The 261107-nt window shown below is 42.7% G+C and overlaps 1 protein-coding gene and 1 pseudogene across 3 annotated transcripts; both read right to left on the minus strand.

Moving 5' to 3' along the window:
- Positions 1-96082: 96082 nt before the first annotated feature.
- Positions 96083-101669, minus strand: LOC133090551 (uncharacterized; annotated as a pseudogene).
- Positions 101666-226257, minus strand: SEMA6A (semaphorin 6A). 3 transcript variants are annotated; one of them, XM_061189536.1, is made up of 20 exons: positions 225637-226257; positions 161363-161500; positions 159053-159170; positions 154804-154864; positions 153761-153823; positions 152933-153034; positions 147300-147390; positions 144180-144299; positions 143396-143484; positions 142316-142533; positions 138641-138772; positions 136404-136559; positions 133476-133652; positions 132966-133106; positions 132799-132879; positions 130543-130601; positions 128208-128228; positions 128021-128071; positions 122752-122907; positions 101666-103791 (listed from the first exon to the last, which is right to left on the minus strand). In XM_061189536.1, the coding sequence occupies exons 2-20, from the start codon at positions 161460-161462 to the stop codon at positions 102593-102595; spliced, it is 3135 nt and encodes a 1044-aa protein (XP_061045519.1). In that variant the 5' UTR covers positions 161463-161500; positions 225637-226257; the 3' UTR covers positions 101666-102592. The 3 variants fall into 3 exon arrangements, with proteins under 3 accessions (XP_061045519.1, XP_061045520.1, XP_061045521.1); XM_061189537.1 differs by lacking the exon at positions 128021-128071; XM_061189538.1 differs by lacking the exons at positions 122752-122907; positions 128021-128071.
- Positions 226258-261107: the final 34850 nt, after the last annotated feature.

The following is a 261107-nucleotide window of genomic DNA, read 5'->3' on the forward strand; positions in this document are numbered from 1 at the left end:
TGAAGCCTCATGGAAAGTTCCCTGTGACCAGGTACCTGAGAGGGAAAATTAAAATTCAGACCCAGTTGCAGATGGTTTTGCTTGATATGTTGGCAGCTGCAAATGCTGGATAGATCAGCTACAGTATAATGGTCCCACTCAAGGTACCTTGAAAGACAAATGGCAGGAAAATCCAGTAGGCATAACTTTGATTAATACATACTGTTGTCCACTTGTTGGAAAGTAGATGTGGCCTGAACCCAGGAACACAATTTATGTGGATTCCAGCAAGAATTTAGAATCTTGCGCAAGGATTGAAAATAATTGGAGCTCCTCCTTTATATGTATAAAGTATTTGAAGGCCCTGGTAGCCATATAGCCACTATTCATCTACATACATAAGCCTGAGGGATTCCCAGTCAGGAATTATGGGTGACAGATAGCAGGAAAAATACGTCCTTGGAGGGAACCGGGGTGAAGTCACTGAACATTACTCCAAAGGCCTCAGATAAATTCAATTCAGTGGTCATTTATTAAGCAAACGCTTACCCTGGGTCAGGCACTGTGCTAGCTACTGGGGATCTGGCAGCACACAAAGCATGGTGCCTGTCTCAAGACTCTGTGGGATATCTCCCTCCCACAGTCCAGGAACTGAAATAGTGTTTTCTACGAGCCCAGGCCAGGTCTCTATTGTATATTTATATCCTGCTAAGGTAAGAAATGGGCATGTTGGTGAGTACAGAGAGCCAGATCAGTGTGAAAAGTAGTAGGGGTTTGGGAAATGACAGATAAGTTAATGACTAAAGCTGTATTTCTGAACCCTCTTTCCACAACTGGTGGTAGTTAAATTCATGAGAGTCTCAACAGACTCCTGTTAATGATTCAGATCCTGTGATAATCCTGACAGCCCCAGTTGAAGCATAATTTTGAGCTCATTCTGACCTCAAGAGCTGGAACAAAGGGGATCATACTCATTAATAATTAGACTCGAATTGCATACTGTCTTGCCTGGGGTGGGTGGTGACTTGGTTCTCAATTTAGTTCTCTAAGTTTTATCTACAAGCTCCTACCAGTTCTCCCCAGCATGCGTGATACATTGATCAGTCATAGACTTGGGCTAAGTTTACACACAGAATTAAGGTGTAATTCTCTCCAACTCTCTCCTTTCTAAGGTTCCCTCTTCGTTCTTCAGTGGCTGTGGTTGTCCCATGCATCTAGCCCTGCTTTCTCTCGACAGTATGTTGATGGCTTTTCCTATTGGAGTTTTAGTGACCTGGCAATGTTGCCACCATGTCTGTGGTCTGCCCTCAGGGTAAAGTGACACAAATGGAATTCATTCTGTGCCGACCACTTTTCTAAGTTTCAACTCCTTTATAACAGGCCTGTGTTTTCCAATCTTCAGAGCCTTCAGATAGTTTTTTTCCCCCTTTGTTTTTTTTTTTTTTTTCAGGGTGTATAGCTGTTATTTGATGGAGGATGGGGTTTATTAGTAGCTCAGTCCTTCTAAACTAAAAACAGAGCCTCTGAGATACTTTTTTGCAGTTCTAGAATGCCGATTTGAGTCTTTTTAAATAGAGATTCAAATTCTTTGTTATAATGCTTCATTGTTTCCATTCAGTAGTTCCATCCTTCTTCCCATTTTATCTTTATATTAATCTTATTTATTTTTAAACCCTTGTCTACAAACTTCAGTGTCTGGTTCATTTTTCAGTCTGCTTCTAATGACTGTTTTCTCTCTTGATTGTCAGTCATGTCCGTTTCTCAACTCTAGTTTTATTTTATTGTACACTAGACATTGTAGATTTTAAACATTTTTGAGGCTTCAAATGATATTATCTTTCACTAGAATTAATTTACCTTTTCCTTTGTGAGGCTTACAGAATGGGGATTGATGGCTTAATCCAATCAGGGACCGAGCTAAGAAAATGCTTACTTGAGATTTTTGTCAGTCTCAGTCTACCTCTGGTTCATCCCTACTCCTAGGGTATTGTTCTCCAAATCTTTTGTGGTATGGTCATTGATCCCCCTCCCATCGTGGTAAGTCTTGGGCTCTATTCTTTGTTTCTTCATCACTGTGAGAGCACCCCAAAGTCCATTCTGCTTTTCAAAACCTTTCTGCTTAGGCTTTTTGGCTCACAAACTTCAGAATTTGGCAGAAGTCTTTGGGAAAAACTGGAGGTGTTTTGAGGCCACTCAGATTTTCATCCCTGTGCAACTGCCAAAAAATTCTTCTGGTTTCTCTCACTCTGCTCAGGTAAAGCCTGAATCAGGTGCTTGCCCTTTGGCCAAAATCAACAAATGCCTCCAGAGAAAAAGAAGTTACAGAAGGTTAGGTCATTTCTCTTCAGTCTTTCTCCAGAATCTTAACCCCTGTAATCCCCTCAGATGTCTTTATACAAATGATTTCCAAAAAAATAAAAAAGAAAAAAAAAGTATGTGGCCTTTTGTTACAGGGGTTATCTGTTATCAGTAGGAGGCTTAGTATGTCACAAGCTAAAAGCCAGTCTATGGGAAAAAGTAATAGATGTATAAATGAAACGAGAGAAACCTGAACAGACCAATTATGATAGTATGCCATGAACATAGGACTATGATTCACTCTAATCTCTGCACTCACTCTTGACAACTGAAACAGGCAAGAAAAGAGAAAGAGAGAGAGATACAATACTGTCACGAACATTCTACATAATCTCATGTCTCCCTACCTCATGCTGTTCCCTCTTCTGGAAATATCCCAGTTCTCACACAGGAAATGAAGACAGGTAAAAACAATTAAGACTTCACACTTTGACCATAAAGGTAAAGGATGAGTCTATGAGGGAAAACGTGTCTTTCAGAAGAGGAAGAGTGAGTGACCCATCCGGGTCCATTTTATGTCTCTTGTCCATCACTTCAGCAAGGAAAGAGGGAGCAGCACATTTTTTCTCAGACAGGGGGCTCCCCAGGGCTCTACCACTGATCATGTATCACGTGCTGTGCTTCTGCTCTACCCAGCAGTTCCCTAGGCACTGAGGATGCAGAGTAAAAATGAAACACAACTCTCTGCCCCAAAAGGAGCTCCCAACTCCTCATCACAGCTTTTTCTGCATTTTTGAGGCCCTTGCTAGCAGTTGCTAAGGGAAGAGTTTTAGTAATATGCTCAGTGAGATATCCTTTGTTTCTCCTCCCTGCCGGTATCTGCTGCCAATTTTCTCTCTCTCCAGCTAAGCAGGCATAAACTTGTAAGCAAGAGAAATGAGAAAGTTTTGTGCTTCTCATAGCTTGAAACTGACCCCACAGGCCACTATCCTCTGCTAAACATTAATACCATTCTCAGAGTTTTGCCACTGTGTTGAAAATGGGAAAGGAAATCTTTTATAGGGATTATTATATCAACCAGATACAGTCATGCCTGGGTTCTTTTTTGATAAGGTAAATGGGAGATTACTATCTAATGGTTTCCAGATAATAATAGTTAAATTATGAATTTGTATCTGAATAAAATGTTAATATGACTGGCATGCAGAGGTTATAGAAATGTAAATTGTATCAGTCCCAATTGTGTAGCTTAAAAAATACTACATTCTACTTGCACTCATTGCCAGAGACTTAAAAATTAAGTTTCCTTCCCTGGAGTGGTTTAACTGTAAGAATGGATACTTCCATTATCTGCCCATCCAAAATTATTCAGTGGATTTAATCCCCTCAAAATTAGCGGATTTTCACCATGGGATTTAGCCAGGGGATTTTTCCAGCTCTGCTGATACCAACATTTAAAGTGATTATGTATAATCTATTTATTTCCTTTCCACTATCTCATTTCATAAAATACCATTTTCCCAATTTCTCTATCTTCAGCAGAAAGGAGATCAGGACTGAGTATGCTATCAGGATTTGGCTCTGTGCCATTTATTAGACAAAATAGCTTTAAGAATTGCTGCTGAGGTCTCTCTGGCAGTGGATTCTCTTTCCAAAATCCTGATATGCCCTGGCCAGAGCTGTTCACAGGTCAGAGGAGAGTAGGCTGTTGGGTTGTTGACATAAGAAGATTTGGATAACCCAAGAGACATTTGGAGATGTGGAAAGAGGTCTTTGTAATAATATAGTCCTTGTGAGCATTTCTGTTCTGAGTGATAGGAGGCAAGGGGAGGGGATGAGCAGTGTTGTTTTGTTACCCCTAAATATTTTCATTGTCACGCAGTGGTGGGAATTGACCCAACTACATTATAGAGGTTAAAGTCTAAGCCCTATACACAAAGGCATAGAGTGCACAATAGATTTTACATAACTTTAAAAAGCTGGGCCATTTATTGTGCTCAAGTACTAACCCCCTTCACCATGTAATCATTGCTTTATATAGAGCAAGGGCCAGAGAACTAATGTTGGATATAAAGCAACTTAGCTATGGCCCTGAATGGCTTGTTTTTAGGAATTAGGTCTAAATCTTCAAGACATAAATATTTTGGAGAACATTTATTAAAAATAACCCTTGGTCCCTTGAATCTTAGGGAAATGTGAAGTTGAGGGCAAGGACAGTTCTGCATCTCCTTCTATCCCCATTAAACATAGATAAAGCTGCTCTGCTTCTGTCCCTGAAGGATTAATTGCTATAGAAGTGCACATAGGGGTTTCGGGAGTCTTTGGTTGATTAGCAATCCGTGCGTGCTCTGTTCAAAGAATTAAAGAGAAACATGAATATAAGAGGAGAGAAATGGAAAACATCCCACAAAGTTGGACAAAGCAAAATAATTACAAGGAAACTGTAAAATAAGCAATTCCCAGAGCTCACACAGGACTGAAGAGTGTTGACTAATATCCAGCAAGAGTAAAGAGACATTGTTGAATTAAAAGACATTTAGTAGAGACCTCAAAAGGGCCAAGCCTTAGAAGGGGGGCAAAAGAGCTCTAAACAAGGGCTCTTCTAAGCCCTCTTAAAAAGAACTTTTAAAAGGTACTTCAAAAGGATCAAATTAATGTGAGAGTAACTGAATTACCTGCCAGAAAAAAAAAATTGAAGAAATTGTCAAATTTTTTTCAAATTTGGCAAAAATGTTGAACCCACAGATCCAAGAAGCTCAATAAACCTCGAGCAGAAGAAACATACTGGTTGGGTTTTACCTCCAGGAGCCCTACCAGGTTCTTATGGTGAATATTGGAGAAAAATCCCTCATGCTTCTGGTAAGGGGAGTAGAAAAGTAACCATTTTCAGATATGCCAGAACATTCTCTTCTCAACAAAGTCTGCCCTTAAGATAAAATATTTTACCAGAGCCTGAATTATTGGGGCTTTATTAGAGCTTAACCAACCTGGGGGGAGAAAAATACCCAACTCCAGCCCCCTCTAGCCATCCTGTCCCACCTAGGAGGGGAAAACAACTGAGAAGCCCTTGTGAAGTTCACAGTCACAGGCTCACGAAAAGACTGAGACCTAATCACAGAACTATAGGATTCTTCCCCTTTCCTCATGTCTTACCACATCATAATTAAAGGCCTGTTTACCAGAGGTTTTTTTTGCCCAGTACAGCATGTCTAGCTTTCAACAAAAAATTGCAGGGCATATAAAAGACAACACAGTCTGAAGAGACAAAGCAATGTTAGAACCAGATTCAGTTATGGAAGGAATGTTGGAATAAGCAGACTGGAAATTTAAAATGACTATGATTAATATGCTAAGGACTCTCATGGAAAAAGGAGAGAACATGCAAGAACAGGTGAGTAATATAAGCAGAGATATAGAAATTCTCAGTAAGAATCAAAATAAATGATAGAATTCAAAGACACTGTAACAGAATGAACAATGCCTTTCCTGGGCTCATTAGCAGACTGGGACAGCTGAAGAAAAAAATCTCTGAGCTTAAGGATGTATGAATAGAACCTCACGAAACTAAAAAGCAAAGATAAAAATGACTGAAAAAATGAAACAATATCCAGGAACTGTGGAATGACTACAAAAGGAAAAGAAAGAGAGAAAGGAGCAGAAGCAATATTTGAAGTAATAATGATTGCGAATTTCTCCCAAATTAATGTCAGACACCAAGCCACAGATCCAAAGTTCACAGAACACCAAGCAGGATAAATGCAAAACAAAACAACCCCCCCCCCCAAATCCACACATTCAAAAAAACAAACAAAAAGACTACACCTAGGCAAATCATCTTCAAACTGCAGAATTTAAAAGTTAAAGAAAGTAATCTTGAAAGAAAGCAGAGGGAAAAAAACACCTTATAGAGGTGCAAAGGTAAGAATTATATCCAGCTTTTCCTCAGAAACTATGTGAGCAAGAAGAAAATGAAGTGAAATATTTAAAGTGTTGAGAGAAATAAAACACCAACCTAGAATTGTGTCCTGTGAAAATATCTTCAAAACGAAGAAATAAAGGCTTTCTCAGACAAACAAAAACTGACGGAATTTGCTGCCAGTGGACCTGCCTTGCACGAGATGTTAAAATAAGTTCTTCGGAGAGAAGGAATATGGTATAGGTCAGAAGCTTGAATTTACATAAAGAAAGGCAGAACATTAGAGAAGGGTAAGTAATTGAAGGAATTAGAGAAGGAATTCCATTAGAAAAGGAATAAATAAATGAAGGTAAAAAGCATCCAGAGTAAAAATACACATTACATATAGAGAAATAAAATATGACTGCAGACTTCTCAAAAATACATTCAAATGATACCTTTAAAGTGAGGGAGAGAGCTGTCAACCTAGAATTCTAAACCTAATGAAAACATCATTAAAAGATGAAAGTAAAATAAAGAATTTCAGACAAATGAAAGCTAAGAAAATTCATTGCTACCAGATCTGCTCTAGAAAACACTGTTAAAGGAAGCTTTTCAGAAGTGAAATGGTTTCTGATGGAAGTTTGAAACCCCCCCGCCATGCACACACACACAAATGAAGAGCACTGGAAATGGTAAATATGGATACGTGAGTAAATATAAAAGAAATTTTTTTTCTAATTTTTACTGTCTTGTAAATATAACTGTTTAAAACAAAAATAGCAACAGTGGGCTGTAGGGCTTATAATATATGTAGTAGTAAAATGTATGGGAACAAAGGATAGGAAGAGGGAGATGGAAGCATACTGGTGTAAGATTCTTTAATCATATGCCAATTTGTACAATGTTATGTGAAGGTAGACTGTGATAAATTAGAGATATAGATGGTACACCTTAGAGCAAATACTAAAAAATATTCAATTAATCCAAAAGAAGGCAGGAAAAATGGACAAAGAAACAAAGAACAAATGTGACAAATAGAAAACAAACAGGAATATTGTAGATATAAACCCAGCTGTACTGATAATTGCATTAAATATTAGTGGTCTAAACATTGAAATTAAAAAACAGATTATAAAATAAATAAAAAATAAAAAGCAACTTGGTAACAGTTTACAAGAAACACTTTCAGTATAAAGACAGAGATGGATTAAAAGTAAAAGGAGAGAAAAGATATCCCATATAAACACGAATGAAAAGAAAGCTAGAGTGGCTACGTTAATATAAGATAAACTGGGCTTCAGGACAAGTACTATTCCAGGAATGAAGAAGACTATTACATTATGATCAAGGATTCAAAATATCAACAAGAAGTAACAGTCTTATATATATATGTACCTAATCACAGACCTTTAAAAAAAATGAAGCAAAAATTGATAGAACCAAAAAGAGAGAAAGACAAATCCACAGATGAAGTTGAAGATTTCAATTAATAGAACTAGCAGACAAAAGAAATTCAGTAAATATATAGGAGACTTGAACAGTACTATCAGCCAACTTGACCTAATGGACATGTAGATGATGTGCCACCCAAAATGAAACAGAGGAAAGAAAAAGTTTCTATGATTTTATGTGTAAAAAATAAAATTATAAAAATGTGAGAAGAAATCATATGTGTTTTACTGTGTTTTTAATCTTAGGATAGAGAAAACCTAAGTACAACATGCAACTCGTGGAGATTTAAAAAAAGAGATAAATATAACTATAGGAAAGTAAAAATTTCTTCATGGCAAGAACATCATAAGTAAATTCAAACTGTAAATAAACCAAGGAAAATATTTGCTACTCCAGCCATACAAGAAACTGATAACCATTATATATAAAGTGCTTCTACAAATAAGAAAAGGTCCCTTACCCAATAGAAAAATAAACAAGACATAAATAGCTCCTAGAAAAAAAAATGTTCTTAAATATATGAAAGTATACTCAATCTCATGCACAATATTAATTTTCACTGTCAGATGATGAAGATTGAAATGTTTGCTAACACGCTGTGTGGGTGAGGACAGTGTAAGAGCTGATAATGGACATCTCTTCCCAACTCCTCATATAGTGACTTCATGTTGATAGCTTAAAATCAGTGATGACGAAAGTATTATTTATATCATGGAAATTGGCATATGCTACAAATCAAGTTTTTTCTTCCCTGAAAGTCAGTTGGTAATCATTTACCAACACACCACCAGGTAAGAGTGTAGGGAAACAGGCTCTCTCATACTGCTGTTGTTTTGAATATAAATAGCACAATCTCCACACAGCACTTTATTAAAGTCCAGCAAAGTTATTAATTGCACCTTTTAAAGCAACAATCCTACTTCTAGGTACATGGCCTAGTTATTTTTGCACACATGTGAAATTGTACGCTTTTTTTTTTGTATTAGCACATGTCTGTCAATAGAGGATTGGTTTTTTAAAATGTAGTACATCTCATACAAAGGAATGTAAAGCAGCTGTTAAAATAGATGAGAACATCCTTTATGTCCTAACATGGAATGAGATCCATGCAATATTGTTAACTGAAATAAGATTTTGAGAGAAAGAAGAGAATGTATTTACATATATTTGCTAACAAAGTCCTATTCACAAGGAGTATCAGTTGTCTCTGGGGAGGAGGATGCCTGGAAGATAGGGCTGGGAGGGAAATTTCACTGTGTTTAAAAAGTTTTTTTAATTTTGCTTTATGCACAGTATTTCTTATTAAATAAATAAATAAATTTAAATTTCAATGCCATAAAAACACTTACTGAGGCGTTGTGAGACAGGCTATTTTATACACTCTTGATAATACTGAGCTGGAATAGTCCTTATCAAAAGCAATTTGGTAATATGTAATCAAAACCTTTAAGTAGTTCTTACCTTTAATAGAGCAATTACACTTTTCGGTATCTATCCTGAGAAAATAAGCAGAGATGAAAACAAAGATTTAAACACATGATGCTCATCATGGTGTTATTTATAATAGTGAAAAGTTAGAAATAACCTAGATGTTCAGTGAAATGGAAATAGTTAAATAAATTTGGTCCAGTCATACAACTGAAGGAATAGCCATTTAAAATAAAGTTTTGAAAAATTTTAATAGCATAGTCAAAACATTATAAATAGAAAAGTAAGATGCAGAGTTTCACACAAGGTATGACCCTAATTTTTCTGAAAAGCAATGTGTACACATTCACATGCTTACGTACACATACACATACAGGGAAAAGATATGCGGCATGTTAAGAGGATTATCTCTGGATGATAACAATATTATGGAACTTCACTCTCATCTTGATAGGATTTTCAGTATCTTCTTGATAATTATCTGTAAGAATAATTGTTAGAAATAATCTGTTAGAAAAATTAAAATTTTTAATGTTTGACAGTATCTTAAACATAAATACCTTGCATCCTATTGTACAGTCACTCTGTACATTGTTACTAAATAAAACGTGTAGCACTACAACACATCTCATCTATAAAAATGAAGGCAAAAATACAAATATATCCCCTCTTACCAAAGTATGTTGTAAAAACTACGGGTTCCAGAAAGAGAAGAGTTCTGTGGTCAAATAAAGAAACATTAAGCTGTATTTCATGGTCTCTTCCTCTTAGAGATATGTAATTAATATTAAAGTTTCTGAGTGATCCTGCAGTAAGGAAAATTAACTCTTTATAGTTTCTTTCTCCTCCACCTCCCTCCCCCCTCTCTAAATACCTAAATGTGGACCTAGTGTTCCAAAGGACATAGTTTAGAACATGATGAGCTCAGGAATTTTGGAGACCCTTTTCTCTGATCTCTAATTTTTGTTTGTTTGTTTGCTTCCATGGCATTTGCTCCCTGTAACAGCAGTGACAACTAGTGTGAGAGCTGTGCTGACTCTCCTCTCTTCCCCAAGGCAAGAAATCGCACCTGATCACTTCATTGTCCTGAGCACTCCCACCCCCGCAGCAGAGTTTACCTGTACATCATCATTCCTGCCCATCAGCATGTCAGAAAGAAAGGACCAGAAAGTACTTGGACACGTACTAAAACACTGTGCACTTGTGTTTCTGATAGGACAAAAATTATTAGCACATAATTTTTTCCCATTTCCCAGCATTTCCATTTCCTTTAGAAGAGGAATCTGGTTGTTTAGTTTCCTCTGCTCAGTTCTTTTCCCTTCCTTGCTCTCCAACGCAGTCTCTGCCATTTTTAGAGGTATTCTTTGGGCTTTAGAGATGCAGATTTGGGGGAAAGAAGAAGAGGTGACAGGCAAGATCTTGGGAGGAATTTTGGAAGAGAAATACAAGGGGGAGGGATATGGAATATATAAGAGAAGTAGAATGAAGACAAAGTGGGATTTTAAGAATTAATCTTTTGAAATATGTATTATCTTCGTAGTGTTCAAGAAATGATAAATGTGTGTGGATGGAAGGAGGGAAGGAAGGAAGGAAGTCCAGTAGGCTACCTTGAAAATTCTGTTTTGGTGGCTAAGCTGAAATTCTTTGATTGTAACATAGCTCTTAGATGGTGTATGATCAGGCCACCCAGGATGGCTGTTTTCTTGCTCTCTGAAAATCCCCTGCCGGACCTGTCCCTGCTTCACCTACACCCCACTCACGTGGCTGACCTTCCCCCTAAATCATTGAGCCTAATCAGTAAATGCCTACATACTTGCCCCAGCTAGTGACTGTTCTAATCTTTAGATCAGAACCATCTCCCCTCTATCTGACAGTTTATTAAAGGGGTGGTGAGGGGCATGGTCCGCCGCTGGTTTCCCTGGTAACTGATGAGCCAACCTGATGTCAGTTCCCCCTATAGTTGGTAACCTCCCTCTCCCCCGGTTGTGAAGACTACTGCCGTATCCTGCCCACTGTCTGCCACACACGGTGGGGTGTTGCTCCAGGACGTTGTTTCAGACATGTGAGCTCCCCTTATCTGTTAAACCATTGATGTCTCTGTAGCTGACTCCAGGCTTTCTTTGGTCTTGAGGCTGGGCAAGCACAGGGCTTGCAGGCCTGCAGGGTGCAGCCCAACAGATGGACTATGCTAGTCACCTTTAATAGTGTAACGGGTTTAAATCTGCATTCTCTAAAGCCTGCACACTGTAAATAGAAGATTGTATGGGCTTGGAAAAAAACTGTCGAGATACTGCCAATCACTCAGCTTCTTTGACTAGAAAGAAGAGAAAGGAAGTGAAGTGAGCAGATTCTGCAGCATAAAGAGGGAAAAGAATTACAGCTCTGAAATTAGCATCTTAGTCACTCAGGTCGCTGTATCCTAATCAGAAAATATGGTTTAGGAGAGATTCTGAATAATCCTGCATCCTGAAAGATTGCTTTCTGTTCTGAAAGGAAACATAACCAAAAAGAATTTTTGAATTTTCCATGGGACAAACTGATGAAGAGAAAAAAGCAGGACAAAGCCAAGGCTGTATAGAGGAAATCAGCAAAAGGGAATCCAGATAGCTCACTAGACAGTAGGAGTTCAATAGCACAGTTTGAAAAGAAATGCAAATAATAATGCTCAGCACATCAAAGAAGGAAAATATTGACAAAACTCGGTGCTAAAAAGGATGACAATGCATAAGGCAGTTTTATAAACTGTGGAGGGACTGTGAAGTGGTAAACCTTTCTGGAATGTAGTCTGGCAATATGTACCAGAATTTAAAATTTTAAATGTATATACCCTTGATAGGGCAATCTCTTTATAGGAATTTTCTCTGAGGACATAAATAAACAAGTACATTAAGATGTATGGCAAGGATTTTTTAAAAGCTATTTTTATATAATAGTAAAAAAAAAGAAAAGCCCTGTGAATAATTTAATATCCATGAGGAGGTGCTTGGTTTGATAAATTAAGTACATCCATACAGTGGAATACTATGCACTGTGTATCTCTTATAAGCAAGCATAGGCTCTGGAGTCAGATTGTCTGAGTTTAAATCTGGCTCTACTAGTATGATTTTGATCACATCATTTAACATCTCTTTGCCTAAGTTTCCTAATATATAAAAGGTTTTAAAAACCTCTAAAATAGCTTCATAATCTATAAAAGCTATTTCAGAAAGTGTGACAAAGATTGAATGAATTAATACATTGAAAGCCCATGCACATAAGTACTCAATAAGTGTTAGATATTATTATGTAAACATTATAGATGATAATATCACAATGGAAAATGATCATGTCGAGCAAAAGTTACAGACTAGCTAGTAATATAGGTTTATGTTTATGTAGAATAATTTATGTTTGACTGTATGCATAGAATTCTGAAAAGATGTTTACTCCAATTTTAATGCTGGCTATCTCTGAGAGTGGTATTTCAGATTATTTATTTTCTTTTTCCCTATTTTCTGATTTTATTTTATTTATTTATTTATTTATTTATTTATTTATTTTTGGCTGTGTTGGGTCTTCGTTTCTGTGCGAGGGCTTTCTCCAGCTGTGGCAAGCGGGGGCCACTCTTCATCGCAGTGCGCGGGCCTCTCACTGTCGCGGCCTCTCCCATTGCGGAGCACAGGCTCCAGACGCGCAGGCTCAGTAGTTGTGGCTCACGGGCTTAGATGCTCCGCGGCATGTGGGATCTTCCCAGACCAGGGCTCGAACCCGTGTTCTCTGCATTGGCAGGCAGACTCCCAACAACTGTGCCACCAGGGAAGCCCGATTTGATATTTTTTATTAACATATAAGATAATAACTCTTGAAATGGCAAGCTAGGAAATGTAAATCAGGTTTTCTACTGGGAAAACAAAAACTCTGGATAAAATATAAAAATCACAATTTTAAAGCCCTAAGGAGCCAACTAGATAGGGAGGCATTACCAAGCCAAAATCCTGGAAGAAGTTAAGTGACTCAGTCAAAGCAACTTTGATTCTGAGGGCATTTGCTGATATGTTAAGAAACAACTTCTAACTGAGCTGTAGTTTTGATGACCGCGTGTGACAAGGGGAAGGGAAGTTAAAGACAAGGGTTTGCAGCTTAAGATGGGAGTCTAACACTCATTCTTCCATATACCTATTAGGCTGGTGTCCTGATTGGCTTTATCCTCAGAGTAAGGATGCACTAACAGTAATTGTCTTTATACAGTTTCTTTCCTTCCTTCCTTCTCTTCTTTTCTCTTTTGTTTTCTTTGTCCTTCCTTCCTTCCTTCCTTCATTCCTTCATTCCTCCCCCCCCCCTTTCTTTTCTTCTCAGATTGGCAGCCTGGCTTAACATCACCTGTATAATCCAAGACACCTTAAAGCCCTGAATTCAGATTACGGTGGCTCCAGACTGGTGATGAGCAAGAGCAAACAAAAATCCTCTCTGGAAGGAAGGTGACTTCATCTAAGTTGGCTTCAAATTATTTCTAACAACTTTATTTTCAAACACAATGGCCAGCATTCTTCAAAGATAAACGTACAAGGAAACAAGATACCTTGAGCAAGAACCAGCTCAAAGACATAAACAGATTTAAAAGATTAGAATTATCAAACACAGAATATAAAACTCTTAGGCTTAGTAGTAAAGTCAGTTTGATCTACAGGAAACAGGAAACTATAAAAAGCAATACAGTAGATATTTAAAAGAACCAGATAGAATGTCTAGAACTAAGAATGGTATAACTTAAATTAACAATTTAATAAATGGGTTTATTAGGAAACTAGACCCACCTGAAGAGAGAATTGGTAAAATAGATTGAAAGAAATTATCTAAACTACAGCACAGAAAGACCAAAAAATAAATTAATTAAAGAAAGTACAAGAAAGGATGAGAGACATGAGTGATAGAGTAAGAAGACCTAAGATAAGGTAAAAATGAATCTCAGGAGGAGAGGAGGGAAAGAATGGGATAGAGGCAAATTTAAAGAGATAATTGCTGATAATTTTCCAGAACCAAACCCACATATTCAAGGAACTCATCACATGCCAAACAGTATAAATAAAAGGAAATCCACCCCATCATAATGAAACTACAGAAAATCAAACCAAAGAGAAAATCTTAAAAAACAGGCAGAGAAAAAAGTCAGATTAGTATCAAAGGAACAACAGACTGACATCTGACTTTTGGTGGCCACCTGGAAGCTAACAAGCAGTAAAATGATTAAGTCAATATGTTAAAAGAACAAAAATCTACCAACATAGAATTCTAGACCCACCTAAAATATTCTTCAAGAATAAAGAAGAAATAAGGACCAACATAAAATCTAGAACTGAAACAAAAAGATGGAGAGATTTTGACACTGGTATACTCACACCAAGGAAAATTCCAAAGGACGTACTTTAGGCAGGAAGATAGTGATCCCAGGTGGAAAGTCTAAGAAGGAATAAAGAGGAAATAAAGGGGAAAATATGTAAACCTAAATGAACTGTGTATAAACAATAATAATATCTTGTGGGGTTTTTATAATACAGCATTAAAATACAACTCTGTGTGTGTGTGTGTGTATGTGTGCACACATACATAATGAACAACTGAGGGCTTTAAAACATCCTTTTTTCATTGAAGTATAGTTTTATTGAAGTATAGTATGTAATTATAAAAGTTAAAGGTGTACATTGTAGTGATTCACAGTTTTTAAAGGTTATATACTCCATTTATAGTTACTGTAAAATATTGGCTGTATTCCCTGTGTTGTACAATATAGCTTTGTAGCTTATTTTATACATAATAGTTTGTATCTCTTAATCCCCTATCCCTCTATTGCCCCTACCCTCTTCCCTTTCACCACTGGTAACCACTAATTTGTTCTCTATATCTGTGAGTCTGCTTCCTTTTTGTTACATTCACTAGTTTGTTGTATTTTTTAGATTTCACGTGTAAGTGATATCATACAGTATTTGTCTTTCTGTCTGATTTATTTCACTTAGCATAATGCCCTCCAAGTCCATCCATGTTGTTGCAAATGGCAAACTTTCATTCCTTTTTATAGCTGAGTAGTATTCCATTGTATATACATACCATATCGTCTTTATCCATTCATCTCTTTTTTTAAATTATTTATTTAAAAAAAATTTTATATTATATTGGAGTATAGTTGATTAACAGTGTTGTGTTAGTTTCAGGTGTACAGCAAAGTGATTCAGTTATACATATACATGTATCTCTTCTTTTTCAAATTCTTTTCCCATTTAGGTTATTACAGAATATTGAGCAGGGTTCCCTGTGCTATACAGGAGGTCCTTGTTGGGACCATTCATCTCTTGATGGACACTTAAGTTGCTTCCATATCTTGGCTGTTGTAAATAATGCTGCTATGAACATTGGGGTGCGTGTATTTTTTCAAATTATTGGTTTTGATTTATTTGGGTACATACCCAGGAGTGGAATTGCTGGGTCATATGGTAGTTCTAATTTTAGTGTTTTGATGATTAGTGATGATGACCATCTTTTCATGTGCCTGTTAGCTATCTACATTTCCCTTTTGGAGAAATGCTGTTCAGGTCTTCTGCCCGTTTTTTAATCAGATTGTTTTTTTGATGTTGAGGTGTATGTGCTGTTTGTATATTTTGGATATTAACCCCTTATTGGTCATATCATTTGCAAATATTTTCTCACACTCTGTAGGTTGTCTCTTCATTTTGTCAATGGTTTCCTTTACTGTGCAAAAGCATTTATGTTTAATTACGTCTCATTTGTTTATTTTTGCTTTTATTGTCTTTGCTTTAGGAGACAGATCCAAAAAAATATTGCTACAATTTATGTCAAAGAGTGTTCTGCTTATGTAAAACATCCTTCTTGTGAGCGCTGAGACAATATGGTGAGAATGTCGTCTGTCAATGTGGGAAGAGTAGGCACAGGAAAGTTGTCTGAGGTATACTTTAAGCCACAACAGTCTTAGGCAGTATATTTAGAGAGATACCAGACTGTCATCAAGGAAGGTATAGTGGACATCACTTTTCTTTTGTCTGTAATCACCCTTCCTTTCATCTTGGAATAACACTTCCCATTTCTTTGGGAGAATTTATCCTCCACTCCATCTATATGCTTTTACTGGTACTTTCAATCATAATACCCAGTAGTCATGGAGATGGGCACATACCTGAGTGTCTTAGTCTGTTTGGGGAGGTGTATCAAAATACCAGACTGGGTATCTTATAAACAATAGAAATGTATTTCTTACCATTCTGGAGGGTAGCAGTCTGAGATCAGGGTGCTAGCATGGTTGAATGAGGGGCTTCTTCCAAGCTGCGGACTTCTTGTTGTATCCTCACATGGTGGGAGGGGCTAAGGATCTCTCTGGAGCCTCTTTTTATAAGGTATAATGCCATTCATGAGGGTTCCTCCCTCATGACTTAAGCACCTCCCAACGGCCCCACCTACTAATACCATCACCTTTGGAGGTTCAGATTTCACCGTATGAATTTGGTGGGGGAGAACACAAATATTCAGACCATAGCACTAAAACAAGTCAATCAGAATCCTTCCCCAGCGTTTTCTTTTTTAAATTGGTGCTATAGAATGAGGTTAATCCCTCTCTGATGGAAAGATGTGAATTGTAGGAGTGGCAGATGGCCAATTTCCAACCATGTGAAGGAAGATGATCTTAGAAAATGAACTAAACACCAGCGGGGATCAGAGAGGGAATTGGAGAAGGAAAAACTTGGAAGTATTCAAGTTCTTTGTTCCATCAGCCCTGAGGGTCAGCTTCTTCCCTCTCTTTCCCTTCTGTTCCAAAAGATTTACCTTTCTGCCTCAGCCAGTTCAGGTCCTAATTGTTCTGCCAAATCAGAGGGAAGCAGCGGGGCAAGCTAGAGACCTGTGTCTAAGGGTGAGGTTAGGCTATTAAAACTAAGCTGCAGAAACCAGGGAGTGGAGGCAGGTGACACTCGCTGATCAGGGGGAGATCAAAGCAGTTGAACAGCAACTGATTGGAGTTGATTCGAGGCTCATTTTTCTGGGTTATTGTTGGTGTAGTTTTGTTTTTTGTTTTGCCACCTACATTTCGTGGGGGCAGAAATAAACAGGCTAAAGGAGCCTCTGGATGTTACACAGAACTCTCAGTACTGAAGCCACAAGTTGTCTGTGGATAGTTATGGAGAAACGAGAACTGGATTTTAAAATATAAGGGTTTCTGACATGATACATGGAAAAACATAAATTAAGAGGAACAGTTGATGTTTAAAAGCATTCATTTGTACCTATGCGTTCTTAGTTACTAAAATCTTGCTAGATATCCATGTTGACTTACTTCTTAGGGGTTAAAATTAGCACTAATTTATAACATAGTTGTTAGGAAGAGTTAGGTACGTCTGGAAAATGTTGCACTAGATGGGAGTCAGGATAAAATCAATCTCATTTTAGCCCCGTGCTCCCTTAATGGCAGCTACTCGGTCTGCAGGCATGTCGCCCATGTTGGGCATTTGATAGAGACTTTCTTGTAGAGTTTATTGCTGAGACATGGTATTCATGCCTTGGCTTTGTAGCTTGTGTTTCTTCCCTCATCACCTGCTGTCTGCCTCCCCCTGCCAAGTTAGGGTGGTATTATTTCATAGCTTTTAAGAACAGAGACATTCCACCTTCCACACAGTTTTAGTCGGCGAGAATTTCCTTGTAACACATGCTGCTCACAAATACATGTTGTCAAACACATGTCCTAGTGCAGGTAACTCTTAGTAAGAGGTAGGAGCCCCAGCTAGCTAACTTGGGATCAGCAGAGAATTAAAGTCCCGATCAGAAACCAAAGTGGAGGGCCAGTTGGGAAACTGGCTGCATGCCTGGCATCAGGAAGGGAGGCTGCACTTATGCCTCGGGACTCAGCTTTTCCTAGCGCAGGAACTGGCTCCCCTCACCAGTGGGGTGGGCAGGTCCAATATGCTTCCATGCTGGGTGCCGGTGGGTAGCATCCCACGTCGCATGGAAGGGGCAGGGTTCTGTTCTTCGTTCTTAGCAACTGGATTGGAAGAGCTGGGATAGGCTAGGTTGATAGGTAATTCTACTGGAAATTCTAAAATTTGAGATCATCCTTTCCCTTTTTTTTATGCATGGAAAGAATCTAAAACCCATTGTCTGAGGCATGACTGTTTCTTTTTGTTTTTATAAAGCTATCAAGTGTTTCTCTTTTCATGTAGGGCTTTCAAGGACTTCTCCCGGTTCTAAACAAGTGAACACTCTAGTAGTTGAGATCTCCTCTCCCCTCCTTGCATTTATTCAGTCCCCTACCTCTACACCCCTTCTGGGACACAGCCTGTCATTCTGGATTTGAAGCCCCATGGAGCAGAGTTGAAAATGTCTGCCTGTGTTATCTCTTTTCCCGGAACTGTCTGCCTCACAGCCGGATCCACCGCAGACCAGGGGCGCTCAGTCTCGCAAGAATTCACTGAGCACCTCCGAGATGCCAGGCACTGGGGCAGATGCTGGACACATGATCCCAAACAAGGATTGCTCCCTGATGTCACGGAGCTTGTCTTCATCAGCTGTTGTTCTGAAACAGGTGGCGGGCTTTACAAGAGGTTTGGTAAAATTCTGCCTTGAGCGCTGGAGTAACTTAAGGATTTAGAAGGATGTGCCAGTTTCAAATACAAATGTGACTGTGCTTCATCCAGTCAGTTTAGGGTGAGTGACGTAGGTGTTAGAGGCCAAAGTGGTTTAGGACCTGAGAGCCCTTCTCAGGGTCTGCCCAATGCAGGACTCTTTTCTACATGGTAGGAAGTGACTTCTCCTTTGGCCTCAGGATGGACATGCAAAAAGAGAAAACAAGGAAGACAGAGCTTCTGAGTTATTGTTCATCAGAGAAGCCAACTTATATTTCCCTGCAGATTTACCCTGTCAGTTTTTCTTTCCCACTGAACCCAAGCCATTGTCTGGGAGATATGAAGTCCAATTTGCGTCTCAGAGCAGCGTGATGCTCTACATTTCCTGAAAAATGGACGTGCTGTTCCTTCATACTATCCTGTCCAGGTTCTTGCAGAAAAAGACTTTTGCTCCATTTTGCTCCTGGCCAGAGATAATATTTGGTTCCTAATTTCTGAGTAGCTGCTTTTGGGTGATTCAGGATGGGATGAAGAGGATAAATTCTGTCAGGCTGTCCACTGGAGTGTGGTTTGGGCAGCCCATTGCTGTGGAGACCGGGGAGCTAGGCAGAGGCAATTGCAGGTGGAAGCAGGAGCTGCATATGTAGGTTGGGAGGGCATGGGGCAATCAGGGATGGTGTTTGAGCACAGGGGGCTTGAGGAATGAAAGGACAGCACAGTAAGTCTGGCCAGACCCTGCAAGCTTGGTCTGTGAACCCAAAACAAAGAGAAGGGAATTTGCGCTTCTTGAGCCAGGCTCTGTATGTACTTTACGCTACTTACTCCTTGCAGAAAGTTGAGTGCTATGAGGAACTGAAGCCAAAGAGACTAAGTCCCATTCCTGAGGCCACACAGAAGATGCTGGCCTCCAATTCAAACTCAGGCCTCCTGATTCCAAAGCTGGTACCCTCTCCACCACCCCAAGCCCTCTGGGTGGAGAAGAGCACCTGATCACATGCCATTAAGAACAATACCAGTGATGTCCTAGGACACAGAGGACGAAGGCTGGACTCCCTGCTGCCTTTCTGTCATTCAGGGGCTAGTCTCTGGCTGTCAATTTGTATTGACTCATCTCCTGGCGTTTTTCTGGCAACTCAGCCAGCCCATTCATTCCCTTGCCCTTGGACCATTATAGGACTATATAGGTGCATGGGAAAAGCTAAATTTTCCAAATTGAGGTTCATTGTTACACTGTTAAATCCTCCAATACAAGTGCTGTCACTTGGCCTGGTTTGCCTAGATTTCAGCAATGCGGCTGCCCCCTCCATCTCTCCCTGTGAGTGCTTGAGGTCCACAGCTCTGGTCGGCTCTGAGGAGTGGTTCACAGAGGATGCTGGCCACAGTCGAGGTATGGGGGTGGTGTCAGACCTACGGACAGAGGTTGTGACCTCCTCTGGCCCAACCATGGATGTGAGCCACATCTTTGGGCTGTCAAGACCAGCTCCTGAGACTGAGCCATGAGACTGAGCCTCCTACAGGACCCTGGGACACCTTCCTTTCCAGGTGGAATCCACCACTTCCACAGGGCATCATCTCTGTAACAAAGGGGGAGCGAACAGGAAAGAGGAAAGGCAGCCCTTGTGGGTCAAAGGCTTGAGAAAGGGGTGGGGAGCCAGCTCAGGGATCATGCAAGTCTTTGGAGATGGGAAAGAACCAGAGCTAGGTGATCATTTCCACCATGTAAATGCAAGTACAGTTGATGTCTACTTTGGGCTGCTTTGGTTTTTTAAATAGAACGCTTCCCCTGCTAATAAGCTAGCAAAGTTCTGTTCCTCTCTTTATAAGAGGGCGAGGATGACGTAGTTCTATCAACACTTTCCTGTGTTTTTTCAACTGTAGCTTTTTCATCTCCTCACACCTCACAACTGCAGATTTATCCTTCATATTCACTCCTCTCTCTCCCACCTCCTTGTTTCAGTAGGTGTTTAGGTCCTTCTAAAAAAGCTCAGCACAAACCTGCTGCCGTTGATTGAGCCCCAGCTCTGTGCCAGGTGTGTGTTCAACATCATATATGCACTTACCTCATTTAATCTTCCTATTAACTTTAGGTGTACATCTCTAATTTACAAATGAGTAAACAAACCCAGAGAGGTTCAGCAACTTGCTCAAGGTTGCACAGCTTCTTATAAGTGGTGGAACTGGGATTTGCGCTTAGGTCTGTCTCATCCCAAAGGCTGTGTTCTGAGCACTGCCTCCTGGCACTGTCCTGCCTTGTGAGGTAAGAGGCGGCTCTTCAAACCTGTCTTTCGTATCTGTGATGTTGGTGGAGGGGGAATGAACACTGCCTTCAGCTCTGCTCCCACACTGCTGAGGGCTCCAGGTGTTTGCTTTTGGCAGAAGTTCCTTCAGGCATGCCTGATGCTCTGATCAGGCTGTCAGGGAGCCTCCCGCCTCCCGCCTCCCGCCTCCCGCCTCCCGCCTCCCCCCTCCCCCAGGGAGGCAGCTGCTATTTCCAGCTCCGTGATTTGAGCAGGCCTCCCAAAGGAAGAATTATTGCAAACCTGGCCTTTACCCTTCCCTGTTCCAGTGATGGCAACTCCTGGCTCTAGCTGGAGGTCTAGAGGGCAAGATAAGGAAAGAGCTGGGCCAATTTTCTGGTCACTTCTTGGCACCGAGTGCTCATGTTTTTACAGCAGCTACGGGCCCTACCTCCTTCCTGGAGACTCTAGGGTAGAGCACAGGCAAACTCACCTCTTCCCACTTTCCCAGCCCTTGTCAGGCGGCTGTCTTGATTTGCTATGCTCGCAGCCTCCCTTCACTGGGCAGGGGCTTCCATACGGTCCTCGTTAGAAGAGGATGGTTTCGAGGGGCTCCTGGAAATGTGTTGCAGGTGGGCTCCTGGGCACTTGGCTTGCCTACCGCCTCTTCAGCTCTGTTTGCTTCGCCTAATCGGTTTTTTCTCTGCTGATTTGTCTGAGTAAAGTTTCTTTTCCCCGATTTGTCCCAGGTGCATCTGGCACCCATTTGGCCGGGGAGGGAGCAGAAGCAGGGTCGTTAAGTGAATGCTTAGCATGGGGCTGCAAGAAGTAAACCGAGGAGAAAGACCAGATCTGGGAGAGCGTGAGGAATGTGGTTGGTTGGAGCCTTTGCACAGAGCAGAAATTCCACAACCTCCATCCTTGCACTTGGCTTCTGTCCAGAAACAGAGCCTCGAGAAGGCCGAGGGAAGGACTTTGATGTGATTCTGAAACTAGATTGCAACTCCTACTTCAGTGGAAGCCTCACAAATGGCCTATCTTTCTTTCACAGGGGCCATGGCTTCTGGGCAGGTGGCCAGGGTACCAGAGGCCCTGCTTGCCAGGAGGGGCGAAAGAAAGGGCTAGGAAAGATCACCTGTGTTTCTGTTCTTGCTTTCATCTAGTTTGCAGTCAGGCCTCTGGTTCTGCAGCAGGAATTTTGGCTCCAGACCCTGGTCTGGATCCAGAATGCCAGGTAGAAGTAAAAGTGAAGCAGTACCGCTTGGAATCCCTGTTCCTGGCAAGGGTCCAGGGCCAGCCCAGCCACAGCAGGGGGACTTCGGCCCGTTTACTTGCCTGTCTGTGTCTCTGACTTTGAGAGACCGAAATGAGCATAGGCATTAGAGTCATAAAGTTTGGGTTTCAAATTGGGCTCCTACTTGATGTATGTCAACCAGTAAGTGCCTATTCATTTTGGAGCCTCAGTTTCCCCTATGTAAAACATGACAAATCACATTGTTCCGAAGAGTAAATGAAATGATTGAAAACACATATCAGCTCTGCACCTCTCTTAAGACTCCACACGTATGACTTCGTTCAATCCGCACAACCCTAGGAGGAAGTAGTGTCATCATCGCCATCAGCATCCCTGTTTTATGGAGGAAGAAACTGAGGCAGAGACGACATAGGCTGGGACCTGGGACCCGCTACCAGATTGCTTGCACCTGGACAAAGTCTTCTCCAGCAACAGAATACAAAGAAACCATAAGGGACTAAAAATAACTGCACGCCTGCACAGTTGGGGCAGTTATGAGCAATAGGGTACCAAAAGGCCACAAGCCAACCGCCGTCTCTTAGGTGCCAGGAGCAAAAGTAGGGTACTGCGCATGGTACCACCAAGGGGGTGGGCAGACCACCTAAGCTACGCCTCCTGCCCAACCCACGGACCCGCCCCCCGTTGTTACCTCATTTAAGGACCTAAGCAGCTCCCCTCCAGGAGCAAGCAAGGGCACCTGTTTCTTGTTTTTGCTTCCTGTGCTGCAGCACAAGCCCCAGTAAAGTCTTGCCTAAAATTCGCATCTGGCCTTTTTACCAATTTCTATTGATTAAAGAGTCCAAGGACCCAGGTTGGTAACAGAGAGAAGCTAATGCCTTGTCCGTGGTCTCACATCCAGGAAGTGGCGGAAGTGGCAGAGCCCAGACTCCAGGCAAGGAGTCTGACCCAGAGCCTGCACGCCTAGCCTGTGCAATCCTGCCTCTAGGAAAGCGGGGAAGCTCCTGGTGCCTGGCGGGGGAAGGCACACGCTGAATACTGGTCCTCCCTCTTATTGCCTTGGGGCTGCCGGAGCTGCTCAGGGAGTTGTTCTGGCTGCTCTCTGGAAGGACAGTGACATGGGGGCTACCAAACAGTACAAGAATGAACATGAGGAGAGGAGGCTGCTGGGTCAGGAAGGACACGCGAGGCGCTGACACAAGCAAGGTCAGTGGGGAACCCGAGGGGCGGAGGAGAGGACACAGGAACTGGGGCCGCCCTGACCCGTTCCCTCACGGACGCTCTTGAAATCCACATGGTCTATTTCTGACCAGCTCTGAGGAGTTGGCGAGGTCAGACCTGACAGCTTGCCCTGGCGGCGGCTGCTGTCTTCTCCAAACATCTCCAGATTCAGGGTCCCTCCAGCCGATTGCTCCTGCCCCAGCCGCTTTCACGAGACTCGGCTGCCGTCCCTGCCTCTCCTTGATGAGAGCGAGTCTGTCATTTGGGTCCTGCCTGCAGCCCTCCCTGCCCTGCCCGCACGCTGTCCTTGCTGTGGTGTCACTGCTCCCAGCACAGACCAAGGTTCCCTCACGTAAGGAGGCGGCCACAGCACTCGCTGGCCACCCCTCTGGACTTCATCCAGCCTTGCGAAGGGTGACCCAGGCTGGGTGTTTTAGACGGGGAAGCTCGCGGGAAGAAAGTGACTTGAAGGAGAAAGGTGTGTTCCCTGGATGGGTTAGAAGGAATCACACTGGTTGGTCTGCCCAAGACACCCCACTCCCAAAAGAACAGTGAGAAAAGAAAGAACCGTGGTGGAGAAAGGATGGAGGGAGAGAGGCCTCAGGGAACGAGCTTGCGGCTGGCCGTGTCTCACCAATTTTACACGCGTCAATCAGGTTGAGCTCCCTGGTGTTTGGAAGGAGTGTGCCCATAGGTCACCCCATAGGCCTCAGCCCCCCAGAGCGGAGGCACAGGGCTGACGGAGTGGGGGGCTTTGCAGTCAGTCCTGGCTATGAGCTCTGGCTCAGCACGTTAGCTCCCTGCTCTGAGCTTCTATTGCCCCTATGAAAACGGAAATCATAAAATCACCCTCACATGAAAACAAGTCACCTAAACCACCTGACCCACAGTAGATGCTCAGGAAAAGACAGGCCCTTCTTTGCGAAGTTAATGAGGAAGGGCTTTGGCACCCATCCCACTCCTATGGAGAACTTTTGGAGCCTCTCACCTTCTTCCCTCTTACCTTCTCCTCAGGGCTGATGCCCTCGTACTCCTCCTGCTGCTCTAGGCCCCCGTTGCCGTGAGGCTGGATGGCTGCTAGCCAGCCAGGGAGGGCAGGGGGTCTATGTCTGAAGCTAGGGCATATACGGAAGTGACTTTCAGTGCTTTCTTGCCCAACAACTATGGTGAACAGGCAACTCAGCAACCATGACCTGATAAGGGCAAGGCATTGAGGATCAGACCTCCTGGGGGATAAAGGTGTTTGTCACTGCCTAAAGCAATCAACTTACACCAGTGAAGTGCTGGCAGAGAATGAGGGAAATGGAAAATCGGTGGGAGAAATAGATGAGGAGTATCAATCATGGCCTTGAGATCAGCTGGGGCAGGGAACCGGAGCTTGTTTCACTCACTCTCTTTCATTAAGTCCTGTCAGAGGTTGCAGACTTAATAAGACTCAGTTGGACTTAGAGGGTCCGTGACAGATATGAGAGGTGTGAGGGACATTCCTTGTGCCTTCGTTCAAATCCTCTCAGCCTCACTCCTTGCTTTGCTGACTGTTGCAGGGAACAGGTCTGTACAGGCTTCAAAACAGCTCAGCTCAGTGGCAGTGTGACAGTGTCCCGCCCCAGGGCTTCCCTGGAGCTGCTGTGTGAATGTCCCCGAATTCACTGGGCGCTAACCCAGTGATAACCGGAGATGTGGGGCAGTTAGTGTGAGGGGCCACCCTTGACCAATGGAAGACAGGAGCCTATGGATAAATGCTTACCCATTTCATTCCCTGGGCAGAGAAATCTGAGCCACATCCCATCAGGCTCCACAGCAGTTTCCACAGGATTGATCATCTGTTGCCCATGGGGGCAGCCAACCCAGTGATGTGTCTTTGCTTTCCCCACTTTTCCCGTTTCACTCTTCAGGGCCAGTCTCTGGATCCCTGAGATCACTTCCCATATAAACTACCTTCAGGTAAGCCTGTATCTCAGGCACAGCTTTTAGGGGATCTCAGGCTAAGACAGCCATGTATAAAGTTTCAAGAGGGAGAAGAAGGTGTGAAACAATCTTCACAGAATGGAAACGTGGGAACGTTACATAAGTAGCATAAAACTGCCAAGTGTGCTGGGTTCCTATTTGGGTGTGTGCTCAAGGTAAACGCCCTAGCTCTTTTGTATTTTCTACCACAGCCTTGAGCATCTCAGTGTAATCACAAAATATGTGGCTATGAATTTAATCTTGAATAACTTTTTGCCAGATGAATTTGATGAAAAGAGAAAGGCAAGAAAAATAAGGGTGTTCACAAAGCAGTAATTATAATGGTAAACCATGGAATTAAGCAGAACAAGAAGGCAAGTGAGGATATAAAGAGAAGATAGATAGATGACAGCTATAGATAGATATAGTCTTTGTATACATTTTGTACCTTTACAAAGATACAAAGGTGGATGGTAGGGTCAATGGATTGATATCAGAGAATAGTGATGCCAGGGTAAGGGGACACAAGCATGAGAGTGTGGATCAAATGGCATAGGGATTAAAGACTGTCAGAGGTGAGGAGGTGGTGGGACTCAGAAGGCAAAGTATTGAATGGGTCACTATTCTACAAGGTTGTTAAATCACCAAGAATGGTGACAGGAACAGGGGTTGAGAGCCAGGTGCTAAGTCATTAAGGAAAGAAGGAGGGTAGGTTAGGAGGTAATAGTAGCAAGGACAGATGGTAGGTGTTAAAGGCTGGCATGAATTTCAAAGGGTCTGGGGGTTTTGAAGGAGGAGGAAAGATAACTGAATTGCAAGTACAATGGGACACCTACCCCACCCTTGAGCCCTCTGGGATATAGTCACCCCTACACCCCAGCATTTAGAAACGAGAATGGAGGTGGGGCCTGAATGGCCTCCACTCAAGAGGCTGCAGATGAGGTGGTATTTGCAGGGGACAGCCAAATTTCCATTAGGGCAAGATATGAAGCGACCTTAAAAAAAGGATGAAAGATACAGGGTACTTGCTGATGACAGATCCCAAGTGTCAGGGTACATAGTATGTAAAGGTTGGAAACATGGACAGGGAGTGAGAAACAGAGATAATACTTGCCTTGTAGGATTACCGCAAATTTGAGAGATAACTTTATGTAAAGTGGCCAGTAGGGGGTTTGGCGAAGATGATGATGATGGTGCTGGTGTTGATGGCGATCGCCAGAAGAGCAGGTGTCAAAGCTGAGTTATAGGGAATGTCAGAAGAAGCACTGGTCTAGGAATCGAGTGTCTTATGTCTCATCCTGGCTCGGCTATTAACTAACTGTGTGGCCTTAGACAAATCAATCACCTCCTCTCTCTGGGTCATGGTTCCTCCATCTATAAAATGGCAAGGTTAGACAGCATCACTGGTTGTCAACTCCAAGGTGGCAGAGTGGTCATACATAAAAAATAGATGCTAATTTTCTGAAACACTTTCTAAAAACATGTGTATTTGCTCTCTCCTCCCCCTGTCCCCAAGAGGTCACATCTCATTTTCTGGGGGTAGAGACCCAGAATGTGCATTTTGAAAAAGCCCTCTGGGTGATTTAATAAGTGCCCACCCCCAGCCCTATTTTCTTTCTTTGGGGAATCGCTTTGCCAAGAAGCTAGTCTTTCCTCTCCGAAATGTCATCGCTCAGAAAGTGATAGTGAGAAAGACGTGGTTAGTCAGTCAGAGCTGGGTCAGAGCATTTATCAGAGGCATCAGATGCCCTGAGCTCTGCCCTTGGTGGGCAGATGGCCAAGGAGCAGGCAGCATTATTTTTACAGCTTGTTCTTTGGGCACTTCCCCATTCACATGCATAAGAATGAGAACTGAATCAGCATAGCTCAGTTTTGTTGCTGTTGTTTTTGGTTTTTGGTTTAATATCAGGCCACACCATGCTCTTGACTAGCCTAGGCAATGGCTATCCTTGAGGAGGGTGGCCCCTTAGCCAGTAACTGGGGGAAGCACAGGAGATATGGGCCCAGTGGTGGGGAGTGAACCCAGCACGCTTAGTCCCCTTTATCCACAGCATGTAGAGATGTACTCAGCACATAGTAGGGACTCAACAAATACTTGTTAAACTGAAATCTAAGGAAAAGCAATAGTAGACCAAAAAAATTCACCTAGCAGTTTAGGGGAATTCATTGGTTTTCAACTGCAGGAAAGAGAATGGCTTCAGAGAAGTACAAATATATGCTGAGTCAAGCTAGCATTAAAGTTGAAGGACGAAATAAAATCACTGACATGCAAGGACTTGAGAGATTACCACCTACAGACCTTCTCTGAGCAGATGTACTTGAATCTTTCTAGTAAGAAGAAAAATGAATTTAAGTATCAACAAGTAACAGGGAAGTGGTAAACACATAAACCTGTAAAATTAATAGTTAAATCTGAAAACGTTTTGACAGAACAAAGTAAAAAATTATTACTATAACTAAACTAAAACTAAAGTCCCAAATGATTTCAAGATGGTGCGTTTTGAATGGAGAGAAAAGTGATAGCAGACTAATATTGGAATTGTATCAAATCAATAGGTAAATTTTCAGGGAAGGTATAGAGACATTAACATAACCATAGATTCCTAGAAAAACATATACTTAAATGTGTGTTAAATACAAGGATAATCAACAGAAAAATAGAAATAGGATATATAATGTCCAAACTACTGGAGGAAAAAATTCAAGGTATTCAAAATCAATTAAAACAGATGGTAAAAAAAAAGGGAAAACTAACAAAGATTTTTTTAAAAGTAGGATACATGGAAAACATAAGATTGTAGAAATACATCCAGTCATATTAGTAATCATGATACTTGTAAATGGATCAAATTTCCCCTATTGAAAGACAGAGATTCACAGATTGGGTAAAATAAAATCCAGTGTGCGTCATGATATGAAGAGGTTGGAAAGCATTACTTCTAGGGTATATACCCAGGAGTGAAATTTCCGAGTCAAAGAGTATGTGCCTATTTGGTTTTACTAGATACTGCCTCATTGCTCTCCAAATTAATTGTATTAATTTACCTTTAGAGTCGTGTTAGAGTTCCCATTGCCAAATCTGATATTGTTAGACTTTAAAATTTTTGCCAGTGTATCGGGTATAAATTTTATCTCATTATTATTGTATTTGATGTTACTTTGCTTACTGATGAGGTTGAGCATCTTTATATGTGTGGGGTTTTCTGTTTTTGGGGAGGTTTTTTTGCTATTCCAGTTTATTATTTGAATGGCTTGTTCCTGTCATCTGGCCACATATTTATACATTTTGGCTTGTTCTTATTGGTTTGTAGGTCTTTATAAATTTGGATAGTAGTATCTTCTCCTTGTCTTTGATTTGTCTTTTCATTTTGTTTATGGTATTTTTGAACTATACAAATTTTAAATTTTAATGCAATCATATTCTATAGATTATACTTACTGTAACTTGTTAAAAAGTCCTTTTGTACCCTAAAGGCATAACCAGATTCCAATCAGCCCAAATATTACTCCTTTAAGAAAGTCTTCTCCACTCCCTCAAAATAGATCATGTCCCATGGTTATATGCTCTTATGATACTGTTTTCTCTCTTTTGTTACACTTATCTCAGCTGTAATTACACATTTATTTGTGTTATTGACAAAAAGTCTGAATCCTCCACTACCTCCATGAGGTCTCAGATCATGTCTTATATTCTCCCTTTCATTACAGTATCTCCAGGACTTAACATAGTTCCTGTCATGTAATAGCTGAAATTTATTAAGTTCTTACTATACGCAAGCACTTTTCTAGGACTTTACATGTACTCATTTAATACTCAGGACAAACACATGAGGCAGTTACTACATTAGCCACATTTTAATGACATAAAAACTGGGTCACAGAGAACTTGAGTAGCATATTCAATGTCACAAAGCTAGTAGATAGCAGATCCAGGATTCAACCCCAGGCTGTCTGGCTCCACACCCTCTGCTCTCAACCTTTAATGTATAGTCCCTCAAAGGGTAGGAACTCAGCAAATGTTTCCTGGATGAAATGAGTGACAAGTCTACAATTTTAACATGGTTCTATCAGAAATAGAAATAACATTTTTAAAAGAAAAATAGTATATTTGAATAACAAAATACAAGCTGTATCTAAAAACGTTATTTCTAACAGTATAACATATTCTTTAAAATATTCATGGAGCAATAACAAAAATGCACTATCTAATAGGATTCAAAGAATCTGAATAAATATTAATAAGCTGATTGTATTTAAATAAGTTTACTGGCCAAATGCAATAATAGTATAAACTGATAATAGGAGGAGGGCAAAAAAACACATTTTTCTTGTTGTCCTTGTTCTTCTAAGTTTAATTTACACAGTTAAATGCATAAGTATTCAGTGTACAGCTCAAAGAATTTTGATGTCTATACCTAAGTAACCGTCATTCAGATCAAGATCTAGAACATTTCCACCACTCCCAAAAGACTACTCACACCCCTTTCCAGTCATTCCTCAACCCAGAGACAATGACTATCTGTTCTTAAACTTGATGTAAATGGCATCATGCAGCTTGTACTCTCTTGTGTCTGGCTCCTCTTACTCAACATAATGTTTTTGAGATGTATCCATGTTGTTTCTTGTGTATAGCAGCAGTTCATTCCTTACTTATTTATTCATTTCCTATATAGTATCTCTTTGTGTGAATATATTATTGTTTGCTAATCTGGTTTTCAGTTTGGGGTTATTGTAAACAAAGCTAATATAAACATTATTCTACAAGAATTTTTCTGAACACATGCATTCACTTCTCTTGTGTATATTCCTAATAATAGAATCTCTAGTTTGTAGGGTAGGGGTATGTTTAATTTTATTAGAAACTGCCCAAAACAACCACTCTTTTCCAAAGTGGTTGTACCATTTTATACTTTCTTTTATGTACAAGAGTTTTTGCTCCACTTTCGCACCAACATTTGATACTTTATATCTTTTAAATGGCAGCCATTTGGTGGATGTCAAGTGGTATGTCACTGCAGTTTTAATTTGCATTTCCCTGATGACGCTGAATACCTCGTACATGTTTATTGGCCATTCAGATAACTCCTTTTGTGAGTTGCCTGTTCAAATTTTGCCTATTTTATAAGGGGTTGTCTTTTTATTATTGATTTGTAGGAGTTCTTTAAATATTCTAGATACATCTACCAGGAAATTTTAGCACAGACTTTTAAGTCACTCCTGGGTTAAAGAGAAAAATCGTATTAAAATTACAAGCAACTTGGGAATAAATGAAAATGTGAGCACAGCATTAAACAAAAAGTTTGTGGGATGCATGCAAAATGATATCAGAAGACATTTTATAGCTTTAAATGTCTGAACTAGACAATGAGAAAGATTTTTTTTCAATGAACTAAATTTATGAATCAAGAAGTTAGATGAAAAATGATAAGGTAACTCCCCAAAAAAGTAAAAGGAAAGAATTAATAAACATGTGAAAATGCAGGGGTTAATGGAGTAAAAGCAAAAAAGGAAAACTAATCAAGGCTCTGCCCTTCCAATTATGAAAAGAAAGAAATTAATGAAACATTAGAAATAAGAAAGCACATATATTCTCTTAGGAGATTTGAAACATAAAAGCATACCGTGCTCAACCTCATTAAATAAATTTGAAAAACTGGATTTAAAAATGGGTGGTTTCCTGGTAAATATAAATTCTAAAATTAACTAAAGAGAGAGAAATAATTACAGAAACATTTACCAGTTAGTCGAAGTTAGTCATAAAGCTCAGATCATGAAGGCACAGATAATTTAGGGGTTATATCACTTCTTTTGGAACATAGAATAAACTTGGAAGCTTGTCAACTCATCTATGAGGCTTGCATAACCATATACCAAGACTAAACAAAGCTATCGTGGGAAAAGAAAACTATAGGTCAATCAATTTTATGAACAAAGATACAAAAATCCTAAGTAAAACATTAGCAAATTAAATCCATTGGTATACTAAAAGAATAATACATCTTAACCAAGTAGGAGTAATCTTTGGAATGCCAGGATATTTCAACATGAGGAAATCTATTAATGTAATTCATTTGATCAAGAATTGAGAGAAAAATGATAACATCATCTTGATAGATTAAAAAAGAAACCCCTCTACAAACATCATATTCAATGGTGAATCACTAGTTTGGAATCAGAAGCAAAGACATAACATTTACACTATTATTATTCAACATCCTAGCTAATGGAATAAAACAGTAAAAAGAAAACATAAATATTGAAAAAGAAGGGACAAAATTATTTTTACTTGCAGATAATATAATTGTCTATTTAGAAAATCCATGCAAATCAACTGAAAAATGATTTGAACTAATAAGAGAATTCAGCCATTTGGCCAGAGACTATACCCCATTAATAAGCAACTGTGAAAATGTCATGAGAAAAAAAGATGACCTTTTTGAAACTCTAAGCCACCCAGGAATAAACTGAATAAAAAATGTGTAAGATGTACATGGGGAAAAAAAGCTGAAACAATTTCCTAAAGACTTAGGGAAACCTCACTGATGAATTGCTTAGATATCTGTGTAGAGGGAGTTATGATGGGACATGTCTGGGTGAGATGGGTCCACACACTGTCATATTTGACCAATGAATTCTCATCAGGACCATGGGTTTGCTTTTTCCTGTATAGATTTTGCACAATTGAAAGTAACAATTCCATCCACCTGTCAAAGTTAGATATTATTTTAACCCCTTACCCTGATGAATCCAAGCTGTTGTATTTTCTGGTTTTTAATTTGATTTATAGGTTTTGCAGAACTGAAAGCTAATCCTCAAAATGACCTCTGGCCATTTATTCACTGGTCGGTTCAAACATGTCATACAATGGTTGTAGTTTCTAGAAAGGGGTTGCAGGGGTGAAGATAGCCCTTGGCTGATTTTTAGGCAGCAGGGAAAGATGGATTGGCTGCAACATGATTTGGAAAGACCAGTGATCACGGAGCCATGGAGTTAACCTCATCCAAGAATGCAGGGGGTTTAGAGGAACATCCATCCTCTGGTCACACTGAGATATTTTCTCAGCATCTCTTGAGGACTGAGTTCATGTGCCGTTTTCCTCCTTACAGAGGTGGGCTGGCATCAAGGACGGCAGCTGTCAAGCTCTCATGGGTTTATATGTGTGTGCCACACATTTGAAAGTGGCCTTGCAGACTAATCAAGGCCTGATCTTGACATCCGAGCTGAGAACTCCAAGACAACAGGGCCCGCCTTGGGGGTCAGTTGAAGTGCTGGGGGAGAAACAGTGAAGGAGACTTTGACTTTTAAGGTTCTTGGAACACTGATAATCAAGCAACCTGGGTAAAGAGCAGATGAATGCCAACCCCGAACTTTGGAGGCACCCTTGTCAGGATAGAGACTTTTCCCAAGAAGCTGGTCGCTTGTCTTGAGCTGTTGGGGAGTCATAAAAACATACGCCTTTCTAGGTCTGGTATGACCTGAAAAAAATTAAATTAAAACATTCTAACAACTTCTGATTCCAGGGGGAAACATGGTGGCACACGGCTCCTGTAGGCTTGTTTCTTCACGGGTCAGTTCGCCCAGTGAATGTTGACGGCGTACCTCCCAGGTACCAGTCCGTGGAGGACAGTCCAGGCGGATGAGTCTAGAAATCAGGTCCCATCAGGAACAATTACAACTGCTTTGGGCATTTGCCCATTTTTCCCAACTGCCTTTGTCTCCGCGGATAATGGAGACTGTGTAGTAAGTGATTTCCTGCTGGCGGCAGGAATCCGGAGAGCACAGCTGATCGCTGCCCTGCTCTCAACTCCACTCCCGCCCGAGAGCGAAGCAGGAAATCACCTGACTACTTCAGGCCCATTTGGACGTCTGGCAGATGACACAGGCAGCAGCAGCTGCAAGAGTAGTAGGTTGTTTCCTGGTTTTAGAGCAAAGAACAACAAAATATCCTGTTTGACTAAGTTGAGGGAAGCTGGCCAGCTCTGCAACAGGTGGACTGTTGATTTTTCTCCTTGACAACAATGAACTGAGTTTTTGTGTTCTGTTCCGAAAATCCCACATCTCCTGCCTGGTCAGGTGTAGCCAACATCCCTGCCTGACAGAGTTCTTTTGGGGACACCAGCAAGCCCAACACAATCTCTGCTCCCCTTCGGGTTTGGCACCTGATCTCGAGTTCATTCCTTCAGTCAAGTTAGGATAATGACTTATATGGTCTTGGCTGGAAGGTTCCTTGTAGGTGAAAAGGAGACCACAGCTGCCAGCTCCCAAGTGGAGGCTTTATAACAATAACATCTAAGCCCTCAGACAGATATTTGAAAGCCACAATTTAAAATTATAATCATATATAAAAGCAACAGGTTTGGCAGTGATGAGATTTTTTTCAGAATTCTTGTTTTGTGTTTGACCCTTCATGTGTCTGCTTCACCTTCTCGGAATATACATTGTCCGGCTGTTCATAGGATTTGACATAAAGTTTATCTGGCTCCAGCCACTCTGGAAAAGGGAGGGTTTGTTTGTTTGTTTTTCATTTTTAAGTTTTACACTTCTCTCTGGAGCATTTGGATAGTGTACTTGAGTGGAGCTCAGTATAAGACTTTTAAAAGTCAAATATCATAGGATGAAAAGGAAGGCCACAAAAAGGAAATATTGTTTGCATAAGGCTGACGTTCCCTGGCTTTGCCAAATTTTGTTCCAGAGGTTAGTAACCTTCTGTTTCAAAACAGGAAAGGAGCTGAATCACAGGGGAGTCACCTACACACAGGCTTTGCTAGATAATTATTCAGCTGACAGTTCAGGGAGCTTAACAGACCCTGCTCCGTGGTCTCTGAAGACTGAATTCATCATGTCTTAAACAAGAAAAAAAATTCCCATTGGGATTTTCAGGTCTTAGTGCTTTCTTTAACTGTGTGGTTTACCTGTTTAAGGACTTGGCAAAGAGGATAAAAACGCCTTTCTTAACAGTTACATCTCAGGTTTTAATTATTCCTATTTTTGATCTTCTAGTTGTAGATCTAGAATTAAACGGTCTTCCTTTAATGTGGGTACTGGCTTTTTTAAAAGCCGTTTTCAACTTGTAGACTTTAAAAATTTTTTTTTTTTTTTTTCCTGCATGAACAGCTTGGGTGGACAGAGAAAAGAAAGTGCCAACTACTTTCTTTTTGTTTTCCTGGGGAGCTGGTGGGCAATTATTTGGAAATGTCTGGAGTGTCTTGTGCTACACGGATTGGGAAAAATCGTGAGGAATGCTCAGAGGTACCTGAGGGGAGACAGACATGGGCAAATCCAAGGTAGCTTCCTCCACCCAGGTCCTTCACCAGCGCCTTCTGTGGAGATGGTCTTTGTTCCCACCTGCTCTGTGGGCTGTGAGGTTGGGGGCTCTGGGTAGGGAGAGCACGTTATGTGGGGCTTGGGAACGTTATTTGCAGAACTGCTACCCAAGTGGCCAAAAGAAGACAGGTTTACCTTAGAGAATTCTCTTTTAATTCTACTCCTCTGTTGTTGTAGCCTTTAAAAAAAAGCCGTTATATTCAGAGGGGGAAATGCTAAGAAAAATCAAAACAGTCTCCTGTGTGCCTCCTACATTTAAGGAGAGTTAGGAACATAGCAGAGCTGCCTTTTTCTCCCATCTTGGGCCGTGGAGTAGGGCTGAGTGTGGTGGTGGTGAGGTTGACATATTTGGGTCTTTTCATTTTTCTAAAATTAAGTATGTATCTGTTTATAAAATATAGATATATATTTCTCTCCGGGTAAGTGGGGCAGGGCGGGTACACAGAAACATGAGTAAACAGATGGTTCTGGAGAAAGAGGAACTGCCCAAGAACAGAAGGACTAAGCCACTCCAGAATCACAATAAGCAGGCAGAGAGGGTCAGACTGTGTGTCAAAATGTGATGGATTAACTCTGAGTGGAGAGCTGACTGGGCAGTCTCTGCTCGTTCTCTCCTCAGAGGAAACCTCTGAAGAACCCTGCTAATGATAAGATGTTACTGAGGCATAAGAAAGCAGTAATAAAGCAGTCAACAGCAGGGTGGCTGTGTTTATCACGGTCCAGACACTGAGTGCTTTACATGCATAAACTCATTTCATCCTCATAGTAACACTATAAAGGAGGAGCCATTATTATCCCCATTTTATGGGAGCAGAAACTGAGGCACAGAGAGACTAAGTAACTTGGTGAAAGCCACATACATAGTAATCGGGAGAGCAGCACTTAAACTCAGGTAGTGGGACTTCCCTGGCGGTCCAGTGGTTAGGACTTCACCTTCCGATGCAGGGGGTGCGGGTTCGATCTCTGGTCGGGGAGCTAAGATCCCACAGGCCTCGGGGCCAAAAAACCAAAACATAAAAAAAAGAAGGAATATTGTAACAAATTCAATAAAGACTTTAAAAATGGTCCACCTCAAAAAAATCTTTTAAAAAATAAATAAATAAATAAATAAACTCAGGTAGTCTGAGACGAGTCCATGCTATTCATGACTAAAAGTTTACTAGTAAGAAAAAAAATTAAACAGTATTTCTAGGCAGGATATGCTGTGACTACGAGTTGAAGGACATCAGAGGGGGGGATGGGAAGTTCCACCAGAGGAACTGTAGGTAGTCAAGGGAGAGAGAGAAGGAGGAGACTTTTCTGTGTATCTTATCAGATCTACCATCCCCGAGTCATCAAGCCCCCACCACATTCCAGCTGGCTGTGAACTCTCTCTGGGAGCACGTGCTCTCTAGCAGGAATCAAGTGAAAGTGGTCTCTGCTCGACTGACTCCTGCTTGTTCCCAGGCAGACACCTGTGGATGATAGTGTGTTGGATTTGGAGTCTCTTGGGACCGTACTGCCCATGGTGCAAGTTGGGGACCCGTCCAGAGGGAGGAATCAGACCTGTTGTCTGTGGTCTAAAGGGAAACCTGATTCTGCCCTCTTTCTCAGGGCCCTGACCCTGGCCTCTGGGAGGCCGTGGGAGTCCTGAAGCGGGAGCTCACTCAGCTCCAAGAGGAAGGAAGCCCCTCGTCATTTCCCCAAATGAAGCCTCCCACTTCCTCACTTCCAAATGGATTTGGAAGAACTCCTGAGTCTGGCCTGGGATTAAGGGTCAGAGAGATAGAAAGAGTTTGATGAGTATAACACACAGTTTCACATGATTCAAGATGCTACAGTATCTCAAGGTCACCATCCTAGAGCTCTCTAAGCATAGCTTCCAGGACACAACCTAGTTTAACATTTTTCAATTGATTTTTTTTTGGTCATATGGCCTTTTATGTCTATAAAAGTAGAAAGTAAAATGTCTGATTAATTGAGAAGTTTGGGTTAGTTGAATTCTGGTTAGTTGAGGTCTTTTTATACTCTATGGTCTGCTCTACCTTTGTCCTGCCGGCCTCCTCAAACAAGTTGTGAAGAACATTTCATGGCATAGAAACTTCTTGAAGTTTATAAAAATACTGTGCATTCTTCCTAGCCTAGAGCATGTTCATTGTAAATCAAACAGAAAAAAAGATAAAACACTGAAGTGATTAACAGCCAGCCGAGAATATGAATCTACCTAAACTTCCTGTAGCTTCTCATCTGTTGTCAGGTTCTAAGAGGCTAAAGGAATCGAGCAGAACAGGGTTCTGACCTCTTCTCAGGCCACATCTGCTGTGGTGCCTGTGCTGCCCCTGCCCGGAGGGGACGTGAGAGCTGCCTGGTATGACTTCAGTGTTTTGAGTTTCCAAATGGACAGCCATTGTGGCAGGAGAGATCAGATGCCGTCTTTCTCGCTCTGAGGCAATCAGGTTTACTCAGTCTGCATAAATGGCACTGCCTTTGCCTGCCTGGATCATCCTCTCTGAGTCTGGTGATTGCCTCATAAATCAGGGCTTTTGTCTTCCTTCGTTTAATCAAACAGAACAGCAACAATTAAATGTGTTCTTAATATAATCACCCTTTTCTTGTTGGGCCCTGGGAAACAAGTCTCCCAAGATGTCAGTTGTGTTTTTCCAGGCTAGTTTTCAGGGAAGGACTAGAGCCTCAGGAAAGGGGAACTGATGTTGAGGTATGTGTGCAGTAACAAGGAAGGCCAGAAACCTAGGACAGAAAACAAGGCATCGCTCGGTCACCTGGAAATGGTACAGAGGATTCAAAGGGGCTCCAGCAGTGTCCTCGCTCAAGCACTCCTCCGCTAGGATGAAATACAGTCCGCCCTCCGTATCCACAGAGGCGGAACCCCTGGAGGCTGAGGGCCAGCTATGGGATCTGGGGGGGTCCTGGAATCAGTGCCCCATGATACCAAGGGACGACTGTTCCTACATTCACTGTGATGGCCTCTTTCTCTCTCTCTCTCCCAACCATTAGTGGCTCCTTTGCTTGCCTATGGCCCTAGCTCACCCTTACTTTTGATTTCTTTAGCTCTATGTTTACGTCATGACTCTTCAGAAGTAATTTCTCCTGCCACCAGGAAAGTCTTGTCTGATTCATGGTTCATATTAGAGAGAGAGAGAGAATTTAATCATTACTTCCTCCTTCTCTTTGTTTGTTTGTTTTTTGAAATATATGGGTTATAGGTCACTGGAAAGGTAATTATTGGTTCTTTTTGTGGGTCAGGTCTCCAAGCCCTGGTCCAACGAGCTGTGCGGGAGGAGTATGGATGGAGAGAAATGGTTCAAAAGTACACACCTAAGCAGCAAGGGCTTTACGTGGACCAGCTTCCCTTTGAACAGCGTGTGGTCCAACCAGGCATCAGCTACCCACCAACATAGCCAGCATTTATGGGCATTGGAGAGTCTTTTTAGAGGAGCCATCAACTAGTCATAAACTACCACTCCCATGGAAGACCTGGTTCCATAGAAGAGTGGAAAAAGCTGGGAGAAGGTGAAAAATGTGTCTTTGGCTCTAACAGTCCAACACACATTTTCCATTTAAGGGCAAAGCCATGGACAATCTGGCTATTTCAGAGTGGAATGAAAGAGCCACACCCAGAGCCTCTAGGGCTGCCCTGTGCTCCCAGCTCTAAGCCCGGCTCTGGAATCAGAGTAAGTCTTCATCACTGGCACGTGCACACCGGGAGGCAGGGGCAGGTGCTACGGAAGATGTGAAACTCCCCTGCGGTCTTGTTGGGAAGTCTCCTGGTGCCCCTCTCCTGGTGCCCCTCTCTTGTTGGCCTGGACCGAGCAGCCAGCAGCTCCCGTCCTTTAGGCCAGAAATGCCTACAGAGCTGCTATCGTTTCCCTCAGGTAACAAATGCCACAGGCCTGGGCCAGCCCAGCTGCTTTCGCGCCATCCAGTGAGAAGGGTGCTTTGTTTTAATTGTCACATTTGTTGTTTGGAAGGATGCTCTTTGACCACAGAGTTTTCTGGGTGACCTTTACATAAGAATTGCATGCAAATGTCCGAGGGAAAGGTTGTGATTGGTTTGGAAAGGTTATCTACATTTGTCTAGATGGCTGTCTTCACAAGGGCAGAAAGTTCAGGTGCGGAACCCAGGGCTGGGGTGCAGCCGAGGAGAAAGGTCATCTGGTCTACACCCCTCAGTCCACTGGGCCGCATCTGCAGGTGGCGGCTTCTGTTTGCTTCTGGCCTCCCACGTTTCACCTCAGCCTAGAATAGCCCTGCTGGCTGAGGCGCCTCGCTGCTCTTTCCCCCAGATCGCCTGTTTCCTCAGAACAGGCTCTCTTTGAGCAGATGTAATACATCCTCCAATCGCCCTGAGATAGGCCATGCAGAGGAATCACCCCTCTGAACAACCAAGGCTCTGTTAATAGGTTCTTAAAGGGTTTGTTGAGGGGACAGCGTATTAATGGTTCACCCTCCAAACAACTCTATTTAAATAACTGCCCTTTCTGAACCAAAAAAAAAAAAAACTCTCTCTGGAAACTCAGCTGAGATTAATGTGTTCCTTATTACCGTAGAGGCGTCTGATAACCCCTTATCCCTAATCTCAGGCTGGCGATGGGAGAGAGATGGATTTTAAATGAGACGTACTCGGATTTAAGCTGCTGAAGAGAAAGGCCTCTGCTATGATTTATGTGTGTGGGGAGTGGATTTCTTGCCCCCCTGGCCAGTCACTCCCAGCGAAGTCAGACTGTTGATTTTCCTACTGGGTGGAGGTCCGGAGGCAGCGTAATTAACCTTAAAGGTCAAGTGGGGCGAGGGTGGGAGAGAGGGAAAGCCCGGAACGTGAAGCTAGGGACCAGGGTTGTGCCTGACGGATAGCAGAGAAGGTTCCAGAGGTGTGAGGGGATTGCAGTGGAGGAGCGTGGCGTTCTCATGGATCACGTCAGCTGTTGACGGGGGATTCACAACAAACAGCTGCGTGTGCAAGCCGCAGCCCAGTGCCTGGGGAAGCAGGTGGTGGGGATGTGTGGGCTACAGCCTGCCCCAGCCTGTCTCCATTAGCTGTAATTACGCTCATGACTTGTGCTCGGGGCCAGCAAGGAGCCAGCAAGGCCTGCTGGGACTACCAGAGACCTGCCTTTCTAGCCGGTGGTCAGTCAGCTGTAAAAATGGGCCACAGTTGGCAACAACAGAAGGAGTCTGAGGCCTGAAGCAATTTTTCTTTGAAATCAGCTTCTGAATTGCAGGGAGTCCAAATAAATGGACACACTTACTAGCTGGAGCGGCTTTCTCATTCCTGCTCCATTGCCTCAGCCTGGCCACTCCTTGCCGGAGCAGTTCTGGCCATGGGGTTGGAGATGGGGGATGGGGGTCTCCTCCACTCCCTCAGCCTCACCCCCGAGGCTGGAGGCGGCTCTGAGCTATCTGGAGGGCTGTCACAGGCTGGGCGCTTAGGTGACGATTAATGTGTGCGAGCCCAGTTTCATTACCAACATTACTGAGTGCTTTTTACCTTATAAACTGAAAACATGTTCCACAAAAGAAACCTGTAATCTACAAGGGAAAGCCCCTGTAAACTAAAAAGCAAAGAGGTACCAAGTGTTCATTCCAAGATAAATATGTGTTGTACCAGGATGCAGGCTCTCTCCCCAATCTGCCCTCCTGGGTAGAGAAAGCCTCTTTCTTAGGCAGCAGAATTTTCTTATAATTTACCCAGTTTAAGTTCTGGCCTGTTTCCTTCTCTAATCATAACTGAAATTAAATGACAAAAGAAGGCCCTCGTGAGTTTTGATCAATCGCTTAGCATTTACGGCATCTTGGTCACTAGGATTTGAAAGTGCAGGCCTGACTGGGCGGCCTTGAAGCACTTAGGGAGGAGTGGTCCTTGGTGGTCGACAGTCTCTGTGTGGGTGGACAGCTTAGGGACGGGACTGCTGGCACAGGCGTGAACGCAGATCCCAGTTCAGCTGTTTAATGGCTGGGCAAGGAACGTCATCTTTCTAAGGCTCAGGCTCCTCATCCATCAGTGGGGATAATAATAACTGTCTAATGGTTAGTTTGGGATTGAGTGACAGATGTGACAGCACCGGCGTACTGTCAATGCTTAGTGAGTGTCGGCTCTTTTTCATCATCACTGAGGATCAACACAGTCACACTTTCTCTTCACAATCTGGCTCAGGTGGGGAGGCGGGGCGTGCAGGATCACATTCTGGTATCATCCTTGACACGAGCCCTGACTTTTCCTCCTCCCGTCCTCTACGCAAAGTCGAAAAGTCAGCTGGGTTGGGTCCTTGCCCTGTTCCAAATAGGCCCTTTGAACTCTGATTTCTGCTCCTTCTCCTTTCTCCTATCTTCACGCCCTGGCTGAAGTCTCACCCCCTCTAGGAAGGCTTCCTGAAGTCACCCATAATAATTCCTAGAGTATTCATTAGCACTCCCTGCCTCTTACCGAATGTAATGCTGTGATATTAATTAGCTTTAGATGGATCCGTGTCACCTCTTCATCCAGCTGGCTACAATTTTGAGGTCAGGAGTGGCTTTCTCTTTCCTTGCATTTTCCGCTAGCTTAGTGACGGGCTCAAAATAGGTGCTTAGCAAATGCTTGTTTAGACTCTTGTAAAAATACAAAGAGGACTGAAGACTTGTGCAAAGATCAGAGTTTGTTTTGATTATCTCTGGCATTGATTCATTCAACCAAATTTGACTGAGAACTTTCTAGGCCCAGGGATATGGCGGTGAGCAAAACACAAGTAGGTGTTGATGAGAACGAATGCACTGCATTGGGATTGGTATTTCTCCCACAGGTGTGGGAGAGGGATGTGGAGGTGGAATATCACGGCTCTCTTAACAAGCATTATGGTTGTTTGTACGGTACCAACTTAGCTAACTGGAGCTACAGCCTCCTGAATTCCCTGTGCCGTATGGTTCTAGGTGAGCATTGGCCACGTGAGACATTTTGAGTAAAATTTGGAAGGTGGAGGTAAAGCAGGAGCCACAGTTCTTTTTTTTTTTAATTTATTTTATTGAAGTATAGTTGATTTACAATGTTGATTTCTACTGTATATCAAAATGATTCCATTTTTTATATATATATGTACATATATATATAAAAACATATATATTCTCTTTCATATTCTTTTCCATTATGTTTTATCTCAGCATATTGAATATAGTCCCCTGTGCTATACAGTAGGACCTTGTTGTTTATCCATTCTGTATATAATAGTTTGCATCTGCTAACCCCAAACTCCCAATCCACCCCCCACCCCTCTCTCTTGGCAACCACAAGTCTGTGATCTATGTCTGAGTCTGTTTCTGTTTCGTAGATAAATTAATTTGTGCTATATTTTAGATTCCACGTATAAATGATGTAATAACGGTATTTGTCTTTCTCTTTCTGACTTACTTCACTTAGTATGATAATCTCTAGCTCCATCCATGTTGCTGCAAATGGCATTATTTCATTCTTTTTATGGCTGAGTAGTATTCCATGGTATATATGTACCACATCTTCTTTATCCATTCATCTGTCAATGGACATTTAGGTTTTTTCCATGTCCTGGCTATTGTGAATATTGCTGCAATGAACATTGGGGTAAATGTATTTTTTTCTTAATGTGGACCATTTTTAGTCTTTATTGAATTTGTTACAATATTACTTCTGTTTTATATTTTGGTTTTTTGGCTGAGAGGCATGTGGGATCCCAGCTCCCTGACCAGGGATCAAACCCACACCCCCTGCATTGGAAGGCGAAGTCTTAACCACTGGACCACCAGGGAAGTCCCTGGGGTGCATGTATCTTTTTGAATTATAGTTTTGTCCAGATATATGCCCAGGAGTGGGATTACTGGATCATATGGCAGCTCTATTTTTAGTTTTTTGAGGAACCTCCATACTGTTTTCCATAGTGGCCGCACCAATTTACATTCCCACCAACAGTGTAGGGGGGTTCCCTTTTCCAGGAGCCACAGTTCTTAAGCTCTGAATGTGGGTATGAGGTACAAGCAAGGTAGCAGCTTACATGCACCGATGCTGATGTGCTGGCTCACCAGGTGGTACAGGGCAGCTCTTGGCTCTGCAGATCTTCCCACTCCCACCAGACCTCCTTCAGCCTCTCCAAGGCCTGGGCCAGGTGTGCGTGCAGCTCCGTAGCATAGAACCCCTACTTCTCCTGCACGTCACCCACTGCGTCCAGGTGCTGAGACACAGAGCAGCATCCCCCCGGTTCCAGATGTCATGTGAGTCTCAGTTCATACTGTAGGTTCCAATTTGTCCTTGCTGCCACCCACGTCTGCTCCCTTCTCAGCGGATGGTCTGGCTGACCCAGAGTAACTGCAGATCCAACGCTAGACATGGAAGCAGCAGGCTGCACAGACTACATAAGTCCACTGAGGAAGGTCTAACTCCCGTCAACTCTAACAGATCCGCATCTAAATCATCCAGAATGGTCCTGCTTCTCTAATCAAACCCTGCCCGATCCAATGAGTACAGCACATAACATTTGCGGAGTCTCACTGTGTGCAGGTCCAGTGGTCATACCTCGCCTAAGAGAGTTTACATGCAAATGATGTGGCAGGGACCCTTAAAACCCCCATCTCAGGGGGAGAGGCACCCACCACTCCCCTCTCTCCTGGGCTGTTCAGGCTGGCCTTGGGGTTGATGGAGAGGAGGTAGAATCTGTGCACGTGACCACCGTTGGAGGAACAACTGTTCACCACAAAACTGGCACGATGGAGACGCAAAGCAGCTTCGGATTGCGTCACTGGAAGCGAGAGATGCAGCAGCTTTCTTTCAGTCCAGCGGATTATTGCTTGGCTTCTGCCAACTGGTGGTGGGAAGAGGTACCAGGAAATCCCATGTCCCAGATTCGCAGGATGCATTTGCCTTCAGAGGGGCCTCAGCCGTCCCTGGTCTTTGAACGATGTGGCCCAGGGCTAGGCAGGGGCTGCACACGTGTCCCCCTGGAGCGGCACTGGACCTGCAGCTCCTGCTTCACAGAGGGGCCAACATACAGCCGTCACCGAGCAGCAGGGCCCAGGGATCTAGGACGGGACGAGATGAGCAAAAGCATCCAAATGTGAAGCCACATAGGCGACCGTGTACACATTCACGGGAGGAAAACATGGGGACGTGGAGAAGGAAATGGAGTGGAAACAGGGAGCTTCCCCGGGGCGCACTTTTATAGAGTGGTGAACCGAAGCCTCGCTGTCTGTCACTGTTCGGAGTGCCGTCACTTTATCATCCTTCCCACGCAGTGCTGTGCTATTTTGGGTTCTGTTATTTTTTTTTCCCCTCTCTCACCTCAGTGTGCCCGAGTTGCCTGACAAACGAATGTGTAAGAAAATGCTTTATTCTCCCCAGCTCAGATGGAGGATTTATTACGGGATGGCCACCTGCTCCTCCGTGCTGTCAGGCTCTGCCCTGCCGAAGATTCCTGCTGAGAGCAGGGGCCTGCTGCCGTCTTGTGCCCAGGATCTGAAGCCCTGTTTGCTAGTAAGATTCCTTTGCTTAGCAGGGATCCAAGCAGAAGAGGAAAGAATGCCAGCCGCCCTTTTGCAAAGACCACATATCACCCCTCTCCCTTACACACGGTGTGCCAAAGGTTTGTCTAATTTCCTCCGTTAAAAAACAAAGCAAGACAAAACCAAAATAAAACAAACAAACAAAAAAAAGAAACAAAAAAAGACTTGGAACTCTTTTGAGGACAAGGAAGGAGACGCCAGAGGATGTGGAAGCATTTGATGTTATCTTCGTACCATCTGTTCACCTAAGTTAGCTATTTAATCAAATGAACAGTTGAGAGCCTGTATAAACCAGGAGGCTGGCTGTCACCCTCAGTCATCCCACTCCTTCCCTCACTGCCCTTTCTGGCCAGGCCTCCTCAGTTTCAGGACAGCAGAAACCCTCATCACTTGTGTCCATCTTCCCACCCTGGGTGAAGGCAGAGCTGTGAGCTGGGCCTAGGCAGGCCCTGGTGTCGTGTTACCTCTCGACCTGCATTTTCCGGGCCAGTGAGGGGCCAGCTCTCCTTGCAGTAAATCTCTCTGCCTGTAACCCTGGGGCTGGGACAGCCACGAGCAGCACACCAGAGGCCATGTTACTTTGAGAACAGTATTCCCAGCAGTGGGACAAGCCGTTAAACTTCAGGAAAGAAGCTACGAGCCACCTCCAGTAGGGCATGCGTTCCCTGAGACTCGGGGCACAGGACGTGGCCAGAGACCGGTCACCAGTCAGCCTAAGTAGCCATCTGCGGAGACCAAGCCATCTCTCCTTGGAACTGATGACACTTCACCTTCAAAAGGGAACTGAGCCCATTTGGGGCATCAGCTCGGGCCTAGTCTAACCTTGTGCTAATAAAAAGTTATGTTGCCCTAGGAGAGTTTTGCAGTGACAGCAGAAAGGTGACTGCCTGGGTTCAACACTCCACTGACAGGTGTCCCCAGCCCCCCTCATTTTCCTAGCACCCCTAGGCAGATGCTCCTCCATCCTGCCATTTATATGCTTCTCTGTGAGGGAATCAGACCTAAATGAGCCCTGTAATGCTTGGGAGATTTATTTTACAATATAAAATACATGACCTCCTCTCTCTAAACCATTTTCAATTCTACCTCAGACGACTCTCATTTAACTCTTTAGCTGGATGTTTTACTGTTCTGTGTTTCTCTGTTGCTTCTAAGACCACATTAACCACAACATTTCTACCTGAAAAGCTCCTCCAGAAGTACTAGTTTTTCAAACTCATCCATTCTTTTTTTTTTTTTTTCTTTCACACACACTGTATTTTATTTTTACAAGAGATAAATAGACTGACACCAAGCATTGTACATGGATGACCACAACAAAAGCAACAATGATTGCAATTACCAAACATGAAACACACTCATACTATGTCATAATATTGACATTCAGTCCAGTAATCCTCCACTGTAACAGCTCCTTTACTTTGCAGTGAAAATTGATTTGTATATTCTTTGCCTCTGAGTTCTTGTGGGATTTTTTCTTTTTTTAAATTCAACCAGAAAGTCACAAAAATTATACTCATCCTCATCAGTTCACTCAGTCCCATGTAATTAATTTTTTTTTTTTCATCTTGATCTTTTGTTAGCACTTTTATGAGCTCATCAGTTTTTCATTAGAGTTCTGAAAATGCTTATTCATTCAGTTCAGCAGTACAGTCAGGTACCAGAAACCTGTACTTGTCAGAGTCTTTTCCATGAATTTCCTGAAGATGAAACCCTTTTATAGGAACATATTTGCAAAAGCATCAGAGTACACCCAGAACTGTCTGTAAATGACAAAAGACTTAAAAATGACCACGGTTAAAGATTTGATGAAAGTTCATAATAATGCAGTTGACAAGAAAATTAGTTATTTCTGAGATATACATTTTAAAGTAATAACTAGGATTATGACTTATAACATTATACCAGAACATATAAGATTTTTAGAAATTTCATGTAATGTCTGAAACATTTATATTAACATATTTCCATACAAATAACCCAATGAAAGTTTAGTATTAGTTGTTTTGTTTGTTTGTTTATACTGCAGGTTCTTATTAGTCATCAATTTTATACACATCAGTGTATACATGTCAATCCCAATCGCCCAATTCAGCACACCACTATCCCCACCCCACCGCAGTTTTCCCCCCTTGGTGTCCATATGTCTGTTCTCTACATCTGTGTCTCAACTTCTGCCCTGCAAACCGGCTCATCTGTACCATTTTTCTAGGTTCCACATACATGCGTTAATAAACAATATTTGTTTTTCTCTTTCTGACTTACTTCACTCTGTATGACAGTCTCTAGATCCATCCACGTCTCAACAAATGACTCAATTTCGTTCCTTTTTATGGCTGAAACTCATCCATTCTTAAAGGTGAGCACGAATGCCGAATCCTCGGTGAAGCCTTGGCTGAGACCCCACCCAGAGGTGATCTCCATCTCCTCTGGATTCCCATAGCTATTTACTGCTATTTATTTACTGTTTATTTACTATTTACCTATTTTAAAGATCCCATTCATTTCTGCATCATTTAATGGTTGTCTAGCTTCTTGGTATAGTGGTTAAGTATGTGTATTCAGGAGGCAGGTTTTCTGGGAGCAAACCCTGGTTTGGGCATTTGCTGTGTGGCTTTGGGCATATTAACCAGGCTTTCTATGCATCACTTTCTTCATCTATGAGATGGGATAATAATTAAGTACCGTGTAGGACTGTTGTGCAAATCAGATGAGCAAATCCGTGTTGAATGTGTATGACAGTGACAGGCAGGGCTCGGCAATGTTAGCTGGCTTATTATTATTACTATTGTTATCATTATTATTATATCTTCTCCTTTAAACTTTCTGATGGCAGAGTCCCATCTTGTCTATCTTTCTGCTCCACCACATGGCACTTTGCATATTGATACATATTGATTTACTTTGTATATTGATAGATATTTATTTATAAACAAGTAGATGGCCAAAGAATAAATAAGACTTCCATTCCTAACAAATTGATCCCATTTTCCTCCATTAATTTTAAGTTACAGGAGACTTGATAAAACTGACTTAGGCTTCAGATGACAGTATTAACACATTTTCTTAAACATAATACATCAGACGGGCATCCTTTCCATCTCGGCATGTCAGCCCATGCTGTCATTGCTCAGAGGTAGTATCAAGAGTCCATAGCCCAAGACAAGCCTTCCAGCGATAAACCATTAAGAAGCAACTCACCACTGGGCAGAGGCCTGTCTACGATTGCCTGGCATCTGGCAGTATTCCCTGGCCCACTATGCAGAGATGGGCCCAGGAAGGCCAGAGGTGTGACAACCTAGAAGTAGAAGTTGGAGATTCAGACACACCTGGGATCTAGGAAGGCCTTGGAGAAGCCATGGAATTTTTCTCATAGACATAGAGTGACCCCCTCAAATTTTAAGAGGTGTCCCCACGCAAGTACTGTTGTCCATAGGCCTCAGGATCATTTTGTAAAAGGACATGGTGGTTTTTCCTAAGTCTGGGCCCTGCTAGTTTCTGTCCCACCTCTTTCTGAGATTCTTGAGCAGGTGAGAGAAAATGTGGTGAAGGGAAAGAGAGGAGAAAGAGAAGGAGAGAGAGAGAGAGAAGAACTGGAGGAGAATAATCACAGTGAAAATCACCAGCGAGAAGAAGGAGAGATTTCGATTTTGACATCTTTTTCCACTGTTGTTACCATGAATGAAACAACAATGGAAACTGGAAGAGAGTGAGGAACGTGTGTGCCCAGACTGGCCATGCAGGGGCAGCCCCGGACAGGCTGCTCTGTGGGGACAGAGGAGGTGGGCAGCCAGTGAGCTCAGGTGATGGAAATGTCACGGCAGCTGAGTTATACTGAAGCACTCAAAGTTCTTCTTTTCTTTCTTGATGAAAAATTTGTGATTTTTACTCTGTGGCAAAGCAAATGGAACAGTGACTTAAGATTCACAATTGATGCAGTTTGACACTTCTATCATGTTTCTTGCCGGCACCAAGCTTTATTACACTCAGCTTCATGGAGGGAAGTAGCAGAGGGGAGGGGAGGCACTGTGCCCACCCCATCCTTGAAGTCATGTTGATGGCAGATGTTTGTTTATTTATTTAAATTCATTCACTCAACCAAGAAGTAATCTTGGCGCTGGATGGGAGTCCCGAGTTGCTTGCAGAACTGTGCAGGAAGGACCAGGCTGACTCAGGAATCTGACTGGGAAATGAGGAAGAAGAGAAAGTCTTGAATAAATTAGAAGAGTCAAAATCCTGCCCAGCAATAGCTTAGAGGTGATTGTAATGCAGCAGAAATTTCGGTATTTTGTGATGTATTCGACCTCGGTTAACAGGCACCGCAGAGCAGGGACGCGTGTCCCCTGCTGAGATGACAGTCTCTAGGAGGGGATCCAAATAGAGCCCAAAGTAGCAGCCAGCCACCCCAGGGGCTTCATTTAGTCCACTTTCAAACCTGTGAATACAGCAGATTTCTGTCGAAAGCAAATACGAGTACGTTGGTTTAAATAATTTAAGGACCAAATAACATCTTCGCAGAGTCAGTTGAGGTGTGAAGCACAAATGTCTCTCAAGCTGTAGATTGAAGTGGGAGCAGGGCTTGCGTGTGTGATGGAGGAGGTGTGATCCCCAAAGTGTCTGGGGAAGATGAGGCCACTGTAGCTTGACTTCCCTTCCTGGGCGGGACAGTGGGAAGGCAATTGTGTCAGGGCTGAGCTGGGTGGCAGTCTGAATACTCCATGTAACCTCCCTGGGCAGGCCCTTCGCTCCCAGGCTAGGAAGTCAAGGTTGGGCTGTGTTCGGCTTGTGCTGCGAGCTGCCCACTCACAGGCTGGAGGCTGCAGGTTCGGGGTGGGAGGGTGCTGAGTCCCACACCATGGCCTGAGGTCATCTCAGGTAATAATCCCTCTACCGGCCTGAAAGTTCCTCATCCGAGATGCAGGGTTCCCTTCCTGGCCCGAAGCACTGTCACAAAGAGCCCCCTCTCTGCTTAGCCAAGGGTACACTGGCCCTCTTCAGGCCTGGGGACACCCTGGTCACAGTACAACCAAGAGAAGACCCCCCAGACCCCTGTGGCCTCCTTGCCCCTAACCCAGCAACCATTCACACAACCCTCAGGGGAGTATCAGACCAAGCCATTGAAAGAGTAGCTAAAGTGTTTCTTACTTACTGGATGACAGACTCGGTTGAACTGCAAAATGGAGAGGCATCTGGCAACGTCCACCTGCGTCTTAAAGGAATTTACCCTTGGACCTAGCAACCCCACTTTTGGGCATCTATAAACAGATATACCTGTGCATATATTCAATGTACACAGAAGGCTAGTCACTGTGATAGTACAATAGACAAAGGTTAGAATCAACTCAAGTATTTATTAATAGGGAACTAGTCAAACAAATAATGGTACATCTGCATAATGACGTACTACGCCACAATAAAAAAGAATGAGTTAAATCTGTATCAGTTGATATGGAAAGATCTCTAGGATATATCGTAAAGTGAAAAAAGCAAGGTGTGGAACAGTGTCTCTTGTATACTACTTTCCATATCACAGTTTCTCAATCCTTTTTTCATTATAACCCCCCAAGAAGCCTTTTTAAGACATTTTTTCTAATTGCCACCCCCCATGAAATTTGAATACCATGTATATCTGTTTATGTGCTGTATGTATAATGTATATCTGTGATTTATACATAAAAAGAGTATGAATTTTTCACTTCCAAAACCAATTTTCACCCCCTTGGGGGTGGTATCATCCCTTTTGAGAATGCCTGTTCAATAAGAAAGGGAGAAAATAAATATATCATGTAACAAACTGGAAGGATACATAAGAAACTCATAAAAGTAGTTGCCTATAAGGAAGGGAGAGAATAGGGAGATGAGAGCCAAGGTGTGAGCAAGATTTCTCCAGGTATTCATTTTCATATTATTTTTGTTTTTGAACTATGCAAATGTATTGCCTGTTAAAAAAATTAAATTTGAAGACATGAATTCATTTTTTCTAAAGTAAAACAAACAAACAAATAAAGGACGTCTGAGGAAGTGCCACACAAAACACGCAAGCAAGCAATACATGCACCTCTGCCAAGGCTCTTCTCTTAACCACGCAGGTCCTGCAGGGCTGGAGGCTGACTCTGGCAGAGCCGTGTATCCGGTACCGCCAGGAACCTCCGCCCCTCAGCAAGGGACTTCTGTCCTCCCAGGTTTATTTATTCATTTATTTTATTTATTTATTTTTGGCTGCATTGGGTCTTTGTTGCTGCGTGGGCTTTCTCTAGTTGCGGCGAGCGGGGGTCACTCTTCGTTGCGGTGCGCGGGCTTCTCTTGTTGCGGAGCACGGGCTCTAGGCGCGCGGGCTTCTCATTGCGGTGGCTTCTCTTGTTGCGGAGCACGGGCTCTAGGCGCGCTGGCTTCAGGAGTTGTGGCTCGTGGGCTCTAGAGCGCAGGCTCAGTAGTTGTGGCGCACGGGCTTAGTTGCTCCGCAGCACACGGGATCTTCCCGGACCAGGGCTCGAACCTGTGTCCCCTGCAATGGCAGGTGGATTCTTAACCACTGCGCCACCAGGGAAGCATCCTCCCCGGTTTATTTTTTAGCACAAAAGGAACCCAAGAGTATAGCCTGCCCTCTTATAAGGGCTGTTTGGGTTAGTTTTGAAGATTGTACCTTCTACTTTAAAAGCGTCAGGATGTTTCAAATTCAGAGGAAGAGGCGGCACAGGGGCTGGGAGGTAGCACTCCCAGCCAGCTTTTCGGAGAGAGTGTGAAACGAACGGGGAGATCACCCGTGCCCTCTCGTCCTCCCACAGCCCACATAGGCTCTTGCCAGGAAGGGCCTGCGCTGGGGCCATGCAGCCCTGGCCGTGAGAGAGACGTAAAAGGGCAGAGATCCTGGGCCTGCTCTGGTTCCCGTCACCCGGACCAAGGCCGGGTCAGCTTCCTCCAACAGTGTGTTTCCTCCTTGCAGAGAGATCGCTCGGAGGAGGAAAGACCATGCTTAAGGTTGATTAGTAGACCAGAAATTCCACTGTAGGATTAACAAAACAAAACTAAACAAAAAATTGGGCTCACACTTCAAGGTACCAGCAACTTTAATTTGTTTGTGTAATGAGGCGAGATGATAACTAAGATGTGCATGATTGCGCCCTTTCTTTTGCTTAAATATCAAACGTTGCCATGCGTATTTGGAATAAGTGGCCGCCTTTGAATGAGTTTTGTTTTTAAAATGCTGCAATATGGTACCTAGGGAAGAGAGTCAGTCCATTTAGGTCAGTTCATTTGGTCGTGCCCCTCAGACTCAGTTTCCCCATCCTTAGAATGTGTAAATAATAATAATCACATCTACATGATAATGCTGTTGTAGAGAGTGAACGATTTGATGTAAGAAATGTTTCATGAGAGTAAGATATTGTCATGGTTGACATTGCTATTTCTAGAAGAGGGAGGGAGTCTTGCTTTTTAGAACTCAGTAGAGGACACTTAATAGACTTGTTGAGCTGAATTGCTGAGCTGAGTTGAAATGTCTCTGCTCCACTGAAGGAGATTCTAGAACAAACGTCTCCCTTCTGTTATGTGGATTCATTTCTCGACTTTTTCAGAAGCCACTTATGAGAGGATGGTGTAGACATCCAGGGTGTTGTGTGCAAAATGGCAGCTTGTGATGCTCAGGTCTATACCTTCTTACCACATCTCCCTGCGGGGCCTCAGGTCTGTCACTTAACTTTTCTGTTTTCTCTCCTCTTTCTGTCTCTGGGTGTTGCTCTTTGAAATAACCACTGGGAAACGCAAAGCTGTCTCAGGCCACGCCAGTGCTCAGTGCTAAACTATAGACATTAGGGTTCTCCTCTCAGAACTGCCTAGACCCTCAGCATCATTTTATATCCTAGTGAATTACCCTAACACCTGTCTGCCTTACTAACATGCATTCCTGGCAGAAGCAACTGAGCCTTTTTTTTTTTTAATTTTTTTAGTGGAATATAGTTGCTTTACAATGTTGCGTTAGTTTCTGCTGTACAACGAAGTGAATCAGCTATATGTATACATATATGCCCCCCTCTTGGACCTCCCTCCCACCTCTCCCCCCCATCCCACCCATCTAGGTCATCACAGAGCACCGAGCTGAGCTCCCTCTAGCAGGCTGCCTGCTAGCTATCTATTTTACACATGGCAGTGTATATATGTCAATCCTAATCTCCCAATTTGTCCCACCCTCCCCTTCACCACCTGTGTCCACACGTCCATTCTCTATGTCTGCGTCTATTCCTGCCCTGCTAATACGTTCATCTGTACCATTTTTCTAGATTCCACATATATGCGTTAATATCCAATATTTGTTTTACTCTTTCTGACTTATTTCACTCTGTATGACAGACTCTAGGTCCATCTACATCTCTACAAATGACCCAATTTCGTTGCTTTTTATGGCTGAGTAATATTCCATTGTATATATGTACCACATCTTCTTTATTCATTCCGCTGTCGATGGACATTTAGGTTGGTTCCATGTCCTGGCTATTGTAAATAGTGCTGCAATGAACATTGGGGTACATGTGTCTTTTTGAATTATGGTTTTCTCAGGATATATGCCCAGTAGTGGGGTTGCTGGGTCATATGGTAGTTCTATTTTTAGTTTTTTAAGGAACCTCCATACTGTTCTCCATAGTGGCTGTATCAATTTACATTCCCACAACAGTGCAAGAGGGTTCCCTTTTCTCCACACCCTCTCCAGGATTTATTGTTTGTAGATTTTTTGATGATGGACATTTTGACTGGTGTGAGGTGATACCTCATTGTAGTTTTGATTTTCATTTCTCTAATAATTAGTGATTTTGAGCATCTCTTCATGTGCCTCTTGGCCATTTGTATATCTTCTTTGGTGAAATATCTGTTTAGGTCTTCTGCCCATTTTTTGATTGGGTTGTTTGTTTTATTGATATTGAGCTACATGAGCTGCTTGTAAATTTTGGAGATTAATCCTTTGTCAGTTGCTTCATTTGCAAATATTTTCTCTCATTCTGAGGGTTGTCTTTTCATCTTTTTTTTTTTTTTTTGTCTTTTCATCTTGTTTATGGTTTGCTTTGCTGTGCAAAAGCTTTTAAGTTTAATTAGGTCCCATTTGTTTATTTTTGTTTTTATTTTCATTACTCTATGTGCTTATTGTAGAAAAATTCTAAAATAAATGTAAAATGTATGCAGAAGAAGACATTACTCATAATCCTACTACTTAGAGATATGGAATGTTAACCTCTAGGTGTATAGACATCTATGTATTTATTTGCATATATGCATAATGTGTGTATACATGTATATATAGAGAAATATAGATATATGCATATGTGTATATATATTTATATGTGTATATTTAGGTTTATATAATTTTGTTTGCTCATTTTACTTTTATACACAAATGGAGTCACAATGCACATACTATTTTGTGAACTACTCTATGCCTTTTCTAAAATCTGATAATATATTACAAACAACCTTGCACAGTAATGAGCATATTTCTTATACATTATTCTTGGCAGAAGTGTCCCACGCCCAACACCCCCTCGAGAAACAGAGCTGGGAGCAGGGCTTACTGTTCCAGAAAGATAGGGAACTGGTAGAAAAAGTGGTTTTCCACATTTTCCCCTTCCTCCAAAGAAGCAGATGACTGCAATAAGGATGTGCTGAACTGCTAAGAAGAGAGATTTTCTCTGTTCCATGTGAGTCCCCCAGGAATGACGTGGACCCGAAGCTTTTCCTAACGGCAGACTTTTCCAGGTTTGCATTCCCAAGTGCGGCAGTGATGCTGCGGGGCTCCTGGGCTTACACTGGAACGCAGCACAGCATCCTGCCCTCCCCGCCTCTCTGGAGAGTCCTACTGGTTTCCCAGGACCCTCAGGACTTCTCTTCGGGAGAGACAGAAGGAGATGCATTCCGAGGGCTTCTTTGTGCTTCTGTTGCCTGAATCTTCCTGGCTTCTGATTTTGTTTGTTTGTTTGTTTGTTTGGGGGTTTTGTTTTTGCACTGGAAGTATTTTGCATATAGATACATCCTCGTGCTGTTTTCAACCAGCTCTTTACCGTTCTGCTGTTACCATGTCTCTCTTGGCTAGGGTAGCTGCCGCCGCTGCAACCTTCTAATAGTTCTTGTTTACCTCTAAGGGGTATTCTTTCTTTTAACACAGGATTATGTAGCACACTCAGCTCAGTGCAAACTGTTACGTTCTTTTCCTGGGGCTACTCAGCGGCAGAATGCAGAGATGCTCTGGAGTCTCTTGGCAGATTGCACTCTGTCCCCGAGAAGGCCCCTGCAGCCATCCGGTTGGTACCTTCTCCAGGAGGTGACTGAGTGTCTGTTTCCACTCTTGTAGAAGCCTGCTTTATGAGAAGGAAGAGCCAGGAAGGATGAGGTTGAGGAGGGCAGCAGTGTTCCATAAGAGTCAGGGAGAAAGAGCTGCCAATTGCTGAAGAGCCAAATACCAATTTCAGAGCCACGGTGTGGACCCTGTCTGCAGCTAACGCTCCAGGCAGGCGAAAACAGTTCCTGGAGGTCTGGGAGCAAAGGGCCCTGCTTCTCAGGGAGGAGGAACAGAGGAGGTTTACCTTCCTGGAGCAACAATTCTTAACTGTTTTTGGATCCTGGATCTCTCAAGAAATAAGTAATAAGACCCCAGTAGGGACTGATAGGGGAACAGCAGGGATGCTCACTGCCATGTACATGTACAATACAGACACATCACAGACAATTTCAGGAAGTTCACAGACCCGCTAACACCCAGCCAGAGCCCTGCTGGGAGTCAAGCCCAGGAAAAATGTCCGGTTAGAGCTTTTAGTGGAGGAAGCCCAAAGCCCTGGAGAGCGACTCTCCACCCCCAAACTGAGCAGAAGGTAGAGACCATTTTCTGGAAAATTTAGGTAGAACCCCTCCCTCCCTTTCCCCAGTATTTATTTTTTTTTTTTTAATATTTATTTATTATTTATTTATTTATTTATTTATTTATTTATTTGGTTGTGCTGGGTCTTAGTTGTGGCAGGCGGGCTCCTTAGTTGTGGCTCGCCGGCTCCTTAGTTGCGGCATGTGAACTCTTAGTTGCGGCATGCATGTGGGATCTAGTTCCCTGACCAGGGGTCGAACCCAGGACCCCTGCATTGGGAGTGCGGAGTCTTAACCACTGTGCCACCAGGGAAGTCCCCCCAGTATTTCTTTACAAGGGGAAGTCAAACCAAAAGCGTGTGGTTTGCTAGGTATGTAGTACCTTCTCCGCCAGTCCTAGACTCTTGGTGTGGAGACCCATGGCCGTGGCTTTGTGCACAGCTGTTGCTAGAGACGATTCAGCGAAGCTGGGAGGATGTGCTCTGATCAACCAGGATTTGTGAACCAGAAAATAAATCCTGCAGCACTGACTCTGAGTTTGGCCTATGATAACAGGGGCCCCTCATGGCCTCGAAGCTGGTGCGTTGGGACTGATTTATTGCGCAGACTGTGGGGACCCACGGAGTTCCTCAGCTAGTGGAGAAAGGAAGGCTTCCTTCTCCGTTCTTCATCGGTTTGGATATGTTTCTCTCTCACTGGCAGGACAACCTCATGGACCCAGACCACGTTTCTTGGCAGGGTGGCCGGTGGTGGCCTTGGCTCCGAGCTGTCCGTCAGCCCCAGCGCCTGGCCAGAGGCCTGGGGCCAGGCCAGTGAGGGTGGCAGTGTGAGAGGGGTGCCACTGGCCAAGCCCTTGTTTTTGGAGTCCTGTGAGACCCAGAGATGGCCTTGGACAAAACTGGAGAGGCTGAGGAGTTTGTCCTTTACTCCTCCAGCTTCTTTCAAGGCCACTTCCTTCTGCCTCCCCCTTAAAGGTGTATTCCTCCCATCACGGCCCAGCGGTGCCAAGTCTGCTTTTGGAGGGGAGAGCCTATGTTTTGTGCAGCTTCCTTATCTCTTAATCAAAGCACACCCGTTAATAAAGTCCTCCCTTCAGAGGTGAAAAGGTACTTTCTCATTTGAGCTTCAGAATGGCCCTGTGAAGTGAGCAGACTTACCTCTGCCCCAGCCTCACTCCCTGATTTACAGAGAAGGGACCCAAGATTCTGAGAAGGTGGGGAGTTGGTGTTTATTAAACAAAAGTGTGACTTCTGTGGAACCCTGGGTTTGAGGTCAAAAGGACCTGGATTCAAATTGAGGCCCTGCTACTGGCTTGCACATTTGCCTCTTTTAGTTTTGGGGACCATTCTGAGCCCAAGTTTCCTTAGAAAATGTATTAAGTGGGAATACCACACTGCCGGGGGTTGACAGGAAAATTGAATGAGAATGCATGGCAGGTGTTCAGTCGTGGTGGAAATACTGGCTACAACCTATGGAAAGCCAGTGCATCGTGTTTTGTTTTTCACTAGCTCACATACCACTCACGTGGTGGCATCTCTTTAGAGCCAGTTTCCATTAACGATGGCCCAATGTGAGGCTGACATAACACGGCCAGGACATTTCCCAGTGTCCTCACACTGAAATGACCCAGCTCATTAATTTTGTTCCTATGCTGTTTTAAATAGCTTGAATCCAAAGGGCACTTTCCGTTCTCATTCCCCTGGCAAATCGCTTGGTGCGCTTGCCAGAATCTCCTTGGTTACTCTCACATATGGATGTGGAACATGTTAATACCGGGGCAGACAGAGCCAAGCTGAGGATTTCACATTTTCAACATACACATTATTTCTTTTAACTCGGAACTCTCCATTGAGGCCTCTTACAACGTCCTGTTCAATGGGTTTGCAGCTGTCAGTTCTCCCTCTGACACACCCACTGTCACTCCTCTGGTCCCGCACTATGTGGCTCCTTATCACTTACAGAGCCAATCCCAGATCTCGGCTGCTGGACGGTACACACACGCTCAAGTGTCTCAACATGACCCAGGGTGCCCAGTAGAGGACGCTCTTTCCTCCTGCCAACTATGCCCTTCCTCACCAACAGCCCTCCTCCCCAGATAGAATTCCCTGGACAAAGACATCTCTCGTCTGGCAGCTGGAAGCACCCTCCCTCCCTCAGAAGCCCCTAGCACTTGTCTTTGTCTTTCATATACCACTTATCACTTTCTCCTTTGAAGAATATTCATTTAATCTCATCTACCTGGCTTAGCACCTCTTATAGAAGTCTCCTTGGAGGCAAATTCCCTTCCTGATTCATCTTTGTAGCCCCATGATACCAAACACAATATCTTTCACAGATTTTCAAATGAATTAGTGAATGGAATGAATAGATTAAAATATTTTAAGTATGGAAGAAAATGGTAGAAGTAGTTTGAATTATTGAAAAGTTAGAATGTAGTTGAAGCCGTGTAGTCATATTACTTTCAAGTATATATCTCCAGCTAGGCTAATCTAGTCTTGCATCATCGATATCTTTAGGGAGCCTATTTTAATGCATAATTGAATTATGATTAATATTATATCAATTATTTATATGCACTTGGTGCTTCTGAAATACTTTTCAGGTCTTTGGAGACTTTTATTTTTTTTCCTCCTAAGTATTTTACTATTTCTACCTTGAAATCTAGTTTACACTATTAATTTCTTGTTCATAGGTATGCATAGATATATTTCAGCCCAACTCCTGTCTGAATGACCAGAGGACATTCTAGGAAACATCAGTCCTGGGAGATGTTCCATGAAAACAACATATTTTGTCATCCAGTACTTTTAGGATATATCATATCCTGTTCCTTTCTCTATAAGATTCCCAGCTACTAGTTCTCCAGAGGGATGCTGTATTATTGAGTAGCCTTCTGCTTTAATTCAGTCACCCTTTACTGGAGCCTCCACTGGGTGTCAGGCACCCATGCGAGGTGCTAGGAATGCACAGGAGACTGACACTATCCCTGCCCTCTGGAGACACCTGAAAACTAATTATTACAAGCCAGGGTGATGAGGACAACGGTGATATGGAGGCCACTCAAAGGAATAATCCCCCCTGACCACTCAGAGGGACAGGGTCACTTCTGAAGCCCACTCGTACCTCTATGCTTCCTCCCCACAGCAGGGGACAGACAGAGATCTCCCCTGCAGCTCGGCCTCACTCTTCACCACCCTCCGTATGCCCAACTCCTACCACAGGCAAATTTCAGAGGCTCCCGTATCCTCCCTCTCAAGCCTTTCCATCGGGTAATTTTAAGTTAAACTATATGGAATTGCCAACGGTCAACCATTTTTTACCTAAAGATGGCAGTTTCATGTGGTTCAACTCAACACGTCTCTGTTGGCCTCTGTGACCCTCCGTTTGGGGTGGGGACCAAGGAGGAATTTGCATAAGAGCAGGCAAAAAGACTGTCCCATTTGGGCTGCTATCACTCCACCTCCCAGATCATCTTCCCCTCCTCCTCCTCCTCCTCCTGACCCCTGAGGGTCAGTATCTCCCACCTTCAGCCTCCATCCGTTGTTACTTCTTAATACTCAGAGCTCATCACTCACAGTTTCAACTTGCCACTTCCTAGAGGGACCCCAGGACAAACCCCACCCTCTCCGCTGAGATACAGCCCTATGTATCCCACTCCTGGAGTTATAGGGCATAGGTCTTGCAGAGGGGAAAAGAACGTGATGGCTGTGTCCATCTGTGATGGCCCCCTCACCCCGGAGCAAGAGCGGGCCCAGGAGTGTGGATGGACTTGCACACCCTTTCCCGCTGCTAGAGACACAGCCGAGGCCCCTGCCCTCCTTGCTTCAGAAGGGCACCATCTGTGTCCTTCGCACAGCTCCCTCCAAGCAATGACTGTCAGGCTGAGGGCAAATCTCTTTGCAAAGACAGGAAACTGAGACACCAGTAAAACAGCCATCTAGCAGAGCAGACAGGAATCCTACTCAAAGCCAGAGCTCAAAAAATATTAGCCTGGATTTAAAAAGAAAAAACAGAGAATGAATTACAAACCAGGTCTCTTGTTGGTAATGGCATAATTAGCATGTTATTGGGTGTCTATTGCATGCGAAATCACGCTGGACACATCAGGATACATTTTTGGCTTTGGTGACCTAAGGAGTCAAATATTCTCATATATGTCATGGTCACATTTTATGCAACGGATGCTTTTATGAAGATCTTGCATAATTCAAGACAACTTTTCCCATAGCAGCAAATGTAAAGTCAGGGGGACGTGTTCCAGGAGAGCAGAAATCTGTAATTACTACGTGTCCTTTTGCTTTAAAGCTGCTCTTTCTCCCAGCATTATCTTTAATATCTGGCGGAGCCTTTTCCCACATTAACAGCACGTCAGAGCATATGGACGGGTTTCATCCTGGCATTTTACCACATCTAACTTCTCTTGCCAAGATTTTGATTTGGGGGCCCCTTTTATCAGCCTTAGCACTAGCATCCCCATTCAGGGGTCTTTTAGGTGATTCTGCTATAATAGATTTTTAAAAGACAATAAATTATATCAATAACGATTAATATTAGCAAAATAGTCACCAAGATACTAACAAACTCTTTGATATATATAAACAATAAGAAGGTTCACAGATTACAGATCCTGAAAGAGGATGGCGGCATTTCTATGGCCACGCATGTGGGAAAAATACAAACTGTTTCCAAGGACCCCTGCTGGTCTTGAAATTATGCAGTTCTTGATGGATTTTTTTTTTGGAGGATTCATATTAATTCCAATTTTGTGTATAACATGAGACTGTCGAGTCCATACTACTTTATATCACCTGGTTTGGATTTGCCGTGATTATGCTGTGATAACTAACGGGGATCCCTCTCCCTTGCACCTGATAACTTAAGCTGAAAATCGTGTAGGCAGAGGGGTGGGCCTGAGCAGCTGTGAGGGGAGGTGGAGGGGAGGTGGAGGGGAGGTGGGGTACAGGGGAGGCTGGACCTGGGCGACAGCTGGTAGCGATGAATGGGAAGTGAGTTTTCCACCCTAAGTGTGTTGCGCTGCCAATTGGTCACCTCTGCCAGCAAGGAAATGAAAGCTCATTAACTGCCTCTTCTACCCCCACTGGAAAACACCCTGGGGGATACTCTGGGTGTGTAGATTACCTGACTAGCTCTCGGGTAGTGGTTCTCAAACTGGGGTCCCTGATTAGCAACATCAGCACCACCTGGGGGTCTTGTCACAGCACAGATTCTGATCCAGGACCGCTGCAGGGGCCTGGCCTCCTACATTCCTAACAAGCTCTCAGGGGACGCAGGGGATGCTGGTCCAGGGACCACCTTCTGAGTCGCAAGGCTGTTGGGTTCTTTTAGGGCCCATCAGTTCCCTTCCCTCATACCTCTTCACCACTTGCAAGTGCCTAAAATCCACCTTGATTATACAACTAGAGAAAAGGTTAAATACAGCTGAAGTGACAGTATCAGTGATGAATTCTTCCACAGGACGAAATGACTAATGTGCCTTTTGATGGTGGAGAGAGGATGAGGGCCCTGACTTTGACCTGGGAGAAAGGACAGAAACAGGAGTCTGGGGAAGCCAGAATTACTTTGAAGACTTGACTGTTCTGCACAGGGCAAGCCAAGGGAGTCCTGGCAGCCACCGTCTCTCGGTGTGGCTCTGGCTCCACGCTGCTATGGCTATTTATTACGTCTGACTTCACAGAAAGGGGCTTTGTTTAGGGGGTGAGCTAACTGAGGCATCAAGGTATATGATATAGACCTTGCCGTCCAGGAGTGCAATGTGATTTTTGACTGTTTCCAGAACAAGACTTAAGCAACCCAACTCTGCACAAAACCCACCATGATTAGTTTTCAGTTTCTAAGCACCTTCTCATTCTCGACCGAGAAGTGGACAATCCTGAAAGAGCACGTGTTCTTCTCCAAAAGCCACAGGCCCCTTACATGTCAGAATATATTCAGCTTTTGGGGGAAATGACATGACAACTAATTTTCACATAAAATTCATCTTCACAAAGAACAGCAGGCAATACACAATAACCGTGCATGGGATGCCTGAGATTTATTTTTCTTCTTAAAACATGCCTTTTACTGTGGTTTTAATGATGTGCATACAATAAAAACATTCATTTTAGAAGGCGCAAGAGTCTCTGAACTGTTTCTATTGTGCATTGTATTGGTAAGGATAGAATAAGCTCATTATTCACATACAGTCAGGAGAGCAGGAAGTGATTAAACCTTTTGATAAGAAGATAAATGATAGGAAATCCATCTGAAAGCCTGCACTGCCCCGAGTCAGAGTTTCCACTTTGAGCCAGCACAAAGCCTGCCTTCTGTGCCAGGCGTCTGGGCATCCTCCTCCTTCCTGCTGTTGTCACACTTTGGCTGTGACCCTCTTAGAGACCCACACCCGGGGCAGTAGAGTTTCCTGAAAGTAGGACCCGGAGGCATGGTTGGGCCCCTGCTTCTGCGCTCCTATCGTACTCATTACCCTTGAAACCATTTGTTGTTCAGTGTGTCCTTCCCTGATGCTTGATGCTTCCAGATGTTGGAGACTGGGTCTCACATGCACAGCCTGGCACACATGGGCACTTGGGAATATTTGTTAGATGGATGGATGTATAGATGGACAGATGGATGGGCGGACAGATGGAAGTTTATCAAGCTTTAAAGTGGTCTTCATTGAGCGCTTGGCCGTAGGCCATACTTTTGTACGAATTGGTAATTGACAGACCATGCGTACGTCACTTGCCCCTCCAAGGGGCAGGCTTCTCCTTGGGGAAATCAAGGGAAGCCCATCTTTTCAGGAATTTTGTGTGCACACAGTGATTTCTTTAAAATGCACTGAAAATTATATCCACTGATCCCCACACTCTGAAACAACACAAACCACCTTCAGTTTGTCTGCTTCAGGTACCGTAACTCACATTCAGGGCCTTGAAGGCACTCAGGGTGTATGACCCTCCAGCTCCCAGCTACCTCGCATTTCAACTCAGGTTGTGGCAGAGCAGGGTCCGGACTTCCAGTCCCAAGTTGAATATCCAGGAAGCAGGGAGTCACTGAGAGATTATGGAAACACCACTCCATTGCCCACCTTCCTCCCATTTCCGTGCTTCTGTGCTTCAGGTAAAGCAGAGCATGATTAGAATTAGTGACTGGCCGACCACCAGCAAGAGTCCACTCATTTCATTGAAGCTTCTGAACTTCTGTGTAGCAAGGATAAGGATTTAAAAAAATCTAGGTGACATTACTCTGAAAAAAAGAAAAGCTTCCTTTTCTTATGTACAGGTAAATACAAACAAAAGAAAACCCCCCAGACTTCACATTAGACATCCTATTTATGCTCTTGATCTTGTCTGACAAATTAACAACTTTGTCACTTCCACAAGCCATATTCAGCTCTTCACTTTTGGAATTAATTGTGATAGGCTGACAGAACTCCAGAGAGCATTGAAGAATACATTTGGCTCTATTACCAGCTTACTGTAAATTTTGTCTCACTCATGTGAAAGCAACAGCACTTGGTAATCCTGAATCAGGAGTTTATCAAATTAGAGCTTTCTCTAGTGTCAGAGTAAATGATAGCACAAATTATTTTCTTGAACATACTAATAAAATGAGGCCAATGGTCTCATTTGCCGTCTTGTATATGAAATGATATTGTTTACATGGGTTGATTTTTAACAGGTCTTTTACTCAGGAGTGCAGGATAAATTGACCCCAAATGTACCTGTTAAGACTGGTTAATAAAATATAAAAAGAGGGACACATCAATGAAATTTCTTTGGGCCTACAAAAATCTCTGGTTTAGGAATCAAAACATGTAAGTTCTAATGCCTGCTTTGCCATTTACTTACTGGCTCTCTGTCCAGAGTGGACATCTGTTGTTTTTGCCTGCCCATCACCCATGTCCTTGTCTTCAAGTAACAGCAGCTCTTTCTCACTCACACATCATGTTTTCCCCGGGACTGATCCCATATCCCAGCCCCAAGGAATGTGCAAGGCCAGAACATTCAGACTCATGGTGATTAGTTCAGCATTGGGCATGCAATTTAAACCAATGAAATTGGTTCAATTTCAATGAACCAATTTCAATTCAAGGTCAATGAAATTCAAGCTGTGACTTTTACTAGAACTACTCATTTTTGCTGGGATTGCCCAGTTGATAGACTACAATGCTAGAGCTTCTGGTGGACATTTTTGCTCACAGGAAAGCAAATGCATTGCCAAGAAATGGAGAAACATACATTTGGGATAACGTTAATTGAGCATCTGGATACAGCCTTACCTGGAGTTTTCAGATACAAGAGCTAATAAACGTTCCGTGTATTTGCCTTTTTCTCCTCTCTCCCTCCCTCCCTTCCATTCTCCCTTCCTTCCTTCCTTCCTTCCTTCCTTCCTTCCTTCCTTCCTTCCTTCCTTCCTTCCTTTCCGGCTTGGTTTTTGTCATTTGCAACCAAAAGAACAGTGACTTTAGCAAATGCCTTAACCTCTCTGGGCTTTAGTATACAATTGATACAATTAAATGAAATGAGATTCCTTTTATCTAAGAGTATTTGTGACACAAATATACACTGTAGAGACAGTGAAGCACTTTTGGAAATGTGTTTATTCTGGAACACCAACTAAACATTCAGAGACTGGAAAGAGGCAATGCATCTCCAAACCTTTCTAAGCTCTGGCTCCAGGGAGCAGTGGCTTCATTGTGTCACTGGCCGTCTCATCTGTCCTGCTGGGCTGGTGAGTGGACTGACTGCTCTCACCAAGTCAGACCTGTCCAGAGGGTGATAACTTAATCCTTGCTAGTGCACGACAATCCCTGAAGCGTATGTAACTGGCACATTGACTGACCCAAACTCTGTGGGGTGTAGGTGGAGAACAATTTTACTCTTTCTCATTGTTGACTCTTGAGATCCATTCTGTGGACCAGTTTTTACCCATCCATAATAAAAATTCTTGGGAATTCCCTGGCGGCCCAGTGGTTAGGAATCAGCACTTTCACTGCCATGGCCCTGAGTTCAATCCCTGGTTGGGGAGCTAAGATCCCGCAAGCCATGCAGTGCGGTCAAAAAAAAAAATTCTTCCGGTCGCTTTAACTTTTAAGAATAATTTCAGTTCCATAGTTAAAATACCCAGTCTGCTGTAATAATTAAAACCTCAAACTTAATTCAAAAAGGAAAACTCTGTCCTCCCAGCTTAGGTTAGAGCAGTGGGAGAGGGATAACGGTTGGTTGGATTCTTTGCCGTTCCCCCCATCCTCCTCCTCCTCTTCACTTCCCCAGGCTGCTTCGGCTTCCTCCAGGGCTTGGAGAGGGTGAGGGAGGAGAGGTGGGCGTAGCAAACTCATATTTGGCTGGCATCGCCGTAACCCATGTTGTTGCCTCCTGGTTTGACAGGTTCCCAGCAGGGCCCATTCTGTTGGGTTTCGTGGGGGACATTCTTGGGAGCCTTCAACTGCAATGGGCATCACCTTTTCTCCTTCAGCCCCTGCAGTCCACTGGCCCTGTTGGGTCCCATTTCCCTCCAGGTGGCCCATATGGACCAGGTCTAAGATTTTGCTAAGCCAGGTCCCACATCTAATCCTGGGGAGATGGCCTTTGTAGATGTGCAATCAGCCCTCAGTATACTTCTCTGCTCTGCCACCAGGCTGCTTCAGCAAGCCTCTGCCTGTGGACTTCTTGAGAAGTGAGTCAGACCCAGCCTCTGTCCCCTACATACTCTAGGGGACACAGGTCAGACTCTCCAAGTGATTCTTTTGAAGCCCATGTCAGCTGAATAGAAAAGAGGGAAGCCTCATCCCTCCTCACGACCCCAATGTAGGACGGAGCACCTGCAGACTCAGAGCACGCTCTCACCTCTCTCCAAAGAAGGTCTGGCAGCTTCCTTCACTTCAGCCCTTTTGAGTCCTCCAGGCAGATGACGGCTAGTGGACAAATCTTCGCAATGGCTTCATAATGGTCGAGCACCCCACTTTAGATTGGGGCTTCCTTGGCTCTTAGTGTTCACCGGTACCTCTCTGCCTCTGGGGCCTTAATCAAAACTGAGACATAAAGAGTCCCATATTAACATCCTGTCCATGCCTTGGGGTCTGTGTCAGAATTTTCTGGTTCCAGTTCTAAGTGTAAGTGGAATCTTCTTGGTAGAGGGGTCTCCCATCCCATCCTTGGGCTCTTCCCCCAAATCATCTCTCTGTCCAGGAACCAATAGGATCTTGGCCACAGTGGTCCCAGGAGTGAGAGGAACTTACCTTTGCACAGGAGTGTTCATTCAGATGCCTTGACGCTTTGGTCATTTAGAGGGATTTCAATCCTACCTGATGAGACTTCCAACCACTCTTACCAGTAATTTGCATCATTATTTAGATTCTAACATAAATTATTGGTCTGAACATCTTTGTGAGTTAGACTCCTAAAAGGAGACCAGAGAGGTTAAGTAGCTCACCCAAGGTCACGCAGCGGAGCCGTGGCAAAATCTCGGAGTGTGACCCCCAGCCCGTTACTCTGGCCTCTAGACCTTGCAAGCTCCTTCCTAAGCTCATTATCATCTGTTAAAATCCCTTCTCCCGTTTTGCACACAGCCACCGAGATGTCTGCAGATTCATTTTAAACAGAATGCAAACATTTCCAGAATTCATTTCCATTTCCATTTCCATTTCCAGCTCTGAGGAGGTGTTAACTTCGGAGTACTTCACTGATCATTTTTCCTCTAGCAGCAATAATTGTTTTGAAGAACTTGACACACATTTCACCAGGGCTCAGTGCTACCAGGCGGGCAGGAAGCAGTGAGGAACTGAATTCGAAGAGCTAAATTTGCATTCTGTGGCGTCCGGAGAGTGAGCTGAACACCCCACTCCCATTAACAATAATGAGAGGTGTGCGTTAAGCTCTTTCTCGTTGCCAGAAATATATTTCATCCTTTGGGGATCTGTTCTGATCCTTGGCCCTTCTGTGCATCCAGCCACCCCAGCATTTGCTTGGTAATTTATAAAAGATGTGTGTTGCACCTGGGTGCCTCAGAAAATTTTAAATAATTTAAAAGCATTCAACACCAGCCTTAAATTAAAGCTCCCCAAATCCCTTGCCAGATGAGTATAATTAAACTCAGACCCACACAGGTGAGTCTTTTAATACATTTCAGGGATCAGGAGGCCTGGGCTGGGTCTGAGGCAGGAGCAATTCCAGAGACTGGAAGGGGAGAATGATCATCCTGCAGGCAGCATGGCATGCTGAGGGCAGATCCCAGTCTGTAACAAAGCTTGGGAGCGCGCCATTATTCCAAGACACTCTGCCTGCTTAACAGACATCATCTTATTCATCTGACTCCACCCATCAGGGAGAATGGCTTTTGCTTCCCATTCAACACCCTGGCCAGCAAGGTCCAGGATGGCCTGACCCCAGGCTTCTCAGCAGAGCAGGAGGGTGAATGACTCAGAGTTTCTCCCAGTGCTGGGGTCACTTGCTCAATGGCGGTGGGTAGGTTCATGTGCAAAGTGCTTGAGGTTGGGACCTGAATAATCTGCTACAACAATAACAACAACACTTCCCAGTTTACCTTAGATTTTATTTTCTAAAACAGTTATTTTTAAACCCAAGTCCCTGGAACCTTGGGTACCGTGAAAAGCACCACTTTGGGAATTAAAGGGACCCCAGTTTGAGTCTTGGCTCTTACTACCCACTAGTGAGTGACCTCCAATAAGTTACATCACCTCTCAGCTTATGCTATAAAAATTTTATAATGATTCACTCATTAGTGTATAGGCTAGGCTACTGTGAAGCAATCATATCGATTACACTGAGCTACCATAAAGCAAGCATATTGCTGCTTCTTTGTTATCAGTGCATGAACTGTTATATCTGTAAATATGTTATATTTGTAAGGGGCAGGGGGATAACAGTGTCCACTCTGCCATGGCTGCCTTAACAGACAGACTTGGACACTCTTTTATGCTTCCAGGGTTGCCCTACCTCCGCGGTGCAAGCTGGGTAAATTCACATGATGCTGAATCCCTGGCACTTTATCCCAGGCTGGCAAATCATCTCAATCTTTCCCTTGTTTCCAAATCTAAAAGCAAGTGTGCTCCATAAGCTCCTAGGTAAATACATCCTTATGCTCCATTCTGGACGGGATTCTAGAGAAACAGAATCACTCAATTGAGACAGTAAAGAAAAAGCTGAGCTTAGGACCTGAACAATCCAGATAATGGCTTTACCTATGTACTGGGTGGGACTGGAGGCCCTGACTGGGATTGTCCCTTAGAATTGCACAGTCCAATGTGTGTGTGTATGTCTCTATGTGTTTATATAATATATATATACACATATATATCCTCATTAAACATTTTTATATTGCTTACATGTTGAAATGGTAATATTTTGGATTTATTGGGTTAGATAAAATATTTATTAAAATTAATTTTACTGGCTTCTTTTTAATTTTTTTAATATGGCTACTAGATAATTAAAAATTACATATGTGTTTTATGTTATATCTATACTGCCCTGGAGGTATCTTTTGTTTCCATTGCAAGAGGTAGATACATAGCAGGATCAGCTCAAACAAGGGGTTTTATTATCTGGATCCATGTGTAATTGTTCAGAAACCTCAGAACCCAAACCCCAGGGTGGGTTTCGCTCAGGTGACTGGATCTGGGAGGTATTCCTGAGTCCACAGTAACTCAAAGGCCTCCAGCAACAGGGTTAGAAACGATCTTCGATCTATGTGGTTCACCAACTCCTGTTCCTGCGTCTTCTCTCTCCTTGCATGACCAATGGGTAGCCTCTCTGCAGATTTCCTGTTTATATTCCTGAGAGAGAGGGGATCATACTGGCCCAGCTAATGTCATGCTTTTCCTTCAGCTCTCTTTGTCAATCCCAACAGCATCCAATTGTTGTTTGGATTCTGGACAAAGCACAGAAAGAAGCTCAAGTGAGGTGTCCACAGAGTAAGAGGAAATCACGCCACTGGGGAGAGAGGGCCCTTGTTATGGGCTGAGTTTCGTTCTCCCCAAATTCATACATTGAAATCATAACCCCCAGGACCCCTGAATGTGACTGTATTTGGAGACAGGGTCTTTGAAGAGGTAATTAAGATAAAATGAGGTCATGAGGTGGGCCCTAATTCAAAATGACTAGTGGCCTTATAAAAAGATTAGGATGCAGACTTACAGAGTGGGAAGACCACGTGAAGACGCAGGGGAAGATGGCCATTTACAAGTGAAAGCGAGAGGCCTCAGAAGAAACCAACCCTGCTGACGTCTTGATCTCAGACTTCTAACCTCCAGAATCATGAGGAAATAAGTTTCTGTTGTTTAACACCTCACCTGCAGTACGTTTTAATGGCAGCCCTAGCAAACTAACACAGCCCTCAAAGATGAACTTTCCCCAGGCTCAATTTTTCTGTCTGGTCAGCCTGCCTGTGCTGCAGACTTGGGACTGATGAAGGCAGCCAACGAGATTTCCCAACAGGAAGTCAGACCATCCAGGTGTTCACTTCTCCCTGAAACTGTAGGGGGAGGCACAGGCGGTGGGGGGAGCCCTCCCCTCACCCCTGCTGCGGTGGCACTTCAGCCAGCCGCGCCTTTCTGCTCCGTTAGCTCCTGGAGGAGGAGGTTGGCTTTCCACACCTGCTGTTGACTGTCTTTCCCTCCTGATTTGGCAGCGGAAATACAAGGACTTGCCCTGGCTTTTCAGCAGCTGTGAGGCAACCATTTTTGCTTTGAAAGTCACAAACCTGGGAGCTACCAGAATTACTACCCCTTGGGTGGAACAGGCCCCGAAAGAGCAGGTGGCAGGACACCAAGTGCCAAGAGAAAGCTTAGTTGTCATCTGAGGCCTTGAAACTTTTTAAGTGACTCAGCAAAGCTGTGTACACAAAACTTTATCAACTATGCATCATAAAGAAGTCATTTAAATGCACAAAGTACTAATTGAATATTACTTTAATTCATGGCAATATGGAGTCATTATGAACCCCACTCCATCCCCTTTCAGAATGCAGAGGCACACAGAATGGACTGCCTTTGAGATGCCTTGCCATTGGGGAAAAATGCCCAGAGTGTATTAATGTGAGGCAGTGGAGAGATGCCTCTTTAGTTCATTTCCGTACCTGCCTTTGCCTGTCCTCCGGTGATTGCAGAAATGTGCATGCCACAATCCCCATTCCTCCTCTCTGCTGAGTTTTTGGGTCCAAGAAAGGGAAAGCTGTTTGGCTTCTGACAGTATGCAATGCCCCTCACCAGCAACGGCCTCTGAAGGGCACACTTGGACCTGGGACACGTGTGGATGTAGCCCAGCGCCGCCCTCCAGAGAGGCTCCACCTTCACCTCCAGAACCTATTGCTTTGCATTGTCTTGGAATGTTCCTTATAGAAATCACTTGCCAGGTGTCTTGTTATATTGAAAGAACACGGTTTAATGAGAAATCAGAGTGATAGTAATTTAGTTTTTAACAAGGGAGAGTTGAGATGCTTACAGATAAGATTCACTTACAGTGGTTATCTCCAAGGGGTGACGTCAGGAACTTTTCAATTTTCTGCTCCATTTTTTGGTAGCAGCATTTCATTCATTTCCTAATAGTAATAAAAGAGACAAAGCATATAAATGTCTCCTTTTTCTGGTTGAATCAGATGCCCTGCTTCATGGCTGTGACAGACCATCGAACCAAACTGCATGGAGTCTGGGATGGCATCCACGCTGTGTGGCCCGCCAACAGTCAAGCCCATCACTTGGAGTGGGATTGCCAAACGGGCCTGAGTGTGGGAGAGAGCGTCCGGAAGAGGGAAAATCCAAAACGTAGCCTCTGGCAAAGGAGAGGCCCCGGGCAGAGCCAGCTGTGAAGCACAGCCTTGGCGGCCTGTCTTCGCCCAGCGTTCTCTGCCCTTGCCTGACCTGTCTCCTCCATGAGGTCTGCTCCCCAAAGCCAGGTGGTGTGAAAGGAGCTGGTTTCCCTGAGAGCGCAGCAAAGCTTTCCTGTCTTGAGGCCTGGAGGCGCAGGGATGAGAGAGTAGAACTGCAGCTTTCTGCCTGCAAAATCCACATCTAAGAGTCCCGCCAGCCCCCTCCTGGCAGCAAACTCTCCTTCCCCCTGCGGGCTTCGCATTGGAAAGAGCGAAGGCGAGGAACCAGGGAATGAACAGTCAGTATTTGTCAACTGTGAGCCAACTGCTCTACGTGAAATAATCCATCTGAACTGTCACAAGGACCCGGAGAGATTGGGGTGGTAATCTACTTTTTAAAATGAGGAAACTGGGGCTAAAGATCTAAGAAATGAGTCATCTAGCATCATGTAGCCCATAAGAGAGACAGTCAAGATTTGACTCCAGGTTTTCTGACTCTGAAATCCAGGCTCGTGGCTTTACTTCCGGTGCATCCTGCAGGGTTAACAACTAGTTCTAAGACTCCGAGTCTATTTTTTTTTTTCCCTAAAATTTACTTCTATGGGCTGAGAGGCTCTTTTGCCTGGCTTTGCGATATGCGTAGATACAGAGATGCAGATATATGGTTCATAGAGTATTGTCCTGCAAGACAACAGGAAGGTGACCACACTAGGCTAGAAAATTGCAGATAAAACGGGTTGTGTGGCTTTGCCATCCTTCCTCTCGCGCACACGGACCTCCCCGAGCGTGGAGAGTGTCACGTCCCCTGCCCGGCGCCCCGCTCCTCCTTTCCCATTACTGCGCCCAGCACTGCTCTCCTCTTTAGTAGAAGCCAGAAAAGTGTTGAACCACAGTCAAAATAAAGTTGTGAACGGATGAACCTTTTATTATGTGCCCCAGCGTGAAGTCTGCCTGTGAAGTGTGTATTAGAATCACCTAACCACCGGGGCACGTTTAATCATGTAACTCATTGTTCTTTCAGCATAGGTGAGAGGTCCTTGTAAGTCCAGCAGCTTGTTCACTGTTTTTACATAGCCAAATGTGACATTTCTGGGCTCAGCGGGGGGTGGGTGAGAGTTGAAGGCAAGGAAAACAAAACGAAATACTTTGAAGAAACGTGGCCCAGAGAAGCAGACCCCTTTGAAGACATTAGAGCGAGAACCAAGGGCAGAGTTTCCTAAATGTCCTTCCTTTCTCTGCCACCTTTATAATTTTTGTCAAATTTTGTCAATAGATCACTGAGCTATTATTTATTTTATATTTTAACTTGACTCACTTTGTAAGTGTTTTGGCCTCCTCTCAGGCAATCATACTCATGAAATTACTTACCAGTTATGTCTTTTTCTAAAGCACCCTTAAATTAGGATAATTGAAATGAAAAGTGTTTGTGTGGCATTTATAAATCATCTGAGGGCCACACTTTGGTGATCAGGGTGCAAGGGACCAAGAATGCTTTCTTCCTCTGCACGGGGCTGTCTATTCTTGGGGCTCTAAGAGCTGGAAGCTGCCGGCTTGGCTCCCACCCTCCCTGGTGTTGGAAAGGACAGCGACAGCACGGACAGGCCCTGAGTGACATCTGGGCAGCACCTACCCTCTGCCATGGGGGCTGCGTTTCCTGAGAACCCAGACTAGCTTGGCTGCCGCTTTGTGAGCAGTAGTCATGCTTTCAGAACCCTAGATCAGGATACATGGTTTGGTCACAGGATAGAATATTTTTAAATGAAACAGTTCCAGAAAATATGGAGAGCGAGGTTGTTGTAGTCACGGAGCTTCCGGAGAGGGTGGTGGGGTGACTCTTCCTCCCCCCCTTTGTGGGCCTGGTGCTTAGGGTGAAAGTGGACCCACCTGGAGACAGCTTGTGCCCTTTGCTGCCTCACCGGGTTTTATGGGCTAGCTTGAAGGTAGCTGTACATTTTCTAAAACTTTAATTCCTTGTATCGTATTGCTTGACACACTCAGACTCCTTCACTAGCATGCATTGCTGTGGTCCAAACTAACTGGAGAGAGAGAGAGAGAGAGAGAGAGAGAGAGAGAATGAGAGCAGGTGAGTTGATGTGATGCGAGGCGCATGAGGCCCAGCACTGAGATGGAAGATAATGTGGAAGCCCAAGGGTCCCCTGCCAGTGCCCTTTTCTGGCCCAGAGAAGGTGGCCAGAAGGGAAAATAAAAGCTGCCACTGGGATGGGTGTCTTTATAATATTTGAACAGAGTGAACCGTTCGCCATGTGCTTTTCCTGCCTCAGGCACCTCAGAAAATTTTCTTTGTGTGTGTTGATTGGTTAGGACTCTTGATTGCAAGTGACAGGAGAGCCAGCTCAAATCGTCTTCAGCAAAACCAGAACGTATTGATTCATGTAGGCTGCATTGCACAGGGGTAGGACTGGTTTCAGGCATGGCTGGGCATGAACCTCAGACAGTGTCCTCAGGACTCAATTTTCTCTTCATTTTTCAGCTCTCTTTACCAAGTTGGCTTCCGTCTTTTTTTTTTTTTTGCATTCTTCTTCTTTTTTTTAATTGGAGTATAGTTGCTTTACACTGCTGTGTCAATTTCTGCTGTACAGCAAAGTGAATCAGCCATATGTATACACATATCCCCTCTTTTTTGGATTTCCTTCCCATTTAAGTCACCACAGAGCACTGAGTAGAGTTCCCTGTGCTATACAGTAGATTCTCATTAGTTATCTATTTTAGACATAGTAGTGTATATATGTCAATCCCAATCTCCCAGTTCATTCCCCCGCTCCTTTCCCCCTTGGTATCCATACGTTTGTTCTCTACATCTGTGTCTCTATTTCTGCTTTGCAAACAGGTTCATCTGTACCATTTTTCTAGATTCCACATATAAGTGATGTTATACGATATTTGTTTTTCTCTTTCGGACTTACTTCACTCTGTATGACAGTCTCTAGGTCTATCCAAGTCTCTGCAAATGGCACTATTTCATTCCTTTTTATGGCTGAGTAATATTCCATTGTATATATGTACCACATCTTCTTTATCCATTCCTCTGTTGATGGAACTTTAGGTTGCTTCCATGTCCTGGCTATTGTAAATAGTGCTGCAATGAACATTGGGGTGCATGTGTCTTTTTGAATTATGGTTTTCTCTGGGTATATGCCCAGGAGTGGAATTGCTGGGTAATATGGTAGTTCTATTTTTAGTTTTTTAAGGAACCTCCATACTGTTCTCCATAGTGGCTGTATCAATTTACATTCCTACCAACAGTGCAAGAGGGTTCCCTTTTCTCCACACCCTCTCCAGCATTTATCGTTTTTAAATTTAATTTTTGATTTATATTGGAGTATAGTTGATTTACAATGTTGTTAGTTTCAGGTGTACAGCAAAGTGATTCAGTTATACACATACATATATCCATTCTTTTTCAGATTCTTTTCCCATATAGATTATTACAGAGTATTGAGTAGAGTTCCCTGTGCTATACAGTAGGTCCTTATTGATTATCTATTTTATATATAGTAGTGTGTATATATTAATCCCAACCTCCTAATTTATCCCCTGCCTTTCCCCTTTGGTAACCATAAGTTTGTTTTCTATGTCCGTGAGTCTGTTTCTGTTTTGTAAATAAGTTCGTTTGCTTCCATCTTGACTTTACACGGTCCTAACATGGCAGCAGGAGCACCAGTGCCTACACTGTCTTTGGTTCCCAGGACATACTCAGCTGCAACTCACTCCTCTGCAGCTTTTCAGCAGATCCAGGGTTACAGGAAGGTAAAAAGCCATTTTGTACTGAGTTCAGGTCTAGCTCTGAATTGCAAGGGAGAAAACCTGAAGGGCAATGGCCAGGCATTGAACTTAGTTCAGAAAGATCTCTTTGGTGGTGTTTGCACCTTGATACACAAAGTAAGTTATGGATTTCCATCATCCAAATGGGACTTGGACTATCAGATTTCTGCTCAGTTTATGAAATAGACATTAAAAAGCTGGGGAAAACATTTTTTAAAAAACAGCAATACAGCAGCCCTTTGCAGTGATTGAGACTTTTGGAAACACTCTCTGGGCCGGGCTCACCACGGCCAAGGATGTCCTCACACACACAGGTGCCCAGTGAACCAGGCTGGCTCTTTGATTGGTTCCTCCCCCTGAATTATTTCCCCTTTAGACTTTCTACTTTTGTTCCCTAATGTAACTGACACCATAACCCAAAGGTATGGGCCCAATAGGAAACCAGAGGCACTTGGTTTAGAATTTCCTGAACAGAGAATACAGAATAACTCAAACTTACTGCTAGACACTGACATTTGTTTCTTTATAGAACCTTTATCATAACATCGATATTCTTCATGTATCTGTCTGGAGGAAGGGTCTCAGACAGCCTCACAGGGTCACCTTTAGCCCTGAGATGATAAACTGCAGCATCCTGTCCTGCGTTGCTCTTTCTTCATGCCCTCTCCTCCTCCAGCCTGCCTTCTCTGGTAGCTGCCTGCAGCAGCCGTCTCTTCTCCCCTGAACGTGGGCCAAAGCTGACTTGGCTGGGAGAACCATGGCTCTGCTGTCTGTTTACTTTGGAATAATACAAAATAAAGCTGACCTGACTCTCTTGGGTTTACCAAGAGTTTTCACTTTTCATGCCCTCTATCTCATTAGATTGCCATAACACTTCCACGAGGAAGGCTGAGAATATGAGCTCTCCGGATTGTTGCTGCACCACAGCCCAGCCTAAAACACAGTGTCTGAAAACCCCAATAAACACCACAAGGGACAAGTAGACACAATCTGTCTGGAAGCTGCAGGATGAACTTCCAAGACGGCTCACTCACCTGGCTGGCAAATTGGTGCTGGCCATCCAGTTGGGCTTCTCCAGGGGCTAGTTGGGTTTCCTCACAGCATGGTGGTTGGGTCCCAAGAGTGAGCATCCTGAGAGACATAAAGTGAAATTGTATCTTTTTTCTTTTCTTTTTTTTTTTTCTTAAAGACCTGGGTCTGGACACTGACATAGCAGAATTTGTGCCAGATTCTACTGGCCAAGCTGTCACAAAGCCGAGATTCCAGGGGAAGGCACAGAGACTTACACGTCTCAGTGGGAGGAGTGGCAAAGAATTTGGGGGCCATGTTTTAAAATTGCCAAATGGAGATGAGGGAACTGAAGCCTCAAGAAGTCTAGTGACTTGCCTGAGATCACTTCAGTAGACACCTTCGGAGGTGCCTGTCCAATTTGTTACCACCCTCTCTGAGATTCGCTCTTTATCCATGGGGTGGCCCCTGAAGCCCTGTTCATGCTGCAAAACTAGGTGTCATAGGAGTTCCTTGGTCTGTGTGAATAGTGCCCCCTGGAGTTTTTCAGTGCCGCCATCCAGAGAGCCCCACTGTGACTGGATCCAAGAATTTAGAATTGGGATGCAGATAGATGGGGACTGTAATTGGCTGGGCTTTACAGGGAGAGGGCTTCGGGTCCAGAACAGGGGACACCCTGATACATGTTCAAGATAGAGGAAGTTATTTCTTTTCTCTGGGCCTCAGCCTCCTGTAAATGAGGAGGGTGAATGATGTTAATTAATAATCTACATTCTTGTGATTCACTACAGAATGGGAGTGTACAAACGTGGCTCCCCAAAGCACTTTCTTGTTTCCTGGTATTTTTTAACCATTTTTAAATTGAAGTATAGTTAGTTTACAATGTTGTGTTAGTTTCAGGTGTAGAGCAAAGTGATTCAGATATATATATATAATTTTTCAGATTTTTTCCATTATAGGTTATTACAAGATATTGAATATAGTTCCCTGTGCTGTACAGTAGGTACTTGTTGGTTATCTATTTTATATACAGTAATGTGTATATGTTAATCCCAAACTCCTAATTTATGTCTACCCCGCCATCCCCTTTGGTAACCATAAATTTGTTTTCTAAGTCTGTGAGTCTATTTCTGTTTTGTAAATAAGTTCATTTATATCATTTTTTTAGATTCCACATATAAGTGATATCATAGGATATCTGTCTTTATCCGTCTGACTTACTTCACTTAGTATGATAATCTCTAGGTCCATCCATATTGCTGCAAATGGCATAATTTCATTCTTTTTTGTGCCTGAGTAATATTCCACTGTATATATATATATATATATATATATATATATATATATATATATATATATATATATATATATACATCACATCTTATTTATCCATTCATCTGTCGATGGACACTTAGATTGCTTCCATGTCTTGGCTATTGTAAATAGTGCTGCTGTGAACATTGGGGTGCATATATCTTTTCAAATTAAAGTTTTGTCTGGATATATGCCCAGGAGTGGGATTGCTGGATCATATGGTAGCTCCATTTTCAGTTTTTTAAGGAACCTCCACACTGTTCTCCGTAGTGGTTGTACCAATTTCCATTCCCACCAAACTTGTAGTTTCCTGGTATTTTGATTCTCATCTTAGCATTGCTAGAAGACTGAGAATAGGGTAAGAGGTGGCTGACTTTGTGATTGATCCAACATCGTGAAGTCACAGATTCTCTGCTTCAGAGTGGAAAGGCTAAGGCTGAACTCCCAAGAGCACTGAGATGCCCCAGGCAATGGGGCAATGGAACATTCCCATGGGGCCTTTCTTACCCTACAGGTCTTCTGTGTCTACCAAAGGAGATCATGGCTGGAGGGGAACTTATCAACCATGAGACACTTCATGACATTGTTTTTGGTACCATTGCTATATCCCAGTGGTTCTCAGTTGGGGTGAATTTGCCCCCAAGGAACAGTTGGCCGTGTCTGAGACGTTTTTGGTTGTCACAAGTTGGGAGGGAGTATGCTACTGGCATCTAATGGATAGAGGCCAGGGATGCTGCTAAACATCCTTCAGTGCAGAGAACTGCCCCCTTCTTCCCCAATAAAAAAATAATCCAACCCCAAATATCTATAGTACTGAGGTTGAGAAGTCCTGCTGTATCCTATTGCCCAAGGGAAAATTTGAATTTACAATCTAGATTGAATCAAAGTTGAGATTATGGCTTGAGTTTTTAACACTGGGTTTTTCTTTCTGGGTTATGGCTTTGTAATCCAGATAACAGCTGAAATCTCCCTGTATCTTGAATTAATTTCATGAAGTTAATTCAAATTCCAAGTCCACACCTCCTTGCCTAAGATTTCTTCAAACTCCCATGTATGAGCTTCTGATCATCTTCCTTTACCACATGTGGTGTCTGTTCTGTCCCATGTCAGCTCATATGTGAAAACTCACCTTCTGTGTCAATTTCCATTCAAGTGTGAGTATGCACACACACACCCCATGTGCACTAGACAGTTTGTGTGCAGTACAGTAGTGTGTGTGTGTGTGTGTGTGTGTGTGTGTCAGAGGGGACTGGGATGGAGTAGGAGATTTATAATGGGGCATTATTCCTGTTCGTAAATTTCTTACCTGCCGTGCTAATGGGCCACGTGGAAACTGAAGAGCTGCGACAGTGGGTGTATGACGAGTAGAGAATGAGCAGATGTAATAATTGGTGGCTGTGAGAGAATGGTATTTTAAAAATGGAATGTTCTGTGAATGAAGAAGCCAAGGGAAATATTTTTCAAACTTTTTTGACCATAGCTCTCAGGAAAAAAATCTGACACCCACCCAGCCCTGTACCCCCATAAAATATTACATATAATTCAAGCAAAAGTTTCATGAAAAAATACCCTTATTACATGCAGTGATTGTGGATATTTTCTTTTCTATTTTATTTTGTAAAAATGCGGCCGCTCACTAAATTAACTTCATGACTCACCATTGGCTCTGACTGGCGGTTTGAAAACATGGTGCGGGTGATGCCCTAGGGTAAAAGCCTGGGCCATGGAGGTGGGTGGGTGGGGAGAAGAGTAAGGCTGCTGGAGTTGACAGAGTTGGGAACTGCAAAGCTCAGGTACTATATGATCACTCACAGTGGTACCCAAGTTCCCCAGGATGATGGTGGAACTAGTGGATCAGGGAAGGTTGTAATACATGAGCCCAAGTCATCAGTGAATATAGAGGAATCATCAGGATGTCACTCAATGTCTAAAAGGAGGAGCGTGAGAGGGCAGGTTGGAGAAAACCTCAGAGGTAGTGTTTTTCTCTGAATGGAGGAGTATTGGTGGTTTAGAAGGGTTCTAATCATCCTTCTAGCCCCCAGCACCCATGGCACAATATAGCTGCATTGCACAGGTGGAAAATCCTTGTTGATGGATTCATTCTTTTGACAAATATTTATTCAGCACCAACTAACTTACCACCAGATCCATACACTTCTGTGTTCTGCTTTGTTCTTCCTAAGAGCATCCTAGGGATTCACAGCTACACCTGGGGCGCTGCCTGATAACATTATCTTTTTCCTCCCACACTCACCTTCTGCATGAACACGTGAGTCAAATGCCAGAAAGCGATCAGAACAGGTAAAAATCTGAACTTGTCATATAAGACTTGAAAATGGCTCCTGACCCCATTATAACATAGATGTTAGGGCAAGATTATATGACTCATACGGTCCAAGACTAACTTCAGTGCCTGCAAGAGTGCTGGAATAGGCAAGCAGTGAATCTGCAGTCTGATGATGAAAGACTCAGGTCATTGGACTCCAATTATTACTTCAAACATAATGTCCCTGCTTCAGGCCCTTTGGGAGAAGCCTGTGTTTGAAAAGATCACAGTTTATTTACCCCTTTCCTGGCTCAACATCCATCTGTAGCTCTGCAAGAGTAAGATAGAGGTTGCTATCTCCAGCTCTCTATCCACTGGCAGAGTCTGGGGTCTGTTGGACCCATGTGTGAATCCGGGCTCCGTCGCTCACCAGCTTTCCCATCTAGATGTCAGTTTTCCATTTATAATATAGGGTTCTTGTGCCTGAAACACATAGTACAATACCTGGCACAAAATAGATCTCTAAAAATAGTATTTCTTTTGCCATCCTTCCATTTATCCTCCCTCCTTATGGTAGATGGCTTATTCTCAATTCTTCACCCCTCGATGTGTACCATTTCCCGTGTTCCTTCTAGCAAGAGGCAGAATATATTTTTCTGCTCCACTGATACTGGGCTTGGCTACTTGATTTGATCTTGGGCATGTGACTTGCTTTGGCCATTGGCATATTAGCAGATATGACATAAGTGGAGGCTTGAAATGTGTTTTTATGGTTGAGCTTATTCACTTGCAACCCCACTTTTTACCATGAGAACAACAGGCCTCAAAAAGCTGCTGGGCCAGGGAGGATGGGAAACCTGTACAGAGACCTGGACCCAGCCTGCAGCTTGGAGTCAAGCCCAGCGGAACCCAGCCTAGATCAACTGAACCCTAACTGATCTTCAGAGGGAGAAACAAGTGCTTATGGTTGTAGGTCTCTGAGTTAAGTAGCATTATTGTAGCAATAGCTAACTGATAACTACCTTACAGTTTTCACCGTCCATAATAAATGCTGCATATATTAAGTAGCAGAGAGAGTAACTTTTCTAGGGAAGCAGTAGCTCAAAGTGAATCACTGGTGCATAAAAGGGACTAGAGCTTTATTCTTCTGCTAAGCCTGAAAAACATTTAGTAGGTGTCACTTGGCCAAAGCAAGTCACATGCCCAAGATCAAATCAAGTAGCCAAGCCCAGTATCAGTGCGGCTGCAACTTCCCCTCCATCTTTATTTGTGGGTAGGGGATTTCATATCAAAATGAAACTATTTGGATAATAGTTTCATTTTTGGATAATAGATAATATTTGGATAATAGATAATAATGCCAGGATTATTGTTTCTCTGAGACTAGACCCAAACCATTGTTAATAGAAAAAATAAGCATATTTTGCACGAAGCTAGATTCTATTGACTTCAGAAGAAAACTAATTCTTACTGGGTGAGGTTGTTTGCTCTTAGGTAGTCATAAGGTAACCCGAGCCATCGTGGTGGAGAAACTAAAGTGGGCCCCTGTCATGCATGGGACAGAGCCCCCCTCTCTCTACTTTGCAGCCTGAGAAGGAAAGCAGAGGAGAAGGGGCACCACCTCACACAAGTCCTGGAGACATCGTTCACATTCGTCTGCAGACTTGTCTCCCATGCGAGGGTGGAATCCAAACAGATGGGGGCAAGAAATGGGAAGGAGCAGAGCACAGAGAGGGGCTACAGGAGAAGAGGGATGGAGGCACCCTGGAGACAGAGTTGGGAGACCTTGGGGCCCCCCGGAGCAGGTCGATCATTAGTGAGCTGGTGGGCGAGTGAGGACGAGAATTCCAGATGTGTTCCACTTACCAAGCCAGGGGTCCGGCATGAGCTGTGTCTGCCTAGCACAGCATTGAGATAGAGATAGAGGGGACTTGCTTTATTTTCTGATTCTCACAGGAGCACAGCATAAACTGGCAGCTGTTCTGGGTAAGAACAAAGCACTGCTTCTGTGGGACCGTCCCTGTGGGACATCCTCTGAATGCCTAAGCTCTGAGGTTTTGTTCTCCCAGCTCCAAATGTGTATGGAGCAAGAAACAATGTTAGTTAAATAAAGCCACTTCTTCCGGCCCATCTACTGTGTCTGCTGTAGAAGACCTTCTTGAACCTTCAGTAGCATGTCCTGCTGAGTTCAGAGTGAGATCCTCCTGCGGAGGACGGGCGTGGTGCTTCTTCCAAAGGGGAAGCACCTGTTTCCTGATCACCTGGCAGCGCCTGGCCCTTCCGCTTTGGCTTGTAATTCCTTTAGCCCGAGGGACCATCATGCGTATTTCTCTGCTTACCCAGGGCCCCCTTTAAGTAGCGAGGGACATCCCCCTGTGAGACAGAAAGAAGGTAGGGTCCTGATACACCCTGCTTACATTCTATTCTATTTCAAAAGTAAAAATTTTGTTCAGAGAACTCCTCCCTCTGAGTTGTCTGGTTTTATTCCTCTTTCCTCTGTTTGTATGACACTCGGGATAGATCCAAGTTTTGTAGGGCCCAGTGCTTATACAATCTGAAGGGCCTGCTTTATGAAAAACTGTAAAAGAACAGGGTGGAACTAGGTACAGAAGTGGAGCTTTACTTAGTTTGAGACTGGAAGGGGCTGGTGTAAGTACCCGGTTCTGAAACGTGGGCTTTCTTTGCTTCATGGTAGTCTGCCTCTGACTGCAGCTGATTTAACTCCTCCCCCTTTTGTCTAGGAGGGTGGGAGCCAGGAGCCAGAGCCTCCTGGGGTGGGGGGGGCGGGGGAGCGAGCTTCCTCCTGGGCTCCCTGTGGGAATGTCCTTCAGTTTGTCCTCGGCCTGCTCCGCCAGGCAGGGGTACCCTGCAAACAAGGCTGCTCGCCATGTCCTGTGGTGTGACCCTCAGGAGGACTCCAGCAAGGGCCTAGCCAGGCTGCTGGGGCGGATTCATCCCTCCAGACCATAAAATGAGTGGGATCCTCATGCAGCGGTCTTGACACATGTCAAATGTCACCCTCAGCCCTTTGTCCCCTCGGTGGAGCCTACTGGTAGAGCAGGGAGATGCTGTGATATACTAGAAACATCTACTGGCATTTCCTATTTTCTCAAGGAGCACACCCAACCTCCCCAAAGGCCACTTTGTCTAAAACAGTCTCTTCTAAGGCTTCCTTTTCTTAAAATGTCCACCGCTGACCATTCTTTCAGGTAAGAAATATATTTGGGCTTTTTGCCCTGCAAACAAATCTAAGGGAGAATAAAAAAGCCGAGGCGTGGGCAGACTTTACTGGGTAATTATTCAGGTCTCAGAAAGGACAAGAAAGGAACCAGGGCAGGTGTGGAGCTCTAGATAGCCAGAATCAGTGCACAGCTTTTGGAGCCCTACTTTTGGATCAATTTTTTCCAGCTGTTGGGTTATTCTTTTGTCAACTTCTCTCAAGGAGAGCCTGACTGGCCTGGTTATGGTCGTGTGTCCACCTCTTGTTCATGACAGACCAGGTCATCCTGAGTGATGGTCCTGTCAAGGTGGCATAAAATGAGGACATGAGGTTCTGCAAAGGGGGGGAATCTGAGAGCTGCTGCAGAAAATCGGGGAGGGATGCAGGGTGGCGCATGCACTAAATGGATACCCTAGGTAGAAGCGCCTTGTTTCACAGTCTGCCATCTGAAGGGACTTTTGCAGTAGTGTCACTTCACCATGAGATTAATTAACAGAGTCCAGGGCGTGAGGAGGTGGGACACAGGGTAATTTGATGGAAGTTTGGGCTTCGGGAAAGGTCTGGAACATGGAAAGTGTTAAGAGGCAAGCCTGGGTGAAGGATCCAAGAGGAAGAGAAGAGTCTGAGCCCTAGAGAGGCTTGGAGAGTGTTGGAGGTTAGTGCCAAATGAGATGGGGTTGCTAAAAGGAGGATGATGGGCCCTAACCAGAAACTGTGTTGAGTTCACCAGTTTGTCTCGGTAGAACTCTAAGTTTTTCTTATAACGAAGCACTATCCTTTTACAGTAGCCATTTTCAAAACTGTATCCAGGCATCTCAGCCCAAATGGGGGTCAGAGAGTAAAGGAGGCAAGCTCGGAGGAGAGAGCAATTAGAGAGCAATTTTGTCTTTACTAGCTGAGTCTAAGGCTCTGAGCAACATCTCTGCAAGGGATTCCGGGAGCTCTGAGGTGTTGAATGATCAGAGGCAAAGCCACCTGGGAGATATTTGTGGGGAACTCATAAATGCCATGGGAAACTATCAAAGGTTACTTCTCAGAAAGAGCAGAGGACAAATAAACCACTTTTGGGTTTTGAAAAGGCAAACAGGGTCTTCCCTTGTGGTGCAGTGGTTAAGAATCCGCCTGCCAATGCAGGAGACACGGGTTCGAGCCCTGGTCCAGGAAGATCCCACATGTCGCAGAGCAACTAAGCCCGTGTGCCACAACTACTGAGCCTGCGCTCTAGAGCCCGCCAGCCACAACTACTGAGCCCACGTGCCACAACTACTGAAGCCTGCGCGCCTAGAGCCCGCGCACCTCAACAAAGAGAAGCCCCCACTCGCCGCAACTAGAGAAAGCCCGCGTGCAGCAACGAAGACCCAACACGGCCAAAAATAACTTTAAAAAAAAAAAAAAAAGGCAAACAAATTTGACATCACAGAGTCCAGTGGAAAGACTTACTGTATCAAATAGCAGGTCACAACGGATGCTCGGGATCTACACTGCAAGGCCTTGATAGTCATAAAATGAGGGTGTCATTGCTGGACTGCAACATACTCCAACTTCAGGGTTTCTGGGATCATAAGTCACTTGCATGGTCAAACTGTGGAAATAGTTCCTTTCCCACCAGATTCCTCAGGCTCAGAACACATGCAGTGAGCAAATCTGTAGAGTGCTTGTCCCAGTGAAGGACCTTGGGCTCTTGCCAGCTAGGAGAAGGGCATTTGGTTATTGTCAGAGGCGGAGCAGAGGTGAGCAGCCCCATCGTTGTTCCCGCAAAGAGCGGAAAGACCAGTGCTCTGTGGTGCTGCCTCTTCTTGGCTTCCTAGGTTCCCCTCCCCCCCACTTTTAGAACAGGTATATTTCCTGTCCATATCCCCCTGAAACCACTGGGCTCTGCCTAGAACCACTGACGTTCGTCCCTAATCCATTCTGGGCTCCTGTCCTTCATTCAGCTGTGCTGCCCTTGGCTTTTTATCTCACTAGAAGCTGCTGCACTAAGGGGAACAGACCACTGTTTTTGTTCTTTCAGCTACACAGAGAAGCGGAAAGTACCTGTGTGTCCTTCACCAAGGAACATTTTTAGTTGGTTCCCAATGCGGCTTTTCTTTTTTTTTTTTTTCTTCCCAAATGCCTAGATTTATTCTTGGAAACAGCCCCTTGCTGCTGAGGCGACGTCTCTTCTTGGTTATGCCTAAGTAGGATCGCTGAGCCAGAGTCCCTCGTTATCTGTTTTATGATGAGGAAGACACAGTTCTGCTTCACAAAAGAACACCGAGCTTGTAGGAAATGCCCTTGTTTCAGCTCTTGGTTGCTCCAGGTGAGGTTTTTTTGGCCAATTTTAAACTCTCCATAAGCCTTGTGGGCTTTGACGATCTTAAGCAAATACACAAAACCCACGATCTGAGTTCATCACTCCCTGCTTAAACAGCTTTGCTGGTTCACATGCCGAAGCTCAGGCTCTTCATAAAAGGCCCTTCACGATTTAACTGCAGCCAAATATTCAAGCCTCCTCTTGTTCTACCATGACCAGACACTCTACACCCCAGGCGTGCAACCCCACTCCTTTCCTCTAAAACTGGCTGCCCATCCCTGTACTTCTTCTACCCATGTGAAGCCCTCAGCTGGGAGCACTCCTCTTCCCCCATCCTGGTCTCCTGGATGGTGGCATCCCTCCCAAGTAAAGTTCATGTCTCCCTTCTGTGTTTCCGTGCTGATGGTCATCCCTCCTCTGGGACACTTATCAAGGTTCATTTTAATTATTTGCTGACGTCTACCTTCCTTGACCATGAGTTCCTTGAAGACATCAGGTTCTTATTCTCACCTTTCAAGCCTTAGTACGGGGTCTGGCCAGAGCTGGAGCCCAGTAAATATTTGATGAACGGAATGAACAGTTCTGCAAGGGCAACTTTTCCTTAGACACCAGAAAATTAGCCCTTTTAAAATGGACACACATCCCTGCAGGGGCCGGATGTTTGGGGAAGGATTCACACCCATTCTCCCTTCGACTGGCTCTCCGCTGGCCAAAGGGGCCAGAATTCCCGGGAGGTCGCTAATGCCTCTCCTGATGGTCTGTTTCCTGTTACTAGCTAAAGGAAACTATATACCATTGTGTTTGCTTTCTTTCTTTTTTCCTTTCTTGGAGGACAGGAAGTTCGGGGTGAAGCCAGTGCTTCCCGGTATAATTATTCTACAAACCTCCTCCCCCTTTGGCCTTTTCTCCTTCTTAGCTCTTGCCTTCTGACTTTAGTTTCAGAGGTTGCATGGTTCTTTCATATCTGTGCTTTTCATTGGAAGCCGTGTCACATCCTTCTGGAAGCAGGTGGGACATAAATAATAAATGAGAGATGAACATATGATACAGTGCTCTTATGTTGCTTCACAACAAGCCTTGCTGCTAATGCAAGAGGTTTCCCACTCCATCTGTGGGTGTGTGCTCCTGCCCTCCTCCAATGCACACCCTGGATACTTGGTCACACGAGGCAATGTCATTGTTTATATCATCCATAGCTGGACCTGGGGAGAAAGTCCTTTGACTATGTCCTTCTCCAGAGCAACTCTCACAGATTTCAGAGAAGGGGTTCTGTGCATGCACTGCATTCGTCTTTATTGTAGATGGACCACGCTGACTTGCCTGCCATGTGCTTTGTAGGAGATTCTGAAAAAGTAGGGTGATTAGAAAAATACTATGCCTCAGCGTGACCACCTTTCATTAGCATCTCTGGACACATACACACATATACACATGCACACAGTTCTACATACACCTTCAAGGGGTTGGGAACTCTGGTTTAAAAACCCATTCTCTACAAGATGGCTTAAATAGGATGTTGTTCCCAGTCAGGGATGGCTACATCCTAATCACAGCTACATTATATGTGGGTGAATAAATACGTGATAAATGCCAAGGAAATGTTGAAAACAGAACAGTATGATGGTTTTGCTTTACCTGCTTTAAAACTACCATAATTAAAAAAGGCATAGTGCTCAGATGGCCAACAAACACATGAAAAGATACTCAACATCACTAATTATTAGAGAAATGCAAATCAAAACTACAATGAGGTAACACCTCACAGCGGTCGGAATAGCCATCATCAAAAAATCTACAAGCAATAAATGCTGGAGAGGGTGTGGAGAAAAGGGAACCCTCTTGCACTGTTGGTGGGAATGTAAATTGATACAGCCACTATGGAGAACAGTATGGAGGTTCCTTAAAAAACTAAAAATAGAACTACCATATGTCCCAGCAATCCCACTACTGGGCATATACCCTGAGAAAACCATAATTCAAAAAGAGACATGTACCACAATGTTCACTGCAGCACTATTTACAATAGCCAGGACATGGAAGCAACCTAAGTGTCCATTGACAGATAAACGGATAAAGATGTGGTACATATATACAATGGAATATTACACGAAATTGGGTCATTTGCAGAGATGTGGATGGACCTAGAGACTGTCATACATAGTGAAGTAAGTCAGAAAGAGAAACACAGATAATGTATATTAACGCATATATGTGGAATCTGAAAAAATTAGTATAGGCGATCTTATTTACAAAGCAGAAATACAGACACATGTAGAGAACAAACGTATGGATACCAAGGCAAGGGTGAGATGAATTGGGGGATTGAGATTGACATATATACACTACTGATACTATGTATAAAATAGATAACTAATGAGAACCTACTGTATAGCACAGGGAATTCTACTCAGTGCTCTGTGGTGACCTAAATGGGAAGGAAATCCAAAAAAGAGGGGATATATGTATACATAGAGCTGATTCACTTTGCTGTACGGGAGAAACTAGCACAATATTGTAAAGCAACTATACTCCAGTAAAAAAATTTTTTAAAAAGGCATAGTACTGACACAAATACAAAAATTGTTAAATGGAAGAGAATATGGAAAGGGATCCAGGTCAGTCTGGAGACAGTGTCTGATAAAGGTGATGACCTCACTCAGGGTTCAGTCACAGAAGTGGAACCACTATGAATGATACAGAGCGGCGGTTCTGAATAGAGGCGATTTGGCCCCCAGGGACATTTGGCAATGGGTGGAGACGTTTTGTTTTGTAGCCGCAACTAAGGGGCAGGTGCTACTGGTATCTAACAGGTAGAGGCCAGGGAGCTGCTGACATCCTACAATGCACAGGACAGCCTCACATAACACAGAATTCTCTAACCCAATGTTAATAGTGATGAGGTTGAGAAACCTTCATGTAAAGGATTTATTATTTGCTAAGGACAATACACTTATAAAGGTAACTTTACTAATATTCAGGGACATGGACACTAAAAACGATGAGCCTTTGTGACCACAAGATTGACCCAACTTAAAAAGATGGAGGCCCTTCAAGGGTGGTCACGGTGTGGGGAGAAGGAGAATTTCATTTGTGATTGGTTGTTATGGACTGAACGTTTGTGTCCCCCCAAAATTTATATGTCAAAACCTTACCCGCACAATGTGATGGCATTAGGAGGCGGGGCCTTTGGGAGGCGATTAGGGTTAGAAGAGGTCATGAATCCTCTCATCAGTGGGATGCATGCCCTTGTCAGAGTTCCCAGAGACCTTGTGCCCTCTCTCTGCTCTGCCAGGTGAGGCTAAAACAAGAAGCTGACAGTCCGCAGCCTGGAAGAGGCTCCTCATCAGAAACCGATCATACTGGCACCTGATCCGTTATTTATAAGCCACCCAGTTTATGGTATTTTGTTATAGCAGCCCAAGCTAAGACATTGGTATTACTGTGAATTATAGGAGCATTTTTGAGTGATTTTCAGAAATAATCATTGATACCAAAATATACACATCTTTTAAAGTAGTACTAATCCAACTTCTGGGAATCTAATAAATAAAAATAATTTCAGTTTTTAATGATATAGCTTCTAGTTTATGTATTATAGCCTTGTTGACATGGGAACAACTATTATAAATACATAATGCTACATATTTACTACGTTTAAAACATTGTGAAGTTCAATACCACTGTTAACTTGGATATCTGGTTAATGCAAATAATGTGATTAGCAATATATGGGTAATGGAAATATAGATTCCGTATTTGAAAAGAATCCTGCAAAACAAAGTATGTGAGGGCACATGTCAAATTGTCAACAGTGATTACAATGTGTGTACGTGTGAACAAGAGGAGGAGGCTGCCCATGGAAGAACAGTATTATGTGTAGATATTGACTGTATCATGTGTGCTGACTTCAAAGACCTAAGCATCTGCAGAAATGTGTCCATCTTAGATTTGAAGACTTTGGGTGCTTGCAAATTCCTACAGGAGCCATATTCTGCTGGGCCTTTGTTAATATATGCTTTCTTTCTCGTGGAAAAAGCTCTGTATGCCACCTACTCCCAGATCCAACTATCAGCCCCACTCATGCAGCTAATTCCTACTCATCTTTTAAGACCCAGCATGAGGGCCACCTCCTCTAAGAAGGCTTCTGAAAGCCCCCTCTAGCCCCACAGTCTGGGTAGGGACCCCTCCTCTGATTTCTCAATGGGTCCCACATCACCAGATCTTGCCCACTTTTCCAGCCCCTAGAATAGCAACATGCAGCATGATGGGCAATCAATGTTTGCTCACTAATGAATACGTTTCAGATTTTCTGACAGACATTTTGCATTTGTTTTCTTGTGGCCATTAGAAGTGTGCCACAATTCTTGTCAACCTAACACTAAACCAGAGTGAGGCTTAGCCAAGGGGAGAGACTATATTATTAAAGCCTCCATCCCTCCCCACTGCACTCAAGCCCCCCGCTGCCCCCCATCTCTGAATACAATGCACATATTGAGATTTTTCCCTCTTCACCTGACAGCTGGGCCTCTGATATCCCGGGAAAAATATATTTCCATTTTTAACATTAAAGAGTAAAAATACATTGAGCACCTATGGAGTCCCATCAACCACGTAGAATGTCATGTTTGTTTAAACACATTCAGGGCCCAGAGACTGCTTACAATGTTGTTACTCAGCCTAATGCTCTCACATGCAGAGTCTGGATGTCAGAGCAAGCTTGATGAATTTGTATTTACAGTCGAAACAGACCTTCAGAAAAGCTAAGGAAGATCCAGCACTGCCTACATGTGTCTGAAACCTCAGGACCATGCAGAAACCACAGGAAAGGGTCCCTGTCCTCTGAGTCCCCTGTGGCCCTCTATGTGGCAAGGCAAGATCGAGCGGTGTGGTGGGGAGAATGGCAGTTATCCTAGGCTTTAGGGCATATGGGTATTTTACTGTCTACATCTAGAGCAGCTTGCAGCTGTAGAGGTACATCACAGTGATGTACCTTCAAGGGTACATCCAGTGATGTTCCTTTTGTTCAGGCATCAGTGCCAACCACTGAGAACAGCCTTCTCCTTAAGATTCTGGGAAGAAGACTTTGGTCTAGCTTGGGTCACCTGTCTACCTCTTGGTTAGGGGAGGACAAACAACCTTAATTTATGGTCCCATCAAGACCACAGCAAAGGGGGCGTTAACGCTACAAAAATAAAGTAAGATGCTGTTATCAAAAAAAAGAAAAAGCAACAAGGAAGCATGGCACCCAAATATCTACCACTACCTGAGGCTTTCATATGTAGCCTCTGTGCGTTTTCACCTGCCTCCTCATTATACCAAGGCACATGGGAAGGGCTGCTTTGTTCCCTCCCCATGCATCCGCACGAGCTGCATTAAAAATTGAATTTCCCACCTTCAAATGAGGTTCCTTATATTCACTGTAATCTGATTCAATCTGCATTTGAAAGTGTGTAGGGTGGGGTTGTAGGGTCCCTCTGGGGCCTGCCCTGTCCTTTAGCATGAGCTGGATCCCATGAAACCTTAAGGATAACCGTTGTGCGTGTCACCTTGCTTTTGGTGGTTTGGCATTTTACAGTTTCTTATCTTAGTGAAAAGGCTTCAGATTCTGGGGTTCCTTCCTTTTCCTGGGCAAGTTCTCCCACTCTACCATTTACAAAGGCAGTTATCAAGTGTTCTGATGATCCTCGAGACTCTCACACCAGTTCTCAAAGATCCTGAAAGAGAAACAGTCGTATTGTTTTCAGCTTGAAGAGGTTTCCTCCCAGAATGTCACCCTTACCCAGACTCAGGGGACATGAAGAAAGGTAGGGTTTACATGGCCTGCTGATGCTGGGAGGGGGTCCACCGCCACCAGTTGTCCTCCTGGCCCCCCTGCCTTCTCTGGGCTATCCCCAGTTCTTTGCACGGAGCCGGGGGTTGGGCAATGAGAGTACCTACAAGTGAGGAAGTTCTCGTGAGACTGCAGCCCCCTCCCACCCTTGCCCATCCACAGAAATATCCCAAACTTCTTCAAACCAACATTTTCATCTCCAGTTTTTGAATAAGTGAAACTTGAAGCTTTGATGCCTTATTTATTTTAAAATCAAATTTAACTCCTTCCCACACAGCCCAGATGTTCCTTCATTTTTCCTATTTTGACTTCCTCTTGACATGAATGATGAATGATGGAAATGAGGGCCAGCGAAGGGGTCATTGCAGACAACCCTGTCTGCAAAGGTTCATGACCTGTGGATTCCCCCAAATCTTTACCCAGAGCTTCTCTGCCACCTCGAGACCCTGGTGATCTTGCATCTGAACTTGGGAAATGGGTAAGCCTGCTAATTCAGGCACCCTCTGTCAGCTTGCATATGCTGGCACATCACAGAGACGGATGAAGAGCCAGAGTAAAAATCAACCTAAAATAAATGGTATTTGAAGACCTTGAAACAGATTAATTTCGACATGGTTTGAAAAAAGAGTGGATTGGCTTTTTTTCCCCTTAATTTCTTAGTTGGGATTTGGAGATTTTCTTTTTTTAATGGTAGAGCAAAAGATTCAAATTCTATCCCTTTAATTTCTTACTTCGAATTGCTGCAGAGAGTAATGAAGGCTCAAATTGGCTCAAATATTTTTCCTTTGTTTAGAGCAGGCAATTAATGAGGGGACACTCGGGCTTCTGGGTACAAGAGAGCTCGTTCTACCCTCCTAGCTCCCACTGCAGAGAGAAGGAGAGGCAGATATTAAACACTGTTCAAAAAAATTAAATAAGTAAAGAAGAGCCCTGGTCCTTGAACTACCTCTAAAAGATATCCTATTACATTTTTTCAGTGTTTCCTAGGAAACCAGTTCAGTGTAAAAACATATTCTTTGTCTTCTGCTCTTTGCAAAATTGTTTGAACCATCATATCTCATAAAAGGTTGCTCCACCGGCAATTTGAACAGCATTAAAAAAAACCTTAATCTGCAGTTTGCTGCACCAATGAAGGTGATACACCTTTATCGGAGGCTTGAATGCTTCAGACTGTATTTGCTGAAAACGGATAAGATTATGCCATTATTTCTGAAGTGTCTGTGAAATCAAATCTTGTTGTCTTTTTCCCCTCCACGTCATGTCTTTTTCCCCCCAACATACCCAAGTTGCATTAAAAAAAATCTCCTAAAATGGTTTTAGGAGATTCTTCTCAGTACTTACACAGCAGAGCATCAAAGAAGAGAGAAATAAATCTCTCTCTCTCTCTGTCTCTCTGTATTCAGCACATATGTGCTTGGTGTCCAGCGCTGATATGCTTCTGTGTCCCCAGTGTCATCACCGGGTCACAATCCCCTAATGCCCACTCTGCTGTCTTGGGTCATCTCTGATTTATCTTCCACTATCATTGCATGTTTAGTTCTTATTGTGGTTTTGCAGATTGAGGTATTTGAGTGTGTACTGGGGTGGGGACCTCATGAGGGTCAAGGGTTTAGGGCAATGGGAGATTTGTTTGTTTGTTTTTGACACCTGAAATTTCAGTTGCTAACTTTATCTCATATGTGAAGGCCCTTTGGAAAAGAGGGGCAGCATCTCCGCAGTACTGACGTGGTCGTGCACATATAGAATATCTGCAAGATGGGCTGCATGGTGTTGTCTGCACCATTGGAAGAGTGTCGCTGAGGGATTAATCTGACTCCCATCCCTTGTGTCATTAATCACTTAGCTTCCTGCGGTGTTGGCTGTCTCTTGGTTTCTGATAGGCACTCTTTGTCATGTTAAAAAAGCATCCCCTAGCCCACCTCACCTAATAAGACACAAGATGATTAAAAGCACTGGCTATGGGGTCACCCAAATGTACATCCTGGATCGACAAATCACCAGCTCAGTGAGTATGGAAGTTCTTTAATTTTTCTGTGCTTCAGTTACCTTATCTGTCAAATGGAAATGACAAAGGTAGGATTCTTGTGAGGATTAAATGAGCTAATGCTGGGAAAACACATAACCCAGTACCTTGTACCTGGTGAGTGTGTAATCAATGCTACTATGACAACTGCTAGCAGTAATTTTGTTTCTGTGTGGACGTGTGTGGAGACTCAACTCTTACTATCTTACGTCTGATGATAACTTAGTTTAGCAAATAATTTCTTGTGCACCTACAATTTATCAGGTTCGGTGTCGACTGTGGACTTACAAAGGTGAAAAAGATTCAGTTCCTGCCCTTGATGTGTTTACAGTCTAATGGAGAAGCAAATCTTTCCAATGGATTGTGGTACAAATTAGAAACCTTTATGCACAAGCTGCTTTGGGGGATGAGAGAAGGAAAGCCCGGCTCTGCCTGGGAACTCAGAGAAGGCTTGGAGGAGGCAGGGTACCTAAACCAGGTGTTGATGTAGCAATTGTGGTGGTTGATTACATTTCATTTTTGTAAATGAAATGTTTTTATGTGCACAGAATGTGGCAGGCTGCTGCTATCCTGCAGTATCCATTCCCCCTTCTTTTTTTAAAGTCCCAGCACACGCCTGAGTTTTAGCAGAGCACAAGAAACAAGTTTCGCAGCTTCCATTGCTGCCTGATGTAGCCCTGTGATTACACTCCTGTCCCTGGGATGTGCTGAAGAGTTCCGTGCAACTACTGGGATTAGCTCTTAAAAATGGCTGCGGATGCTCCACCACTCTCTCCTTTGCTCTTCCTGTTGACTGAGAAAATGGCACCATTAGAAACGCTTCTCGGATCCAAAGAAGGAAGGCACACACTGAAAATTGCAGAGCTGCCCCACCGATGCTGGATCATGTGCGTTGGGGCTGTTACATGAGAGTGAAATAAATTTCTATCTTTCAGCCTCCACGTTCTGCTGTTACTTTTTTTCAGAAGTTAAATCTGTACTTCCTAGCGTATGGTGTCAGGCAGCGAATTAGGAATTGGGACGCCTGCTTCTTGCCCTCAGCCCTGCCAAGAAAGAGCAGCGTATTATCGAGCCACCTCTCATGTCATGATTTCATCTTCTCCAAAAGGAGAGGGGTGTTGAACTAGGTTTTTCAGCACCGTGAGATATATGATAATGACTCTCACTGACATTTTTGGTATAATGCTTTACAGTTGTAACCAGGTAGTTTTTCTCTTGAAAGAAATGTCACAAACTCTTGGGATGAGACTTCCCGAGGGATGGGCTTGGGACTGAGTGAGTGGTACTTCCATCCAGGCTAACTGGAGCTGAGATTGGAAATGCTTTGGACCCAGACAGGGCAGCACTGCAGGTGTGCTCAGGGAAAATGGCTGTGAGGGTGTTGGCATAAAGTACACGTCACCAAAGCAGACAGGCAATCTAAGACCGCCAGGCGTCATGCTGGTGCCACAAGCATCGCCTCAGCAGCAAAGGCAGTGAGTGAACCTACAGTTGTGTTCCTTGCAGTGCTTTCTGGGGCCCGTTCTCGAGGCCAAAGAGTCCTGCCCAGAGGCACCACTGGGGCCAAGGAGACAGGAAGAGTCCTGGCAGCAGGGAAGGCAGGATTCAGTGATAGGACAAACTGTTCTCCCCAGCCAGCCATCTGAGAAAGGAGGAGGGGCACAGCACCGTAGTGTTTGGAGCCCCCAGGCCTCCGAGCAGGCATCATGTGGCTGAGATGGCTGCAGCAGTGAGAAAGAGCCAGAACTCTATCGGGCCAAGCAGGGCTTTTGTTTAACGAGGTCTGCCTGGCTGCTTTTGTTGGCAGATAAGGAGTGTTTAGGGGAGAGAGAAAAAAGAGACATTTTCATTATCAGCAGGATGGGGCCTCAAAGCCATTTATTTAATTTGAAGATTTAAAGGACTAGGATCTCATTTTGGATGCCAAGTTGGAGAAGGATACGGCGGGATTTCGGGTTTTGTAAGCACCAGTAAACGTTCACCTCATGTGACTTTTACACGCTTCTGTGAAGTAGACGGGGCCGCCATCATTGTCTACTTTTGCACGTGGGGAGAAGGAGATGCCAAGAGTTTGAATGACTGCCCCACAAATGGGGAGGCCAGCTCAGACTAGACCCACAGACTCACAGTGAGATGCACTTCCTTCTCAGCTGCTTTGCCTTGTGAGAAGTGAGAACTCCAGATTGCCAGATGAGGGCTGACTGTCCCTAAGAGCCTGTAGGGGGCTGGCCTTGGTGGGCCTGGTCTTGGAGCACCTCACCCTCACGACACCACTCCCCCTGAGCTCTGCTCTGTCCCTGGGCCCAGGCTTGTCTGCGGCTCTGGCCAGGTAATTAGAGAGGATCTTTTTGGGTCACTCTTTCCTGAGAACAAAACAAGCCCTTTGGTGTCTCAATTAGAAAGCTCAACAGACTGACTGACAAGGAGAAGTTTTTGATCTTGCTGTTATAGTCACCTAATTAAAATGAGAGGCAGATGCTCCAACACCTAGTAATTTTCACCTCACTTTAGCTCCAGTTACAGCCCTTCCCTACTGACTTACACTGTTTAAATTACAAAGTCAGAAGGAAATATGACTATTTACCTGTTTCTATTCATACATATCAGTCTAACACATTATCTTTTCTCCCCAAGCAAGAAATGTGACTGCAGGCCTTCTCTTCACCCTGGAGACAGAGGGGGATAAATCTTTGGTTCTTAAAATTAAACACCAATAAGAATTCAACTCAGCCAACACCTAATCAGGCTTCAACAGACAATTTTGTTTCAGAAAACAAATGTATTATTTTCCCAGGAATGGAGGAGGCAGGTCTTCAGAACCACTGCATTTGGTATTGTCTTGGAATGCAACTTTGGAATAGAAACCTTCCTTTTCAAAGTTAATCGGTTATTGACTCAGACCCTATAGATCAGGGAAAGTTAATCGCGTCAAAGGTCGTTCCGTTTACCGAGTACATAATTAAGTAAATAGCACCGTGCAGCAGCTGGAATTGTGTGTATGTTTTACACCAGAGCTACCAAAGTTGGTGCCAGCCAAGCCTTCATCTTTACTAAAAAGCATATTTGTGTACTGAGAAAAGGCTTGTGGACTGGGAACAGGGCTTCAGCTGGCAAACATATAAACAAACAAGCAGCAACGCTCCAACCAAGCAGAAAGAAAACAGTGGGGTTAAGAAGAAGGGTGATTTTCCTCTCCCTCTGAGTGAAATCTGTCTGAGGTTACCAGTTGAGGAGGCAAGTGAAGATGCCAGCTTCCTCAGAGTGCTATGGAATAGCCCTACATGGCGACTGGCTGGGCCGTGCTGCCCCCAGGGCAGGAGGGAGGCCAGCCACCCACTCCAGACAAGAGGGCCCTGCCTCTTCTGCACCATGTGCCCTCATACCAAGCAGCATATGAACTCTAGGACGGCCAGTCTGCAACACTGGCAACATGGAACATGGGCAGTGATGTAGCAGAGGAAGATAGTTACCTAGGTGGAGGCCATCTCTACCTTGGGCCTCCTATCGGGAGAATCATCCCACCATTGACATCAGAGATGATGTCAAATTGTTTAGTTGGTACCCATAGTGCCAAAGTGGCGAATGGGGCTAACATGAGAAGTCAGCAGGGGTATTTCTTACTTACCTCTTCCTCTCTTACTTACTTTACCTCATTCTTCTATGAAGGGAAGGGTAGGCAAATTCTTTACCCTTCTAGGTGTAAGGCATTTCTTCGACTCTGTTCCCAATTAAGCCTGCATTCTCTTAAGCTTCTTAAATTTCTCTTGTGCTCTGTGAGGCTCGGGTAAAATGAAGAAGGCTTGAAAGCCAGGCCTCTCATCTTTTTCTTCCACTGAGGCAGCCCGTATCATTGCCCCTGAAGTGGGAGGGTGCATCGCAAGAAGGGAGGTCACGGAATTTGGCTTCAGCTCTTTCTTTTCCTGCTTTGTTGACAGTTCCTCATAACACTGCTGGCATCAGGACTTTGCAGACGCAGGAAGGAAGAGATGTATTCTTTAATGATGGAAAAATATTAGAGCACAATACCCTTAAAATAGAATGTGTGCGCCTGGCCTTTATTTTGGGGGCTTTATTGTTGTTAACCGTCTCTCCTGGGAAATGCTCTTGGGGGGCTTTTCCCCTTTGGTGAAACAGGATAATTGTGTAACCTGAGGTGTCCCCGAGAGAGCTGAGGGGATGATGTCAACACACAGGTTTTGGAAACATGACTCCATTTTTATGTCGATCACTGTTCCAATAGATCCCTCCTCTCCAAACTCCAGTTTCTGTAAAACGAGGATAATCATATGTGCTGCTGCCCACCCCACTAGGCTGTTCTGAGGATCTAATAATATAATGGACAAGATGATGTCTGCAAACTGTAAAATTCCCCCAATGCAAATTGTCATTGTCATCCACAAGCAGAAGCCCTGCTCCTCTTGGGTTGGTACCATTCCACTTTTCATCTTTCATGAAGCAAAAGTTAGCCCTAGTATTGAAATTCATGCTTCTGCACTGACATGGGCCAGGTCTGCAAAATGTTCAGTGTCCGCACCTGAGAACTAAGTTTCTTACCCTCTCTCTCAATCACCCACTTTCTCACCACCCTGTAACACGGTCAGGGCAGGTGTCATGATGAACAGGATAAAAGAGAGCGTTTGGCTCACAGACAGAGTTTTCATCATCTTCCTCATCCTAGGAGACCCCTGGGAATCCTGCTGGAGTTTCTTTTGTGTTGGTTGCCTGGCATTGGTGTTGTGTCCAATGTCACCTTCATCTGTTTTTTTTAAAAAATGAAAATCATCAATGAGAAAAATGCCTCCAATTTCATGGTTACTTACTTTCCCCTTCATTAGCATCCCCTTATTTGGGCCATTATCGCAGCTCCATCAGCGGGACCAGTAACTTGCTCTGGGGATGACGTTAGTGATTCTCAAGGGAAAATCTCCTTTTATTTGAAGGAGATTAGGAAGAATAAAAAACTGCTAGTCACCTCGGTCAGCATCCATGGGCTGCCAGCGACCCATGTCCAGGCCCCTCTGCAAAGGTCTCGGCTCCCACTCCTGAGACTGTAATTTATGACAGTTCACATTTGACCAGAAAGTGCTGAGGTGGAACGCATGTTTTACCAGGAAGAGGGGTGAAAGACCTCCCAAAGGGTCCACCTTCAGCAGACACTGGTTCTGACCCCTGTGACATGTTTGGTATTAGACACCAAGAGGAAAAAGCCTCATGACAGCAGCTGTTTGCACATGTGTGCAGGGATGTGTTTGCAGAGGGGGATGGGGAACTCCCCACCACTCATCTGCCTCTCTTGATTTGCTCAATTTCATTTCCATTTGCTAGAGGGACATCTGCACATTTTTCTGCCCAGTCACATTTAATGCACATCAGTTCAGATATAACTCTCTGTTGAGGTCAACTGCCCCCCACCTCCAGGCATCCCCGGGGGGTTAGAGCTAAGGATACACAATAGTCTAAATGGAATATTGAAGGTCCCCATCTGTCTGGCAGGCCCGATCAATAAATGTGAGCCCTTCCTTCCCAATTCTGTACAAGAGACGCATCACCACGTGGGTTTAAGACAGGCGTGAGGTGTGGGTTTCTAAGGGTTACTGAGTCCAAGCACCCAGCTGTCGCAGTGCTCAGCCAGGACAAGGATTACGCTCTAAATTGTGTTATTTTGTTACTAAAGGGTCTTTGAAATTCCCCTTACCCCTTTCCCTCGAGCAAAATGTCCCATGTCTGAAATTGTAGGTGCCTTTCTGACACTTTTATTTCACTTGCTGAATGACGTTTTGGGAAAGAGCTTTTGTTCAGGCAGTCAAACCTAGGCACTATGGTTCTGGGCATCTTGTTTGGCTTCTGCTAGCTGAGGAGACTGAACAACGAGATCAGTTTGTGTTTGCTTGACATTGCACTTAAGGAAAGCAGGCAGGTCTAAGACATCAGCTCTGGCCCCGTGAAACACCCAGCCTGTTGGCTGTACTGGGACAGCCACTCCTGAGAGCCAATAGTCTGAAAACATCTGGCAGAAGCCACCAACCCTGTAACAAGCAAGCAAGCAAACACAACAATTAAAAATCTAGGTTATCTGAGGCACTTCTCAAGCCTGATCAGGGACATCCCTGGGGCCCCAGCTAAAATACAGGCTGCACCTGTTCAGCCTCTGTCACCTCTTCATCAGACCAGAACAAAGCTGACTTCAGCAAAAGCCACCATCCCAAGTATCAGGTTGCACCGCAGGGATTGTCTACAGTGTGATCTGAGCTCCAACCGACCCCCTTGCCTCGGCTCAGATGAAGGAATTTGGGATGCCCAGCTGGGGAAGAGTGAGGCGTGTCTGCAGGCCTTCCTGTGACAAAGGATGGCAGAGTGATTTGGAGATGATGTTTGGGAGGAGCGAGTGTCAGGTCTCTTTAGCTAGCATTACTCTAATGATATGAATGAAGAAGGCATAAAAGACAATAAATTCGTCCTTGGAAGAGTGTTCTACTGCCAGCTTTGGGATCATGGCAAATCCTTTCACTCAATGGACCACAGCTTTCTCATTTTTTAAAATGAAAGGGTCAGACAAGCTGTTGTCCATTCTCTCCATTTGACATTTGGGTATAACCAGGCAGGGCAAACCCATCAGTCACGTAAGGAGAAGGAAGCTCTTCTGACCGGCAAAAGAAGGAACAGTCAGAGCTGATTCAGTTCTGTTTCCTAAAGAATCCGAAATTGGATGTGGGGTTTTCACGCATTGCTCCTACCAACTTGGCATGCCACTTGGTACATTGCCCGGCAGCCAGCAGTCTCTTCCTGGACCATTTCCAATTACTGCCAGGTAGCTTTCTAAAGCATAAACACATGTGCTTGTGGCTTTATAGACTCCAAATGCACTCCACTGCCCATCAGCTAAAATCCTAGCATGTGGTCCACAGGCCTCTCCCGATCTGACCCCAACCCCCTTCCCAGCCCTGCCCCTGTCAGGCTCTTTCATAGACCCTGCTCAAGGTCCACTAAACCTTCTGTGTCCCAGTCACAGCACCTTCGGCACCTTTGTACAAGTTATCCCTTCTGCCTGCCCTAGCTGTCCAGAGAACTGATTCTGTAAGGACCAGCTTGTATGTAGCCTCGAGCCCCAAACCTCTGGGCCTTTTCCTCAGCACTTTGTTCCTGTCTCCCAATGGCAATTACAGAGGCCATGTCCACCTCTCCTTATAAATGAGGAGGCAGCAACTATATTCTAGTCAACTTTGTGCCTGACAGTGCCTCGCCCTATGGGCGGGATTCAAGTAACACAATTGGAAATGAGTTATCAAAAGGTGACTAGACCATTGTAGGTGTAAATTGAGGTCCAACCGCAGCTTCCCACACTCAGACTGACCCAAAACACTTGTAAAAGATTATTTCAGAAGGTCAAAAGTAAAATACGACAGCTGAAGACTTATTTAAATAACTGTTTTAAAAATATTCCAGAGGGGGAAAAAAAACCCTGATCTAGGCATTTCAAAAGGCTACCCTGCAAAATAAAAATCAAGTGCTGCATTGCACTATACCTCCGACCGCGTCTTCTGGCTTACAAGAGATAGATGTGAACAAGGAGTAAAATCCTGCACCCTCCACCTTATTAATATGTAAAAAGGCTGAAGTCACATCTGTGCAAGGATCTATTTTTAGTGGACCTTACATACTAAACTCCTAGCCTTGATCTCTTAAACTATCAAACCTACCATAAATGTTTGATGATGAACAAGCCCATAAAAAGAAAATGCATAAAATGAATTGAGGGAGTCAACGCATGCTCTGCCTTTTAATTACCAGTGGCTTCTGCTCCGATCCTGCTCCAGGCTGGGTGCAGGCAGAGAGAACACATCAATAATTTGGGGAGCAGGGTGTGGGTATTGCAGACAAATGGGTCTAACCACGTTGTGATTTATGCTTTGGAAGCCAAATAGAGATGGAGGAAAGAGGAGCATCCTAGCCAAAAAGGGGCAGGATGAAAAAGGGGGAAATTATGAGATAAATAAAAGCATTCAGGACACAAAAGAGAATGTAGAACAGTCTTGCTTTATTACTTTTAAGTAATAAAGAGCCTTTTCCTTGCCTTTTTGTCTTTTTTTCCCTTCTTTTTTTTCTTTTTTACAACATACATTAAGTCGTGAATCAGATGTTAGGGGGTGTGGAGATGGAAGGAAAATTGGTGACATCACAATATTTTTACAACTTTACAACAAATATAAATCTGAGTTGGTTGCATCTACCAGTGTCTATCAAGGGTGGAAAGCAAAGGCACACTCAGGTTTATGGACCCTCTCCCCACACGCTGTGGGGAGCAAAAGAAAAAGGGAAAATACTTAAATGCAGAAGACCAGCTCAATACCTGTGGGCATTTTAGGGTTAACACCGCAAGTGATGGGTTGTGGGATACAGGGACCGGGGTGGAAGTTTGACACAGGACTCTGTAACACAGTTGAGGCATTGATGCCCACACATGGGGACGAGAGAGCAGGTGTTGCACCTCAATACTCCTGGGAGTGAAACTTGGGGAAGAAGGTAGCAGGGTGATATATACCCATCACCTTCCTAAGTTCCACATTTCTAAAGAAAATAGAAGAAGACAATATCTCTGTTCCTAGCAAAGTTTCATGGTTTCAGGGTACAGAGTTCATGGGGTGTGAACATTGATTCCACTAACAAAACAAACAAAACAAAAACATAACACAAAAATAACAAAAACCTATCCCGAACGACAGCAAAACTGCACGGGGTGTTTGAAATAAAAGGCTGTGCACGTGCCCTTGCTACACACCCAGGTCTCACTCTGTTTATGGAGGCACCACTTTTCACAGCCAATTCAAAATTATCCCCAACTGTCTTTTTTAGAAAGTTTTTTTTTTAAAAGACAAAACTAAACCCAGAAGATCAAACTGGAAATGAAAAAGAGACAAAGAGACCACCAAATATACTGTTTAGCTGTTTTAAAAAACCGATAACAACCAACAACAATGCTCACAGTTTACAGTATGTTGACAATTCTTTTGTTCGTGATAAGAGTAAACAAAAGTCCCTTGTGTGTGCTTGAGCTCATGAAAACCAAGGGGAAAAACACACGCCCAACCCCCTCCCCCTACAAACAATAACCGCAAAAGGATAAAGAAATAAAAAAAAAAATAAAAACCTTTTGCCCCAGTCAACGTTTTTGTAGCATCCATTGTGGTTGGCCTTGTACTTGGAGTTACTCATTAATCACAGCAGGGACCAGCCTGCCTGCATCTATTTCCATGTCATTTCTTTGTGAGCATTGCACCTGTGTGCTGAGCACATGGCTTGGAGACTCCACCCAGGTGCCTGCCCAACCTCACTGCTGTGTTCTCCAGGCAGTGGACACAGCAGAAACGAGGACTGGGACGTTAGTCCCTTTTCTGCTGGCTAATGAGGATATCATCATTTTGAAATGATCTGAGAATACAAGGGAAGCAGGGAGCTCTGGAGGAAGAAAGGGGATTTGCCACCCACAACACTGGGGTCCACGCTTGGCAGCATGGCCAGAGGGTGGTTGGAGTTGGCACGACCGGAAGAATGTGTGAATCGGAGGGTGTGGTGTCGCCCAGCTTTCCCAGGCTGCAGGGTTGTAACCATCACCACTGCATTCTTCTTCCATCTGCTGGACGCTAATCTTCCAGAGGGCTGGACTGGGGGTGGGGGGAGGGAGGGTTAAATAAATATCTGCATTTACTTCTAAAGGGGGAAAAGTTGATCATAATGACAGTTTGCAAGTGTACACAACTCAGGGTGTAAGGCACAAATTTACATGTGGAAAACAGGCTATTCACAGATGTAACCCCACGAAAAACCTGTGTGATCAAACCATTAATTGATGCAAGGTAGCAGCCAGCATATTAATTAGTTCACACGGTTGGTGGATTTTGTTTTCTGTCTCACATGCAAAGTGAAATGAGATGGCGTATCACAAGCTGGTGCCTTCACAGAAAATAGGAACCACTGACAAAGCCATGTTGGCAGCAATGGGACGCGATGTTCCATTCTAAAAGTTCCTCTCCTGGTTGCTTTAGAAGTTAAGATCTGGAAGGACTTTTAAACTAATTACTCTTTTGCATGTTATAAGCCAGGGACCTGACCAGCAAATTAAACTGGTAGATTTAAATAAATATTCCCCTCTTAAGTTTTTCCTTTAGCTAGATATCAGTCCAAACACAAAGCTCAGAATTCCAGCTGCAACTTATTTACTCAGTGAATTTATTGTAAAAATAAACTCAATTATTCCAGTTAATGGATTTCGCGTTAAATAGTTTAACTGTCAAGGGACTTTCTGAAGAGCTATTCAGAGGATGGTATGTGGAAGAGTCCTTTCCTTAAGGAAAAAAAGTGTGAAAAATAAATAAAGAGTTACTTGCGTTAACGGTCAGGTTATTTCATTAAAAGAGAGGAGCAGAAATTTATGACATAGTTGCCCAACATGGCATTCATCTGCTATAACAGAAAGCTGTAACACTGGTGGGCATTTCACAGTATCTGCGCATAGTAAACTTCTGCCCTTGTTAACGTCTGAGTTAGAATTATCAATGAATTCTTTTTTTTCTTTTTAATTTTCATGATTTTTAAAAATGTATCTGCGTTTTGCAGGTTGCAACGTTAGCTCAGTTGGGCAGCTCTTGGTGCAGTCATGGACACAATGTTGCAATTGCTGTTCACGCGCGCGTGTGCATGTGTGTGATGTGCGCGTGCGCGCAGGCTTGCGCGCAGGCGCACACGCGGGGCTGGGTGGGTGGGTGGGTATGTGCTTTTGGCTCATGTTTGTGATGCTGATTGAAGTCTTTCGTGAGTCCGACCTGTTGCAGGGTGTGGGGGAAGAGTGAAGGAAGAGAATGGAGGTGAGTCCCGCGTCGCGAACCTTCACCGAACCGCTTGGCCCAATTTTCGAGAGCCCCCCTCCCCCCCCGCCGCGTCCCAGGGGAGGACCCAGCGTCCTGGGCGCCGCCGCGGCCGTCTTGGTCGGGTGGGTGCTCAGCAGCCGAGAACCTTGCTGAGCTGAGCGGGCGCCTAGCCTTTCCTGCTGGTTCGACACCTGACCCCTCCCCCAGGGATTATGTACACGCATCGTTGGGCTTCATGGATGTGGAAAGGGGGGCAAAGGAAGGTTTGGGGGGCACGTCTGGCTTTAGCGAGGGCGTGCGCTTCAGCCCCGCCCGGGTCAGTGAGTTGTAGGCGTTGAGGCTGGGCTGCCTCGAAACAGTCACGGCCTGGCCCGAGGGCTGCGAGCTGTGCACCTGGATGGAGTCCACCCTCTGCGGGGCGGGGGGTGGGTTGTCTCCCCGGCCAAAGCTCTGGTTTCTGGAGAGGTGGGAGGAATTGGAGGAGTTAGTATTGTTTCTTTTGAGCGTGGCGGCCTGGTGGCTTCTCGTGAGCGAGTTCGTGGGGTAGCTCCTCTTATAATCAAGCCCGTAGGACGAGGAGTGGTGCATCTCCAGCCGCTTGCTCAGGCCGTTCTGAGACAGGGAGGCTCCGGGAGGACCCAGGGAGGCCTCCCGCTGGGGGACTTTGGGGGGCAGGCTGTCCAGGTTCTCCACCAGGTTCACCCCATGGTTGGGACTCTTGCTGCTGAGATGTTCCTTGATGGTCTTATATTCCAGGGTGGCCGCCTGGTCCTCCAGCGCCAGCTGGGCCACCTCGCTCATTTTGGGCTGGTCCACGTACTCGTGCTGGTAGCCCTGCTGCGTGATGGGCAGCACGACCACGCTGGGGATGTGGCTGGGGGAGGCCCGCAGGGGCAGGTCGGTGGGGATCACGGGGGAGCCCATGGGGGGCATGTCCTTGGTGCAGGCGTTGATGAGGTTCTGGTTCCTTTCCCACTCGCGGCTGCCGCGGTTGGGCTTGCGCTTCTGCTGCAGCGTCGGGGTGGACTCCGGGGTGGGCAGGGCGGCCAGGTCCAGGTGGTGCTGGTCAGCCTTGATGAGCATCTTAGCAGTGTTGCTGGGAGTGGCGAGCTTGCCGTTGTGCATGAGTGGCGTGAGGATGGCCTCCGGCTTGGGGTCTTTGGACTGGGTGTCCCCGAAGAGGCCGCTGAGCTTGGTGACGCTGCTCATGGAGCCGCGGCGCGAGTGGGTGAGCTCCTTCTCCTTGCGCTGCACGGAGGACACGTCTTTGCGACGGTGATCGCAGACACAGTAGACGATGATGCCCGAGAAGACGGCTCCCATGACAAAAGCCAGAATGACCGCAATGGCCAGGAGGGTGACAGGAACGAGCTGGTCGTGGCCTTTGAGATAACTCTCCCGAATCACTCCTGCAAAATACATCGCATATGGTGTTAAGAAATGAAAGCAGACCGTGAGGCTTATTTTTGTTTGGCATGCACCCAGTTAATTAATAACAGTAATAAGTGACAATGGCACCTCTGCAGAAGTTGTCTTCAAGACACCGTTTGCCAAAGTTAACTAATTAATCCTCCCCCGCCCCACCCCCAAGTATGTAAATAGACTTCAATTGTTGCCCTCTTTGTGTTCTGAAAAAGTGTTTTCCCCTATTTTCAAGTACAGGCTCTTTCTACTTTGCTTCACTCCGTGGAATATGGAAGTTTTTCCTTTCCAAAATTTATCCTTCTTTCCCTCTCATCTCTTTTCAATCTTCCCGGTCCTAAAACCGCGAGATATTTTGAGTCTGGGGGAATAGGCAACAATTTTATGCATGTTAAGTGAACAAATTGCACACCACTCCAGGCTTCCAGGGACTTTGCTGATGACTTCCTGTGGGCAACATGGCCTCTATCTGGAGAAAAGCTGGTTAGCATTTCAACCAACTGGGGGAAGGACAGTGTGTATCATTTATAGTGTAAGAGAATAGCTAAAGCGCACAGATTACAAATGTTTATGCTGATTTTGCATCACCTCTACAAAGGAAAAAAAAAAACCCTTGCACACTCAATTTCAGATGAATATGCTAAATGTTTGAATGAAGCTCTTCCCTTACTTGAGCTGAAAGAATATTTAGAAAAAGAGACCATTTGGGCTCGTGTAGTGAGTCTGAGAAGTGTCAGGTATCATTATTACAGCTAGAGTTTGCTGTCACGGTGAAATTCTTCAGCAGAGCTAATCTCTTCAGTTTAATAAAAATTATGTGGCTCTACCTGTCAATAATCTTACACTACATTAACCAAGATGCTGTGTTTCTGAAGAAAGTGGCTTTCCCTGTTCCTGCTTAATCAGCCACCAAGCTGAGAGACTCTAATCAAATGCAAACACTGAAGCTTTTATTTTTTAATACCAAGTGAGAATACACATCACAATTGTCAGATCTTAAGTGCTTGATGCAGTAGCTAAAAAAATAAAATCTCAAATACCTCAATTCCTGCCTCTGGAGAGTGAAAGAACATGAATACATTAGAGGCTCTGCATGGGCTGAGGAAATGTAAACATTGTTCCTATTATGGAAATGATAGTAAGACAGAAAATGTACCTTCTCTGGTCTCAGGAGACACATTTTTCATCGACTAAATCAACTCTTTCTGGAATATGTTTAATGTGTTTTACTGGCAGATATCAGTGGTATAGAATTAGAATGAAATGAAATAAAAATATCCCTTCCCAAACCCACAACACACAGCCCTTACACTTCTGCTGAAATGCTTTGTGTGTCACAGCTGAGACCTTGAAGAAATGCAGCTTTGTGACGGAGTTTTTCTGCTAAAATATTTTGATTGGTGAAGCAGTGGTTTTAAAACTCAGAAACCTTAGCCTGAAGAAGAAAACATTTTCTTTCTCTTTTCTTTGTGAACTCTCCTCCTCCCCCGAATTGTGACATCACAGTTGGTTGCTGTGGAAAAAATGATTGTCCTGTGACAAAGGATTGTGACTTCAGGTGGGGGGATAAATAGAAGCAGCAAATATCTCTTGAGAAATAAAGATTCTGTGATTAAACAAATGCCCTTGGTAGTGAAGGGCAGGGGAGGTAATTCACCCCAGGGAAAAGATAATAAGACACTGAATAATTTCCATATGTGACACTTGTCAAATATTTCAAGATTTATCTTCGTGAACTTTTAAGGGGTAGAAACTGAGAAGCAAAAACGAGCAGGAAATTCAGCTGTAGCTCACACCTTATGTGTTGTGGAGCTCCCCAAACAGTGGGGTGTCTTGTATCCAAATATGTTTTACTACCTAGTCACCAGGGAACTGTGCTAATGAGAATTTCTTCCTTAAATTTGCATTTCCTTGTTGTAATGCTAAAATAGCAACTGATTTTCAATTTTGGTTTTGAGTGGGTTTCTACTGAACATCATTTTTAACCACCTACATGTGATGGCACAAAAAATGTACACCTGTGAATAAAATGGGTTTAGTTTTGCTTATTGACTTGGTGATGTCACCGATGCGGGGTACTAAATTTTTTCATAGCAGTGGGTATTTCGTGGGTCCCTTCCAGCCAACTGTATTTATGGAGGCTGAGCCTCCCCAGTAGATTCGTACTTGTGGTAGGTAGTTATCTACAATTGACTTTGGGATTTTACAATTTAAATTACCATCTCCACTTAAGAGAACCATAGAAAGCATGAGGCTAGAGCAATCCATTTGTTCCATTTGTTTAATTGAGAAAACTCCAAAATTTTTAAAGTTTATCCATTGCTTCTTTACTTTTAGCTCCCAAATAATTTCCTTTCATGTCTGAAGGTCCTTAACCGTCTTAGACTCATGGACCCCACTCGCTCTTTCACTGGGAAAAACTTTTAGTGGATGATATTTGAGTTCAGGTTTCTGGTTGTTAACAAATCAAGCAGGGTCTGACCTTTGAGAAAAATAGTGTCTCAGACGGCTTTCTCTGGCTCATTTTGTTATGTAAATAGTGTCCTTAAAAACCTTTCTGCATATACATCCCTCTTGCATATAGCTGATTCACTTTGTTATAAAGCAGAAACTAACACACCATTGTAAAGCAATTATACTCCAGTAAAGATGTTAAAAAAACCAACCAACCAAACAAACAAAAAAACCTTTCTGCATTTCTTCGGCTTTGAGATATCTACCGTGAAGCAGGTGGCTTCCCTCATCCATGTGTGCACATTCAGAAACCCCATGTCCGAAGTTAGAAACAGATCAGAGATTAAGTTGAAAGTAAAGTCAAGAAGATAAGACGTTAAAAGTTATTTTTGGAAAATGCCTTCCAAACTTAAAGCTTTCTACTGATATCATGAAAAAGGGCAAATGATTACATCAACTTTTTGCCAATGGTCACTGCGCAGGATTGAACACACCAGACTTGTCAGTGAGGCCGGGGGTAGTGCAACACTAGAGCTCTCCAAAGGCCTGGAGTTTTAAGCTCCCATTTACTGTTGGGTGACCTTTGGGCAAATGACTTAACGTCTCTGGGCCTCAGTTTTTCCCATCTGTAATGTGGGGTTAACACACTTCATGCCTTACTGTGAAGTTACAGGAATCAGTTTAAATAATGATTAAGAAAGAGCTTAAGTGCTGTAGTTTGCTGGACAAATCTAAAGGTCAGAGGAAGCCACAAAAGAGAAATGGTGGGTTAGTAGTTCACCGAGGGCTTAAGAGTAACAGTCATAGCTTCGCCATTAGAATCCATTTGCTATAGGTCTCCCAGGGGAGGGATAGACCTGTTCTTTCCAGCTCCAAACCTTCGGCTGTCCAAATGTTGCCAAAGGGTTGCCAAAGGTCGATGAGGCAACATCAGGGAACATGTACCTCTGTTTCAGGACTGCCTATAGGTCCTGAGTTTTGAAATAAGTAAAACAACAACAGGGGGAAATGTTGAGCAAAACAAAGTGATTATAGACTCCTAGTGGAGGAATAATAATCCTGCAGTCAGCTCCTTGAGGGCAGGGACCATATTTTATATGCATTTATAATCCTAACCATCCCCAGGGCTCTTAGGTCAGACACTTAATAAGTGATTATTAAAGAAATGGGTTTGCAATACATTGTAGAGACATTTTTTAAATGGACTTCTAAATTTGGTGGGTCATCTTTGGAGTGACTGTGTATAACCTTGCTTCTGAAATCACAGAAACATATCTCTAATCGTAAAACAGAATATAATCATACTAACATCCATTAGGCAAAAGAATCTATAAAGGTGCTCAGTATGTATTCAAAATAATAATAGGATAAACTGTTTTTAAAAATGAAAAGACATTTGTTCTGGGATAATTCCACAAGAGAGGGTGAGGGTAAATGGGTTATTTGTAACAACTGAGTGCTCCAGTAGAACTGACTAATTCAAAACAAATGCATCTTTACAAAGGGCACACAGGGCTGGAGCTGGAGAAACATCATTGCTTCAGGTGCTGCAATGAAACCCTGGGGAAGTGGAGGGCCTTTGTAGGGTGGTATACTCCCTCCCCAGGTTCCCCCACTGTAGAGGGGGGAAGTTGGCTCCACCCTGGGCTGTTGAAATGCCTTCCTCCACCAACCCCTGGGCCTTCTGCTGTCACCAATTGAAAATGGGGCATTAGTAATGAAAACAGTATCTGAAAAACCCTTTGCATTGATTCATTAACCGCCAGCTATTTCTCACCAGTCATGAGGTGCTAAATGGTTATTCTTTCCACCTTCCTATTGCAGGAAGCAAGACACACAATGGCTTAGAGATTTCTCTGAAATCATGCCTTAAATTGGCAGAACTGAGAAAGAATAGAATCTCCACTTTTTTTTTTTCTGAGGTGAGAGAGTTTTCAGATGCTGCTAGAAGGAGGTCTCAGAGGGGCAGTTTGAAGCTCTTTAGAGGCTGAAGCAATGAAAAGATTACGAACAACCCCGCCCTCCAGGCCCTACAATATGTAATTCAAAATAAGAACAATTACAAACTGCGAAATAAGAGGAAACCCAACACAGTTCTGATTTTTCCTACGATGACTATGTCAGTGCACTCTGAAATTTCACACATCAAATTCTTTATTTAAATAATGGTTTTTGGTAGCTCGCGGGTACTCTGCTGTTGTCTCTAGTCTGCACGGGGAGCCCAGCGCCAGGCTCTGGGACAACATACCTCAGAAAAGATGCTCTCCTAACTCAGGGCTCGATGGTGATGTTCTTGGTGCCTTGACTGTCACTCTCCTGGACTAATAAGGTTTTGGTTGCAAGCATCTTGCAGCAAACATTTACGAAGCACAGATGAAAGTACTGTGCTGGGTTTTGGGGAGACAAAGGTGAAGGAGGCACAAACCCTGTGATCCAGTCGGGGAGAAGGTAGGTGTGCACACATCAACTACATCCAAAGTGAGGAAGCGTCATGAGATGCATTGCTTCTACCTAATATGGATGGGCAAAGGCTTTAGGTAGGAGGTGACATTTGAGCTAAGTCTTAAGGGTGCATAGGATGTCAACTCAAGTGGAGACAGCAACAAGAACCAAGGCATGGAGGGGAGGAAAGTGAAGGCTGTGTTCAGGAATGGCCAGTGGTCCAACTTCCTTCTAGTCTCTTAGCTGTAGGCACCAGCCTCTCCGCTGCATTCGCACTTGCTTCTGGGCTTTCACACAGCCTGCTCCCTCTGCCCGGAATATCCCTGCTTACCTCCCATCCCTCTGATCTTCTCCTTTAGGTCTCAGCTTACATGAGGAAGCCTTCTCCAACTCCCTCAAGCCAGGTTAGCTCTTCCTTCTATAAGTGTCCCCAGAGCTCTGCACCTCTTTATCCTAAAATCATCACTCTGATGAGACCTGCTCTCTGTGTGTTTTTTACACCTAAACTGCTCCAGACAGCTCCACGAAGGAGAGACTTCCTGCTGAATCCCCAGGCATAAAGGTGCTCAGTAAATAGCTGTTAAATAAATAGTAAATGAATGCATGAATGAATGAGTACTTGCAGGGGAAAAATAGGAGTGAGAGCTAAACACCATTTGGAAGCAGGCTGTGAAAAGCCATGAAAGTCTGAAAAAGATATTTAGAAGACATGTCAGTTTTGGAAGGAAAGTTATTGGTTAATTTACCTGTCATTTCAACAGTCTTCTTGCTTGAGAAAGCTGACCATCGAGTCAGAGCGGGGTTCAGCTTACTCTGTTTCACACTGAATCCATTATTGAAAAAAATACAGGCTTCAAAGAGTCAGGACCTTTGCATCAAAAGCACAGCCAATCTACTTGAATTTATTATTACTGTTATTAAAATTAAGACTCTGTCTTCAACTGTACTTATCCCCTGCATCATACAGACATACCTGGGAGATGTTATCTGTCCTATGAAAAAATGAAGCCAAACAGACAAAGAAAAAATACATGAAATCTATTGCACCTATTAAAGTAAGTCCCAAGGAAGAGCCCTACCCATCCCCATCCCAGTTACCTTGCTAAGTACGTGAGACCTTAGGCAGCCAGTACCTTGAAATGGTTAAGTGCACACTTCCCTCTCTGACCCCTGTTCACTGGACTGTCTGTTTCAGAGCTGCTGTGATATGATGGATGTGTCTGTAGCCATAGTGAAGTGATTAATAGGCATCTGTGTAAAGCGGACCTGGTGACCACAAAGACAACAAAGCCCCTCTGTGTCCTTTAGAGAAATATGCAAAGGCAAAAAGGAATATGGACATTTCCTCCATCGTCGAGCCAGAGCGTGGTTCGTGTTGGGTCTGAGAGCTAAGAAAGATGGCAAAATACCAAGAAAAGCCCTGGAGTGGGATGCCCTAAAAATAGACTCTTGATTCTGCTTTATAGTAAGACAAGCCTGTAATTTCCTTGAAATCCTCATAACAACTTGGGTGGATGGAATCTAACAACCCAATCTTTCTTGTTTGAAAATCTTATTGCAACAAAATGCCAACCTCACAGTCCTGCAAGGCAGTATGAATGAATGAACGAGTCACGGGCCAAGCACCACCACCGCTGCTAACCACAGAGGGCCTGCTGTAATCCCTATTAAAGAGAGAAAAAAACAAATAGGGGGAAAACCCTAACTGGAGACAATTTATCCTCAAAGCCACACCCCAACCCACGGAGATGACCACACGGAAAGTGCAGTGGGAGCTCTCTGTGGTTGTCTCGGCAGGAAGCAGCCTTCTCCTTGTCCTACTGCATAATGCGAACCAGATGGCTTAGAAATAAACTGAACTGCCGGCAGCCGTGGAAATGGGCTCAGAGTTTATAACTCAAACTTTCCTTTTTCTTTTATTTTCAAATTTTTTTTTTTTTTCTCCTGGCAGGCTGAAGATTAGGTGCTGGGAGGGGCCATGGTCTTCAAGATGTATCAAGTTAATGACTGACCATGCCAAAGTAGAGGCAGCTTCCTGGCTGTTTAATATCCTCAGTTCAGAAGCTATTTTAAAACTCACAAATTGAAATAATACTGACTGTGGCTGTCTGCAGATGAATCCACTTCCAGTTCTATCACCTTTGAAATTGATACATTTTTTACTTGTTGTTGGGATGCCATCACAAGAGGGAAAGGGAGAATGCGCATAAAACTTCATTTTCCCCTCTGTGCCAGTAGGAGTTCTGGGTTCACTGTTCCTCGTCTGCTCTACTGTTTTAGACTCGGCACTGCCAGGGGGCGTGCTACACCCAGAGCGGAGATTGAGGTCTAGACCGGGGGTGGGGGTGGGTGGGTGGGGGGTCATGATGAGATCATTTTAAAAAGCCATGCTCTGGAATGTTGATCTGTGGTTCCATGTGTTCGGACTGTCACTGTCTTTGTAAAGGTAATGACTATTTCAGATGGGCAGAGTTTTAAGCAGAATTTGCATGGTTTATCTTCCTTCCTTTTGAGGTTTTCTTTCTAATAAGGCTAGAAACCCAACATCTAAATAGTTCTTGAAACCAGACAAAGCATTTCTGTTTTCCAGCTTCCTGGTCCCATCTTCCTTTGCTCTCTTAAGAGGCATCAAAGCTACAAAATAGGGAAGTGGATCTCCTTATAAAATTGTGAAATTCAGGTGATTCTTTGGATTATTTGCAGTGCTTTGATTTTTTTTTTTTCTCTGCCAAGTGAAGATAAAACAAATATGAGAAAATAGGTTTGTTTCAATACTCCTAAAACTTAAACTTGCTGGAAATATAGTTCTTGGGATCTGGGTTATAGATGGGGGTGGGTGTTACTGGTTAAGAACGTAAATCTTGAGGTCGTAAAGACCTGGGTTTAAGTCTTGGATCTGTAAGTAACTAGCTGTACGATCTTGGGCATTGTGCAGAACACATGTTAATGCTCAATTAATAATGTAAGGGGAGTGTTTCTAGAATTTCTGACAAGTTACCTGCCTTCTGCATGGTCCCAGATAGGCTATTTTGATGGAACACTTTGGTTGGGTTCAAGTGTATTAGCCAAGAATGGAGAAATAAGGATTTAAAAATACAACAAAATCTTGGAAAGGGACCTTAAATAAGATAGCCCATACAACTTGGAAGGTGTCCTAAATCAGTATTACTCAGCATCCACATCACCAGGAACTTGTTAGAAATACAAATCCTTGGGTCCTACTCGGACCTTCTGAATCTGAATCTCTGGAGATTGGGTTCAGAAATCTATGTTTTAATATGGCCTCCAGATGATTTGTATGTTCACTAAAGCTTCAGAGGCACTGCCCTAAATGATATGAATAATATTCCAGAAAACAGCATCAAGGTGTTATGCTTTAAAGTCCAACCCCAGACACCACTGAGGCAGTGTATAGCCAGACTTTCAAAATTATTTGTAAAAAAATGAATAAATAGTCTTCCTTGATGTTCACTAAAGTATGACTCTTTAGTGGGTCTCGTGTATGACATTTTCTTGCAGTTGCTGTATTCTGGCAAAGAATACAAAATTGATAAGGTTTTATTGGAGAGACAAACACATCCCTAACACTTTCCCTTGGTACCTGACAAAAGCTTGACATATGGCCTAAAATGTTGTACCACTACTTCTGTAACAGAATCAACCCAATATGCTAGAGCCAAAAGCTGCTGGAAGAATGCACATGGTCTCTTTATTTGCCTCAGCATAAAGACAGGGGAATTGCTGACGCTTCCCATCTCTGTCGCAGGGGCCATCAGGTAGTGGTTGGTACTAGAGAGCCCAGTCAGGACGGGGTCCCAGGGACAGAAGAAGCAGAAGCTTGGTAGGAACTCACTATTGAATAGAGCAACCTCCTTTAAAGCTTGCATCACATGTCACCTTGAAATCAACTCCACTCAAGCAATGCACAGCCATCAAGCAACATCTGATAATGATTCAGGGGATCTTTTCCCTTCCCTCTCCATGATCGGACAAGAGAATAAGAAACTCAGGAAGATTCTTTTCCTTTCTTTTCTGGACGGAAGAAGGGACCTGAGCTCATGTTTCATTCCCCAAATTAAGGTCCTGCTTTACAGTAATAAAAATGCCTGGTACAAAAGTGCCCTCAGCGGAGCTCTGTGCTTACACATCTGCTGAGTTGAACTGAATGTGCAAATCCATAGAATTACATAAGACATTTTAAGTTGCATTAAATTTCTGCTGTGTGCTTTTAAATCATGGAGTGCAAGACCCATCGTCACTTACGGTGTATTTATTACCTTAACAAATGTCAGATGATTGTGTCCAGTGTTATCTATTATTTAAGAATAATAAGAGGCTGTAGGACTGGAAACAACAAGCTCTAATATGTCCAAAAGGTTAGGCATAACGCAGTTTGCTGCCTTATAAACTTCTTGACATCATTTTCCTTTCTAATAAAGCATTGTCAGTGGTGACTATACTGAACTTCCATTATTTCTATACAGTTCATAATGGCTGCCCCTGCCTTTTGCGAAGAAATCTAATTGCAGATACATATTTGAAAAAGAGTGCATCTTTTAAAAAATACTAATTTTAAAAATAATTGCAGTGGGAAATTCCTGTTATCCCGTTAAAAAGGAATCTCTTTACAAAGATAATGCCCAGTTGTAGACTTACAAGAGCTTAAGAAATACTAATTAAGGATGACAAACCTTCATACTGCCCATAATTAGCTTTCTGACACCGATTAAGAGCTGTGTACTCTATACCCAGTACATGTGAATTTATCCAACTGCGTTTCACTAGTTGACTCCAGGGCCTTTCTACCACTAAAGTGCTGGGAGACTGACCTCTGATACCATTCTTGCAGGTCTGCTCAGGCCCGCAGTGCAGTCCACGTGCTTTGCAGGACTTCACCTGTTTATTACTTGCACAGCCTGTGTCTCCCTGGGACCAGTGAGTGGACACAGCTCTTCTGTCCTCTTTCTCTCCATGGCAGTGGCATGAATTATGTATTCTGAGCAACTCTTGCAGCTTTTAAGGCCATTCTCATGTATAATGTCAAGAAAAGAGAGGCTGTCCTCAAGAAATTTCCCGGTTTCCACTCTTTTGCCCTTGCTAGACTACTTTGTTGGTGGAGCAGCAAGGTTTGCAAAGTAAAACTTGTGTGTTACAAGCATTTTTTTTTTTTTTTTAAACTCCAAGAAACGAGGCTATCAGAAAGACAGTTTTGAGACAAAGCTAATATTATTTTCCCATTATTACTCATGCTCCAAAATATACGTCGACTCTTCACAATTTTATTGTTAGGACAAAACAAATTTTAGATGAACACAGTGCAGTTGAACCAATTAAAGAGCACATTTTTAACTACACCAGATGTTCAGTTAATACGATCGTGCCTAACCTAGTCCCTGTAGTCCTTGAAAGTTCCATTAAGCTGTCAGAAAACGTTGTCATTTGTGTGTGTTTTTGTGCAAAAGATAGGAGGGAATGGAAAAAAGACTGAAGGAAAAGGGTGGGAGCAAAATGAATTCATGTCAAGGGTGATGTGGCTTGAAAAAGTGGCTACAGATGAAAGTAAGTAGCACTTTTAGACGGTGAATTGATTTTTTTAATACCCCTAGGTTTAAGTTGCTGATTTTAAAAGAAAAAATTAAAGTCTCTATAATCATAATTTAAGTTCTTCGTTTTTTTTGAGAAAATGATGTTAGGTGAAGAGAAAAAGGTTTAATTGGTATCTCTAGAAAAGAAAATTCAAATATTGGTGTTCAGATTCAGGCAGGCAGGGAGATGAAACAGCTTTCTACATGGCTGACATTTAACTTTTTTTCCTTCTACCCTTTCCGCAATAATCTCATCAAGACCTTCGATAAATTCAGCAAGTTGTCAAGAGGATGCAAAATTAATTAGATCAAATCTACCTCTCTGCCCGCATTGCTGAAAGAACAATTACAGCCGACCACGTGGGCGTCCTCCCCACCACACACTCACAGGGAAACTTCCATGTCTTCCAGTAGAGAGCCCAGCACCTGACCTCACAATCTATCATTTTCCTGGGTGCCTCAAAGAAAAGCCAGAGACTACAAATAGATTCCTTTTCTGGCAGGTGATAAAGAAATATTAATTTAGTAAAATAAATGGTGGCACCCTGGATTATATTACCATTTCTTTCTCAGTCTCCCCACCAGTTTCAAAATCTGTTCTGGATGAAAAGTCTGCCATGTGCCCTGCACCCCAGTGTTTTAACTAAAGTGATAGAGAAGGCCGAGTCTGGAGCTGAGCTTGCTTGGGGCTTTACCTAGGATAGAGCTCTTAGCTTGGCAAGGATCATCTACAGAAAATGCCAGTGATGTGTGGAAACACACTTCAGAGCCAAAATTGATGCAAGATTCCATCTCCCAAGCTTATTGTGTACGTTCAATTAACCACCTAATATGACTGAATAATCAATTTATTATATATCTGTCATCTGTCAATCTCTTGGCCTCTGTATTTCCTTCCCTACCACCCATCTTCCTTCCTATCACCCACTGCTTACAGGTAAAGCCAAAACCCCTTAGCATGACTTTTAATCTCAATTCCCTTTCTGGCCCTTTTACATGCTTCTCTTACTCTCAGATTTCACTCTGCCCCACTGCTAACCAGGATGTCACCTGTGTGTACCCCCTGCTAAACTGCAAGCTCCTTGAGTGCAGGGCTTATGTTGGATCAGATCAGTGTGTACTGTAGCATTCAGAAGAAGCCTTATATGTAGCGCATGTTTGCTGAACGTCTGTTGAATGAACGAAGAAGGAAGTGAACAAACGTTGCCATTTTGCCTTTCTTTGAGTCTAGGGTTATTGTTACCATTATTACATTTTCTCTTAAATTAACTATTAAATTAACTGTTATTTTCTAGTGCTCTGACCAGTTCATATCCTTCAAAGTCGTGGAAATGAGAAATGAAAACAAACAAAGGCAGCCATATAATTGAAGAAGAAATATAACCCCATATAGTTTACATAACTGTTGATAAAAGCCTGAGGTTAAATTAAAATTAGAAAGAAACAGTAGTTTTAATCATACCCTTGTTTAGGAACAGTTTGATTTCTAAGCCTTCTTCCCTTAAAAGTGGCATTTGGAAGCTTGCTTTCAGTGATAATTTTTAAAATTACTCTAACATATTTCAAACGCATATACAACTTTTAGTGATATTTCTCTGGAATTAAATACAATGATAATATTTTTCACAGAATGAAATTTTTACTTTAATTCCTCTTATGGGTTATTCTAGATTTTCTAAGAGTTGAAGGGCAAATGTAGACTAGAGATTAGATCTTATGTACTCACTGAAGAAGTTATCAGCAACCTCTTCAATAGGATTGCCAGGTAGCAAATAAATATACAGAACTCCTGGTTAAATTTCAACTTCAGATAAATAATAATGTTTTAGTATAAGTATGTCCCGTGCAGTAGGTGGGGCATACTTATACTAAAAAATTATTCATGGTTTATCTGAAATTCACATTTAACTGAGCACTCTGTATTTTATGTAGCAACCCTACTCTTCTACCTCCAAATAATGGGCTTCTACTGGTTCCCCATAAATATTCTTCAGACTCACTCTAAACTTTTGGAGATTAAAATAGCTTAACAGAGCATAACAAAAATGATAGTAAGCCTTTATGGGGCAGGTTTAGCACAATTTACAAATTTTAAAATATACTAATGGACTAAATTTCAAGAATTGTCTCTTTATCAGCAACAACAGCAACTTAGATGCCAACTTTCTTATGAACTTTGAAAGATACCTTTCCTCTAACCCTCAAAACCAGATATAGGGAAACGCTAATTCAGAAGCGTTGTTGGAACAACAGCAATCAGTCCCCCATCTCTTAGTGTTCCCTGGCCCTGACCCTGCATGTTCCTACCTGGTTGAGTTAGTCGTCGATTGTTAGGTGGAAGTTGGAACCCTTTGTCCCCCCCAGCTAGCAGCCCCTTCCCCATCAAATAGAACCCCTCTCAACCCCTTTCTCTGAGTTCTCTTCCAAGACGGTCCTGTTCTACCATCACATTTAAAAATGGCTGTGATACTATAGGTTTTACTAATAAAAGCTATGCAAATTACCATGGAGTTAAGTTTTTTTTTTTTTTTTTAAAATAAAGCTCAGGATGTTCAAAAAGAGCCTGAGTTTGCCAGCATTTCCACAAAACTTTTAAATATGAGTCCTGTACCAGATGTACCTCACTTCCCTCATCCTCCTTGTCAAGTGATCTATGACTGCTATAATACTGGTACTGAAGGGGACGACTAAAGGGGCAGAGAAGCCGTTTCCAAGTGCTATGTCCTTGATGTGTTCAGCCAGGTTGTCTTCGGTTGTCTAATATCTTTTTCTAAAGGCTGCCGTGCACCGTTTTGCCTTGTTCACAAAGACAGTAGTGGTCGTAAAGGCTTTTTGGTGCATTTTTGTGTCTTTGTGTGCTTCATCTGTCTCGCAGTTTGATATTTCTTGGACAGGAACTATGTCTATCTCTAGTTTAGCCTCTAACTCCTTATTGGCATTCCATACTGTGCTGTAGAGCCAGTAATAAATTTTGCTTGAAGACGCCTCAGAAAACATTTTTGTTATGTAATGTTACTGAAGAAACGGCAGAGAAAATGCAGTCCAAGTTTAGGAGTCAGGGAAAGAAGAGAATCTTATTTTTCTCCCTTTGTTACCGTCATCAGCAATAATTTTCTCTGTAAATAAGATCACCTGCATATGACTTGATAGGAACCAAGAAATCACTTTCCCCATTGGGAGAACTGAGATGCTTTAAAATCCTTCATCCATTAGATTTTAAGCATTGCAGATTGTTAAAACTCAGAAGCTATTGGGCCAGGCTCTGTTACCAAATATACTCTCTTAAAATGGGATTTCCTAGCCTGTTCATGAAGAAAGCCTGGCTCTGAGGGTTTGGGACTCAGAACAGGTAAAGTTTGAAAGAGAGAAAAGGGAAAGAAGGGTCAAGTGTAGGTTACTGCCAAGTCGGGGGAACATGCTGTTGCCCAAGAGTCCTTACAGATCTCAAAAAAGTAGGCGGGAAGCAGAAGTGCTGCAGGTAAACTTTCTCTGGGCCACAATTTGGGAAATAACGAGCTGCAGTCTACACTTGGATGCTCACTGCTGGTCTGGAGAATCATCTCGCCAGATGCTTAACAAGCCTAGAATGACTAATCTCTTTTTAGTCTAAATCCATTTTACTCTCAATTCCTACTTGACCAAACTTCTCATCCCTAATCACAAAGCTCAGTAGTTGGAAGAGAAATCAGAAGAGCACTAGGTCGTATAACTGCAGCGCTCAGAGCCCAGCCAGAAGGTAGGGCCATTATTCAGTCTCGTTCTTCCAAATGCCAGAAGCACAGTTTTGGTCTAGTTTAATCATCACTGGACTTTTTAAATTGCTCCAGGCCAGAGTTACCCACACTTTACTCATCAGCTACCAATGCTACAGTTCTAGTGAAATCAATGAGCCTCACTTACCATGTTATTTACTTTTTATACCTCTGTATCCCTATACTTCCTGCATTAGTAGTTACTTAATATTTAATTTAAATTACCTTTAAGGTGTGTTTCAAGTGGAAACTTTATATCATTATCATAAATGGAAAAAAGTGTCACTTTTCATAGATAGAAGGTAACCATAAAAATAAAATTAACTGAAAGCAAAACAATGTTTGTTCCAGCTAGCTCCAGCTGCATGGCAAAGCCCCCAATCAAAAGCCTGTTCTTTCTTCTCAAAAGGATAGTAGCAAGCTTCTGGAGTTGTTAAAGCACCAAACTAGGACTTTTGCCTTGACATAACCAAGAAGACGGAAAGAGAAATGAAAGGGGCGTTAACTTTCCACCACATGATTCAGTATTCCTGAAGGCCATGGTGTCTCTGAGCCATCTAAATCATCTCATGTAAGATGTGACATGTCCTACTTGGAGGCTATGATGCCTTTGAGGAATAAATAATTGACTGTAAAGAGGATTGTTGATAAACTCTATGATTTTTAGTTCCATTCAGGATTGTTATGCAGTGTGGCCAGTATACTCATCATTCTTCATAGACCTTCTGAATCTTACTGGAATGTTATTTCCCAAACTAAAAATTGCTTACAGAATAGCTTGTACATTGATTAAAATATATTCAGCATTTGCTGTACATTTTAGTTTAAATTATTCATTTGATCTCTAATTTAAATTCTGTTTCTACATCTTTTTCTTGTCTGTAATGACATCTTCTTGACTAAATATAATAATGTGATAATATCTTGTTTTAAAGATTTCCCAAAATATATAAGCGTATATATAAGCTCTGGCATTTCCAATCAAACGGGAACATTTTTGTATATATCGACTATTTCATCAGTTTTTTGAGAGCTCACAAGAACTCTAGAAAATAAACTCTGAAGTAAGGGATTTTCTTCTAATCTGATTTATTCTTGTGTCTTTGTGGCAGTGGTCCACAATTACATTAGACACTTATGCTACACAGCTCTCTTGGCAGATCTGTCCCTGGCTAATTTCCTCACCTATCTTGCAGTTTTCTTGGAAATCAGGTTTTGGAGGATTATTACTTTTGGTCAGAAACAAGAGGCACAAGAGTGGCTATTAATTCTCAGTATTGCTTAACCTAGAAAAGAAAGCTCTTATTTCTTTTGCTGTGGGAAGGGGGGTGAGGGGAGACAAGCCAGATCTAAAAATAAACTGGATTTTCTTTCTTATTCATATGTAATTAGAGCCCCTTTGTAACTACTCATTACTACCTCAATAGTTATAGGATGAATAAATAATATATATTTTCAAATGTGGCAAAACCAAGAAAGAAGTAGCCAGGGCTGCTTCTAATTTATCAACTTGGTGATTAAAGGGCTGGCTCTAGAGGCTCCAGACATCTAGGGAGCCAGAGATAAAACAGGGCAGTTGGCTGTGTTTTTACTAATGAATCTAGGGCTTGAAAGATATCAGGCAATTTTAAAGAAAAGCAGCAAGGACAAGAGATATTAGACAAGGCCAGTAGGGTAATGAAGGACAAGGCCAGTTACTGAGCGAGAAAATTACTTCATTTTCTGTGATAATACTTTGGTGTGCTTTGTAGCTCTCTTCTCACGCTTTGTTAGTATAACTGTATATATATACGTACAGCATTGGAATGCTACCCCCAGTGTAGAAGGAAAGAGCCTTGGAACGTTCCGCAGAGGGGCAGAGGGCTTGGGTCTATTATTTTGAAAGGGGGAGGCTAAGAACAATGGTAGCAGAAGGGGGTTAGATTGCAAGGTGAGGAACAGTGCTTTGACAGAACGTGAGGGACGCACAGGATTAAATCAAGACGAAAGACACAGCAAGGAAAAGAAAGAAAAAGGCAAGCAAACATACTCTGGAAATGCAGGACTGTTTGGAGGATGAGGTGGGACCAGGAGTGGGATCAACCCAGTGGTGCTCAACATTTCTGCAGAGCAGAGCTCTGGGCTTGTTTGCTCACTGGTCTTTTTTCAGCAGCCAAAATGGAAAGGGCATGGGACACTTGACTCCTCCTCAGCTAACTGGTCAGCAGACACATTTTCTGCTTAGCGGGGAAATGTGCGGTATTTTAGAAACAGTTCCAGAGTATATTTAGCTCCTAAAGCTGGGGCACACAAATGTCACATTCCCATAAGACAATCGGCCCAGTGAAAAGAGCACCCACCAGAGGCCCGCAGAAACCCCATTAAACTCTTGCATCCCAGGAGGTGCTGCGCACCCGGATGTGACATCATTAAGGCACCCACGTCAGGGAATGGAAAGAAGCGAGGGGATCACAGATTGGGTCAAGTTAAAGGACGTAATCATGAGTCAGAAAAGAAACAAGACTTTTCCAACAGAGTAACGCCATCACCAAGTCATACCACACAGTGCTTGGCAAAACAAAACAAAAGTTCAAAATAAATCATGAACATTAAACAGAAGAACACTTCAGAGCAAAATGGAAATTAAAAATCATAAAAAATCATGACAAAAGGAACATTAAGCTACATTACTTTTTTATTTTTAAAGTTTCTGCATAACAACTCATTGTCATTGCCCTATCAAATACACACGTCATCAGTTGTCAAAAATGAAGCTCAAATTTGACAGGGCAAGGCAAGGAGTTAATAGCACGAGAGCAGTGATCATGTTGAACACCATGCAATCACCTCTGCCACCATTGTTTGACAATTTGTAGACTGCTTCCAGCTTTGTCAATATTCATAATAAGGCCCAAGAGAATGAACAATGCCGAATTTTAAAATGATCTGTCAAAGTGTTAATTGGGCTCTTTGATAACCTCCATCCCTCGGGAGAGTTAACGATTGGAGAAAATTCACGCCGTCCGTCTCAGTGAAGTGAAGAGGAAATGACTGTAACCAACAGCTAGATATTTGGTTGACATATTTAATGCTTTACTGGAAAGGCTGTTTGGTTTTTCAGAAAGTTGCACTGGGCAAATACAAAGTGATTTTTACTGTGTTGTCTGTTCTTGAGAACTCGGCCAAGACTAACACATCTGCGGTCGGGAGCCACACAGAACAAATAATGGCACATGCTGGGGCTGGTGGCCTGCTGTGATAGTTCTGCCCATCACAAATTGGCCTGGTGCTTTCTTGTGATGGTTAAGAGCAGGGATCCCACCAATTTAGAGGCTGCTGAGACAAAAGCCACTTAAAAAAAAAAAAGATTGGGGCAGGACATATTAACAATAAGAAGTTATGGAAGAATAATAAAATCGATTAAGGGGATATATTAAAGAACAAGTTAAGGGACTTCCCTGGCGGTCCAGTGGTTAAGACTTCACCTTCCAATGCAGGGCGTATGGGTTTGATCCCTGGTAGGGGAGCTAAGATCCCACGTGCCTTGCGGCCAAAAAACTAAAACAGCAGCAAGATTGTAACAAATTCAGTAAAGACTTAAAAAAGAAAAAAAAAAGAACAAGTTAAAAGGGCTACATCTTTCCATTTTGGGCTTGGCATGTAGCAGCAGAAGGTACGACATTCTCAGGAGATGAGCCGCCAAAAAAAAAAAAAAGATGAAAATTTAGCGTGTGAGTCTGCCTAGCAAACATTCTCTAAAAGTAAAGATGGAAATATGTATACAGAAAACCCTGGGGGAAGACACGATAGAGACTGTCTTCCAAGGGTCACTGTGGCTGGTCTGCCCTTGAGACTCAAATCCCTGCTTGGATGAAACTCTTGAAAACATATAGAAGTAAACAAGGCTGAATGGGGGGAAACAGCTCGCAACATAACTGAGCTTTTCAGTCTCTGATTTACAAGACTGTTTTTTGGACAAGTAAAGGCCTCTTTGGTTGCAGCTGCAACTAAAGTAGGATGTGTTACCAGAAGCAGCAAATGGCGAGAAAAGAGATGACATTTCCTGTCTCTAGTTGAGCAAAGCAAGCCAGGGAGAATTTAGGACAGTTCACAGTAGAGTCCCTTTCATTTAGTGCAGCTTCCTTTCCATTTTAAATGCATAGCAATTCTGCTTGATTAAATAACATATTTTTGTTTTAGCTGTTATCCTCTGAGGGCAATTAAGTGCGTCTCAGGACCTCAGCTCTATTCAAATTCAGCACCATGCGAGAGTGAGGGATGCTACCAGCCAGAAAAGACTTCCCTCTGCTATTTCTCCATTCACTGATTAAACGGGCTTTTACTTTGATTACATGTGCTTGCCAAAGCCCGCACCACATTCCATCCCATTATGGGGGGAAGAGAGGATCCAAAAATCACTGAATGAGCTAAGAGGAGTGGAAAGGGATCTCAGGAGCCAGTATCTGCTTTGGGCCAAGCCATGCCTCTCTTGGGTGGAGGAAGCTTAGAGGATGTGTTATTTGTTTTGTGTGGTTTCTCCTTGGTCAGGGCATCATTGTGGATCAAGCCTAGCATAGAGGATTGGGTTGCAGCCTTTTCTGAGACGCTTTCAATCATAGTGTGTTGGAGGTTCGTTCCTTACATGCTGCTATGATTCAGCTGGAAGCAGTTCCAGAGTCCTCCCCACTTTTCCCTCCCTCTCCCCCCAGAGGAAGAGGTACTTCCAAGGCCTTACCCTTCTTGTCTTGGTGATTATGGGAAGACACTGCCCCCAAAGAGTCTGTGCTGTCGGGTGACTCTTTCCAGTCCAGCATTCCTCCCCTAGACTCATAGCCCTCTTGAGCCGCCGAATTGGACGTGGTGGTGCTGGGCAGGAGGGAACTGGAGTGCCCTGTTTTCATCACAAATACAGTTAGGGAGAACATCACCGGAGACACCCACTTTCCCTTTGCTCAGAGGCCAGGAGGTTGGACACCCACGCTGGCTGTAAAAGACTCAAAGGAGGTTGTCCTAGAAATAACAAGACTGGTGGGTAGGATTCAGCAGAAGACCCCTTGAACTTGTAGTTAGAGGATGAAGGGCCAGATCTTGTCTCGGCTGCTTGCTGGATGAGCCTGAGGGAATCGCTTAAGCTCTCTGGGCCTTGGTTGGTTTTCCCTGTGCACGAAGTGGAGATGATGTCGTTTACCTCCCAGCGTTGGAAGGATAAAGTGACATCATGTAGAAAGTACCTAACAGTATCTGACACATAGTAAGCGCTCAAGAAGTATCAGAGTCCTTCTTTGGTATTCTCATAGCAGCACTAAGGTCGAATGTGTCCACTCTGGGGACAGCATTTGTGACTGATGGGGCAGGTTTATGGTAGTGGATGAGCCTCTGCCCCGTCACAAACAACTCAGCTGCCCTGAGCCTTTCCCATGGAGGATGTGTCTAGTTTTCAGCTGCAACTCAGCCTCACAGGCATTGCTCTTTGTGGGGGAGGTGACTGCTTTCTAAAGGGATCTGCTCGCACCCCCCCTTCCCGGAGCAGAAGCCTCAGGTGCTGCATGTTGTTACGGCTGTGCCTTTTGTGTCTTATTCCAACCAAGGTAGTTTCATGGTTTCATGACTCACACTAGTGAGAGGTGGTTTTTGAGGCCACACTGACTGATACAATTCAGATTAGAAAGGGAAAGCTTTTTGAGATCCAGAGTGGCCTACCAGAGGATAACGCCAGAGGAAGAATGGCCAGGTTGGGAGTTATGACAGAAACTGGATGTTTCCTGTGAACACATTTCTAAGCTTTCCCCGCCATCATTCCACAAGGTTAAATGCAGATCATATCTGGTGCTTTGATCTAAGCTGTCACAGTGATTTAAAGAAGCCCCACTACCTGTTCTCTCTGGTGGAAATAAAAAATAACCTCTCTGTGATTTTCAAGTAGAGTCTTTGGCTTATTAAAGCATCTTACCTATAGCAACCTCTTGAACAATTTTTAAAAAGACATCAGGGCAACTACTGTGAATGTGTAATTGGTGCCTTTGGTAGAAAGTAGGACAGATTCACAAGTGGCTCCAGCCTTGGGCTGTGATCACCGCGTATGTAATAAATATGATACTAGCCACCAGAAAGAAAGATTATAATGAATGCACTGCATTCTTCTTTTTTACAATTATTATTGGAAGTTGGATTCCTAGGAGACTTTAATACTATAAATTACATACTATGTATACACACACACACATACACACACGTGTGTGTGTGTATGAATAAAGTGGGGAAAAGCAAGCAAGCCAAGTGGCTTATCTAAGCTATAGGATTTCCATGGAAGCTCCACACTTAAAGTGTTACCACAAAGCTTTGGTAACATTTAAGAGGCCCCTTTCTGTGTAGAGCTTGTTTGGCTCTTAAACAGCTTCAAATATCCGCTTTGTTGCAAATAGTCTAGTTCTTATCCAACTGCTAAAAACCTGTTCATTTTAAACTAAAGAATTCTTACGTCTAGACTTTTTGTTTTTATATTTCTCGGTTTCACATCTCATCTCCCAATACTGGTAAGAGAACAAGGGTAGGAAAATTATTAACCTGGAATTGGAAATACAGACTTTCTTTTACTTCCTTTATGCTTATATTGAGGTCTAAAATATAGCCTTTATTTTCTACTCTTGAATTCAGCAATGCTCTCATGCAATATACAGTCAACCTAAGAGACTTCAGCACCCAGCCTAAGCAAACAATTAGAAATAGCTTCAGGGAGTCAGAAAGGGGGGAAGGAAAAAAAGAAGCCTCTCCTCCAAGTAGCAAGAAGTTCTTTTACCTGAATTGATATGCATTTTGAGCACTTTCAATTTAACTGTGTTCAAGGGGCAATTTTATGGTGATGCCATAAGTATGGTTTAGGGAGAACATTTCTTAATACGGTAATCTAGGGGAAATACATGCCTAAGGGACACATTCTCTGTAGAAAGGTTTCCTGGACCATATGCTGCAAATATATGGAAAACTCATTGGTAATGGAAAGCTATGGCTATGAGAGGAAATGAATGTGGACCAGATGGTAGTTAGGTAGGAAAATGTTTCACGCAAATGTGAGAAATCAGCTCCTGCCTATTGCTGAAGTGTTAGTCTGATACCCACCACATCTCCATCTTCTACATGTAAATCTAGAGAAACCATGCATCTGATGTACTCAACTGGAAAAAAAAAATAGAGCAGCATGAGGTTTGTAATCTTTTAAACTTATGCTTGAGGACAGGCACCGTGTGTCACGGGTGAAGCAAACAGTCGGAGAAAGCAATGCCTGATTCTCAAGAATTTTAGAACTACCATGTAAAAGCGCCATTAAGCAGCCATCCTCAGTTGGAAATCAAAGAGGTGTATTATTATTACCTCTCCAACTGTTAAAAGGAAATCACTTATATTCCTTCTTAGAATCTGATTCTACAGGCCGTATTGTTTTTGTGCATTCCCTAAGAGACTGTAACCAAAATAATGCTACAAAAATAGGCAATTGTTTGTGGATATGGTATTACATGTCAACAATTTGGAACCTATAATTTTGACTTGTTAATCCAGTATGAAAAGTCATATTTTAATCAATGGAGCTTATGATGTATTATTCTTATAATATACAAAGAAATAGATAGATTTAAAAAGTTAACTTTAATATGCATCATATTGTTTCTCTATATCTACAAGTCTTTGTAATTCTAGAGGTTAGAGATCCTTCAAACTACTCTAACCTATTAACAATGATTGTACCCAATTAGACACAGGAGAGACACTAAATCAATACAAGAGAGGATGAGAGAAGGAAGATAATCAGGGTCCAATTCACTAAAAAAGGGTTCTTGTATATGTAAGTGGTGTTGCACAGAGCTTTTGCCACCCAGAGAGTTTGCATGGCTTATTGAACGATCCCTTTTTCAGAGTTAGGCAGTTCTGGTTCTGCGGGTCACCCTATGAGTCTGTACTCAGCCACTGAACTTTTTATGGGAACATGCAAAGGACACAGCTAGACACAGTGGGTGCATTTTGGACTTTGGGGTTGGCTTCCTAGTCTACGTCCATGCTCATAAAAACAGCAATTTGCTTTTTCCTTTGATGGTTCAAATATAGCACCTAATCCAGTGCCTGGCACATAGTAAGCACTAAACTAATGTCTGCAAATGAATGAGTTAAATCTCTTCTAGGTTTATTAGCTCCAAAATAAGCATCTCTTGCAGTAGTTTGTGAAAAGAAAGTCTCCTCTGTTTTTGCAAGTACTGTCTGGACCAGCCCTCATGTTGATGGTCAATTAATCCTCTAACCCCTTCACACCGGAGAGATTGAGCCTAAAATGGACAGGATCATTAGTTGAAAGGAAAATTCCAACTCTTCTTCAGTTTCATCACAGAAACCACTGACCGAGCGAATGGGCATTGTTCTTTAAAGTGTTAACATGGAGGAATTAATAAGTTCCTTTCCTTTTGTAAAAGCAGTAAGAGAAGTCCATAAATTGAAGAGTGCTTTTTGTTCATAAAGAGCATCCCATGGTTTAATTATTCTATCTATATGAGAAATTGCCTGGGAGTTAAAATCGGCCTTAGTACTATTGATGAATGCTGGGGTTACTGGTTCAATTACATTCAAGACCTGAATTTCTCAGTATCTGATAAAGATTATTCAATTATAGGAAATGATTGCAAAGTATGATATTGGAGGAGTGCAGATGCGAAGTGGGTTCTCTTTGTGAAGGGCAAGCTAAGCTAGATGACACTTGCCTCCTGAGAAATGTTTCTTCCAGCTTTTGGTGTTTGATATTCTGGCTGGAATCATAGATGAGAGAATGGTAAAGGTGGATGAATCCAGTGGGCTCATCTACTCCATGCTGCCTCACTTCACGACAGGAGAAGCCGGGCATTGTTTTCCCTATCTGCACAGCCCCAGTTTATAAGATAGTCTTTAGGACTTTCAAAGAGGTTTTTTATTTATGCTAATTAGACACAGGAGTGAGAGTTTCCACAGAGCTATTAGATGTATTTGTAGCCATCTTGAACTATTTCTTTGAATCCTGAATCCACCTTGCTTTCTTTTCTTCTCTCTTTTTTTCTTTTATTTTGTCCCCTTCCTCTATTACCTACCTCTACATTTAAAGACTGACCTAGAGCTGTTATTGTTACGTGTCTTAAACATAAAAGTTATAAATTGTGTATCAATGAAGCTTGTAGCCCCCATTATAATGCAGAAGCTTAAATTTCCCATTACATATATGTTGTTCATTATCTTTAAAAAACGCATGAATAGTTTACCTTAATAAACATTTGGGGAGGCTTTGAGAAATGGAACTGGAACATTTCAACTACAGTTTAACTTTTCTTATAAAGAGCTCAGAATAGTCTGTTTATGGACTTAATGGCTTTGTTTAGTATAGTGTCTGTATATTTCAGAGCAGGAACAATGGGGTAAATCCTGTTTGCACATCATTTGCACTGCATCACTCTTCCTTGTATACATTTAAAGACGTTTCACTGAAGATAGGTCTAAATATTCATACTCTTTGTGTGATTAAATTTCGATGGCTATATTGGAAAGTTTTGCCTAATAAGAACTTAGTATCTGCACTCTGTATAGATTTCCCTGCAGAGGGTATTGTTCTGAAAGTCAGCATTTTGGGGAATGATACTATCTATCAGTTAAGGAGCTATGGCCTATGAGTTATAAGCACTATTCTTTTATCTTGGATGTACTTATGTCCAAAAGCAATTTCTTCTCCCTCAAGAACTCATTAAATGCATTCACCAAATTCCCTAAGGTTGGCATATTTCATGTTCTGTGGATTAAAAATATAGGACTCATTCTCACATGTCAGTTGTCTCATATATGTAGAGTAATTTTTGAAGCATCATGAAACCTATGAATAATTTTAGTGAATTGGGGCCCTGAAGTAGCAAAGAATCTGGTCCATGATGTTTAGGAATGAAGATTATAAACTACCACAGGATGAATGGTTCAAAGAATAAAAAAAAAACAACCCATAAACTGACCATATACTGTGTTGTAAGACATTTCATGATCTGGTAGAGGAGTTGAAATGTCTATAAAAAATAATGAGAATTTAAAAATTAATTTAAAAAGAAACGTAAAATTTGAAAATACTCAAGAGGTTTAGTGAAACAGGATTTCTCAAATATATTTCCATTGCTGTTAAATTATGAGTAATATCTTCCTTACCATTCAGTGCCACGAAGGAATCTGAAAGACAGAAGGGGGGAGTAAGTTACTTAGCATTTAGCACTCTGCTCAGTGTGACTTCCGTAGTAAGTGGGAGTGAGCTGGTACAGAGCTGTGCTAACATACGATCCCCAATACTAAGTAAGTGCTTTTTACTTTCTGCTTGTAATAGAAGATGCTTCATATTTGGTCCGATTTCATATCCTTATACTATCTCTTTCCCAATTGAGCTTCCTCAAAGTCATGCCTTTGCTGCCAAGAGGCAGAGAAAAAGCAAGTTAGTGGAAGGAATGGTAACTGCGATTATACGTAAGCCCTCCTCCATACAGAGGGATGTGTATGTGGATAAAGTGAGTGACATCTGGACCACACTTACAAAGCACTTTTTCTTTACATTCTCTCTCATTTCATCCTCCCAGCCATGCTGTGAGGAACTGTCCAGTATCACAATGTTCTGAACTCAGCAGGGGTCTTAGTTAGGAAATTAACAAAAATAAAAATCACACATATAGGCAACATACATTTGTGTGTGTGTGTGTGCACGCGCGTGCCCCCGCTGTGTGTCTGGGTCACGTCACTTGTTCACTCAGCCTGCTACTCTGCCTCTGACACTGGCTCTTTATGGTTTCCTCATTTCCCCTAAAACTCCTGTTAAAGAGTCATTGTGCACCAAATATCTAAATCCTTTGAATGCCTGTGTGTGACTAGATATGTCTAACAGAAGTAGGTCATGCTCCAGTGGGCGCCCAGGAGCAGAGAAGACACTAGGAAAGGCATTACCTCCTGCCTGGAGCAGGCACCCTACGTGCCTCAGCAGGAGTGGGGGTCGAGTTACGGAGCACGCGAAAACACAGAGGCTTGACCACTGAGACGGAAGAGTAAATCACTGGCCTGGGGCCTGAGAGTCTGCCCTGAGCTCTGCCTGAGGACCCAGGCGTGGTGTGAGCCTGCTGGTGTAGTGGATGCTCTAGAGAGCCGGTAACACTTTCACCTTTTTCATATATTTACCTATTCAATGCAAATTGACACCCCTATTTTTCTAGATGCCTATATCATCGAATCATAAAAATATGGAGAAAATTATTCACTAAAATCAGCTAATTAAGTTCACTCACACATACATACCAACCGAAACCTGTTTCCCTAAAAATGGGGCCATAAGGCACCAACATGATCAAGAGCCACCAAATCAAACATCAAATTGTTTCATTGCACACACATAGCAGATCTTTTGGTGATGACACTGTCTCCTACGCTAATTTCTTAATTCAGATTTTGTGTGTGAAGACATAAGAAGCTTTTTCCGGTATATATTTGCAAACAAAAAAAAAATGTGACCAAGAATTTGGAGATGAGGCTGTCTGTGGCCCTATTTATTTGATTATGTCTGTTTTCTAGAAAAGATAAGGTATTAAATGGCACCTTAGAGTCCGTAATTTCAGGACTCATGGCTCAAAGATTTAGAGTTATATCCATGATTTTCATTATCAAATCAAATATCAGAAGTAATATAGTTTCATTCCCTTCGGAGCTATTTTTGGTGCCATTCTGAATGCAGGCTTCTTGAAATGTATCACATACAACATTTAAAACATGGCAAACTAAATGTTTTCCAAGAGTATGGCATTATTCTCTAAATTAGCATTAATAAAGCATTTTTAGGAGAATATTGATATTAATCAGATCACTGGACAACTGGGCAGACCTTTGACCAGGATCCTTTATAAAAAGTTCTAACTAAAATGTTAGCATGTAATAACTTTTGAAATGAACTCTGAGATTAGTATAGTAGGTCAGTTCTTATAAAAAGGTTATTTTGAGTCACCTTGTATGTAGTGGGTTCTTTCTGAAATTTTTTTCTACTGCAAATGGTAATAAACATAAATCTAATTTAAAAAATAATTTTGTTAATCGATATGTTCAAGAGAAATAAAATAGTCCCATTCAATTAAAAAGCTAGAGTACAGTGATCAGTCTTTTTATTATTTGGCTGAAAATTATGGCAGTAACATATCTTTAAAAACAACAAAACTGGTTTTAAATGGAAATGCTGATGTAACTTCCTGCTCTGCTGTAGTAGACATCCTCTAGAGTGAATTTGTTCCACAGCATTATGATAATGAAATAGGTGCCAGCATTTATGGCAACAGCATTGGCAACAGAGTCTTCAAAACACACTGTTTTCTTTGATGTTTAGAAGGTGATTTCTGTTATTTATGCATGTTTTAGAGGCAGCTGCACTCAGTGTCACATGTGGGGTCATGTTTCTAGGCCAGTCTATAAAAGCATCTTTTTTATAGAATAAATATCCAAATGGATAAAAAGCTCTACTTACTGTGACAGTCTCCCAGGCCATCTGTATTGCCACGCTCTATGTCCTGTTCAAAAGTCAGTCTTCAAAAAAAAGGAGGGAAGAGAAGAAAGATAGACACAAATTCAATGATATGAGTCTATTGCAGGATGCATCTTAAGTTTCACTAAAGCATCTAACACAGCTGGATAAATTGAGTGACAGGTGCAAAAAAAGTAGGTAACAGCTCGAAAGTTTATCTCCTAAGCTTACAGAAATGAGTCCTTCGTGAATCTCCCAAGAGAAGCCATGTTTTAGACAGTTAATTCAGGTATTATGCAGGGAGTTAATTAGTTTGTGGATTACCTATATCACTCTTTGCCTCTGATGCCCTGAGCATTTCTTAAATATCTGAGAAGTTTACATGTTAACATACACTCCTTACATAAGTGATACAGAAGTCTCTAAATTAAAAAAAAGTATTTTCCTCTCTTTTGCCCCAACTCTTGCCTTCCTAGACCTTTATCTGTTTCTTTGCTTAGAAGTAGCTTTGTATAACAAAGTGTTCAAATGGTCAGTGGATATGTGGGCCCCTGAGAGGACGGACATGGCGGTGCATTTTGCTGAGACCACTCAGGTGTTGCGTTCACTCTTGCCCCAGGCCCAGTCCTCAGGAGTATTGCCCTCATGCTCCTCTACAGGCTCACTCTTCTTATAAGGTCACCTTTGGGCTGTATAAACTATTACACCATGAATAAGATCAATCCTAATAATATCTATTTTGATTTTTAAATAAGCACACTGGAATACTCCAAAGGAGTCTTGTCCTTTTTGGGGGGAACTTTGCGCTTCTTTCTACACCATAACTGAAACTCCTGTTTTGTAACTGCCTTCAGAGTCTACTTATGAGCCATATAGGAAAACTTTTTGGAAAGTCAAACCTTGATCTAATAATGCACCATGTTTGTTTTCCAGTGTTTTTATGTTGTATTAAAAATCAAATTCATCCTCAAAGGATAAAGATTTCTAGTGGTAATGAAAGCCAATATGCACCAGGCCCTGAAGGCCACTTTCCAAAGAGAGTTCTGCATGTTTTGAACAATGAAATGTTCTCATGTTGACTTTAAAATGATTCTTAAAAACCAGTCTTACTACTTTTGGTCACACCTTGACTAAAGAAAGGAGATAGGTCATTTCTCAGCTTCCCTCACTGTGCATTGTGATCCTTTCTCCTTCACTTCAAGGTTCCCGTGAAAAGATACAAAGCTTTAACACTGTAGTAGGTCAATATTGCTACTCACAAAGCTGATCTAATAATAAATGGTGAGTCAACCCTTTGCATTAGTCAAATTTCTAGGTCAGACTTGATAGTTACCATTAGCTCTGTATATGGAAATACTTTCCCTCAAATTATGCAGGCGGTGGTCATCAGATATGCCCTCCTGTCTGTTTGACTAGCTATTCTCAATTGGGAGAGGAGGCTCAGAGTGATGTGAGGACGATTCTTTTCGCCCTTTAGATCAGAGGAAGTTGAAGAAATGGCTAAGAAAGAACTGTGCTGCCATCTGGCACCTTCCTTGAATTGCCATAACCTGTCAAGGACATACGTTGAATATTTTTCCAAATGTTCTTTTGGATTTCACATCCGCTGAAGTAAAAGCGTAAAACCTTTGAGCTAATACCATCCAGGCATTTAAAGTCAGGGTAACGATTCTAAGCATCAAAATCACATGCATGGTAGACTAGCTTGATCTAGCTGATCTGCTGGAGAAATGCCAAGAATTGATTTACTACCTAACAAGTAATAGGGTCAACTGTTCTTCAGTGCAGGGGAGAGGTTTATTGCATGTATACACTATGCTTGCAGTACAAATGCATTGCTTAACAAATGCTCCGCAGTTTCTTCTCAGCCCTGGATGGTCAATTAGAAGAGCCAGTTTTGCTATGGCTGGACAAACCACATCACTAATCTAATTGGTACCCTCTTGCTCCCTTTCTCTGCTGTCCTCGCACTGTGATGATCAAGGCATGTACCGTCTTGTCCCTCTCTCCAGGGAATACTTAGAAGTCCACTGTGTTGTTTTTCTCTGTTTTTAGTTAGTCTGAGGATAGATGATTAATCAATTGGAAATCTGCCACGTGATGTTGGGTTGTTCTACGAGATGGGCAAAGGAGGGAGAACGGCTGGCAGTCGTATTGATGAGGCTTGTGCACGGAAGGCTGAGTGGCAGTGGTGTGTGTGAGCGCAATTAATTGTACGTCTAGGCCACTTTATACTCTCCCACACCTCGGGCTCCTTACCTACTGCCAGGTGACAGATGGGCACAGGCACCTCCTTCCTTTACCCACCCACAGTAGGGGTCTCTGGAAGCGATACAGGTTCTGCAGGAAGAGGATGACTGTGAGCTACCTAGGACTCTTTTCTAAGCACTGTGGACTTTCTAATGATCAATGAGGCAAATACATACTTTTTGCACTTCCCATGTCGTTCACACCGGCCAAGGGGAACCTTTATCACACAAGTGGAAAATGCAACATACAGAGAGCTGCTTGCTTTGTCCAGTTGCATGCCCATAATCCTCTTGTCTTCTACTCCATCATAGCTGCACCTAATTTTATAAGGCAGGATAATATCATTCATAGTCTCTCTTGGGTCAGTTCTCTTTTTCCTGCCACCACCCTTACACCCCACCTCCCAGCGCACAAGGTTAGATCTCTTAATCTGATCCAACTGAACGGGAAACAGAACCTTATGTGTGCACCCACACACATACACATAAACACACAATGTATGTGTTTATATAAACACACATTATTAGCAAGGAGAAAATAATGCTTTTAATGTATGAAAAGATTTTTACAAATAATACTAAAAGTCACCTAAATGTATAAAATCTAAGTCTGCCATGATTTCTCTGAATGGAAAAGATAATAAAGTAACAAATAATTACTAGGAAAGAACCAAACATTCTACGCACTTTTCAGGGTTGTAGACGCTCATCTCCTCCAGGAAAAGGCTGTCATTTAGGAAACCACTGTTTCCTATCCTGGCCAAGAACTTCAAGATGATTCCTTTCTCTGATCCCAGGAAAACCACAGTGTGATTCTGATATGGCCCAGCAGCGGTGTCCACCGCAATTTTGGTCAGGCGGTATCTAAAATGACAGGATCACATTTTTTATCTCTTTGTTGGTCTTTCATTAAAGTGTCCCCTTTTCCACTTCAAACAATTGGGATAGAGCTTTCTAGTAATAACCTCAAGAAAAATATATGCATATAAATAATGCTGTCAAGCTGTTCTGCTCCTTTATTTCCATATGTAGAGCATTAGTATGGCTCCAAGGGGAGGAAAGAGGTATGTATGTGTGGAGGCCAAGTTACATAATAAATACATAGCCATCACCATCTGAAACCACTCAGCAATTATCCCTTTCATGAACAACAAGGAAAGACTGATGTCTGCTGTGAAGAGGGGAAGAAATAATAAGTGAATTCATTTAATATTTCGCAATGCAAAGTACTAACCACTATCCCGTCACAGCTAACATTTCATTGAACAGTGAAAAGAAAAGCAGCGGCTACCATTTTTCCATACTCTTCCCCTGAAGTGCCAAGACTTGTCAACAAAATGTCAGACTGGAAAGCTTTCTGATTGTGTACAGAGGGGTAGAGAGTTCTGAAGGATGGGGAGGTAGAGTGCTAATGGCAATATTAATAAATAAATGGATATACAAGCCAAACAAGATCCATCTAAAGCCAAAGGTGAAGGGCATTAGTCCTACTGCCTGCCTAGATAAGTCCTGTTGGGTATCCTCCTTCTCTGAAATCCCATAGCCGTTCAACACTCCATGGATACCCTTTTCTCCTTAAGCATCATGGCAGGAACCAGAAAACATGTACTCTTCTGCAAGTTACATACCATGGTTTCCATCTTATGGGCAAGAGGCATTATAGTATTGGGTTGGCCAAAAACTGCCTTCGGTTTTTAAGTAAAAGTAAAAGACACATTTTTCATTTTCACCAAGAACTTTACCGAACAACATATTCACCCTTTCGTTCCACTACCTTCTGCCGTTTTTCAGGCAACTTCATAATTCCATCTTTCCAAAACTTTTAATCTTTTTGAGCATGGAACTGTTCCAGGTGCCTTTTACAGTCTTCCAGGGAATTGACATTTTTCCATTAAGAGAATTTTGTAAAGACCTAAATAAATGGAAATCCAGAGGTGCAATATCTGGTCAATACGGCAGATGAATCAGAACCCCGGCCAAACCATAACAGTTTTTGCCTGGTCATTGAAGAAACATGCGGTATTGCATTATCTAATGCATCATATAATTCTGGACGCTTTTCATCAGGTGCTGCTTTCAGTTGGTCTAATTGGGAGCAGTACTTGTTGAAACTGTTTGATTTTCCAGAAGGAGCTCATAATAGAGGACTCCCTTCCAATCCCACCATATACGCAACATCACCTTCTTTGGATGAAGACCGGCCTTTGGTGTGGTTGGTGGTGGTTCATTTCGCTTGTCCCACGATCTCTTCTGTTCCATATTATTGTACGGTATCCACTCTTCATCACCCGTCACAATTTGTTTCAAAAATGGAGCATTTTCATTACATTTAAGTGGAGAATCACATGCAGAAATATGGTCAAGGTTTTTTTTTGCTTAATTTATGTGGAACCCAAACATCAAAGCGATTAACATAACCAAGCTGGTGGAAATGATTTTCAACGCTTGATTTGGATATTTTGAGTATGTTGGTTATCTCCTGCGTGGTATAATGTTGACTGTTCTCAATTAATGTCTCGATCTGATCGCTATCAACGTCAACTGGTCTACCCGACCATGGAGCATCGTCCAGTGAGAAATCTCCAGCACGAAACTTCGCAAACCACTTTTGACAGGTTCGATCAGTCACAGCACCTTCTCCATACACTGCACAAATCTTTTCTGGCATTTCGGTTGTGTTTTTACCTTTCTTGAAATAATAAAGCATAATATGCTGAAAATGTTGCTTTTTTTCTTCCATCTTCAGTATTAAAATGGCTACACAAAAATTCACCAATTTTGATAAGTCTTTTTTAAAATGCACACTGATATGACAGCTGTCACATACAGTCTAACAAATTTTTTTTGAATGAAATTAAAGACAACTAAGTTCTACTAGAGCCATCTTATGGAAAAAACCGAATGAACCTTTTGGCCAACCCAGTACTTTAATATCTTTCAATAAAGTCGCTGTTTAAAAAATGGTGGTAAAGTTAATTAACATTCTGTTTGATGACTGCCAAAACTGGATGGTACTTGGGAAAGCCTGTTGAACTGTTTGGCAATAAGCCCTAAATAAATATGAGAAGGAGGAGTATTTAATGCTGTCACAGATTTCTAATCAGCTATCCCTTCTCCGTTGGCCGCCACTCCAGACAACAAATGCTGAAGTATGAACCCTTCATGCTGGCATACTTGTGCAAATGCTCCGTTAGTCCACGCTCCGTATGACAGCTAACAATCTAGGGACAGTGCTCGGATGACATCTGCAGCATGTTTTGCAACCATATCCAAACAAACAGGTATCTACATCCATTGACTGATTTCTCTTCACTGCGCCTCTACTCTTACACACGTGGGATTAACAGGCTAACGCAGAAGGAGATATCTTTGTTTCCTCTAATTGCTGGCATGTGTCCAATTAGCCTGAAACTATCTGAACTGTGTTCACTGGGAATGTGGTCATGGGGTTTGGTGGCATCCACCCATGTGCCCGGGACTTCAGAGCTGAATCAATGCCCGGGATAACAGAAGATGTTTGTGGCATTTCAAATTGTGATCCACTGATGATAGGTTCCGTAAGCATGGGAAGGAACAGGGGAAATCCAGTGAGGACATGGTTTGCTTGACACCCACCTGACCATCGTCCTCAGGAACCATGGCTTGTTGATGATGGAGGGCACGGCCTCGTCCATGAGTGGGTGCGTTTTGATGAAATTCAGGGTATCGTCGGGAAATTCATTGGAGGTTGCATATTTTTCTAAGGAGGATGAGCCAGCACAGCAACCTGGCCTAAAAAGAAACAAAGGGAGGGGGCTTACATCATGCTTTATGGCAAACTCTTTGAATGAGCTGCTTCTCTGTGCATATGGCATGAGGGAGAACATACCGTAGGCTGAGCAGAGGAAGCTGAACAATGCATAATGCCACCAAAAAATATGCTTAGCTTTCCTCAGGGCCACCTCCTCACTCCATAGAGAAGCCTGAGCCAGGACAGTTCAGCCTTGGCTGGGAGCAGCTTGGCTTCCCCGCCAGCAGCACAAACCCGCCCCGCAAACAGTGAGGGAGCTTGAAACAAGTGAGGGTTTGGTTTGCACGTCTCCGGGACTGCTCTGTCTGTCTTAAAACACTGCTAGAGCTTCTGGAGGCATTTGCTCCACAAAAAGAGACAATTGGGCTGACTTTTTCACAAATGTCAAAAACAAACTCATTACTAGGGGGCCAGAGAACATTTGGGTTTTGTTTTTTATTGTTTTTGTTTGATTTGGGTAGGTATGAAAAGCCATTTACGCTGAAATTCTTGCCTGAAAAGGCATTTTTAAAATTTCTGAAAAATGACACTGAAAATTCATTTTTAAAAGAAATTATATGGTTTTAGGAGTCAAGGGACATCTCAGCAAAGTCAGATCAGGGAAACACCGGTGCCAGTCTTGTCCAGACACCTGCTTTGCCCACTGGTGCAGGAGAGAAAAGTGGACCCTGTCAACACTGGCAGGGTGTAGCCCCAGGCACACACTTTCATGGCACTAACCCAGCCAGCCAGTGAAAGCGTCCAGATATCTGTAAGAGAGACAGGCCAGCACGTGGAAGGATGAAAGCAAACATGCTGCCACCAGTAGAAAGTCACTTGAAATATGTGTCCTGGTGACGGCTGAGTGACACCATCTTTCGATACCCGGGGGAGCATATTACATAAGTACTCCCTGAAACCTGACCCCTCAAGCTTAACTCCCCTTCCTGCTTACCTGGAAGGTAGCTAAGAATCCCAGGCAATGACTTGGAGAATCTATCTGAGGTTGCCAGGGTATGCTTTTTACACCTAGTCTGCTCTCCATAAATAACAGAGAATGCACATGCCATTTAATTCAGGGGATGAAAATGGATGAACTGTAGGGGTTTCTCCCGTGGGTACAGTATTTCATATTATCTAAGTTAGTTCAATTAAGTGAATTGGGCTGGGTGTTTTGTGTGGGGGATTGGATGTCGGAGGAGAGAGTTGGAAACCAAAAAAGTTTAGAAGACACTGGGTTTCCTTCCACAAATTAAGTGGAGGAAGCCGAACACACAGGGATGTTTCTATATAACTTAGATTTCGAATGCTGTGATGGGAGGTACGCAGTGTGTGCCCCATAAAGAGGGCAGGTACAGGGTTGGGAGAGAGTTTCATCCTGTCCCAGTTAGGAGGAATGAGTTAACTGGTTTAGTGTGAGGATTTGATAGATATTCCACAGGACCAAAAGGTCTCTGTATTGTCTCTCAACAATAGGTTCCTCATGAAAGCACTTCTGGGACACATTTTGGGGAGGGGAGAATCGACGGTGCATCTGGGCCCCAAACAGACCAGAACCTGGCAGACCAGAGACATCCTAATAATGGCCCATTGTACCTGCTGCCCTTGGCCCAGAGTCCGGGATCAGTTCTGATCCAGTCTAGTCACAAAATCCAGGGAACACCATTTATATTTTACATTTTTTAAAGGCTGAGAGACATGGGTCTCTGCAAAACTGAAGAGAAGCAGGGAGGGGCGGTGGAAATCATCTCCCCAGCGATGTGAACTTGCACAACTCACTTTATACCTCTCTGGGCCTCAATTTCGTCAACTATAGACCATTGGGGCTGCTGGACCAGATGATTCCTGTCATCCTAGGATTGCATTGGGTAATCCACAGATAGAGAGTCTAAGCAAAAGACTAGAGAGTCACTGTTTTGAATACAACTGTAGGTAATTTGGGGTTTCGGTTAAGGGAATGAAGGCAAACGGCCTCACCGGCCTTTCTTTTGTGTTGGCATTTGTATCTGTGTGGCCCGCATGGAAGGCACTAGTGTGCAGTTTATGAGAAATTCAAGAAAGCCATATAAATATTTGCACATACCTAGGCTTAGGCACTCGTTCATCAGGAACTGGTGTCCACGTGGAATCTGGAGACTTCTGTTCTTTGAATCTCCCAGTAAAAACAATGGCGACATCGTGCATGTCATAGGCACACACTGCAGACCCAGGGATGCTGCAGTAGGACATTTCACACAAAGTGTTATTCGCGCAACAGTTACGCATGCAGTTTGGAAAATAAACTCCAAAGGAACTTTCCTAGTACGGGCAGTTGAAATTTAATGTTCGTATCCTGAACACTATAAATGTAAGGGATCCTAGCCCATAAGGAGAATGTTTCTGTGACTCAAATTTGCATCAGTGGCCTTAAAGAAAGGGCTAGTTACAGCAGAATCATAGAAGAAAGTCTCTTTATGTCTTGTGTCTGGCACTGTTTTTGTTTATAAAGGAGGAATGGTTGAGCTGGTGATTTATAAGTTTCATGAATTCCCTGAAATTATCCGTCTTTAAACCAAAGATAAAATGTTTGGACAACATTCTGTGTCTCTAATATTGGTGAAAATTTGAAGTAAAAGTGCCTCTACTGTTCACATATTCTTTCTTTGAATTTGGTTCCTCAAGCCAAGGACTTCAGGAGTGAGGATGTATGTGTGAGGAACCCAACCATATTTTATGTTAGTCACTGTACGTTGCAAAGTTTACTTCCTGTTTATTTGCATAAGACTAAACAATTTAAATCTCTAAAGCACCAACACTTTGCAAATAAAATGCTCTATTAAGTGCTAAATAATAATAATGACAGTAATCTCTACCTATAATTACATTCTTGCCTGGCACTCCTAGAAGGATTTTGGGATTTTTTTTTTTTCATCAGTGGTGAACAGACATGAATTATTCATTCATCTAGGTACACTGCTTAAACCCATGTTTGTTTTTGACTGCGGTCATTCCTTGATTTTGATCAAATAAATTTCAGCCACTGGCTGGCCAACAGTTTTAATCAGGCTTTGAGGTGGTGGGTCACTGCACACAGAAGCATCCAGGGCAAGACACAAGCACTCTGCAGCATGACCATCATCCAGGGAGAAAGAATGATTTAGTCCTGATTTTGCAGATGTTGAAAGGATACGGAAATCACTTCATATATGATTAGGAGAATTTTATGCCATCTTTAATTTTGTAACACAATTATGAAGTACTACTAATAAAGCAAGAAATAGGGAGAGGATTAGAAAGCTTATTTAAAACAAGGTGGCAGGATGAATTTTAAAGTATGTAGCGTGTGTGTGTGTGTGTGTGTGTGTGTGTGTGTATGTGTATGTATTCACAGTATTGAGTCTATAATAAGACAATGATCCCCATTTGTTTTGAAATTTCAGAACCCCCAGCATTATTTAATTTTGTAAGACTCTCTCCACATCTCGCTTTCCTAAAAGTAAGAGGTGTACCTATTTACTTTAAATATTAAGAAAAATAGGATAAATATTGAAGTATTTTATGAGGCACTTCATAACAACTAAAGATACCCTAGGGTTTTATAATCTTCCTAAGGTTATACTCACTTGTAAATCCTTTCTTTTTCCTTCCCTACTTTATTACCTCCCTTTCTTCCCATCTTCTGTTCATTCAGCATATATTTATGGAATCCCTAATCTCAAGCAGTGAATGTCAATAAATAAGAGAATCCTGCTCTCAGCTGACTCGCAGTTCAGTGTGTAAGAAAACAACAACAAAAACAACAACAGTGATAATAATAGCAACAATAACAAATATTCCAACACAATCTGGTAAAAAAGAGGTATGTGCAGGGTTCCATGGGAGGCAGCTGGAGCCGAGGCTTGGAGCATTCCCGGGGGTTCAGTGGGCAAACAGACATGGGTTGGGTGGGCAGACTTGGCAGAGAGCAGGGCATGAGCAAGCTCCAGTAAGCCCTCTGCGCTGGAGGAGGAGCCCGTGCCCGACCATGAGGGGGCCTGCATGCTATGCCAAGGAAGCTGGGCTTTATCCCCAGGGCAAAGAGGAGCACCTAAAGGATTTGAAACAACCTGACATGATGAAGTGTGCATGTGTGGAGGATCCGGTGGAGAGGGATGAAACCAGAGGGAGTAAAACAAGAGAGGGACTATAATTTATATATGAAAACTGGTATGCACATCTTTGCCATTTTCTGATTTTACTAAACAAATATGGTTTCTGAGACTGCATTAGCATGCGCTAATTGAATGTTTCCTAGGGCCCTTTTAAGAAAATTCTTTAAATGGGAGTATACATAATATGCAGGAATCTACTACTCTATTGTAATCATGAAGTGACTCACCCTCTCAAAAAACATACAAAAAAATTAGAAATGTGCTCTGAAACTCCACTGGCACCTACATTCTGTGTTCCAAAATAGTATTCTTTTTCAACACTACTAGATACATCGGTTCCAAGGTATGAGCAGTCAAGGCCTGAATTTTTTTATCTTTTCTATTTTCAAGTCTAAAAATTCCTTTAGATGGTTGCAGCTTATTTAAACCCAACTAAATACTTCTTGCTGCAATATGGGTTTATGTTTTCATATCTCGTCAGTGGGGAACTCTTGACTCTTGCCCTCCATATAACTGAGGAACACTATTTCATCTTTCAGCTAGCTCTGTTCTAGGCTCTACCCAGTTCTTAAGCATTTCTTCCTAGCAGTTATCCTGTCATCTAGCCACTCATCAAGTTCTTCAAAGTTTTTGTAAAAAGTATAATCCAAAACAAAACAGTGCATTCCTTACGGAAGATCATATGGAACACACAAAATTCTACATGGAAGTGAGAATATAGTACATGTATTGCAATTTCATGACCATGGCCAGAGTTAGGATCATTTCCACACAACGGTGCTAGTACTCTGAGGTCTGGGAGGGCCAGGTACCAGGGAACATACTGTCCCTCTTCCTTCTGTTCTTTAGTCTCTACACATTTCACTGTTCCAGGGACAGTTATTAGTGTGCCATTTAATAGCTCAGTGTCTTAGCTTAAGAAAATACAAAAATAGGGATGAACAGGCTGAGACAGTATTTCTCCGTGCAACGTTTGATGACTTGTAAATCCTCAGTAGAACCCTCCAGAGTCAGACAGTAGTGCTGTGGTTGGGATCCTGGTTCCTCTGACAGGATAATAACCAAGGTCCCTTAGGTGGGATGCAAGATGGACTCATCTAATTCCTAAATTTCACTCTGTAGCATTTTAATAAGTTTCCAGTATTTTTACTTCAAAAATTACTGATCCAGTCATAGAAATATTAAAAGTCAAATAAAATGTTAGATGACCTAGAAGGGAAAGGAGGAACATTCTTGAGTTCCAAAGCTGCTGCTTCCATCTGTTGGCTACCTGGACCAGATAGTATAATTGAACTCAGTTTCCTCAAGTGTAAAAAGAAGGCAACAGTATTCACTTTTCAAGATTCCTGGAGGGATTGAGAAATAGCACATGAATAGTGTTTATACTCCAGGTATATGAAAAGACTATATTGTTATAATTTATCTAATTACTTTCTCCAGAATCCTACTCTAACAGTGCTTATAAATGACTGTTAATTTGTTGATGAAAACTGAATGTTAAGTGCTTCTTAGCTACAGTGAATGGCAATTTTTCCATCAGTTGCAAATCTTGTGTATTAGACAAGAACCCCTTGGGAAAAGGAAGCCAGGAAGGACTGATTAAGTCCACACAGCCAGGGCATGGTTACCTGTTATAAGGTGTGGAAAAGGTTGCCAGGACAACATCACGGCCATTAATACGAATCACGTCTGTAACTGCCTGCAGGATGTTGAAATAAAAATGAGAGTCCCCTGGAACTGAGCAGTTCAGGCGAGCTTTAAGGAAAGATGTCCACTGTTTCTCCAGGACTCTTTGTGACCCTCCCATGTCATTCTTACAAACCTGAGCCACTCTTGGGAAAACTACCTGCAGAGAAAAAACATGGAGAAAATGAAATGCACTTACTTTTCGTGGAGATCTTAGTAGAATTTGCCTTTCTTAGAAAACAGAAACAGAACAACAAGGTGCTTAATTTAATCCTGTGTTTCTAAAATCAGTGGCAAAAAAAAAAAGAAGGGGAAAAACTCAGCATTGGAACAGCATGTTTTGAAAGATAAGGCTGTGGCATTTAATACAGAGCCATAAATCCTTCAGGGGATCAGCTCCCAGCCACATAAACTCATTTCCATACAGACTGCTTAGCTTTTTATTTCCTCAAACAAAAGCACACTTGTATGCACCATCTCTGCCATCCTCACTAGCTGCCTCTGGGCTCTGCATCTCATACTCTGAATTCCTCTAACTGTGCAAGCCACCCTGGCATTGAATTGTGCCCTCTAACTTAGTGATCTTGATCTACTCTCTGATAAAAATAACTGAAATAGACATCCCCTAAGTGTTCAATTGCTTTTTGTAATACAGTCAAGACCCTTGGTTTTCTTAAAAGATATTGAATATTTACACTCTCTCTCTGGAGCGACTCAATTTAAAACAAAAAAACCTGATGAGTGGACCTGGAAACCACATCTTAAGGTACTTGAAACTCAGTATGAAATCAACCCAACATCTATCTATTAAATTTTCAATATAAACATTTAAGAGGTTTCCCTGTAATCTGTTACTACTCAGAAAAAGCATTACAGGGGTTTGAGGAAGCAAAATATTTCACTTCCACCAGTCTTTGGCTGGATCTTCTCAAAACGATGACCTTGTCATTAGATTTATGGTTCTTATTTCAAAGTCATTGATAACCACACTGGCCCAAAATTGAGACGTCCTCCCCTCTTACCTTTCCCATGGTGTTGTACTCCACCGCTATTTCCCTAAAGAAGAAGTAGATGTAGTCTCCATAATCTACCGCTTGGACAAAATACGGTTCTGTGGACAAATGGGCACTTTAATTGGGGACATGTCACACAGAGTTAAAAAGAACTGCAATCAGCTGCAACCAAAGACATGTTATTAATTAAAAGTGTAGGGCCATTAGACATTTGGTTAACACTAACCATTTGTAGTGACTTCACACATGCAGGTGCTGGTGATTTCAGAAAGCATTTAAGCCTACAGATTTTATCTTTCAGAAGCAGTTGCAATGAACAATGAAGAATAAATGAGTTTTGCATATCTATGTAATTTTATTTTCCACAATACAATGCTCAAATTACAGAATGGATTTTGTACACATCTCTTTGTCACCCTTGACTCATACAGGGTTGTGAACAGCTTTTTTCCTGTTCCCCACCACCTCCAATCCCCCGTTCCCTTCCATGAATGAAGTGTTTAGTTGTTTTCACGTGGGACTCTGAAATGAGCGCTTGAAGCAGGAAAGATAAATGTCACGTCTTCTATTACAGTGGCATTGGTAGTTTTGATAACACTCCAGAAACTCATGGGAAGTGAAAAGGGGAGGTAAATAAATCAACTGGGGGCAAAAGGTGCAATTTCCACCTTCCTGTCTGTGAGAAGCCATTACTAAAATGCAACTACAGTCTGGTCCATCCAGGCTCTGAATCTCCCTCAGGATATGTATCTCCCCCACCTCCCCTCCTTTCTTCTTTTAATTGTTTGTTCACCTTTCAACCATTTTGAATCATGCTTGACGGTCCGTAGGGTTGGGCTGTCTCCAAGACTCCGGTAAATGACTGCATCAATGGCAAGGAAGTCAGTCACTGTAGCAGAGTACAGTTTTCCGTCTTCGAAGAGAAAGAGAAGAGGTGGTCGGAGTTGCAGCAAGACAGTGGGCATGGGGGAATAATAGAGGCCTCCCCCGCCCAGCTTTCCTGTATCAGGCAAATAAGATAGGGCACCTGGGAAAAGCCCAAGAGTTTCTGGGAAAACACTTGGCCCACATTCCTAACCATTTTAAATTGGGATCATGAGAGATGAAACATTTTTCATTTTTTAAATTGCACGGCAATTTCTAAGCAGCAGCAGCTCAGGGAACAGGGTAAATGAAAAGTGTTGTTTGCTTCACTCAATTAGATGTACCTTGACTGAAATCTCAAGGCCAAGGCCTCTTGGACACTGCAACTGCCACCATACCGTGGTAAACTGGATTAGGTAGGAGCCCAGGGAAAGATAGAGGCTGATTGTATCACCAGAAAATTTAAGTGCAAGCAGAAGTAACAGCGTCCTCGGCCTGAGCTGGTGAGGGAAGTTGAAGAAAGGGGATTCATAAGCAAAAAAAGAGCTGACTAAAATTGCTACGTGTATCCTGCGAGTCTCTGCTCCTCTTTACCTCAGTCATAGAGCCACTAAGCCCTGCCAATCTAGCTTTCCATTTAAGAAGTATTTGCTTCAGTATTTCCAAAGTCACAAACTGAGAACATTCTGATATATAAGAAGCCAAAGTAAAGGGCGGGGGGAAGGGATGGTGCTGAGTTCAAATTGGTCTTTCTTTAAGAATTCATGCTCTTTGGGACTTATGCTTGAGGATACATTCAAGGCAGAAGAGAGCGAAGATGACAAGGTGAATCCTTGAAATTTGGGGTTCTTTTCCTGGATTAGCAAGCATTGTTTACACAAATAATCAAATGGGCTGTTCTGGAATAGCAAAATCTATGTAGATGAAATGGAAACACTAATTATATTTAATATAAAAAATTACTTCCTTGGCTCATTTTTAATGGATTACATATCTTTGTAAATTGTGGCTTCGAAAGTATCTTCAAAAGTGGTTTATATACAATACAGTATTCTTTTAAGCTCTTCCACTTGTGGAATAAGCATATGGTTTTTTAAAAAAAAAATCTTATCCAAACATACCTAAGCAAAGTTCTTGATGTCTACTTTTGGTCTTAACTGACATTTGCTTAGTTTCAGGATAGAGCTGTCTTCACATCTACATTACTGGCATTCGTATATCACAGTAAGTGTTGACTGTTTGGGTTAGATTTTAAGTGCAGACAGCACACCTTTCTATCGATAAACATATGTCTACAAAAATCACAACTTTTCCTATAGAATCATAGCCCCAGGTCATACAGATGCACCTGAAGAGTGGAGGGTAGTGGGAGCACTGTGTATGTGTGTGTGGTTATTGCTGGTGAACACTCCCCCGTCTCTTTGTTTTACATTCCACACTGGGTATCTCACCAGAACTTTTACTTGTAAAATCAAGTACTATTTTGGTACTCTTCATAATATGGCAACCGTTGAGGTGCAACAAATATCTTCTGTTTATAAGGGCTGAGCTTTTATGAGATTTCAGACATTTCAGTGAACACTGATTCAAATATACCTGTTGGAGGGGGCAGAGGGGCAGTCACAGTATGGTCTCACATGGCTTGCTTCTGGAAGCTTGGTGGCCTTAGTAAACACTCTGCCCATTCTCCTCTTTCTACCTCAGGCTACTTTTTTTTAGTTAATGGTTAAACTTGTGTTCTCCACTGCAGCCCACATCCTCCATGGTACTGACTAATGCAGGTGCCAAGTGTCAGAGAAGTGTTGCTGCAGAAGTTATGCACTTTAGAATATACTCAAACACTCTTACCACTAGCCTTGCCCCTGGCCATGCTTACAAACAGGTTTACAAGACTTTGTGTTTCTCACAGTGCTGCTTCCCGACAATACTGTGCTCTACCTTTGGAGGAGAACCTGACAAACCTTTCCTTCTGAACCTGGCACAAACCACTTCTTCAATCTTTGACTGCCGATTCAGGCCCACAAATGGATGACATTGAGGATGAAGTTCAAGGAGCTAATCTTTTTTCATAATCAAAGCCCTAAAGTCTCTTATCTGGCTAGGATGTGCCAGTTTTTAGCTGCTGTGATGGAAATTATAGCTAACTGCTTTATTACATGCCATAACAGTCACTATTTATACCAACACTTCTCCCTTTACCCACCTCCACGTGCACAGCTGGCAGTGAATTCCTAAATAAATTTCTAATTAAAACACACACACATGAGTACACAAAAATCCCAATCTGAAAGTCATGGCTTACTTGCTGCTGTTTTATATCCTTTGCAATGGAAGGAAGGAGTAGGGATGGGGAGTATGGGTCAACCTCAGCTAATCAGCATCATCCCCTTGGCCACTACAATTTTTCTATCAGAGATAGGCATGTATCCTAATCAGGTCAATGATATTTGAGAAGATGTTTGCTGGTAACTTATGAGTGTGTGGTCTCACGGCTCTGATAGAGCTTCCAAAAGCTTCCTTTTGTCTCTTTCCTTCTCCCTTCTGTATGTAGACAAGAGGACATGTAGCCCTAGTTGAGCCCCGGCAGCCATCCTGTGACTCTGAGAACAGCCAGTCTCTCTCAGAGAAAGAAAGGAAGCAGAGCAGAGAAATGAAAAGGACCTGTGTCCTGGATGAGATGATTGAGTTGTTGAATCAAACCAACCCCGAAGTCTACCCTACCTTAAATACTCAATCCACATTGGTGGTTCAAGGTGGGATTTTCTATTATTTCAGCCCAAACATGCCCTAACCAGTGTGTCGCATGTTCAGTACAAAGTTGTTATTCTTTCTGAAGGCACAAAAGCATGGGTAAGTGTGGCAAAGACTTCTCTTAAGAAGCAAAAGTACAATTTCCATATGAATTTCAAATGGAAAAGGCATTGTTAATTACACTGTTCACTAGAGAATCAAAGTACAACTGTGACTCTGCAAATCCTCCAGAGTAGATGTGCAGCCACAGGCTGAGCACACAAAAGCAAATGCAATGAGAAGAAATCAGGTCATTTACCTGCAAACAGTGCAATGTTGGCATGTTTGGCATCGTAAGGGCATCTGGCCATTCCACTAAATTCATCCCCAAAAGTTTCCAAAGTATCCATCTAAATGAAATAATAGGACTTAATTAAGAACAACAGCAACCAACAGTAGTAATAGCAACTAATATTTACAAAGCTCTTAATTTGCTAAGTAATTCATATGCATGGTGCAAATAATCCTCGAATACCCTCTGAGGTAAGTCTTTCGGTTTCAGATGACGAAGCTGAGGTTTAGAGAGGTTAAGTCACTTGACTAAGATTCTACAGCTAGGAGAGTCAGAAATTCAGTCATGTCTGCTTGACTCTGAACCACTACAATAAAGAGATTCCTTTATTCCAATAAAGAGTATCCTTCTGGAATGCTCAAGAAGTGGCATCTTTCTCCTTGGAAAAGGAATTTCTGAGGCAGACACCAAGAAAACTTAATTCCCCTCCTTCCTCTACTCCCCATGAATTATCTGTTGAGTCATGAACTCCATAGAGAATGACTTCAGTTTTGGTTTTGTTGTGCCCAAGGAGTCCTGCCTTTTGTGGGTTAAATCCTAGAAGACGACGCTGGAATTCTTTCTCGGGTTACCTGATAAGAATAGTGTGGCATCAGCAAAGATACAAAAACATGGATGAAAGCAGAGCTCAGGTAGCCTTTGTACCTACTTCAGAAACATGTCCCATCCTCAGACTGTGCAGGTGAGAAAGGCCCAGAAGCTGAGAGGCTCCCAACAGCCACAGGCTGCTGCTTGACTTCCATCTCCTAATGCCCAACCCTGGCCTTGTTCCTGTGAGCTAGAGGTTATTACTGGCCTGCCTGTGAGCCCTTTTTTTAAAAACTTTATTTATTTATTTTTGCTGTGTTGGGTCTTTGTTGCTGTGCGCGGTCTTTCTCTAGTTGTGCCGAGCAGGGGCTACTCTTTGTTGTGGTGCGTAGACTTCTTGTGTTGCAGAGCATGGGCTCTCGGCACACGGGCTTCAGTAGTTGCGGCACGTGGGCTCAGTAGTTGTGGCTTGTGGGCTCTAGAGAGCAGGCTTAGTATTTGTGGCGCACGGGCTTAGTTGCTCCGTGGCATGTGGGACGTTCCCGGACCAGGGCTCAAACCCGTGTCCCCTGCATTGGCAGGCGGATTCTTAACCACTGTGCCACCAGGGAAGCCCCTGTGAGCCCTATTTTAAAACAGGGAGATTGCATATAAAAACCTGGATTTCTTGCTGCTTTTGAACAAGTTGGATGGTCAGTTTAGGCTGTTCTTACCCGAGTGGCAGCAGGCTATACTTGAGTAGTGGCAGCCCCTGCCATTTTCTTCAAACAGGCATGTGGTCTTTAGCACCAGGGCCCCTTCACCCACAGATTATCCTGACAACCTGCTTGCTTCACTCCTGTGAGTGACCTGTCTGGCTCCATAGGCATTTGCAGGTGAGGCAGGGCCTTACTAGCTGTTCACCAAATTTCATTTCCCTTTCCTACATATCACACTAAACTACATTTCCCATCCTCCCTTGCAGGTCAGGTATGATCACATGACTGAGCTCTGGCCAATGGGGTGTGTGTAAGGCTCTGCACCACCTCTAGGTCTGGCCTCTAAAAACCTTCCAGGGTCCTCCCCTCTTGCTCTCTTTCCACATTCTTCCCTTAGATACAGAGGATCCAGTGGAGAATTCCAAGATCCTAAGAGATGGCAGACACAAGAACAGAACGGAGCTGGCTTTCTGAATAACCTTTTCATAGAACAGAACCTCTCTCACTGACCCATACTTGACTGTGATGTGAGCAGGAAATGAACCTCTGATGATCAGCCACTAACACTGGTCAGTGGTTGGCCCACCTAGACCAATAATTAAGGGGGTTCCTACCACACAGACTTCTTCCTTACACCATGGATCATCCTAGAATTTAAATCTCAGCACCACAGAGTCCCTAGAGAGATCTCCTCCACATTATTAATGTTTTGACCCTCTCTGTAGTTCAGTCTTCTTTATGGTTTTAGGGTATTTTGTTTATCATCTGGCAGTTGCCTGGTTTGGCTACATATATGAAAACAGAAAGAAGATAAACCTAAGACAGCACCGGTGCTGAGGAAGGATCTGTGAAAAGGCCTTTAGCACTAAATCAGGGTGCCTTAAATCAAGGTGCTTGGAGTTGCTGCCCAGGAGGAAGGAGCGAGGTTCTTACTGAGCAGCCGCTAGTGTGGTCCAACACTAGCCCTTTGCCCTCAACCCACAGAAACCTTTTCAGGGATATGACAGGCCATTTCTATGTACAAGCACTTTGAAATCTCCCCCATCGAAGCCATCCTATTTGTTTAAACTGTAGCCGAGAATCACATAAAGCAGTGTGTTAAAAATGTAATTTTAGGGAAAAGATGTTCAAGTTAGACATCCTTTAAAGCAAATGTACTCTTCCCCCAGCACATTTTTATGAAAGACTTTTCCTAATATTTTGTCCCAAGAAGAGCTTCCTGCTGAACTGTGACAGACTTTGCGGTCTGTGGCAAGTATTCAAAGTGATGCTTGGTACACAATGATGCAACGGAAATGCTGTTATCCCAAGCAGTGCATGCTGTAATCCTGGCAATGGGGAAACAATAATATACAGTGGGGATATATTTTTTAAAATGTACCTACTTCTAAAAAAGCGGCTATAGCTATAGCTAGTCAAGGGCAGGAAGCAATGAAGAATTAATGTATTGGTTTGGGAACTTGGAGAAGTCCAGAGACAAAACAATGCCATGGTGAAATCCTCCTTCCATGAAGTAAGAACTAATCCTTGTAGCAGTCATCAGATCTTAGACTTTACAGCAGCCCTTAGTAAATTAAATCACCGTAGGGTACAGATAATTATACTAAGAACCAGCCTGACTTGTGCGGAAGTTCAAGAGGTTTAGAGAACAGGAGGGAAAAGGTATGGAGTGTAGTTGTAGATTTATAGTGGGCAGCCTTCAGAATTCTTCCCCAGATAATCTTATTTGGGGCTCTAATCTCTCTAATATATTCAGCTTACTTCTCTTACAAAAATTGTGTAAGTCAGGGCACGGTGCAGGAGCAGAGACCAAAATTTTGTTACTCTCCTGCTTCAAATAGTTTAACTTGACGCTTCTGCGCTCTGAGAGTTGGGTTAGTGGAAGACTGGTCATTGTTTTTGCTTTGACCCTTTGGTCCTGATCTGGAGATAACAAGCACTTAAGAGAGAGGCTGTCCATTCTCCCTGCAGGCAAATACATTATGTCCCACATCCTCAGCAAAGTCCCTCTGTGCCCCGAGAGTCTAAAAACACTTGTCTGAGCAATGCCAAGGGTTCTCACTACCATTTGCCATGCTAGATGTATCCTGTCTGTGGTTTCTGAGAGGCCCAGGCTCCTGGAACATGTTTCAGTAGGTGTGGCTAGAACAAGGGAGAGGTGAAGGCATCCCTTAGAGGTGAAGCATCCTGGGGAATGGAACACGTGCAGGAAGAATGAGCTGGACCACTTGCAGGCCGGGTATCACAGTGCCAAGAAAACCTGTAATTTGTCATAAAAGATAGTTTTCTAGCTAGGGAATTTGTTAGGATTTGTTAGAAGCATTAATCTTAATGAGTCCTAAACAATGACAAACGGGGATGGAATATTAAGTGGTAGAATTAAAGTCCGAGCTCCAGTATACCGTTACTGGCTGAATGTTTGACTGGACTGCTGCCTCTATTACAGCCTGAATCGGCTCCTGTCATTATTTAAAATTTGGATATGACAGTATTTTTTGCATTAATTTAGATTTAAAAAAATACTGCATTGAAAATATCATTCATCTTGATTACTGAATTTTTTGATGCCCCCTCCCCCCTTACATGTTGCTCCTGAGCCAGATGCCTCACTTGCCTCACCCTAATCCTGACCCTGCTGGTGCCCGTTTCCAAACATAAGATGGAAGATGAGCATGAGGGTAAAATAGACCCTCCCTCCAATGTCTATGCTAAGGCAGTCTTTTAAAACTGTCACATCCAGGCTGGTGAGCCCTCTGGTCCTGATATCAGCCCAACATTTCTTTGCTCATTCTTCACACCCCTAAGGTTTCAGTTTATGCTGGTGAAACCCAAATCTAGATATGCCCCCCATGTCTCTCCCTCAATCAAGGTTGACCCGTCCATCTTCTTGTTGGAGATCTTTATTCATGTCCCGTAGGCATTGCCATCCATGGTGCCAGGCATACTCCTAACGTGCAAAATGGAACCCCCGTGTTCTCACCACCCCCCCCTCAACCCCACTGCTCTTCCTTTACTCCCTGTCCAAACTGGTGGCCGCCCCATCCGTCCACCCACCCAGGAGATAGCCTTGCAGTCGTTCTTAACTCCTGTCTCTCCTTATCCTGTGCTTCTTGTTAATTAGTAAATCCTCCTGGTTTTTGTCACTTAAGTATTTACTGAATCTCATCTCCTCCCTTAATCCCTGAGGCCACCTCCCTCTCTAGGCTCTTTTTTGTTGTCACTTGTCACCTCACAGTCCAGCACTTCAGAACCAAATGCAGCTTCGCAAGCTCAGCAGACTGTTTCTTACTCCGTGCCTTTGTTCATGCTGTTCCCCTACCTGGAATGCCCTTCTCCCTTCATTTGGTAACTTCTCCTTCTTCTCTAAGACTGAGGTTAGGCACTATCTCTTTCACTATTTACCCCACAAAATTAATCGAACACCTGTTTGGAGACACTGTGTCAGGTTCTGGGCAATCACAGACGCTTGGGTTTCTCCTGGGCTGGGGTGTTGTGTTCCATACGTGGGGACAGCAGGAGGGAACACTTGAAGACGGGAGTCGTCTACCTCCTTCTGGAAGCTTTCCCTGACTCCACATCTCAGGCTGATACAAGCACTTTTCTGTGATGCTTCCATCATGCTCTGCATTATGTCACCATGGCAGCAAACCCATGGGATTGCAGTTTTCTTCTCCCTGTCTGGCTTCCCTAGGGATGGAGCCCTCCTATCTGTCTTTACAACGTCAATGCCTGGTCACGGGAGAAACTCAATACGGGTTTGCTGAATGACAGACTGTTGCAGAAAGAAGGGACAAGGAAAGCCAAAGATGTGGAGCCGGGACCTCAGATCATTGCCATCTCTGCTCCTTCAGCAACACCACCATCAGCTGCCTCAGAACTAACTAGATTTATTAATGCTGCAAGGGTTAATTTTTTCCCCTTGCGTAAAGGCCAAGATAATCTTACCTAGAGGAAAGTCTGCAGTTTCCAATGGCATGCTTTTGAGATCCCTTGAAAAATAGGAATCGTTCACAGTATAAGTGTGTTTTTGTGCTCAGAGAGGAGATGGTAGGGTGGGAGGGAAAAAGAGAAAGGGAGAGAGAGGAAATCCACTATGTGGTACATATGTTGGCGTTCTGAACAATAGAGAATAGGGTTTTACAGAAACGAACTTTGCTGGGTCGGCTCTTTAAAGCCGCGTCAATCAATCCTGAACAAACAGGAAGCTTAGAAGCCTGCTCAGGATCACTCATGTGGAGCAATACATTAAGTGGAACAAGTGAGAGGAACCCAGGTGGTGTTGAATTAACCCTCTTAGGTTACTGCAGGCACAATCACAGTAAATTACGAAATACCTCCGGGCTGTGTGGTTCCAAGAGACAAGATAGCGTTTACCTTATAGTTTCTGCAGGAAGGGTTGAAGGCATTAGTTCCGCAGACAAACAAAGTCTCATCGTTTTTCTTTAGAAGAACTTTAATGAAGTTGTGACACTCATCCTGAAAAATAATTCAAACTTTTTGGTATCCAGTCCGTTCAGTATAGAGAGACCCCTTCACCGTGTACCATGATCTGCTAACAGCAAGGTTAAAATGCTGGTGGCTGGAGAGTTCCCCTGTGAAAAGTTCGAGCCCCTCCTGATGTTTACCACAAGATGATGATGAGAATAACAATTGCTTTTTCAACAGTAAATAAGAACACGGCATAGAGTGGAAGTATGTGTTTATGCCGCAAAAGGAAGGCAGGCCTGGAAGTACCAGCCTCCCATCACATTAATTCTAATGCCAGAGGCTCCAGGGTCCCTTGATATATAAGGTTTCTGGCTGAAGTGTGTTTTTATGTTGTTCTGTGACCAAAGGCACAGACTTCTGTATGTCTGCGGCAGCCTTTCTGAGCTCTTCTGCAGACTCCCTGAGGGCTCTGGACCACGAGGTGTGGGCTTCTGGAGAGGGCGCTCACAAGAGTCGGGGCAGCCAGCTTGGTGTCCATAATCCCTGGTGCCCCTAAATAGTTCATGACGCAGCCCTAGCAGCTGTTGTAATGTTTTATCACATTAAAAGCAAACTATTTTTGCAAATTAAAGCCTTCAATAAGTTGATGGAAGAAACAATTACTGGGGGAAAAGGGACTAGTGTGACCCATTCCACATCACGGTCTACGGCTAGAGATAACAGTCAAGCACTTAACCCAAAGTGGCAGCTGCAGGAGAAATGAAAATTGCCTACCTTATGTTTTCCCTTCATTCTGCATGTGTCTACATCAGTCTGTCTAGATTTCCATGTCAGTTTCTGCAGCGATCAAGAAAGAAATCAATTAGAACCCAGAGGTTGTTGCATTTGATTTTAGAAGTAAGAGTTCCCTGGGGGAGACTAGAGGCTGAACATATATTTATTGAAAGCTTTCTGCACCCTTTCTCCATGATTAATTCACCATAACAACAAAAGATTAGAGGTGGAAATGTTCATTTAATTTTGAACCCCTATCTATTCATTAAACTACAAAATGATCTTCTCTTTGAGATAAAGATGAAGGAAAAAGGAAAGAAGAAAAAACAACAGTGTGGACATTTCACATAAAATATCCACATTAACTTGCTAAATTATGCTCATTTTGATAAAATACATGTCCTTGCCCTTCTTTTTCACTTGATAAATCAGTTTCCGTGAAGCAGGCCTTTTTCTTAAAATATGGAAGTCATTTCCTTAAACATAAAGGAGACATTCACTTTAGGTGGACAAAGATTTAATTCAGGTTGTACTCCTTCGCATAAATTCATGGGCTGAAGGGATCGTCTACTTCTGGGGCGGATTTTATTAACTAAAATACCTCCATGTGGAGTTATAAGGGAAGCTTAAGGTTATATTTTATGTGTGTCTGAAATGGATAATTATCAAATTCCTGAACCACAACAGTCAACTCAAACTTAATATTGCAAGATATGGAAACAGTGAAACATTTGTAGGACAAAAGTTTACATATGAAAACTGATATTTACCAGGACAAACATCCAATATTTTATTAAAAGAATTTAGCAATTACCTAAAACTCCAAAGTGTACATGCACACATAATTGATGAATAAAATATGAAGTACATAACCATTTCTGAGTATGTATTAAGCCCTAACTTACCCCCAAATTAGGACTTCACAGAATGTTCCAAATTATTATAAGCCATGTCAGCTCAATCAATGCCTTTAAAATACATATTCTCTTCAAGAACTATCCCAAGGTCCTTCATTTCAGAAAGAAGGTTTTAAAACTACTTACTTTGCTACAGTAAATTTCTTCTGTGTGTGAGGTGTCTATATCAACAGTATAAATATGGTCCCTATAAACAAAGAAATATTAATACAACGTCAAACACAAGAGTCAAGATAGTTCATTCTCTCCTGAATGAGTATATGTCTCATTCAAGGCAGATAAACCCACATCCATGTTATTAAAAACAAAACATGCATATGCAAGAAAAAGGGGAGGGCTCAGCCTCCAAGAGATGCCTCTGGCTCACATTCAGCATCTTGTGACAAAATGTGGCATCTTGCCACAAGGGATACCTTTTATGAAAACTTTCCAGTAGTCTCTCTCATCATGGAACTATAACATCAGTATATATGTAGTTTAGTGGGAGATGTCTGAAAGTTGAATGGGCTTCCAAACTGGAACACAGATGAGTTTGCATGCCCTTTCACTTGGTATTCAACATGCTACAGTTGTTCATCAAGGGAGCTAACAAAAAGCTCATCTCCATCTCCATCTCTTTTTAGACAACATATTTTCAGCCTTAGCTTTGATAATTTGATTGAGAAGATGGATGACGATAAAAGTAAAATTGTTTCCAGAAGCCACTCTCTTTTTTCACACGATGATGGTCAATTAAGGTCTAAAATGTACTTGAGCTGAAGTTTACATTTCTTGCTTCTGTTTACCTTCCTGTTTTGCTGAGAATTTGGTTGACTTTATGATTTGCTGCCATTCTCCCCTTGGAAGGGGAGAAACAGAATCAGCAGCTCAGGTGTGGGGCTGTATTTAAACATCCCCTTCTGTGTGAGCTGAGTACAAGGGCGTTTTTGTCTGGAATTCAGAAGAAAGGAAAGAAAAGAACTACACGCAACTGGGGAGATGGGGGGCTAGTGAGGGAAAGCAAAACAGCTCGTTTTCCCTTGAAATAACATTGACTTTTTCTAAAACGCAGGAAGTCCTGGGGCTGGAAAATTACCCACAGCTTTAAAGCAAGACCTCAAGGCTCCCATGCAGACTTTCAAGCCCCCTCATTACTTAAAAGAAACGGAGAGGGGAGAAGGAAAGAAAGAAAAAAGAAAGAAAGAAATCTGCTGTCAGGATTCACTTCAATTCTTTTCCCCCCAGTTCTTTGGAAATCTGTTTGCTACTGCTTTTAGGGAAAGTACAACAGAGAAAAATAGAAATAAAAACAGGCTCTCTCCTGTGAAAATAAAAGGGGGCAAGGCAGTTGGCCTACAGAATTCCCTTGCCTGCTCCTGGACTGTGTGTGAGAGAGAGAGAGAGAGAGAGAGAGAGAGAGAGAGAGAGAGAGTGTGTGTGTGTGTGTGTGTGTGTGTGTGTGTGTGTGTAAGGGTGGTGAGGGGGAGAAAGGGAGCCTGTTTAGTAAATTGCTGAATTGGGAAGTTCTTCAGACTTCAGTAGGGTGCCACAATCGCCCTGCCCTTTAATTCCAAGGCAGTTTTATGGCATTCCTTTATGGCTTGTTTGACTCTATTGGTGGTGCTGTGGGTCAGGTTCATTACTGGAATGGAATTGCCCATTACCTTGGTATTAGGTTTGAGATGACTCGAGGTTTTTCCTGGCCCTGTCTCTCCTCAAAACTTTAAATAAGAGCTGAACATATGAATTGTAAATTAACAACTGATTAATATTGGCAATTCCTCAGAAAGCTCTTAGATTGCCCCCTTTTGGCATGGCCTGTTTATGTTAATTAGCAGTTCAGAGATTAAACAACAAAAAAAGAAGAATTTACAAAATGGATAATAATAAAGCAGAACTGAAAAGCATTCTTGCCATCAAGCTTCACTCAGTCCCTGGGTTCTGGATGGGACTTGGCTTCCGATCGCTGACACACATTGTCTAGAAGAACCGGGGAGCCTTTTAAAAATAAAATTCTGTGAATGAAATCTCCTTTTGGACAATTAATAAATTAATTAATAATGGCAATCTTTTTCAATCTCCAAGAGATCACATTGCCCAGCAAACAGCATGACGCTTTATGCTAAACCACAGACCAGGGTCAGGGGTTATTCCCCAGCACCCGTGTGTGCATCCCAGGGTTCATACCCTGCTCTCACTGAATTAAGTTATTTGAACACAAACTGACTTAATCCTAGGACTTCCTCTTCCCCCCTTCAGTGAGTACCACTGAACTGTGTTGCCATGACGAGCCTGGGGGAAGGATTTCACTTTAAATCGTGTTACTTGCTGCCTGAGAATGTGGATCTCTCCGGGCACTGTTGGGAAACGTGAAATTAAAGGGAGAGGAGGGACCCTAAATACAGCGACCACAGAAATCATTTAGGAACTTCTCCAGGGGTGTGTATTGAAGGGAAGTGGCTGCGTATAGAGTGAAAACCAACATGTCAATGCTAGGCTGTTACAAATTTCACCTTTAACCAAAGACAAGTCTGTTTTATAGTGTTAAAAAAGTGTATGTGTTTCCCTTTTTTTTTTTTTCCTTCTCTTCTTTCTCCTTTTCTTGGGGTAGGGAGTTACGATAAAACGGTCTTGGTTTTAACAAGCTGTAATAATGGTTACTTTGAAGTCTGCATAGCACCTTGCTCCTAACTCAGGTGCCCACGGAGACCTGCAGTTCACACCCATGCTAAATCATCAGGCACAAGCGCAGTCTGTTATAATGTTTCTTTTCCCCTAAAGACTCCGTTGGGAAGTGAACAATTCGTAGAAGATTCTTGAATCAACCTATTTCTCACAGATGCAATGTTTAATCATTTGTTTTGACCATCCTTTAGCTAATTGGGTACAAATGTAATCTTCCAGACTTGCTACATTTAGGAAACTAAAAATGGTATTTAAGAAGGAGCTGATAACTCTGCCGGGGAGGTGGCTACTAAGGACTCATTGGATTGCTTTTTAATGAATACCTACAATGGCCATGTTCTTGGGCAACAGCTATAAGAAGGTTATCACCAGGACAAATAGTACCACTTCTACGGCTCAGTAGGCCGTGGAGTACAGGGAGTAGTGACCCAGACTCTAGAGCAAGACCATTCCAGTTCAAATCCTGCCTCTGTCATTCTGACCCAGTCATTTCACCTTTCTGTACATGGTTTCCTCCTGTAAGACATGGGTATGATAATAGTTCCATCTCATAGGGTTTTTTCCAGGATTGAATGGATTAACATTTGTAAAGGACTTACGACTGTATTTGCAATTTATATAGCACATACAACCAATACGTACTACATAAGTATTTGTGAAGTTAAATTTTAGAAAGTGCTTTGGCATTGCTCCCTGTGACCAAATGTAGGGTACTCGTAGGATATTTTAATCTAGCCAGTGGATTTTTACTTTATGTTGTATAGCTTGTATTTTCAGAACATTTAAGTGCTTTGAAGGAATCCAGCACTGTTGTTACTTACCTGTTTGTTGCCTGTGCTCACAGCCAAACAGGTACTACAAACATAATCTCTGTTTCTCCTTCCCAGTGTAAAACGATTTATCAGTCTAGACCCAGGTTATACCACAGTGGAACCCCACAAGATAGTGGTCCTTTCTGCTATTCATTTAGAAATATTTTGAATGAGCTACACACACACCCCCAGATGGGAAATCATGTATTTTTAGAATCCCCAAGGACTTCTTTAAGATAATCTAATCTAGTCTCTCATTTAACAGAGGACACTTACACAGCCAGAGAAGTTGTGGTCCAGGTAAATTAAGAGTAGAGGTGAAAGAAAAGCCTAATCCATGCGATCCGTGTCTGGGTAGTATTCTTACCATGCCATCCAGCCTTAAGACATGGTCTGTTTAAATGACATTTCCCCAGTGGATAAGTATTTTCTTAACTAGATCCATATCAAAACCTTCTAAAATGGATGGCTACTGCTAAAGTAATGATATATACTCTATATTATCTGCAAAAACACAAGATTAATATACACACACCTACACGCACATTGAACTTAAATTGATACATGTTTACACATTCAACTTAACTTAGTAAGTATCAAGGAGAGAAGGACTTTACTCTGTGCCTGAGCAAATATTTGTATATATATACGATGTTCAAGATAAGCAGTGGATTATTTGAGTCTAAGCTCCAAAATATGCAATTATTTCTACCCAAATCCACATAATAAAGTTAAACAGATACAGAAAATCTTGAAAGAATGATTGCTTGACAAACTAAAGTAGACTTTAAATGAAAGAACACTCTGTTGGGGACCTTTAAAATGATGCATAGCGGGGACGTTGAGGTATTAGGACCCTTGGATGCTCTGAAGGCAAACGTGAGGAAAAGGTGGCTCACCTAGCAGCAATGTAGAGGGTTCTGTTCATGATCATGATCATCTGGATGTCCAGCCTGTGCCTCTGCGTGGTGTTCCGTCCTGGCTTGTGGCCCACAAACACCGGATACTGTTTTGTATCTGTGAAAAGAGGAGATGGGGCAAGAGAGGGAAAAGGAAATTAAGCCAAGAGTTGACAGGGCAGGGAGAGGAGGGGGGCCAGCCACAAAACAAAACCATATTTAAGTCCAACCGTGCCACCATTTTCCAGTCTGTTATTTTAGGAAATGCTGTGATAGAAGAGTCCTCTTTAAGGATAATCAAGTTACAGTTTCATTTCCTGATGCTAATAAGCCCGGGCTTAGATTTCTAAGTGTCACTCTTTCCGACTTGTCCTTCTTTCTGGGGGTTAAACTTGCCAGTGAACCCTTTACATGAAGGTGCTCTTTTCTTCCACAGTTTTCTTTTCATCTTTAGAGTGCTAAGCCCGAGGGGCAGTCTGCCAAAGATCTTGTCTCCGGACAAAACTATTTCAAAGCAGCCTTCCCATCAATCACCACAAAGGCAATGTGGTCTGGAGGCAAGAGCCCTCATCCAGGAGCCAGAAGAAAAATACAGTCTCCACAGGCGTCCAGTTGGAATAATCTACTATTGAAGGCAGCCCCGCTAGGTTGGTTGGCATTCTAGGAACTGTGGGAAGTTCTCTCTTGAGTTAAGCAATTGGCTAATCTCACAGAAATGGGGGCTTTGACAGGACAGGGTCAAACTGAGTGTAGCCAGTCGGGTGATCTGGAATTTTCCCTGACCTGGAGAGTCAGTGAGCATATTTCTCCTTTTCTGCAATTCTCTTTAGCTGAGAGCGGGCAATTTGTAATAATATCTGACCTTTGGAAATACCTACATCTCAAAAACCTCTCTGCCTTTAAACCTACAATCTCCAGAGCACTGGCAATCCTCCAAAGAAACTAAGGAGGAAAGAAAGATGAGTCACATTTAAAAGGCAGTTGTTTTGGGGGTGAGAGGGGTGTAAATAATGACTTGTAATCCATTCACAGATTTATGCTCAGACCCCTACACCTTAAACCCCTGTAGCATCTGAGGATGACTCACTCTTACTAGAGAGCCTCAGTATATTTTACTCACAATCAAGCTTAGTGTGGGATTATCTTGTGCTTTTTCCTCTGCTGCTCTGAAATTTCATTTACCCACTGATCAAGGAGGTTGCTAAAACAATTCATGTCTCTCTCCTATCAAAGATATGAGTGTCCAGTGAAGCATGAGTTTCAGCAGTACATTTGGGCCCGGGGTCTCTTCTGTACAGGGGCACCAAAGATAGAATACCTACCTCAAATGGACATAAATAAATGCTTATTAAGGTTTGGTACCTTAAGTTAGGTGGACTTTGCCACTTCAAGAATGATGGTCTCAAACTACACAGTGTGGTCCTTAGTCATACCCTGACTTTTGTTCTCAGAGCTGTCAAGGCTTGACACTTCCCCTTCGTATAAAATTATTTCCTTTTACAACCTAGACCGTCCAGCAGAAAGCTGGGTAGATCTCTTTAGTATCCTAATATTACTGTCAAATACTTTTTTAAGGTTCCTTCAGTGTTTGGGGATTATTACTGTGAAGATAGATACTTGGGTAAAATGCTTTCACTTTTACTGTGATACAATATTTTATCTTTTGGAGAGAAGGAAAAAAAAAGTAATTGTCTATTTCATCCCACACACAGGTAGAACTTTGCTCTTTTTGAGGAGGCAACTGACTTTTTCATCATGTTGCTTTCTACCCTTGACAATGAAGCAGAGATCAAAAGAAAGTTATAAACAGTAAAAGTAGGTCCACTATGAATTCAGAATCTCTCTATCCAAATCTAGCAATGATAAAACTTCTAAGTCTAAACAAAAGTTAATTTTTGTCCCTAAAGTACTCCAAAACAGTCTTCTTCTTTTCTGTTACCTTGTAACAATGCCTCTGTACTAATTACTTATGAAAATGTGGGGTACTGGCAACACCCAGATGACAGTGGTGTTCTCCCACAGCTGGTTTCCAGGCATGATCACAGCTTCCTTGTAGTAACTGAGACTTCCTCGGAGGTATTGAGGGCTGTTTCAAATCCTCACAACCACGTTTATTGGAGTTACAGAACAGTCATCCTACCAATTTTGGCTAGACTTGAATTATCTACCTCTGCCATCCACACAAGTTAAAGTGACTAACAAGTCTCCTGTTTTATGAAATGTTTAATTTGTATGTTTTGCCTGTTGACGCAGGCTCAAGTGCCCACAGAGGGAGAAAGTGAGAGTGAGAGTGAGATTGTGGATACTTACAGTTGCCATGCGAAATACTGATTGGCTCAGAATCTTCTGGGAAAGCAGCCCCAGCGAAGTGTAGCAGTGTGAAATATAGCAGCAAGGCTTCTGACCTCATAGTAGTTCAGCGGGGAGACTTTATTTCTCTACTTCACCCTGCCAAAGAGCAAAGAAGGGATTTTTTTTTCTTTTTTTTTTACAAGTCAGCTTTATTCCACTCCATAAAATGAAATGGCCTTGAAGATAAATTTTAGAGAAAGGGGCTCCTGTTTCCTGTCTCTTCCACTGTGAATTCACCGATGACAGTGTTTTGCATAAGGAACCTGTGTCCATTACCCACTGCAGCCTCCTTCCCCATGCATCTGGGCCCTTTTGCAAAGCTTCTACCAAACAAGTAACTCAGAGCCTTAATTGCTTTGTCCTGAGTCGGTGTTAGGCCATTATGGGTGGCTATTTCACAGTCACGAAACGGCATTCCAAAAAATGTGGATGATTTAGAAAGCTTTTTTTTTTTAAGGTAAATACATCTTTTTTCTTCTCAGCAGGTTTATAGCAGCATGCCATCCACAGACGTGAGTTGTTTGGCCAGCCAGGATCTTTCAAAATTTTGAAGTAGTTGCCCAATATTGAAAAATCAAGTATCTGACATAATGACCTAAATGTCAGTTCCCTTCAAGCACCATGCTCCCATTCACCAACCCCTGTCCCCACTATACTGGCCCAGTTCACCGATTTCCATTACCTGCTTGACCCCTTAGTTGAGATTTTCACTTCTCATTTATGTAATTCTATAGTAACTCTGTAGTGACCTTAGACATAAATAAAATCACATAATCTACGTTTAAAAAGCAATAAATGGATCCTTTCAGACTCCGTGGAGAATGTTATAGGGAGCCTCTGAAACCACCTCCTGAAATAGTATTGTTGATTTTTAAACAATCATATCTCTGTATATTTTAGTGTCAGATACTACCTTGCAATGAAACAGTAGTGAATAAAAATGCCAATATAGTGTTTTACCCATCTGCATTTTCTTAAAGATGCTTTTCATGTGTAGAAAAAATTCTCCTAAATCTTAGAAGTAAAAACATTCCCATATGGGGCTGCTGGATACAGTGGAAGGAAACTCATAAGACAGTACATATTGCATAATTCTCAGGCATATTTCAAATAAGTGTTGATCTATCAGGGAAATTAATGTAAAATGGGGCTATCTTTTTATCTTAGTAAAGCCTTTGAAGTAGACTGCCAAAGGTCTTGTTTTGAACAAAGCTATTTCACAGTAGTCCATCAATCATTTAAGATTGGTGTGTAATAAAGTCAAGCTTGGTAACTTAGATGTCTTTGAAAGTTAATCTGGCAAACAAACTGCTAACTTATGCTTTTTAGAACACACTTAATATTAGATACCTGTGTCTCTCTTCTTCATTGCCAAAAAAAGCATTAACAAGTCCTGAGTGTTGCATCGCAACTGATAATTTCACAGACACAGCTGGAGCTTAATCATTTCTTCAATCGAAAAGTGCACATTAATTAATTTGCTTTATCTTGAAAATCAAAGAGGGAGAGAGGTTGAGAGAAAAGCCTAAGCAATTCCATATCTCCATCTCTGATGTGTAGATTAAAATTAAACTTTAAATAATTACTTGTTCACAAGGGCGGTCCATAACCAAGAGACACGAACATGTATTTACAGACAGGTGAAAAGCACCAGTCTATTCATTCATTCATTTGCTAGTTCTTCCTATTCTGGAGAATCTAAACCCAAAGGGAAGAAGCTCTGTGGTGCCCTGATTTTGCTTGTCGTGGCTTCTGTTCAGTATAACATTAAAGATGAGAAATCAATAACAGAGCAAGTAAAACATTAAAAAAAAAAAAAAAGAGTAAAACATAAACCAGACACCAGTTAGAAAGTATACAGGGAAGAGGAAGTGGCAACATTTACCAAGGGCTCAAGAGCAGTATTATAGTATTATACAGAAGCCTGTTACCTCAGAGTGTTTGCAGCACGCCGTGGAAGAATAACGGAGACTCAAAAGGCTGATTCTCATTCCTTTAGAAATCTTTGGGAATATAGGTATACTATCAAAGATTAATTTTTCTTGACATAACAAAGGAGTCTGTATCCTCCCACAGTTGCGTTCATCTTTGTACAGATGTCCTAAAGCTAACGAGACAAAGTCCTGCTATTTTAGTCTGTCTCCCAATTTTAATTTTTTCCATCTTAAGATTGCATGGATTGATGCAACATTCTCAACCCAGAAGCTGGCAGGAAGAGCCAATGCATGCATAAGAAATCTGTTACGCAATCCAATGGCTCTTTTTCAATCCTCATCCTAGCCAGGATCATGGCTAAGATGGGTTATTTAAATATCTCCAGGTTTACAGAAGGGCTCTGTGCCAGGAAAAATATCTGTTTTATGTGTCTTCCTGTCGTATCATCAGGTTGTTAACATGTACATCATGTGGGTGAAAGTGTTCTGGCAGCCCCAGTTAATCTTGGCCAGTCCATATGAACGCTTTATAATTTTCTTCAGCTGAGGTTTTGATGTATTATTCCCTTCCTACACAACTTTGGGCTCTAACCCTTGTAAATATGTAGACAATATATTTTCCTGTTGAAATGATTACTTTGTGGCGAGATCCCAATCAATCACATTGTCATTTTCCATCCTGCTGAACACGGGCTGAGTCTCCCTGCTAAGACCCTAGCACACAGACTTGCGCTAGCCCAGAAGAACAAAAACAAACAGAACTTTCCACTGCGTTCAAAATCTTGAGCTAGCTGGGCTGCTGCTATGTGGTTGTTTAAGTGATCTTGAAACTTTGTAAAGTGGTACCCACATATAGCATCTGCAGACACTTGTCTATTTCCCTCTTTGTGACTGTGCTTGTATAGGCTAAAAATGACTTAGACCTAATCAGCTACCCAGAAAATTAGATCATGGGAAGACTGTCAATATGACGATTCTAAACAAAAACGTTTACTTCAAAAATAAGCTCATTATGCCTGAATTTTCCATCTAAATAGTTTCAGCCTTCCATAATTCTTAGCCTGGAGAGAAATGGCCTCTGTAAAATACACCATCACTAAAAAGTGATATTCCTATTCTTCTCCACCCCAGAAAATTCACTGCAAAACCTTAAGGACAGGCAGGTGAGGTTAATGGGTAAAAAAGGCTTCCTAAGACAATGGTGGGAATGTTTCCACTGGGGGAGGGCCAGCCCCTCTACTTTGGGCAGCTGCTGCTCAGCTCTGAAGTGCAGGCCCTCTGCAGTGTTGGCCCGCAAAGCCAGATCTCTGATTTTTATTTCTTAAGAAGCCAGAAATCTGGAGTTGTATGTTAAACCTCCTATTTTATTTTTTTCTCTAAATGTTGGCAACTAACTTAGTTTTCTCTTCTCTGTGAGTCACCTTTGGCCAAGTCCCACCAGTTTGTGAGCCCAAGTACAATTTTCTGGGGCAGGATTTGGGGAGTAGTGGGCAGGGGATTAGAACTAGTGTTGGGGAAGTGTGAGGCATACCCTGGCCAGGTGGCTTTGTCATGGCTTCTCGGTAGTAGTGGCTCATGTGAAATTAACCGGATTAATCAGAAGTAAGATGTGGCCATTTGTGGCCTGATTCTCTGACTTCATAATCATTTCTGGTTCTCGTGACATCCCCTTTGCTTTGCTGACACAATGACTTTTTTTTTTTTTTTTTCATTTCTTTTTGGCTGCTTTGGGTCTTCGTTGCTGCATGCAGGCTTTCTCTAGTTGCAGTGAGCAGGGTACTCTTCGTTGCAGTGCGCGGGCTTCTCATTGCCGTGGCTTCTCTTCTTGCGGAGCACAGGCTCTAGGTGCGCAGGCTTCAGTAGTTGTGGCTCGCGGGCTCTAGAGCACAGGCTCAGTAGTTGTGGCACATGGGCTTAGTTTCTCCATGGCATGTGGGATCTTCCCGGACCAGGGCTCGAACCTGTGTCGCCTGCATTGGCAGGCGGGTTCTTAACCACTGAGCCACCAGGGAAGTCCCAGACACAATGACTTCTATACTACGACAAGGGTATGAGGGGTAGATAGAAGTCCCAGTTATTGTCTGTACATACAAGTGAATGAACATTGCTTGTTTTAAAGACCCAATTGGGCTGCTCCACATACTCTCTGTGTGTCCAGCTGCAGCAGACAATGCATCAGTGTACTTGCACTTGGACTTGGCTGTACGGATATAGCTTGTATCTGATTTGGTACAACCATTCTTCCAGAATGTTGGTATCCAATGAACATTTTAATAGTAAGTGGTAATGATGAGAAAAATAATTTATCTGGAAACTTGCAAATGCAAAGTGCTCTTGATGATAACTCTAAGTATGGCCTAGAAATAGAGAGGAAATCATGGTAGTGGCACTTCTTTTTTTCCATGAGGAAAATTATTTGCTACCATGCTTCTTTTAAAAAGCACATTTTCTACTGACATAATAGGAAGTTTAAAAGATAATCATTAATTCATGCCGTCATTAATAGATGGAAGGTGTGACCCTGGGTCAGTCTCGTAGCTGCACTGGCTCCTAGCTTCCTCACCAGCAAAATGAAAGGATATAAAATATAATGGCCTATCAAACTCCTCTGGGCTCTGAGATTGTACAATTCTAGGCGATTCTGCCCTAGTGAAGAAAGGATTGGGTACCTGATGGTGATTCAGGAGGATAGTACATGGAGTGACCCTGAGCTAGGACACTGCAAGGCCACGGACACCTTCTGGAGGTGTGGGGCTGGGACGGGAGGAGTAGGAGTCGAGGCAGAGTGGGGTACTGGAGCTCGAGACAGCGGGAGATGCAGTTGGGCTCTGGTGGCGGTTCTGTCTGCCACCCTCTGAGATGATGGCAGGGCGGGGGCAGGACAAGCTCTATGCACTTGGGCAGTGCTCTTTCTAAAGAGAACAGGGCTGGGTTTTTTCTATACCCTTTCCTGGTTGCCCCTAAATTGCGTGTGGTTTGGAAACTCAAGGGGCCATCAGTGTGTCACTCTGTGGTACTGTATGTGGCAAACAGGAGGGATGGAACAGGTTCTCTTCAGCTTTGCTCTTGGGGGACTGCAATAGGCAGAGCACACAAGTTGTAGAAAGTTAGTCAGGCTGGAGCAAAGAACTGTGACTCTGTCTAGTTTCAACATCAGGACAAAGTTCAAGTCCATTAAGTAGTTCTACCCTGGCCAAAGAGACCACCGTTATCACCGCTGAATCATATTCGGAGTTTAGTTGGGTTTTACACTAAGATAACGTTTTCATTTTTATTGCTCCAGCCTTCTGACCTCATCCATCATCATCTTTGTTTTCACAATGTGACTATCTTTAAAAATCTGACTTGAAACTGGCGTAAAAGCTTTTCTGAGAAATCAAACGATTGCTAATCATACAGGGAAGCAGCGGGAGTAGAGGGTAAGAACACAGGATTTGAATGCCTCTGCTCCACTGATTAGCTGGGACCTCTGGCAAGATGCTGAAGATCTCTGAGCCTCAGTTTCCTCATCTTCAGAGTGGGGAAAAATAGTGTCTCAAGATTAGTTGTGAGATAATGCACGTAAAAATGGTAGTCCTCCATAAATGTCTGTTTATTCTTAATAGTTTCTCTTGGAATTCCTTAAATTCTCAGATAAGCAACTGGGGTTCTATGTCTTCAGCAGGAGAAGCAGCTCTCTCCTCCTTCTCCTTCCCGGCCCCTAAGCTTCCTAGCTCTGGAGGTGGGTGTCTGGGAGAGGCAGGAGAGTCTGTCTCAGGATGGCACAGCTCGTGTTGTGTGATTTAAAACATGTGAATCACAGCACTCGCACAAGTGCAAAGGAAAATATCAGTGTGGACATTGGTGAAAGGGTGGGGTGGAAGTGAAAGTTTATCGAGCACCTTCTATGTATGACGTACACATGCGTGTTAATTTTATTTAAATATTACAGCAATCCAGAGAGACCGGCCTTATCCTCTCCATTGTGCACACAAGGAAACTGAGGCTCACAGAGGTTAAGTAACGTGTCCAGTCAATATTTATAGCACATCAGTAAAAACAGAAAGCCAGGGCTATGTGATGCCACAGTTGATGTCCTTCCCAGAATGTCAAGGAAAGGGGAACAGAAGGAAGGTTGGAAAGAGAGAGAGGCTGGCATAAATGGAAACTGCACTTAAGGTCATAGTTGAATATAGGTTGATGCATCTATGCTTGCGTGGACAGAGTGGCTGAAAGTCCCTAATGGCTTCAGTAATAATAAATCTATAAAAGGAGTACATAGTCGCTTGCAAATGTGTAGGCATGCAAAGGCTCATTCCACTTTATGGCCCTGCGATTGCAGGCTTAAGGTGATAGACGCAAATGCTTTTCAACCACAGTTTTAGGAGGAATTGATTATCTCGTGACACCACTGGGTTAAGTGGAGCCACGTGCCTGCTTGCAGCCCCCTGGAGAGTGATGTTTTAAAATAAATACACCAAAGAGAACAATGTCTGTTATGAAGGATAAAATCAAAGTTGCCTGTTTCAGGAGCTGAGAGGATAAACAGGTTTGGATACCTCTCAAGTCCGAGTAGGGAATCTCTGCCCAGAGAGAGGTGGGAGAGCAGATGCTGGTGCAGAAAACCCAGCTTGCTGAACGCTGAAGACTGCTGGTTATTCCTGCACCAGAGGGACGGTTCAGGAATCAAGGAGTGTTTGAACAGCAGGTTTCCTTTGCTGGCCTGGACTGCCCTGTTTCAAGGGCTGCAGCATTACGAGGACGCTGCTGTCCACAGCGAGCATGGCCAGGCCACAGAAGGACTCCTCCCAGATGGAGTTAGGAACAACTTGGGCCCGTTGGTCCTGGTTGAAATGTCCACTGTACCCAGTCTTCAGGGGTCACGCTGGCCACCTGTTTGGTGACACTGCATTAAAGTATAAGTTTTATGCAAATGAGAAAAACAGCTCTAGCCTTTTAATAAAGCATTTGATCTTTTTCTCCTCCTCAGCTATTAACAGAGACATAAAAGCTCCCATTTCAGAGGAAAGGGAAATGCCACAGACCTAACTTCAACACATTTTGGAGAAGGATGATGGCATTCAATGGAGTATAATAATAAATATCGACTGTGTATAATAGATGTTCCATTTTGATCTGAAACCGCTGTCACAAAGGAGAGGGAAAACAGCTGTGAATTCAGAAGTCTTTTTAGAAAAAAATTTTCTTTTTTAGGAAAATAAAGGTTGGTTGTAAACCTGTGATCTTTTGAGGAGAGAAGGCGAGTCTTGTCTTTCAGGTGATTCTTTGTTATGATCGTTTTCTTTCTTCCTACCAATGCTCTCCCTATCCTATAAATGCTTGAGACAATGCATTTAAGGCACTTTGCTTGGATGTTTCAGATACAGTCTCATGACTCACTTACTAGGGCTTTGCAGTTATAGGCGTGATCTCAGCAATCTGTGCAGAATATCCTGTGGCAAACCACCTTGATCTCAAAAAGCTGCCACAGTCCCAAGCATGTTTACCCATGTCACACCCCAGCTTTTTGCCATCTCCATCTTTCTCAACTTTTATAATAGTGCTGACCTTAAACATCTGCTCCAGAGACAGAAACAAATACCCGCTTTGTTTTGCTGTTAAGGAAACTGAGGCCCTGAGAAGTGAGATCATTTGCCAAATGTGGTGCAGCTCAAAAGTGGCCAAGCTGAGCAGCCATTGAGGACTCCTGGCTCCAGCACCGAGCTCTGTCCCTACATTACGCAGCTTTCAGAAAGGAAGCCAAGACTCATTCATTTCTCCTTGGCTTGCTGCCTGGTGTTCATTACTTCCATCGCTTGCTTTCCCTCTTACTGATTCCCTGCTTTCTGCTGGGAGCCAGGCTCTGTGCTAGGTGCTGAGACAGAGATGGAAAAAATAGATCCCTTACCCTCTAGGACCTTGCTGTTTAGTAGGTGGGCCTGACAGTTCCAGATCATTGACCAAAAATAGAACACACAAACAATAATTTTTCCAAAAGAAATGAAAATTCTGTTGGGGAGAATACTATCTGGAGGGTGAACGTGTTGCAGGGGGATGCAGGTGGGGAGCTCAGCGAAGGCCTCTGTTTGGAGGAAGCCTTGGCAGGTTGCGTGATTGTTCACTGAGGACTGGGGCGGTTAGAGGAGAGGCAGCTGGGAGGACATAGCGGGTAGAAGGACCAGGTCTGGAGAGCAGGGCATTGAAATGGACAACTCCATTGCCGGTTGGACTTAGAGACACTTTCAAACTGGACCATTTCACTCTTTGCTTAAGGAATTTCAAATATTTGTCTGAAGTAATGGATGGATGTTTTTTCACTTCACCCAAAGTTTGGTTTAAAGAGTATAACTCAGAATAAAGATGGTATCTGATGACTTTTTTCTTCGAAGAATATGACAGAAGAAGAAGTAGTAGTGTGGGGAGGAGAGCTCTGAGGTAACAGCTGAGAATATTGGTATTTATTCTTTGAGTTATTGTCACATTATTCTCCCTAGCTTTCTATACATTTGTAATTTCATTAAAAATGAAAGAGGGCAAACATAATATACCTAAACTGAAGGCACTTTTCGCCAGCCCTTAGAAAGATACTTGCAGAGCAACTTTTAAGGGAACAAACTAGGGATAATAGTGACTGGAGTTTTCCATGAACCTTTGTCAAAATCCTGAGCTGGTTTAAACCGAAGCAGAGCAATGGCTGCCCTTTGCCAAGATGACTCCCCCTCGTAATTTCTCCTCTGTTTGCTGTCAGTGTGGTTTACAGAAAACAGAATCTCCCAGCTGTATCTCTCAGCTTCAGGTGGCTACGGCAATCTCCTAGCCGTATCTCTCAGGCTCAGGTGGCTGACCCTTCCTGGTTTTGAAGGGGAAGTCAACTTCAGACATGGCTTGGAGAGAATTAAAAACAACCTGCACGTCTCTCCTCTGAGTTCTGAATAACAATCCCAAATAACAATATCACCAAGCATGGATGATTGAAACTGTGACAGAACGCTACAAATTCTTACTGCTTCTTTGGTAAAAAGTCTCAAGATCTGGGAGTGAAAAACATTTCCTTGAGCTAAACTTTTTGAATCCATTTCTCTGGTGTTTACTGCATGCCATCTTTCATTGTATTGCTTGTCTCTCTCTGTGACCTCTGATGCTCTCCCAGTACCCTGAAAGCCAAAAATAGACTTTATATTTGACTACAAGCTTCTGATTGTATATAGAGAGAGACATAATATCATTTCAGGATCTGTTCCATAACAAAGCATGATACTGCTGACTGGTACTTATCATCAGTAGAAGATCTACATACACAGTGGACTATCTGTATGTTTCTGTATGTCTGGACACATCCAGAACAGAAATGAGATGGAAGTATTGTCTCTTGAATTTCCACAATTTTCTTATATTCTTTAGGAAATTCATTTCATTTATTGAAAGGAAAAAAGAGTCCACTTTGTGTCCCAATAAACTGCAAAGCCATACATGTAAACCTATTTCAGTTTATTATTGCATCTGGTAGATAGCACTACATCTTTCTGAAATTAATGATTTCTTTATTGGCTCTGTTCATGTTCTTTACACATAAAAAGTGACTCATTAGTCTGGCTGGATTTACTTAGAGCAGTATCAGTTTGAATTGGGGTGGAGAGAGCACCGTTTACTAGTTACCCACTCCCTGAAGTGTTCATTTGTTTTTAATATGAAATCTTACCCTCGAAATTACTAGCTATTTCCAAACATCCTGAAAATATGCTTCCTTAAGGCCAATGAGAATAAGCGCCAGGAGATTATGGGTTTGTTTAAATATCTCTACCACTTGGTGACTTGATTCCTCACACAGGTGACTTAAAGGTCACTGCACAGAAACATTTGGACCCCATCCACTGAGATGAAGGTGGTCAGCATACAGGTGAACTATTGTGGTGGTAGTAGCTGTTTTTAAAAATGCCTCACTTTTCCTTCAGTTTAAAGAAAAACAAGCAAGTTGCTTGTTTGAAATACAAGTACACAATCCCTCATTTGCAATTACAAAACAAAAACGAGAACAACCCCCCGCCCCACCCCGAAAACCAAGAGATTTTTCCTATTCGTTGGGCAATAGAACTTGACCTACGGTGGCATGACACTTTATCCGTCTTAGGATAAATATTTATACATTTCACTGCAAAAACATTAATGGGTTTGATTACTGGATGTTACCCACACTGGGAGACATGTCCCGTGTTACCTTTTTAAAATCTGAAAAATTTTAAATTCTGAAGCACATCTGTTCCAAAGGTTTTGAAAAAGAGACTTGTCCCTGAAGAGATTAAAAAACAAGGATAAAAAAAAACGAGGGAAAAGGAGATCCGTTAGAGCAGAATCCCCAACACTGGGTTTTGCTAAGCCCAGCAGCTCTCTAATTACCCTTGGTGTATTGTGAGATTCTCACAGAATTAAAAAAATGTAATCTGATTTCATTTTTTTAAAAAATGTATATCCTATTATACTTTGCTTGCAAGAATAATTCAGAGATTAGGAACTGCTGACAGAGTCATCTAGCCTTAATTTTCTCTATTCTGTGCTCATAACGACAGGCTCCCAGTCTCGGAAACCATACCAGGGACTGACAGGTGCAGGCTTCCACAAGATGAGTGATGCTCACAAAGCAGAGGTGATCTTGGTAGAGAGGGTCTCCAAGGCTCCCGTGAGTGAGCTGTGACATCCAGCAGTGGCAGAAGGTGACAGCCTCAGAAGGCACAGCAGCCCTCGCCTGGCTGAGGGTTTTCCTCCCATCGAGCCAGCGAGCCAGCCACAGGCAGTTCAGCGCTCCTTCCTCTCTCTGGGTTAAATGCATAGACTTCACAGGCTTTTTTTATGCAGTTGATGGTGGTTTCTCCAAAGGAATGTCCATAATGTCTGCAGCCTGTACTCTTTCTCTCCCCCATGGAATGACCCTGGTAATGGCTTTCTCCAGTCCCTATAATCAGAGGGAATTGTGGGCTGGCAGTGTCTGCCCTTTGCTTTGTTATATGTACCTGCCTTTGATTTTCAGTTACCTGCGATTTTCTTTTCATGGAGAACACCAGTAGGTTGAAGGATTAAGTAATACCATGAAGAACTTGAATATCAAGAATATTTCGGGAGGACAGCTATTACCTTGGGCAGCGGGTGGGGTGGCAGAGGAGGAAGGCATACTGTCTTCCCTTCCTGTCTGAGGGGCTCTTCCACAAACTGTCCCCCTCCTTTCTTCCTCACTAAAGGGGTACTGGGCATCAGGCACGATGGTCATCAGTCCTAACTCTGGGATAAAATGGAGGCAAATGGTTAATAGCAGATAACCTGGACACCAGGTTAATCGCTGCAGTCTAGATTATCTGGAGGGAAGACAGCACATGGCCATCAGCAATTAGCCTCCGAATCTAAAAATAAAGAAAGAAAGAAAGAAACCACCATTCCCGTAATTAATAGCACAGCAGACAATCAGTATAATTACCATTTCTGTGAGAGAGTCCAGAATCAGGAGGAAAAGTGAAATTATTCAATAAGCTTGAGTGTGACAGGCACAAACCAAATTAAAGTGCTGAGGGTTAGACAAAGGGGACACGATAAATCAGGGGGAAAGTGAGTGTGTGACCTGTGCCCAGCCCAGCAGGCGTGCCTGGGCAGCTGTCACCCCAGGAGCCCTGCAGGCACAGGCTCACCTTTCCGGGGAGGAAGTGGAGGTGCAGGAAGTGCATAAATGGCTCTGAAAGCTCCTCATCGCCTGGTTACTGGAAAGCACAGAGGTCTATCTGGGTCACCCAGGCTTTCACTGGTGAGGATTCTAAGGGCTGAGCAGTGAGATGGAAAAAACACAGCTGTGGAACACAGGGAGAGGGGATAACACGTGAACTTCTTCTTGAAGGGGAGATTGCCCCGGTTCACTCGGAATAACTAAAAGACTATGGCAGAATTATGTTCTACTCAAATAGCAATATTCTTCCCGTGCAGTTCACAGAGCCTTCACCTCTCCAAAGAGTAAAAACAGAAAAGTCATTCTGAAGTGTTAGGCACGAATAGGCAGACGTGCTCCTCGAATATCTGTTTAATAATCAGTCCTTTCCAGCAGCACTAAGATGAGTAAGCAAGGCTGAGTCTCCTCCAGAATCTTCAGTGAGGAGGGAGCAAGGTGCTACAGGGCACGAGGGCAAGATAACCCCCAGTGGGGCACTGCTTCCCCATCTGAACATGAGGGACGAACGGATGCCTCCTCCTCCCTCACACAGAAGGTATATTTAAAGGTTGAGAGTCGTTATTAGTAATTTTTCCATGTTTTGCAAGTACTTTTACTCCAAAGGAGCATTCGTTTTGTGCATCACGGATTATTTCTTTAATGTTTCAGGAGTTACCAGTGAGAACATGAGACGTGAGAAAATAGCTTACAAGTGTGTAGGCACTGAAAATAAAATAAGAAACTGCCTTTGTTGGTGGTTCACCTTGACTCATTCACTCATCTATTCATTCACTCAGGAGTCTGATGTGAGCCAGCAAAGCACTGTGCTGGGGCAGTGGGGGAGACCCAGGTCATGGGTCGGTCTTGCGGTTCTGCCCTTGAGGAGCCCCCAGACTGCTATAGGAAATAGTACAGGAGCAGCTCTAACAAAGTGTTTATAGAAAGCATGTAAAGAAATACGAGAGTTCCTAGGACTGAGAGAGAACATCCCGGCATTGATTCTACAACCAAAACACCTGTCCTCTTCTCTACGTGCTACCTGTGATCATCTAACCCTCCATCAGCTCCTGCCTGGACTACTGCAGTAGCTTCCTCATTAATCTCCCTACTTCCACTTGGCCCTCCATCCATTTACTGTCCATGCAGCAACTGATGGTCTTTTAAAAACGTAGATCAGGTCGTGGCCTCCCCTGCATAAAACTCTCTAGTGATTTCTTATTACATTTACAACACAGTTGAAACCCTCTATCCTGGGTGCAAAGGGCTTCACCTATCTGCCTGACCCTATCTTGTTCCATCCCACCATTGCCCACTCTGCTTCAACCTCTCAGCTTGGGTTTCCTCCAACACACAGCTCTCATTCCTGCCTTAGGGACTTGCCGCTCCCTCCTCGCGGAATGATCTTCCCCCACCCCAGTCTTCATGTAGTGGGCCCACTTTTGTCCTTCAGAACTCAGTTAAAATGCCACATCCTTGAACAGGCCTTCCCTGACCCTGAAAACAGCCCAGTGCCTTTTCTTTCATCACTTTATTCTAAATTTCTGTAATGGATTTGTCCCTAATTGGTGTTTCTACATTTATATTCTTATTTGTTTTTGTCTGTCCCTCCACTCCATTAGGAATATAAGCTTTATATGGGCAAGTTTGTCTTGTTAATCATTGCATCTCCACGTTCTGGAACAGTGCACTTCCAGCAAATATTCATTGAATAATGAATAAATGTTAATCCAAGGAAGGGCATCAGAACAATTTCTGACAAATCAGTGTTAAAAGCAAAGAAAAGTGGAAATGCAAGGGGCAAGGATAGGTATTTTCAGATATCTGAAGAAAAACCTGGAAGACAGTTACGAGGGTAGAACTAAGATCAATGGGCAGAAATTAGGAGGAGATAATTTCTGCTCAAAATAAGGAGGACCTTTCTAGTAGTCCCAGTAACACAAACCTGGACTGGCCCCCGTAAGGGGCCGGGAGGCCAGAGGAGGGCTTGGGTGGAAGGAATGTTGTCCACAGGAGGCAGACTTTGGGTGTGGGGCTAGACTAGATAGCATTTAAGGTCCCAGTGGAGAGCCTGATTGCCTACGATTCTTGGATCTTCTGACAAGTCCTCCCCCCATGTCCTGAGGAAGCACTGCTTAGAGCGGGAAACCACAGATGGTCCAGCAAAATCCTGCTGGTGACTCAGTCTCTTTAGATGAAATAATGTACCTGCAGTCAAAGGATCAAAGAGGACGTCCTTGGGCTTTGGCTAGGCCTCGTTCATTCAAGATCCCAGTTTGACCAGCTTGTAGAGGCTCTAGGTCAGTAGCCAAAAAAGTATATGCAAGGAGAGAGATGGTCATAACCTGATGAGCATTATTGGCAATAACCAGAGGCCTTCTGGGTTGGGAACGTACCGTGTCCATACTGCCCTGCCTCTTCCCGTCTCTGCAAGGCTTACAGAAGGTCTTGAAGTGTGGGATACAGAGTTAAGCTCTGGTGTGTGGCCTTCCTGGGGATGCATGTCATCCACTGGCTTGTTACTAAGGCTCAATTGCCAATGACATACAGACCCCAAGAGATGATTTAACTCCACTCTTGTCTCAAATCCCTTACCAGTGACTCATAACTTTCTCCCGACACCAGAGCAGCTGGGCTAGCCAGCTGGAGAGAAGACGTACAGATGTTGCTGGCTGGAGTTGGAGAGGGCTATGGGCCTCTCATCTGCAATCAGCGCAGAATGCTTCAGTGGGGTACAGAGTGGGGTTGCAGACAAGATGTCGGTGCGGACATCAGGTCTGTCATGGACCGTCTCTCATCCTTCAACACGTGTGTCTTCAAGCAGAAGACACTGCAGCTCCTCTTCTTCTGCAACTCAGAGAAGTTTTATTTCTTTGGGGAATATTAGATCCTTAAGCCAATCCATCTGGAGAAGGTATGCGAGATAGTACTCTGGCCAGAACGTACCACCCACCCAGATGTCTGGGCTTAAAACAGATCTCAAATTAGAGAATTGTGAAAGGATGAGAAGATAAATGAGCGGGTGGAGGTGGGGGGCAAGGAAGAGATGATCTTTGTTTCTGAGAAAAGGATGTAGAACAAAGACATTAAATTAGACTTGTTGATTATACACCAGAAAAATATGAAATATGTATGTGTGAAATTCTCATTAGAAATGGCTTGCTTAGGCAACATTTTGTACACTGAAGGCACTTGTTAAATATTTGTTGATATTGATCCAAGTGGCTTTGAGTATTTTTAAATATCAGTGCATTGAGTTCTATAGTGATTTGAAAAGAGGCAGATTTTTAAATGAAAATTGAAACATAAGTCAGGACTGACTGACTTTTTTGAATTGTGAATGTTTCAGTTCTGTTACATATGCAACTACTAATAGTGGTTGTCTCTGAGGGAGAAGGACTGGAGGTCAGATGTGGGAGAGAAACTCACTTTTTAGGCTGTACCCTTTTATGTTTTTTTGAATTTTTTTCTTATGTATGTGTTTCATTTTTGGAACAAAACAAAACTAGTTATTTTTTAAAATCTGTGTCTCCAGAGGCAAACCTGGAACGCAGGCCTGCTGCTACCTGCCAATTCCCACAGTTTTTCCCAGGATCCCGTCCCCTCACAGTATGTTCAGCCAGTGGTCATGTTCTGGAATACAGGATGAGGGTGAGGGACGTTTATAGGCATTGTAGTGTCAGTAGTGGTAACTTCATCTGTGACCCAGATGGATATATACAGTGGCTGGTAGTTTTCACAACACCATAAACCCGCCTATGTGCCATACGAATGGCTGCCTAATTTATTAGCTTTCAAATAAAAATGTAACCAACTCAGTAAAGCAGGACATAATGAAGTCAAATACAAAGAATCAGATGAGCTCAAAGCAAAAACCCTTCATATTTAAAATTTTATTTTCCATAAGGAAGAGTACAGGGCTGTGTATGGGAACTTATTTTTCCTCCACTTGCATGTTCATATCTGGGCAGGCTCCTGCCCCCATGTTCTTTGGCATCATTGCCCTTTCTTGGCGTTCATGTCCCATGGCAAAGGAAGGCCAAAGCCTGCTTCTGAAGCATGCCCAAAGGATGCCCAACTTTTTAGAAGTGGAATGAGTGTTCTCTTCTGGGAATGGTCACCTTAGTCTCTCCCAGAATGACTTCTCCCAGAGAATAGAGGTCACTGACTAGAGAAAGAAGAAGGCTTCATCAGAAGAGCGATGAGGGCTGAGTGGAGAGGTACCCACTGTACTGGCATATGATGGATGAAAAGTGTCCTTCACCCTTATCCCAGCACCCCTCTCCAGGGAGTGAGCTACAAGGGGCAGCCTCCTCCTTGCTCATCTTCTCACTTGTTGACTCAACAAACACTGAGCTAGGTGCTGAGATGGGGGCAAAGGCTTGTTTCTTCCTTCCTTGGTTCCCCTTCTCCCGAGAGCCTACTTCAACCACTGTGAAGTTGCTTCTCCTATTGGGTGGGTCACATTACGCTCCTCTTCTTGGGGCTCTAGGTTTCTCACTGGGGTGGGAGACAGTAGTTTCTGATTTGAATTTCAACTCCAACTTGAACCTTGGAGGCAAGTGCTACCTCTTGGGACATGCATGTTCTCTTTTCCACACTCCACCAGTACCTGCTGCCCTGTCTGTAGCTAAATGTGAAAATGGACCATACTGTGGCCATAAACCACTGGTTTCCAAACTTGCCTACACATTGGAGTCACCTGGAGAGCTTCAAACGTTAAGGATGCCCGTGTCCCACACCCAGAGATTGTGACTGAATTGGCCTGGGGGTGTGACCTGTGCTTTGGAAATTTTAGTAGATCCCCAGGTGATTCAAGTGAGCAGACAAGTTTGGGAACCGCTGATATAAACACAAATGGTATCCAAATTACAATCCTAATCCCTTTCATTCCAATGCCTTCAGCTACAGCCAGGGATAATTAATCATGATTCAAAAAACTTGCATTTGTGCCAGCCACATGGAGTGGCTTTTAAAATATCCAAGTTTATTTTGTACCCACCTACTCCCATGCCAAACCACTAGCAAAATATAATTTAATCCATTAAAAATTACAGGGAGCCCTGCAGAAACTTCTTCTCCAGCATGGGGCCTGCAAAGTATTTTTAATGTAAACACAGACAATAGGTATGTTCTCTTTTATAACAGAGTTGAAATAAAGCAGATCTAATTAACCCACCCAGATGCTATGGAGTAGAGGCCATGTGAATACTGCGTTAGGAAGCCTGTCTTGCAGCCTTATCAGAATGGCTTTTCTCTTCAACAGTGCCCTGGTAACCTGGGAAATATAAATTTTGATTACTAATTGCTACATTGTTAGTAACTGACTATATATCATCAGGAGCTGGTCACCAGTGTCAGCCTAGACTTAATTATCTCAGCTGAAGAGAAAGTAACCCTCTGAAAGAACTGTTTTCCAATTAAAGCAGCGTAGAATATGTGATTTGTCTCTCTGGTGATATCCAATTCATGGCCCTTTTCATGTTACTTGTATTGTCTTCTTTTCCTCATTACAAGCTCTGAGTTGTGCATCTTGGGCTCCCTAACAAGAAACACATAAATATCAAGAGGGCAGCTGTCAGACCTTTGAAAAAAATCATCGTCACCACCAAAAACACAATAGTTATTACAGAGTTTCCACTAGCAAATGCTACAGCTAAGATTAAAGACAGCTTTCAGCATATCCACTTATTTTCACAGGTTCCTAACCTCAATAGAATATGTGTATGATTACTTGTACACACACACACCCACATACTTAGTTTTCAGAAGATTCTCTTTAGGGGTCAGATGTTCTATGCTTTGTCTTAGCTATTGTTTCAGTGACAAGGACAACATTTTTATAATAATACAAGAAAAAATATTTGGGGTAAAATCCCAGGCAGTACTATCTCTTTAACTCTTCATCTTCCGTATCTTGTTTGTTTTTACTGCTGTTAATTTGTTATTTATTCCCACCGAATGTGTGCCCACTTGCCTATCAAGGCAATTCTTTATCCCAGGAGAAAGTATGAGTTTGTCTCTCTGTGACTAACTCGACCCTGACCATGCCATAAACAAAGGCTTAGAAGTCTGGGTTGTTTCAGAAAAGATTTATTGAGCACCTGCTGTGTGCCAGGCACAGGTATATTCTAGTGGGTTTCCAGACCATTCCTTCCGTTAATGGCTACGTGGCCTTGGGTTGGCTATTTAATCTCTGTAAGCCTCTGGTTCTTGTAAAGTGGAACAGTGATGCTTTCTCTTCAACCGGTTGTGGTTAGGACTTAAAGCCCCTGGGCCCTGAAGAGGTGTTTAATATATGCTTCCATTTTCTTCTCCATCCCCTTTGTGCTTGGGGGCTGGCATTTGGAAACTCTAAGTATCTTCAGGTTTCAGCATTTTCAATTTTGTATACTGTACTTATGCATCACTTGTTTCCTAAAAATACTTCCTGTTTGTAGTTTCAATTTTCCCCTTTCCCTAGAACTTCCCAACCACACATAACCTTCTGTGTCTTGCCTTGGAGCTGCCCACATTTTGATTCACTTATGCATTGCTGCCATTCTGAGAAGACAGTAATTGCAGTTTGGTACTTAACCAAAATGTCATGGAAGTTTAAATTACTTCTTTGGGGGAGGGAGTGCTGTACTTTTTTTGATGCATTTTTTCAGGGCCATGTCATTATAAAAAGGAGGAATAGCGTATGGTCACTGGTGTTACTCGTTATCTACTAGTCTCATAACCCTCTCCCCAGCTACTTTACAAATACCTCAAAGGAAGGAGCCCTTTTATAATAGACAATACATTGAGCATTTATTGTCTATATTGATGAACAAGGTACTGTCTCAGGCACTGTGGCCAGTACAAAAATGAGGGATGGCTAATGTACAAGAACTTGGAAGGAAGCAGCATTAAGAACATTTCTGGAATCCTCTCACCTAGCATTTCTTGGTGAGTGCCCTGCCCTAGTGCCTTGGCTTCCCTGCCTGTGCCCATTTTTGGTTTTTCTTCTCTCCTGTCAGTCCTTTGTGTCTGTCTTGCACTGCTCTTCCCTCCACTAGGGGTGGTTTCTTTTTTCCCCCAGTGTTTTCCTCATTGCCATCCCCCCCAACTCAGCCAACTTCTCTATCCCATTCTTTTTTCTGCCTTGGGAATTCCTACCTTTTCCTTAAGACACTCTTCAAATATCACCTCCTCCTGAGGTCTTTCCTGATCTCCACTGACAGTTAATTACTAATGTCTGTCTTCTTTCTTCCACATGAAAGAGTTCTGTCATAACAAACTGACATTATTTGTTTACTGATCTGCCCACACCACTAGACAGTGAACTCGGCAAGGGCTAACAAAATAACAAAGGTTTGATGGATAAATAAATGGATCAACGAATGAATAATCGAATACACAATCTCTGTCCCCAGAGGATTTACAATTTATGGGGGAGACAGATATGTCAGTAACGAACTGCAAAGTACAGTACAAATACAAATGTACTATAAGGAAAATGCCACACATTTTGAGTTTTTCCAGAAAGGCTTAGATTTACTTGCTTAGTTCACTTCATAATGGATTGGAGCCATGAAGCAGTTACTGTAGATTGCACCTGACCTTCTTTTTTAAAGGCCTTAGTCTAGCTGGCCTCAGAAACCCTGTTATGTATGCATGCCCTGGTAACACATAGCAGCAGACTAACACAGCCTTGGCCTTTCTACTTGCAAATACAGACTCTTGAAATATACATGAAATGTAAGACGCTGGTATTCGCACAGTGACATGAACACCTCCATATTCTATGAAATCCCTGACCTAGTTACACTGCTGAAAGCATAGCTTAAGTGCATGTAATGCCCAGCACGTGGAAGAAATTGTTATCTTGAGAAAAGTAAATTTTGCATTCCCCAAGTTCTGTATTATTAAATCTGTGATCTTAATATTACATTAGAGTAGACATTTTATTCAATTATATGGACAATGAAATAAGAACTGAGAAAGAGGTAGCTGGCCCAGATTCCCCTGGGTGTGGAAGGATGATATTTATTTTATCTACTTCTGACAATGAAGTTTAAACTGTTACATAAAGCACCTACCAGCAAAATATCAATTCAAACAGAGGTTAATTCTTCAGTCATACTTGGCTTTCAACATGTTGTCATCAGAACTAAGCAGTTGAACATTTCTGCCCTAAAAATGGGTGGAGTTGGATCTTCCAATATGCTGGATCAAGAAAATTGAACATGGCCAAGAGGTGACTATTGCCAAATTAAACAAATGGATGTGGGGCTTGCTCAATAAAATAAACTGTTTCTAATGATCCAATGCATGGAAATATGGGGGCTTTTTTTCCTATATGAAGAGAAATATTTCTCACCAAAGTACTTTCAGAAAGTGATCTTTTATACCCAGTAGGCCATGAAAAGGCGAAAGTATAAATGAGGTTGGAGGAGGAATTCTTCTCCATCTTCCTCCTGCGAGCTGATGTTGTAGCTCTGTTCTAGGAGAAAGGGGTAGGGAACGTGGACTGTTTCATCTGCCCTTGTCAACCAGTTGGTTCTAATGAAGTCTAATGATTAGTCTTAGATGGTCTGTTAACTGCATGGTGTGAAAGTCGGTAAGAACCTTCAGTTAAAAGTCAACCCTGAGACCACAAAACCTTAGATAAGATTAAATTCTAACATCTAAAGAGCTCTCAACTAATCTAACAGGCTGAAATCCAACTCAAGTGTCATTAATTTAATAACACTCAAGTCTAAATGCCACAAAGCAAAAGCTTATTAAAAATGAACAACTTAGAGAACCAAAAAAGGGAGGGGGAGGGAAATGAGGATTTTTTTTTAATTAACAACTTCTTGCAGGATATAAGTTGCAGGTATCATTTCCTTTAGGCCAAATCATTTAAGTGAATCTAGTTGTAAAGCAGTTTGCACTCTCCAGGATCACTAGAGGTTAAACACCTAATCAACAAATGCGTAGCCTTTTTTATCGCTTCCCTTTCCTTTCTTCATTTCCTTTCTTAACAATTGGATACTATTCCTGAGTGATTAACATAGCACATGATCTCTTTCTCATTTTCCAACTTCATCCTTTGAAACCAAAAGTGAATTAACAGTCCTTCGTAAACTTCCTGCCATGGTTCTCACTTGCTTACGGATGTGATGTGGATTTCTGGAAATGCCCAGTTAAAGGAGAGTGCGTCCACATAGACTCCAGTACCCTGCTGATCTGTCCCTCTCACCTCACCCCCATCCTCCCATCCTCGTTTGCCTTTACAGTATGGAGCTGATACTGCAGAAGCAGCCGATTATCAGGAAAGCCAGCTCAGGTAAATTAACTTAATGAAACAGATAACTCTGTATATAAGTATACCTTTGAAACTGACTAGGCTCAAATATCCACTCAGCTAATGAGCCTGCGATAGGACCCTGGCAGAGGTGTAATCCTTCTGCCACTAAAAGCCTTTCCACAGCCCTGCATCCTATCTTTCTGTCCGAAAACTAGGCAGGAGCTTAACAGCTGCCAAGCTTCCAAAATGCAAACAGCAGCAGTTGCCTATCTTAAGTTGTGATTGATGGTGCACAAAAATACACAGCTACTTCATAGTTATTCTGGCCCGCAACAAATTAAGGATCTAAACCTTTGTGCTAGGCAGATAGCCAGTATATCGTGGGGGACTGCTGTGGCTCTATAATTATATCCAGCCTGATAATTATCCATTCCACCGCTGTGAATGGCCGGTACCCAGGGACTTTAATTTCACTGTCCCCCTCCACCAGTTAATGCCTGACCCTGTGTCACTTTGACTGTGAAAGACGCTGAAGGAGACAAATGAGTTTTTCTCTGACTATGTTAAATTAACTAATGGATTCTGATTGTGAAACTGGCATCATAATAACAAACCAAGGCTCTGCCGTGCTGGGTGGACATGTAGACAGTCTCTAAGGGTGTTATTGACCTCAGGCATTAAAACAAAACGACAATAAAACCAAAAAAATCTGGCGAGTGTGAATGTAAAGAACCTATTTAGTGTGAATAGTGATTAACGAAATACTTTATATTTCAACCCATTATTTTGGTATCTGAGACACATCTACAAGAGAGCTGTTGTAGGGCCTAAAACTAGGGATTAAGTGACCAGTTTTAATCAGCATTTCCTCCTTTTCTTTGAGTGCTTTTGTTTTCCTAATCACAAGGTGGCTGTAATTCAATATGGCTGCACATCCATTTGAGCTAAATGTAAATCTTGAATATCTTAGACTGAAAATAATCACTGTTTTCATTGCTTTCATTCTGATGTAAAAGGCACTATTGCTTCCAGTAATTGGTAAAGGACATTATAGTCTGTCCAATAGGGTAATTGTACAGATTCCAGTGTTGTAGCTATACAGACACTCCCTGTTACACATGGTCTTAATTTTTAATATGTATTTTTCGTTTAGTTCACTAAAATATTATGGGTTTCATATTCGTGCAGCTGAAAAGATAAACGTCCTTTCCCATGTCCCCATCACAAGTCTGTGTGTTCTGGGAGGTTAAAAAACTGTAACTCATCTGTTCCGTACCGTATTAAGAGTGAAATTTGGCAATCTAGATGTGAATTTATTTCCAAAAAGAAACAGAATCTGGTAAGTTTTTGTCTTTTAGAGGAAAGAATATTTTAGAAGCTTAACTTATTTTAAAAAAGACTCATACTGATTTTTTAAAAAAGACAAAATTGTATATAATTTTATTTAAACCCTTTGGACTTCTGAAGAGTAAAAAACCCATATTAATCTAAGAATTTTACTTTTGGGAACAAGATACTGAAAATGCAGAAGTCATAGAATCTTTCTTAATCAGTGACCAAAAATACCTGTTTACCTTTATTGTAGGTGCTATATTTTCAGAAGGGTTCCGTCTGCCCAAGAGGAATTTATTTTTGCAAAATAATAACATTTTATTGTGTTTACCGTGCGTCAGGCTCAGCGCTCTTTATGTGTTATGACTCATTTCATCCTCACAACATCTCCAGACAGATGCTATTATTATCCCCATTTTACAGGTCAGGAGACTTCCTAAGGTCACACACTAGTAAGTGGGGGAGCATGGATTTGAACCCTGGGCAAGCCGACTCCGACGCCTATTCTTAACTACTGTGCATACTGCCCTCTAATCATAGTCATTTCCTAAATATTAAATTCACTAAACATTTAATAAGTGCCTATTAGTCTAAGTGCAGGGCATCGTACTGGAGGTTGGGGGTTAGAAATGGGAGGGTCTAGAGTGGAGAAAAGGGGGGACAAAGTTTTAAAAAAACATTCTTCCTACAATTCTGTTGGTCAGATGGACATGACTCAATGACTTTAATTTGATGTTATAAATCCTGCCTTTCCCAGTTGGCCTTTCCAGCTGGGGAACTGTGGGACCCAGAGGCTAGTGTCAGAGGCACTTGGGTCTCTCAGGTCATGCCTGGCCCAGTCGACCTGTGTAAAGGCCCTCCTTTGCCACTGGAGACATTTACAGGGTTACCCTCCTAAAGGCACCCACGGTGCCTTTATATTTAAAGTCACATCACGGTGCCTTGTTATTTTCCCTCAAACTCCAGTGGACATCAGTCACAATGCCTTTGGATGCGGTTGCTTTGAAACCACTGGCTCTTAGCACCCTGTCACACATAAGCCAATTGTTAAAGTGTCATTAGCAGAGACCCAGACAGATGACAGGTGTAAACAGTTTATAATTTACAAAGTGCAGGATCAGGTTTCTCCACGCCCTCTGCCAACAGCTCACAAGCACACCTTAGCTTGGCCCTGTGTATGCACTGTACACATTTTTACAGGACTGTTTTTAAATAAATCCCATATCGTGCCTATTTAGTAACCTTTTGGCCATTTGAATCCCTTTGACTGTTCGTGCAAACTATGCAAAGCTATTGGTTAATTTTGAAGTTAACATTTCAAAATGTCCTGTCAACTAAATAAACGCATGTGCCTTGGAATACTCTGAATGGACTGTCTTTCAACTCTGTGCTGTGGATTTCCTTCTTTTCTTTTTCCTTTTTTGAACCTGTGGTGCTCTTGTGTATTGGAGATGGCAGGTTTGTAATGACTAGCTTTTAAAGAGACTGTCCATTTGTTGCTCTGTACACAGATGTGGGATTTCTGACGCCTTTTTAGTTGGTCCTACTGAGCTGCCTTCTGCATTTTTCAGTGCTGACATGTCTCAGTAAAACTTTGACTAACTGGAATACTTAGGGGAGGGGGGTTCTGGCTGAATGATTTCCTGGTTAAACTGAAAGTTATTTAGAAAGCTCTTGTTATTGAAAATCTTTCCAAAGTACATCAGCACACTTTTCTCTGGAGTGAGGCAGCACTGCTGGAGAAAAATTGTACATAGCCGTTTGGAAGGGCTGCAGACAAATTTAGCAACACTGCTAACTGCTCTCCAGTCCTTTCTCTTACTCGAAAGCAGCCCCTGTCTGGATTGACGAGGCAGTTCAGATTGCAGACCCTTACTACCCTCTTCAAAACCTCTTTCCCTGTCTAGGTGGAGGCCCCACTTCCTACCGGGGGCGTAAAACCAAGGCCAGGTGGCCTTCGGCTCTCTCTTTCCCGTCCTCACACACCTCCAGGCTTCCCTCCCTCGGGTTTCCACTTGCCTTCAAGACTCATCCCTCCTTCACCTCGTTCCACATTCATTCTTTCCACCCTCCCCAAGGAGGCTGCATCTCTTGGGCCCTTTCTCTGGAAGTTTCATTCTCTCCCAACCCACTGACACAGCCATTAACACGCCTGTCTCCCTACTCCAAACAAACCTTTGTCTCCATCTGTCCTCCCCTTGAAGGCCTTAACCTTCATTGCCAGATGCCTCGCCCGGGTTGGTACAGCTCCAACCCGCGTTTACCTCCCGACCTCCATCCGCTCCCCAGTGATCTGTTTCCCCTCGCCTGTAACTCCACTGGAGCTGCTCTTCGCAAAGGCCACCAGGGACTAGCTCCGGAATCCAGTGGCTTTATCTCAGCCAGCCTTGTCGATTCTTCCTGAATACAGCTAGAATTCCTTCCCTTCTTTCCACCTCTGCTGCCACCTCTGTTCTGCTGACTGCGTATGGAGCATGAATCGGGTCTTAACCCGCTTCACTGCTTCCACCGCACTTGGAACAAAATACAGGCTTCCTGAACCCACGGCCGTGCACGCTCAGCTCCTGAGAGCCCTGTCGCCACATTCCAGCCAGGCCAGCTTCGGGGTCCTCAGATGTTCTAGAGCTCCTTCTTGCCTGGAACTGTTTTCCCTCGTGGTTCCCTCTACCTGGAGAGCTCTTCCCCCTGGCCTCCCTGGCTTGCTCTTCCTCCTCCTGCAGGCCTTAGTTCAAATACTACCTCCTCTGAGACCTTCCGTGACCAAACCATCTGTGTGGGTTCCTGACACCCCCTCCTCATCCCAGCGCTCTTTTTCATGCAACCCCGTTCTTTCCCTTCGTGCTGCTGACCACAGGCTCTCGTGGGCAGTGTACTCACTTGCTCACTGGTCGGGTTATCTTTTGTGGCCACTAGACTTTGAGCTCATGAGTCCTTGGATCATGTCCTTTTTATTCACCACTAGACACCCAGTGCTGAGCCCGCACTGGGAACACAGTTACTGAATGACTGAATGAACAAATGAAGACTCTCTACTTTTACAACAGAGGGCCTTTCTAGAAGGTTACAGAAACCTCACCAAAGATGTAACTCAATAAAGAGCAACTGACGAAGTTCACATTTTCAGCTTTCTAGCGTTTGAAATGCTGTACTCATCTTTACCTATACGTAAACCAGGCCCCTCAGCTGGGAGGGGAAAAGCACTCAGCATCATACAAATACACGTGCTGCTATAAGGAGACGAGAGTCTAAAGAAAAGCACAGACATTGTGTCGAGAGCAGGGACTCGGGTGCCCTGAAGGAAGGAAGGAAGGAGGGCAGCCTGGACTATGCGAGTATCGTCCTCTGCCCTGGGAGGCTAAAGTTAGACCAAGCAATAAGGTCATTGACCTGGCTGGGCAACAGGGAAGCTGGGTAGCAAGTGAGATGCAGAACTGCAAGTCTGCACAAATGCAAAGTTGGCTTTGCAGCGGCTAGAGGGAGAGTACAGGAAGGATTTGGGTGGAGACACATAGAAATTGCAGCGATGAGCAAAAGCTTGCGGCATGAGGAGGCTGTTGTGAGAGAGCAGCAGGAATTCTGTGATGGGCACGTGATCTTGGATTTTGAACAAGATGAAACTGTGATCCAGGTAATATCACAGTTATTCTGACTTTGTATCCAATCAGAAGCACAGGTAATGGGGTTGTCGATGTTTCTAACATTAGATGGGAATGTAAACTGCAGGAATAAAGGCTGCTGATGACCTGAGGGAGATGATGAAAGCAGCCCATCAGCTGGGGCTCAGCTGGAGTCATAAAGCATTCCCATGCATACTGGCGTCCTGCGCGGTCCAGGGGGGCCCACACACCCTGAAAAGCGGGGCTGATGCTGAGCTGAGGGAGAAGTTGGAAATATGCAGCACCTTTCAACAAATGTTCAGCTTTTAAACAAGTCATGTTATAACTGTAGGAGCAGAGTTTCTGCTTAAGACTCCTCCTATAGACTATTTTGTAAAACAGGTTACACCCACTCTCTCGATTTTTCTCCAAGCCAGATTTTCCTATACTGAGACTGTTGACAGCAGGGGACTTCTGTATCATTCTAAAGCAAGAAGATGTGGTAGTCATTTTGCATGTTTGCATGTCCTTAAGTTTTTAGGCATTAAAAAAAAAAACTATTAAAAAATTAAATGCCAATACTAAATAACTCAATCCTATATACCCAAAAGGAAATGATTTCAAATAAAGATTGATTTCAAATAAATGATTTCAAATAAAGTCCATCTGGCTTTTAGTTCACCCAGCCCTGTCTACCCGCAGGGAACAGTCATTTCCTCTGCATAGACGGGTTCTCCAGAATCATCAGTTAGAAAACTCACCTTAGGCAGTGAGGAAGCAGCAGCCAGCACCAGTAAAGTTGCCTTCCTCTTCCTCCACCCCCCTATTGCAATTAGATTCGTTTTTTGGTATTATTTTAAGAGTGATTGGAATTTAATTTTAGTTAGGAAGAGCTGGGCCCATTGTTTACTTACAAACAAACAGAAGAATCCTCTCCCCGGCACTAGAGTCCCTGCTTGGCTGGTTTTAAATAGATGAGGCTGACCAGATATTTACCATCAGCTTGGTGAAGAAAGAGACATTGTCCTGGGGAGCCAGAGTCCTGGGAACTCAGTTCACACAGTGATGCATTGCTAACTGGGTGGGGACTAGGACCAATCAGAATCTCACTGTACATTTCACGGAGGTGGGACCGAAACAGGAAAAGAAAAAGTCCCCAAGTGTCAGCATGTTGGGAAGACATGGTTGCAATAATATTGTGAAACAAACGCTGGCTGGCAGACAACAACCAATAACAAACTGCAAAATGCTTATTGGGCTTTGACCAAGAAAAAGGCCCCCAGTCTTTCTGAGGACACTGGCAAAAATCCCAGGTCCTGCAACTCCTGAAGAGCTCCCTGAGCAGTGTTTCCTTCAGGTACTGCATTGTCAGCAGCGAGATGTTCTTAGCAGTCAAGGAACAGCTGCACAATGCAAGCAGCCTCTGAATGGTCCAAGAGCTTTTTATTCAGCCCTTGTGTGGTATAAAAAAAAACAACAAAAAACAAAAAACACACCCCAACTGGTATTCTTTTGTGCTTTACAAAGGCAGTACTTTTCTGGCTCCAAGTTCAAGACTCATGGGCTATTAGGAGAGGCATGATAGACAATGTATTAGCATGTGTGAAAAAGAATAGGCGTTCCTAAAAATCAAGTCCATAATAAGCAGCCCAGTATTTGGAACACCTACCTAGTCAGAAGCATTTCTAGCAGCAGTTAGAAGGTAAGCATTTTGATTTATGTGCTTTTGATGAAAATCTTTTGGCAACAGTCACACACACACGCACACACGCGTGCGCGTGCGCTCACTCAAAGACCTATCGATAGGAAACTATAGCAGGTATTCATAATAAAGGTATTCCTTATGTAGGATGGTAATCGAAGCTAGAATCACAGAAAAATTAGAGCTAAGAAATAATCTAACAGTATCTCAGGCTTCAGAGAAGAAGAAGCCTTCTTCCAGAAGAATAGGCTTCTGGAGAAGTTAAATGACTTGCCCAAAGACACAGAGATACTTCATAAGGAAACTTTCACATGCCCTGCATGTGAGACAGTGTTTAGGAGTTGGTGGAGACCAGATCATGGAATTTGCCATCAGTCCAGTCTGGGCTTGGATGCCTAGCACTGCTCATTTCCAGTTGTGTGACCTAGGGAAACATGCTTTTACGCTTCAGAATCTCAACTAATTTAACTAAAAAATGGGGATCATAGTAACAGGTGCCTTTAGGGTTGCTGCTCGGATTAAGTGAACAAATAGCATGCACTAAAAAAATACTCGTTGCTATGATTGTTGCTATTATTATTTTTTTAAAATTAATTTATTGGCTGCATTGGGTCTTCATTGCTGCGCACGAGCTCTCTCTAGTTGCGGCAAGCGGGGACTACTACTTGTTGCGGTGTGTGGGCTTCTCATTGCAGTGGCTTCTCGTTGCGGCGCACAGGCTCTAGGTGCGCGTCAGTAGTTGCAGCACGCGGGCTCAGTAGTTGTGGCTCGCAGGCTCTAGAGTGCAGGCTCAGTAGTTGTGGCACACGGGTTTAGTTGCTCCGTGGCATGTGGGATCTTCCCAGACCAGGGCTCGAACCCATGTCCCCTGCATTGGCAGGCAGATACTTAACCACTGCACCACCAGGGAAATCCCCGATTGTTGCTATTATTAATAGTAGTCATGTTTTCACCTTCTTGGGAATTTTAGTACATTTAGAAAAAATAACAGAAAAGATACTAAAAAAAAACCCACGAGAGTATATGAGTTAGCATATGGAGAATAAATGCAGGCAGGTCACACAAGCAGTATGTTTAATTGCTTTATCTGCTCTTATAAACTTAGGTCAGTTACTCTGTAGGAATAACAATCTGCTGTCTTCACACATGAATATCATTCCTCTTATCCATCTACTTAGGCTCAATGGTTTGAGGGTTTATTTCCCAATGTTAGTAATAGGTATTTGTTGATTCTTTAAAAACATTTTACCTTCCTCAGATAACTTACTGCTGAGCATTTTCATTTTTTTCCCCTGATGACGGGTGGGTATCCTAAAGTAATGAACTTGGATGGCCAGGATGCAATGCCGCTTACTGTCCTGAGATGTCAGCCTCACACATGTGGAGCCACCCAGGCTGTTGGGATAATGCCTGACTTTCAGGTCCTTCAAATTCCATGTTTTCCAAAGCTCTTTTAACACTATCATTTTACATGAGTTCTCTGGATAGTTCTGTTCAGAGGAATAGAATTACGAATAGAATTTCAGTTAGTACTTTTGCTTTCAACAACAGTTTTGTAATATTTTTGTCCGTTATCTTACTTAACCTGTTGTGTATATGTTAAACTGTACTTAATAGCTGTTTTTCATGTACTTATATTAACTCGGAGTTGGTAGTGTTTTTTGATGGAAGTCATTCATAACAACCAAGAAAATATCATTTTCAGTTGTATGTTCTGCAACCAGGCAAATTTTTCTTCATTATATATAAAGTGCAGTTTTAAACGGCTACATCTTTTCCTTACGTACCACACCCCAACACCCCGACTTATGGAAGTTAGAACAAATGGCATTTCTTTCCTCAGCACTAGGCAACTTTTTGCGATGGGGTTTTAGCTCTGATGATCTGGGCAAGCATTATGTGGTAGTTCTGCTTCCTAAAGCTGAAGGTGATACTGGATTGCTTTTGTAGTTCTTGTTGGTTTTTGGTCTTCTTCCTGGAATATATGTCACACATTCCTAATTCTAAGGGTGCTTAAGAGGTGTGAACTGTTGAGTATGCACATAATCTGACATGCTATGAAAAGCATTCTCCTGGTTTTGCGATCTGATAACAAAACAAATCATTGACGCTTAGCACTTGTAAGAACTGTCTTGCCTCTGCAGCTGCGCTGGGTGGTGCACAGAGCTGCCATCCATACTCTTAGGTTATCCTTCAAAGAAATGGCTCCCCGTATTCTAATATGGTAACCTTGTACCTCTCACTATAATACATCTTCATAATTCCCCTAACGCTGACTTGTGTGGCCTTTCTTTAATTTGTGCCTGATTGATTAACCTCAAATCTCACATAAACATAAAAAAACTGATGGATTTCCTTCAGTAACTTGATTTTCACTGCTAGAATTGTTAACACCATTTCCGTCAGTGGTAGACGTTCAGATTAAATGATTTACAGGTCTTCTCTATGCAGAAAATTATAAGACACTGATGAAAGAAATTAAAGATGATACAAACAGATGGAGAGAGATACCATGTTCTCGGATGGGAAGAATCAACATTGTGAAAATGACTCTACTACCCAGAGCAATCTACAGATTCAATGTAGTCCCTATCAAGCTACCACTGGCATTTTTCACAGAAGTAGAACAAAAAATTTCACAATTTGTATGGAAACACAAAAGACCCCGAATAGCCAAAGCAATCTTGAGAAAGAAAAACGGAGCTGGAGGAATCAGGCTCCCTGACTTCAGACTATACTACAAAGCTACAGTAATCAAGACGGTATGGTGCTGGCACAAAAACAGAAATATAGATCAATGGAACAAGATAGAAAGCCCAGAGATAAACCCACACACATATGGTCACCTTATTTTTGATAAAGGAGGCAAGAATATACAATGGAGAAAAGACAGCCTCTTCAATAAGTGGTGCTGGGAAAACTGGAGAGCTACATGTAAAAGAATGAAATTAGAACACTCCCTAACACCATACACAAAAATAGACTCAAAATGGATTAAAGATATAAAAGTAAAGCCAGACCCTATAAAACTCTTAGAGGAAAACATAGGCAGAACACTCTATGACATAAATCACAGCAAGATTCTTTTTGACTCACCTCCTAGAGAAATGGAAATAAAAACAAAAGTAAACAAATGGGACCTAATGAAACTTAAAAGCTTTTGCACAGCAAAGGAAGCCATAAGCAAGACGAAAAGACAACCCTCAGAATGGGAGAAAATATTTGCAAATGAAGCAACTAAAGAAGGATTAATCTCCAAAATTTACAAGCAGCTCATGCAGCTCAATATCAAAAAAACAAACAACCCAATCCAAAAATGAGCAGAAGACCTAAATAGACATTTCTCCAAAGAAGATATACAGATGGCCAACAAACACATGAAAGGATGCTCAACATCACTAATCATTAGAGAAATGCAAGTCAAAACTACAATGAGGTATCCCCTCACACTGGTCAGAATGGCTATCATCAAAAAATCTACAAACAATAAATGCTGGAGAGGGTGTGGAGAAAAGGGAACCCTCTTGCACTGCTGGTGGGAATGTAAATTGATACAGCCACTATGGAGAACAGTATGGAGGTTCCTTAAAAAACTAAAAATTAAAAAAAAAAAGTGCTTTCAAGATCTATTAAAAAAAAAAAAAAAAAGAAACGAAATTGAGTTATTTGTAGTGAGGTGGATGGACCTAGAGTCTGTCATACAGAGTGAAGCAAGTCAGAGAAAAACAAATACCATATGCTAACACATATATATGGAATCTAAAAGAAAATGGTCATGAAGAACCTAGGGGCAAGATGGGAATAAAGACGCAGACCTACTAGAGAATGGACTTGAGGACACGGGGAGGGGGAAGGGTAAGCTGGGACAAAGTGAGAGAGTGGTATGGACATATATACACTACCAAATGTAAAACCGATAGCTAGTGGGAAGCAGCCGCATAGCACAGGGAGATCAGGTCGGTGCTTTGTGATCAGCTAGAGGGGTGGGATAGGGAGGGTAGGAGGGAGGGAGACGCAAGAGGGAAGAGATATGGGGATATATGTATATGTATAGCTGATTCACTTTGTTATAAAGCAGAAACTAACACACCATTGTAAAGCAATTATACTCCAATAAAGACATTAAAAAAAATGATTTACAGGTCTTTGAAGTCCAGATACTTTATATTTTAGTTTTTATTTTACTTCTGTCCTGGAATTTCTTAACTTCTTGATTTTTATATAAAAATTTAATTATTTAGGTCATTGGTCACATCAGTTGTTCTCTCCGATGTATCTTAAATTAACATTAGCTGTAGAACACATATTGCTTTGGTGAATTTTTAGTTTGTTGAGTAAGTGTTCTTGAAAATTTTCTGATCTCATTGATTGTTCTGGTAAGTCTTCTTTCCATTACCAGTTAATTTCATCATACTCATTTTCTTGTACTAAACTGTGCATTTTTTACAAAACTTCTTTTCTTTTACTGTAACTTCTTGGTTAGGTAAAAGATGGATCTTTTTTATATGCTCAGGCTGATACTTTCTTCAGATAATGAGACAGGTTCCAAATACTCACTCTTCTCAGGGCATGCAGTTATTCTAACACTAAGAGATATATATATATATTTTTTTTGATAGGGAAAAGTATCCATTATCATTCTTTTGATTCACCATCAGTTCAAATACCACTTGTAAAGTAGGTAAGTGAAAAATTACTATGGTAAATGCAGGCCAAAATGGACTCTGTCATCACCACAAACTGCAACACGGAAGCCATTTCCTGCCCTGTGCCCTCCATCCCTGGATAAACCCCTGCTTCAGGTGTTCACAAAGATCCCTTAATTTCTGGCTATAGCTCTATTTCAAGCCACTTCTACTAGAAGAGGCTGGCCCCTTGTTATTCCCTGAAACAGAGCAGAAATGAACTCCCCCGTCTTTGCCACAGGTCACTCTAACCTCTCACTGTCAGAACCATGATCTGGCAAGATAAGGAGGTGGGGCATGAGGGTGCACTGGAGTTTTGTCCCAAGATTCCCTGTTTGCTTGCAGGATCCCTCATATTTCAGAGACTGATGTTGTGTGTATGCACGTGTTACATACCTAATGTCAAGAGTGAGAGACAGAGAAAAACAAACTTGGTCCAAGCTAACATTTTTCACTTGTGTCTTCCCTGGCAGTTTATTCTCATTTGACTGGCACCAATACCAGCCAACAACTTCTCCTTCAGATCAGCATCTTTTGGCTTTTAGATGACAGTATATTTCTGCATGGCTGCATGCAGACAGGAAAAAGTCTTGTGTAAATAATATTTTCCATTAGCAACACTGAACTGATGTAAAAGCTCTCGATCCATCCCAGGACAACAAAATTCACAAGCATGATAATAGGAAGATGACAATGTAAATGGTTTACAGTGGAGATTGTTGTGCCCCACTTGATTCTAATTGGGGCAAAATAGAGGAGTCAGATCTGGATCATGTCTTTCTCAAGCTGCAAATGCTTGATAACATTCATGTGGATCAGCGTTGATGGGTGGTGCCAGCGGAGGGTGAACACAAAAACAGTTGAATCACATGCTGGCCTGGCTACGCGAAATGCTAATTAGTGATGATCCCTGTGTCCAATGCACGTTAAATATTCAAAATAAGACTCCAGATTCATACCACAGGTCTTTGATCTAAACCTGTTGTGTTTGTTTTCAAAAGTCTTATTATGACTATTGTATGTGAGGGAGGGGGGGAGGTAGAGTCACCAAAATTATTATTATTTATTTTTTAAATGATAACTAGTATTCAAGGACATTTGAAAGTGATATTCTTAAAAGGTAGCAACCCTAGACTGATGTGACTAAATCAAGGGTAAATGACTGTGCATGATCCTATGCCGAGGCCACACACACAAGTTCATTCTGTCAGTAGCAAGCTCACATTGTTGTCACTGTAAGTTCAAAGGCTAATTAATAGTTAGAAGAAGTTGGTAACATCTTACACCTGAATGAGTATCTAGGGCAGAAGAAACCTTAAGCTTTTTAAGATGCTTTCTTTATCCAGTTTCTCATGTGCAGAAACACATGTTGTATCTTGGGAAATGCACTGCTGTTTGCCCACTGCATTTCTTCCCCATGTTTTCTGAATATTGTGTCCCTGCTGCTGGGAGGGTAGCCTGGAGAGCCATCAAAAACTAAGTCTCTTTATATTTCGTCTTCATTTGAGATACAGGAACTGGTGTGGGATTTTTTAAAAGACTTTGGATAGGGAGTTTGAGATCATCATTTCTTATATCCTTTCTAGTTGTTCTTTGCTAACCAAAAATAGTGTAAAGGTCTAGGAACTATGCACCAAAGCCACTACCATAACTAACCAATATTCTGGTGTTTATATAAGTCAGAAATCTGGACAGTTCTTTGAGAAGTAAAGTATCTTCTAAAGGACACTCAGCATTTCGTCTTCGTTGCTCTACTGTGTTTTCTTTCTTTCCAAGAGACGCCTCCCCAGCCTCTTCACACACAGATAGTATTTTAACAGCCTTTTTTTAAAGGACCCTGTCTCTTTATCTTTCATTAACAGGGTTAAGGAAACATTTGTTTTCTCCCCTCTCATTTACTTTAGACTACAGGGAATTTAAAAGCAACACCCACCCATACATCTACTGTATCAAAGAAACTAAAAAAGAATTTTTTCAAAGGCAAATAACACACTCTACTGGATGCCGAAAGAATTTGGATTTCTTTGAAGGTGAAGCCTGACCATTTGCAGATACTAGTAAATCAGGGCAAACTTGTGGGGTTTAGCATCATTTTAAACTCTGCATAAAGCTGGTTCCTGTGTCACGCTTGGAGAAACAGGAAGCGTCTGTAGCTGAATGGTCCCAGGAGCAAGGAAATGAGGGTGGCAGAGCCTCTTCTGTTCGGGATTGCTTGGTTCACTTCTCCATCTCTTTACTCCTCTAGGCCGGCAGCCACTTCCTTTATTCCAGAGGCTGCTGTTTCAGCACCACTTGAACCTTTTCCCTGATATTTTTTGTCCTGTTGGAGATAGCATCATTTTCCATTTGTAACATTGGGATTCTGTGATGTCGGTCTATTTGAATATTCACAAAGCCCAAGCAGCATAACATCAAGTTGAAGGTTTTTCTCCCCTAAGCTCTGAAAATACTAGCTTTTCTCTTTCAAAATGATGTCAATTTCATTTTTCAACTACTAGGGGTTATGATTGGTTTTTTGGTTATGGCTATACCTGCGTTCCTTTAAGCCATAGAAGGTGCTGCCTTTCTATTTCATAACTAATTAAATTTTACTTAATGTTTTTGGAAAGCCCTTACAAGTTCCCTTGGTTCAGTAAAACCCTCTCCCCCTGCGCCCTCCCATGCTTGGAGCCCGAGAGCCAGATAATCCAGGTCAGGAGAGGGTCACTCCCACGTGGAACCACTCCATTCTCACCTTTTCTGGGATCCTCTTTGCAACTGCAGATGTGTCTCAATCTTTTGTTTTTCTCTTGATCTAGTTTCTGCTGAAAATACTTTTTTCTTCCTAGAATGATTCTCATTACTCTTGAACCCTAATAGGTTCTATTGTAGAAATACTATAGAAATACCCACTAATCTAAAAACAAAACTTCTCCTTAACCTCTACACTTGTTAATCTTTTAAATAAGACCAAAAATTTCATTTTCTAATTCCAAGTGGTCAAGACTGGCCAACATGTGCTAACTTTTTGATCTTCTCCAAAAGTTTATAATCCTACTAGTTTCCTGGCTTTACAGGGCTGTTGCACCCAGATTAGGCAGCAGAGATACCACTCCCACATACTGACTCAGTTTGTGCTGGAAGAAGAAAAAGATAAGTAAATGGGACAATACTATAAGGCAAACAGATTTGGTTAGATAATGCGGTTAAGCCTCCGCTCTTGGTCAAGTCTCCAGTGTGGTAAGATTCATGCCCAACTAACCCTTTTCACTTTTGTGGTAGACTTCATAGGTTCTCTCTTCTCCTTTGCTTGTCATTAAATTCTTTAACCTTTTGGGCAGCTCTTAAAATACATTTGGCCAGTCTTTAATTACATGGCAGTCAGTATTCTCTGCTGTATTTCTCAGGCAGATTAAATGTGCCTTGGTAGAGATAGGAAAAAAAATTCTCTTTGGTCCCTAGTATTTCCAAGAAATAACTCGTCTACTGGAAGAGCTTGGAATAGACTCTAGTCCTTCTTCCAGCAACATATTTACACTTCGGGTTTATTACTGCTGAAGGCACTCCTTCCAACCTCTGTCACTAGGGGTGGCCCTCCCTTATGAGAGTTGGTTTCTGAGATCACTGAGGAATCTCCTTCCCAACCCTCCCTCCCGAGCTTGGGGTCAGGTACAATCTGGGACACGGATGCAGTTTGCAGTTTCCTTGTGTACTTCTTGGGAGAGGTCTCCTGTGATTCTCAGAATGAATTCTGCCTGCCAAACAGGACTGAGATAATTACATCAAAATGTTACAAGGACAAAAAATTACTGGCCAACATGTAATTACTGTGATATCGCCATTCCTAGTCAATATTTCTCTAGCTTGGTACTTATTGCTTTTAGACTTTGGCATGAAAGGTGAAGTGGCAGGGGTTTATCTGCAGCCCCACCCTCCACTGTTACAGGAAACTGTAAGAGGCTTATTCACATACTACCTAATCACTTGATTGCTCTGGAAACTGGTGGCCCAGAGTGGGAAAGTAAGAGACAAGGGTCGATCTAGTCTCTCCATGTAGGTAGGAAGAGGCCATTCAGATGTGGTGACAGTCTGCTCTGAAGAGGAGCACTTTTTATCCTGCCATCTTCACAGCCCCATCCAGTTCTGCTGTCCATCAAAATTGTGGAGGTGATGGCAGAAATCCTCATTTGCCTTAGAATCAGGGAACACGGTGTGAGCTATCCTGGGAAGCTGTTACGATGATGAAGATTGTCTTGGGCTGTAAAGCATTTTGGAAGCAGGAAATTTTAATAAAATAAGTCATTTCAGTAATAAGTGCATCCTAGAGACCAAGGGCAGAGTCTTGTTTCCTACAGCCAAAGCTCTGAGACCTGACGAAAGCCATAATCCTAAAGGCCATTGAGATTAGTGTCACTCTTCTTATCACCCAGCGCTCTCACCTCATTTCTATTTGCCCATGTGGCCTTGGGGCTGTTAGACAAATATTGGGCCCTCATGACTCCACAGGTACAGGCATGTCAAGGTCCAAGTTAATGACTTCCCTGAGACACTCTGCTTTACATCTTGAAAGATAAACTACCAACAAAGATCATCACATCCCTACAGTGTAGTTAGCTAGCAAGCTAAAAATGTTTTGTTTCTCCTTTTTCTATGACAGCCCCATCTTTGCACCCCACATTCTGTGTGTCCTCACATCTCATGTCCATGAATCCTTTTGCCCAGTGCCTCTCAAACATTACTGGGTACCACAGTCACCCTGTTTCAATGCAGACTCACCGCCAGTCAGACTGGCGGGGGGTGGGGAGGCCTGAGCGTTTGCGTTTCTAATAAGCTCGCAGGTGATGCTAATGCTAATGCTGCTGGTTGGTAGGCCACCCTTCCAGGAGCAAGGCTATAGATCACCTGTCAACTGGATCATAGGGCCGGAAGTAGGTGATGTCTGGGAGCTCTTTCCTGCAGCCAGAAGACTGCCCAGATGGCCTGGAAAACCCCATACCATTACACAGATCCTTATCCTAACCCCTTCCAGTGAACGTAACACCACAAGGGGGGATTAAAGAGCTTTCAAAACTCGGATCTCGAAAACGACCCTGAGTCCACCCATTTTCCCTGATTCCATCTCCCCGCATGTTAGCCGCTCCCACCTCTTTTTACTGCTCGTTATAGCTAGTCTGAGCAAACACAAGCTTTGGCCTGATAAGCTATCAACTGACTTTTCCATAAATATAGATTCTCATGAAAAACAGAAAAAAAAGGGAACAGAATGGAGAGGTGTTATATGTTCAATTTATTTTTGGTTCCAAACCTATTTCTTTCCTTAGGCTTGTTACCTGATTTCCATTAAGTCATCCTGTTTGCTCTCTGCCTTTGCATCAGTTTTTCCTGCTCTATAAAGACATGAAAAGGATTTTGAAAAAAATCTATTAGCCTTAAAAAAAAGAATCTATCCTTTTATTTTAGTGGCATTGAAGAAATGGACATGTCTACCAAGTGTCCTGAAGAGGTATAGCCCTGATGTGGCTGAAAAACCTCATATTCTATTTTATGGATATTTGCTTTGATCCTTTTCTTCCAGGTCATCCCAATTGGGTTCCCAGCCAAGGAATCCAATGTGCTAAACCCTCGAAATATATTCACACTTTATTTGTATTTGTTTATTTTTCAGTATTCAAACATGAAATTAACTCCTAAAATGCCAGCCAGTCTGGGGTGTATGTTATCAGAAATGAGTGGTTTTTACATATTCTTAAGGTGAAAAGGGATGTTTTAAAAGCATTTACAATTTTTTCGCATTAGTTAACTATTTGATTAGTATTCTCTTTTTTTAAAAAAATATTTATTTATTTATTTATGGCTGAGTTGGGTCTTTGTTGCTGTGCGTGGGCTTTCTCTAGTTGCAGCGAGCGGGGGCTACTCTTCGTTGCGGTGTGTGGGCTTCTCATTGCTGTGGCTTCTCTTGTGCAGCACAGGCTCTAGGGCATGCGGGCTTCAGTAGTTGTGGCATGCGGGCTCAGTAGTTGTGGCTCATGGGCTCTAGAGCGCAGGCTCAGTAGTTGTGGCGAACGGGCTTAGTTGCTTCACAGCATGTGGGATCTTCCCGGACCAGGGCTCGAACCAGTGTCTGCTGCATCGGCAGGCGGATTCTTAACTACTGCCCTTCCAGGGAAGTCCTTGATTAGTATTCTCTTAAGTAATGTACTGATTAAGAAAAGGCCTTTGTTTCATCTCTTAAGGAAGCTTCTGTAACAGAAGCTTTTATTTCATAACAGTATTACTAAGAAGCCAGCATTCAGACTGGCTAATAATGTCTTTGGATCTAAACCAGAGGAGAAACTCCAATGATGTAAACTCCTATACATTTGATATTTAATAAAAGAAGCCAAATGATCCCTTGAGTCAACACCATGAATGTAAAGCATTCTGCAGATAAGGAGGGAACATGATCAATGCTATTAATTAAGGTGTATTATACCCAGAACCTTGCAGTATGTAACCTTCTCCCTGGGAGGAGCGGAAAGCACTTTTGGGGGCTGCAAATTAATGCCATCTCCAAAAGTGCTGAACCTTATTCCTGGACATACCTTTTGTGCTGAAAGACTCTGGCCCCATGGCTATCGTGGTTATTGTGTAAGACCATCTACCCTATCACTTACATTCACACCTGCAGACAGGAATGTCTGGCAGCCCTGGAACTTAATTGTTTACTTTGTGGTTGATCAGTCTTGAATTGGTTCCAAAGCTCTGTGGGTGTGAACACAGCTGGGCACTACAGAACAGCAAGAGCCAGTTATAATGCCTTCACCCTCCTTGACAACTTTCTTTTCTTTCTTTCTTTTCCGTACTTGAGATTTGCTTTATGGACCTTAGTTCTTGCTCCCAGGGAGGACTGGCACACTCCTGATACTGCCCACTTCGCTGCCGTCTCCTAGTCGGCTCAACAGTGGTTCTCAAGGCTCATGGTGTGTCTCAGTAAATATCACATTTTTCACACTGGAGCAGAAAACTCGCTTGAGGATGGTGTATGGAGAAAAGTTTCAAGCTCCTGCCGTGCAGGGCAGAAACTGTGCGTGTCATTCTAACACAGACTACTTTGAAAATGGGTTCTGGAGGGTTGTTGTGGGCTGTTAATACATCTCTGGGTTTTTGTTAGTCAAGAAGTATAAAACAGGCCTCCCAGTATTTGTGCTACATTTTTTCAATTTAATCTAGAAATATAATGGTGTATACCATGCAGAAGCTGTTGTTGTGCTTAAATAATACATTTTTCATTAATATAGCTTCTTCAACTAAATAAAGGGTTTCTAGATATGTTTCCCCAAATCCCCTTTTCCATGAGAAAACTGAGGCCAGGGAACAAACGGGCTTTCTATCAGATTATACCAAGTCAAAAGAAGATATACAAAGGCAACTTTATTCTCTTTGTCTGTACAGCTTCAGTTCACCTTAAGACAGTACTGCTCTACACAATTCCATTCTGTAAACCATGATGGATAACCAAAAGGGTTTTGTTACTGTCCAAAAACATTTAAAACTCTGTTCTTAAGTGAATGCTGTCTTGAAAACTAAAGTAATAATGGGACAGGCCTAGCATTCTCTGTCGGCAGTTTTTACTTCTAGAAAGAAGTGTACAATAACTAAGGCATTATCTTGTAGATACAGTAATGTAAACTGCTAATTTAAAGCTTCTCAGAACTAGCTGATGGGAAGATCAGATAAGCACTTTACAGGCTCTTGGTGGATCAACTAAAAATACAGTTAAAAATCATTACAAGCAAACAAGAAAATGGACCTGATAAATCATCTCTTAAATGTCTGTGAAAATTAGGGGGAAAAAAATCACAGGCTACATCCCCTCAAAATAGCCAAGGATCTCTAAGAGGTTACTTTATAAGCCTCTACCATTTGAGGACTGAATCAAGAAATAAGAATTTTCTCTTGGAGTCTGTTAGCCATAACAATGGGATACATTCTCTTTTGTACCATCCCACAGCATATGGAGATCTCAGATACTAGAACACAATTCAGGCTGAAGCCTGAAGAGAGATAAGAAGCAGAAGGATATTGATGATTATGTTTATCTCCTGGAGGAGACTAGACTACCGTGAAACCCTTGCGACATTTAGAAGGGGAGGAGAAGGATGGAGAGCCGCCACGGGGGGAGCTTCAGCTGGAACCCCTAGTGAACCATTTCGCCCACCCTCTGACTGAGAGTTAGAGAGGTTAATTTTCTTTTCACTTCTGCCAACATTGACCAGAGAAATAAAATGTAAACAGAGATGGAAACTGGAGACATGACATAAAAATAATTTTATTTATAGTAAGTGAGAAATTACACTTTCCTCTTCTAATGAGGCATAAATATCCAATTCTTGTTAGAATGTGCCATGTGAGTACTCTTCTCCTGACAACAGGGATGCATGTACCATCTATGCAAAATGCACAAGAGAGTTTTCCCCTGTATCATTCATACCGTGTATAAATTATCAATTTTCAGAGCATTTAAAAGTATACACACAATAACCAAAACACTTAACCAATATTCAGACACTGTCACAAATACCTCACTGCCAAAGGCCGGTGCTACCTTTTGGACTGGTGACAAGCACACATTCAATTCACTTGGCTGTGACTGGTTCCATTGTTCATGGGCCTTCTAAATGGGCATCTTATGTTCATGTTTAAGTCAGTGACGGATCCTAACTTTGTACAAATAGAAAATAAGGAACTGTATCCCTTTAGGGTTTGAATAGAAAGGGGTTCATGGTTAGAGAGTTTATTTTTTTAGAAGGCATTTTAAACAGAGATGTTCTAATAAATATCCCTCAAATTATTTCAGGTCATTAATTTCCTAATATTTCCTTCCATGCCTACTTCTAAGCCTCCTTAATTTTATTTTAAAAGTAAAATAAACATATCTGCTGAAGGTTAGTCACAAATTTCATGATGTTAGCAATGTCTGGATTATTTTAAGAAAGGAGAGATTACCAAGAGAATGATCCCCTCCAAGGTTATCTGACACCATTACTCTACCTTTTAGTTCTTGAACTTGAAACCAGCTCTGTGAAATAATACTGTGTAAGTGCCAATGTTAACAATATCTAATGATCCAGAGAACCCCGTGTCCAGTTCTGTGGGCTTGAAACCTTGCTTTTAACTGGCTTTTCTGAATCATAGCAAAAGCAAAGGAGATGCCAAAGGAGAGATTCTTGCCAATGACCAGCTGCCGAAGGCCCTGTCAATGTGCTCAGCAGACATCTCTGTGCCCTGTGGTCTGAGGACCGTCCACAGCACCCAGGGGCTCTGTATCTAACAGTAAGAATAGTGCCTTAGGTTTGCCTGGTGCTTCACCCTGGGTAACAACAGATATGACATCTGCACCAGAACCTTGGGAGAAAAGTTTGACTCTCTAATCATCTTACACCGTGAGGAACATAATTCTCAGAACAGTTTACTAAATCAGAGGCTCCCCAAATTGACCGATCATCACAATCATCCGAGGAACATTTGACTCCTGTTGGTTCCCAGGCCTCAATCCTGGAGATTCTGGTTAGGTAGGTCTTTGGCGACTCAGTTCGCCAAATAGCCTCATGTGTAAAATTCTCATCTTTAAGGACAGAAATCCAACATTATCAAAAGAGGTCTCGGGTTAGCTCCATTTTTAAATATTAGCATCCATTAGCTCATTCAAAAAGTAACACTGAATGCAAAGATGGTAAGGGTATAGCCTCCGTTCTTGGGGACCTCAAAGTTGAGTGGCTTTATGGAATTCGTAAAACGTCACTTAGGTGGGATACAGGCCATGACCGAAGAGAACATGGGTAGAAGAATCTGAAGGGGGAAGGTGGAGGAGGGGATTGACAGAGCAGGGGCTTTGGGCGTAGGCAAGGTGTCAAAGCAGATAAGGTGGGCCAAAAAGGGCAGACTTGCCCATGTCATAATTCGTGTCGAATCAATTCTATATCACATTCTCTAGCGTGTGCGCGCGCACACACACACACACACACACACACACACACTCTTTGTAGCTTATGCCTCATCAGCGTGCTTACATAAACAGAAGATTTGGGGGGAAAAAGTAAAAATACCAAACACTTATCTACTGCTTAGTATGTAATAGACCCTTAAGGCAGTTTACACATATTGACTCATTTAATCCTCACAGCAACCCTCTGAGGCAGACACCATTACTATTCCATTATACAGAGGAGTGAACTGAGGAACAGGGACATTAAGAAGTTTGCCTGAGGTCACACAGCCCAGTGAGTGATGACCTTTGAATCTGTGCCCAAGCTCCAGCCTCTCTGCCGGTGACCACTGCCATGCTCCCTTTCTTCTCTCACACACATGGTTTCGTTTGCTGAAGTCATTTCCCTCCCACCCACCCCTAAGTTTTGACCTGATTATTGGATTCAGATAGAATAGGTATCTCAGAGGATATAATCACAACAAGCTTGCTCTATCAACTTCCTGTTTGCAATTAAATGCAGACATGCTACAACAACAACATCAATAATCCCACTAAGGAATTAGAATGTCTGAACTGACACTTAAAAGTATCAGGAGCCATCAGCTTTCTGACAGCTAGGATAGGGCCTTAAAAAAATACCTGCCTGATGTTTGCCACAAGGCCTCTCCTGAGAGTCTGTCACAGGATCCTGTCTGTAGATCCTGACTCAGCAATCTACATTAACCTAAAGAAACGGTGACAATAAAAAATGTAGGCAGGCCACCACCACATGTCACTGAGAGCAGTCAGAGAATTCCTGATTAAACTGGAGAGCACTACGAGGTGAGCCATGGTCTTTGTTCTTACTCTTGAAAATTTCCCAGAATGTGTAAAATAGCTGTAGTCATGGCCTCAGGCTTCCTCTGATGTTCACATTGCTGTTAAAAAAGGATTTTGTAGCCAACCATCCTTTTCAACATGTTTTCGTTTGCCAAGCTGAAAATTACAAAGCACAAAAGTTGGGCAAAATAATAAGCACACATAACTCTACACTGACTGTCTTTTTATTCAAGAGGAGAATGTTTCTTCTCTTTTTCCAAACTAGGGCAAAGGCAGGTGCCACAGTGTATTGTGAGAATCAAATGAGATGGTGCATATAAAAGAGCGTTGAAAGCCTTGCACTAATTACTTGGTCACCCTCCAGGTCAATTACTGATTTGGTACTAAATGAAATCCTCCAACGTGGGGCCCGTTAGGATGATGCTCTTCCCCATCTCTCGGCACGGCTGCTCGAGGCCATAGAGCAAGCCAGGTAAGCACCTGAGGAGTTGGAAGGTGAGAAGGTGAGGGCATTTAGGTGGGGCATTAGGTTACATCCTCTCTACCGGGAGGAGCATTTGCACCTGTCATTCAGGTGCAGATCTGCAGATCAGATCCTCTCTCAAAGCCTTTTACATCAGTGGTGGATGATTGCTTATACTCACACTTACTGACAGGAAGTGTTATTAATGGGGCAGTTTTACACATCCAATAGAAAACTATTTCATAAGTGGCGCCACATGCTGCCAGAGGGGACAAAAATGAAAACATTTCATTCAAGCATTGCCAAAATATACTCAAAAGTTAAAAAAGTGAAATTTTATGTGGATTGGATATAGGGATACATGAGAAATGATGGAGATCCTGTCTCCAGGAGAAAAGCATCTCCCTGACAGATGAGGATCCAGGGGGAGTTGACTGTACTCTGGAGAGCATTCCTTCTTCCCAAGAATCCTTGTGAGGCACCAAAGGACACTTCTCCATTGGGAAAATGAGGACAATATTACGAGTTTGCAAACTGCTTTGAAAACTGTAGATTAAAAATATAAATGCATATAGGATATTCAAATAACACATTGTATCAGGCCTATTTTTTGTGACTGTATTGGGAAACTTTTATTAATATGTTCAATTTAAACACAAATAGCCACCTCATTGATCGTTAAGCACTTGAAAATCCACCAAGTATAATTTTAGCCAGATTTCTTACAAACCTTCGTGTAACTGCTGTAGGGAGACCACCTCTGAACTCCAAGTTCAGTCCCTCAAAGGGATTAAATCTTAACCACACCATCACGTTGACTGATTTGGCTGACCACGCTCGGTGTCATTAGCATCTATTTAATATGGCAGCTGATGCCTTGTGGCCCCCTGCAAATAGGGGCGAGCAGAGCCTCGGCGAGAAGTGAATTATAATTGCTGGCCGCGGGGCTGTGTGGCGCTGTGTGTGACAGCGGCAAGTGGGGAAAAGAGGAAAGCATTAGAGAAGGTCTGTTGTACTGATGAAGTAGAATTCCTAGAACACACTGTGCTATCAAATGAGATTTGGCTCCACAGTGCTGGGAGCAAACAACGGGCTCAGTAGGCCCCAGTATTGGTTGCTGCGTATATTCTAGCTCCTTTAGTTGCAGCTGCCTTTCATTCAGGGGAGCAGGAGCCACGCTAGAGAATGGAAAGGAGGGGGTGTATTTTTGGGCCAGAGAAATCCGGAGAGTAAGATGTTAGGGAAAAAAACCTAGAGAATTTCAACCAGGATGAATACAATGATAAGCTATATTCTCACACTCAACCAAGTCTATAATTATTTTGGATAAACAGTTATAGAAAGGACTAGTAAAATGTGTCCAGCCTCTTTAGCTGGGTTAGTATAGAGCATGTTTTAGAAAGAACTGGGTGGAGGATGAGTCTTTCTTGGATCTTTAGCTCCGGAAAGGGGTGGGGAAAAGGAGGCTGTAATGCATGGGGGTGGGAGTAGGGGCTGCAGAGTCTGAAGTGTTAGGGAGCGTCTCTATTCTGGGTCCTCATCTGCATATGAGCTGAATCCAGGAAATACAATGAACAGTAACATCAGAAAAAAAAAAGTTCCAAATCACTTATTATAAAACTACATCCTGGGCTTCCCTGGTGGCGCAGTCGTTGAGAATCTGCCTGCCAATGCAGGGGACACGGGTTCGAGCCCTGGTCTGGGAAGATCCCACATGCCGCGGAGCAACTAGGCCCGTGAGCCACAATTACTGAGCCTGCGTGTCTGGAGCCTGTGCTCCGCAACAAGAGAGGCCGCGATAATGAGAGGCCCGCGCACCGCGATGAAGGGTGGCCCCCACTTGCCGCAACTAGAGAAAGCCCTCGCACAGAAATGAAGACCCAACACAGCCATAAATAAATAAATAAATAAAATTAAAAAAAAAAAAAAAAACTACATCCTGCTTTACAAAGAATTATTTGTCAGTCTCCAGATAGGTAATATTCTGTTAGTAGTAATAAGCCAGGATATAAGAGTTTGTTCCCAACTTGCAAAATGGAGAGAAGAGAGGCGAGAATTCCTACTCAAAAAGTGCCCGAGGCACTAAAAGACAGTTTGACTGTTGAAATCAAAGACAGTTGATTGTAGCCTGTACAAGTAGGAACAACTCTACCTAATTATGAATGGGGCATTGTCAAACCAGTTTGCCCCTGAAATACTCACTTTAACTTAGTTTTTTAAAAATCCATTTTATCCAAAATATTTGAACAAAATTATGCTGCAGCTATTACTAACCAGGTACAACCAGAGGTATGAAGTGCACACATTCTGTTTGAGGGTTCACATGAAGGTAATAGGTAATAATTTTTATAAAGTATGTGTTCAGAAAACACTGCATAGAAACCAAATTTGTGGAGGAAATTCTGCGCTCTTAAGACCTGCTTTGGTGGGTGGTGAAGTCCAAACAGCCCTGATTTGCCCACCTTCTTGAAAGGTTTCGATTCTTAAGCACCTACATACAAGCATCCATACACTCAAAGCAAACACTAAATATCCGTTGTGGAGGTTTGATGTCACAGAGCCCAGGAACCCAAAATCCCTGAGTACGGAAAAAGCTGGGTTTCCCAACAAGGCCTCCTCCCTAAGCCGGGAGAGGCAGGCTTGGACCTTGGGATGGTCACGGCGGATCCAGCCCATTCCTGCCTTATTTGTTCTGATCATTAGGAGGGTGCCAATTAGCGCCTATTTTGATGACAGTTTTGTGTTGTGAACATCTGTCCACTAGCATCTGGCTAGGGCCCAAGTCCATTTCACAAGAAACACCAAACAACTGTCAGATGGTCCTGAATTTGGGTGAATACCAAAAAACACAATCCTCCCTGCCACAGGGGAGGAGGGCCAGCGTTCCCATCATCCATCATTTCGGGAAGTACGCAGTCTCCAACACATTACCTAACTCCTGACCGGCAGCTCCCTTATTTTTGTGAATTAGGCTTTGCCCACTGGAGCAAGTACTTAGAATGGATAAAGCCAGAATTAACTTGTGTTTGCTTGAGAGCTAACGCTCAGCTTGGCCCTTGTGTTTCTTCTTAAATCACTGAACCTCTTTTCTGTCCTCTCATTGCACCCCGGGGAAGTAGGGGTGAAGGCTGGGTTGGAATAGGGAATCACTTTCCAATCCAACCACTTTGCTGTTCAGTACTTCAGTTCTTGGGTTTTGTGAAAAACAAGTGTTTAAAGCCAGTGAATCAGTTTGACACTTTTAGCTTATTGGTGTATGTAGTTAATGCCATATATACCTTAAGGTTTTGTCGTATAAACTTTTTGTATTTACACATTGATTTTGAGTCAGGTTAGATTAACAGAGACGTTTGGGCCCTCTTTGAAATATCGTGATTCCAAATGTAACATTAACTACAATCTAACACAGAAAACTCCCTCAGTGTTATTCCTTTGGAGTTCCTACGTGGTCTGTTCCCAGAGTGCAAGAAGGCTTGTGGCATAAGCCTGATAAACACAGACCCAACAAAGGCAAATTAATGCCAGACCCAACAAAGGCAAATTAAAATGGGATCAAAACCTATTCATCTAACACCTACTTAATATTTTGGAATTATCCAATAGGATCTAATATATAATATAGCTCAATGCATATTGTAGGTATGTGCTAAGTATTTCCTAAATAAAATGAAGAAATGAATGATTATTCAATCAACTATTTAAAATCAGGCTCTGACACACAGAAGTACATAGAGAAAGAGACAGAGACAGAAGCAGGCAGAAAGACTCATCTGTTCACTATCGTCTTGTCATCATGTTGTCTTTTCAGTTTTAACTTACGTGCCAACATGAAACACTGAATTTAGCCAATTCTATTAGGAGAACTTGGTGTCAAATTATAATAGATAATTTTTATTGTGTGCTTACCATGTACCAGCCATCATTCTGGTACATATGGTCTCATTCAGCCATCTGAATTGCTTTATGAGGTTGGCATTATTAGTATTTCCATTTCACAGGTGAGGAAAACAAGGCCCAGAGAGGTTAAGTGACTTTCCCAAGATCTCACAGCCAACAGAACAGGAAACTCCAGAGCTCATACTTTTAACTCCTTCATCATGTCACCCCTGTAGAAGGAAAGTTGACTCCCAAATGTAATTTTAACCCTCAGCTTCATTCTGTGTGTTTCTAGCAGTAATGGGATCTTAGTTGTTTTTCCTGATCTTAGTCTCAAAACTTTAGGGAAATCATCATCATTAGTCAACGTTTCTATCAAATTCATGTCAGTCACTCTACTGCTATGAGCTGGATGTACCTGGAACGTTGTAACGTTACCTCCGTAACCCACTGAGGATGCCAACATTACACGTGCAAAAGATAGCTACCGACACTGAAATTTACTCTCTCCACTTATTGCAGACTCTAGAGTGTGCTTCCTCTTCATCTGAGAAAAAGCAGAGCTGGCACTACTGTCAGAAAGTACTTAATGCCACAGTTTAGGCTGCAGTGCGTGCTTCTCTTCTTAATATCTTCAGAGGATAATCTATAAAGTGCTGAGATTTACTCTTTGAAGGTCTGTAATAGGATAGTGTATTGAAGTTAGAGAACTCTTCCCTGAGGGCTAATTATGCCACGGACTTGGAGGTGAGGCTATCTGGTCAAACATCTCCCACCCAATGGTGGGTTGAAAATTCTTTCTTGACATTTATAATTTTAATTTAACCTTATTAAAGAAGGTCTTTTAGACTTATTTGACAGAGCTTATTTGATCGTATATTGTTCTTTTGCATGACATAAAAGAAAATATAAGTGAACTTAATTGGATAACGCAGTCTTAAAACTTCTTGTTCGGTGTTTAACTCCTTATATGGGCTTGGAATTCCCAGTCACGAGTGTGTGTGTTTTTCCACACCATATTGTCCTCTTTGCCATCAAGAGCTTTGGTGATGGACACATTTAAGTTTGTTCACCACCTTTCAAAGCAGGTATCAAACTTCTTAACACTATTTAGAGACAGTGACTGGCTGGGCTAGGTTAGCTGCTAACTATCAGTAGATGGTAAGAGGCTCTGTATGTTTTTTCACCTTTCCTGGAATCTAAACAAAAGTAGTTGTGTTGATATCAAGTAACACTAGAGGGCAGCCTGCAAGTTAGAAACTAAGTAATCCTACACCAAGCAGTACTTTGGCATAGTACAATAGATAACAGCAACTCAAATATGGTGTCCCCGTGTAAAAAAAATCATCAGATCATTCTTTAGTGTTTAATTTGAATGTGCCTTTAGAAGAAGAATGGTTCAAAGCAAACCATTTCATAAACGTTTTCTCCGTTCTAGAAACTCCCTTATTTGTTAAAGCCCCCTGAAGATACTTGATGTTTCCAATCCTGTTTTGTTTCACTTCCGTTATTCAACCTCTTTTTAAAATGTAAAACAAAACTTTATTATGGAATAAAACTTTCCTGTTAGAAGGTTCATTTAGAAGCCTCTGAAATAAAAATGCACTGTGAAGGGTAAAGACAGAATATCCATCTTTTTAGGGTTCTTTTTTATAGCATAAATATTAGTTATTTTCAACTATTAAAGGTCTTTGGAGGATTCTTGTGGACAACTGTACTGTATCAGTACTTATCTAAAGGTTGAAACCATAAAACGAAATCTGTAATACCTCATTCACCTATGTACTGAAGGTTTATTTCTTCCTAAATAAAATATTACTCAACACATTTTTTCTTCTACTACAATAAGCAGTGTTCAGTTTTAGCATAATGCAGCAAAAAAAGGCCTAGCTGTCTGCTAACACTGTCTTATTAAATAAACAACACAATTTAGCTGTTATCTGTGTTTTGTGAATTACATCATCTGTAACATTTCAGTTGCACAAGGCAACTTAAAGAGATAAACACTGGTAAATATGCCCAAGGCAGGGTGAGGAGGAGAGAGGGGAGGAAGGGACAAACACACGTACATTTAGTTTCAGAATTCAAAGACTTGCATAAAGTAAAACCATTCAGAATGAAAAAAATAGGAAACAGGTGGCTCGATCTAGGCCCTGATTCTTACAGGAGTGAATCACGTGCTCTCGCTCCTCCTGCACTTTGTAGCCAGTTTTTATAGATGCGCTGGACGGTGCTTCAGTCTTTCTCATTATTATCCACCTCACATCATGGTATTAACCTCCCTAATGTTGGAGAAAGTGGTCCCAGCTGCCAGACCAAATGCAACAGTGTAAAGGCTCTTAATTTTAAAATCTTTAGCACTCATTTTAGAGAGCTGGGTATGAGCACAATAGAACTAATCCCAGGCTTTGGCGTTTGGCTTCTTATGTGTCATTTACATATGGTTTATGATAGCTGTTAAATATTAACTATTTTGTCTGTAAACCTGGGTTCCTGTCTTGGCCAGTGCCACCACGATCCACTCAGCTCCCCAGACGTGACATCTTGGAACCATTTTTTTTTTTTACTACTTCTACCCCCTTACCCCACACGTCCAACTGGTCCCTAAGTCCTGACGGCTGTACTTTGTCAACACACCCAGAATCTGTTTCCTTTTTTCCACTCACAGTGCTAGCAGATTTATATTTCTAAAACACAACATCTGATGACATCATCATCTTGCTGAAAAGCTTCAACTGCCTGCAGCTCCAAGTCCCACCTCTTCAGCAGGGCAGAGCCCTCCACAGGCTGCTCTCCATCCCTCTTTCTGTCCGCTGGGCTTTCAGGCCACGTCACCAGTCATCAGGAGGCCCCCTTGCTGCTCTGGGGCCAAATCCTGCATTTCTCTGCCTCTGGCCTTTGTTCCTGCCTCTTAGCCCCACTGCTCTTCTGCCCCTTGCCTCCCATGTACCAAAATCTCACTCATTCTTTAGAAGCAGCTGAAATGCTTCCTCCCCAGCTGGACAGAGCACTCCTTCCTGTCCTTAGCATCCTTACCACTCTGCTTTGGGGATGGAGAATAGTCAGACCTCAGACGCTATAGTGATTTTTTGCAAATCTAACTTCCTTGATAGAATGTCAACCCAATGTCTGGCCTTGAATCGGTATGCGGTTAATCAGTAAATTCTGAACTAGGTCATCATTGTGTCTCTGCAGTATCTAGAACTTGCCTAGAGTAGGTGCTAAGTATCTATCTGCTGAATTAAATGGAACTGCTGCTTTCACTAGACCCAGCAGCGTGCACCAGAGGAGTAAAATGACCTTGGTCAGAGGGAAGATCCATTTATGTTGAGCCATCTGGTCTACTTTATTCCTTGCTAAAAGTGTGTTTCTGTTTCATAGGTACAAGTTGCAAGCCCCAGGAGGCTATTCCTGCCAAATATCTGGTTCACCCCTCTGTTCCTCCAGTTGTACCCTGCACCAGGGTCAAAGTTTCCACTTTTATGTTACTGTTTATTTTTATCCCTACTATAAAACAGGACTAGAATCCTAAATAACAACATCCTCCATTTTTCAAATGATGTCCTTTCGGATGACAGACTCAAGGCCCTAAGAGCTGCTGGAGACAATGACCTGTAATAGCATTCCACCCAGAACCAGGAGTTTAGGTCCCAATGGCAGTGAACCCTCAGGTGAAGTCCTCGGAAAGCTACTTCTAAGCTTGTTTCATGGCAGTAGTCAACCTGCATAGTACGCATAATGTAAAAAAAATCTGCATAGTAGGCATAATGTAAAAAATCTTCAGTTGGAAGACTGTAAATTGTTTTCAAAAATTTTTAAAGTATTGAGCAAACCGTACAATGGCAGGAGCATAAAAAACTCAGATTCAGAAGGCTGGGGACCTTGTCTCAAGCCCTTCCCTTACCAGAGGTATATACTCTTAGGCCAATCATTTGACCTCTCTGAAGCTCAGTTATCTCATCTTTAAATTGGGCATAATAATATCTGCCCTGCCTAACCCAGGCTGTAATGATATTAAATGAGGTGATGTTTATAAACATACTTTGAAAAATATAAGCACTATATAATGAGGTCTTTATTAGTAGTAATAACACCGTTAAATACTGTTGATGTTGATCATCACCACTAAGCCTGATTTCTAAATCTGATACGGGACTTGGCAAGACTCCTTCCTGGGCAGAGCAGTCCTGGATTTGCACCTCACTGCTGTAAGCCAGTCTGTCCTCTCCCAACAAGGTGCCATCCTGGGAAGGCCGGCACTTGAAACACAGGCAATAAGAAACAATGAAATATGCAAATGCATTATGATTACTTTTAATAGAACGAGCCCTCCAGTGAAGACTGGGTATGGTTGACAACAAGCAAGAAAAGACATTGCCCCAGTCCTATGTTGGAAACCTTTGCAAGCTCTGCTCAGAGGAATTTGCATTTCAGTAACAATGCGATAATGTCAAGCTATTCACAACATTGCAAAGCCTTCTCTTGCACACCTGGCTTGGGGAACTGGAAGTGGCTGTTTTCTAACAGCAATGGCAATTATGTTGTCCTTTTCATTCTTGGGAATGGATGTGTTTGGGCAGTATTCACAGGTCTTGTGTTCTGGACATGACAAAATATGAGAACGAAAGCTCCACACTCCAAGATCTCCCAGGAGAATTAATTAATCAGCATATTCAACATGTTGAACTTCCCCTCGTCACAAACGAACGGAAACACCTTGTAGATAAAAGTTGACTTTTTAATAGAAAACTTTTCCCTGTACGCTGAACATCGCTTTCAAAAAGAAAAGTATCCAAAAGATGTTTGTTACCTTCCTCTTGGCTACATATGAAACTACTCTGTTCTTTCTAGATGACAGCAGTAGCATCTCCTCTTGTCTGGGCAAACATGGGATCATAACACTGGGTTGACTTAACTTATATTAGAAGTAAAACCATATTGCATGCAGCGGGACAACCATCTTGCCAATTATTTCAGATAATCACTACCCTAGAACACAGTACAGCAAATAATACCAATCAACTTAGGTAATTTCTCATTAAGACGCTTATAGATCAGTAAGCTTAATTGTAAAAGCTAAGCATTTATAATTCGTAAGCACAAATTATGCTAAACTAGACATTATATGCTACTAAGAGTTTCGTATAAGGTGCAAAATGATTATTCACTCAGCAATTTAATTTATAAGTTGGCATTAATATACCTAACTTTCATTAGGCCCCTCTAGTTAAAAGCTGAATGTCAGTAGCGCATTAACATTACAGTTCAGCTTCTTGATATCTGTTCTAAAACTCATGACACGGGAAAAGTACTGTAAATCAAAAGTAAGGCCTGTTTCTCTCCAGTGCCTATAGTGTTCTGGTCGTTATGGTTAGCACTCGGTAAAGAGTACTTTTAGGCAAAGGAAATAGCACTTGGTCCAGTATCCCCAGCATAAGTGGCTTTCATTTGAAAGAATTGGGGCACTGCTCAAAGTCCCATTCAATCTTTGGAAGGCATGACCTCGAATCCAGCTAGGAGCCAGTATATGTCAACAATTTTGATAGGTAAATTCCTTTAAAATAAAAAATGATTCCTCTAAAGATTCAAAACACTCCGCATCACTTATAAATTTCAGCTGTTCCCCAAGTGATATTTCATTCTTTATATGATCATTCTGCAAATGATACAGAATCGCATTTCTCATAAAATAAGAACCTAGTATGGTTTGCATGGCAAGATAATGGAAGCATGTTCAAGTCACCACTGTCTGAAAATATTCCAGCAAAATGCAGCCTCCGAGGCATTGATGCCTTGGAGACACCAAAAAATCTGTAATCAGAAATCATTAATTAAGGTTACTTAAAGTCTACATTGTATTTGACTGACAGCCTCACAAAAGCACTGCTTACTTTTCTTAAGGCTCCAGTGTGCAATGTCGTCTCTGACCAGATACCAAAGAGTAATCACAACCTTGTCATTGTCGAGAGGACAGCAAACTGAATTCCCACAAACTCTTCTTCGAACAAAAAAAGCTTCTGATCTGAAATATTAATCCCATTGTCCTCCCCACTCCATGCTTTTTTTTTTTTTTTTTCCTTAAAACACCTATCTTAAAAGAATACTCTAAAACAAGCAGGACCTATTTTCTGACCCTGCCGAATAATCAGGGGTCCCTAATACTGAATTTACAAATGGATATTTTCTTTGCTTTGCAGAGATATTTGAGGGGGAGGTGGGGGAGGGCTGGGGGGATAATTGCAGCCTATGGGTAAGCCAGACCACATGATCAAAAACTGCTGTGACACTTAAAAGTGTTTCTCCACAAGGAATTCCTGTGCCCAGAAGCCTGGTGAAGCCAGTAGCAATTAAGGCCATGTTATCCTTTTAATTTACTTCAAATTATTGGCCTCTAAGATCAATCATTTAGTGTGGTTGAGTAAGGGAGGGGTCAATATAATAGGCACGTGCATTAAAAATCCTTGTTGATCTTAAACAAAAATTTTGGCAGGCTGGATCTGGGGAAATTTAAAACGGCTGCTTTGAAGCTCACCCTGAAATAAAAACTAGTTATTTTCTAGTTAAAAAAAAAATGACTTATTTTCTAGATTAGGCCCATTTGTAATGAATTCAAGTTTTCTTCTTCTGAAATCGCCTGGATTTTCAGTTGCTGCACTGCATGTCCTGAATTCAGTGCTGTTTGCTTCAAGTGTGAGATGGTTTTATTTTATGTTTTAAGTTACAAAGGAACTAAATGGCTGGGCTTAGACTGATTGGAGTCCTTGGAAGTCCACTTGAGAAATGGTAACTGAAACATTAAGAAGTGTACCAGTATCTGTTACACAAGGCCACCTTTACCTAACAAAGGAGAGTTGTGTTCTTCATCACACACGAAGCACATAAATCATGGGGTGCGTGTGTCTCCCTCTTGGAGCAATTTACTCCTCCAGATCTTTTCTTGACTAGGTCACACGAGATGTCCACCACTGGAGAGCTTTTTCCTCATCAACCCGGAATAGCAAGATATTATACTTACAGGAAGAAAAAAATGCTCAGACACTCAAGAGCTGGCAAAACAGTAGACCTTTGGGCCAGTGTTGCAAAATGCAGTCAAATGGTCTCTAGCCCTTCAGTAATGTGTGTCGAACCAAAGAAAATAAAGGTGAAACCTGAAGGAAAGCACAAGTGTTTACATGGCCATACCAGAGCACAACATACAACACTCGTGAGGTCATTTTATTTATTTAGCCGTCTGCAGAGCCAAAACCAAGTTATGAAACTGAGATTTGAGTGAAGTCAGGAATGGCCTCATTTACCTCCACATTTAGAGACAGCCTTAATGAAGAGTTCGTACCCTTTGGCTTTCTTGTCGAAAGATGAAAGTGACATCAGCCCCCGGACTGTAATTTTTTACCAGCAAGACTGAGTAAGAGGCAAATCCTGGAGTAAATATCAGCTGGATGTGCACGTAACAAGGTCCAGAGAGACCCTCTCAGAAGTTGCCTCTTTTAATCCAACGCTGAATTATACTAGAAGCAGTTTTCAGTGCTTTCAGAAGACCACGACTGCCAAAATCACTGCAAGCCTCGCAAGCCTAGTATATCTCAAACCTTTCCCAAGACATCCCAACACTATCTGAGGCCCTGAAACTATGGCAACCGAATAAGAAAGTAGCCTCCATGATTAATAGATGAAGATCCCAGCGACAGTGTCTAGCTAGGGCCATCATTCATGATGCGAGAAGAATTAGCACAGAATCCATCTCAGAAACCATTAACAAGTATTCTTCTTATAAAAATCCACCCAACGGCCATTCTGCTACCTATACTCCAGTTTAGAATGCTGTAAACAGTTCGGTTTCTAGTTATCACTCTGCAGAGATGAAAATGTTTTGAGTAACTCAGATGCTCACGTTTTTAGAATAATGAAAGGCTTAATAGGCTGGTGTTCCACCTGGGTATCTGAGGCCTAAGAACAAAGGCATTCAAACACCAAAATATGTGAATGAAGTCAAGTGGCTCTCAGGGTAAAAAGGAGGAGAGACAGTTGTTGGATTGTTCTGAGTGCTTTTTGTGGAGTGCAGTTTTTCATAAAGCATTCCATTTTCAGGAAAGGAACGTTTCCATTCACCAGCTCCATCAGTATTCTCTTACTTTCCTCATTCAAGGACGGTAGGAGTCTGGGGGTGAGGCAAGCCCTAGAGTCGCTGCAATATTAATGAAAAGATTGAATACGCTCCTGAAAAAAGGACTCAGGAATAGGAAAAAGGAAGGAAGAATAGATCCACAGAAAGCCCGGCTTTAAAACTCTAACATTAAACCACAATTAATATATCCCTTATTTCCCAGTCCCTCAAATGCTTATTTTCCAATGGCATGTTTTCATTGTGTTCAATGCCAGATCCTGTTCTGTTCTATAAATGCTTCAAATCAAATCATGGCCAGAGGCTTGGTCTTAAACACGTGGGAGGGCAGAAGGGATAAGAGAGGGGTAAATGGCATCAATTTTAGAGATTCTTCCGCTAAGGTTTTTGAATTGGCTTGGATTCTTTGAATTAAAGTTTCTGCAGATGGCAATTATAGGTTAGTTGGAAACCACTAGCAAGCGCTGAGTCATATTAAATGAAAGCCTCAGGTCTCAAGGCTGTATGTGGAAATATCTATGACTAACAGTACTTTCAAAGCAACAGTCGCACACTGGCTGCTCCGCAGGACCTGGTCCTTCAGTCTTTGGGACATGTGAATTGCTGATTTATTCCCCTCTCTGTCCTCTTTCCACTTAGAAAATTGAAGAGAAAAACATTTTCCTAGATGAAAATAACTGTAATTCTAAGCCATGGAGGGATTCCTGTTCCTTCAGGGGACTGCAGTGATAATATTGCCCCTTTTGCTGTGCTTTTGAGGAGTCAGATAAGAAAGTGTATGATTATCATTTGAATCAAATTTCAGGTTGTATAGCAATATATCAGCAGTAGAGTAATCGCTGTCTCCACTGGGGTCAGGTGACTATTTCCTGCATTTGGTGGGGAAGGTAGTGGTTTGCTTCTGCGTGGAGATTCAGGTGCTCCCAAACTGTCACTGTTTCAGGCTTGGCCAGGGAAGACTGACCTGGCAAATATGGCCACCATAAAGACCCTCATGCAGTAGTCCCAGCCATAGCCTCCTGGAGGAGTTGATTGACAGCCAAGCTTCTCCCCTATGACAGGTGTGTGGTCCTTGGGGTCAATTCAACTCATCCCTGAACAGTCATTATGGACAGCTCTCAGATTCCAAATGTGGGTACTCTCAGATTCTTTAGTGGGTGCAGACTGTGTATTTTGCTTACGGTGTGAATGTTCCTTTCCAGTCCAAAGGTGTTTCCCTTGCATCATCTCTTTATGTTACAGATTTGTAAGGCCATTTCCTCTTGTACTCTCCCCACCAGGGTACTCTCCATGACAACTGTCATCCAAATAAAGATAACACTTTATATTTAATGAGTCTGTGTAGTGTGTCAGGCATTGAGCCATGAAACTTACAGATGTCATATTTACTCTCCTCGACAACTGTAATACAAATGTAAACTGTAGCATTTTACAAATGGAAACTGAGGCAGATAAGTAACTGGCTCAAACTCACACTATTTGTAAATGGCAAAAAATGGGATGCAATCTGTGTTGTGTCTGCCTAAGATGTGTGACCTCTGCATCACCTCCAGAGCTGTCTACAGCCCTCCCTCCAACAGTCCTTCCACATTTTTAATAAACTTATGCCACAAAATCTAATGAATTTGCCCTGTATTTGGTGGGGAAGATAGTAGCAAATAGCAAAGATCAAAACTTCTTCCCTCCTACTCCTAGTTCGCCCTGACGTGTCTGTTCTACGTTAATGCTTTCACTGACATGAACTGTGTTAGAACTTACCTGAGCAAAAACAACGCCTTTACTCTTTTTTTAATAATGCCTGGCAGAGTGCCACTCCTATGACCTTGCCCGATTCACTGGTCACATTGGAAACAATCACTAGTTGACACGGTTGGCATCTGATTCATAAAGTTGCCATCTGTACACTACGTAGATTGTGCATTTTCAGTGAATTTGAGGATCTTATTTAATTTCATAATGTGGTTTACATTAAAATGACATCAACACAGTATAATCTTTCTTTTATGATTTAGAAGACAATGAAGCAGGGTCTCTGCTAGGCCTCGGGTCTCGGGAGTGGAGGAAGGAGTTAGCATCAAACTTTTCAAATTTCCAGAGTGCATTTTTTAAAAATTAATTAATTAATTATTTTTTGGCTGTGTTGGGTCTTCGTTGCTGTGTGCGCAGGCTTTCTCTAGTTGTGGCAAGTGGGGCTACTCTTCGTTGAGGTGTGCAGGCTTCTCATTGCGGTGGCTTGTCTTTTTTGCGGAGCATGGGCTCTAGGTGTATGGACTTCAGTAGTTGTGGCACGTGGGCTCAGTAGTTGTGGCTTGCGGGCTCTAGAGCGCAGGCTCAGTAGTTGTGGCTCATGGGCTTAGTTGCTCCACGGCATGTGGCATCTTCCCGGACCAGGGCTCGAACACGTGTCCCCTGCATTGGCAGGCAGATTCTTAACCACTGCACCACCAGGGAAGTTCCAGAGTGCATTTTATATTTTACCAAATACAGTTACATTCATGATTTCATATTATTCTCCCAGCAGTCCTACTAGATAGAAAGCATAGGTTTACTATTCACAATTTTTATTTAAAATAATGCAGCTTGAGAAAAGTTAAGTGGCTTGTCCGTTGTAGTGAGTCTGGAACCCAGGTCATCCAACTCCAAGAACAGGGTCTTCAACAACAGTTATCACTGCATTGGGACAGGATAGAAATGTGGGTTAATGGGCATACTATTTCCTCCTGGTAGGAAGTTGAATTTTATTTTATTTAATAAATTTATTTATTTATTTTTGGCTGTGTTGGGTCTTGTTGCTGTGTGCGGGCTTTCTCTAGTTGTGGCGAGCGGGGGCTACTCTTTGTTGCGGTGCGTGGGCTTCTCATTGCGGTGGCTTCTCTTGTTGTGGAGCATGGGCTCTAGGTGCGTGGGCTTCAGTAGTTGTGGTCTGCAGGCTTAGTAGTTGTGGCTTGTGGGTTCTAGAGCGCAGGCTCAGTAGTTGTGGCACATGGGCTTAGTTGCTCCGCGGCATGTGGGATCTTCCCGGACCAAGGCTCGAACCCGTGTCCCCTGCATTGGCAGGCGGATTCTTAACCACTGTGCCACCAGGAAAGCCCCAGAAAGTTGAATTTTAAAAACTACTATTAGCAAACTCCAAAAAAGCAAGAAGGTTCTGTGGCCAGTGGTTAAAATGCAGAACAAATGAGTCCAAGGTCAAAAGCTCAGTCTCCATAAGTGCTGGCTGTCTTCTTAGCTCTGTTTCTTAGAAGGCTGATTCTGCCTAACTCACATTCCCTCCAGCTTCAACCAGGTGTCCCACAGATTTGTGCTCTTGGCTATAGAAGGGGACTGACTGGATATGAGTGTGGGAATGAGCAGGCGTCAATCCATCACGAAGACTGGAAAAACAACCCAGAGTGAACGCCCCACTCATGGTGCATGAAACACATCACCTATGTACATGGAAGACAGTGTTACACACACACACTCATGCAGGCAGAGAGGTGTCTCATTTGATGGACACATATCATAGAAATACAAGAGCAGGCAAAAGAGATAAAGACTGGTTGTTTGCAAAAAGATTCACTCTTCATTCATTCAACAAATACTTATGAAAGCACTGTGATGTGCCAGGCACAGGTTTAGGTGCTGGAGATACAGCAGTGAAAGAAACATAATGGCATTATGTCTAGCAGAAGACAGAAAATAAATGAGGACAACAGACAGTTTGTCAGGATGTGAAAAGTGCTAAGAGGGAAAAAAAAAACCTGAGGCTGTCCACTGGGGTAAGGAGTGTTGCGACAAAAGGGTGGAGTAAATATGATCAGGAAAGGCCTCACTGAGAAAGTGACATGTGAGCAGAGAACCTGTAGGAGGAGAGGAGCAAATCCTGCAGCTCTCTGGGCAAAGGACCGCCCCAAGCCTTGAAAGGGCAAGTGCAGAGAGACCCTGCAAAGGGGCCCGGGGGGAGCACGCCCAGCATAGTCAAGTGACCCCAAGGAGGAGTGGAGGTCAGAGAGGTGGGGACCTGAGTGCAGATCATGTAGAGCCACAAAGGCCATAGAAAGAACTCTGGCTTTGACTGGAATGTGATGGGAAAGCATTTGAGCACATGTAACCTGATCTGTAAAAAAAAAATATATCACTTCAGCTGCTGTGTTAAGAAAAGACTGTAGGGGGCCAAGAGCAAAGCCCGGAGACTAGCTGGGAGCCTAACACAGTAGGTTCCCCAGCAGGAGGAGATAGTGGCTTGGCCAATGTGAGGGCCACTGAGGTGGAAGACCTGGAGGGAGTGTGCATGCTTTCTGAAGGTGGGGCTAACAACATGGCAGCTAGAATGGATGCAGATACCAGAAAGAGAAGAGTCAAGGATGACTCCTGAGTTTTTTGGAGTGAGCAAACTCAAAGGATGGAATTGCCATTTACCAAGATGGAGAAGATGATAAGAAAAGCATGTGTGGAGGAGAGAGATCCAGAACTAGGTGTTTGGAGCATTTGGGTTTGAGATGTCTATTAGATTCTACCCCCTGTAGGCATTGTGTATATCAGAGATCCAGGAGAGAGGTCTGGGCTGAGGGGGTTATTTGGGAAACATCAAAGTATTGATACTTGTATGTGACGTTCTCCATTAGTGTTGTCAGAATTATTCTAATAAAAAGGTTTGCAAGATCTCATCTGCTTCACAAAGCAAGATACCCTTGTGTATAAACTATATTGTAATAGTCCCATGCTGAGAAGTATCCCGAACTCCCTTCTTGAGGTTTGTGTGGTATGACATCTTACTTGCCCATTTCAAAGGGATTAAATGCCTCCCTCCCTTCCCTACCTTACCATATCCCCAAGAGGCAACTGTGTGGTTGCCAGCAGAGAATAGCTCAGTTGCTCTTACAGCACATTTTAAGGCAGAGGAGAAAAGCCTTCACTCTGGAATAGAAATCTCTCAGAGACAACTTGGCTCCAGGGCACCCCAAGAGAGTGGGGGACACTGATGCGGGAGGGCCCAGCAGGATGCTTCCAGGTTTCCACTTCCCCTGGAGATGTGTACACCCAGGGAACACTTGCTGTGGGACAAGGGCAGTGAATTGTCGAAACTTAAAGCCTGTGTGCAGGGCGGGCGGCAGTGCCGAGATACGTGCAGGCTCTTCCACCGTCGCAAACGACAGATGCCTAATTAAAGCATTTGCAATTAGTTTGGCTTGTTCTGTGATTCCTTTCTGCAAACAAATATGATGGGAGAATATATTAGCTCTTGGCAAATCTAGTTCTAAAAAAACTTTTTCTCCCATGATTTCTCTTTTGTCCTGCTCAGAAAAAAGCTGAAGCACTATGTACACATCCTGAAGTATCTGACTTACCTCCTTGTCCAAAACAGTATTTTTCCTTCCATTTCATAAAGGAGTGCAACTACCCATTTGCCTTTAAAGCATGAGGATTTATTTTGAATTTAATACAAGTTCTTAATTTGGGTTTCTTATTTTTATTCAATGAATGTAACAGTCTTCCTAATTCTTGCCATCCTTCTGATTCAACACACTTGGCAATGTTATCCACCTCCTCAAAATGCAAATGCTATATTTTTTTAATGATGGGAAAAGCATTCACTAGACTTCGAAAGAACTCGAGGGGTGAGTGTTTGTGTGTGTGTCTCTGTGTGTGTAAATAAAGAGTTGCACTTATTGCCACTTTATAATAACCACTTGAAGGCATAGATTCTCTTTTTCACTGTAGGGGGAAAAAAGCCTAGGTCTACTCTAAGTGGAGAAATGTGAACCGTTTGGGACTATTTCTTTCATTTATTCATTCAACATTTACTTGAGTTTCTACAGTGGTTCTTACGAATTTTTAACCTATTTAAACTTGGATGTTTTATCCAATAAGTATATTCTGCAGGTAGCTACTGAGATCATGATTTTGGGTGTCTGTTGAACATTTACATATGTGGATTATATGCATTATGAGAGTGTGGCCCATCTCTAAACGGTGATAACTGCAAAACAGAACACTTTGGGAAGATTGTCACCAAACAGTGTAAATAAGAAACATGAACTAGAATGCCTCTTTATATCAAGTTGAAAAAAGACATAACACAAAAAAGAGGTTTAAATCTGTTGGTCATTCATTTCTGCTTTCAGATTGGTTTGCAAAGTGCCTCATCTAAGAATGTCCTAAACCCAAAATAATAACAGAGAGTGGGGGGTTACTCAAGAGTCGAATAGAAGTCACCATATAAACAAGCATGGGTAAACCAAATTCAAATAATTAGTGCAATTATTTTTTAACAGATGGTTTAGGTTAATAGGTGTAGACACAGTGTTGCCACTGTAGTATTTAAGGTTAGGTTAATAATTAACTTTCGTGCCTGGAGTAGTTTAATCAAAGCTTACTGTAAAAACTGCTCTATGCAGACTAAACAGGGTATTAAAAAAACCATGCAGAATACTTGCAATCTTGACCTCCGGTAGTCATTTGGAAAAGGTGTGAAAAATAAAATGTTTTCATTCAGAAATGTGCACTAGTATCTTTACTTTGGGGAAAAAACCTTAATAAAGGGTTCATATTATCTGGAACCAACAATCTTCTCCCTGCCATGAGAGTGGCAGACTGTGGAATTCAGATGCCCAAGATGTATTTTGAAAGGAAGACCAGACAATTATCAGGATTAGAGAAAGGCAAGGCAAAGGCACTCGACCTTCGTACCCGGAAAGACTTCAGAACCAGCGCTGGGGGGCATTAAATAGCTTTCCTGAGACCTGCTGGCAGAACACTGTAACAGGGTTAAACATCTTTTCAGATTCCAAGCAAAGAAAGTTGGGCGTACATGTGAGAGAGTGTGTATGAGTGTGTGTCTTCGCGCGCCTGTGTTTTAAACCTTTCATGGATCACATTCAATTGCAACTTGATTTTCATCCAGCCTAGGCAGAGAGTGATCCCACTGTGGCCGTCCCTGGCCACCACATTCCCAAAGCAGACGCCTTTCTCCCAAGGACCGACGCGATTGGTAGCGGGCCTGCCCCCTGCAGTACAGGCAGGAGGCGGCCCCTGGAAATGCTCGCCTTGGCCGTGAAAACAGCGGTTCCTCCCCCGCTCCACGCACACCTGATTCCCTGCTCTGCCCCTCCTTGAACACCCGCCGGCTGGAAAACAGCGCGAGGGGTGCAGGAGGCTGGGATGCTGAGCTTGGAGCCAGCGAGCCCGGGCCCGTGTCCACACGCACTCGCGCGCCAGCCGCTGTCCACAGTGGCCGCGCCAGCCGCTGTCCACAGTGGCCGCACCAGCTTCCTGAGTGCTGCGCTGAACTTCCCCTTCTCGCCCCTCCCCACGCCCACCCCTTGCTCAGTTGCTTGTGAGACTGGGCCAGCAACTGCAGCGCCACGACCGCAACCAAGCTGACCACCGGCCGCGGTGCCACTCTCCGAAGGGCCGGCTCCTACCTCCTAGCCGTATTCTGGGCGGTTCGCCCGCCTCCCTGGGGGTTCCGTTTCCCGCGGGCTGCACATGCTGAGCCCCAATTCTGTAGTGCCCCCCACCCCTGGCCTTCAGAGAAACTTTCCAGAAGCGCCTGGTCGAGTGACCCCGCGCTGGAAAAAAAGGAGGCGGCGCTGGGCGGAGGGGCGGCGAGGGAGCGGGAAAGAGGAGTCCTGTTTCCTTCCCCCATACCCACAAATCCAGGACTGTTCCCTGGCTCCCCCTGTACCGTTACGGTCGTGGTAGGAGAGAACGGATCTCAGGATCCTGCTTTGCACCGTGTAACACGGTGGGGAGCTGAGAAAAAAGCGGAGCATCTGGGGAAGAGACACTTCCCATCCCAGCAGGGTCGTGCAGAGTGGGTGGGCACTGTCGGGCTTGCTCCCGAGCGCCCCACTGCCAGCGAAGCAGCGCTCTAGACGCAGCAAGTAGTCCGGACAATCCAGAACCTGGGGCCCGGGCAGAGCTCTCGTCTGGTTAGCAAGCACTGAGCCATCTCTTGCCTGGTCTTCTCACCCTTCCCCCTCTCGGGACACCACCTTTCCAGAGAGGGGCCTCGTAGATTCTGGAAGACGGCACAGTGGGCGCCAGTCCCGGCGTGGCGGGTTCTGTGCTTGAGGGAGACGCAGACGCGACGGATGCTGTCTTCGCCGCCCAGGAGGGAGCTGCGGCGGGGAATAGGACCCAGGGCGGGGGCGCCGCGCCACACTGGGAGGAGGCCACTCGTTCGAGCAAACAAAGCCCGGAACCTCTGGTGCCAGCGTCCGAGGGAGCCGGGATGTCACCAAGTGGTAGGGTGCGCGAGTGACAGGGCCATTACAAGTTTCCCGCACTCCACTGAGCCCAGCCCAGACCCCGCACCGACAACAAAAGATTCTCTTTGCTTCCCCACCGTATCTGCGGAACCCCTGAACCCAAACCTCGTGCCGAGCGAAAACAGCGCTCTTCTACCCAACCTCCTCCAGCCCTCGAGGGCAGAACCCCTTCCCCTGCCTTCGCACCAGGACCGGGCACTTCCGAGAATCTCACCCTTTCAGGGCTTCTCTCTTGCCTGCTGGCCCGAAAGTGAGGACGAGCCCCCGAGTACTGCACACACATCCCAGGGCCAGGGAGCTATCCGCGCGGTTGGTGTCCCGGGCGGCGCCTGGCGTGTGCGCAGCGCGGGTGGGGAAGCTCGCAGCACGGAGCCCGGCGGTCTCTGGGGCGCAGGGTGGAGAGGAGCAGCGGGCAGGGCTCGCGACTGCTCCCCCAGGGCCGGGCAACGCTCGGGAGACTGACACAAGACAAAATAAAACGCAAGCACCACAAAGCCGAGACAGGGCGTGCGGACCGCGGCCCCGGGACCCGCAGGAGGGAGCCAAGCCGCCCGGGAGGTGGGGCGCGCCGGGGCGCCCCAGCCGTACCTTTTCGGTGCATCGACGGGCAGGCGGCCGGGGCTCGGAGCGGGCTGGTACAGCGTGTATCCCATTTAGTAATCCATTATCGAGGGGATCTTTCCGGGCCGCGAGCTGCGCTCTCTCCTTCGCAAGCCTTTGTCATTCCTACATGTGTGCTTGTCTCTTTGGGGTAACAGTCGGCGGCGACTACTTTCTGGGATGCAAACGCGCTGTATTCATCTCCAATGACAGGCGGAGAAGGGGAGAGGAAGAAAGAAAGAAAGAAACCAACAAGAAAGGAGTAAATGTTCAAGAAACTCTTCTCCAAATCCAAATTCCACTTGGATTCCACTCCGGCAATCCCTTCGGTGGTGTCTGCGCCGATTAACAAGTCATTTCAGGGTGGGGGGGCGGGGTGGGGGCTGGCGCAGGGGTTCGCCCTCTAGCCCCGCTCCACGGCTGGGAGCGCTACGCCGCGGGTGTGGCAATGCTGGCCGCAGCCGCCGCTCCTAAGCGGACATCGCGGGCGGTCGGCCCCGCGGAGAAGCGCTGCTGCTGCGTCCGGAGCGCCTGGGCAGCCGAGTGCGCGGGGAGCGGAGTTGGCTGCAGCCTCACCCCGTGCGGCTCACTACTCCTCTGTCACCGGAGAGGCCGCCGCTCCGGGGCGGAGCCAAGTCCCGGACTGGATTGCGCAGAGCGGACTCTCCTCCTGCAACCCCGCCTCCTTTGGCTGGCGTCTTCTCCGACCCAAAGGAGAGCTGCGGTCTATGTGTGCGAACGCTAGCGAGCGAGGCGGAGAGACGGAGAACCTACGCGGTTTGGCCGCAGGTGGAGCCTTGGACCGGCTGGCCAGCGCAGCTTCCTTCCACCACTATTCCCGGCCCCGCCGCGCGCTCGGCTGAGGTCCCCGCGGGGGCGACGCCGGCAGGAGGCCAGCCCTTGCCTCCCCCACCCCCGCATTTGCTCTAGCAAGGAGGAAAAAAAAAAAAAAGGATCCCAGACAGCATTGCTGAGCCCTGCCAAATCAGAAAAATTAATAAAAATAGACGTAGTGAAGGAGCGAGTTACAAGAAAGGATTTCATCGATTTTCTTAAATGGAAAAGTTTTAAAGGATGAGGGTAAGTGAACGGCGAACCTTTCTAATTCTGATTACTGTATCAAGAGGTAGATTCCAGAAGTGATGGACGCTCTGAGCCCCCAGATGAATTGGATAGAACCCGGTGCGCTTAAAAATACACTTCGAAGATACGAACACAGCTATTAGTTAACGTACGTACAACACAACACGTTAATAAAGCATGTTAAGTAAGCAAATAAACTATAGTGCAAAGGATGCTGTTAACAACGAAGATCTGCTTTTAAAGTTAGAAAGTGTGTAGGCTGTTCTTAGAAGTAACTATGTAAACTTCAGAAATAAGACACAGTTCCAATGAGAATCCAACAGCTTCATGGAATAAACAAATCGCAACTTCTTCCAAGGCGCTTTTGTTACCATTAGAAGAAGAATGGCAGGCACAGCCTTCCTCCTCCGCTTGAAAGTTCAGTCGCCAAAAAAGCCTTGCTGTTACAGGCTTAGGCCCACTGGGCAGGCCACACGATGTCCCCCCTCCCCCGGCCGCTGCGCGCTCCCCGCCTGCTTGCCCCGCAGACTGCGCACGGTAGCACGTTGCTCCCCGAGTGGGCTTCTCACTTGGTTTGGATCGTAGCCACAGCCTGTAAAGAAAGTAACACGGGGCGGCCAAGCAGTTCTCCGATCAATATTTACTAGTCATGGGGTCGGCCGAGAAAAGCATTGGGAAGGAGATCAGGGTCTCAGTCGCCCTTAGGCCCAATGCCTTCATATAAATGCAGTAGAAACTGTACCTGTTCCTTAATTGGGGCTAGGGCCACTAATAAATCTACCCCCCCTTTTTTAAATTACCGTTCCTACATGGAACTAGACTACATACAGACATCTGCTAATGAGGGCTCACGAAGAATAAAATAAGTGCACACGCGACAACAGTGTATGTATATATAAGATATATTTTCCACAAACCGTTTAGAAAAGGTGAGGAGAAGGGTAAGCGGGAAAAAGTCGGTCTCCCTGCCGTCTGCCAAAGGTGCCAGCAGGGGCCGCTATCCCCACCTTTCGCAGGCAAAAGCAGCTACAGATCCGTGGCGGCGGGGGGTTGGGGGGCTGCGGCCGTAGGTGCGCGCGCAGCCACCGCGGCACGCGGAGCCAGCTCCGGGAGGGGGCTGGGGCGTGGGGGCGGCGCGCTGGGTTGCGCGCTGCCGCGTCCCGGGTGGGGACTGGCTCGCGGACGTCCCTTTCGAATCCGGTCGGGACCCGGGGAGGAGACCTGGCGGGCCGCCACCGGTCAATCCTCGGCTGCGCTATATAACGCCCAAATTTCGGCGTTAAGTCCTGAGCTCGTCCGTGCGTCCCCGGCGCGGTCCCGCGGCCCGCACGTCGGACCCAAGATGTCCCTGGGGTTCTCCGCCCGGTGTTGTCTCCATCCCGGCCGGGTCGCCGAGGCCCTTTCTTCCTTCTCTGCCGCTGATTTACATGCTAACTGTGTCTGGGAAAAGTTCTTTAATTGGCAGAATTAGTCAGAGCAAACGAATTGTTTCACAGGCTGAACTAAATTCCGGGTTTAGCGTCTTCCCTTGGACAAACAGGCAAACTGTTTTGTTTGTTTTATGGATGTATTGGAAATGCCCCACATCGAGTTTCAGGATATGTTTTTAAAGGGAAATTATTTTCATTATTAATACTTGCATGTTTAATTTGCAGTAACGCTGAGCCAAGAAGCAGGAGATTAAATTTACCTAGTTTAAAATTAGAGAATACAAGAAGAAAAGACTTTCAGTTAATTTCGCACGGCTGAGAAATACCACCCAGAATCTTCCTGGCAATGACTAAATCCTGAAGTCTCACCATCCAATTAGGCACCTGTCGTCCTGACCAGGTGAGATTACATTTCCACCTGCCGGGGGAGAGATGCTTCTGAAGCTGGCAGAAGAGCCAACTGTTGTGTCGCTCCCAAGCCCTCGGGGGAGCACCTGTGGGAAGGCTGCCCCGTGAAACCTCATGATACCATTTCCCCTTCTGTGCGCTGCTGCAGACTCACTCCCAGAAGCCTGCCTTAAGTTTTCAGTAAAACCTCTGCCCTTTCAAAGCCTTTGAAGTCTGCAATCCACCCTGCCCCTTCAGGGAAGAAAGCCAATGGGAGTTAAAGAATCACCAAGTGTTAGAACTAGAAGGAAACTTGGACTGTTTTGTAGTAAAGTGGCATGAAGTGGAGTGACCAACGCCCTAGTCTCTGGAGGCCAGCTGTTGTTAGGGTAACTTATTACTAGCTGGTGACCTTGGGGCGGTCCCTTATCTCTCTGGAGCAATGGACTCACTTGTAAATGGGGATTCAGCTACTACTGTCTTCCCAGGGATGGTGTGGATTAAATGAGATGGTGAGTGTAAACCATGGGTTTAGGGATAAAGGTTAACTAGCATCTGTAAAGGTTAACTAGCATCATTGTCATCCTTGTCATCCCCCGTGTCGATCCTCCCACCACCATTTACAGGGGTCAGACGGAGGCAGAGGAAAAAGGTGGCTTGCTTTGTGTCAGTGCTGGGAGCTAGCCCAACCCTTCAATGCTTAGAAGCCCACACTGCTGTCCCCCACAGCACCTGGAAAAAGTGTGATGAAGGAAGAGGAGCTGGAAAGGTACACTCACCCAGGATCCTTTTAAAGACCGCATCTAGCTGTTTGATCAGAATCTCTGCTTTACTACAAAAGGGAGTAGTGAACTTGGAAGAAGTGTCTGCTGGTGTTCACCACTCAACTCCTTGTGGGTATGAGTTCCTGGAGGACACTTGGGGAGTGCAATTTGTACAATTAGGCCGTTACCGCTCATGATCAGGGAACCTCTCTGTGTCTATCTTTGGAGTCCCTTCTCCAAAGTTCTGTTCACCTGCTTGCCTTAAATCAGTGGTTTTAAAATCCATTTGTATATTAGAATTACGGGGGAGCTTTTGAATGGCATAAATCGCCGGGCTCCAGAGATTCTGATTTATTGGTCTGGGGTGGGGGGACGTGGGCATGGATATCTTTTAAAGCTTCCTGGGTGGTTCTAGTGTGTAGCCAGGGATGGATGAGAGCCACCATCACCATGAATCCTGGCTCTGTTCTAGAACACTGCTTTTTCCCAGCCTTCTTTGGTGAGGCTGTTTGTTATCCTTCTTGCCTGTTTATCCCAGTGTCAGGAAGTGCGGTTAGTGTCCTTCTTGCTTCTCAGACCACTTCTCCTTCTCTCAAAAACTCCCAGACCGTTGGAGGCTGTGCCCTACAAACACATTGGCACTATCTTCCACAGACCTCATTTTACCCCACTTTTAAAGATCTAGCACCAGGCTTACTGTCCTTCTACCTGTCCCACCACCTGTCACCATTCATGGGAGTGTTAGCGTCCACCTAACTACTAACCCTCTGCTTTTTCAGCTTCTTGCCTTCCTCATCTACACTGTCCTTTGTTCCTACTCACCTCTGCCCCCCACTCCGGGGCTTCATGCTGGGCCTTGTTATCAGGAAAGGCTCCATGTTCTAAATCACTAGTTCTGACATCCCCTCTCCAATCACAGCTTCCTCTCGTTCCACCTTACTTGCCCACGCACCTCCCTGCGCTCACTCTGATTGCAGGAAGCCCTCCAAGCCATGGGTCCTGCCACCCTCTCCATCCATCCATTCCCTGCCTCTTTCATTCCCCTCTGTGTCCAGCAGAGCTTCATAATAACAGTGTCTCTCTGGCAAACACTTTCAACTCCTGGCTCCTCTTTCTTTTGGTCACGCCCATCTGAGTGAAAACCAGTCCCGCATTATAGAAATACCACCCTTCTCTGCTCTTGCATCGGGCAGCTGAAGCCTACTAGAAAAAACATTTCAAGCACGCATCTAGGCAGGCTGCACATTCAGTCATCAGCCTCAGTTGGGTCCTCAACACTGACTCGTCATCTTCCCTTTCTCTCAGTTAGTCTCTAACTTTCTCCCCTAATTGGATATTTCACCCTCAGTGCCTCCTACTTCCCTGAAAAAAACAGAGTCCATCAGATGGGAACTTCTTGCATCTGTACTCATCGTTTCCTGCTTATCTCCTTACGGTGGAGGCAGTGTCCCTTCTCCAATCTGAGGCCAATCCCTCCACCTGTTTTCAGATCATTTACACGGTCTCAGAAATCTTGTCCTACTGTCTCCACCTCTTCTGCATCTCCCCATCGGCACATAAACAGGTTTTAGTCTCTCTCATCTTAGAAACAAGCCTTTCTAGGGTTTTCTGTGCCTTTTACCCCTTCTCTCCTCTCTTCCAAAGACAAAGGATTGTTGACAATCTGCATTGCCACTACCTTCTCTCCTGTTTGCCCATTCCTGCCTGGCTTGTGTTCCCAGCATGCCTTTGCCAAGGCTTTTTGCTCTTGTCTTCCGTGACATCCGTGACAGTAAATCCAGTGGACATTTTAAAGTTTTGATTTTATTTGAGGTCTCGGCGTTGATGCACATGACCACTCCTTCCTCTGGGAAATAGTCTTTGCTCTTGATTTCGATAGCACATCACTCTCAGCTGGTTCTCCTGCCTCTCTCCTTTTTTCAACTTTGTCTTTCTTTTGAGGCCTTTGAAAGATACAGAAAATTTCAAAGAATAAAAAAAAAAAAAATCCCAGAATTAGCAACTGTTAATATCCCATCTTATTTGTTTCCTGTCTTTATTGCAAGAAATAAAACATGGTGTATAAAGCTTAGCTTCCTTATAATGAACACTGTCTTTCCCATTCCCCTCCATTTCCTCATAGTAACAGTGTCATGAGTTTCCTGTGCATCTTTATAGTTCGTTTTCTATACTTTAACATAGATCATATGTGCCCAGAACCAATACATAAAGAAATATTTTTGGTGGCGTTTTCCCCCAAATTAACATAAATAATGTCCTGTTTACTCTTGTCCTCCAGTTCACTGTCCACATTGTAGCTAAAGCTATATCTGAAAGATGCATATCTGATCACATAGCTTCCCTGCTTAAAACACTCTGACATCCCTAAACCTTAATAGGACCTTCAAGGCTGTGCATGATTTGGTTCTTGCCTACCTCTCTGGTCTTGTCTCTCTGCCAGGCTCCCATCACTTTCTTCCCTCTGCAACATCACTGGTATGGAAAGTTCCAAGCTCCTCTGTAACTACAGGCCTGCACTGGAACACCGTCATCTCCCCCTTTTACCTTTTTACCTGGCTAATTCCTACTCATCCTTCAAGTTTCAGCCTAAATGTTTCTTCCTCAAGACAGACTTCCCTGATACTCCAGAAAACGTTATACCTCTCCATTATGTGTTCTCAAAGTACCCTGCCATATTAGTCCATCTATGACAGCTAGAGTTAATTTTCGGTCCAATAGCTTGTTGAATGCTTCTCTTTCCTGTTAGATCAGAAGCTCCTTGAGTCATGGGACTATACCTTTTTCGTTTCTCTTGCATCTCTAGCACCTAGCAGACGGTAGGGGCCTGGTACCTAAAAGAGGGGACGAATTTGTGAAAGCAGTGAGTTCTTTTTCAAGGATTCAGTGGGAAAAGAAATAGATTGTTGGATGGGATAGGACCATTTAAAAAGGGAAAGAAGAAAAAAACCACTAGAAAGTTATTCTGAGATTTCAGTTCTCAAGATGAACAAAATCTAGGCTTTCCCCCAACACAGAACTTTCAACGTACGGTGTCTAACTTGTTTTTTGAATGAGGAAAGAAGGATTTACAGGTGTGAGTGATGAGCAAATACCACAATTACAAAACGAGATGCTTGAAAATAAGTTGCCATAAGAATATAAATACAGCGCGAAAAGACCACCAGTGGAAGGAGATAAAACTGCAATTTGAATCCCCTGGGGACGATGCAGTCTCTGGGGAGTGCTCTCGCAGCAGGCTGGAGCTTGCCAACAGTGATTTACTGCCTGCTCCTCCGTGAAGAGTTTCACCGGTCGCACCCTCTCCGTGTAACAATCATGCCACTGTCCCACAGGGCTGCTTGGGCTCCATTCCCTTCTGATATCAAATCATTGTTTGGGAAATGAAGAGAATGGTAGGTTAGAAATAAGGTCGTGAATGAACAATAAATGTTAAGTAAACCAGAACTGCATTTTTTTTTCCCTCACAAGAGCTCTTTACATTTAATCGAAGTCTTTAGTTATGTAATGCAGAGCAAAAGCTTTGTCTGACCTTATTTTCATCTTTCTGTTCCAACCTAACTTCTTTTAATTGTCCCTCCTACTACCATTGAGACTTAAAAGTATCTGCTTGGTTATGAGTTTGTTTAAAAATGCAGTTTGCTAAATATAATTTGTAATTTTCATAACCAGATAAACCAGATGATGAAACACTACTTTGGAATTTGCTGTTTAGCCAAAAGAATGGTGAAAAGTAAAATATACTTATTTTTGAGAACTGTTTTCAAGGCCTTTGCTTCCAGGTAGTAGAAGGTCTCTAGAAGAGGGCACTGCTCTGGCCTATGATTAAATATCAAATTAGCTTCAAATTCATTCCAAATCTAGCTTTTAGATTATGTGAGAAGACACTGTACTGATATCAACTGAAAGACTTTTTCCAGGCTGTTTCTGATGAATGTGTATTTAAGAGCAATTTTATGACTAGAGAGATGGAGATAACCAAGGGTGTTTTGTTTGTTTTAATATCGAAACCTTAAAACAGAAGACAGCTGTTTTAAACATGAAACTTAGGCTGGATATTGCGGACAATGAAAGTACTTTAAAAAAATGATATGCTTGGATCTAAAGTAGACTTTTAGATGAAGTATAAAAAATGACATATTTGAATATAAAACGATCCTGCAAAAACTCCTCTATACTTATAAAATATAAGGATGGTTTCCTAATGTCTTAACCTGCCTTTGGATTTCATACCTGGGCAAGTCTCTAGTTAACAGTCCTATGAAACACTGACAACACGTAGCTAGCTAGATTTAAGAATGTTTTCAGAGATAACTTTTAGGTGGAAATGAGCTTAAATATTACCTTATAAAATAAATAACATATTGTTCGGCACTTCCCCAAAGTTTCAGATGATTCAGTCACAAGCTACTAGCGATTAATTTGTACTTCACCAAAATTTAAGACAAGAAGAACAATTGATGTCACGTTCTTTGTGAAACCTTTTAAATACACCTTTATTCATAACCGGGTACTTATTAATTTAAACTAGAATGTTACGTTTTAACATTTGAACTGAAAACCTACCCACCCATTTTCTTAAGAAATATTGTGTCATGAACTGTATTATTAAGACTCATATAAACACACACGTTGATTTCCTCCTAGTTCCTCTCCCTCTCTCTCCATGCCTCAAAGCAATTGAGTCATTTCCTTTCTCCAAATGGCCCTTTAAAGGCTTTTTCTTGTTTAAGCAAATTTTTGAAGGCCCTAACCCTCGCTGCCTCCTCCCCATTTCTGTACCCTTCTCTACCCTTCGAACAAGATCGCAAGCACGGATTTTTGTATTATTATAGCCCAATGTTGACATCGTTTTGCTAGACTCCGTTGCCTTGGGCAGTTTTTTCCCTTTTCGCTTTACATTACTTTTTCCAGTCACTTTTTTCTTTTTTTTTTTGCGAGGGGAGGGGAGAAAACTGTTTAGCTGTTTTTCTTATAATAAAGCACATCGTATAAACTGAAATAAGAATGTTGTGTGGTAGTATTGACTTACTCACGTGGAGGGAGAGTTACCCTTATGCTCTCAGTTTCCTTTCAATGCGTTATTAGATGATGGTGACTCAGATGCAGTGGTGCTTTAGTTATCAGCATGCTGTCTCCGGATCACATCACAAGGTCATCGTCATCCTTCCAGCTGCTCAGGCCAAGCAACTTAGAGTCATCTTGACTTCTCTTGGTCTCCCATTTGTCATATCCAATTCATCAGCAGAACCTGTTGGCTCTACCTTCAAAATATATCCAGAATCTGACAACTTCTCATTTCCCCCATTATCACACTGGTCCATGCCACCATCGTTTTCACCTGGAGTCTCCTCATAGCTGGTCTCCCTGCTCCTGAACTTGCTGTATGCTGTACCCTACAATCTAGTCCCCAAATCGCTGCCAGAATGATCCTTTAATGTTTTCAATAAAGTCATGTCACTCCTCTGCTCCAAACCATCCAGTGGTTTCTCTCCCACCTCCTCAGGGTGAAAGGCAAAGTCCATTCTTCGTGGTCTGCTCTCCACCTCTCCTGCTTATCTCCTCTTTGCCCCCTCACTCATCCCACATCCCACCTCACGCTGTTTGTTTCTCCTCTTCCCGAAACATTATTTCCTGAGATATCCCTCAGGCTCACTTCACCTTCTTCAGGTCTTTGCTCATATGTCAGGCCTCCCTGACCACTACATATAAAATTACAAATCCTTAACCTATTATACTTTCTTTAATACCCCTTACCCTACTTCCTTTTTCTTATAGCCCTTATTGCCCCTGTATATACTTACTTGCTTATTTGTTTATTGTCTATTTCCTGCCACTTAGACTAAGCTTGAATAGGGCAGGAACTGACTTTCACGTACCACTATATCCCCAGCACTTAGGACAGTGCCTGCCACATCTTAGAAATGCAATATGTATTTTTTGAGTGAGTGAATGAATAACCACACCTTACCAGGTTTAATGTCAATCATGTTAGAACCCCTGGGTGCATGGACTGTACTAGGTAATGTTTAAAGCAAAGTGAGTAGCTCTCTGTTGAGAAATGCTCCCAAATACATGGTTCTCTTTAACAGTTTCTTTGTCTAATGTTACAGTAGGCAGCACTTGGTGAATTTTTGTTTTTGTTAATACAGTTTGCTTTGGGGCAGTGCTGCTGTTTGGCGGTGAGAGTAGGAATGGGTATGCTGAGCTAGGAGGTTCTGAATGAGAAATACCTGGTGTGATGATAAAGCTGTTTCTTGCTACTTGCTGGTTACTTCAGATAATCACTTTCAAAGACCAAGAGTAAAGGACAGCTAGCCTCACATCACAACCTTGGGCTACCATAATAAAATCTCACAGACTGGGTGTCTTAAACAACAGATGTATATTTTCTTCTGATTCTGGAGGCTAGAAATCCAAGATCAAGGTTCTGGCTGTTTGGTTTCTGGTGAGCACTCTCTTCCTGGCTTGCAGATGTTTCCCTCTCACTGTGTCCTCGTGTGGCCTTTCCTGGGGACATGCAAACACAGAACAGAGAGAGAGTGAGCTCTGTTGTGTCTCATCTTATAAGGACACTAATCCTATTGGATCAGGGTCCTAATCTTATGACCTCATGTAACCTTAATTATCTCCTTACTGCAAATACAGCCTCCACTGGAGGTTAGGGCTTCAACATATGAACTTTGGGGGAACACAAGTATTTAGTCCCTAAAAACCTTACTTCCAGGGTTAGCTGAATCCTGGGCGGTCTCATGCTTACTGTCCTAGAGGCAGGCTTACATAAAGGCGTGGCCAGCAGGGCCATTGGGTTTGGGCCTCACATTCAGAAAAGTTCTCACATGATCTTTTTTAACGTTGTCTTCAAATAATGTCCATATACATACATATACTACATGCATAAAAATAACCACATGCATAAAAATATTACATATAATATGTATATGTATATAAAATACATAGAATACATTAAATATATATAATGTATATATAATTATTGTTATTTTATTGAAGTATAGTTAATTTACAATATTATATTGGTTTTAGGTGTACAACATAGTGATCCCATATTCTTATACTTTATACTCAATTTAATGTAAAATATTGGCTCTATTCCCTGTGCAGTACAATATATCCTTGTAGCTTATTTTATACATAGTTGTATGTACCTCTTAATCCCCTACCCCTATCTTGCCTCTCCTTCTTCCCTCTCCACACTGGTAACCACTAGTTTATTCTCTATCTGTAAGTCTGTTTCAGTTTTATTATATTGATTAATTTGTTTCATTTTTGAGATTCAACATACAAATGATAACATACATTATTTGTCTTTCTGTGTCTGACTTATTTCACTGAGCATGATACCTGCCAGGTCCATATTGTTGCAAATGGCAAATTTTCATTCTTTTTTATGGCTGAGTAATATGTCATTATATATATATTTTATAGCTTCTTTATGTATTCATCTGTTGACGGACACTTAGGTAACTTCCATATCTTGGCTATTGTAAATAATGCTGCTATGAACATTGAGGTGCATGTATCTTTTCAAATTAGTGTTTTCATTTTCTTTGGCTTTATACCCAGGAGTGGAATTGCTAGATCATATGGTAGTTCTGTTTTCAAATTTTGAGGAATATCCATACCATTTTCCATAGTGGTTGCACCAAGTTACATTCCCACCAACAGTGTACAAGGGTTCCTTCTTCTCCATGTCCTCACCAACATTTGTAATTTGTGGTCTTTTTGAAGATAGCCATTTTAACAAGTGTGAGGTGATATCTCATTTTGGTTTTGATTTGTCTTTCTCTGATGATTAGTGACATTGAACATCTTTTCATGTGCCTATTGGCCATCTGTATGTCTTCTTTGAAAAAATGGCTATTCAGGTCTTCCACCCATTTTTAATTATTTTTTTAATATTGAGTTGTATGAGCTGTTTCTATATTTTGGATATTAACCCCTTACTGGTCCTATCATTTGCAAATATTTTCTCCTGTTCAGTAAGTTGTCTTTTAGTTTTGTTGACTGTTTCCATTGCTATGCAAAAGCTTTAAAATTTAATTAGGTCCCATTTGTTTATTTTTGCTTTTGTTTCCTTTGCTTTAGGAGACAGATCCAAACATATATGCTGCGATTTATGTTAGAGAGTGTTCTATGTTTTCTTCTAGGAATTTTATGGCTTCTGGTGTTGCATGTAGGTCTTTAATACATTTTGAGTTTATTTTTGTATATGGTGTGAGAGAATGTTCTGATTTCATTCTTTGACATGCACCTGTCCAGTTTTCTCAGCACCATTTGTTGAAGAGACTGTTTTTTCCCCTTTGTATATTCTTGCCACCTTTCTTGAAGATTCATTGACCATAAGTGTGTGGGTTTTTTTCTGGGCTCTGTGTTTTGTTCCACTGATCTGTTTCTGCATTTGTGCCAGTACCATACTGTTTTGATGACTTTAGCTTTGTAGTATAGTGTGAAGTCAGGGAGCATGATACCTTCAGCTGTGCTGTTTTTTCTCAAGACTGCTTTGGCTATTCCTTTTTTGTTTTTTTTTTTATTTCATATAAATTTTAGGATTATTCTAATTCTGTGAAAAATGTCGTGGGTATTTTGATCAGGATTACATTAAAATTGTAGATTGCTTTGGGTAGTATGGACATTTTAACAATATTAATTCTTCCAATCCATGAACGTGGGATATCTTTCCATATCTTTGTATCAACTTTAATGTCCTTTATCAGCGTTTTACAGTTTTTAGAGTGTAGGTCTTTCACTTCCTTGGTTAAGTTTATTCCTAGGTATTTTATTCCTTTTGATGCAGTGGTAATTGGGATCGTTTTCTTGCTTTCTCTTTCTGATAGTTCATTATAAGTGCATAGAAAAGCAACAGATTTTTGTTTATTAATCTTGTATTCTGTATTCAACTTTACGGAATTCATTTATTAGTTCAGATAGTTTTTTGATGAAGACTTCAGGGTTTTCTATATATAGTATCATGTCATCTTCAAATAGTGACAGTTTTACTTCTTCCCTTTCAATTTGAATGCATTTTATTTCTTTTTTTTGGTCTAATTGCAGTGGCTAGGACTTTGAATATTATGTTAAGTAGAAGTGGTGAAAGTGGCATTCCTGTTCCTGATTTTAGAGGAAAAGATTTCAGCTTTTCTCTCTTGAGTATGATGTCAGCTATGGGTTTGTCATAAATGGCCTTCATTATATTAGGATATGTTCCCTCTATACCAACTTTGATGACAGTTTTTGTCATGAATGGATGTTGAATTTTGTCAGATACTCTTTCTGCATCTATTGAGATGATCATATGATTTTTATTCTTTGTTTGTTAATGTAGTGTATCACATTGATTGATTTGCAGGTGTTGAACCATCCTTGTATCCCTGGAATAAATCCCACTTGATCATGGTGTATTATCCTTTTTATATATTGTTGAATTTGGCTTGCTAATAATTATGTTGAGGATTTTTGCATCTATATTCATCAGTGATATTGGCCTCTAATTTTCTTTCTGTGGTGTCTTTGTCTGGCTTTGGTATTGGGGTAATGGTGGTCTTGTAGCATGAATTTGGGAGTGTCCCCTCGTCTTCAATTTTTGGAATAGTTTGAGAAGGATAGGTATTGGCTCTATGTTATATGTTTGGTAGATTTCCCCTGTGAAGCCATGTGGTTCTCTTTTGTTTGCTGAGATTTTTGATTACCAATTCAATTTCACTACTAGTGACCATTGTGTTCAGATTGTCTGTTTCTTCCTGATTCAGTCTTGGAAGATTGTATGTTTCTAGAAGTATATCCATTTCTTCTAGGTTGTCCAATTTGTTTGCATATAACTGTTACTAGTATTCTCTTATGATTTTTTGTATCTCTGTGATGTCAGTTGTAATTTCTCCTCTTTCATTTCTTATTTGGTTTATTTGGGTCCTCCATCTTTTTTCTTGATGAACCTGGCTAAAGGCTTATGAATTTTGGTTATCTTTTGAAAAAACTAGCTCTTGGTTTCTTTGATCTTTCTTTTTTATTTTTATTTTTGGTCTCTATGTTATTTCCTCTCTAATCTTTATTATTTCCTTCCTTCTGCTGCCTTTGGGCTTTGTTTGTTCCTTTTTTATAATTCCTTTAGGTGTCGGGTTAGGGTGTTTATTTGAGACTTTTCTTGTTTCTTGAGGTAGGGCTTTATCATTATAAACTCTTCTCTTAGAACTGTTTTTGCGATGTCCCATAGATTTTGAAAAGTTGTGTTTTTATTTTCATTTGTCTTGAGGTATTTTCTGATTTCCTTTTTGATTTCTTCATTGATCTATTGGTTCTTTAGTAGCATGTTGTTTAGTCTTCATGTGTTTGTGTTTTCCCATTTTTCTTCCTGGAATTGATTTCTAGTTTAATACTATTGTGGTTGGAAAAAATGCTTAATGTAATTTCTGTTGTCTTAAATTTGTTGAGACTTCTTTTGCAGCCTAGCATGTGACATATCCTGGAGAACATTTCATGTGTGTTTGAAAAGAATTTGTATTCTGCTGTTTTTGGATGAAATATCCTGTAGATACCTATTAAGTCCAACTGGTCTAATGTGTCACTTAAAATCCTTGTTTCCTTATTGATTTTCTGCCTGGATGATCTGTCCATTGATGTCAGCAGGATGTTAAAATCCCCTACTATTATTGTATTATTGTCAAATTCTCCCTTTATGTCTGTTAATATTGGCTTTATATATTTAGGTGCTCCTATATTAGGAGCATATATGTTGACAAATATTGTATGCTCTTTCTGTATTGATTTCTTTATCAATGTATAATGCCTTTTTTGTCTTTTGTTCTAGACTTTGTTTTAAAGTCTGTTTTGTCTCATGTGAGTATTTCTACCCCAGCTTTCTTGTAATTTCCATTTACACGAAACATTTTTTTCCACACTCTCACTTTCAGTGTGTGTGTGTCCTTAGCTCTGATTTGAGTCTCTTCTAGGCAGCATATGGGTGTGTCTTATTTTTTTTAATCCAATAAGCCACTCTTGTCTTTTGATTTGAGCATTTAGTTTATTGACATTTAAAGTGATTATTGATAGGTATGTATTTATTGCCATTTTGTTACTTTTTTTCTTTTTCAAAAACAGCTGTTTTAATGCAACATCAGAGAAGCTATAAGCAAGTTACACTCTAAAGGATATAATTGTCTATGCTCAAGGTTTAAACAGAGAAAAAAACAAAAATGATTTTTTCTTCCTTAACGAAATGAAAACAAAGTAGGAAAATTTCAACTTGAGAAGAAATTTAGCACATTATCATATGCTACTATCAATATTTCTAATAAAATAGTGAGTAATTACTATATAGCTGGAACTTCGCAAAAAGTGTCTCTAATTCTTTTTTTTTAATTTTAAAATTTAATTTAATTTATTTTTTTATACAGCAGGTTCTTATTAGTCATCAATTTTATACACATCAGTGTATACATGTCAATCCCAATTCCCCAATCCATCACACCACCACCCCCACCCCCCTGCCGCTTTCCCCCCTTGGTGTCCATACGTTTGTTCTCTACATCTGTGTCTCAATTTCTGCCCTGCAAACCGGTTCATCTGTACCATTTTTCTAGGTTCTACATATATGCGTTAATATACGATATTTGTTTTTCTCTTTCTGACTTACTTCACTCTGTATGACAGTCTCTAGATCCATGCACGTCTCAACAAATGACCCAATTTCGTTCCTTTTTATGGCTGAGTAGTATTCCGTTGTATATATGTACCACTTCTTCTTTATCCATTCGTCTGTCAATGGGCATTTAGGTTGCGTCCATGACCTGGCTATTGTAAATAGTGCTGCAGTGAACCTTGGGGTGCATGTGTCTTTTTGAATTACGGTTTTCTCTGGGTATATGCCCAATAGTGGGATTGCTGGATCATATGGTAATTCTATTTTTAGTTTTTAAGGAACCTCCATACTGTTCTCCATAGTGGCTGTATCAATTTACATTCCCACCAACAGTGCAGGAGGGTTCCCTTTTCTCCACACCCTCTCCAGCATTTGTTGTTTGTAGATTTTCTGATGACACCCATTTTTAACTGGTGTGAGGTGATACCTCATTGTAGTTTTGATTTGCATTTCTGTAAAAATTAGTGATGTTGAGCAGCTTTTCATGTGCTTGGCCATCTGTATGTCTTCTTTGGAGAAATGTCTATTTAGGTCTTCTGCCCATTTTTGGATTGGGTTGTTTGTTTTTTTAATATTGAGCTGCATGAGCTGTTTATATATTTTGGAGATTAATCCTTTGTCAGTTGATTCGTTTGCAAATATTTTCTCCCATTCTGAAGGTTGTCTTTTCGTCTTGTTTATGGTTTCCTTTGCTGTGCAAAAGCTTTTAAGTTTCATTAGGTCCCATTTGTTTATTTTTGTTTTTATTTCCATTACTCTAGGAGGTGGATCAAAAAAGATCTTGCTGTGATTTATATCAAAGAGTGTTCTTCCTATGTTTTCCTCTAAGAGTTTTATACTGTCTGGTCTTATATTTAGGCCTTTAATCCATTTTGAGTTTATTTTTGTGTATAGTGTTAGGGAGTGTTCTAATTTCATTCTTTTACATGTAGCTGTCCAGTTTTCCCAGCACCACTTATTGAAGAGACTGTCTTTTCTCCATTGTATATCCTTGCCTCCTTTGGCATAGATTAGTTGAGCATAATAGCGTGGGTTTATCTCTGGGCTTTCTATCTTGTTCCATTGATCTGTGTTTCTGTTTTTGTGCCAGTACCATATTGTCTTGATTACTGTAGCTTTGTAGTATAGTCTGAAGTCAGGGAGTCTGATTCCTCCAGCTCGGTTTTTTTCCCTCAAGACTGCTTTTGCTATTCGGGGTCTTTTGTGTCTCCATACAAATTTTAAGATTTTTTTGTTCTAGTTCTGTAAAAAATGCCATTGGTAATTTGATAGCGATTGCATTGAATCTGTAGATTGCTTTGGGTAGTATAGTCATTTTTACAATTTTGATTCTTCCAATCCAAGAACATGGTATATCTCTCCATCTGTTGTTATCATCTTTAATTTCTTTCATCAGTGTCTTTTAGTTTTCTGCATACAAGTCTTTTGTCTCCCTAGGTAGGTTTATTCCTAGGTATTTTATTCTTTTTGTTGCAGTGGTAAATGGGAGTGTTTCCTTAATTTCTCTTTCAGATTTTTCATTATTAGTGTATAGGAATGCAAGAGATTTCTGTGCATTAATTTTGTATCCTGCAACTTTACCAAATTCATTGATTAGCTCTAGTAGTTTTCTGGTGGCATCTTTAGGATTCTCTATGTATAGTATCATGTCATCTGCAAACAGTGATAGTTTTACTTCTTCTTTTCCAATTTGTATTCCTTTTATTTCTTTTTCTTCTCTGATTGCCATGGCTAGGACTTCCAAAACTATGTTGAATAATAGTGGTGAGAGTGGACATCCTTGTCTTGTTCCTGATCTTGGAGGAAATGCTTTCAGTTTTTCACCATTGAGAATGATGTTTGCTGTGCGTTTGTCGTATATTGCCTTTATTATGTTGAGGTAGGTTCCCTCTATGCCCAATTTCTGGAGAGTTTTTATCATAAATGGGTGTTGAATTTTGTCAAAAGCTTTTTCTGAAACTATTGAGATGATCATATGGTTTTTCTTCTTCAATTTGTTAGTATGGTGTATCACATTGATTGATTTGCATATATTGAAGAATCCTTGCATCCCTGGGATAAATCCCACTTGATCGTGGTGTATGATACGTTTAATGTGTTGTTGGATTCTGTTTGCTAGTATTTTGTTGAGGATTTTTGCATCTATGTTCATCAGTGATATTGGTCTGTAATTTTCTTTTTTTGTAGTATATTTGTCTGGTTTTGGTATCAGGGTGATGGTGGCCTCATAGAATGAGTTTGGGAGTGTTCCTTCCTCCGCAATTTTTTGGAAGAGTTTGAGAAGGATGGGTGTTAGCCCTTCTCTAAATGTTTGATAGAATTCACCTGTGAATCCATCTGGTCCTGGACTTTTGTTTGTTGGAAGGTTTTTAATCACAGTTTCAATTTCATTACTTGTGATTGGTCTGTTCATATTTTCTGTTTCTTCCTGGTTCAGTCTTGGAAGGTTATACCTTTCTAAGAATTTGTCCATTTCTTCCAGGTTGTCCATTTTATTGGCATAGAGTTGCTTGTAGTAGTCTCTTAGGATGCTTTGTATTTCTGCACTGTCTGTTGTAACTTCTCCTTTTTCATTTCTAATTTTATTGATTTGAGTCCTCTCCCTCTTTTTCTTGATGAGTCTGGCTAATGGTTTATCAATTTTGTTTATCTTCTCAAAGAACCAGCTTTTAGTTTTATTTATCTTTGCTATTGTTTTCTTTGTTTCTATTTCATTTATTTCTGCTCTGATCTTCATGATTTCTTTCCTTCTGCTAACTTTGGGTTTTATTTGTTCTTCTTTCTCTAGTTCCTTCAGGTGTAAGGTTAGATTGTTTATTTGAGATTTTTCTTGTTTCTTGAGGTAGGCTTGTATAGCTATAAACTTCCCTCTTAGAACTGCTTTTGCTGCATCCCATAGGTTTTGGGTCGTCGTGTTTTCATTGTCATTTGTCTCTAGGTATTGTTTGATTTCCTCTTTCATTTCTTCAGTGATCTCTTGGTTATTTAGTAATGTATTGTTTAGCCTCCATGTGTTTGTGTTTTTTACGTTTTTTCCCCTGTAATTCATTTCTAATCTCATAGTGTTTTGGTCAGAAAAGATGCTTCATATGATTTCAATTTTCTTAAATTTACTGAGGCTTGATTTGTGACCCAGGATGTGATGTATCCTGGAGAATGTTCCGTGTGCACTTGAGAGGAAAGTGTAATCTGTTTTTGGATGGAATGTCCTATAAATATCAATTAAATCTATCTGGTCTATTGTGTCATTTAAAGCTTGTGTTTGCTTATTTATTTTCATTTTGGATGATCTGTCCATTGGTGTAAGTGAGGTGTTAAAGTCCCCCACTATTATTGTGTTACTGTCGATTTCCTCTTTTATAGCTGTTAGCATTTGCCTTATGTATTGAGGTGCTCCTATGTTGGGTGCATATATATATTTATAATTGTTATATCTTCTTCTTGGATTGATCCCTTGATCATTATATAGTGTCCTTCCTTGTCTTTGTAACATTCTTTAAAGTCTATTTTATCTGATATGAGTATTGCTACTCCAGCTTTCTTTTGATTTCCATTTGCATGGAATATCTTTTTCCATCCCCTCACTTTCAGTCTGTATGTGTCCCTAGGTCTGAAATGGGTCTCTTGTAGACAGCATATATATGGGTCTCGTTTTTATATCCATTCAGCAAGCCTGTGCTTTTTGGTTGGAGCATTTAATCCATTCACATTTAAGGTAATTATTGATATGTATGTTCCTATGACCATTTTCTTAATTGTTTTGGGTTTGTTTTTGTAGGTCCTTTTCTTCTTTTGTGTTTCCCACTTAGAGAAGTTCCTTTAGCATTTATTGTAGAGCTGCTTTGGTGGTGCTGAATTCTCTTAGCTTTTGCTTGTCTGTAAAGTTTTTGATTTCTCCATCGAATCTGAATGAGATCCTTGCTGGGTAGAGTAATCTTGGTTGTAGGTTCTTCCCTTTCATCACTTTAAGTATATCATGCCACTCCCTTCTGGCTTGTAGAGTTTCTGCTGCGAAATCAGCTGTTAACCTTATGGGAGTTCCCTTGTATGTTATTTGTCGTTTTTCCCTTACTGCTTTCAATAATTTTTCTTTGTCTTTAATTTTTGCCAATTTGATTACTATGTGTCTCAGCGTGTTTCTCCTTGGGTTTATCCTGTATGGGACTCTGTGCATTTCCTTGAGTTGGGTGGCTATTTCCTTTCCCATGTTAGGGAAGTTTTCGACTATAATCTCTTCAAACATTTTCTCGCGTCCTTTCTCTCTCTCTTCTCCTTCTGGGACCCCTATAACTCAAATATTGTTGCGTTTAATGTTGTCCCAGAGGTCTCTTAGGCTGTCTTCATTTCTTTTCATTCTTTTTTCTTTATTCTGTTCCACAGCAGTGAATTCCACCATTCTGTCTTCCAGGTCACTTATCCGTTCTTCTGCCTCAGTTATTCTGCTATTGATTCTTTCTAGTGTAGTTTTCATTTTAGTTATTGTATTGTTCATCTCTGTTTGTTTGTTCTTTAATTCTTCTAGGTTTTTGTTAAACATTTCTTGCATCTTCTTGATCTTTGCCTCCATTCTTTTTCTGAGGTCCTGGATCATCTTCACTACCATTATTCTGAAGTCTTTTTCGGGAAGGTTGCCTATCTCCACTTCAGTTAGTTGTTTTTCTGGGGTTTTATCTTGTTCCTTCACCTGGTACATAGCCCTCTGCCTTTTCATCTTGTCTGTCTTTCTGTGAATGTGGTTTTTGTTCCACAGGCTGCAGGATTGTAGTTCTTCTTGCTTCTGCTGTCTGCTCTCTGGTGGATGTGGCTATCTAAGAGGCTGGTGCAAGTTTCCTGATGAGAGGGACTGGTGGTAGGTAGAGCTGACTGTTGCTCTGGTGGGCAGAGCTCAGTAAAACTTTAATCCGCTTGACTGCTCATGAGTGGGGCTGGGTTCTCTCCCTGTTGGTTGTTTGGCCCGAGGCAACCCAACACTGGAGCCTACCTGGGATCTTTGGTGGGGCTAATGGTGGACTCTGGGAGGGCTCACGTCAAGGAGTACTTCCCAGAACTTCTGCTGCCAGTGTCCTTGTCCCCACGGTGAGCCACAGCACATCCCCCCCCCCGCCTCTGCAGGAGACCCTCAACACTAGCAGGTAGGTCTGGTTCAGTCTCCTATGGGGCCACTGCTCCTTTCCCTGGGTCCTGATTTGCACACTACTTTGTGTGTGCACTCCAAGAGTGGAGTCTCTGTTTCCCCCAGTCCTGTTGAAGTCCTGCATTCACATCCCACTAGGCTTCAAAGTCTGATTCTCTAGGAATTCCTCCTCCCATTGCTGGACCCCCAGGTTGGGAAGCCTGACGTGGGGCTCAGAACCTTCACTCCAGTGGGTGAACTTCTGTGGTATAATTGTTCTCCAGTCTGTGAGTCACCCACCCAGCAGTTATGGGATTTGATTTTACTGTGATTGCGCCCCTCCTACCGTCTCATTGTGGCTTCTCCTTTGTCTGTTGATGTGGGGTATCTTTTTTGTTGAGTTCCAGTGTCCTCCTGTCGATGCTTGTCAAGCAGCTAGTTGTGATTCTGGTGTTCTCACAAGAGGGAGTGAGCGCACGTCCTTCTACTCCGCCATCTTGGTTCAGGGCCGTTGTTACTTGTTTTCTCTGTTTTTGTAGCTTTTCTCTGTTCTTTTTTTTAGTTTTTCCCTTGTGGTTTCATGATTTTCTTTAGTTCTGTGCTTCTGTTACTTTCTCTCTAGTTTTTGTGAATCTTTTTCAGGTTTTTGATATGTGGTTACCATGGGGTTCATCGGTGTTGACCTATCTACTTGTTTTAAACTGATAGTTATTTAAGTACCAACACATTTTAAAAGATATACATTTTTTCGCTCCTCTCTCACATGTTTTGTGCTTTGATGTCATGTATTACATCTTCTTGCTTATCCCCTGTTTATTATAGTTACAGTTGATTTTGCATTTTTTATCTTTTAATCTTCATGTTAGCTTATTTGATCCTCAGCCTTTACTATATATTTGCCTTTACTAGTGTGATTTTTCTCTTTCCTGTAAATTCTTACTTCTTGTAGCCTTATCTCTTCCACTTAGAAAAGACCCTTTAATACTTCTTTTAGGGTCAGTTTAATATTAATGAACTCTTTTAGTTTTTGCTTGTCTGAGAAGTTCTTTTTATTTATCCTCAATTCTGAATGATAACCTTGCTGGATAGAGTATCGTAAGCTGTAGGTTTTTCCCTTTCAAAGTTTAAATATATCATGCTACTCCCTTCTGGCTTGCAGAGTTTCTTCAGAACAATCAGCTGATAGCCTTATGGTGGTTCCCTTGTATGTGACTCTTTTTTTCTCTTGCTGCCTTTAGAATTCTCTCTTTAACTTTTGCCATTTTAATTATGATATGTCTTAGTGTGGGTCTCTTTGGGTTCATCTTGTTTGGGACCCTCCGTACTTCCTGTACCTGGATTTCTATTTCCTTTCTCAGGTTTGGGAAGTTTTCACCCATAATTTAATAAAATATATTTTCAACCCCTTTCTCTCTTGCTTCTCCTTCTAGGACCCCTATTATGTGAATTTTAGTATGATGTTGACATAGAGGTCCCTTAAAGTATCCCTGTTTTTATAAATTTGCTTTCTTTTTGCTGTTTTGATTGGGTGATTTCCATTATTCTATCTTTCAGATCACTTATGTGTTCTTCTGTATCCCCTAGTCTGCTTTTCATTCCTTGTGGTGTGTTTTTCATTTCAGTTATTGTATTCTTCAGCTCAGACTGGTTCTTTTTTATATTTCCTAGTTCTTTCTTTTTGTTAAAAAAAAAAATTATTTATTTATTTATTTATTTTTGGCTGTGTTGGGTCTTCATTTCTGTGCGAGGGCTTTCTCTAGTTGCGGCGAGCGGGGGCCACTCTTCATTGCGGTGTGCGGGCCTCTCACTGTTGCGGCCTCCCTTGTTGCAGAGCACAAGCTCCAGACGCACAGGCTCAGTAGTTGTGGCTCATGGGCCTAGTTGCTCCGCGGCATGTGGGGTCTTCCCAGACCAGGGCTCGAACCCGTGTTCCCTGCATTGGCAGGCAGATTCTCAACCACTGTGCCACCAGCAAAGCCCAATTTCCTAGTTCTTTTTTACAATTTTCACTGTGTTTATCTATTCTTTTCCCAAGTTCAGTTAGCATTCTCATCACTAATGCTTTGAACTCTTTATCTGGTAAATTATTTATCTGTTTCGTTAATTGTTTTTAGGGTTTTTTCTTATTCTTTTGTTTGAAACAAATTCTCTGTTTTCTTATTATGTTTAACTTTCTTTCTGAAATTAGGTGAACCAGTTACCTGCCCCTGTCTTGAAAGGATGTCCTTGTGTGGGAACATCCCTATGCAGTCTATGTGTGCTCAGTGGCTTTGGTGGGATAGCTGGGTCTGAGGTGAGCACAGGTCATGTCTTTCCCCACGATGTGCTGGCAGCTGTCACCTTGGTGGGAGGTGGGGCTGGAGATGGAGGGGTAGGGCCAGAGCCAGGTATGAGTCAGGTCTTCTATGCTCAGTGGCTGTCACTGCCCTATTTGGGGCAGGGGAAGAGCCCAAGGTGCTGGAGCAGAAGCCCTGAGGGTCAGGTCTGAGCTGGGTCTGCTCCTGCTAAGTGTGTGTTCTCCAATCTCCTGGCAATGGCACTTTTGCCCCAGAGGGGAGCAGTGCTGAAGCATGAAGAGCCAGAGCGGGTGCCAGACGTGATCCAGGGAGCAAGCTGGGATGGTCTTGGCATGCCAGTCAGAGTTCCAGACATCTCCCAATCCACTGCCTTCATGAGCACTAGTAATGGCTGTCCTCGCTTGTTCAGATGCAGTGCTAGATCTGAACCAACTCTGTCTCCCCAAAGTTTGCACTCTCCCTGGCAATGGCAGCCTTCACCCTAGTGGGGAGCTTTACTGGAGCTAGAGGGGCAAGGGCATGTGCTAGAATGGTTGCAGGAGACCAGCTAGAGCCCCAGGGAAGTGTCAGTCGTCTTCCTCAGCCTTGTTCCTGGGAGTAAGCAAGCATATGAGCACTCTTCAGGAGCAGAGTTTCAGTTTCTTACAGCCCTCCTGTGTGCTCCACTGGTTTTCAAACCAGCTAAGGGGACTCGTCTTCCCAGTGTCAGACCCCAGGGCTGGCTTGCCCACTATGTGGTTTGAACCCCTCACTCCCCAGGGAGGATCTCTGAGCCTGTGTAATCCCCCCCGCTTCTTTGTCCACTTCTAGGAGCACGGTTCCTGTGATTGCTTCTCTTCCCTTCCTACTTGACTCTGTGTGGATTTTTCTTTACAGCCTTGGTTGTAAAAGAGTCTTTATTCTAGTCTCTAGTTTGTTTTCGGTGAGAATTTCTCCACATGTAGATGTATTTCTTTTATTTTTATTTTTTTATTGAAGTATAGTTGATTTACAATGTTTCAGGTGTACAGCAAAGTGATTCAGTTATACATATATATGTCTATTCTTTAAAAGAATCTTTTCCATTATACGTTATCATAAGATGTTGAATATAGTTCCCTGTGCTATACAGTAAGTCCTTGTTGTTTACCTATTTTATATATAGTAGTGTGTATCTGTTAATCCCAAATTAAAAATTTATCCCTCCCCCCCTTCCCCCTTAGGTAACTCTAGGTTTGTTTCTCTATGTCTGTGGTAGATGTATTTTTGATGTGTTTGTGGGGGAGGTGAGCTCTGCCATCTTGATCTCCTCCCCACTGTAATGTTATTTTACAAATTAAATATTTGTACAGTGCTTATGAGCATGGTATTAGCACTTCTTATCTTTTTTAGTGTAGTGGAGCATCTAGCCTCTATCAACATCAGAGGGACTGCCTTCTAGATTTGGGGAACTGTGTCCACCATGCTGGACATCCCTATTATTCTTGGTTATCATCCAAACATTGGCCCTTCCTCCCAGCAGTTCTTTTCAGTGTCTTACTGTCCACATGGCTCTGAAATTCTCCCTCAGCTGGGTCTCCCACTCCTCCCTTCCAAACCTCCCTTTATTGTACTTGTCCCTTTTCTTGTCCCATTCCGGGACTTCTGCAGAATGAACAATGCCTCCCATATCCTCAGCCTCTTCAGTGACTAATCTTCCCACCTCTGGTTCTCAGCTGATATGGCATAACAAAGGACCCTGGGTGCTTTACGGACGTTCTTGGGTGACGAGGACTTCATCAGTTTCAGGGCAGAGCCCCAGACATACAAAGTGTTTCCCAAACTGATCATCCCCCAGGGTGGGGTTGACGGGGGAGCCCCTGAATGAGAACTGAGGCCTGGGTTGTATAAAATGAGGGCCTCTGGTGAGATACTGTTTGGTACATGGGGAGGAAGCCTGTAAAAGAGCTAAAAGGGCACAGGGGTGGGACCCAGGAAACCTAGGTGACCCTGGCAATCCTGAGCCTTAGGTTTTTTAATCTGGGATTAGATATCTGAAATCTCCTAGCAAAGTGCCACTCACGAAAAGGACCTCAGACAGTAAACATGACAAGATGCCGTTGAAGCTTCATGGGGGAGCGGGAGTGCTGCGGACCTGGAGCTGGCCTGGGGCGACTACAAAAGGGTCCAGAGCTGGGATGCACATCCCCTGGGGTCAGGCTGGGTGTGGGGATCAGGGTGCTCTTCTCGTTAGGCTGGCGGCAAAGACATTTCCCAGCTTTCCTCGACAGCGCATTCAGGACAAAGACTCTATTTTTGAAAATAAACAAGAAAGTCCTAATAATGGAAAGGAGAAGTGAATCTGAAAACATGCAAAGTTTAAAAGGGAGAAAAGTGGGATATTATGGAAGCAGCACCTGCAGGTCTGAAATCTTCCCCTGCCGTGGAACACTGGTCATGCTGGAGACTTCTTGAAGAGCTTTGTGGGTATCAGCGCATTTAGTCTTTTCAATGATGCTAATATCTAAGTGTTATTATTATCCCCATTCAACAGAAGAGGCAAATGAGGCAAACAGACATTAAGAAAACGTGGCCAGTGTCTTCTTGTTGTGACGTGGCTGAGGCAGAATTCAGAGCCAGGCCTTCAGCGTGCAGCCACCACCTGCCCTGTGCAGTCGGGCCAAAGAAGCACGGGAGTTACATGCAGCTGATCCCTTGTTTCAGCCCTTTCGAGACGCAAGTAAAAGTCCAAAACATCCTTGAGGTGGGTGGTGTTTAATGCTGCTGCTAACTTGACAAAATAGAGTCTGGTTCTAATGTGTGTAATGTTCTGGTGAATCTCCCCCTAACACAATTTCAGAAATTTGTTTAAATTTAAATGTGTGCTTGTTCAGTGAAAACAAAATTAGAGGAAAATCTTAATTGTAAAAGAGATAAAGCAGGGGTTGATAATTTCATTTATAGAAAAGGTGTTGTGCTTTTGAGAGACATCAATATTGAAGTCATCTCTCAATTCAAGTTTAATGTTTAACCTTACTAAAGTATCACTTACTGTATATGTCTGTTGCATGAAGAATGGATATACCCTGGGTTCCGTGCTTCCAAGGGTGTGGTCCTGCTCTTCTGGGGCATGTTGGGGATGTCTTTATATACCAGTGCATTTTCCTCTTGAGCTGGGTCCAGAAACAGTGAGACACAAAAGTGTTTTCTCTTTTTAGAGCTTGAGCTTCTAACAGAAAGAGTCCATTCTCTACACTGGGACAACTGGCTATCCATTACAGAAAATAGTAAAGTTAGTTCCTACCTCACACCGCTTTCAAAAATAAATTCCAGATGGATTAAAGATCTAAAAGAAAAACAAAAACAAAATATAAGAGAGTTGGTTGAACATATAAGAGAACATGATTGTAATCTTGGGACAGAAAAGGCCTTCTTTGACCCTAAGAGCAAAACCTCTAAAGGAGACAATATATGCAACCTAACTAACAGACAAAGGATATAGTACGTATAAAGGAGCCAGACAAATTGAGTAAGACAGTGCTAAACAATTTGATAGGAAAAAATGGGCAAAACACATAAAGAAGCAGAACTTAGGAGGGAATGCAGTTGGCCAATAAATATCCCAAAGGATGCTTGACGTCACATTAATCAGGGAAGTACAAATTTAAACAATAAGATTACTTTTGTACTCATCAGATTGGCAAAGATATTAAAGTTTGATAATCTCACATATTGCCAAGGATGTTCAAGCAGCCTCATAAATTACTAGTGAGAATGTAAATTGCGATAGCCACCTTGGAGGACAGTTTGATGGTATCTATTAAAATTGATAATCTGCATATTCCATGATCTTGCAATTCAGCTTCTGGGTATCTGCCCTGGAGAAATAGTCATTCTCCTTTGTCATAGAGAGGCAGATATAAAGATTTTCATTGCAGGATAGTCTGTAATTGGGAAAAAATACTAGAAATGACTTAAACGTTTATCAATATGGTGGTAGTTATTTAAAATAGCTAATAGGATCTGGTAATCATATTTTAGAATATCATGCAGCAGCTAAAAATAATATAGTAAATACTTGTATACCACTCTGAGAATTCCCCAAGACATATTTTATTTTTAAAAAATTGAAGTCTACGCACAGGAAGATTTTAAAAACTAGACAGAATTAAAACGACCTCATAAAATCTATAGTTTTTTTTTTTGTTTGACTGTTTTTAAGAAAAAAGTCTAGAACATCCCTGTACCTGAGAAGTGATAATAGAGGGCGTAATTAGGGAAGAAGAATTTAGGTGGGGGAAGGAGGGGACGACATTGTTATGGATTGAATGTCTGTGTCCCTCAGAATTTATATGCTGAACCCCTAACCCCCAGGGTGACTATATTTGGAGTAAGGAAGTAATTAAGGTTAAATGAGGCCATAAAGGTAGGGCCCTGCTTTTATGGGATTAGTGTCCTTATAAGAAGAGACACCAGAGAGCTAGCTCTTCCCCACCCTGCCTCCTCTCTCTCTCCCTCTCTCCCTCTCTCCCTCTCTCTCTCTCTCTCTCCCTCTCTCCCTCTCTCCCTCTCTCCCTCTCTCCCTCTCCCTCTCCCTCTCCCTCTCTCTCTCTCCCCACTATGTGAGAACACACTGAGAAGGTGGCCCTCTGCAAGCCAGAAAAAGAGCTCTCACCAGAAACCAAACCCTATAAACCCTGTAGGAACCTTGATCTTGGACTTCCAGCCTCCAGAACTGTGAGAAAATAAATGACTTTTTTAGGCCCCCCAGTCTGGTATTCTGTCATGGCAGCTCAAACTGACTAAGACAGTTGTTTTAGCCTTAGCTGGCATGTTAGCTGTAATGTTCTAATGTTCTGATATTTTAGAATGAGGATGTATTTACATATGTGATTTACGTTTACTTATGTGATTAAAACTTTGACTTTTTAAAATTGAAGTATAGTTGACTTACCATGTTGTGTTAGTTTCAGGTGTATAGCAAAGTGATTCAGCTATATATATATATTCTTTTTCAGATTCTTTTCCGTTACAGTTTATTATAAGATATTGAATATAGTTCCCTGTGCTATACAATAGGACCTTGTTGTTTTTCTATTATATATACAGTAGTTAAAACATTGACTTTTTAAAGTCAGTTTTTTTCCCTCTTCCCCTGTAACTGCCCTTCTCCCCTTCTTCTCACCTTCCTCTGAGCTGTATTAATCCAGACAGACACTTATGTTCTGAGCCTCCCAGCAAAATTTTCCAAGAAGACCTCCCTTAGGTCAGGATTCCTCACCACAAACCTGTGAGGAAACACCATAGAAGGTACTTGAGGTTAGATCAATAAAGTAAGGCAGTGTGAATTGGGAAGGGGATTTACAGTAAGGGGAAATTGCTTTCTCTTAGAATTAAGGGAGGAGAAATCTCAAGTGAGAAAGTCACTTTCTGTCATCTTCTAACACTATATAATATGCACATAGTGTCTTAAATGTATTACCTTACTATTGATGGCCAACATTTATTTCATCCCCAGTATGTGGCAGGCAGTCTGCAAACATTTTATGTGTATTATCTCATTTAATCCTCACGAACCCCCTGTGAGGAAGTTGAGATAATTATTCTTAAATCACAGAATTTTCTCACTAAATTTTATTTATTATAAAACAATACTATATCAACATTGCAAGAAACTTAAAGACAAAATAGTTTTCCATTACCCTCCACTGTAAACACAAACATGATTTCCATTTGTAGGTGTTTCTAGGCTTCATCTATATGCTTACATATTTTTCTGTTGTCACTAAAGGGTTATACCATTTTTTACATACCTAATTTCACTTAGCAGACTTGTTATATACTCTTCATAATTGTCATAATGGCTACTCAATATTTCATTCAGTTGTTATGTTCGAATTTACTTATCTTTTCCCCTGTGGTTGACATCTAGGCCATTTCCAACTTATAGATAATGTTGAGTAAACATTTTCACACACATGAATTCTTAAATTTGAGTTAGTTCTCTTGGATAAGTTCTCAAAGGTATCACTAAGGGCCAGATGATACAAGCAGTTTTTATTCTTATTGATCAAAATTGCTCAATAGCCTTCCAAACCTTGTGTCGATTAATGATGGCCCCAGCGATGTACAAATATACCACGTTCACCTCGGTATGGTCGGCATTGGCTGGTATCATTTCAAGGTTTCTGCTGATGTAATAAGTTGAGGGGTTCCTCAGCTCTTCTAAGACTACTTGGTAAGCTGATTGAAAACTCCAGAGATGCATCAAAGGAAAAGGATTATTTTTCCCAGCTCAGCATCCATCCCTTCCCTTTCCTCTAGGAACAGCACCCTGAGTTCCCCTGCTCTCTCAATCCACGTGGTGTGAATGGGACCCCCACCTACCCTCAGATCCAGGAGATCAGCATGTGACACAGCGTGCACGCGCGCACCTTCTCTCTCACACACGTGCGTGCGCACAGAGGAATGGATTCAATGAAAGGCGAGCAGAGCCAGGAGGAAGTGAGAATAAGTCCTGGTGACAGTGTTGGAGTCCCCAGATCAGCTGGGCTTGACGCCAGATTCCCCCTTGGATTCAGGGCCATTGTATAGAGTTTGTGAATTGCAAAGGGTTCTCAGCCAAAGGGGGAAAAGGGGCTGAATCCATTTTGTGGATCTGGGAGCCAGCCGGCATCTACCTAGAGGAAGGGACATGTTTTTTTGTTCTCTTTGTTGTTTTCACGCAAAGGCTCCCATTGGGTGCCAAGCCACATACTCACTCAGGAGTCCCTTTTTCCATTTCTCAGAAGGGGCTGTGTAGGCTGCCAATAGCTTTGCAGTTATAGGAGCGGATAAATCTTCCCTTTTACTTAAGTCAGTTTGAGGTCTGCTTCTGCCCCGTGAAACCTAACTAATCCTGATGAATATATCAGATCAAGGTATTTTAAAACTAGGATAAACCTTAAAAATTCGTGAGTACCTAGAGGTACTTTACAGATGAAATGACAGGGAGCTTAGTAACTTGCCTGAGGTCAGCATGGGCAAGTGGCAGGCCACTAGTCAGTGGCACTATGTTATACCACTGTGTTAGTGGCCGGCCAGCACTAAAATCCTGGTACCCAAGTAAGCATTCTTTGCAACATAGTATACTGCCCCTCTGTTTACTATCTGTGATGCTGTTTTATGAGCTTGGGTTTGAGAGTCTAGCTCTGCAGGATGGCTTAGTTCCTCTGGGCTACTCTGCCTACCACGTAGCTGCCCGTGGTCAATGTTGGCCTCTTGGCTGTGGCTTTGGGATCCAACTACTTACACATCTCCATGGCATAAACATCAGAAAAATAAATGGTAGGATGTGATTTGATAAATTTATTACTATGTATAAGAAGTCAACTCAGAAGTTGCCGGAACACTATGAATACTATGACTAGGAAAATTAAACAGCTGTACTCTTTAGCCTACGATTTAAAGAAATAAATATATTTAGACGTATTTGCATCTATCCTTTAGCTGTTACTAAATGCTGTTAAATTTGTGCATGGTCTTTTTGAAGGCCTAGGTAGAAAATTCCTCACAGGTCCTCTTAGACTCGTAGATAAGTTCTCAGAGGGAACTTCACCTTGGCCTGTGCCCAGCAAATGTGTCTTCTGACCACCACCCATTGGGTTTATCATTCCCCTTACTTATCCTGATGTTCCTGAATTTTACTTCCCTTGGAGAATCTGTCTTCTGCTCTATATACCTCTTCAAGCTGGCAGAAGGAGGGCGCTTTCAGCTTTTCGACAAACACAAGGAAAGGCTGCACGATTTCTCTGGGTTTCTGTCAAAGCCTGTTATCTCTTCCCAGACAGAAGAGAGTCATTTTCTTCCACCAGACAGCCTTCTTGCTACCCAAATTTGCCCCGTGACAATGTAAAATCAGATTCCCTGCCAAATTCTATAGATGTCTTCTTGTTCTGAGGCCTAGTTTCTTTGACAGTGACCTTTGAACAAATTACCTTTCAAGGAATAAGGCCCCTTTCCTTACGCTCATTGTGAAACCCATTCAGGCAGAGCTCTCAAACTGGCTCCTCCTCTTACCGCATTTGGTCAGTGCAGTAGCATCCGGGGAAAGGTGTGGAATGGATGCCATCCAAGGGGAGCTGCCCCCCTCTCCCCGGGAGCCCGGTTCTGCCCGCAGGCGTGGACCCCATCTGCTGCCTGTCTGCAGCTTTCCACTGTCCATTATCCCTGTGTACGTGTGTATCACGTGCTAATCATGCTCAAGTCTCACCCACCTAAATAACTCCTTTTCTTAACCCAAATTTCCCTTCCAGATATCACCCCGCCTTCTTTTGTCCCCTTCATTCCTATGTTCTCTAAAGATTTGTCTGCACGCACCATCTCTGCTTCCTAACTGCCACTTCCTCTTTATACAGCATTCTCTATAGGCGTCCTTCCGCATCTCCCCACAAAACAGCTTTGGCTCAAGGCATTAGTTAGGGAAGCATAGAGGCATCTAAGTGGCTCTAACACAGTAGATCCTTCCTGAGCGCTCCATTATCACTTCCTGCTGACCTTTTCCTCCTCTATCCAGTCTTTAAATGATGGGATTCATTTGGGCTCTACAGTGCCAACCCCCTTCTTTTTTTTTGCCTCTGTCTTCATTCCTATGATTTGAAAGACCATCCATATGTGATGACTCCCGAGTATGCATCTTCAGTCTACAGCTCTTCTCTGGGAATCAGATTCACACACCCAACTGCTGCTTGACACCACCATTTAGTTGCCATGCAAACATTATGACCCAGACAGGGCTTTGCTTTTCTCCTCAAACTTGACCCACACTCAGACTTCCTCATCTCACTTTTCAGACTAGACACCCAGGGATACTCCTTGATTCTTCCTCATCTCTCACAGTTAATCCATCTGCAAATCTAGTCTTCTGGTTCCAACATATGTCACGTCCCTCTCTTTCTTCTTTCCTGTTCCACTGCCACCACCCCCATTGAAGCTACTGTCACTTCTTAACTGTTTCACTGCAACAGCCTCCTAACTGGTTTCCCTGAATCCCATCTTGGTCCCCTCTAATCCATTATTCCTACTGAATCTTGAATAAAGATACAAATGTCATCATATCATTCTGTTGCAGAAAACCATTTGATCATTTGCCGTTGACCTTAAATCCTTACCGCCATCTGCAAGTCTTGGTTAATCCTCTGGAATGTAAGCCTCATGAGGGCAGGTATGTCTTCTCTCTCATTCTCTGTTTCATCCCCAGTGCTTAACATCATATTTAGCACATGGAAGGCATTTGATAAATATATTGAAAAAATGAATGATGAACACTTTACCATACTGTGTGCAGTTATTTGCTTAATGTCTATTCTCCCAACTGTGGAAACAGAAACCATGAATTTTGTTGTTTGACCCTTTATACCTAATCACTAGAAAAAGGCTCCATCATTAATATACAAGAATTGGGAATAATGGACTGACTGTGTGTGTGGCATTGTAGTTGTATCTAAAAACATAGTGCTGAGTGAGAGCGGTGTGGAAGAAAATTCAATATATAACACAAGGCCATTTAAAAAAATAACAAGTACATACGTGGAGAACAGCAGTACATACTTGGCAGGATGCAAATAAGAAGGTATACATTAAACATATCAGAATGGCTGCTTATAGAAGGGAGGGATGGGCATAGGAAATAAGATAAAATAGAAAAATATCTAAAGCCAGAGAGGACAGATGTGTTTGTTAAATGATTGATGAATGGAGTCTGCAGGTGGTATGAAACTCCAAGGTGAGGAAGCATGGATTTTTAAGGACTAGCAAAACAGGGCATTGAATGTGTTACAAAAATCCATTTGTTGGGGATTCTCTGTTTTGAGAATAATGATGGAAATGCGGCTGTCATAGCCTGGTACTTTAAAAAGACAAAATTCCTTAGCACAGACAATATAGAAACATTCTGATTCCCACTAGCATCAGACATTCCAAATAAGAGGGCAGAGTTGTCCTCTAATTCTTAAAGAAAAAAAGTCCTTGAGGGGAAAATTCTGTCGTTCTTTCCTCTTGTGCATGCTAGTTAAGAATGGTTAAGTTGCAGTATCCTCAGAAAAGTGATTTCCAAATCTGATTTCGCTGATCTGCAAGAAAGCTCCATGAGTGCCACCAAATTCTTCAACCAAAATTTGCTTTAATTCATTTTAATAAGGACAAATAAATATGTTATGCAGCACTTTTAAGAGGAAAATGGATTATCACATCAAATTAATGAGTCTGGGCATGATAAGTGAGGCACTATCATCTTGGAATCAAAACCTTAGGCTCTGTACAACATAGTGTAAAGATTTTAGGCCATTAAAAAAATTTCCAAAGTTATCACATGATGGATTCATGGCTCAGCCTGAGCGTGTAAAGCCCGCTTTTTTCTGCTTGAGAATCACAGTCTGGTGATTCCAGCACCTAAAGCACTGGTGCAGCCAAAGCAAAATTTAAAAGTCTAAACTGACATTAATGAACAAAGAAAAGGTGAGAAAGCAAAACTGAAATCTCATAATTAAATTTAAGTATTTTATCAAAGAAGGCCAACCTCACTATAGCAGACACGCACACTCACACTTTGTTGTAGAAGTTAGATAACTGTAATTCTGAAAACACTGTGCAACTGCAACTTTTCTTATGAGATTACTATTTGGTAACTTCAGCTGTGTTGCATAATTGATTATGAAATATTTATAAATTTGGGGGATTTGATTTCCAGACTTTGCCAAGGAATCTCATATATCAATTTAATTGTAATCATAAACTTGACTCCTGCATCTGGATTCCCACATCCTAGGTCTCTGGATCATCTGAAGAGTTCCCCCATCTTCATTTCCAAATAGAGGAAGGAGCAGATATTAATTGGGAATCAAGATTCCATTTATAAAAGAAAAAAAAATGAACAGAAGAACCTAGGGGCAAGACGGGAATAAAGATGCAGACCTACTAGAGAATGGACTTGAGGATATGGGGAGGGGGAAGGGTAAGCTGGGACAAAGTGAGAGAGTGGCATGGACATATATACACTACCAAATGTAAAATAGTTAGCTAGTGGGAAGCAGCCGCATAGCACAGGGAGATCAGCTCGGTGCTTTGTGACCACCTAGAGGGGTGGGATAGGGAGGGTGGGAGGGAGGGAGACGCAAGAGGGAAGAGATATGGGGACATATGTATATGTATAACTGATTCACTTTTGTTATAAAGGAGAAACTAACACACCATTGTAAAGCAATTATACTCCAATAAAGATGTTAAAAAAAAAAAAAAGATTCCATTTATAAAACATGACCAACATATTCTGTCCTGAGGAATATAACCCGGAGTGTTTTTACTTAGTTGTAATAACTGGTTTGTTGCAAGTGGTTTGACTTAGTAATACCATTTCTCCAATACTCATTATGTTCTGGATTGGGTTAGTCAGGATGTCTGTGCAGTGGTTCTCAAACTTGAGAGTACATGAGAATCACCTGGCGAGCATGTTAAACCACAGATTCCCTGGGCTCCATCTCCAGATTTTCTGAGTTAGCAGGTCAGGGATGGGCCCTGAAAATTTGCATTTCTAGCCAATTCCCAGGTGATGCTGCAGTAGAAAGTAAAATCTCAGGAGCTTAACACAGCAAAGGTTTGTCTCTTGGTTTCACAGAGTCCCATGTGAGTGGGCAGCCCTCCTCCGTCTTATGGCTGTGCCATCTGTGTACACGGCCTCCAGGGATAGAAGAAGCACTGAACTTCCTTGATCCACCTGAGACATGGATCCCTTGGCTCCCCATGGGATCCAGGAGCGGGATTCCAGGAGCACTCTTTACGCCCAACAGGTACTTGCCATTCACCATCTTTGCTCTGCACCACAAAGCTGAAAGGCAGTGTGTGCACTCAGAGATAAGAAAATTGAAGCTCAGAGAGACTCCCTTCACAGGCCACACAGCTACTAGAGAAGGCCTGGAGCCGGGATGTGGCTATCTAACTGCAGAGCTGCTGGGCTGTCCTCTTCAGAAAACCACCGAACTTGCTGAAGTGGCTAATTCAGTCAAGGGTTGGCACGGAGCAGGCTGTTCTGTTGATGTTGGATGAGAAATGTATCCAACATCAACAGAACAGACCCACAGTTGCGGGCCCATGGCAGGCTCCTTCCACAACTCCCTCTCTCCATATAGTTTGCAACTTGAGAGCCCGTCAGAGTAGCATGAAATAGCCATGTATTTTCACAGTGGTGTCTGCCCCTGCGGTGGCTAAATATTTTGCGGAATTGGATCCTGAAGAGGAGAAAGAGAAAGTGGTATTTAAACAAGAAACCTCTAGAAGATGGCAGAGGAAAGATCATCACAAGTCCTTACAGATTCATTTCTCAGTTTAAAACACGAGAAATTGAGTCAGCCCAGCTCTTCGTTTAGTCTGTCATTTTAAGAAACTTCCAGCCATCTACCTCTTTTCTCTTTCCCTCTCTGTCCAAGCTTTACCTCACCATAAATAATGCAATTTTGTGTTTTAAATATAAATCTTTCTTTATATTGAAGTATAGTTGATTTACAATATTAGTTTCAGGTGTACAACATAGTGATTCAATATTTTAATAGATTATACTCTAAAGTTGTTATAACATATTGACTATATTTGCTGTGGTGTACAATGTATCCTGGTAGCTTATTAATTTTATACATAGTAGTTGGTGCCTCTTAACTCGCTACCCCTCTCTTGCCCCTCCCCTTCTCTCTCCCCATTGGTAACCATTAGTTTGCTCTCTCTGTCAGTCTGTTTCTGTTTTGTTACATT

This window comes from Eubalaena glacialis, chromosome 4 (genome assembly GCF_028564815.1).
Source record: "Eubalaena glacialis isolate mEubGla1 chromosome 4, mEubGla1.1.hap2.+ XY, whole genome shotgun sequence".
NCBI classification, from domain to species: domain Eukaryota; kingdom Metazoa; phylum Chordata; class Mammalia; order Artiodactyla; family Balaenidae; genus Eubalaena; species Eubalaena glacialis.

Coding starts and splice junctions, on each gene's coding strand:
- SEMA6A (XM_061189536.1), bottom strand. CDS start 161,462: ATGAGGTCAGAAGCCTTGCTGCTATATTTCACACTGCTACACTTCGCT. Junction 144,300..147,299: donor CAACATTGCACTGTTTGCAG/GTAAATGACCTG, acceptor TTCTCTTCGAAG/ACGGAAAACTGTACTCTGCT. Junction 122,908..128,020: donor GTCTTACAACACAGTATATG/GTCAGTTTATGG, acceptor TGATGAAAACAG/GGCACTCCAGTTCCCTCCTG.